Here is a 288,358-nt window from a genome sequence, read left to right as displayed (position 1 = left end):
CGGGAGGTCACTTGGAGCTAGAGTGACCAGGAACATCTGCAGTAAGTAAAGACCCTTAACTGCACTACCCGAGTCTGTCATCATTACCGGCTGCACCGCACCACCACAACCCCCATCCTCTGCGCCTGTCCCCTCTGAGGCTATACCCCTCCCGTTGGGGGTTATCCCACCAAGCTGCGCATCCACCATCAGCCTCAGCGGACCCTGCTGCAGCGGCGGCCACAGTGACCGCATCACAACGGGTGGCGTAGTCGACACAACGAACTTTAATAACATCAGTAAAGACTGCCACATAACCCTGAGCTTGACGCCCTGGGCACGGGACCGGGTCACAGCCGCTCGGAGACTACAACCCCCCATCTGATCCGGTGCCGGGTATTCCCCTCAAAAAGGAATATGTCCCAGGGGGCGCGTCACAAACACAAGCTGGTCTCGCTGCTACGGCAGTGCTGAAGCCATAGAAAAGGTCCTATTCAAGAGACTGCAAAATATTCCTAAGATTGACCTTAAGGAAGTCCATAAGCTTCTGGACCTAAATGATCTATCTGCTCATGTAAGTGGAACTTGCAAAAAGAGATCCTCGTCTGTCTGGACTGTGCTATCTGGACACTGCCCATGGAGGGAACCCAATTGTCACAAAACTGCCACACAGTCTGCGAGAGAAGTGGGCGGCACGCATCTCTGGATACAAAAGAGCACACAATGTCACCTTTCCTCCATTTATTCAGTTCTGCAGGTTCGTCGATGAACAGGCCCAGATGAAGAACGACCCTAGCCTCGACTTCCTGGAGTCTAACACTGCAGTTCCAGCAACATAGTCATCAAGGTATAAAAATGTCACACATAAATGCAGAGACTTTGAAGGGAACCTGTCACGTCCTAGTTGCTATGTACACTGCCCCCATTGCTTTGCTAGTGATACAATGTGCATCACTAGCAAGCTTTTTTCATTAAAATCGGTGGTAGTATAATGATTTTATAACTTTATATAAACTTTGTCCTACCTGCTCGTATTCAGTCATAGGGGTGTGATTCTCTCATTCAGTCATGGGCAGCATCGCATTCAGTCACTGCTGGCGCCGCCCATGTATTTGAATACTGCTCCCGGCAAGGTTGTGTCTAGATCAGAGTTGATTTTTTGTGGTCCTCACTTTAGCCACTTCGATCTAGATGCTTCACTGCTGAGGACACTAGATCAGAGTTGCTGGAGTGAGGGCCTCAAGAAATCCCCTCCGATGTAGACAGTTCAGCACTGACACCACTAGATCGGAGCTGATTCCAGGATCCTCATACTCACTGCTGTCTAGTCGCATCTACTGGCTTTTTATTGTTTTTCTTATACTTTTTATGCAATTGCTCATGTTTTTAATGGAGCAAACATCACAAGTCAACAATTATTTATTATTTGGGCAAAATTATTTTTTTCACTGATTGTTCAGTTTTGTCAGAATGTGACTCTTCCCATTTGTCCAAAGCCCTGTCCGCAGCACTGACATTGTAAAGAGTGGGAAGAGCTCCGCGGGGAGAGGCGTAAAAGAGCGCCCCCGACAGTCACCATAATGTACAACACAGAAGTGACAAATTATTACAGGAATGTCTAAGGTCACTGGAGAACACTGCTGTTATAATTTACGCCACTTTTGTGATAAGTATCATTAATCAGGAAAAAAAGAATTTTGCCCAAATCCATAAAATATATAACAGTGTAAAAATACATAAATTATATAACAGTGTAAAAAAATAATTTTTGACTTGTGATGTTTGCTCCATTAAAAACATGAGCAATTGCATAAAAAAGTATAAGAAAAACATTAAAAAGCCAGTAGGGGCGACTAGACAGCAGTGAGTATGAGTATCCTGGAATCAACTCCTATCTAGTGGTGTCAGTGCTGAACAATCTGCATCGGAGGGGATTTTTTGAGGCCCTCACTCCAGCAACTAGTGTCCTCAGCAGTTAAGCATCTAGATCAGAGTGGCTAAAGTAAGGAGCACAAAAAATCAACTCTGATCTAGACACAACTTTGTCGGGAGCAGTATTCAAATACATGGGCGGCGCCAGCAGTGACTGAATGTGGTGCTGCCCATGACTGAATGAGAGAATCACACCCCTATGACTGAATACGAGCAGGTAGGACAAAGTGTATATAAAGTTATAAAATCATTAAAATACCACCAATTTTAATGAAAAAAGCTTGTTAGTAATGCACATTGCATCACTAACCAACCAGAACTACAGGAATTGAATAAACAATTCAAAGCCCTAACAACAGCCCTGCAGGAATCAACCAAAACCTCTGAACGGGTGATAGACTCAGACAAGACCTTTAACCTGCTCGGGTTAGATAAATCAGGGAGACAGTCCTCTCTAACACCACAAATCACCATAAGGAAAGAATTCAAGATCCTGGGACAGATTGGAGAGTGTGAACAGAAAGAGAGACTGTCTTATAGGAACTTGTTGCACCAGATCGATGCAGGCTTACAGAAGGGCTACCAGCCAGAAGAGATCATTGAGGGGGTGGTGAAAGCGATCAGCCCAGGACTGAACGTCTGTAGTATGCTAGAAATGAAAAGTCAATTGACCTTGCAACAGCTGAAGATGATTTTAAAAGGGCACTATAAATAAGAGAGTGCTTCAGAATTGTTCCACTGACTCATTAACCTCTCACAGAAAAATAATGAATCACCCCAAAGTTTCTTGTTCAGAGCAATTGAACTGAAGGATAGACTGTTGTTTGCATCCAGAGATGTAGAAGCAGAGGAGAAGTTTGATGCTGGACTAGTCCAGAAGAAGTTCTTGAGATCATTGGGAATGGCGTTAATCAGCAAAGACATCAAGTTGCAGCTAAAACAGTACCTAGAAGATCCTGATATTCTGGGCGAAGTCCTAATTGAAAAAATTAATGAGGCAGCTAGTTTGGAGTCAGAGAGTGAACAGAAGTTAAAGAAAGGCTCTGCTCCTAAAATCACCAAAATTAGTCAGCTGAAGTTGGAGACCCCGAGTGGCCAGTCCGAAAATCATCAATGAGACCCTCCAGTGCCACCTCCGAGAGAGAACCTTAAATTACCATCAAAAGAGAGAACCGCCAGCGCTGACTGGGAGAAAGTAATAGGAGAACTGCGAGCTGAGATGATTGAGGTGAAAAAGTTGATTAGTTCCAGGCCAGAACCTGTAACCTTCAGACCCAGGGGTGGGTTCCAAATCAAAAGATACCCGACTTGTGAAGCATCCCGTTCATCAAATCAGAGTACGGTGTGTGTCCACTGTCTAAGATGTGGTGAAGAAGGACATTATGCCAATGGTCACGATCGTTTGGGTTAAAAGACAGGAGGTTGCCAGGGGCATCAGTGCGGAGGTCAAACAATGTACTCCTGGGAGGAGGATTCCTCGGTCAGTAAAGATAGCCTCATCAGCCTAATCGGTGAAAGGTGTTTCATACAGTGCCAGCTAGATGGACTCCTAGTAAAAGCACTGTGGGACACAGGAGCCCAAGCAAGCCTTTTAAATGAAGAATGGAGAAGGTGCTACCTGCCACACAATTGCCTTCGGTCACTGAAAGAACTCTTGGGACCAGTGGAACTCAACGGCAAAGCCGTCAACCAGATCGAGATCCCTTTTTATAGTGGGGGTGGAAGTGACTTTCCAACACAGGGCTACGAAGAACAGCAACACCATCGAGCTTTTGGTACATTTTCTTATGACCAGTGATCAGAACGTGGCAGAGGATCCTATCCTGGGTTATAGTGTAATAAGTGAGGTCATCACGAAACACAAGGCAGGGGCGCTGGTGGTGGATGCAACACCACATCGCTCGCCATACCCAATGCTGTGGCCAAAAATGTGATTCATAGAGTAAAGAAAGCACAGAATACAATAAACCTAAAAGAAGTCAAGGTAGGCTTGCGCCCAACCATCATCCCTGCAAACCAAATGGTCGAGGTGAGGTGTGGAGTCCGGGTAGAACCGGGAAGAAAAGTCCAGAAAAGACTGTTCGTGCCAAAAGACTCCTCAGAACTTCCGGAAGACCTAGTTCAAGGTGAGACTGAGCATACAATTCATACTGGTGGGTTTGCTCAATTGACAGTATCTGTGATGAATACCACGAGACATAAAATTAGACTGGATCCAGAGACTGTGTTAGGTCACATTGTAACCGTTAAAACGGTATATCCAGCCAGTCTGAGACCCGCCCAGGGGTCTATCGTGAATTCAGTCTCTCCACCAAGCAACAGGAGTTGCCCAGTGGAAGAAATTGCACGACCCACCTCGGAGTCCTGGGATCCCCCAGTACCCCTGGAACATTTGTGTGCTGAAGATCGAGAGGCAGTATGGAAGATGTTACCTGGTGGAAAGACTTGTTTTCATGCTTTGATTTTCCTTAAAAGACTTCGCAGAAACAAAGAACTGTTAAAGCATAGAGAGAGAGAGAGCTGGTTGAAGACGTACGAAAAGCTCCAGCCGAAGAGATGCTGATTGTTTTAATTGTGTTAATTGTTTATTTTTTACAGGCATCCTACAAGAAAAAGGTTGTAAGATTAGGTTGTTATCAATGTTTATGAACGTTATACCAATTTCACAATGCCAATTTGTATATAAAGTTATCCAACTTTCACCACTGTCTCAGAATTGGTCAGATTGACCAATTAAGAAGAATGTCGAGGACGACATTCAAAAAGGAGGGAAGAGTGTGACATGCAGAAGTGTGCTGTTGCTTTAAAGGCATTCAGCAACTATTAGAAGTAACACAAGCACAGGAAGCAGGAAGTGTTGTGTTGTGCTCCAGAAGCATCCAGCAACTAGAGGGGTCAACACAGTCACAGGAGAAGGGGAGTGTTTTAGCAGAGCCCTAGGGGGATTGTGGGGAAGTTGTTTTCTGTCTGACTGGAGCTGAAGAGAAAGGTGTGTGTGATCTGTATCTCACAAAAGGGCCCCTGCAAGGGAAAAGGATTCAAGTCAGGAGTAAAGCTAAGCACAGGTCAGGTAGAGTTCCTGAACTAGCAATGCAGAGTATTGTCAGGCAGAAAGATAAGGACTGGAAGAAATGGTGTCACATGGATCATCTCCCACAGCAAACCCTCTCCCCTCCTCCATCTCATTGTGCTGTAAAGAATGCTGTGCTCATTAATGTGCCTTTGTGTTACGCTCACACCCGGACTGACTGGCGTGAGCGTGATTAGTGATCCCACTGTACCATGAACCGAGGAGTGCCTGGAGGGGCGTAACTAAGTATCTACCCGATCCGATCAAGGTTGCACGGCGGCTAACGACTCCGTGAAACAAGGAGGAACCAAGCAGAGGGACCAGGTGCGACTCCAGGTCAGACCCCGGCCACAGCTGTTGACCCACACCGGGGAATGCAGGAACAGGCAGGTTAGGCTGGCATACAGACAAGTGGGTATTGGTAGGCATGGCTGGTATGCAGACAGGTGGATACTGGTAAGCATGGCTGGTATGCAGACAGGTGGGTGCTGGCAAGCACGGCTGGTATGCAGACAAGGGGGGGGGTCCTAGCAGGTTGGAGCACAGGCAGGATAGGGTACAGTACAGACTGGGATTCAGGAACAGAACCGCAGATGCGGTAGACAGGCAGAGCAGAGCGGAACCGCCGGAGCGGTGAACAAGGCAGAGCAGGGAGGAACAGCCGGAAAGGTGAGCAAGGCAGAGCAGAAAGGAACCTTCAGAGCGGTGAGCAAGGCAGAGCAGGAAGGAACCACCGGAGCGGTGAGCAAGGCAGAGCAGGAAGGAACCGCCGGAGCGGTGAGCAAGGCAGAGCAGAGCGGAACCGCCGGAGCGGTGAACAAGGCAGAGCAGAGAGGAACCGCCGGAGCGGTGAGCAAGGCAGAGCAGGAAGGAACCGCTGGAGCGGTGAGCAAGGCAGAGCAGGAAGGAACCGCCGGAGCGGTGAGCAAGGCAGAGCAGGAAGGAACCGCCGGAGCGGTGAGCAAGGCAGAGCAGGAAGGAACCGCCGGAGCGGTGAACAAGGCAGAGCAGAGAGGAACCGCCGGAGTGGTGAGCAAGGCAGAGCAGAGAGGAACCGCCGGAGCGGTGAGCAAGGCAGAGCAGAGAGGAACTGCCGGAGCGGTGAGCAAGGCAGAGCAGAGAGGAACTGCCGGAGCGGTGAGCAAGGCAGAGCAGAGAGGAACTGCCGGAGCGGTGAGCAAGGCAGAGCAGAGCGGAACCGCCGGAGCGGTGAACAAGGCAGAGCAGGGAGGAACCGCCGGAGCGGTGAGCAAGGCAGAGCAGGAAGGAACCGCCAGAGCGGTGAGCAAGGCAGAGCAGAGAGGAACCGCCGGAGCGGTGAGCAAGGCAGAGCAGAGAGGAACCGCCGGAGCGGTGAGCAAGGCAGAGCAGAGCGGAACCGCCGGAGCGGTGAGCAAGGCAGAGCAGAGCGGAACCGCCGGAGCGGTGAGCAAGGCAGAGCAGGGAGGAACCGCCGGAGCGGTGAGCAAGGCAGAGCAGGAAGGAACCGCCGGAGTGGTGAGCAAGGCAGAGCAGGAAGGAAGCGCCGGAGCGGTGAGCAAGGCAGAGCAGAGAGGAAGCGCCGGAGCGGTGAGCAAGGCAGAGCAGAGAGGAACCGCTGGAGTGGTGAGCAAGGCAGAGCGGAGCGAAACCGCAAGTGCAGTGGAAAAGGCAGAGAGGACAGGGCTCTGTTCACACTGAACAGACTGGAAGGGACAAGCAGAACCAGATACACACAAGGTACTTGCAATGAAGTAGCGAGTGGACTCTAAACTCACAACAGAAGTACAGAGACAACGAGTAGGAGTTAGGTGCAGGTTCAGATACTGCAGGAAAAGGGAAGGTATGGACATAGAGACAAACAGATAACAGGCTAGGATGCAGTTCAGACAGGAACTGCTACTGCAAGGAGATACAAGAACAGGCCTGGGTATACAGCCTCCAGAGGCGGAAACAGACTAGAAGTCACAGGTAACAGGTCTGGGAATGCGGCCCCCAGAGTGGCGGGAACAGACTATAAGTCACAGGTAACAGGTCTGGGATTGCGGCCCCCAGAGTGGCGGAACAGACTACAAGTCAGAGATAACAGGACAGGACCTGGCAATTCAGTAGCAAGGACTAACTGAGTGAAGGTGTTGCGCAGGCACCTCCTACAGGGTGGAGGGGGTTTAAATATCCAGTGACTCACAGCAATAGGCTGGAGACGCATAAGGGGTGCGCCACAGCAGCTATAAGAATCAGGAAGTAACCGGGCCGCCGCCCTAAGCAGTCAGTCAAGGGGCATGCACACAGCATGAACTGGAGCAGGAATATCAGACTGGACAGACAGGTAAGATTGCGGTCTTGCATAGTGGGAGGTGGTGCACTATGCAAGCACACCGCCAGGGATGTTACACTTTGCATTAGAACTATGCTGTCCTGTACTACTGGGAAGACTGTGAACTGCTGTGCTGCTAAGGAAATTGTACTGTTTGTCACTGGAGCCTGTTGCTCATAAGACTTGACTTGCACTGGCCGTGCGGCTTCTTAAATGATACTGTTCTACCATTTATGAGGACTCTTGTCAAGTGTGTCTGGTCAGCAAGTGAAACAACCCACGTGTCTGTGCCTGAGGGTCAATATCCCTGTTTGCCTGAGCAAAGCTGCAGCATATGGTCTATGGTCGTCCTGAGTAACAATTCCCCCAGGATTCCAAAGAATTCATGTAACCGGTCTCGCCCCTATCTGAACCTAGCGACGTGTGTGTAACATATAGCAACTAGGACGTGACAGGTTCCCTTTAAGAACAGCATAAGCGTTAGAAAGACTAACCTGCCACCTCCTGCAGTACCTACCGATAAACAGTAAACTACCTGGTCGGGGGACAAGTCTTTCAATCGTGAATGTCCCATTCATAAAAACCGCACTCACTGAACAAGTGCAGAGGTTCCAGGTCCAAAACCATACAGGAGCGCAAGAAAATCCTCAGCGAACTTGGGGTATGTTTCAAGTGCTGTGCCTCATTAGAATACATGGCTAAAGACTGCAAATCTGTCATTAAGTGTGAAGGGTGCGGTAGTGACAAGCACGCTTCAGCTATGCATCCAACCTCAGCCACCAGCGATTTACCTGGCACAGTTACCTCTAGTCCATTGACAAGCCATGGTGGGGAGCCACAGAATCACGCAAAGTCTACCACAGCTCTGTCCTACTCATGCCTAGAGGTTAAATGCTGTCCCAGAAGAACAACCAGAAAAGGCAGTGAAAATGTATGCTATCATCGACGATCAAAGTAATCAATCCCTGGCCGGACCTAAGTTCTTTGCAGCTTTTGGAATCGATGGACCAGAAACACCCTACACCCTGAACACTTGCTCAGGCCACATAGAGAATAGCGGCAGAAGGGAGCAAGGATTCATTGCTTCTCCTATCAATGGAGACAAAGAAATATCTTTTGAGTGTTGATGAGGTTCAGAAAAGAGCCCATTGTCATCACTGCCGACATTGAACAGACATTCCACTGTTTCATAGTCAGAGAGGGCCACAGGAACTTCCTCAGGTTTCTGTGGTACAAGGACAACGACACTAACAAGGATATGGTGGAGTATCGCATGAGGGTGTATGTATTCTGGAACAGCCCTTCACCCGCTGTGGCAACCTATGGCCTGCAGAGAACTGTGTTAGAAGGAGAGTCCGAATAGGGAACAGATTCCAGAGGATTTGTAGAGAAAGACTTCTATGTAGACGATGTACTCAAATCTCTACCTACTGAAGAAGCAGCAATCGACCTACTTAAGAAGACCCAAGGAATGTTGCGCCAAACTAACCTTAGACTGCACAAAATCGCTTCAAACAGCCAGGCTATCATGAGAACCTTCGAGTCAAGTGATCACGCACCAGGATTCAAGGATATAAATCTGGGACCAGACTGTCCGCTTGTGCAAAGAAGCTTAGGCCTGAGGTGGGACTTGTCAGCCAACTCTTTTGGTTTCCAAATTAACTGTGCAGACAAACCATTCACTAAATGTGGTGTCCTGTCAGTGGTGAACACTGGGGTTCGTAGCACCCATTACCATACACGGTAAATCCCTACTGAGACAGCTTTCCGAGACTGTCAAAGACTGGGACGCCCCACTTCCTCCCAATAAGGAGCCAAGATGGGAAACCTGGAAGCAGTCTTTGATGAAATCCACATACCGAGATGTTATGCCGAAACCTCACTTTCTACTACCACTGGGACAGAACTCCATGTGTTCTCGGATGCATCCACAGAAGCCTTAGTAGATGTTGCCTACCTGAGAGTGACGGGATCCGACAATCAAGATTATATCGGGTTCGTTTTCGGCAAAGCTAAGTTGGCTCCTAAGCCTGATCACACTATTGCCAGGCTTGAACTTTGTGGAACTGTGCTTGCGGTGGAAATTGCAGACTTCATTCAGCACAAGCTGAACACCGACATAGATGACGTACAATACTACACAGACAGTAAAGTCGTCTTGGGTTACAATCACACAAGGCGCTTTTATGTATACGTCAGTAACCACATTGAGAGAGTCAGGAGGTCTTCCGAACCTGAACAATGGCAACACAGTAAACCAAACTTGAAAGAAGGAGACATCGTGTTGATGAAGGAACTGGCCTATGGGAATGGTTATAAAGGCTCTTCCTAGTAAAGACGGTAAGGTCTGGAAGGTGGAGCTGAGAATCCTTAGAAAACGTGAGCCTAAGACATTTGCGAGGCCCATTAACGAACTTTTTCTGATACTGCCAATCGAGGATGTTCCGGTAGGATGAATAGCACTGGATCCTGCTTTGAAGATCTTCCCTTTTCCAACAATGGAAAATATGAGACTATATTGTTAAGTGTCATCTTCACACGCTAACATGCCTCTATTGTTACAGGTTTTTGGACTTTATTTTCAAAGGACTATAGTTCTATAGTGAAATCCATTATGGAATTTCAGACGGGGAATGTGCTGTCCCCCAGATATAATTGCTATTCGGCAGTTCAGTCGTATAATTGGTAGTTTGCATTGCTTGTCTTTAGTTAGTTGTATTATTATTGTTAGTCATATTGCTATGCTGCCACCTGCTGGCCAATATGTGTTACTTATTGTATCTGTAATTTTAATTATTCATAATGGGTGTGTTTTCACTGCAGTTCATGGGTCACTTCCTCTCAGCAGCCTTTTTTTTCCTTTCCTCATGCTGTGAGAAAGACCCACATTTACTTGCTTGTGAAAGCATCAGTTTCTGACTACCAAAACACACATCAACCTGTGTCAGCGACTTCAGAGAAAGTTAGTACATTGTGCCCACAAGTATAGTGTTGTATCCGGGTTCTAATAAACCAAGATTTGGATTGAAACAACGCTGTGGTTTACATTCAAGTCTATGGACACTGAGCATAGATGTGATGGTTCTGTCTGCTTCACTTCAAGGATACGAAGGTAGGAACTCTCACAGCCGCTTATCACCCAGGCTCACCTTCTTCACCTTATGTGGAGACTGAACACTTCCCACTCCCTATTCATCATGTGTTCTCCCCACTCCCACTCTCCCTCCCCCACTTCCAGTTCATTAGCTCTCCTCACCCCAGTTCATCATTTGCTCTCCCTACCCCCACTCCTAATTCATAATGTGCTCTCCCCACCCCCACTCCCAGTTCATCATTTGCTCTCCCCACTCCCAATTCATCATTTGCTCTCCCAACCCCCCACTCCCAATTCATCATTTGCTCTCCTCACCCCCCACTCCCAATTCATCATGTGCTCTCCCCACCCCCCACTCCCAATTCATCATGTGCTCTCCCCACCCCCAATACCAGTTCATTTGCTCTCCCCACTCCCAATTCATCATTTGCTCTCCCAACCCCCCACTCCCAATTCATCATTTGCTCTCCTCACCCCCCACTCCCAATTCATCATGTGCTCTCCCCACCCCCCACTCCCAATTCATCATGTGCTCTCCCCACCCCCAATACCAGTTCATCATTTGCTCTCCCCACTCCCAGTTCACTATTTGCTTTCCCCACTCTCCAATCCCAGTTCATCATTTGCTCTCCCCATCCCCCACTCGACATTCATCATTAGCTCTCCTCACCTCCCAATCCCAGTTCATCATGTGCTCTCCCCACCCCCCATTCATCATGTGCTCTCCCCACCTCCCCAAGACCATTTAATTAATTGTATTAAATTAATTTTATTTAAAAAAAGTTTTTCATACTTATCTCTCATACGATCCTTGCAGGCGCAGCTCCTCTTCCGGACTGGCATCCTGGCGCTCGATGCCAGTGAGTACGCAATGACATAATCACGTACGTGCCGACTCCAGCGTGTCATAGAAGAGGCGGTGGGACCCCTTTGGAGCTGCACGCCGTTCCGCTTTGACGGCCGTGAGAGGTAGTAATGCCTTGATGACGGCCCTGTTCATATCGATCTGGCTCCCGGCCGTGAGGCAGCGAGTCTGCACATAGAGTGAATCATATTGAGTTCTTTGACAGGCTCAATTCTATGTCACACCTATACCTCTCTATCATTAAAGAATTATACTCTTGTCCCAATTGTTTCAAAGAAATGAATTTTCACACTTTTTTGAACACCTTGGAGAATACTTAAATGAATAAATTACTGATAACTCCTGATTAAATGTTATCTGCTTCCCTTGTCACGTTCACCCATCTAATTTTCAGCCATCTAAATTATAACAGCTTTCAGTGGCTCATTGCATTTATCAACTGACAAGCACTGAACAGGAAGCAAATGCCACACAAGCTCGAATCTGCTATTAATGACCTAACCAATTTTTTTTAATCATCTCTATTAGAGTTGAGCAAGCATGCTCGACACTGCTCGGTACTCGCCCGAGCATCTCACTACTCGGGGTGTTCGGCGATCACCGAGCATTTCCGGGTTACTCGGATGGGAGCTCGGGTCTCCACCCTGCATGTTTGGCGCTATTTACAGAGCCAATGAACATGCAGCGATTGCCAGCCAGTCACTGTAATGCTGCAGCCATGTTGTTTGTGGGCATTACAGTGATTGGCTGGCCGCACAGCGTCACCTTGAGTATTTAAAACCGGGCGCCGCCATCTTGGACACAGTCGCTCCGGATCAGACTGTGTAGGGACAGCGCTGCTGATTTAGGGAGAGATACATTATATCCTGCGAAATAGTTAGTGTAGGGTCTGTAAAGGCTGCCAGATCAAACAAACAGTCCTTCTCAGAACTAATATCCATCCCAGATATCAGGCAGGCAGGCAGGCAGGCTGTATAGGAGATGCAGTGGTTATACCAGCAAACGCTGCAATACAGTCCTGTGTGCTCCTGTTGCTGAAATTGCTGGACTTAGCTCCAGGTCTCGGGGGCCAGGAAAAATCCTTTTTTTTTCATCTAAATCCTCTTTTTTTTTTTCCTCCTTCACACTGTACAAATACCCGTATTATTAACAATTTGGTGTCCCCCCCCCAAAAAAAAAAAAAAGTGTGTCTCTGATTTTTCAGACACAAATATATCTGTTGAAAATAGTCTGGTGTAGGCTAGAGAAATAGAAGTGTGGTTTTGCAGTTCCACGGTTCAAACCTCTGTATTATCCACTTTTGGGCCATTTGTATCTAAAAAAAAACAGTTTGAGTGTGTCGCTCACTGTTCAGCCGCAAATATATATATTTTAAAAAGTCTGGTATACACCAGTAAACAATAACTGTGGTTTTGCCATTCCACGGTAAAAAAAAAATTTCCGTAAAGAAAAACAATAATAGTTTCTCCCTGATTGTTCAGATTGTTTAAAAGAGTCGGGTGTAGGCCAGAGAAATAGAACTGTGGTTTTCCTCTTTCACGGTTCTAATCTACTTTTTATTACCCTTTTTCCATTGATAGTGCGAGTGTAAGCTATTTTACTTCCTTTACAATGGGCAAGGCGCGTGGCAAGGGACGTGGAAGTGGACGTTCTGGTGATGGTGCGTGCAGAGGACGGGGCCGTGGCCAAGGTGAAAATGTGCCACAACCAACAGCCACATCTTCTCGCTCCCACTTCTTGACCGAATTGCTAGGGAAGCACAGAACAACACCAGTATTGCGAACTGATCAGTGTGAACAGGTTATTAATTGGATAGCAGATAATACTTCCAGTTACCTGGGCACCACCACCTCTGGTCTGTCTTCCACACGGTCAACTCTTAGTAGCCGTGAGTCTCGACCTCATACTCCTCCTCACCCTGATGCTCCTTCCTCCCACCATGCCGAGTGTCGTCAGACAGCAAGTGATCCCACACTTGGACACTCTGAAGAGCTGTTCACTGGTCCATTTCCATATTTGTGCCCCTCGCCTGCTCCGCTTGAAGTGGTGGAAGAGGAGATCCCATGTAGCGATGCCCAAATATTTGAACAGCCACGGACACAGGAAGTCGACACTGGCAATTTGTCACAAGAGGTGGACGATGACGAGACACAATTGCCAGGAAGTAAGGAGGAGGATCGTGGTGCGCAAGTGGAAGAGGAGGAGGTGGTGGATGATCTAGTAACTGACCCAACGTGGCAGGAGAACAGGCAGAGCGAGGCCAGCAGCACACAGGGTGAGGGAGGAAGAGTACCCCAACAGGCAGGAAAAAGCAGTGTGGTGGCCGCACACAGAAGGCGGGCAACAGTTCCCCGTAACACCAACACGAGGGACGTTGCCAGTACAACCTGTAGGTCTTCCAGAGTCTGGAATTTTTTTAAAGACTCTGCTGATAACCGCAAAAAGGCCATTTGTACCACCTGCCATGCCAGCATCAGCAGGGGTGACAAAACTACCAGCCTGACCACCACCAGCATGATCAGGCACATGGCAGCAAAGCACCCGACTTTGTGGGGCGAAACCCAGGGTCCACGACCAGTCTCAGCGGGTGTCACCACTGCTTCTTCCGCTGTTGTGCGTGCAATAGAACACCCTGTTGTGTGTGCAAGGCAATCCCCTGACCATACTGCATGCAAAGATGCCCCCTCCTCTCAGTCTTCACTTGTTATGGCAGTTTCTCAAGAAACAGCATCCACGTCCACGTCCCACCGTAGCGTTCAATTGTCCATATCCCAGACCTTTGAACGAAAGCGGAAATTCACAGCTAACGCCCCACAGGCCACAGTCCTAAATTCGCACTTTTCACGACTGCTTGCGTTGGAAATGCTGCCTTTTAGGCCGGAGTGCCATCCCCGCACTACACAAGCACGTGTCCCAAAACATCTGCCGTGCCCTCAACAACGCAGTTACTGGGAGAGTTCACCTGACAACGGACACGTGGACAAGTGCTTGTGGCCAGGGACGGTACATCTCCCTGACAGCACACTGGGTAAACATAGTGGAAGCCGGGACCCAGTCGGACCTTGGGACGGAACACATCCTCCCCACACCGAGGATTGCGGGCCCTATGTCAGTCAGAGTTGTCCCCACAGTGTACAGCTCCTGCGCATCATCCTCATCCTCCTCCTCATGTTCAGCCTCCATCTCAGATATCACCACATCAGTTACAAGCTGGAAGCACTGCAGTACTGCCTCCGCCAAGCGGCAACAGGCTGTGCTGAAACTCATAAGCTTAGGTGAGAAACCTCACACTGCTTGTGAGTTGTGGACAGCTGTGAAAGAGCAGGCAGATCTGTGGCTGAGACCGCTGAACCTACATCCAGGCATGGTCGTGTGTGACAATGGCCGTAACCTGGTGGCGGCTCTGAGGCGAGGCGAGATCACACACGTACCATGCCTGGCTCATGTGCTTAACCTCGTGGTTCAGCGGTTTCTTAAATTGTACCCCGAGTTGCCAGAGATGCTCGTCAAAGTACGCTGCCTGTCAGCACAATTTCGCAAGTCGGCTATAGCTTCCGCCGCCCTTGCTGTGTTGCAGCAGCGTTTGCAGATTCCGTCACACCGACTGGTGTGTGATGTCCCCACATGTTGTAACTCTACCCTCCACATGTTGCAAAGGATTTGTGAGCAGAAGAGAGCAGTTGTGGAGTACCAGCTGCAACAAGGCCGTCGATATTCAGGTCAGACTCCACACATAAGACCTCAGGAGTGGACCTGGATGTCTGACATATGTACCATCTTGACAAACTTTGAGGAGTCCACCAAGATGGTGAGTGGCGATGACGCCATCATTAGCGTCAGCATTCCACTTGTCTGTCTTTTGCAACGCTCTCAGCAGAGAATTAAAGAGGAGGCATTGCAGCCAGAGTATGATGAGATAGATCAAGAAGCTGTAGCGGTCGATTACACACAGCCCAGCCTCATCTCATCCCAACGTGCATTGGGGGACGATGAGGGAGAGGAGGAGGAGGAGGAAGAATAGGAGCTTGTATCATGCGCTTTAGACGGTAGTACCTGTACAACTGTCATACAGTCGGTTCAGTGTGGGTGGCCTGAGGACAGGGGGGAGGAGGAGGAGAGCATGGTCAGTCGTCATCTTGGTGAGGACACGGAAGTCTTGCCCGTTACCAGTCTGGCACGCATGGCTGACTTTATGTTACGCTGCCTTAATCGTGACCCTCGCATTGTCAAAATGTTGGGTGACAGTCATTACTGGTTGGTGACACTTTTAGACCCCCGCTACAAGCAGAACTTTCACTCTCTTATTCCTGAGGTGGAGGGGTCTACAAAAATGGGGCAGTACCAGAAGGTCCTTGCTGCAGAACTGTTAAAAAAATTCCCATCTGAACACGCTAGCGGCAGAGGTCACAGTTCGTTGACCAACCAAGGCGTACAAGCGAGAGAGAGGCAAATCCAATCCAGAAGAGGCAGGGGAACACTGTCAACGTTCTGGGACAGTTTTCTCAGACCCTCCCTTCGGACAGACCCTGAGGCGCGGGGTACTCTCACAAGGAGTGGAATGTTTCAAAAGATGGTGAGGGAGTACCTTGCCGACCATACCAGCATCCTCCGTGATTCCTCTGTGCCTTTTAATTATTGGGTATCCAAGCTGGACACTTGGAATGAACTCGCTCTGTACGCCTTGGAGGTCCTGGCCTGTCCTGCCGCTAGCGTGTTATCGGAGCGTGTTTTTAGCGCCGCTGGGGGAATTATAACTGATAAGCGCACTCGCCTGTCAACTGACAATGCTGACAAGCTGACCCTTATCAAAATGAACAAGGGCTGGATTGGGCCAGACTTCTCATCACCACCAAATGACAGCAGAGTACCAAAGTCAAATCCACTGTGTTATTTCGGGAGGTGTATTCACATGCACCGCTTCACACCCGCACATGGGTATACGCTTCCTCATTTCGGCTGTTTTATGTTCTTTTCCTTATCCTCAGCCTCCACCACCACTATACCACCAGGGTGACCGTGGTCCGTGTTGCCATTATTGAAAGTTCCTCCGTCCTTATTTTTGTCAGCTTTTGTTTGGAAGGCATAAGCAAAGACTGTGGGAGACCCACTCCCCAATAATGGAAATAATATTTTTAAGATCCTGTACTGTATGGCTCTTGGAAGGGGCATTAAAAGTGTCTTGTTAAGCTACTGCGACCTCCACCACTTTTCCGAGGGGCATTAAAGCATCTTCTTAAGCTACTGCGACCTCCACCACTTTTCCGAGGGGCATTCAAACCGTCTTGTTAAGCTACTGGGACCTCCACGTCTCTTCTGAGGGGCATTAAAAGCATCTTGTTAAGCTACTGTCACCTCCACCACTTTTCCGAGGGGCATTAAAAGCATCTGGTCAAGCTACTGGGACCTCCACGTCTCTTCCAAAGGGCATTAAAAGCGTCTTGTTAAGCTACTGGGACCTCCACGTCTCTTCCAAGGGGCATTCAAACCGTCTTGTTAAGCTACTGGGACCTCCACGTCTCTTCTGAGGGGCATTAAAAGCGTCTTGTTAAGCTACTGTGACCTCCACCACTTTTCCGAGGGGCATTAAAACCGTCTTGTTAAGCTACTGTGACCTCCACGTCTCTTCCAAGGGGCATTCAAACCGTCTTGTTAAGCTACTGCGACCTCCACCACTTTTCCAAGGGGCATTAAAACCGTCTTGTTAAGCTACTGGGACCTCCACGTCTCTTCTGAGGGGCATTAAAAGCGTCTTGTTAAGCTACTGTGACCTGCACCACTTTTCCGAGGGGCATTAAAACCGTCTTATTAAGCTACTGGGACCTCCACTCCTCTTCCAAGGGGCATTCAAATCGTCTTGTTAAGCTACTGGGACCTCCACGTCTCTTCCAAGGGGCATTCAAACCGTCTTGTTAAGCTACTGCGACCTCCACCACTTTTCCAAGGGGCATTAAAACCGTCTTGTTAAGCTACTGGGACCTCCACGTCTCTTCTGAGGGGCATTAAAAGCGTCTTGTTAAGCTACTGTGACCTCCACCACTTTTCCGAGGGGCATTAAAACTGTCTTGTTAAGCTACTTGGACCTCCATGTCTCTTCTGAGGGGCATTAAAAGCGTCTTGTTAAACCACTCTGAACTCCACAGCTCTTTCAAGGGGCATTGAAATGTTGTTTTTAATTAACTCTAACCTCCATGACTCTTCGAACGGGCATTGCATTTCCTCCTAATTTTTGGCAGCTTTTGCTTGGAAGGCATAAGCAAATACTATGGGAGACCCACTCACCAATAATGGGAATAATGTTTGTAATATGCTGTACTGCATGGCTCTTGTAAGGGGCATTGCAAGTTCCTCCGTCCTAATTTTTGGCAGCTTTTGCTTGAAGGCATAAGCAAAGACTATGGGAGACACACTCCCCAATAATGGTGTAATAGTTATAATGGATACCACAGGAGTCTTTTTGCGTGGAACAAAGATACAACAGAACACAGCTTATAGGTGTCAAAGTGTATAATATAAACACACGGTGATTCAAACAAGTGCAGACGAAAACTCAAAGTCCATAAACACTCAGGGGAAAATGCAATCAGCAGAGCAGTCTGTAAAGCACAGTTCTCACTAGAAGATGTTAGAAAACAAGGAAGTCTTTATCAAGTCCATACACAAATATATATATATATATATATAGATATAGATATAGATATAGATATAGATGCAAGGAAGTCAAACAATATATATTAGATAATCCAGGGAGGCCTGGGTAGGAAGTCCCAGATAATGCAGCACAGTCCCGTGCTCTAAATGCAATCAGCAAAGCAATCTGTAAAGCACAGTTCACACTAGAGGATGCTAGAAAACACGGAAGTCTTTATTAAGTCCATGCAAGGAAGTCCATACAATATATATATTAGATAATCCAGGGAGGCCTGGGTAGGAAGTCCCTGATAGTGCAGCACAGTCCCGTGCTCTGCAGCTATCTAATGCAGGAGAGTCAGAGCAGAAACCAGCTTACTTGTTAGCAGAATGCAGGTGAAGACTGAGGCTCAGAGGTAGCAGCAGGAGCAGCCAGGAGAAGGAGGAATACAGGTAACAACAGAATGCAGCAGAATCTCAGAGAGCAGGTAACAGAAGATCCACACAAGTCTGCAGGGCAGCGCAGGAAACTAGGAAACCACCAGGAACAGGTCACAGGCAGATTACTCTAGCACTGATTAGAGGCTGGGGTGGAGTTATAAAGCAGGAAGACAAGGGGCACATGAGACAAAAGACACCATCTTGAAAGAGGGCAAAAATGGCCAAAATGTATTTAAAAATATTAGCAGTCCTGACAAATGGGAATAATGTTTGTAATATGCTGTACTGCATGGCTCTTGTAAGGGGCATTGCAAGTTCCTCCGTCCTAATTTTTGGCAGCTTTTGCTTGGAAGGCATAAGCAAAGACTATGGGAGACACACTCCCCAATAATGGGAATAATGTTTGTAATATGCTGTACTGCATGGCTCTTGTAAGCTGCATTGCAAGTTCCTCCGTCCTAATTTTAATCAGCTTTTGCTTGGAAGGCATAAGCAAAGACTATGGGAGACACACTCCCCAATAATGGGAATAATGTTTTTAAGATGCTGTACTGTATGGCTCTTGAAAGGGGCATTAAAACCGTCTTGTTAAGCTACTGTGACCTCCACGTCTCTTCCAAGGGGCATTCAAACCGTCTTGTTAAGCTACTGGGACCTCCACGTCTTTTCCGAGGGGCTTAAAACCATCTTGATAAGCTACTGTGACCTCCACGTCTCTTCAAAGGGGCATTAAAAGCGTCACTCTGAACTCCACAGCTCTTCCAAGGGGCATTTAAATGTTGTTTTTAATTACCTCTAACCTCCACGACTCTTCCAACGGGCATTGTATTTCCTCCTAATTTTAGTCAGCTTTTGCTTTTCAATGCAAAGGCGAAAACTAAGGGAGACCCACTCCCCAATAATGGATAGAAGGTTTTTAGTACGCTGTAATCCACGTCTGTTTCAAGGGGCATTGCAGTTCCTCATAATTTTTGGAAAGCCTTCCATTCACTGCTTAGGCCAACAGTGTACAGGAGACCCAGTTGCTATAAATGGAAAAAACGTTTAGTTAAGGCCCTCTGACCTCCATGTCATTTCCAAGGGGCATTGGAGTGCCTCAAAAATTTTGGTAGGCATTGCACTCACTGTATACCCTATAACTGTGTAGCCGAACTGCTCCTTTTGTTACAGAAACATATCCTACAAGACATATGTGGTTGACTGGCCTGATATTGATGTGAATGGTCCCTGTTCCTCCTGCTCTTTCTCCTTTGCCACTACCTCATCCATCATTTATCACCTGAAGCTTTGTTTTAACGGGAGTCATAGAACTGGGATAGTAGCAGGAAAACATCCAGCAATTCTCGGAGGAGGTAAGATATGCGCCAAACCCTGACCACCTCAGGCCTAGCCGCTACTACATACATGCGCTTGCATGCCAAGAAAACAAAGCAGATGCTAACTTCTATCATCATCATCATGCTCCTCACCTTGGCACTCTCAACTCTCCTGATGGAGAAGCCAGGGCCCACCGGAGGAGTCTGTTTCTCTGGTGGGCTTGTCCAATGCTGCCCTAAAGCAGGCTGGGCTAAGAAAAGTGTGTGGGGGGAAGTTGACAGGAGAAATAGGGGCGGCTGTGTACACTTTATGGACACCCGGCTGCCCCCAGGCGGCTGAGGACCGTGTGTGGACACCCGGCCGCGGGGCGGCTGGGGACCGAGTATGGACACCCGGCCGCCCCCTGGTGGCTGGGGTCCGAGTATGGACACCTGGACGCCGGGCGACTGGGGACTGAGTATGGATTCCAGGCCGCCAAGGCAGCCATGACGTGGTGGCCAGATTCCGCCTCCACATGCCTAAAAGGCCCAATTTCAAGTGCAAGCAAGCAAGCAGTATGGTATTGCTGCCTGGGGGTGGGTGGGTGGCAGGCTGCACACTTACGCTTGCATTCCAAGAAAACTAAGCAGATGCTAACTTCAATCATCATCATCATGCTCCTCACCTTGGTACTCTCAACTCCCCTGATGGAGAAGCCAGGGCCCACCGGAGGAGTCTGGTTCTCTGGTGGGCTCGTCCAATGCTGCCCTAAAGCAGGCCGGGCTAAGAAAAGTGTGTGGGGGGGAGTTGACAGGAGAAATAGGGGCGGCTGGGGACCGTTTATGGACACCCGGCTGCCCTCAGGCGGCTGGGGACCGTGTGTGGACACCCAGCCGCGGGGCGGCTGGGGACCAAGTGTGGACGCCGGGCGGCTGGGGACTGACTATGGATTCCAGGCCGCCAACGCAGCCATGACGTGGTGGCCAGATTCCACCTCCACATGCCTAAAAGGCTTGGGCAAGTGCTAGCAAGCAGTATGGTATTGCAGCCTCGGGCTGGGTGGATGGTTGGCTGCATATTTGCGCTTGCATTGCAAGGAATGGGGGAGGTACAATTGAACAGTGCCCTGGTGTAATGCAGGTGCCGGAATGCAACGCACAGAGACACAAGGCGAGAACAGTCAGAGATGAATATAAACAGTTTATATATATATATATAACAGGTATTCTGAACAAGGGATTGGCAACAAGGATAATGAACAGTAATTTGAAATATTAACAAGATACGAAGTCTCTCAAAGTAATGTGGTGCCCTTAGTCATGGGAGACACCACGTGAGTTCTTTAACTCTGCATATGGCCCTAGCGGGGGTCACCGGTTATTCCCGCTAGGCCGAAAGTCTTTTCCAGACAAATTCAATTAGATCACGTTGAGCTCCTTTAACCCTAACTGTTCCCCTCCCAACTTGAGTACCTAAACCCAATTGGCCCCAGTACCGTGAGTGATCAGTAGAAGTGAAGGCCCTGTTCACGTATGCTGCTCCTCTACTTTCACTGGCGTGACTTTCCTGGCTCAGCAGTCTCTCAACTCCTCTCTTCTTTGCTGTTGGAGGCAATCTCTCAATCCCTGGGTAGGGGGGTCCAGACCTCGTCTGTCGGCGGGCGACGTCGGGTTCCGCGAACTCACTCAGCACCACAAGCAGTCTCCGAGTCTCCTCAGCAGGCACAGCACTCAGGTTACATCTGTGAGGGATCTGGAGCTCTTCCACCGGCGCCCTTCTTTGGCACCTCACAGGCCTCTGGCTTAGGCCTGCCACACAGGGCTTCTCAGCACGCAGAGAACGCGTCTCCTCCTCTCTGCTGCTTGGCGCCAAAAACTGCTCAGGCTTGGCACGCTGGCCTCTTATCCCCAGGAACTCCTTCCTGGAAGTCACCTGATCGGGTCCAGCAACTAAATCTGCTCTCTCTTCAACTTCTCTTGTATATCTTGGTTCCACTTGACTGTGTCTGGCCAGCAGATGGCAGTCTCTCTCCATCTTTGAAGCATCATATAAGAGTTCTCTTAAAGGCTCTCTCGTCTCTGCTACATTCCTCCCTCCTTTTTGTTCGCCCGTCCTCGGGCGAGTGGATTTCTTGCAGAATTGATGTCTCTTTCCAGGCAGTGCAAGTTCAGGCAGGAGTTGAGCACACTCCTGCGTTTTCTGTTGGATCTGAGACCAGATAAACATTTCTTGAGCATACCGGTTAGGAGGAATTCCGGCATTAGCCCGCTCAGTTCTACAGGGCTCCTCCTGCGGAGGTGACTCCGGGATATCCAATGAATCAACCACTGGGGATTGCAAGTCACTTCTCGACTCATTCTGGGTTCCACTCGGGGTTGGCATCGACGGTTCTGACGGGCCCAACTGTATTGTGGCCCATATTCTTCATCCCCCAAGGTTCCTGTATGTGGCACTCCAGCCAATTCGTTTGAGGGCCCAACCTCGTTACAGGCTTCTGCTTCAGAGGAGCAAGGTCACAGCATATTGCGGTGCAACACCCTGGGTGACGCGGTGTCATCCCCTTCGGGCCTAACCTCGTAGACTGGGTTGTCTGGGTGAACCTTCTTCACCACCCGATATGGTATCGCCTCCCAACGATGGTCCAGTTTACTCCCAAATCGTTTGACCCTTACCAGTACACAGTCTCCTGGCTGGAGTGATCCACCTGAGGTCGGGGGCTGATCTGCATGCTCGACTTCCTGAAACTTCTGAGCAACCAATCTTCTCACTGTATGGAGCCGGCGCTGGTGTTCTCGAATCCAGGTACTTGGGCTACTGCCCGGGCCGGAGTCTTCTGAGTCTAGCTCCAGTTCAGTAATTTCTCGCCCACTTCTTCCAAACAGCAACATGTAAGGGGTGTAGCCAGTAGTCGCATGAACTTGATTATTACACACCCACACCAGCTCGGACACAAATTCGGGCCACTTCATCTTTTTGTCCGCTTCAAGCGTTCGCAACATTTGCAACAGGGTTCGGTTGAAGCTCTCGCATGCTCCCATAGATGCGGTATAGTTCATCCATCACTCGTCCTTGGAAGCAGGCCCCCTGGTCAGAATGTATCCTCTTCGGGCACTCATAAATCCGGATAAAATCCTGAAAGCTGCGGCTTCTGCTGTCTGGTCTTTGGTAGGCATCACTACTGCGAACTTGGTGAAGTGATCAGTCATGACTAAACAGTGTCCATAACCATTGTATGAAGTTCCTATCATCAGGTAGTCAATCATCAGGACTTCCAAGGGGGCAGAAGTTTGGATGGTCTGAATGGGAGCTCTTTGTTCCGGGGCTTGTTCAACTCGCACTGGCGACTTGTTCGGCAGACCCCCTCGACTTCTTGCCGCAGTTGAGGCCAATACACCAGCCGTTGCAACCACCGAAAGGTTTTCTCTACGCCGAAGTGAGCACCTCTTCTATGAGCTTCCTGGGCTAGCTACGTTACCAGCGCTCCTGGAACTACTACCTGCCAGGTAACATCAAACTCTCGAGGTAGCTGGATTCTTCGGCATAGCAAGCCATCCTTCAGGAAGAGCCTCTCCCACTGGCCTAGGATTTGTAGGGTAGTTGGAAGTGAAGCGGCTCTGGCTTCCTGGTCGGGTCTTTGACCAAGGGCGACCCATTCTCTCAGCTTTGCCAGCTCTGGGTCAGATTGTTGCAGATGTATCCACTCGTCTCTTGAGCGGCCCAGAATTTGAGTGGGCCTCGGCTCCTCTCTGGTCTCCTGGGCATCGACCACGGCAGCGGCAAACTGGCTGAAATCCGGAATCTCGTCGCCTTCGAGCTCCTCATCTCTGTCCTTCTTCGGCCCCGTCTGAGTGACCCGGGACAGGGCATCTGCATGAGTGTTCAGGGCCTTGGACCGATAGGCAATTTTATACTGGTATTTGGACATCCTTGCGACCCACCGCTGCTCTAACGCGCCCAGTTTGGCGTTGTCCAAGTGGGCCAAAGGGTTGTTATCTTTCCGCACTTGCACTTCTGACTCTGACAAGTACTCAGCAAATTTCTCGGTCATGGCCCACACCAGTGCCAGTAGCCAGTAGCTCCATCCCAAACGAATCCCAAACTGTTCTTTAACTATATAAACAGTAAAAGGATTAAAACTGATGGAGTTGGCCCATTGAAAAATAACCTGGGTAAAATCATAGAGGGCGATGAGGGTAAAGCAAACCTACTCAATAGCTTCTTCTCCACTGTTTTCACAAAAGAAAACAATTTATCGGAGGAAATGCAGAGTGATAAAGTAAACCCTCCGCTAAATATCACCCACCTAACCCAGGAGGAAGTTCAGAAACGCCTAAATAATATCAAAATAGACAAGTCACCAGGCCCAGATGACATACACCCCCGGGTACTAGAAGAATTAAGTAATGTGATAGACAGACCGCTGTATCTTATATTCAAGCACTTTTTATGGACAGGGACTGTCCCACTAGACTGGCGCCAAGCAAATGTGGTACCAATATTCAAAAAGGGGTCTAAAAATGACCCTGGGAACTATAGACCAGTAAGCTTAACGTCTGTTGTGGGTAAATTGTTTGAAGGATTTCTTAGAGATGCTATTGTAGAATATCTTAATGATAATAACTGTCTAACTCCATATCAACATGGATTCATGAAGGATCGCTCCTGCCAAACAAACCTGATCGCCTTCTACGAGGAGGTGAGCTCACAGCTGGACCGGGGAGAGTCAGCGGATGTTGTATACCTTGACTTCTCCAAAGCGTTTGATACCATGCCACACAAAAGGTTGGTATATAAAATGAGAATGCTTGGTCTGGGGGATAATGTGTGCAAGTGGGTAAATAGCTGGCTGAGTGATAGAAAGCAGAGGGTGGTTATCAATTGAGTAAGCTCAGGGTGTGTCAGGGTTACTAGCGGGGTGCCTCGAGGGTCTGTCTTGGGCCCTATATTATTTAATATATTTATTAATGATCTAGTGGAAGGGTTGCATAGTAAAATAGCAATATTTGCAGATGATACTAAACTTTGTAAAGTAGTTAATACAGATGAGGATAGGGCACAGCTGCAGGAGGATTTAGATAAATTGGGGAGTTGGGCCAAAAAATGGCAAATGGGGTTCAATGCTGATAAATGTAAGGTCATGCACATGGGAAAGAAAAACAGCAGTCACCCATACATATTAAATGGGAAACCGTTGGGGAAATCTGACATGGAGAAGGACCTGGGCGTCTTGGTTAACAGCAAATTAAATTGGAGTGCCCAGTGTCAGGCAGCAGCTGCGAAGGCAAATAGAGTCATGGCATGCATCAGAAGAGGAATACGGGCATATGATGAGAACATTGTTCTTCCTCTGTATAAAGCGCTGGTAAGGCCGCACTTAGAATATTGTGCACAGTTCTGGGCTCCGGTGCTCTGCAAAGACATATTGGAGCTAGAGAGGGTACAAAGGAGGGCGACTAAGGTAATAAAGTGAATGGAGGGACTAGAATACCCAGAGAGGTTGTCAAAATTAGGCCTATTTACGTTGGAAAAGAGAAGGCTTAGGGGAGACCTCATAAACATGTATAAATACATCAGGGGGCAGTACAAAGATCTCTCCCATGACCTGTTTATACCAAGGATGGTGACAAAGACGAGGGGGCACACTATGCGTCTGGAGGAAAGGAGGTTCCTGCACCAGCATAGAAGGGGATTCTTTACGGTCAGAGCCGTGAGACTCTGGAACTCTCTGGGAGAGGAAGTGGTGATGTCCAACTCACTTAATGAATTCAAGAGAGGCCTGGACGCCTTTCTTGAGAACAATAAAATTACATCTTATGCTTAGTGATAGTTAATTAATCCAGGGATTTAATCTGACTGCCAGATTGGAGTCGGGAAGTGAATTTTTCCTCAATGATGTAAATTGGCCTATACCGCATGTTTTTTTTTTGCCTTCCCCTGGATCAACGCTGCGGAATAGCTGCAGTGCACAAGAAATAGGCTGAACTGGATGGACGCTTGTCTTTTTTCGGCCTTATAAACTATGTAACTATGTAAATCAGTGTACAACATAAAAGGCTGCGAAAAGTCAGCGTAGGCCAGAATTGGGGCATCCGTTAGCGCCATTTTCAATGCTCGGAATGCCTCTTCTTGTCGTGGGCCCAACTGAATGGGCTGCCGCTTGGCTCCCCCAGCCGTTCCTCTCAGCAATTCATTGAGCGGGATCGCAATCTTCCACAGGTGCCAGCCCTATAGCGTCAGCTCTGGTAAGGGCCTCTGGCATTATACACACTCGCGCCACCTCTTGTCGGGGCAACAACTGTAAACTCGTGCCACTTAGATTGATGCAACGCACGGGTACTCGACCCTGCCGCACGGTGGCCAGGGTCCGAGCAACCAGGAGTCCAGAGGACGCTTCCTCTCCCTCCATTGGTTCAATTTGAATGTCCACGCCTTCTAAGGACACATGTGCCAGCACCGGTAACGTGAGTACAGTCTGTCCCACTGGCAGTGTCATTGTGGCTTCGGGTGGTATCGATACCTTACCAAGGTACTGAGAGGTAGCGGGCAATTTTTGAATTTGACTGACCCGCACGAGATGCTGGAATACTCTCTGGTTAGCTGGGTCTCGAGTGGCACGGGTCCAGTTGTTTTTGTCACAGCCCTCAGCCAGGAACTGTCCAACCTCCTTCAGCACATTCATGCCCAGGGTTACAATGGGCCCATCGCCTCCGGGCCCTGTGGTCAGTATGATCCCTTTCCGACTGAGGTCCTTTCCACATGCTCGGACAGACATCCATACTACTCCCGCTACTGGGATAGGTAGTTGATTAGCCGCCACCAGTTTCACAGTGGGTTCCCGCCAGGAACGAGCAACTTCAGGAAAATGACTTTGGAAATACGTCTCAGGCATAGTGGTCACTTGAGACCCGGTGTCCATTAGACAGCGGATCCGCTGCCCATTAAATTCAGCCCAGATAATGGGCCTCTCGGAGACAAAGTCTTCAGAGCTCCCTCTTCCACTCTCTGAAGCTCGAGACCCCACGGTATGCTCCACAACCGTGGGGCATTTTAGTTTAACGGCTGTCCCCTCCTCCTCCTTTCTCGGTTTGGACAGTCTTTGGAGATATGCCCCCTACTGCCGCAGGTCCAACACTCTGGTCCTCGTTCTACCGATAGGTCGGGTACATGCCGTGCTGGGGCCTGGTAGGAACGTCTTTCTCGCTCTGGTCTCCGTCCTCGTTGGGCGGTACGGTCCATCGGCAAGGGGGCAGCAGGGGTCTTTCTGATAGCGTTCAACTCACCCCGAATATGTCGAATTTCCTGACGTATTTCCCGTACCCAATCAGGCTCTTTGTTGGTGAATTCAGGGGCAATTGCCTCATGACTTCTAACTGTGGCTTTGAGAACAGGAACTTCTTTTTCCAGGACTCTAGCTTCAGCCCCTACCTCCAGGAAGCCAAGATCAGGGCTCAAACGCAGCCGCTCCTTCAAGAACTGCCTCAGGGAAGGGTCTTTCAAGCCAGCAATCAGTTGGTCACGCAACACTTCATCTAATGGTCCCAGTCCTCGGTTCCTGTCTCGAGCCTTCTTAGTGATATGGGCCGTCACTTCCTGCAATGCATTAACATACTGATTTATGGTCTCATTTTCCCCTTGGACCCGCTGAAACAACCGTAGGCGCTAGTGTCCCAGATCAGTGGTGTCACCGTGCATGTCCTCTAGAATTTTTATCACTTTGTCCACGGTGTCACAGTCCCCAGGTGGGCGGTACATCACAGTCTGCCGGGCCTCTCCATCAAGAGTTAGGAGGGCCAGTTCCGCCTGGGCTAGGGGATCGAGGGGATACATACGTAGCATACTTCTCAGTCTTTCTACCCAGTCCCACAGTGACATGCCATCCCCCGTGAACTTGGGAAGATGGCTGAGCATAGCCCCCAGGGGTATATGGCTCCGGCCGGACCCAGTCACAGGTTGCTCCGCCATCTCTGCGTCTGAATGTTGCATCCTGCCGACGACGCCAAATGTAATGCAGGTGCCGGAATGCAACGCACAGAGACACAAGGCGAGAACAGTCAGAGATGAATATAAACAGTTTATATATATACAGTGCAGACCAAAAGTTTGGACACACCTTCTCATTTAAAGATTTTTCTGTATTTTCATGACTATGAAAATTGTACATTCACACTGAAGGCATCAAAACTATGAATTAACACAAGTGGAATTATATACTTAACAAAAAAGTGTGAAACAACTGAAAATATGTCTTATATTCTAGGTTCTTCAACGTAGCCACCTTTTGCTTTGATGACTGCTTTGCACACTCTTGGCATTCTCTTGCCCCGTCTCATGCTGCACATAACACATCTGCATCTCTGGCTGCTGTGGGCATAAAAGGGGACAAACTTATGGAGTGGCCCCCATGCTCCCCTGACCTCAACCCCATTGAGAACCTCTGGAGCATCATCAAAAGGAGTGTCTATGATGGCAGGAGGCAGTTCACATCTAAGCAACAGCTCTGGGAGGGTATTCTGTCCTCATGCAAAACAATTGAAGCAGAAACCATCCAAAACCTGACAAATTCAATGGACGAGAGAGTTCAGAAGCTCCTTTCGAACAAAGGGTCCTATGTGCAAATGTTACATCACCTAGAATAAAGTTTTGAGTTGAAAACTGTTTGATTTCAGTTTGTAATAACCTGCTAATGCTTATAATTTCAAAAATGACCATTTTTTTGTTCTTTATTAAAATGAAAAGGTTGAAAACTCTGCTGTGCATAATAATTTGGAACATGCATTTTGAGTGCAGTTTGAGTGTTTTATTTTTTTAAAAATATACTGTTATCATAGGCAGTTTGTACAAAAACCTTTCAATTGTACTCTAATAGTTATTTGACTGGAAAATTACAATGACTGCAATTCATATAGGTAATTTGGGAAAATCTGAGAAAATATTATTTGCATAATAATTTGGAACACAGTGTAATTATGTTCACCTTCCACTGTCTGTATATACTGTCTGACTGGAATGACTAAAGAAATGTGTTGACTAAAGAACCTGAAATAAAAAATCCTTTATTATACTTCCATTTGGATCTTCATAGCCTACCAGCCGCGCTGATAAACCACATTTGGCTTGTTTTTTTTTTATTTCCCTTTCACAAGACCCAGCTGTTTTCATGCATATTCATGGTTGTCTGTCACACAACTTTATCGGGTTAGCGTATCCTTTATTTGCATAATTGCTATTCTCAGATAAGGCCCTATTTGCACTTTTTTTGCTCCTAGTCTCTACTATACAGTTACAAATTTGACACAGTTCTGAAGTAGCGGTGTTTTGTCAATTGCAAACATTTGAATGGGTTTTGTCAGACTAACTGTCCCTAATCTTAATTTCCAAACCGGTTCAGAAACAATAAATTTAGCTGCAGACTCGCAGTCAATGGAAGCCAATGCTGGCAATGCCTGGTTCTTGAAAGACAAAACCATTTTGAGCAGTAGTTTATCTGAGGAGAAAAAGAGTACCTGGAAGTCTGGGTGACTATCACCTAAACTTAGACGTTTTCCTGACAGCTTACTTGCTTGAGGACGAGCTTAACAGTCCTTTAAAAAATGTCCTGCGAGACCAAAGTAGAAACCGAGTCCAAGCTCCTGTCTGCATTTTTCTCCATAACACGAAAACTGGAAGCTCCAAACTCCATTGGCCCTGCCATGAATAAACGAGCCTGCTCCGAAGAAGAATACAATGCATCCCGCTGACCACCATGCCTTTCACAAATTCTGCGGTCCATCCGTACGGCCTGGGTTATGGGTTCTGACAAAGAACATGGGGGATCATGTAGAACCAAAGAGTCCTTCAGGTAAACGGACAGACTTCTATGAATTTGACACCTAAGGGCCGCATCATTCCACTGTACCTAAGTGGACCACTTTTGGAATTCCATACAGTAATCCTCAGTGAGGCGGCTCCCCTGTGTCATGTTCATGTTCCTAGCCTCAGCGACCTGAATTCTGTCGGGTTCATCATAGATAACCCCTAAGTTATCAAAAAAGGCGTCAACTGAAGACAGTTCTTTGGCTTGTGGTGACAAGGAAAATACCCAAGTCTGGAGACCCCCTCGTAATAGGGACATAACTATTCCCACCCTCTGGGACTCATCGCCTGAAGACCGCGGTCGTAGGGTAAAGAGTAGCCTAAAACTTTCCCTGAATACTCTAAACTGGTTTCTCTCCCCTGAAAATGTTTCAGAAGGGACACTACTGGTTCAGGGGAAACAAACTGAACGTCATAGGGGACATATATCACAGTCTCCACTAGCAGTGAAGTGCTAGAAGAAATTCTCCAAAAAATAATTATCTGACCCTGCAACTGGGACTGTGATGATCCCAGACACTGGCATTCCTTAGCCATAACCTGCATCATCTGAGTCAAATTCACCACCTGGTCACAGAGTGTGTGAACAGGCTCCATACTAGTGAGAAAAACAAAAAGAAAATGTATATGGTCAGTTGTAATGTGACTCTGAGACACTACTCATGGGCAAGCCGTGAGAAAAGGTAGTCAGGAGGTGTAAGGTCAGATACCAGGAGGATTTGTAGTACGGAGGGGTAAGTCAAAGCAGTGGTCAGGAAACAGTCCAGGATCAAATGCCAGGAGGGTACGTCAGAACCAGAGAGTAGAAGTCCGGCATCAAATACTTGAAGTCAGAGAGCGTCAAAAGCCGAAGGGATAGTCCACAAGAATTGTCACAACAGATTCAAGGTCATAAACAAGATCAGAAGTCAGACACAGAGCAAGTACACACACCTAACTAAAGCAAAGCTAAAGCTACAACTGATAATCTGCTGCTCACAGCAAGCCAGCTAAATACCTAACAAATCATTTGAGGGCTGGAACCACCTGGGGAAACGCCCGCAGACTAGACCAGATAGAGCAGCAGAGCTGTTAATCAAAATGCTGACAGCCCAGCATGACCCAGGATCAGATTGGAACACTGGACTGTCACTCACAAAACCAACAGTCCAGCACACCCCAGATTCCATAAGGCAGCTTAGCTGTCACTCACAGCGTCCCTAGGCCACAGTTCTTTATGAAACCGTTTCTGTGTTTTTCCGAATGGTCTCTAAATATATATGTTTCCAGCATATATATGTGTTCTCAATGAATGATATAGTGTTGTTATGGCTTATTGTTATTGTTAATGTTCTGTATATTTTCAGAAATTCTTTTCATAAATTTCCTACTGGTACAACCAACATATTAGATATTACAAATCGCGCATCCAATACAGTAGACCACATATAGTGTGTTACTGTTGACAAAATAATTTATTTTAATACAAGCAAAAATATACTTTGTTTTTTTTAGCATATTTACACATATTACATTTATTCCCTGCACAGTTATAAAAGCCCTTGACTGAAATCTGGGTACTGTTGCCGGGCATACTAAGGCGTAAACTAGGTGACAATATATTGCCTTATGACCGGCCTCTCTTTACCAAGCATCTATACCCTTTTTAAAAAAAATTAATTAAGGGTGTCATCTTGGTAAAAAAATAAGGATACATCTAGAAATAATGAGTAACTAACAAACAAAGTAGCACACTGCAATGCTAAGTATGTGAACATGAAATATATGAAATTTGAATAGCATTACTAATCTAGAAAATATAAATAAATGAGAAATCTTAGCGCATAAATTGGCCAATTCATGTGTACCTGGTAGCCACGTTAAGGTGTTTCTCGTCATACCAGGAACCTACCAATGTGAACTCCTCTCTAAGAGACATAAGCTTACTTGTGTATAGGAAAGCAAGTTCCTGCTGCAATTAAAACCGCCTGTGGCCTAGAGGCGGAGTGCTCAGTCAAAGCTTATACATAGAAACAGAAAAAAATGACCGGCACTTCTAAAACAAGAAATAGGTGGGTGCAGGTGCTTACTAGGAGCAGCTACCTCCATATATAGCAAACAAAGTAGCACACTGCAACGCTAAGTATGCGAACATGAAATCTATGAAATTTGAATAGCATTACGGCTCTAGTAAATAGAAATAAAAGAAAAATCCTAGCGCATAAATTGGTCAACTCGTGTACCTGGTAGCCACGTTAAGGCGTTTCTCGTCATACCAGGAACCTACTAAAGGGGGACTCCTCTCTAAGAGACATAAGCCTGCTTGTGTATGGTAAACCAAGTTCCTGCTGCAATTAAAACTGCCTGTGGCCTAGATTCGGAGTGCTAAGTCAAAGCTTATACTTAAAAACAGAAAAAACTAAACAAGGGGCCAATATCCATGTACCTTCTCAGCCTATTAATATCAGTCTGCAGCTGTCTGCTTAGCCTTTGCTGGTTATTAAAAATAGGGGGGGGGGCCCACGCCATTTTTTTTAGGGCTCTCCCTTTTTAATAACCAGTAAAGGCTAAGTAGACAGCTGTGAGCTGATATTAATAGGCTGGGAAGCTCCATAGCTATTGGGCCCTTCCAAGCATAAGAACAACTGTCTGCTTTCTCTTGGCTGATTATTAAAAATAGGGGAGACCCAACACCATTTTTCATTTATTTATTTATTAGCTAAATACATGTACAGTAAATAACATCTTTCTATCTATTGTATTTATCTATTTTATCTATCAATCTATATCTGTATATAAGATTGCTTTATTAGTTTGAAAACTAGCTTTAAATTACATAGAGAATTACAGTATGTAAAAGATGAGTTTAAAAAATCATTGTGTACGAAATTCATACGCATGTCATACGGATGCTAGTTGAGAAAAATCGCATTGTAATCACATGACACTCTCATGACACTCGTCCTACTTTTCTGGATCAACATCGGACCGATTTATTAGACGCTAGTGTGATTCCAGCCTTAGAACGGATCCAGCAGCAATCCGTTGATAAACAAGTTCTGCAGACACAACTTTTTTGTCCGCTTGAAAAAAAATGATTTCAACTGGATCTGTTGTTTTTAACATTGAAGTCTATAGAAAACGGATCAGTAAAGCAGCCATCTATTATATCCATTTGAAAAGGATACGTTTTTGCTTCCTGGATCAGTTTCAAATGAATGATTACTTGAAAGTTCACATGTCCCAGTAGTGTATGTCAAATATTTATTTTTCCACCTCCAATAAGCAAAAAACGGATCCTTTTCAAATGGGAGAAAAACAAATGGCTATATAAGAGATCCGTTTTCCATAAAATTCAATGTTAAAAAAACGGATCCAGTTGAAATCAGTTTTTTTTCAGTCGGACAAACAAGTTGTGTCTGCACAACTTTCTTGTCAATGAATTGCTGCAGAATCCGTTTTAATGGATGATTACTGGACATGTGAACTTAGCCTAAGGCCTAAGGTCCTTTTAGACTATCTCGAGCTGCCGGCAAGCCAGGACGGATCGCTATGGAGACTGGCCGCCATCAGAAGGTAAGTATAATATTTATTTTTTATTTTTTACCATTCTTTTACGGTCACACTATATAAATCCATGCCATTTGCATGGATTTATATAGTGTGAACAAGTTGTCAAGCACTTTCCAAGTGATGCTAAAATCGCTTGGAAAGCGCTTGACAACCCGCATGCGGAAATGCATGTGAAGAACGCTTCACTTCCGCATGTCCCTGGCAGGAAAAACGCATGTGCAATCCGCATGTACAATCCACATGTACAATCCGCATGTACAATCCACATGTACAATCCGCATGTACAATCCACATGTACAATCCACATGTACAATCCACATGTACAATCCGCATGTACAATCCGCATGTGTTTTTTCTGCCAGGGAGATGCAGAAACGTTCAGGAAAAATCCAGAGCATTTCTGCATCGTGGGCACATAGCCTAACAATTATCACCTATCCCATGGATAAGTGATCATTTTTGTACACACGACTGAAAATGTATAACTAAATCTTATCACTATAGTAACAATCATATGTTTATTATCCTGTCTTAATGAGTATCAAAGATCAGCAGTTCAGCACTGCTACATGAAGACCTTAGTACCTTTTGTGCTTACACCTAAAGGTGCACTTATGCTATACGATTATTTTTGTCCATGACCGGGCACTTTTATCCTCCTTACAAAATGGAGTGACAGGATAGATTCCTAACTGCCGTTCCATTCATTCTCTAGAGTGCTACCCGAAAAAGTCGAGTGCAGTGCTCAGCAATCCCTTTGGGAATTAATGGAGCGGTGGAGCATGCACACTGCACAAAAAATTCACCAAAGTGGAGACTCCTCCAGAAATCTTTCTCAGGCCACGTTCACACGTTCACTATTCGGTCAGTATTTTACATCAGTATTTGTAAGCCAAAATCAGGAGTAGAACATTCAGAGGTAAAGTATAATAGAAATACTGACAGTATACTGAACGTATAAATGTGGCCTCAAAGGTGAAATTGGAGTGAGATGCATAAAAAAAAAAATTGACATTTGATAAAAGTTGCATTTGATGAACCTTTTAAAAGTTTGGATAAGCAAAGTTGTAAAGAAAAATTTAAAAAAATTAAAAAAGAAAGACAACTTAAAAAATGGGGCAGAAAATGTATAGAGAATAAGGATCAAATACTAAAGCCCCTAAAAAGGAACAAATTACTCCAAAGGACTGGAGAAATAGCAATAATGAAAGAGGGCCCAATTTTCTACCATTTGAGAAACTAATATACAAGCGCCATCTACTGGTTGAAAATCTTTACTGCGCTTAATGTGAATATAACTATAAGCAGCTGGAGCACAGTATAATAATAATGATAATTTTTATTTATATAGCGCCAACATATTCCGCAGCACTTTACAATTAAGCAGTGACATGTACAGACAATAAATTTAATGCAAGGTAAGACAGTTTAAACAGGTACAGTAGGAGTGAGGACCTTGCTCGCAAGTTTACAATATAAAAGATTGACGGTATGGAGGATGATGTATAGAACAGATCTCAGCAATGTTACACTGTTACAAAAAGAGAGTAAAATCCACAATTAGAGAAAAATCACTTTATAAGGTTCCATTCAAATGTACATTTAGGAACAGACAAACCGAATAATTGATTGGTTATTTACAGTTATGCAAATTCAACGGCCCAATTGCATGAAAATAAAGATATATAAAGTATGCAAAAAAGGGAGCACCTAAAATAACTAATGTTTATTTTATATAAACCAAAGACAATAAAAACACCTAAAAAGCCAAATGGCTGTTGATCACATAAACCCATAACTGAGTTTAATTCTGCCAGGAATTCTTATCCAGGATTACAGCCTCCCCAGATGTATACACACACAACAATGGCTATGCAGTAAAGAAAATCTAAGATCACAAATCAGTGACAGGTAATATACACAAACGGCTGTAGATCACATTGTCCATATACCTCAGCAACAAGTATATAGAATACACAGTCACTATGACTCTCAGTCAAAAAAGGCACTAATATAGAGTGGATTTGATGTTAGATATACAACAACCATTAAGCCATAGCATGCATACGATAACAGCCAAGTAGAAACAATATATAAAGTAGACCAGTCGTCCACTTATCTTTCAAGTTGAATACCCCATCCCGACGCGTTTCTCCTCTTGTGGATCGCACAAGTGGTTCATCAGGGGATCTATTCGGATAAAGAGCAGAGCTACAGTCCAGCTCTTATCACAGAAACTGCACGCATCCTAATAGATTTCAGCCTGCACAGTTATAGTGACTGTGTATTCTATATACTTGTTGCTGAGGTATATGGACACTGATCTACAGCCGTATGGGTATATCCCCTGTCACTGATTTGTGACCTTAGATTTTCTTTAATGCATAGCCATTGATGCTTGTATATAGGTGTGTATACACCTGGGGAGGCTGTTATCCTGGATATGCTTTGTGAAGACATTGTGTATTTGTAGAGCTGTGCATCTAGTATGGACCATATGATAAACGTATACAACGCTACTGATGCAACCAAATATTAATGCATGTCCATCCTATAGTGCTATCAAATCCTTCTGTCTGAAGTGTATGTACAATTACTGATGCTTTAATAGTCTATGCATGTTCATGTTGGAGTGCTATATTTCTAATGTGCGTTCTTTCAGATATATAGAGAGTGAGGGATCTTACAGAAATTTTCCCAATACACTTCTCAGGATATTATTTACAATTTGATGACATGAGTCACTATATTTATGAATATACATTACATCTATTGCTGCATTAAGCCAAAAGCAGATTCAGCTATTTTTAAAGTACGTTAGCACTTTATGTGGGTGATGGTGTTGGCTTTGGTGAGGGATTTCAAGGTAAGGGTCAGTTAGGGTCAGCCTACGTGGAGCAGGGGTGCCAACCTCCGCTGGTAGGAAGGGAAACGAAGGATAAGACATAATGTATCTCCCTTAGAATTTTTCTGGAATATCCTTCTGATATATGATGAGTTACATAATTGAGTGGACTCCTTTGCCTCTGTATTAACATTTTGGGTTTAATTTTCTTGCTCTGAAATAAAAGCTAATATATAAAGGATTTTTTCTCTCTCCGGTCATATACACATATTTCATACCCTGTCATTTCCAGTTTCCAAACACCTCCAAGTGTAGCAGTTCCCTCAAATAACAATTATCCCAAATAGGGGTATATTTAGAATAGGTCTTCATTTCTAGCAAACTCTTGCAAGTCCACCAAATTTTATGTATAAGGAATAAAGTGGGAAGCCATTTTGAGTTACCCTTTAAGCCCTCTACGATCTATGATATATAGGTGCGCAGTGCATGATCTAACAAGTTTTCCTGCAGTACAGCGCTTACAGCTTGTATAGCATAGCAATGCTCCTACAACCCTATGCTATACAAGTGATCAGCCTGCAAAAAATGAAAGTTCCATAGTGGAACAAAGTAAAAAAGTGAACAAAAATTGTAAAAATATTTTAAAAATAAATTATATATATATATATATATATATATATATATATATATATATATATATATATATATATACACAGTATATAAATATTGTACCCATGGATAAATATTTTTATGAAAAAAAAAATCTAAACAAAAAAATACACATATTTGGAATCGCCGCGTCCGGAATGACCCGACCTATCAAACTGTTCCACTAGTTAACCCCTTGAGTGAACACCGTAAAAAAAAAAGGAAAAAAACAATGCTTTATCATCATACTGCCGAACAAAAAGTGGAATAAAACGCGATTAAAAATACGAATATAAATAAACATGGCACCGCTGAAAATATCATCTTGTCCCTCAAAAAACAAGCTGCCATACAGCTCCATCAGCGGAAAAATAAAAACGTTATAGCTCTCAAAATAAATCGATGCAAAAATAATTATTTTTTCTATAAAATAGTTTTTATTGTGTAAAAGTGGCAAAACATAAAAAACTATATAAATGTTGTATTGCTCTAATCGCACCGACCTGAGGAATAAAGCTGCCATACCAATTTTACCACTGGCGGAAAAAAAAAAACAATTCCTGAATTGCTGTTTTTTGTTCCCAAAAATCGGAATAGAAAGCGATCAAAAAATGTCATGTGCCCGAAAATGGTACCAATAAAAACATCAAGTCGTCCCGCAAAAAACAAGCCATGACAAGTTTTTGCAAAATTAAGCGTCTGTTAGTGTGTGTCAGCAGCCAAACATAAAAACCCGCTATAAATCTGGCATTGCTGTAATCGTACCGAGCCAAAGAATAAAGAGGCCAGACGGAATCCAGAGTAACTCTGCTGCTTCATTATAGTGAATGGATCCCTCGAGGGTTTCATCTGAATCACGTCACTCAGAGATTTAGATGGAAACCCCGATATAAGTGCTCAGCGTAGAGCGCCGGATAAATGTGATCCCAAAGGTTATGTAAAATGTTCCCAATAAAAGTTTCAACTCACTCCACAAAAAAAGCAAGTCCCCAATCAAGTCCGTCATCTGTTAACGGAAATATAGGTGACTTCTCTGTTACTGATAGTACAAAGGCTCTAGAAAAGCGAAATGGCTCATCACCATCCAAAAGAAATTCAGCAAATTCTGTGCTTCCAAATCCTAATGCCCCCCTATCTTCTGAGCCCCAGTGTACCTAAACCACACATAGTGGCCACATGTTTGGCATTTCTATAGCGATGAGAGCCCACCTAATTTACGGGTGCGTGTCTCCAGAAGCATGAGGTGGCCATAAGATACTGGTCACTATAAGGTACTGGTGACTACTAGAGATGAGCGTTGTTCTACTCGAACTGTTCGCCAATCTCAAATTCGAGCTGTTTTGGGCGGTGTTCGAGCCGGTCGGCGAACACGAACAATTTGAGAAAAATTCGGCTGTTCGAGGTTATGTTCGATAACTGTTCGTGCACCAAAATCATAACTGGATTTTTTCTCAGTAATGATGAAAATTAATGTTAATACGCAGTTTGAGTGTACAGCGGGGCGGGGGGAGGGGCAGGGGATGGATCTCTGCAGGAACAATGAAGATCTCCATTTTTTTTTCTCTTTCCCGCATTTGCAGTGGGGAGGTGCAATCTGTCAGCCTATCAGCAGCGCACACACGGAGCGAAGTGCTTTTTTTCACACAAGCAAGGGCATGTGTGATTGGCAGTGTATGTCACATGTCCTTGCCCTATAAGACCAAGCCATTTTCCCCGTCGCCACCATTTTCTCACTGCTGCAGCTGCGTGTTAGACGGCACCGCTGTTGCTGTGTGCGCTATACCTTGTTAATTTCAAGCCAATTTTCGCACAAATATACAGATAGCTTGGGAGTAGGGAATAGTTGTGATTGCAGTCCTTTTAAGGACTAGGTTACAGCATTTCCTACGACTTTTATCAGGCAGGTCTGTGCTCTTAAATAGATAGATTGTGGGAGTAAAGACTAATTGTAATTGGAGTCCTTTTCAGGACTAGGTTACATCAGTTCCTATCAGTTTTTGCCAGGCAGGTCTGTGCCAGTGCTGTGCAAGTTTTTTTCACAGCATTTGGCTGAATCTAGCAAAGCTAATCCTTTTTGGCCTATTGCAGAGTGTGTTAGTCAGTGGAGTAGCCTATCTGTGTTGCAAGATATACCACCTGTGTATAGAATACCAATTTTTTTACTGCACCTAGTGAAGTAAAATCTTTTGGGCATAGCATCATTCTATTAGTCCATCTATACTGACCTCCATCAGGTTGCAAACTGAATATAATTTTTTTCTGCATCTAGCTCTGAAAAAATATTTGGGCTTCTAGCAGTGTGTGGGACTTGGTCTATTAGTCCATCTATACTGACCTCCATCAGGTTGCAAATTAAAAATAATTTTTTTCTTCATTTAGCTCTGAAAAAATATTTGGGCTTCTAGCAGTGTGTGGGACTTGTTCTATTAGTCCTTCTATACTGACCTCCAGCAGGTTGCAAATTGAATATAATTTTTTTCTGCATCTAGCTCTGAAAAAATATTTGGGCTTCTAGCGGTGTGTGGGACTTGGTCTATTAGTCCATCTATACTGACCTCCATCAGGTTGCAAATTAAAAATAATTTTTTTCTTCATTTATCTCTGAAAAAATATTTGGGCTTCTAGCAGCGTGTGGGACTTGTTCTATTAGTCCATCTATACTGACCTCCATCAGGTTGCAAATTAAAAATAATTTTTTTCTGCATCTAGCTCTGAAAAAATATTTGGGCTTCTAGCAGTGTGTGGGACTTGGTCTATTAGTCCATCTATACTGACCTCCATCAGGTTGCAAATTAAAAATAATTTTTTTCTGCATCTAGCTCTGAAAAAATATTTGGGCTTCTAGCAGTGTGTGGGACTTGGTCTATTAGTCCATCTATACTGACCTCCATCAGGTTGCAAATTGAATAAAAAAATTTTCTGCATCTAGCTCTGAAAAAATATTTGGGCTTCTAGCGGTGTGTGGGACTTGGTCTATTAGTCCATCTATACTGACCTCCATCAGGTTGCAAATTAAAAATATTTTTTTTCTGCATCTAACCCAGCCAATAGTTTTGGCCTAATACCACAGTTTGGCCACTCAGCTCTGCTCGGTTACCATCCATTGTTTTTTTGTGCAAACAACTCCAGAGTTGTGAATTAGTTAACCACCAAAATGAGTGGAAAAAGGCCTGCTGCTGGTGGAAAGGGGAATAGGCGTGTTGGGAAGGGGAAAAAAGGTTGTGTCCGTGGGGTAGGTGCAGAAGAAAGACCATCTTCCAGCCAAACTAAAATGTCTACTTCTTTTAGCGGACAATGTGATAAGATCCCTTTCTTACGGCCACGCCAATCGCTACAAATTCCAGATGAGGCACAAAAACAGCAGGTGCTTCAACGGATATCAAGTGCTCCTTTAAGTGGGCTCTCCTCCACATCAACTTCAACATCACAAATACTCCAGTCCTCAAAGGTGTCACCCAAATCGCACTTGCTTCCTCACAGCTCCCAAATCTCCAGCTGCCCGTCTGAGTATGAGGTAGAACAGATGGTTGAGTCTGCAGAGCTGTTTACTCATACTATAGCCTGGGAATCAGAGGTCGACTCCAGCGCTTCTGTGAATCCAGACGAGGAAATGATCTGCACTGATGCCCAGAATCTTTATGAGTCGGATCCAGGACCAGACGCAGAAGGTTCTGACCATAATGTAGACCCTCATTCCCAAACTGTAACTCCTGTTGGTGGAGACAATGAGGAAGACGATGATAAGACTCAAATACCTGATTGGAGCGACAACTTTAGTTTTTTGTCAGGGCAGGAACAGGTTGGCTCTGAGGACGACGGGTGTGATAACGCACAGGGTGATGATGATGAGGTCGGAGATCCCACTTACTGTCAACCCACAGTCAGCCAAGAGATGAGGTCAGCAGAGGAGGTGGAGGAAGATGCTAGTGACGACGAGGTCAGGTTGCGCCTTCCTGGACAGAGACGTAGTACTGGAAGCACGTCAACAACTGCATCCTCAAACACAACTCTGCCTCTCACCACAAGTCGTGGTGGCTCTTCAGGTCGCATGGGTGCTAAGCCTTGCATAGCCTGGGCATTTTTTCAGATCGATAAAGATGACCCAACTCGTGTTATCTGTAACATTTGTCAGCAAAAGCTAAGTAGAGGCCAAAAAATACATAGTTTGAGTACTTCATGCATGAACCGGCACATGGACATGAAGCATAAGTTGCAGTGGGAAGCTCAGTGTGCTACAATGCGGTCTAGCCGGCCGGGCCAACCACCGTCTGCCATATCTTGTGCATCCGTGGCCTCTTCATCCTCTGTGACTGGGGGGACAGCAGTCACACCTGTTTTGGGGCGCAGACCTGCCACCTCTTTACCCGCAACAGCCAGCGTGATTGGCAGGTCATCATTTTCTTTGGAGGTGGTAACACCAGCTGGTCTTGAGCGCTGTCCGACATCGATAGCACCACCTTTGGATCAAGGCAACCTAACATGTCCGCCTGCATCTTCCTCACAGACCGGCAGTTTGCCGGGGACACCCTTATCAACCCCGTCTAAGCACAATAGCCAGCCCTCGGTCCCTCAGATGTGGACAAGTAAAAGACCATTTCCTCCTAGCCATGAGAAAGCTAAGAGGTTGAATTTCACCATCTGCAAGCTCTTGGCTACAGAAATGCTGCCTTTCCGCCTGGTGGACACAGAGGATTTTCGAGACCTTATGTCCGTCGCAGTGCCCCAGTACCAGATGCCCAGTCGGCACTACTTCTCAAAGAAAGGTGTGCCTGCGCTCCACCAGCATGTCGCACACAACATCACCGCTTCTTTGAGAAACTCTGTGTGTGACAGGGTGCATTTCACCACAGACACTTGGACGAGTAGGCATGGACAGGGGCGTTACATGTCGCTGACTGGGCACTGGGTAACTATGGTGACAGCAGGACAAGGGGCTGCTGTCCAAGTCTTGCCGTCCCCACGAGTTGTGCGTCAATCCTCTTTATGTCATTTTTCCTCCACTGCTTCTGCCTCCTCAACCTCCTCTCGGTCTTCCACCTGCACCCAAAGCCTGTCTGGTCATGCCACAAGCTTTCTAACTGCGCAGAAGGGATCCTGCACACCTCCTTACTATGCTGGCAGTAGGGCTCAACGTCATCAGGCAGTTTTACATTGAAATGTCTGGGAAATGTGAGTCACACAGCTGAGGAGTTGTGGTCAGCTCTGGAGAACCAATTTCATGAATGGTTGTCTCCACTGGACCTGAAACCAGGGAAGGCCGTGTGCGACAATGCTGCAAACCTGGGTGCGGCCCTTCGCCGGGGCAATGTCACACACGTGCCTTGTATGGCTCACGTGTTGAACCTGGTTGTCCAGCAATTTTTAGCCCACTATCCCAGACTAGATGGCCTTCTGCAGAGGGCACGGTCGCTGTGTGCTCACTTCCGCCGTTCGCATCCCGCAGCTCAGCGACTTACATCTCTACAGAAGTCGTTGGGCCTGCCACTTCACCGGCTAAAATGCGATGTGCCTACCCGGTGGAATTCAACTCTGCACATGTTGCAGCGACTGTGGCAGCACCGACAAGCCCTGGTGCAATACGTTCTGACGTATAGCCTGGGCCAACGAGATTCAGAGGTGGGGCAAATCACGCTGGAGGAGTGGTCTCAGATCAGGGACCTATGCACCCTTCTGCACAGTTTTGAAATGGCGACGAAGATGTTTAGTGCTGACGATGCCATTATCAGCATGACTATTCCGGTGATTTACATGCTGGAGCACATGTTAAACAGAATTCGGAGTCAGGTGGTGGCACAAGAGGAGGTGGAGGAAGTAGAGGAGGAGGAGTTGTATGCGGAAGGGCTAACATCTGCAAGGTCCAGACGGTCGGCAGCACCAAGGCGGCAGGCATGTGAGGGTGGGGGAGATGATTTTACCAGGGCGCATGGTAGCAGCCAAACTAGTGAGGAAGGTGCAGGAGCCCAGGAAGAAGTGGAGGACGAACTGATGGAAGACTCATCAGATGAGGGAGACCTTGATCACATTTCTGTTGTGCGAGGTTGGGGGGAGAGGACAGAGGAAGGAAGCATGATTGCTACCTCGCCACCAACACAACAGGGACTTGGTGCTCCTGGATGCGCAACACACATGAGTGCCTTCTTGCTGCACTACCTGCAACATGACCCTCGAATTGTGAGAATTAGAAATAATCCTGACTACTGGGTTGCCACACTGTTAGATCCCCGGTACAAAAGTAAATTTGCAGAAATTATTCCCGCCATAGAAAGGGATGCACGCATGCAGGAGTATCAGCAGAGACTGTTGCAGAATCTTACATGTGCTTTTCCACAAAATACCAGTGGTGCACGTAGTGAATCTCACAGTTCCAACTTGCCAACCGTGGGACCGTCAAGTGTTCAGCACTCAAACCGTAACAGAACCACAGTATCTGCTGGTAACATCAATTTTGCGGAATCATTTCACCACTTTTTTAGCCCATCCTTTGCAAGGCCACAGGAGACAAGAAGTCTGACACATAGTCAACGCCTAGAGACGATGGTACAGGAGTATCTCCAAGTAAACATTGAAGCCACGACTGTGTCACTGGACCCTTGCTCTTTTTGGGCTTCCAATCTGGATAAATGGCCGGAGCTAGCCACTTACGCCTTGGAGATCTTGTCATGCCCCGCAGCCAGCGTTCTGTCTGAACGTGTGTTCAGCGCTGCTGGTGGTGTGCTGACAGATAAGCGCACGCGGCTCTCCACTGATAATGTAGACAGACTCACGTTCATAAAGATGAACAAATCATGGATCCGAAACGACTTTTCTACCCCTGTGTCATCCTGGGGAGAGTAAAAGCTTGATGATTGGTTAAAATCACCCTACCAACCGTTTTAAGCTTTCAAATTACTAATCATGTTTATCTGTATCTTGACTGGAAAATAATTTGGGCTTTGTAGCAGTGTGCAGCACTGATCCTATTAGGCCATCTATAATAAGCTTCACCAGATTTAAAATTAAAAATAATTTTTAGCTGCATCTAGCCCGGAAAATAATTTTGAGGCTCCGAGATGCGCAAGACACATAAGTGCCTTCTTGCTGCACTACCTGCAGCATGACCCTCATATTGTCAGAATTCGAAGTAATCATGACTACTGGGTTGCCACACTCTTAGATCCCCCAAACTTTTCGATCAACCTTTTCATTTTAATAAAGACCAAAAAAATGGTCATTTTTGAAATTATAAGCATTAGCAGGTTGTTAGAAACTGAAATCAAACAGTTTTCAACTCAAAACTTTATTCTAGGTGATGTTACATTTTCACATAGGACCCCTTGTTCGAAAGGAGCTTCTGAACTCTCTCGTCCATTGAATTTGTCAGGTTTTGGATGGTTTCTGCTTCAATTGTTTTGCATGAGGACAGAATACCCTCCCAGAGCTGTTGCTTAGATGTGAACTGCCTCCCGCCATCATAGACACTCCTTTTAATGATGCTCCAAAGGTTCTGAATGGGGTAGAGGTCAGGGGAGCATGGGGGTCACACCATAAGTTTGTCCCCTTTTATGCCCATATCAGCCAGAGATGCAGATGTTTTATGTGCAGCATGAGATGGTGCATTATCATGCAGAAAAATGATCTTGCTGTGAAATACACGGTTCTTCTTCTTGAACCATGGCAGGAAGTGCTGTTTGAGAAAATCCACATACATTATGGAGTTCATCTTTAGCGCCTTCAGGGATCCTAAAGGGGCCGACAATCTCTCTCCCCATGATTCCAGCCCAAAACATTACTCCACCTCCTCCTTGTTGGCGCTGTAGCCGTGTTTGCGTGGGGTGTCCATCAACCAGCCATCCTCCACTCCATTCATCTGGACCATCGAGCGCTGCACGGCACTCATCCGTGAACAAAACAGTTTTGAAATCAGTCTTCATGTAATGTTTGGCCCACTGGAGCCGTTTCTGCTTGTGTGAAGTGGATAGAGGAGGTCGACAGGATGGCATATGCACAGCTGCAAACCTCTGAAGGACCCTGCATCTTGTTGTTCGGGGGACGTTGGAGGCACAAGCAGCTTCAAAAACTTGTCTGCTGCTATGACAAGGCTTTTTTGCCGCTGCTGTTTCAACCTGACGTAATTGCCTGTAGGAAAGAGTCCTCAATTTGCCCTTATCAGCACGCACACGTGTATACTGTGAATCAGCTACATACTTCTTGATTGCCAAGACACTTCATCCTGATCATCGCACAATGTTGATTGTAGTCATGCCTTGACCTAAACACTCCACAATTTGTTGCTTCTCAGCAGCCGACACATCCTTTTTCTTTCCCATTTTGGCAGAAAATGTAGGCTGCTTAATAATGTGAGAGAGCCTTCTTAAGTAGTCTTGCCTTTCATTGGACACACCTGCCAAACTAATTAGCACAGGTGTCTGCAATTGCTTACAGTGATATAAAGAGCCCTGACACACATCACCATCAATGAGTTTAACTGACAAACAAACAAATTCTTCCCTTATCACTCCTAAACACTTTTTGCATAATAATTTGGAACGCGGTGTACATGTGCTTTTCCACAAAACACCAGTGGTTCACGTAGTGAATCTTACAGTTCTAACTTGCCAACCGTGGTCTGTATGGAATTGTTCAATAAAGGGCCCAAAATTAAGATAACATAGATGGGAGAGGTCTCTATGAATAGGAATTCCTAAGTATTTGATACCCTGTGAGGGACAGGCAAAGGGAAAGTTGGACTGGATGGAATCCTATATGGATTTAGGGAGGGAGACATCGAGGGCCTCAGACTTCGCTGCATTGATTTTAAAATTTTACCATGTAACAAAGTGATCTATTTCAGCCATAACAGCAGGGATGGATATATGTCTTTGATTGATATATACTAGGACATCATCAGCAAATAGAGAGCACTTGTACTCGGTGCCTCCCACCTCAATCCACCTAATATTGGGGTTATCGTGAATTGATGAGAGCAGGTGCTCCGTCACTAGGGTGTATAAGAGAGGGGACAGAGGACATCCCTGCCTTGTCCCATTGGTGATTGTGAAAGGTGATGAAAATGTTCTGACGCACCCCCTGGGCCTTGGGACACCCGGAGCCGGACCCTTTTTGGTGGATGCTGGTGGTTGTAGTCTTCGTGGCGGCGATCCGGTTCCGTGGCTCAGGGCGGTCAAACCAGTGGCGGAACTATTTATGTGGTTTTGATGTTTAAATGTCCGACTACGCCACCCGTGGATTGCGGTCAGAGTGAACCGCCGCTACAGGGCAGACCGCTAAGGCTGGTGTTGTGGGTGCAGCTGTTAGAACCTTGCTGTTAGGTTTTTTTTCCTTTGCTGGTCACATGACCTTGTTGGCCTATTTAATCCTGCTCCGCCCTTCTGGCTTTGCTGGACTTCATTGTATATCTTTTTTCTAGCTAGCCTGTGCTCTGTATCTAACTCTGTTAGTTTGCTTGGTCTACGGACCTCTATGTTCTATCTATTTTGTTTGTTCGTCTGTCTGCTACTATTTCTGTTAGGAGGTGTCCCATATTCCTCCCAGTCCTTAGTACTTGTAGGGATTCCCTCCCCAAATCTATAGGTCTCCGTACAGACTAGATTAGGACTTTAGCAGGTCTGATCGCAGGATCAGGTTCCCTGTTACATCGTAGGGATTCAGTTGAGTCTTATAGTAGGGACAGATCTCCTCTCTTTCCTTAGCTTTGGTAGCAGAACATAACAGTAAGTCCAGCCAGTAAATTCTCTAAGGAAAGATTTTTTTTTGTTCCATCATGGTGTCGGTTCAGGATTTGGCTAAACACCTGCAGGGACTCTCTCTGGAAGTGGCCGAGCTCCGTCAGCACGTGAGTAACTGTCCTGGAGCACATTTCTTGGAGCCTAAGGTATGTTTGCCGGATTTATTTTTTGGTGAACATCGAGAATTTTTTTCATTTAAAAATGCTTGCTTATTGTATTTTCGTTTGAGACCCAAGTCCTCTGGGGATGAATCCCAGCGCGTAGGGTTCATAATGTCACTTTTGCGCAAAGAGCCTCAGGAGTGGGCCTTTTCTTTGCAACCTAGTGATACATGCTTCAGATCAGTGGATAGTTTTTTTTCTGCTTTAGGACTATTATATGATGATCCTGACCGTGTCGCATCAGCTGAGACTGAGTTGAGACGTTTAAAACAAGGATCAGGTAATATGGAAAAATATTGTACACATTTTCGTCGTTGGTCCACTCAAACAGGGTGGAACGATTCTGCTCTGAAAAGTCTATTTCTTGCTGGGCTCAGTGAAAAGGTTAAAGACCTGCTAATTGCTTATCCTACACCTGAGGATTTGCAACAGGCTATGCAATTAGCTATACGGGTGGATAGGAGACTGCGTGCAAGGGTTAATGAGAGCAAATCCTCTGCTATGTCAGTTTCTGGTTATGATAATGTGTGTACTAACAGTGGTGAACCGATGGAGATTGGATCGGTGGCACCTCGCTCTCAAGAAAAACACCGTCGTTTTTCAGAAGGCTTGTGTTTCTATTGCGGGAAATCTGGTCATTTGATTAAAGGCTGTGAGCTTCGTATGAAGAAAGAAAAAAAAATGGTCAGTCACGCCCGTATTGCCTGTTTAAATTCCAAGGGTATATTTTTAGCTGCTTCCACGATTGCTCAGGAAAAATTAATGGAATTTCGGGTGTTTGTTGATTGCGGGTCTACACTGAATGTTATTGATGGGGGATTCGTGGAAAAACTCAATTTAAAACCTGAACCTTTATCATCCCCCATTGCTGTGGTTCTGTGGATGGCTCCCCTTTGAAGAATATTACTCTCAAGGTCAGTGAATTTCCTCTCACTATTAATGGTGTTCACCATGAGAAATTGGATTTGGTAGTGTTGAATAACTTGCCTTCTCCAGTAATATTGGGATTGCCCTGGTTAAAATTTCACAATCCTGTACTGGATTGGTCTACCAGTGAAATTAAATCCTGGAGCCATAAATGTTATGACAAGTGTTGTAACGGGCGTATTGCAGCTTTGGATAGGGGAGAATTACCTGTTCCTATTCAGGATTTTTGGAGAGTTTTTTCTGAGAAAGAATCGCAGGTTTTGCCTCCCCATAGAGACTATGATTGTTCTATTGAATTTGTCCCTGGAGCGACTCTTCCTAAAAGTCGTTTATTTAACCTTACTATTCCTGAGAGGAAGGCTTTGGAGGAATACATACAGACAAGTTTGGCCGCCGGTCACATTAGGCCCTCTAAGTCTCCTGTGGCGGTTGGATTTTTTTTTGTAAAAAAAAAGGACGGCGGTTTACGTCCTTGTCTGGATTTTCGTGAGATTAACAAAATTACGGTACGCAATCCTTACCCACTGCCATTGATTCCTGATCTGTTTAACCAGTTATTGGGGGCCAAGTGGTTCTCTAAAATTGACCTTAAGGGGGCATACAATCTGTTGCGCATGAAGGAGGGTGACGAATGGAAGACTGCTTTTAACACTCCTGTGGGTCATTTTGAGAATCTGGTTATGCCTTTTGGTCTTACTAATGCTCCTGCATTTTTTCAGAATCTGATTAATGACATCCTTAGACCTTTGATCGGTAAAAATGTGGTTGTGTATTTGGATGACATTTTGATTTATTCGCCAGATCTGGAGTCTCATTGGCGGAGCGTACGTGAGGTATTACAGTTATTAATGGACAATTCGCTTTTTGCTAAGCTGGAGAAATGTGAGTTCGCTGTACAGAGAATTAGTTTTTTGGGCTACATTATCTCCAGCAAAGGTTTTGAGATGGATCCGGTTAAGGTTCAGGCTGTGCAGGAATGGCCTAGGCCTATTGGTTTGAAATCGATACAGAGGTTTTTGGGTTTCGCCAATTACTATAGAAAATTCATAAAAAATTTTTCTAGTATTGTCAAACCTCTGACTGATCTCACTAGGAAAGGTGCTGATGCGGTTCAGTGGTCTTCTGAGGCCATTGAAGCTTTTGTGTATCTCAAGGAGAGGTTCACCTCTGCTCCCATCCTTATGCAGCCTGATGTTACTAGGCCGTTTTTGGTTGAGGTTGATGCTTCCTCTGTGGGGGTTGGCGCAGTATTGTCTCAGGATAACGGGGATGGATTACATCCCTGTGCATTTTTTTCAAAAAAATTTTCGGAGACTGAATTGAATTACGATATTGGTAATAGGGAATTATTGGCTATTAAACTCGCATTTGAACACTGGCGCCACTTCTTGGAAGGTGCGGAATTTCCCGTTCAGGTTCTTACGGATCATAAAAATCTGATATATCTTGACGCTGCCAAGCGCCTGAATGCCCGTCAGGCTAGGTGGGCACTGTTTTTCTCGCGGTTTAATTTCTCCGTTACTTACATCCCTGGTACTAAGAATGTTAAGGCGGATGCCTTGTCTCGCAGTTTTTCTCCCATAGTCGGTGCTGAGAAAGAGGAAAACATTTTACAAGAAGGTGTTGTGATAGCTGCTTTAGACTCCGTTTTGGAAGATGAGATTCTTAAAGCTCAGGAGAATGCCCCATCTAACACTCCTCATGGGAGGTTGTTTGTGCCTGGGACCTTTAGGAGAGATTTGTTTGTTGAGTGTCACGAATCTCGGTTGGCAGGTCATCCCGGAATCTCTGAGACCAAGAGACTGGTGGGTCGCAGTTTTTGGTGGCCTGGATGGCAGAAGGAAGTCATTAAGTGGGTGCGCCAATGTACTATATGTGCTAGATCTAAGTCCTCACATACTCCTGCTGCGGGGTTGCTTTGTCCTTTGGAGGTCCCCAGTGCTCCTTGGACACATTTGGCTATGGACTTTATAACTGACCTTCCCTCCTCTGAGGGTTTTACTGTCATCTGGGTGGTCGTGGACCGTTTTAGCAAAATGTGTCACTTGGTTCCCTTCGTCAAACTGCCCTGCGCTAAAACTCTCGCTAAGGCCTTTGTCAAGGAAATTGTCAGACTTCATGGCGTTCCTACTGACATTGTTTCTGATAGGGGTCCTCAGTTCGTGGCTCGTTTTTGGCATGCCTTTTGTGACAGGTTGGGAATTCATTTGTCGTTTTCGTCCGGATATCATCCTGAATCTAATGGCCAGACAGAAAGGAAAAACCAGGATGTTGAGCAGTTCTTGCGTTGTTTTGTGGCAGACAATCAAGAGGGGTGGTCTGAGTTTCTGCCACTTGCCGAATTTGCTCTGAACAATCATACATCTTCTTCTGCTGGTTGTTCGCCTTTTTTTTGTTGTTCTGGGAGACATCCGTCGTTTGGGTCGTTCTCCAAGTTGGGATCTGCCGTGCCTGAGGAGGAGAATTTTTCCGGTGATTTGGAAAGAGTTTGGACGGATGTGCGTGGTAATCTTCAGGAGGCCAACAGAAAATCTAAAGACTACTTTGATAGGAAACGACAGGAGGTTTTGTTCGCTGTTGGTGACATGGTTTGGTTGTCCTCTAGGAATCTGCGGTTGAGGATTCCTTCTAAGAAATTGGGTCCCAAGTTTGTAGGGCCCTTTAAGGTGCTTCAGGTTGTCAACCAATCTGCTGTTAGGTTGGAGGTTCCTACCTCCTGGAGAATTAATCCGGTCTTTCATGTCTCTCTGTTAAAAAAAGCTGTTGTGTCGGATGGTGACGCCTCTGCCTCTGTTCCTCCGGTGGTGGAGGACGGGGAATATGAAATTTCTCGCATCCTTGACTCTAGACGGTATAGAGGTAGTTTGCAGTATCTTGTGGCCTGGAAAGGTTTCGGACCCGAGGATAACTCTTGGGTGAGGTCAGATGATGTTTCCGCGTCCAGACTTATCAGAGCGTTTCACAGGAGATTTCCTGATAAGCCTGGTCCTAGGGGATCCGGAGGATCCTCTTAGAAGGGGGGGTACTGTTAGAACCTTGCTGTTAGGTTTTTTTTCCTTTGCTGGTCACATGACCTTGTTGGCCTATTTAATCCTGCTCCGCCCTTCTGGCTTTGCTGGACTTCATTGTATATCTTTTTTCTAGCTAGCCTGTGCTCTGTATCTAACTCTGTTAGTTTGCTTGGTCTACGGACCTCTATGTTCTATCTATTTTGTTTGTTCGTCTGTCTGCTACTATTTCTGTTAGGAGGTGTCCCATATTCCTCCCAGTCCTTAGTACTTGTAGGGATTCCCTCCCCAAATCTATAGGTCTCCGTACAGACTAGATTAGGACTTTAGCAGGTCTGATCGCAGGATCAGGTTCCCTGTTACATCGTAGGGATTCAGTTGAGTCTTATAGTAGGGACAGATCTCCTCTCTTTCCTTAGCTTTGGTAGCAGAACATAACAGCAGCAGAGCGTAGCATAACTCCCCACGGGAGGAGTATAGCCTCAGGGCAGTGTATGCGGAGGATGGGGGTGATGGTGCAGGGCAGCAGCAGTAACGACACGGAGTCAGTGATGCAGTTCAGGGCCTTTACTCACAGTTCTTATTATCCAGACCACGTCTGCAGGTAACGGCTGCCCACGTCGTACTGTGCTCACCAGGTGAGGGGCTCAGACAACTCCCAGATAACTTTGGAGCGCTTCACAGGACCTCCTTTGTGTGTCCTTTGTCTGGCCTTTCTTACCAACACTTCTGTCCGGCTGCCTCGGGCCTCCTCTTGGTAAACTTGGCGCCAGTTTCCCTGACCCTATGTGGTGCCTTCCTAGCGGGTGGAGCAAGGGGCTGCGCCACATAAAATGTCAGAGCCTCCGGTTTCTAGCTGAGGGTCGTTTCCTGCCTCCACTAGTTCGGGGACCGGTCTCCCCCTTTGGCCTGACCCCTCCACGCAGGTGGATTCGGGCGTGCGGTGGCGACTCGCCCGTCCGCACCCCTGGGATCCCTTCATTCCTCGTTCCTGGAGCCTTCTCCGCTCCTCTTCCTTCCTTCTCCCTCTTGCAGGCCTGGGCCTCTGTTACTAGGCCCGCCTCCGGAGCAGAGCTCATGCAGAGCCCCTGCTCCCTGCCACTTCTGCTCAGACTTCTCTGCACTGAACTAAGATGGTGCCCACCTTTTATACTCCCTTCTCAATGCACCCAGGAACTGCTTCCTCCCTGCTCCTGCACTGCAGGGTTCCCCTTCCTCAGTGTTCCCTCCCCCCACTCCAGCCAGGGACAGGGACTGTCGTGCCCATCTCAGGGGCATATTGGTCGCCCTGCCCCACGGCAATGTGGTGTAATGCATGCAGGTGTCGGGTCCTGATCCACACTCCATCCTTATCTGAGAGTGAGATATCACACCTCTGGGTGAGGTGCAATACGTCTGTAGCAACCGAGCCCTCGGTGCTACAGTTCCATTTATCTTCAGCCTAGGTGACGTATTGTGATACAGGGCCGTGATTTGGGCTATAAAAGGGTCCCCTAGACCCCTACCCCAAGCTTTTTAAGAGAATCATATATGGCGTGCCAGGAGACTCTATGGAATGCTTTCTCAGCATCCAACAAGAGTATCTACTTACAAATTTTTAACTGCATCTAGCCCAGGAAATACTTTGTGCCTAGTAGCAGTGTCTGCTAGTCAGCGGATTATCCCGGCTGTTAAGCAAGCTACACCACCTGTAGTTTGGACACTTAATTTTTTCAAAGGAAATGCTTCGGGACCACGGGATACTCAGTGAAGAGCATCAGGAGGCACCCCAAGGCATAGGGGCTGGGACTGGCACTAGGATGCCTTGCGGTGGACAGCCGAGCTCGATCCTTATAAAAGCTTTTTAACTGCAGCAGCTTTAGTGGACGCTACTGGAGCTGGAATTACGCGGCTGCTGGCATGAGACTTGCCCTCCAATAGATCCTTGTAAATGGATTTAAAGTGTATTCATTCAAATTAGAGGGACAATTTAAATTAAAAAGCTTAGAGCTGCCTCCACCACAGGGGGGCTCTCTCGACCCACCAGCGGACAGGCACCAGTATTGGGAGAGGGGGGCTGGCCGTCAGGGTTCACCGCGGCTCTGGCACAAACCCGGCGACACGGAGGTGGCACGGGCAGGAGCGGACTGGCCGTCTCGGCTTCTCACTTTTTGGATTTTAGAAGGGCATGACATGCCTATATCTGTGTCTCCCCCTCCTTTTACTCCTCCACCTCTTTTCTTTTCGCATGACTATATGTACTTGTCACTTTTCCATGTGTTAGTTGTGTCTTCTGAGCAGTTTGTCAGCTTTTGGACACCTTTGAAGGTGTTTTCTATGTGTTTCTATGTGTTTTTGTTTGCCTGCCATTGGTTTTAACGGTGTTCGAAGGTGTTCGACGAACAGTTCGACGAACAGTTCGGCGAACACACGGGTGTTCGACGAACCGAACCGAACTCGAACACTACGGGGGTGGCTCAACACTAGTGACTACAACATACTGGTCACTACAACAGCAGTTGCACTCAGAAACATTCACTGCTGCATGTTACTGCAAAACACCCATGGAGTCAAAATCATCACTACACCTGTAGATAAATTCCCGAAGGGGTATAATTTCCAAAATGGGGTCACTTGAGGGGGAAATTCTGCTCTTCTAGCACGTAGGAGCTCTGTATATGGAGTCTGCAAACTATTGTAGGAAATTCTGTGTTCCAGGAGACAAATAGCGCTCCGTCTCTCCCGAGTCTCGCTGTGTGGCTAAGAAGTACTGTACAGCCACATATGGGGTATTGCCATATTCAATAGAAATCGTGGGACAAATTATGTTGCCATTTTTACCCACTTCTTATGTGAAAATGTAAAATCTGGGGGTAAAACAAAATTTTGGTGGTAAAAATTTAATTATTTTTTCTTCACAGCCCAAAGGTACAACATTTTTTGACACACCCGTCGTGTCAATATGATCACTGCACCCCTAGATGAATTAATTTAAAGGTATAGTTTGTAAAATGTGGTCTCTTATGGGGGGTTCTGCTGTGCTGGCACCTCAGGGGCTGTCCCAGTGGGTCATGGGACCCACAAACCATAGCAGTAAAATCTGCACTATAATGTAATGCTCCTTCCCTTCTGAGTTTTGCATTGTGCCTTAAAAAAGTATTTCCCGATTAGATGTAGAGTATTGGCACGCTCAGGAAAAAATGGGCCTCAGTTTGTTGTAAAATTTTCTATCAGCCCTTAGAAAAATTAAAAACTTGGGGCTAAAACAACATTTTAGTGGTAAAAATTGTATTTATTCTTTCTTCACCGCTCAATGGTTTAAAATTCTATGAGGCACTTGTGGTGTCAATATGATCACTGCACCCCTAAATTAATTCACTGGGGGATGTAGTTTGGAAAATTAATTCACATATGGGGGGGTTTCTGTTGTTCTGCCACTTCAGGTGCTTTGCTATGGCACCCTCTAACCATTCCAGCAAAATCTGAACTCCAATATGGCTTCTTACCTTCTGAGCTTTGCACTGTGCCTCAGAAATAGTTTTCCTCCACAGATGGGATATCGGCGTACTTGGGAGAAATTGCACAATAAATTGTATGGTGAAATTTCTCCTGTTACCCATGTGAAAATAAAAAAAATTGGGGCTAAAATAACATTTTTATGGGAAAAATGTGATTGTTTTATTTTCACGGTGCTCATCACACATCAAGATACATTCCTTGAGGGGACTAGTCTCCAAAATGATTCCAGCAAATTTTGCATTCAAAAATTTAATTGACACTCCTTCCCTTTTCAGCTCTGCCGTACACCCAAACAGTGGTTTTCCCTCACATATGGGGTACCGACGTAGTCAGGAGAAATTGCACAACAAATTTTACTGTGCAATTTCTGCTGTCACCCTTATGAAAATGGAAAATTTGAGTTTAAAAAACATTTGTGGGTAAAATATGATTTTTTTTCACGGCTCAACGTTATAAATAGCGTTGATTGAACATGTTCGGAAACGTTCGGAAATTTTAAATTTGGCATGAATATTCCACATTCGGATTCGTGATCGGACCTCTGAGCAATTTTTCTCAAAATAGACAAAAATCGTCCAAAGTGTGGTAAATGATCGCGTTTCCACTATCGTATTTTTTAGGACTTTGGCTAGGATAGTGATGCTGTATGATGAGCGGGGGGATGTGTTTGATGAGGGGAGGGGGTGGGAAAGGTGAGAGGAGCGGCAGACTGTTATTCTTAATTTTTTTTCTTCTTAACTTTTAGCTCTTAATGTGTGGAGATTCCGGCAAGCCAATACAAGACTACAACGTCCAGACACAAGGGCTTGTGTCATTGGCTGCCGAAGTCACATGTCCCTCTCCATATAAAGAGCGGACATCTTATTAGTGCCATTTTGACAGTGTAACAGCGCAAAGAGGCTGCTCTTGCTGCTGCTCCTGGGTAGTGAGAGAGGGAGATACCTGTAGCTAAGCGGTTGCTTGTAAGTCAGATAGTTTTGATAGATAGGATCCTGTGGGGCTGTGAAATCGACCTTCCAGCAGATCAATAGTTTTTACTAATAGTCTGGTCCAGACAGAGACACCAGGCCACATTTCATCATAGATATAGTGCTCCATGCAGGAGTACTCCGCAGTACAATATCTAATTTTTTTCTTTTACTTCCGTGCTACATAAAGCAGGCCACATTTGAGCTTGTAATTGCCTTGTGTTGAGATTCTGCTGTATCCAGAGCACCACAGTGCAAAATATAATTGTTTATGGTACTACCATGCTACATAAAGCAGGCCATATCTCAGCTTGTAATTGTTTTGCGCTAAGATTCTGCTCTATCATTGGCTCCACAGTACAAAATATTATTTTTTTCTGTTACTACCGTGCTACAGAGTCCATGCCACATTTGGGCTTTTAATTCTTTGGCTCCACAGTACAAAATATAATTGTTTCTGTTACTACCATGCTACATAAACAAGGCCACATCTGAGCTTATAATTGTCTTACGCTGAGATACTGCTCTATCCAGGGGTTCACATTATAAAATCCCAATTTTTTTCTATTACTATCATGGTACTGAAACCATGCCACATTTGAGCTTTTAATTATTTTACGCTGATATTTTGCTCCATCCAGGGCTCCACCTTATAAAATCTATTTTTTTTCTGTTTCTACCATGCTACAGAAGCCATGCCACTTCTGATCTTGTAATAGTTTTGCGCTGAGATTCTGCTTCATCCAGTGGTTCATATTATAAAATCTAAATTTTTCTGTTACTACTGTGTTACAGAGACCATGCCACATTTGAGCTTTTAATTATTTTGCACTGATATTCTGCTCCATCCAGGGCTCCACACTAGAAAATCTATTTTTTTTCTGTTACTACCGTGCTACATAAACAAGGCCACATTTGAGCTTTTAATTATTTTGCACTGATATTCTGCTCCATCCAGGGCTCCACACTAGAAAATCAAATTTTTTTTCTGTCAGTATCGTGCTACATAAACAAGGCCACATCTGAGCTTGTAATTCTCTTGCACCGAGATTCTGCTCTATCCAGGGCTCCACAGTACAAAATCTAATTTTTTCTGTTACTACCGTACTACAGAAACCATGCCACATTTGAGCAATTAATTCTTTTGCACTGATATTATGCTCCATCCAGGGCTCCATAGTAGAAAATCATTTTTTTTCCTGTTACTACCATGCTACAGAAATCATTCCACATTTGGGCTTTTAATTCTTTTGCGCTGAGATTCTGCTCCATCCAGGGTTCACATTATAAAATCTAAATGTTTTCTGCTCTATTCAGGGCTCCACAGTGCAAAATCATTTTTTTTCTGTTACTACTGTGCTACAGAAACCATGCTACATTTGAGCTTTTAATTATTTTGTGCTGATATTCTGCTCCATCCAGTGGTTCACATTATAAAATCAATTTTTTTTTTATTACTAACATGCTACATAAACAAGGCCACATCTCAGCTTAGGCCATTGTCTTAGGCCATGGCTCCACTATCAGTATTTGGTCAGTATTCGGTCAGTATTTTTTCTCAGGAGTGGGAGCCAAAACCAGGAGTGGGTGATAAATGCAGAATTGGGGCACTTATTTCTATTATACCTTTTCTCTGATTGTTCCTCAACTGGTTTTGGCTCCCACTCCTAAGAAAGAATATTGACCAAATACTGATAGTGGGGCTGTGGTCTTACCCTGAGATTCTGCTCTATCCAGGGCTCCACAGTACAAAATCTATTTTTTTTCTGTTACTACCATGCTGCAGAAACAAGGCCACATATGAGCTTGCAATTATTTTGCTCTGATATTCTGCTCCATCCAGGGCTCCACAGTACAAAATCTATTTTTTTCTGTTACTACCGTGCTACATACACAAGGCCACATTTAGGCTGTTAATTCTTTTGCACTGTTATTCTGCTCCATCCAAGAGTTCACACTATAAAATCAAATTTTTTTTCTGTCACTACCGTGCTACAGAGATCATGCTACATTTGAACCTGTAATTGTTTTGCACTGAGATTCTGCTCCATCCAGGACTCCACAGTACAAACTCAATTTTTCTTCTGTTACTGTCGTACTACAGAAACCATGCCACATTTGAGCTATTAATTCTTTTGCACTGATATTCTGCTCCATCCAGGGCTCCACAGTAGAAAATATATATTTTTTCTGTTACTACCATGCTACAGAATCCATGCCACATTTGGGATTTTAATTCTTTTGCACTGAGATTCTGCTCCATTCAGGGTTCACATTATAACATAAAAAAAATCAAATTTTTTTCTATTACTACCGTGCTACAGAAACCATGCCACATTTGAGCTATTAATTATTTTGCACTGATATTCTGCTCCATTCAGGGCTCCACAGTAGAAAATCATTTTTTTTTCTGTTAGTACCGTGCTACATAAACAAGGCCACATCTGAGCGTGTAATTGTCTTGTGCTGAGATTCTGCTCTATTCAGGGCTCCAAAGTGCAAAATCAATTTTTTATGTTACTACTGTGCTACAGAATCCACGCTACATTTGAGATTTTAATTCTTTTGCGCTGATATGCTGCTCCATCCAGGGTTCCACATTATAAAATCAATTTTTTTTTCTGTTCACTACTGTGCTACAGAAACCATGCCACATTTGAGCTTGTAATTCTTTTGCACTGAGAATTTGCTCCATCCAGGGCTCCACATTATAAAATCTAAATGTTTTCTATTACTACCGTGCTACAGAAATCATGCCACATTTGAACTTGTAATTGTTTTGCGCTGATATTCTGCTCCATTCAGGGCTCCATAGTAGAATTTTTTTTTGTGTGTTACTACTGTGCTACATACACAAGGCCACATTTGAGCTTTTAATTATTTTGCACTGATATTCTGCTCAATCCAGGGCTCCGCATTATAAAATCTAAATTTTTTCTGTAACTACCGTGCTACAGAAACCATGCCACATCTGAGCTTGTAATTGTTTTGCGTTGAGATTCTGCTCCATCCAGTGATTCATATTATAGAATCAAATTTTTTTCTATTACTACCGTGCTACATAAACAAGGACACATCTGAGCTGGTAATTGTCTTATTTTGTGATTCTGCTCCATCCAGGGCTCCAAAGTAGAAAATCTATTTTTTTTCTGTTACTACCGTGCTACAGAAACCATGCCACATCTGAGCTTGTAATTGTTTTGCACTGAAATTCTGCTCCATCCAGGGCTCCACAGTAAAAAAATCGACTTTTTTTGTGTTACTACCAAGCTACATAGACAAGGCCACATCTGAACTTGTAATTGTCTTACTCTGAGATTCTGCTCTATCCACGGCTCCACAGTACAAAATCTAATTTTTTTCTGTTACTACTGTAGGGATGATACTCACTCAGATGCAATGAGAGGCAAACAGGAGGCATGCCCCTTTAAATGTCCATAATGGTTTATTGACTTCATAAACCGGTCAAAAAGCAAAATGCACATAAACAGCCTTCAGTGCAGGCCAAAACAAAGAAAAACAGTCCTTTGAGCAAAGACTCTGGTTAGCCAGCGTTGTGGTCACACAGGCTGGTAGGCATCCAGTACACAGCCCAGTTTGGAGATAACCACCCACAGGAGGCCTTCTCCCTCCAGACACACAGACCATGTGCCAAATAACAGCCTTCATTATATAGGCTGTTAACCACACCCAGAGGTAAAATATGTGGGTAGGTAGACCCGCCCAACTCTCTAAACTATCTGTAACCCGGTTCAAGGTGCAAAAATGATCCTCTTAGTGCTATGTGCACTAGAGAAACACTTCGGGCTACATCACAGAGACCAGCCATATCTGTGACACATACCTCCCACCCTAGCCACCTTACACTACCATACTACAGAAACCATGCCATATTTGAGCTTTTAATTATTTTGTGTTGATATTCTGCTCCATTCAGGGCTCCACAGTAGACAATCAAATTTTTTTCTGTTACTACCATGCTACAGAAACCATGCCACATCTGAGCTTGTAATTGTTTTGCACTGAGATTCAGCTCCATCCAGGGATCCACATTATAAAAGCTAATTTTTTTTATGTTACTACTGTGCTATTGAAACCATGCCACATCTTAGCTAATTGTTTTGCACTGATATTCTGCTCCACCCAGAACTCCACATTATAAAATGTAAATGTTTCTGTTACTATCGTGATACAGAAACCATGCCACATTTGAGCTTGCAATTTTTCTGCACTGAGATTCTTCTCCATCCAGGGCTCCACAGTAAAAAAATTTTTTTTTCTATTACTAGCGTGCTACATAAACAAGGCCACATCTGAGCTTGTAATTGTTTTGGCTGAGATTTTGCTCTATCCATGGCTCCACAGTACAAAATATAATTGCTTCTGGTACTACCGTGATACATAAAGCAGGCCACATCGGAGCTTGTAATTGTTTTGGGCTGAGATTCTGCTCTATCCATGGCTCCACAGTACAAAATCCAATTTTTTTCTGTTACTACCGTGCTACAGAAACCAAGTCACATTTGAGCTTTTAATTTTTTTGCACTGATATTCTGCTCCAGCCAGGAGTCCACATTTCAAAATCTAAATTATTTGTGTTAATAGCGTGGTCCTGAAACCAGGCCACATTTCAGCTTTTAATTATTTTGTGCTGATATTGTGCTCCAGCCAGGAGTCCACATTTCAGAATTAAATTTTTTTTGTGCCAAAAACGTGATCCTGAAACCAGGCCACATTTCAGCATGGGACAGGGTTCGGAGCATCATTTCTAGCTTAAACTTTGATCAGAAACAGGTGGATGACTGACAGGTTGTTACACTCACGCCTGGATCTTCTGGTGTGAGCGTGGTTAGTGGTCCCACTGGGCCACGAACCGAGGAGTGCCTGGAGGGGCGTGACTAGGGGCCTCGCCAGATACGACCCTGGCTCATACGGCGGCTTAGTCAACTCTGTGAACCAAGGAGGGATGAGGGAGGTGGCCCAGGTGCTACTCCAGGGCAGACCTCGGTCACACAGCTGTTGGTCCACACCGGGGTATGCAGGAACGGGCAGGTACTGGCGTGCATGGCTGGTATACAGGCAGACAGGTACTGGTGGACACGGCTGGTATACAGGCAGGCAGGTAGACACGCTGGATAGGGACCAGTACAGACAGAGATACAGGAGCAGAGTCGCAGGTGCGGACGGGAAGTGGAGCAGGGCAAAGCAGAGCTGCAGGTGCCGACGGGAAGCGGAGCAGAGCCGCAGGTGCGGACAGGAAGCGGAGCAGATCAGGGCAGAGCAGAGCCGCAGGTGCGGACGCGAAGTAGAGCAGAGCTGCAGGTGCGGAAAGGAAGTGTGGCACCCCAGGGGTCTGGTTTCCACAGTAATGCAATGTTATGTCTGAGAGCAGGTGGGAGGTCTCTTGGTCAGGAATCCTATGCATGCCACACCTCCTGCCCAGTCCTGGGAGGGGAAGGACTTCCCCTATATAAACCTGTGGCTGAGGCAGGGTTAGAGAGTTCAGAGGGAGAGTTCAGCCAGGAGGGCTGACAGGGAGCTGTGGCTCCGGCTGGGCCCAGCTCCTGGGCCATGCCAGAAGTAGAGACAGAGAAGAGAAGCAGCTATGGGAAGAAACAACAGGAGCTCTGTGGGAGCAGTGTTACAAGGAGTCAGGGGCTGGCAGCTGCAGAGCTCGCCCTGACTGAGAAGATTTCTTACCGGACCCGGAGTCCGAGGCTGTGGGGACTAACTCCTACCCAGCAGCAGAATCCGTCAGGCAGGGGATTTCAGGTCCTCTGGCCAAGAAAGACAAAGGCACGGTCACACGCATGGGACCAGCACCGCCGTCGTGGAGCGGAAGCTACTAGAAGGCCCCGAGTCACCGGCCATACGGGTGAGCACCACACGGTACACTCAGGGACGTGGGCTACTTATACCCGCCTCTAGCAAGGTAGCCAGAAGAGTACAGTCAGTTTGGGAGGCCTACAACTCCGCCTGGCCAGGGGAGATCCCATCTGCTCAAGGACTGACCAGGCCCCGATCGCTAGCCAGTACTCCGGGAGGGTCTATCTTTATCACCAGTAAAGACCCTGAATTACACCGCATCGTCTCTGAGTGATTCCTGCTACCCCCATCGTCCACGTCGGCTGCCCTGAGGCCATACCCCTCCCGTTGGGGGTGATACTATCACGCTGCACAATCCTACCACCGGCCTCAGCGGTCTGCCCTGCAGCGGCAGCTCCTTCGCTGCATTCAACGGGTGGCATAGTCGTCCAACATCTACCGCTAATACATCGCCGCTCAGTTTGACTCCCTGGGCACGGACCGGGTCACCGCCACGAGACTACAACCCTCAACAGATCCGGCTCCGGGTAAGCTCCCGTGCGCGTGATGCCGCGCGACGAAGGCCCAGGGGCGCGTCAGAAGCAGAGCAGGGCAGGGCAGAGCTGAGCCACAGGTGCAGACGGGAAGTGGAGCAGGGCAGAGCAGAGCCGCAAGTGTGGATGGGAAGCGGAGTAGAGCAGGCTAGAGCAGAGCCGCAGGTGCGGACGGGAAGTGGAGCAGAGCAAAGCAGAGCTGCAGGTGCGGACAGGAAGAGGAGCAGAGCAGATCCGCAGGTGCAGACGTTAAGCGGAGCAGAGGAGGGCAGAGCAGAGCCGCAGGTGTGGATGGGAATGCCGCAGAAGCGACCAGGCGGGAATGCCGCGGGAATGCTGCAGGAGTGGCCAGGCAGGAATGCCGCAGGAGTGGCCAGACAGGACTGGGCTCTGTTCACATGGAACAGACAGGGAAACAGGACCAGCAGAGCCAGATACACACAAGGTACTTGCTATGAAGTAGCGAGCGGACACAGAACTCACAAACAGAAGTACAAAGACAATGAGATGGAGTTAGGTACTGGTACAGACACTGCAGGCAAAGGGAAGGATCAGACATAAAGACAAACAGGTAATGGGCTAGGACACAGTTCAGACAGTAACTAACACAGGAACGAGATACAGGTACGAGCCTGGGCATTCAGCCCCCAGGGTAGCGGAAATAGACTAAAAGTCACAGATACAGGTAACAGGCCTGGGTACTCAGCCTGCAGGGTGGCAGAACAGGAAAGATACAGGACATAGGTACAGGCCTGGGTACTCAGCCCCCAGGGAGTCAGAAACAGGATAGATGGACAGGACCTGGCAACTCAACGGTTGCACATAGCACACTGAGAGAAAGTGTTGCTCAGGCTCCTCCCAATGGGCGGGAGTGCCTTAAGCATACAGTGCCTCACAGCAATAGGCTGGGGACGCATTAGGAATGTGCGCACTGTTCCTTTAAGACTCAGGAAGTTCCAGCACCGCCGCCCTAAGCCTGCAAACAAGAGACATGCACACAGCAAGTAGAGGAGCACAGTGCACAGCCTGGACTGGTAGGTAAGTTGGCAGTCTGACATGGTTAGAGATGGTAAGCCATGCCAGTACGCCGCCAGGGATGTTACACAGGTGTAGGCCTGGTGCTCTGAGAGCCCTGCCAAATTCAGGCAATATTTCAAGAGATAATTGGTGTGCACTCTGTTGGTGGCGAGGTGCTGATGTAATGGGCAAGTGTTTCCCTATAGTAGTCCAAGATTAATTCATCGCACTCTCTGTTTAGAATATGCAGAATTCAATTATTTATACATACAAAAATTGGACAAACCAAACGTGAAGGCGATACTAATAGAAGATGTTTCGGCCTATTTTGGCCTTACTCATTTCTGTTGCTACTGTAAAGAAAGAAGAATTCCATAAGTACATTGATAATCATACGGAATAAAACAAGTAAAACAAATATAGTAATTCCCAGAGGTTAACAGAGGAATATGACGAAGAAGGGGGCAGGGAAGTGTGACAGGAGAGGGGGACAGGGTAGGGGAGATGTGGAAGAGGGAAAGGTAGAGCAGGAGAATCATACAAAATGCAAATACATATACATATATACAATGAATACCATAGATAAGCGCAAGTTCCTTATTTGCTGCCTGGTTTGTGTGCAAATTAAGTAGGAGAGTGGAGACAAAAGAAGGTCCACAGTTATGGGGGGGCTGTAACGTAGTAATAATGTAATAAGCATAAAAGTCTGTGTTTTTAGAAGCGAGGGAACAGAGGGTATGGCACAAATACCTTGTATGGGTCCCAGTGATGCTTGGAGTAGAGATCAAGCCTATAATATAGATTAGGGGAAGATCATACACGGGGTAAATATGTGGCCTGTGCAAGAGCATCAACAGGTAACCTGTGTGGCCTGACAAACCTTCTCATAGAGGTGCTCCTGGGCTCTGCTGGGTGCCGGTGTCCTGGTGCAGGAGTGGGTAGAGTGTACCTCCCGCACCTTGCTGCTTGTGCATGTGGTGTATTGGCGAAGGAGGGGGGCTTTTTAAGAAGTCCGGCCGCTGCGCCGGACACGCGCCACTGTGGGGGGCGTGGCGCCGAAAGTGACGCCACGTTTCTGTTCAGGGAAGGCTCCAGTATGCTGGTTGCCTAGGTAATGCTGGTACACAGAGCGCCCTCAGGCCAGAGCATGCGCAGAGTGCGCATCATGTGCTGGAGATACTGGAGGCATTGTAGTGATATACAGTGGTGGCCAAAAGTATAATTCTGTCAGATCATACTCAGTTTCTTCCTGAAAATGATTGCAATCACAAATTCTTTGGTATTATTATCTTCATTTAATTTGCTTGCAAGGAAAAAACACAAAAGAGAATGAAGCAAAAATCAAATCATTGATCATTTCACACAAAACTCCAAAAATGGTCCAGACAAAAGTATTGGCAATCTCAGCCTAATACTTGGTTGCACAACCTTTAGCCAAGATAACTGCGAACAACCGCTTCCGGTAACCATCAATGAGTTTCTTACAATGCTCTGCTGGAATTGTAGACCATTCTTCTTTTGCAAACTGCTCCAGGTCCCTGATATTTGAAGGGTGCCTTCTCCAACTGCCATTTTGAGATCTCTCCACAGGTGTTCTATGGGATTCAGGTCTGGACTCATTGCTGGCCACCTTAGAAGTCTCCAGTGCTTTCTCTCAAACCATTTTATAGTGCTTTTGGAAGTGTGTTTTGGGTCATTGTCCTGCTGGAAGACCCATGACCTCTGAGGGAGACCAGCTTTCTCACACTGGGCCCTACATTATGCTGCAAAATTTGTTGATAGTCTTCAGACTTCATAATGCCATGCACACAGTCAAGCAGTCCAGTGCCAGAGGCAGCAAAGCAACCCCAAAACATCAGGGAACCTCCGCCATGTTTGACTGTAGGGATCGTGTTCTTTTCTTTGAATGCCTCTTTTTTTTCCTGTACACTCTATGTTGATGCTTTTTCCCAAAAAGCTCTACTTTTGTCTCATCTGACCAGAAAACATTCTTCCATAACGTTTTAGGCTTTCTCAGGTAAGTTTTGGCAAACTCCAGCCTGGCTTTTTTATGTCTCGGGGTAAGAAGTGGGGTCTTCTTGGGTATCCTACCATACAGTCCCTTTTCATTCAGATGCCGACGGATAGTACGGGTTGACACTGTTGTACCCTCGGACTGCAGGGCAGCTTGAACTTGTTTGGATGTTAGTCGAGGTTCTTTATCCATCATCCGCACAATCTTGCGTTGAAATCTCTCGTTAATTTTTCTTTTCCGTCCACATCTAGGGAGGTTAGCCACAGTGCCATGGGCTTTAAACTTCTTGATGACACTGCGCACGGATGACACAGGAACATTCAGGACTTTGGAGATGGACTTGTAGCCTTGAGATTGCTCATGCTTCCTCACAATTTGGTTTCTCAAGTCCTCAGACAGTTCTTTGGGCTTCTTTCTTTTCTCCATGCTCAATGTGGTACACACAAGGACACAGGACAGAGGTTGAGTCAACTTTAATCCATGTTTACTGGCTGCAAGTGTGATTTAGTTATTGCCAACACCTGTTAGGTGCCACAGGTAAGTTACAGGTGCTGTTAATTACACGAATTAGAGAAGCATCATATGATTTTTCAAACAGTGCCAATACTTTTGTCCACCCCCTTTTTTAGGTTTGGTGTGGAATTATATCCAATTTGGCTTTAGGACAATTCTTTTTGTGTTTTTTGATTGAAGACAAATTAAATGAAGATAATAATACCAAAGAATTTGTGATTGCAATCATTTTCAGGAAGAAACTGAGTATTATCTAACAGAATTGCAGGGGTGCCAATACTTTTGGCCACCACTGTAGGTGTTAAGGAAAGCTGCAGTATGGGACTAAATGCATGAAACATTCATGTAGGGTTGGGGTGGAACAACGGGCTTGGTTAGGATATATAGCTCATTGATACTTAGTTAGGATGTGTCATGTTGCGGTGACACTATACAAATGGGTAACCTAAGTGTATAACAGGCTATGTAGTGTCCTATAGTGAGTTGCTGTGGTTGTATTTAAATTAATGCTGTATTGGGATAGCACAGACCGATGACATATTAGTACAGTTTATGGAATGTGGAAGTTGACATTCCGGGGCGGCAGTATATGGTTACGTGTTAAACTAAGTAGAGTAGGGCGGGTGTTTCAGGCAAAAACATGAAAGAGGCCCAACTTTGAGTCCAAACATTTCCAAAAATTTGGGGTAGACACCACTAAAGTGGCATAAAATTTTTTAACCCCTTCGCAACCCTGTGATTTTCCGTTTTTGCATTTTCGTTTTTTACTCCCCTTGTTCCTAGAGCAATAGCGTTTTTATTTTTTGGTCAATATGGCCGTGTGAGAGCGTATTTTTTGCGGGATGAGTTGTACTTTTGAACGACATTACTGGTTTTACCATATCGTGTACGGGAAAACGGGAAAAAAATTCCAAGTGTGGTGAAATTGCAAAAAAGTGCAATACCACAGATGTTTTTTCTTTTTACCACGTTCACTGAATGCTAAAACTGACCTGCCATTATTATTCTCCAGGTCATTATGAGTCTGTAGACACCAAACATGTATAGGTTCTTTTTTATTTAAGTGGTGAAAAAAAATTCCAAAGTTTGGTAAAAAAAAAAAAATAAAAAAATGGCGCCATTTTCAAAGACCCGTAGGCCTGCGGGTGAGGGCTTATGTTTTGCGTGCCGAGCTGAAGTTTTTATTGATGCCATTTTGGGGTAGATCCGATGTTTTGATCCCCCGTTATTGCATTTTATTGCAATGTTGCGGCGACCAAAAAACGTAATTCTGGCGTTTAGAATTTTTTTCTCGTTACACCGTTTACCAATCGGATTAATTCTTTATTTATATTGATAGATCGGGCGATTCTGAACGCGGTGATACCAAATATGTGTATGTGGGGTTTTTTTTTAATTATTTTATTTTGAATGGGGCGAAAGGGGGGTGATTTAAACTTTTATATTTTTTAAATTTTTTTAATATTTTTAAAAACATTTTTTTTCACTTTTTGCTTGCTTCTATTTTCTCCGTAGGAGGCTAGAAGCAGCACTTGTCTGATCGCCTCTGCTACATAGAGGTGATGAGCAGATCACCTCTATGTAGCAGAAATGCTCCTGTGCTATGAGCGCCAACCACTAGGTGGCGCTCATAGCGATCAGCTCATGACAACCACTGGAGTCTGCTGCAGACCCAGGGTTGTCATGTCCACGCATTGGTGACCTGCGATCACGTGACGGGGTCACCGATGGGCGGGGTAAGTGACCTGCTTCCGGCGTGGCGATGTTAAATGCCGCTGTCAGAGATTGACAGCGGCATTTTACATGTTAACAGCCACGGGTGGATCACGATTCCACCCGCGGCTGTTGCGGGCACATGTCAGCTGTAATAATCAGCTGACATGTGCCCGGTTCAGTGTGGGCTCAGCGCCAGAGCCCGCGCTGAACAGGGGGTGACAGCCTGGTGCGTCTGGACAGCCTAATACGCCACAGGCAGTAAAGTGGTTAAATTATTTATTGATTATATAACGCCATTAGTTCCACAGAGCTTTACTGGCAAGATCAATTTCCCTAGAGTAGACATAGTATAAGGGGGCTCTAACACCCCTTCCACTACAGGCAACTCACCAGATGGAGACCCAACTTGGAGTCTCCACATTTCAAAAAATTATTGCCACACACGACAAAGTGGCATCAATTTCCCCAGAGTATAAATAGTCTAATTGGGCTCTGACCATGGGCGTACCCAGGATCAAAACTGAGGGGGGGGCAAGCCATGGTCACAGATACCGAAGAGAAATATATATATAGTACAATGCAAAGATTTCACTTCTTACATTACATGAGTGATATCTATTGTAAATTCCACAATAGCTCAGAAACCGGCGAATCGCTCCACACAGTATACTGGCCGCCATAAAATGCCCCATACAGGATACTGGTCCCCATATAACGCTCCATACAGGATACTGGCCCCCATATAACGCTCCATACAGAATACTGGCCCCCATATAATGCTCCATACAGGATACTGACCCCCATATAACGCTCCATACAGAATACTGGCCCCCATATAACGCTCCAGTCAGGATACTGGCCCCCATATAACGCTCCATACAGAATACTAGCCCCCATATAACGCTCCATACAGAATACTGGCTCCCATATAATGCTCCATACAGGATACTGGGCCCCATATAATGCTCCATACAGGATACTGGCCCCCATATAACGCTCCAGACAGAATACTGGCCCCCATATAACGCTCCATACAGGATACTGGCCCCCATATAATACTCCATACAGAATACTGGCCCCCATATAATGCTCCATACAGAATACTGGCCCCCATATAACACTCCATACAGGATACTGGCCCCCATATAACGCTCCATGCCGGATACTGGCCCCCATATAATGCTCCATGCAGGATACTGGCCCCCATATAACGCTCCACGCAGGATACTGGCCCCCATATAACGCTCCATACAGAATACTGGCCTCCATATAACGCTCCATACAGAATACTGGCCCCCATATAACGCTCCATGCAGGATACTGGCCCCCATATAATGCTCCACGCAGGATACTGGCCCCCATATAACGCTCCATACAGAATACTGGCCCCCATATAACGCTCCATACAGAATACTGGCCCCCATATAACGCTCCAGTCAGGATACTGGCCCCCATATAACGCTCCATGCAGGATACTGGCCCCCATATAACGCTCCATACAGAATACTGGCCCCCATATAACGCTCCATACAGAATACTGGCCCCCATATAACGCTCCATACAGGATACTGGCCCCCATATAATGCTCCACACAGAATACTGGCCCCCATAAAATGCTCAATACAGAATACTGGCCCCCATATAACGCTCCATACGGAATACTGGCCCCCATATAACACTCCATACAGGATACTGGCCCCCATATAACGCTCCATGCAGGATACTGGCCCCCATATAATGCTCCATGCAGGATACTGGCCCCCATATAACGCTCCATACAGAATACTGGCCCCCATATAACGCTCCATACAGAATACTGGCCCCCATATAACGCTCCATACAGAATACTGGCTCCCCCCATATAACGCTCCATACAGGATACTGGCCCCCATATAATGCTCCATACAGGATACTAGCCCCCATATAATGCTCCATACAGGATACTGGCCCCCATATAACGCTCCATACAGAATACTGGCCCCCATATAACGCTCCATACAGGATACTGGCCCCCATATAATGCTCCATACAGAATACTGGCCCCCATAAAATGCTCCATACAGAATACTGGCCCCCATATAACGCTCCATACGGAATACTGGCCCCCATATAACACTCCATACAGGATACTGGCCCCCATATAACGCTCCATACAGAATACTGGCACCCATATAATGCCCCATGCAGGCTGTCCCCCCCCATATAATGCCCCATGTAGGATGTCACCCCACCTTATAATGCCCCGTGTAGGATGACACCCCCCCTCCCTTATAATGCCCCATGCAGGATGTCACCCCCCCCTCCCTTATAATGCCCCATGCAGGATGTCACCCCCCCATCCCTTATAATGCCCCATGCAGGATGTCAACCCCCTCCCTTATAATGCCTCATGCAGGATGTCACCCCCCCCTTATAATGCCCCATGCAGGATGTCACCCCCCCCTTATAATGCCCCATGCAGGATGTGACACCCCCCTCCCTTATAATGCCCCATGCAGGATGTCACACCCCCCCCCCTTATAATGCCCCATGCAAGATGTCACACACCCCCACCTCACACCCCTCCCTTATATTGCCACAGGCCTCCATATAATAAAAAAAAAATCAAATACTCACCTCACTTCTCACCTGCTGCCGCTGCTCCGGACTCCAGCGTCGCCGGCTTCATCCCACTCTGCGCTGTGACTGCTCAGGAGAGAGACGTAAAGACGTCACCGCGCCCTCTGACCTGAGACGTCACAGTGCAGCAGCCGCGGAGGATGCAGGAGCTGCTGCAGAGGCACGGGGAGGGGTAAGTATTGTGCCAGGTGCCGGGGCCCAGAGCAAGCAGTGGGGAGCGGGCGCTGACGGTGAGGGCCCCCCCGCCTGCTCAGGGCCCCGGTATTTGCCCGGGTGCACCGGGTGCTGACGCCGGCCCTGGTGTGCGGCTTGCATGCCTGCTTCTAGGGGGGCAGCTGCCCCCCCCTGCCCCTCGGTGGGTACGCCCATGGCTCTGACACCCTTTCCACTACAGGAAACTCACCAGATGGAGACCCAACTTGAAATCTCCACATTTCAAAAAATTGTTAGTAACATCAGCAGCAGTAGCAACAACAGGCACAGAAGCCACGGCAAAGGTGTCACAGACTGAAATAACACGAGATCAATGCAGATCATTGCAGCACACTAAAAACTACACCATCACCTAGTCTGCCCAGTCTGTGACTGGGGTGCAAAAGTCATTGGAGATCCATGACTTGTTCATCTTGATGAAAGTTAGGCAGTCTACACTATCAGGGGACAGTCGGATGTGATTATCCGTCAGGACACCGCCAGCCACGCTGAAGACACATTCTAAGAGAATTTGCACCAAGTCAGTACTGCGTTGGCCCGAGCTATGCAAAATGACATACTGCACCAGAGCTCGTTGCTGCTGCCACAGTCGCTGCAACATATGCAGAGTTTAACCCCTTCATGACCGGACCATTTTCCGTTTTTGCGATTTCGTTTTTTGCTCCCTTCTTCGCAGAGCCATAACTTTTTTATTTTTTGGTCAGTATGGCAGTGTGAGGGCTTATTTTTTGCAGGACAAGTTGTACTTTTGAATGACTTCACTATTTTTACCATATCATGTACTGGGAAACAGAAAAAAAATTCCAAGTGCTGTGAAATTGCAAAAATAGTGCAATTTCACAGTTGTTTTTTGTTTGTTTTTCCCACGTTGACTGAATGCTAAAACCCATCATTATTATTCTGCAGGTCATTACGGGTTTGTGAATATCAAACATGTATAGGTTCTTTTTTATTTAAGTGGTGAAAAAAAAATTCAAAGTTTGCTTAAAAAAAAAAAAAAGGCGCCATTTTACAAGACTGGTAGCGCCTACATTTTTCGGGATCTGTGGCCGAGTGAGGGTTTATTTTTTGCAGGCCGAGCTGAAATTGTTATTGATACCATTTTGGGGTAGATCCAATGTTTTGATCGCCCAGTTTTGCATTGTATTGCAATGTTGCGGCGACCAAAAAAACGTAATTCCGGAGTTTTGATTTTTTTTCTCGTTACGCCATTGATCGATCGGATTAATTCTTTTTTTATATTGATAGATCAGGTGATTCTGAACGTGGCAAAATCGAATATGTGTATGTGTGGGTTTTTCTTATTGTTTTATTTTGAATGGGGCAAAAGGGGGGTGATTTAAACTTTTATATTTTTTTTATTTTTTTATATTTTTAAAAGCATTTTTTTTTTACTTTTTGCTTGCTTCAATAGTCTCCATGAGAGACTAGAAGCAGCACTTGTCTGATCTTCTGTACTACACACAGGCGATGATCAGATTGCCTGTATGTTGCAGATTTCCTCACTTGCTATGAGCACCGACCTCTGGACGGCCCTCATAGAAATCTGGCAGTGAAAACCACAGCCATGCCAACCCATCGGCGACCCGCGATCATGTGACGGGTTGACCGATGGGCTGGGGCAATGACGTGCATCCCGGAAGCGTGAGTTAAATGACGCTGTCAGAGATTGACAGTGGCATTTAACTGGTTAACAGCCGGGGTGGATCGTGATTCCACCTGTGGCTATTGCGGGCACATGTCATCTGTATAGATCAGCTGACATGTGCCCGGAAAGGTGTGGGCTCACGATCGGAGCCCGCACTAAACAGGAGGTTATGACATGTGTCGTACTATTACGACACACGTCATAAAGGGGTTAATTACACCATATGGGCACATCGCATATCAACCTGTTAACTGGTAGACTGAAAGATCTCTATAGCAACTCAAGTCGATGTGAATGGCGGAAGTGAGCATACAGCAACTGTTGTTTCTGCAGCAGCTCATCCAGGCCGGGATAGTGGCTGAGAAATTGCTGTACCACCAGGTTGAGGACGTGAGCCATGCAAGACACGTGTGTAGGGCCGCCACCAGATTCACAACGTTATTGCACACGGCCTTCCCTTGCTCCAGGGTCAGTGGGGACAGCCATTGCTGTAAATTAGCCTGGATAGCTGTCCACAGCTCTTGAGCTGTGTGATTGCAATCTCCAAGGCATATTAATTTAAACACCGCCTGATTGCAGTGAGCCCTGGCTGCGCAGTACGGAGGTGGGGGAGATTCACTCTGCACAGTTGGAATGCGTGTCTTATTAAGTGACAGGTTGAGGGCACAGGTGGAGGCCCTAGAGGAGGTGGGGGAGGCAGAAGCAGTGGAGGAAGTGTTATATACAGAGGTTTGTCCCGCAAGCCTGGGGGATTCCAAGACTTGGTGTCTAGTGACACCTTGGTGTTTAGTGGTTTAGTTCTCCATCCCCTGGTGTGTAGTGGTTTAGTTCTCCATCTTCTAGTATGTAGTGGTTTAGTTCTCCAACCCTAGGTGTTTATTAGTTTAGTTCTCCAACCCCTGTTGCGTATTAGTTTAGTTCTCTATCTTTTGGTGTGTAGTGGTTTAGTTCTCTAACCCTAGGTGTTTAGCAGTTTAGTTCTCCAACCCCTGTTGTCTAGTATTTTAGTTTTCCATCTTCTGGTGTGTAGTGGTTTAGTTCTCCAACCCTAGGTGTTTAGTAGTTTAGTTCTCCAATCCCTGTTGTCTGGTAGATTAATTCTCCATCTTCTGGTGGGTAGTGGTTTAGATCTCCATCCCTGAGCACCCTGCAACCTTGGGGATTCCAAGGCTCGTGGAGCAACCCATTCCCCCCTGCTCCACAGCCACCAGAGTCACCCAGTGGCTAGTCAGCAAGATGTAAAACCCCTGGCCATGCTTGATCGTCCAGGTGTCAGTGGTGAAATGCACCCTGGCAGATATAGATTTCTTCAAGGAACAGGTGATGTTGTCGGCAACATGCTGTTGTAGCACAGGCACATCTTTCTTAGAGAAGTAATGGTGACTGGGCAACTGGTACTGGGGCACTGCAATGGCCATCAGCTTTCAGAAACCGTCTGTATCCACCAGGCGGAAAGGCAGCATTTCCGTGGCCAACAGATTGGAGATGGTGAAGTTCAAGCTCTTTGCTTTGGCATGTGTAGGAGGAAACAATCTTTTACGTGTCTACAACTGCGGGACCGAGGACTGGCTGCCGTGCTGTGAGAGGGTGGAGTAGGGTGAACATGACAAACTGCTGGACTGTGAGAAAGGTGCAGGTGGAGATGTTCTGGTGGATTGAAAAATATGTGGTGTGTTTGGTGAAACAAATACAGCAGGCATGTCCACTTCTGTAACAGCTGACGGGCTCTCACTCACCCAGAATGTAGCAGGTAAACAAGTGGAGGTTCTGCTGCCGGAGACCTGTGTGAGAACACTTGCCACGGTGACGGAGGAGAAAGAAGCTGCCGATGTGGTTGATGCGGCAGCCGGTGGTTGGCGAGGCCCGCTAGTCTGCATTTTAGCACAGTGAGATTCCCAGACTAACGCATGTTGATCGTGTATGTGCCAGTTCATGCATGTAGTAGTCATATTATTGCAATTTTTGCCTCAACTCAGCTGTTTTTAACAAAGTTGGTAGGTATCGTGAGTTGTGTCATCCTTTGCTGTCTCCAAAAGACCCAGACCAGGCAACCATTGCCGCCCCTGCGAACTCCAGACCCACAACTGCTGCTGGCTACAGCCAGAGTTCTGGTTGAGGATGCAGTGCTTGTCATGGTTGCATGCCCAATTTTTATCACAGTTTTTTTATGCTATTTTTGCAGGGAAAGTTTGCCAAATAACAAATCATACTGGTACATCCGATGTTATAATTAAAAATGCATCAAAACCCGCACTGAAAAAGTAAATAAAAAAAGCACATTAAAACAGCACCAAAAAACACATACTCATACAAATTCACGCCTAAATCCATGCATATTTTAGAAGCGGTTTTTAGATGTGAGTTTTTCAGCTAGAAAATTCCATGTCAAAGAACTCTGTGTGATCATACCCTAAGAAATATAAGGGGTTAACTGAGCACCCTCGAGTCCTCGATTCCCTGTGTCTGCATGATTTACGGCTGTTAGACAGCCTCAACACATGCAGGGATTGCCTATTTGTTAGGGAATGCTCACATGTGTTGAGGCTGTCTAACAGCCGTAAATCATGCAGACGCAGGGACTCAAACATAATATAGGAGCATGTCGAAGATACTCGATTAGGACTCAACCCCTTATCCGAGCACGTTCGCTCATTACTAATTATAATGTCATCAACCTTTTCAATCTGCATTATCTAAGGTATTTAAAGTATCAATTTTTTTTGCTAACTAGCCTACATTTTCGGCATTTTGAAATGAATTAATTGATCCCAGCACATGGAAATATGTATCTGAGGTTATGTGTTAGGTTTCTAAAATTTGCATCTATGGTATGTGAGCATAATATTTCACATTCATGTCATGACTCCGCTCATAGCTATGGATTTTCTGATGCATCGACTATGTTCAAACTTGCATCCTGACAAGTGAAATTAATGTAAGAAATGTATCCTTGAGAGAAAGGTGGGGGAACAAATAAGCGCAATAGGGCATTATCCAGATAGCAGCCTTATAGGGTGACATGGCAATGGTCACCTTGTAATGTTGTGAGAAAGCACAACACTTAAAGGGATTGTACAGTCCAAAATGATCAGTCTGGAGTCACTCTGTGTGACTGCAGACGTATGAAATTCCAAGGCATACGCACTGTACGCTACGAGGAATCGCCGATCTCAGAGCCTGACTAGTGGGCGTGGCTTCGCTCCATACACTTGTAGTGAGCTAGGTCACGCCCACTGGACAACCGTGTCACTAGATGGGGCGTAATCTTGCGTTATACAAGTGTATGGAGTGAGGCTGTGCCTGCTAGTTGGGCTCTGGCCGGGAGTATGTATAACGCATATGTACCTGCCGATTCCGGCTCAAAAACTGGCAAATCCTCACAGTGCACACTGTGTGCGCTGGGGGGATTCATAATTCTGCAGTCACACAGAGTGACTGCAGACATCATTTTGGACCGAACAACCCCTTTAAGATGGCTCAAAGTATAAACCCAGCTGCTACTGCTCCGAAGGTTGGAGAATCCAACATATAAATCAGATATAGGAGGTGCAGGTGTACTGTGCTGCTAGTCATTATTAAAAAAGGATATTAAATAAGGAGAGACTAGAGTATTGGAGAATAATTGCAGTTTTATTCACAACACATTTCAAAGTATCTATATTATCTTCATCAGGAGAAACAACAGAAAGTGCTGATGAAGAATCTATAGATACTTTGAAACATGTTGAGAATAAAACCACCATTATTCTACAATACTAAGGACTCTTTGGATATCCTTATTTAATACTGACCAGCAGCACCTGCATCTCCTCCTGTATATCAGCAAAATGGATCCTTGGCATAGCTGATCCAAACACAAGCAGAATTAGCTAATTGATTATCACGGGGTCCATCTGGGTTCTGTAATGTGTCCAATTTTAGAACAGAAAAAAGTTCTTCAGTTTGCACTTTTTCTTCCGTTTAAAAAAACAGAAGCAAAACGGAATCAGATGGACCCCATAATAAATCAATGGGGCCACTCTCTTTTCACTTGCAAAAGACCCATTTTAGGCAAGAATTCTGGTTCTCTGCTCCAAGAAACAGTACAGTCAAACAGAATGCTCAAACACAGATGTGAACAGATCCTAAAAGGACACTGACAAACCCAATTTACTTTCTGTTGTAGTTATTTTGTCAGAACAGTATTACCAGCTATTTACTAGAAATGAGTGAATCAGTTTGCAGGACCCTGGTTCAGCGTCCAAGTCATTATTAGTCCATGCGAACCACTTCCTATCTGCCGGCATTGTAAGGATAACATTATGCCCAGCCAAATCAAAAAGGCGCCAAGGATTCTGGAATTGATAAGCAGGTCTCAGAGCTCCCGTTCGACACCATGGACCATAGATGTGGACGCTGGATGAGGGTCTTAAAAATTCATTCAGTCATCTCTACTATTTACCAAAAATATTGCTTAATGGAAACCCTAATGTAATCCTAAACAAACTAGTAACATGTATGCACTTAAATACATTCACTTTTCGGTGCACAAATGATTTATTTAAAAAAATAAAGAAAACCTGGCCTAATAGGACAGCAATGAGCTTTATTTAGCTGATGACAATATGCTGTTCAGAAGCATCAACATTCACAACATGATAGGGCCACCGCACATGTAGCCCGCATGTTCTGCTGCAGCAGCGTGGAGGATAGCAATGTATGAACACAGTAGGTACCAGATACTAGTGCATTATTAATAATGGTGCTGTAACGGGACGGGTGGTGGAACCACTGTGCCGTGGTGCGAGGAGAGACCGGAGGGGAGTGACTAGGTGCCTCACCAAATCCGAGCTTAGAACTACGGTGACTTATCGACTCCATGGTCCGATGAGGGACGAGGGAGGTGGACCAGGTGCTACTCCGGTACAGACCTTGGGTGGATGGCAGCTGACCCCCAAGGACAGGAGGCGGGCACAGGCAGGCACGGCTGAAGGACAGGCAAGCGGACACGGCTGACAGACAGGCAGCCAGATACGGCTGATAGACAGGCAGGCGGGCACGGCTGATAGACAGGCAGGCGGGCACGGCTGATAGACAGGCAGGTGGGCGCAGGTGATAGACAGGCTGGTGGACATGGCTAATAGGCTGGCGGGCACAGCTGATAGACAGGCTGGCGGGCACGGCTAATAGACAAGCTGCCTGGCACAGCTAATAGACAGGCAGGTGCATACTGTTACGCTCGCGCCCGGACTGACTGGCGTGAGCGTGATTAGTGATCCCACTGTACCATGAACCGAGGATAGCCTGGAGGGGCGTAACTAAGTATCAACCCGATCCGACCAAGGTCGCACGGCGGCTCAGTCGACTCCGTGAACCAGGGAGGAACCGAGCAGAGGGACTAGGTGCTGCTCCAGGTCAGACCCCGGTCACAGCTGTTGACCCACACCGGGGAATGCAGGAACAGGCAGGTTAGACTGGCATGTAGACAGGTGGGTGCTGGCAAACACGGCTCGTATGCAGACAGGTGGATATTGACAGGCACAGCTGGTATGCAGACAGGTGGACACTGGCAGGCACGGCTGGCGTGCAGACAGGTGGGCACAGGCAGGCACGGCTGACATGCAGAGAGGCGGGTGCTGGCAGGTAGAAACGCAGGCAGGATGGGGACCAGTACAGACTGGGATGCAGGAACGGAGCCGCAGGTGCGGTAGACAAGCAGAGCGGAGCAAAACCCTCAGATGCGGTGAACAAGCAAAGCAGAGCAAAACCCGCAGATGCGGTGAACAAGCAAAGCAGAGCAAAACCCGCAGATGCGGTAGACAAGCAATGCAAAGCAAAACCCGCAGATGCAGTAGACAAGCAAAGCAGAGCAAAACCCGCAGATGCGGTGAACAAACAAAGCAGAGCAAAACCCGCAGATGCGGTGAACAAGCAAAGCAGAGCAAAACCGCAGATGTGGTGAACAAGCAAAGCACAGCAAAACCCGCAGATGCGGTGAACAAGCAAATCAGAGCAAAACCCACAGGTGCGGTGAGCAAGCAGAGCAAAGCAAAACCCGCAGATACGGTAGACAGGACAGGGCTCTGTTCACATGAAACAGACTGGAGAACACAAGAAGATAGCAGAAACACAGGAGTTATATACAGAGGCAGGGAAACAGAACGAGCAGAACCAGATACACACAAAGTACTTGCAATGAAGTAGCGAGTGGACACAAAACTCACAAACAGAAGTACAGAGACAACGAGTTGGAGTTAGGTGCAGGTTCAGATACTGCAGGAAAAGGGAAAGGTACAGACATAGAGACAAACAGGTAACGGACTAGGACACTGTTCAGATAGGATCTGAACCAGGAACAAGATACAGGAACGAGCCTGGGAACTCAGCCCCCAGGGTGGCGGAAACTGACTAAAGTCACAAGTACAGGTAACAGGCCTGGGTATACAGCCCCCAGGGTGGCAGAAACAGACTAGATACAGGACAGGACCTGGAAATTCAGTTGCAAAGACAAACTGAGTGAAGGTGTTGCTCAGGCACCTCCTACTGGGTGGAGGGGGTTTAAGTATCCAGTGACTCACAGCAATAGGCTGGGGACGCATTAGGACCGTGCACACAGCAGCTATAAGAAACAAGCAGAAAGCCGCACTGACGCTCTAAGCAATCAGACAAGAGACATGGACATAGCAGCAACTGAAACAAAGAGTGCAGCATGGACTGACAGGTAAGATTGCGGTCTTGCATGGTGGGAGGTGGTGCACCATGCAAGGACGCCGCCAGGAATGTTACACATGCACTGGGATCTGGGAAATGAACAGAGTGAAACTAACAAAGTTGCACAGGCACCTCCATTTTAGAGGAGGTGCCTTAAATAGTTAGTGTCCTCCAGCCATTGGCTGGGGACACTTTAGGACGGCATGCGCGGTTCCTTTAAAAGGAAGGGAGCGCGCACGCGTGCCCTAAGCACATTGCCCGGGGATCTGCACACAGTGCGTGCACCCCGGACAGCGTTAGCGTGGTGAAAGGACGCTGGAGCAGGACCCTCCGACCGGGGGCCGCATCAGAAAGGGGGTCGGCGTCTCTGCCGGGGAATGAGGGCAGGAGGCAGAGACGCCAGTGCTACAGGTGCATACAGATACTGTAGGCCACATAGCTTGCTGCACAAGAGCTTTGAATTAATGCTTGAACTGAGCCATGGGAGCAGGAATACGGATGTCTTGTCCTCTCTCTAGTCTCTTCTCACAGTCAATCAGATAGTTCACTCCATCAATAACCAGCTGCACTAGTTCCACCTGTGGGATTACATAGGGATTAGATAATGGCTCCAGTTAGTAAGAGTAAGTAGGTTGGAGAGATACTTTTGGCTCACAAATCAGCTTTCTGAACAAAGCTTCTTGTGACCCGAAGGTGACACTACAAATATGTGCACGATTAAACTACTGGGAAGCCTTATGTTACAGGTCTTGTGTGGTAAAGATCATTCAACTCACTCCGTAGTACTGGGATCTAGGATTAATACAAGCTTCCTTTTCCTTAGAGGATGTCATGTTAATGGTAAAGTAATTTAATTTGGACTATGTCAGCAATTACATAATGACAAACTGCTGAACACTTTACCTCAGATTTTCCCAAACGGTCCAGATTTGAGATATCGAAAGTGCTTCCAACAACTGCTGTATCCTCTCCTCCTGTTCCTCTTTTTTCCAGACGAAGATTCTCTAGAATCTTAGAGAAGCGAGTATCCTAAAAAAAGAACAAACACGATTTCTGACCACACCACCTCATTATGGAAATTGAGAATGAAGAACCTATTGATTCAAAAATCAACTTGGTCAGCCTACCTGACTCCCACCGATCTGTCATCCAAAAATCATTCTCCTATGGGAGAAGTGTAAGCCCGACTTACCTTACTCAGTAGAGGTAGTTTAATGTGTACTCCAGCACGCAGACCTGTGCCTAGATTAGAAGGACAAGTGAGGATATAGCCCAACCTTTCATTCCACATGAACTCCCAGCCTTTCTCCTTAATTAATCTTTCGACCTAAAAAGGAACAATTTACAACATCTTACAACATGTTTTTACCCTGGAAAGAGCACAATTTTAGAAAGTCGGATGTAAGTATAGGGCGATATCTGTAGAAAAACCTTTACACATTGTATAATCTAATATGTATACAGTACAGACCAAAAGTTTGGACACACCTTCTCATTTAAAGTTTTTTCTGTATTTTCATGACTGAAAATTGTACATTCATACTGAAGGCATCAAAACTATGAATTAACACATGTGGAATTATATACTTAACAAAAAAGTGTGAAACAACTGAAAATATGTCTTATATTCTTGGTTCTTCAAAGTAGCCACCTTTTGCTTTGATGACTGCTTTGCACACTCTTGGCATTCTCTTGATGAGTTTCAAGAGGTAGTCACCGGAAATGGTTTTCACTTCACAGGTGTGCCCTGTCATGTTTAATAAGTGGGATTTCTTGCCTTATAAATGGGGTTGGGACCATAAGTTGTGTTGTGCAGAAGTCTGGTGGATACACAGCTGATAGTCCTACTGAATAGACTGTTAGAATTTGTATTATGGCAAGAAAAAAGCAGCTAAGTAAAGAAAAACGAGTGGCCATCATTACTTTAAGAAATGAAGGTCAGTCAGTCCGAAAAATTGTGCAAACTTTGAAAGTGTCCCCAAGTGCAGTTGCAAAAACCATCAAGCGCTACAAAAAAACTGGCTCACATGAGGACCGCCCCAGGAAAGGAAGACCAAGAATCACCTCTGCTTCTGAGAATAAGTTTATCTGAGTCACCAGCCTCAGAAATCGCAGGTTAACAGCAGCTCAGATTAGAGACCAGGTCAATGCCACACAGAGTTCTAGCAGCAGACACATCTCTACAACAACTGTTAAGAGGAGACTTTGTGCAGCAGGCCTTCATGGTAAAATAGCTGCTAGGAAACCACTGCTAAGGACAGGCAACAAGCAGAAGAGACTTGTTTGGGCTAAAGAACACAAGGAATGGACATTAGACCAGTGGAAATCTGTGCTTTGGTCTGATGAGTCCAAATTTGAGATCTTTGGTTCCAACCACCGTGTCTTTGTGCGACGCAGAAAAGGTGAACGGATGGACTCTACATGCCTGGTTCCCACCGTAAAGCATGGAGGAGGAGGTGTGATGGTGTGGGGGTGCTTTTCTGGTGACACTGTTGGGGATTTATTCAAAATTGAAGGCATACTGAACCAGCATGGCTACCACAGCATCTTGCAGCGGCATGCTATTCCATCCGGTTTGCGTTTAGTTGGACCATCATTTATTTTTCAACAGGACAATGACCCCAAACACACCTCCAGGCTGTGTAAGGGCTATTTGACCAAGATGGAGAGTGATGGGGTGCTACACCAAATGACCTGGCATCCACAGTCACAAGACCTGAACCCAATCGAGATGGTTTGGGGTGAGCTGGACCGCAGAGTGAAGGCAAAAGGGCCAACAAGTGCTAAGCATTTCTGGGAACTCCTCCAATATAGTTGGAGGACCATTTCCGGTGACTACCTCTTGAAGGTCATCAAGAGAATGCCAAGAGTGTGCAAAGCAGTCATCAAAGCAAAAGGTGGCTGCTTTGAAGAACCTAGAATTTAAGACATATTTTCAGTAGTTTCACACTTTTTTGTTAAGTATATAATTCCACATGTGTTAATTCATAGTTTTGATGCCTTCAGTGTGAATGTACAATTTTCAAAGTCATGAAAATTCAGAAAAATCTTTAAATGAGAAGGTGTGTCCAAATTTTTGGTCTGTACTGTATATATCCAACTGAACTAACAGTCTTTCTGAGGACTAATCCAGCTGCATATATTCAGTGGTGATAGCAGGAGTTAGGCAGGCAGGGTATGTGGCAAACTGCAGTGCATGATACAGCACAAGAGGGTCCATTGAACGTCCTGTTAGAATAGGTATTCCACAACACATATATATATATATATATATATATATATATATATATATATATCCATCTGAACTAACAGTCCTTCTGAGGACTAATCCAGCTACATATAATCAGTGCTAGGCAGGCAGTGTATGTGGCAGACTGCAGTGTACGATACAGAACAAGAGGGTCCATTGAACGTCCTGTCTGCTGCTGCTGTAATAATTACAGATATCTGTAGACATACCCCCAGATATCAGGGGCCGGGGCAATTTTTTTTTTATCTTAATCCTTGTTATTTACTTAAAAAGCAATCCAGAGTACACAATTTTTCTGCTCCTTTTGCTTGTTCTCACTGCAGAATAAAACCAGATCTATTCCATATTTCAGCGATAAAAATGCAGAAATTTAAACTGAACGTGGAAAATATTGGCCTCCTTTTCCATTCTGTTGCAATGTGTCTGTCAAGCTATTCACACTAGGTGTCTGTGAAGAATAGTATTAGTAAATTACAGGCCTGCTATGTAAAATCATGGTTCTCTGTCAGACATATCACCTATAAGACTGTTCCAAAATCAGACGTTTCTTCCATTTCCATTCTGCTGCAGTGTGTCAGTCAAGTTATTCACACTAGGTGTCTGTGAAGAATAGTATTAGTAAATTACAGGCCTGCTCTTTAAAACCGTAGTTCTCTGTGAGACATATCACCTATAAGACTGTTCCGAAATCAGACATTTCTTCCATTTTCATTCCGTTGCAGTGTGTCGGTCAAGCTATTCACACTAGGTGTCTGTGAAGAATAGTATTAGCAAATTACAGGCCTGCTATTTAAAACCATGGTTCTCTGTCAGACCGTGTGCGCATTTTAGAAAGTCAGCTACAGCTTCTGCCACCCTTGCTGTGCTTCAGCAGCATTTGCAGCTTCCAGCTCACCAACTGATCTGCGATGTCCCCACGCATTGGAACTCTACATTGCAGATTTTGGGAAGGATTTGTGAGCAGAAGAGGGCAGTTGTTGACTACCAGCACCACACCAACAAGGCCATAGGTATTCAGGTCAGACTCCACAAATAAAACCTCAGGAGTGGAAATGGATGTCAGACATATGTACCATTCTCCAAAACTTAGAGGACTCCACCAAGATGGTGAGCGGTGATGACACTACCTGCACAACTGTCATACAGTCTGTTCAGCGTGGATGGCCTGAGGACAGAGAGGAGGAGGAAGAGGAGCAGGATGAGGAGGACAGCATGGCCAATCGTCCTCTTGATGATGACATGGAAGTCTTGCCTCTTTGCAGTCTGGCACACATGGCTGAGTTTATGTTATGCTGCCTTTCCCGTGACCCTCGCGTTGTCCAAATTTTGGGTGACAGTCATTATTGGTTGGTGACACTTCTAGACCCACGCTACAGGGAGGGCTTTCTGTCTCTTATTCCCGCACAGGACAGGCCTAATAAAATGGGGCAGTACGAGAAGGCCCTTGTGGCGGAATTATTAACAAAATTCCCATCTGAAAACGCTGCCAGCAGAGGTCACAGTTCATTGGACAACCAAGGAGTGCAGGCGAGAGAGACAAAAATGCAATCCAGCAGAGGCAGAGGAACACTGTCAAAGTTCTGGGACAGTTTTCTCAGACTCTCCCATCGCACAAGCCCTGATGACCGGGGTACTCTTCCAAGGAGGGACAAGTTGCGGAAGATGCTGAGGGAGAACCTTGCTGACCTTACCAATGTCCTCCGTGATTCCTCTGTGCCATATAATTATTGGGTATACAAGCTGGACACGTGGCATGAACTGTCTCTCTACGCCTTGGAGGTCCTGGCCTGCCCTGCCGTTAACGTTTTGTCAGAACGGGTTTTTAGTGCCGCTGGTGGAATTATAACCAAATGGGAACATGTTGTACTCGTTGCTGTGGCCCAGCTCTGTGTCTTTAAATTGTTAGTGGGGTTTTTCCCAAATTTTGGCAGCCCTTGCAGTTCAGTCACAGCATAGACATTACCACTATAGGAGACCCGCTCCTTTGTAATGGGAATATTTTTTTTTACTGAGACCATCCTCTATGTTTCTTCAAAGGGGTATTGAGTTGTGTCCAAATTTTTGGCAGCCCTTCCAGTCACAGCATATGCCATAACAGTATAGGAGACCCACTCGTTAATAATGGGAACAACAAAGCATAGCCGGCTGGTGGCACTCTTACAATAGCGAGGGACAACTGCTGGCCCTTTAAGAATAGTAAGGGCCGTCTGATGTCCAATTAAAAATAAGCTTTGTGAGTTTCAGAGTCCCTCCTTCATAAATGAAACAGGATATGTCTGATGATGTGTCACACCACATGGCCAGATAAGGTTGTAAAATGTTAAAATGACATTTCCTGGTGAATGCATTTGTCTTGATTGAAAGCAATGCAAAAGTGCAAAAACGCATCAAAAACGCTACGTGTGAACATAGCCCAAGGTGTGGAGGAGCATTTTTGTTTTTGGCTATTTATTTTGCCTTATATACAAGTCATTACCCTGGAAAGGATGTTCCTTCACATATTTCCCAGGAATATCCATTTTGGTTTCATTTTTGTATGTTTTATTGTGAGTCCGTAAAAGTGGCGTAATACCTTTGACAACATTGTTGACAGCATTGACCTGGGAGTCAGAAATGCTTCCAGGGGTCTTCATCATGCTGTTCCCATGTCATTTGAGCACAGTTCCCATCGATTTGGGCAATTCTTAGGCCCTCTGCAGACCGCCGGGGGGGGGGGGCCGCCAGAAAAATGCTCGAGTTTCCCGTAGACTTACATTGGGCTCGTTACTCAAACCTAGCACTCGAGCATTCCAATTTGCTTGACTCGAACAATGAGTACCTGAGCATTCTAGTGCTCGCTCATCACTAGTAATGATGAGAATACCCTCATCGGGTTTCTCAGAAGTACTTTTATTAATGGGGTTACCCAGCAGCAAATGTTAGAAAGGGGCTATACTTACCTCCTCTTTCTCCCAGCACTCCAGCCATTCTCCTGGTGTTTATTTAGCACTGCAGTCAATCTGTGGCAATTACTTCCCAGACTACTGGCATCAGTGTTTTCAGTAATTCCAGCTCATTTACCATTTCCTCTTACCTCTTTAAGCCCCCTGCAGAAACGCTCAAAGACCCTTTTCATGTTCCCTCCCTTTTCCATGGAGATCACCCTGGTATGATCTTCTTCATTGATCCAAATAAGGAAGGTCTTCTCATTATTGCGCCTGTATGGATAGACATGTTATAAATACATGTAGTATTGTATACATATAATACTAGCTTCCTCATGATGTATTACATGATATAATTTAATGTTCTATTGGATGCCTTATATAAATGTATTCTTCCCTAATCACAGTGGTTCCAGCAAACAAAAACACCATCTTTTGACATCACATGGAGCAAAACACCGAGTCATGTGGCGTAACTGCCTCCTGCACACATTGCCATAGGACCTTTGTTACATTCACACAATGCAGTTGGAGAGCATTTTTTCTCACAATGTTTTGTTTTGCAAAAATTTTACTAAGATTTCACAGGAGTCATAGTAAAAAACGTGATTTATTCTACAGTATGTGAACATACTCCAAAGCAAAATTAACAAGAATGTCCGATTTTGATTTGAGTCATGCATCAAAGTCAACATGTAACAAAAATCACTAAAAACGCAAGTAACCTTAATTAGCTAATTGGTTAAAAAAGACACACAAGATAATCATATTGAGAACTCAGCCTTAGGCTTCATTCAGATATCAGTTTTTTTCACATATGAGAAAAACGGACCAAGTTTCATCAGTGATTTTCACCAGTGTGTCATCAGAGGTTGGTGAGAGTTTCATCATTTTTTTCACAAATTAGGAAAAAAATGTTCTCCACCTTCTCCGATCTATCAGTCAGTCAGCACACGGATGGCATCTGAGTGCTGTCCTGTTCGATTTTTTCACGTACCAATAGACTTGCATTGCTGATTTTGATCTGGGACTCTGGGCAAGATAACTGCCGGCCGAGTGATCAAACAGCTGTCTGTAATGTATGGGGCATTAAACACTTGTTCAGCTGACAAACATGGTCTAATTCAGATGGCTGTATTATCAGTCCCGTACACTGAACCTATAATGATCAAGTATCATGTCTAATCAATTAAATATTACAACATCTACATGGATAATTCACCAAAACCACCATCAGTACACAACTACATTACCAGAACCATTACCAGCACATAAATACAATCACGAGAACTACCGTAAGTAGATAAATATATCACCAAGATTAGTACAGCAGTCACTTGCAATGTCAGGTTAGCCACCAGTTATACACCATTGTCAGCACATGAACACATAATTTTTCTTATTCCGCAGCACTTTACATTTTATAGGGGTCTTGTATAGACAATAAAGATATTGCAGAGTAACACATGAATCAAATACCAAAAGGAGTGAGGTCCCTGCTTGCAGGCTTACAGTCTATGAGGAAATAGGGGAAACACGAAAGGTGAAAAATGCTTGTATTGTATGGTGAGGCCATCAATAAAATACATAGGGGGATTCAAATAATGCTGTATGAACCGGTCACCAGCCAATATCAGTACAAGTACAGGCACAGAGAGCTAATACATCACCAGAACAATCATCAGTACAGAAATATAGCACCAGAACCACCGTCAGTAGATAAATACATCACCAAGATTAATACAGCGATCACTTGCAATGTCAGGTTAGCCCCCAGTTATACAATTGTATTGCATGAAACTGCAACTCCCAGTATGTCTATAACAATGGCAAGGAGATTATTGGAGTTGTTGTTACCAACCGTCATCAAACTACGGACCATACAGGAACCACAGTACTAATCAGATGCAGGCCGAAGCACTAGTAAACATTTAAAGAGTAACTTAAAGGGATGGTCTGAAGGCAGTCATTTTCATTCTAAATCCTTAGATATTTATTCTAAACTATTTTCAAATATACTTAAACTAAAAATGCCATATCCTTCCTTAACTACACTATCTGCTTTTCTTTCTTTTTTTATACTTCCTTTTTAATGATGCTTCGTTTGAGAATCCCAGTGCATGCTGGGATACTCAAACAAAGCATCATCAGGGGCAGAGGCTGCAGTCACTGCCGCAACCTCTCCCCCTCCCTGAAATGAAGTGTCACCAGTGATGCTCATTTCAGGGGCTGGGCTAGTCCCCGCGTGCTGTGCGATGCGCACAATGACAGCACGCCTCTGTTGCCGGTTTAGATCAGTGGTAATGAGCCAGCAACAGAGCTGTGTCAGAATACCCGGCATGCAGGTGTGGCACCCCAGAGGGTCCGGTTGCCACAGTGGTATTGCCTCCCTTAAAGGAGGTGATGCCATGTTTGGAAGCAAGCAGGGGTTTCCTGGTCAGGAACACAATACATGCAACACTTCCTGGCTCCAGGCCAGCAAGGGGAGACCCCTCCCCTTGGCAACTGGTAGTTAGTGTGAAGGAGTTGAGTTTAGGACATCGAGGAGTGAGGAGCTAGGGACTGGAGCTGGAGATAGCTCGTCATAGCCGGAACACACGGAGAACTGGACACCGGAGTCTGAGGCTGTGGGGCATTCCAGACCCAGCAGCAGATACCACAGGGCAGGAGATTGCAGGTCTCCTGGCCCCCATCAGACGCCCGGAGGCTCAGCAGCACCGAAGGACCAGTACCGCCAAGGAGGAGCGAGGCATCCACAAGGCCCGAGTTGCCAGCCATACGGGTGAGCAGAGCACGTTACACTCAGGGACGTGGGCTACAACACAGCTATGAGCAGAATAGCCAAAAGAGTATAGTAAGAACGGCAGGCCTACAACTCCACCTGGCCAGGAGGACTCTATGCTTGCTCCCAGACTGACCAGACTCTCATCCCTAGCCAGTACTCCAGTCCAGGCCTGTCTAATTGCTACCAGTAAAGACCCTGGGACTGCACTATACGGACTCTGTGGTTAATTCTGCACCGCAACACCCTGCACAACCACCATCATCCACACACACTGCCCTGAAGCTACACTCTTCCTGTGGGGAGTTATACTACCCTTGCTGCTATACCACCGGCTTCAGAGGACTGTTCCGCAGCGGCGGTCTCTAATAACCGCACTCCACAGGTGGCGTAGTCGGACATTAAATAACCTATACTACCCTTGGATTGACCACCTGGGTCACGGACCAGGTCACCGCAACGGTGACTACAACCCCCAGCATCTACAGGCCCGGCTCCGGCGCTAAATAGATAGGGATTTAGCATGAAAATTAATTTGCCCTCGGACCATCCCTTTAACTTTTGGGAGATATCTTATATGTTTTGGGTCCATTAATTCTGAGCAGGTTGGTGCTGAGTCTCCCTCTGATTGCTCCACTGATTGGACCTTTTAGAAGTGCACGGCTCAGGAGACAGGACTATGACTTTCTACTGCATCCGCTCTGCGTGCACTCCAGTCTCATGAGCTGCGCTTTTCTAAGGTCTTTTGATCGATTGGTGGGTGACTCAGGATGTTGTTCTCCACAGATCTGCTCAAAATTAATGATCTTAAAACATATAAAATAATCTCTCAAACGTATACTCTTTAAGGTGCATTTACACTGCAGCCAAATATCGGTTTACCTAAATCACCCGTTGCAGTAGAAAAACATTTGTTCGTAGGGTGAAATTTTTAAGCTAACTTAAAGGAAGAGTGTCACCCACAAAATGGCAATTAAACTGCATAAACATTTATAATAGGGAAGGTAGAACATATAAAAATCATACCAGGTGTATACAGATTAACTAAACATTTTCTGAAAAATCCACATTTATTTAATATGCAAAGGAGGGCGCTTCAGTGCACCCTTGGTGTGGAATATGCCTTGGTGCACTTCTATGCCCTAATATTTACATATTAAAGCTAGTCCCTTGTATTGACAGCATTCCATTGAAAATAGTGAGTGCTCCTGTCACGCAAGGTGTGGGAAAGACTTAGTGCAACACAAAGGGAAGAGGGAAAGGGAGCCCAGACACTAGGGAAAGGGGGGAAGTGGAGACCTCCTAAGTTGATCTAGCATCACCCTGTCTCCCCCCAATGTCCCTGTATTGGCTCTTCACAAATCGCCGCACGCGTGCCTCGCAGTGTCTTTCCCTGGCATATGGCTAAGGCTAAGGAAGGGAGGAGATGAGCACTAGTCGATCTCAACTAAACACTATAGACAACAGGGGTGGACAAACAGGGGGAAATTGCTTAGCTTTAGATGAACTCCAGACAAATGCGCACACATCCTCAAGCTCCAGAGAGGAAGTAGTACTGCTCTTGCTAAAGCCTTCACAAGTAGTAATGAATATCGCCGGCACCTTCCTCTGAAACATAGCAGGTATTTATACACCCAGGCAGGGTGTTAATTAGCCAGAGAAAGATAGCTGCTGGGTCCTAGAGACAGCCTCTAAGAAGATGTATATAACAACAAATGTAGAGATCTCCTGCAACCAACTGCAGGGCATCACTTCTGACAAACCTGTGACAGTACCCCCCCCCCCCTCTACAAGTGGCCTCCGGACCGGGTTTCTAAGGATAAGAGGTGTGGAATGAGCGAACCAGCCTGGGATCGTTCACCTCTCATGCTGAAACCCACATCCTCTCTTCTGGACCATAGACTTTCCAGTGCACCAAGTATTGTAGAGAATGACGTTGGAAGTGAGAGTCTACAATCCTCGAAATCTGGAACTCCAGATTACCATCAACAATTACTGGGGATGGTGGTAGAGGTGAGGGCTCAAGAGGTTCCACATACTTTTTGAGCAAGGACCTGTGGAACATGTTGTGGACCTTAAGGGCCTGAGGAAGTTCAAGACGAAACGCTGCTGGGTTAATGACAGCGGTTATTTTATAGGGACCAAAAAACCTAGGTCCCAGCTTCCAAGAAGGAACTTTCAATCTTATATTCCTGGTAGACAACCACACAAAGTCGTTCACATTCAGGTCCGGACCTGGCAAGTTTTTTCTGTCAGTCATACGTTCATACCTGTCTCCCATGATCTTTAAATTACTCAGAACAGCCCGCCATTAGTGTTGAGCCACCCCCGTAGTGTTCGGGTTCGGTTCGGTTCGTCGAACACCGGGATGTTCGAGGAACTGTTCGTCGAACTGTTCGTCGAACACCTTAGAACACCGTCGAACACCGTTAAAACCAATGGCAGGCAAACAAAAACACATAGAAACACATAGAAAACACCTGCAAAGGTGTCCAAAAGCTGACAAACTGCTCAGAAGACACTCTCTTTAAAAAAGCCGGCCGGCAAATTCAGCAGCGGCATACACCGGTACCCGACAATTTAGACAAGAAGGAATAGAGCATCACACATAGATTAGATAGATAGAAACATGTCAGTCACACATATAAGAAGCACAGTGACAGTGTTGGTTACTGCACTTGTCATTTAGTGTAAAGGATTTATTAAAAAAAATATTAGTGTTTTCATGCACCGTCTCTTTAAAAAAGCCGGCCGGCAATTCAGCATCTGTACCCGACAATTTAGAACAGAAAGAATAGAGCTTCACACATAGATTAGATAGATAGAAACATGTCAGTCACATATATAATAAGTACAGTGATAGTGTTGCTTACTGTACTTGTCATTTAGTGTAAAGGATTTATTTTAAAAAATAATAGTGTTTTCATGCACTGTCTCTTTAAAAAAGCCGGCCGGCAATTCAGCAGCGGTACCCGACAATTTAGAACAGAAAGATAGAGCATCACACATAGATTAGATAGATAGAAACATGTCAGTCACATATATATAAAGTACAGTGATAGTGTTGGTTACTGTACTTGTCATTTAGTATTAAAATAAAGGATTTATTATTAAAAAAATTGGCGTGGGGTTCCCCTTAATTTTAGGCTCTAGCGGAGGTTAAGCAGACGGCTGGGGCAGATGTTTGAAGCCTGGGAAGGGGGTAATACCCACGGAGCTTCCCAGGCTACTAATATCAGCCCCCAGCTGAATACATAGCCTTTACTAGCTATTAAAATGGGGGACCCCCCCAAAAAAATGACGTGGGGTCCCCCCTAATTTAATAGCTAGCAAAGGCTAGGCAGACAGCTGGGGGCTGATATTAATAGCCCAGGAAGGGAGCCATGAATATTGGCCCCCTCCCAGGCTAGAAACACCAGCCGTCAGCCGCCCCAGAAATGGCGCATTCATAGGATGCGCCAATTCTGGCACTTAGCCTCGCTCTTCCACGCTGCCCTGGTGCGGTGGCAGGGGGTAATAGGGTTGGGGTTGATGTCAGCTTATAATGCCAGCTGACATCAAGCCCAGGTTAGTAATGGAGAGGCGTCTATAAGACACCCCCATTACTAACCCCATAGTCAAAGTTAAAAAAAACACAAACACCCAGAATAAAGTCCTTTAATTGAAATAAAGACACAATCCTTTATTGTTCTAAATTAAACCATACTTACCATCACGCCCATTCCAGCTGAAGCCAACGATCTCCTGCAATAAAAGAAAAATAATAAAGCAACCTCATCCTTACCTTTCCATGGTTCCCACGACAGCTTCAGCTCTGCTACATCGAGATGACAGGCTGGACCGCAGCAGAACGCTGCCATCCAGCCTGTCATCCCGCAGACACTGAGAACCGCAGGCTTGCTTGCGCTGCTCAGCGTCTCTCTGTGACGACATCCAGATGAGCCGAGTTCATGTCCAATGAACTCGGCTCACCTCATGCACGTCACTGACAGCGTGGGAAAATTCTCACGCTGAAGCGCTGATTGCAGGAGAATTTTCCCACGCTGTCAGTGACGTGCAGGAGGTGAGCTGAGTTCATTGGACATGAGCTCACCTCATGCACATCACTGACAGCGTGGGAGAATTCTCCTGCGCTCAGCACTTCAGCGTGAGAATTTTCCCACGCTGTCAGTGACGTGCATGAGGTGAGCCGAGTTCATTGGACATGACCTCGGCTCATCTGGATGCCGTCACAGCGAGACAGTGAGGAGCGCAAGCATGCCTGCGCTTCTCAGTGTCTGCGGGATGACAGACTGGATGGCAGCGTTCTGCTGCGGTCCAGCCAGTCATCTCGATGTAGCAGAGCTGAAGCTGTCGTGGGAACCATGGAAAGGTAAGGATGAGGTTGGTTTATTATTTTTCTTTTATTGCAGGAGATCGTTGGCTTCAGCTGGAATGGGCGTGATGGTAAGTATGGTTTAATTTAGAACAATAAAGAATTGTGTCTTTATTTCAATTAAAGGACTTTATTCTGGGTGTTGTGTTTTTTTTAAATACTTTACTAGAAATTCATGGCGGTCATGTCTAATACTGGCGTGACCCCATGAATTTTGGGCTTGGAGCCAGCTGATAATACCAAGCTGGCCCTAACCCCTTTATTACCCAGTGAGCCACCGCACCAGGGCCCTGGATGAGTTGGGTACAGCGCCAGAAGATGGCGCTTCTATGAACGCGCCATTTTCCGGGGTGGCTGCGGACTGCAATTTGTAGCGGGGGGGGGCCCAGAAAGCTTGGGCCTCCCTGCGCTGCAGATTCCAGCCCCCAGCTGCCTAGTTGTACCTGGCTGGACACAAAAATAGGGCGAAGCCCCACGTACTTTTTTTTTAATTATTTCATGAAATTCATGAAATAATTAAGAAAAAAAGGCCTTCCCTATATTGTTGTGTCCGGCCAGGTACAAATAGGCAGCTGGTGGTTGGGGGCAGCCCGTTCCTGCCTGCTGTACCTGGCTGGACACAAATATAGTGCGAAGCCCCACTTCAATTTTTTTTAATTATTTCATGAAATTCATGAAATAATTAAGAAAAAAAGGGCTTCCCTATATTGTTGTGTCCGGCCAGGTACAAATAGGCAGCTGGTGGATGGGGGCAGCCCGTTCCTGCCTGCTGTACCTGGCTGGACACAAATATAGTGCGAAGCCCCACTTCAATTTTTTTAAATTATTTCAGGAAATTCATGAAGGGAAGCCCTTTTTTTCTTAATTATTTCATGAAATAATTTAAAGAAAATTGACGTGGGGCTTCGCCCTGTTTTTGTGTCCAGCCAGGTACAACTAGGCAGCTGGGGGCTGGAATCCGCAGCGCAGGGAGGCCCAAGCTTTCTGGGCCACCCCCGCTGCAAATTGCAGTCCGCAGCCACCCCGGAAAATGGCGCGTTCATAGAAGCGCCATCTTCTGGCGCTGTACCCAACTCATCCAGGGCCCTGATGCGGTGGCTCACTGGGTAATAAAGGGGTTAGGGCCAGCTTGGCATTATCAGCTGGCCCTAAGCCCGAAATTCATGGGGTCACGCCAATATTAGACATGACCACCATGAATTTCTAGTAAAGTATTTAAAAAAACCACAACACCCAGAAAAAAGTCCTTTAACTGAAATAAACACACAATTCTTTATTGTTCTAAATTAAACCATACTTACCATCACGCCCATTCCAGCTGAAGCCAACGATCTCCTGAAATAAAAGAAAAATAATAAAGCAACATCATCCTTACCTTTCCATGGTTCCCATGACAGCTTCAGCTCTGCTACATCGAGATGACAGGCTGGACCGCAGCAGAACGCTGCCATCCAGCCTGTCATCCCGCAGACACTGAGAAGCGCAGGCTTGCTTGCGCTCCACAGTGTCTCTCTGTGAGGGCATCCAGATGAGCCGAGTTAATGTCCAATGAACTCGGCTCACCTCATGCACGTCACTGACAGCGTGGGAAAATTCTCCTGCACTCAGCGCTTCAGCGTGGGAGAATTCTCACACTGAAGCGCTGAGTGCAGGAGAATTCTCCCACGCTGTCAGTGACGTGCAGGAGGTGAGCTGAGTTCATTGGACATGAGCTCACCTTATGCACGTCACTGACAGCGTGGGAAAATTCTCCTGCACTCAGCGCTTCAGCGTGGGAGAATTCTCACGCTGAAGCGCTGAGTGAAGGAGAATTCTCCCACGCTGTCAGTGACGTGCAGGAGGTGAGCTGAGTTCATTGGACATGAGCTCACCTTATGCACGTCACTGACAGCGTGGGAGAATTCTCCTGCACTCACCGCTTCAGCGTGAGAATTTTCCCACGCTGTCAGTGACGTGCATGAGGTGAGCCGAGTTCATTGGACATGAACTCGGCTCATCTGGATGTCGTCACAGAGAGACGCTGAGCAGCGCAAGCAAGCCTGCGCTTCTCAGTGTCTGCGGGATGAGAGGCTGGATGGCAGCGTTCTGCTGCGGTCCAGCCTGTCATCTCGATGTAGCAGAGCTGAAGCTGTCGTGGGAACCATGGAAAGGTAAGGATGAGGTTGCTTTATTATTTTTCTTTTATTGCAGGAGATCGTTGGCTTCAGCTGGAATGGGCGTGACGGTAAGTATGGTTTAATTTAGAACAATAAAGGATTGTGTCTTTATTTCAATTAAAGGACTTTATTCTGGGTGTTTGTGTTTTTTTTAACTTTGACTATGGGGTTAGTAATGGGGGTGTCTTATAGACGCCTCTCCATTACTAACCTGGGCTTGATGTCAGCTGGCATTATAAGCTGACATCAACCCCAACCCTATTACCCCCTGCCACCGCACCAGGGCAGCGTGGAAGAGCGAGGCTAAGTGCCAGAATTGGCGCATCCTATGAATGCGCCATTTCTGGGGCGGCTGACGGCTGGTGTTTCTAGCCTGGGAGGGGGCCAATATTCATGGCTCCCTTCCTGGGCTATTAATATCAGCCCCCAGCTGTCTGCCTAGCCTTTGCTAGCTATTAAATTAGGGGGGACCCCACGTCATTTTTTTTGGGGGGTCCCCCATTTTAATAGCTAGTAAAGGCTATGTATTCAGCTGGGGGCTGATATTAGTAGCCTGGGAAGCTCCGTGGGTATTACCCCCTTCCCAGGCTTCAAACATCTGCCCCAGCCGTCTGCTTAACCTCCGCTAGAGCCTAAAATTAAGGGGAACCCCACGCCAATTTTTTTAATAATAAATCCTTTATTTTAATACTGAATGACAAGTACAGTAACCAACACTATCACTGTACTTCATGTATATGTGACTGACATGTTTCTATCTATCTAATCTATGTGTGAAGCTCTATTCTGTCTGTTATAAATTGTCGGGTACCGCTGCTGAATTGCCGGCCGGCTTTTTTCAAGAGACGGTGCATGAAAACACTATTATTTTTTTTGATAAATCCTTTACGCTAAATGACAAGTACAGTAAGCAACACTGTCACTGTACTTCGTATATATGTGGCTGACATGTTTCTATCTATCTAATCTATGTGTGAAGCTCTATTCTGTCTGTTATAAATTGTCGGGTACCGCTGCTGAATTGCCGGCCGGCTTTTTTAAAGAGACGGTGCATGAAAACACTATTATTTTTTTTTGATAAATCCTTTACGCTAAATGACAAGTACAGTAAGCAGCACTTTCACTGTACTTCGTATATATGTGGCTGACATGTTTATATCTATCTAATCTATGTGTGAAGCTCTATTCTTTCGGTTCTAAATTGTTGGGTACAGGTGTATGCCGCTGCTGAATTGCCGGCTTTTCATGTTTCACTGTTGGCACTGTTCCCATCGATTTGGGCAATCACTGTAATGCCACAACCACCATGGCTGTGGCATTACAGTGAGTGGCAGACAATCCCTGCATGATTGGTGCTCTAAATAGCGCCAGACATGCAGGACACGCTTTTGGTGCACGAACAGTTATCGAACATAACCTCGAACAGCCGAATTTTTTGCAAATCGTTCGGGTTCGTCGAACAACTCGAACACCGCCCAAAACAGCTCGAATTTGAGATTGGCGAACAGTTCTAGTCGAACACCGCTCATCTCTACCCGCCATACCGAGGAGAGCGACGAAGCAAACCATTCCTCCTCAGGAACTCCTGAAGCTCCTCCCCCACTAAAGGTACCAAACTGTGGGTGATAACCATATGCACTGAAGAATGGTGACCTGCCAGTCTATTCTTGACGAAGATTATTAATGGCAAATTCTGCCAGCGGTAAGTAGGATGCCCAATCCTCCTGATTTTTGGAGGCGAAACATCTGAGATAGGTCTCAAAATTCTGATTGACACACTCAGTCTGACCATTTGACTGAGGGTGGAAGGCAGAAGAAAAGGACAGCTGCACCCCCAGTCGAGAACAGAATGCCTTCCAGAACTTGGAAACAAACTGGGTCCCCCAATCTGACACCACATCGGAGGAAACCCCGTGAAGCTTCACAATCTCATTTATGAACACCTGATCAATTGTCTTGGCATTCGAAAGTGCAGGCAATGCGACGAAGTGAACCATTTTACTGAACCTATCTACTACCACCAAAACCACCGTTTTGCCTACAGAAACCGGTAGGTCAGTAATAAAATCCATGGACAAGTGTGTCCATGGCCTACTAGGGATAGGTAGCGGAAGTAGAGTACCAGACGGACAGGTATGCAAAGCCTTAGAACACATGCAAATACTACAAGCAGATACGTGTTCAATCACATCCCGATGCAACCCCGGCCACCAAAAATGACGAGATAGGAGGTACGCGGTTGCCTTACCACCTGGATGCCCAGCAAGCACAGAGTTATGATGTTCCTTAATTACTTTGCGGGGCAGATTAAATGGTACAAATAACCGTCCTGAAGGGCAGGAGGCCGGGGCGTCCCCCTGAGCCTCCAACACCTCACCCTCCAGTTCAGTATACAGTGCCGAAATGACTACCCCTTTCTGTAAAATCGGGGCAGGGTTCTCATGGTTACCACCACCAGGGAATCTCCGGGACTAAGCATCAGCCTTGACATTTTTGACCTCTGGACGAAAAGTGACAACAAAATTAAACTTAGTAAAAAACAGGGACCATCTGGCTTGCCTAGGGTTGAGACATTTAGCTGACTGGAGGTATGAAGGGTTCTTATGTTCAATAATAGCAGTAATAGGATGGACAGCCCCTTTCAACCAATGTTGCCATTCCTCGAACGCCAATTTGATCGCCAAAAGTACCCTATTACCCACGTCATAATTTCTCTCAGCCGAAGACAATTTTTTGGAAAAGAAGGCGCTGGACGCCATTTACCAGGGGACGAACCCTGAGACAACACAGCCCCAACTTTGACATCCGACGCATCAATCTCCACAATAAAGGGTTGGGAAACATCGGGTTAGCTAAGTATAGGTGCAATGGAAAATTATTCTTTAAGGAAGAAAAAGCCTGGAGGCAAAACATCCGACCATTTGGAAAAATCAGACCCCTTCTTAGTCATGTCAGTAACGGGTTTCACAATAACAGAGTAATTTTGGATGAATTTCCGGTAAAAATTAGAAAAGCCGAGAAAACGTAGAGACTTCAGGTTTTTGGGATGTTCCCAATCCAGTACTGCACGGATCTTCTCTGGATCCATCCGAAAACCAGAAGATGACAAGTACCACAAAAACTGTACCTCCTGAACAGCGAAAACACATTTTTCCAGCTTTGCATAAAGTTTGTTATCCCTTAATATCTGGAGCACCTGCTTAACATGCCCCCGATGAGTCTCAAAATCAGGTGAGTAACCAAAATATTGTCCAAATAGACCACCACAAACTTCCCCACCAAATGATGGAAAATATCATTTATAAAATGCTGGAATACCGCAGGTGCATTGGTCAAACCAAAATGCATAACCAGACTCTTGAAATGTCCTTCCGGGCTATTGAACGGTGTTTTCCATTCGTCCCCTTCTCTGATTCTAACCAGGTTGTAGGCTCCCCTTAAATCCAACTTGGAGAATACCTTAGCTCCTACAACCTGGCTGAACAAATCAGAAATCAGAGGAAGAGGGTATGGATCACGGATGGTAATTTGATTTAATTCTCGGAAATCTAAAAAGGGACGTAGACCGCCATCTTTTTTCTTCACAAAGAAGAACCCTGCCGCCACAGGTGAAGATGAGGGTCTGATATGTCCATTCTCCAGACTTTCTGCAATGAAATCCTTCATACCTTGTCTCTCAGGGCCAGAAAGATTATACAGTCTGGATTTCTATAGTTTAGCTCCGGGGGTCAGGTTAATAGGACAGCCATAAGCACGATGAGGAGACAAATCCTGACACCCCCTCTCAGAAAAAAACGTCTTTAAAACCAGACAGAAAATCAGGTAATATTTCCGTAGAGAAAGTAGCAAGGGAAATATCTAAACAGTTCTCATGGCAGTAATCTCCCCATTCAATAATCTCCCCCGTTTGCCAATGGATTATGTTTAACAAGTCAAGAAATACCCAAAACAATTGGTGTGGGAAGATTGTCCAGGACATAGCAAGGGATTATTTCACAATGAACTGACCCCACCCTTAGTTTTACATTATGTACAATCTGAGTAAATGCTTTCTGTGCAAGTGGCGCCGAGTCAAATATGAAAATAGGTTCAGCTAAAGCCCAGCAAGCAAGACCATGAGTTTTCACAAACTCAGCATCAACCATGCTGACTCCGGCTCCACTGTCAACGAACACAGAAATTTTCTCGGTTTTGCTCTCTAGCACCACCTCTTCTGACAGGACAAAACGGGAACTGCAGGTTGGTAAAAAATGCACCCCTTACTTATCCAACTCCATGCTACCAAGAGTTAATCGAGACTCCTTTTGTTTAGGAATTGCAGGACAGGTCCCAACAAAATGTCCCTTTTTCCTACAAAACGTACACCTATTTTCCTGCGAATCTCCGGGGAGATGTATGATGTAGCGACACCCCCTAACTGCATGAGTTCCTCCACCTCCCCCAGTACTGGTTCACCCTCAGACTGCTCCTCTGGCAGAGGTACACAACCCCGACAAGAAGGCCCCGGAGAAGGTGGTCTCACCCGTCTATCCCGAAGGCGTCTATCAAGACGTTTGGCCAAAGACATGGCAGCCTCCAAGGACTGAGGATTTTCATATACTGCCAAGGCATCTTTTAACCTTTCAGTAAGCCCCTCACAAAATTGACTTCTAAGGGGTGAGTCATTCCATTTGGAATCCGTTGCCCATCTACGGAATTCCGAACTGTACGTCTCCACTGACCAATTTCCCTGCTGAAGGCGACGTAGTCTAGTCTCAGCCAAAGCGACTCGGTCAGGGTCATCATAGATGAGGGCAAGAGCCCCAAAAAAAACCTCCACATACTAAAGACAAATAGAGTCCTGTGGTAAAGAAAACGCCCATGACTGAGGATCTCCCAGCAGTAGAGAGATCACAATACCAACCCGTTGCTCCTCATTTCCGGAGGAGTAAGGACGAAGTTTAAAATACAGTTTGCAGGCCTCCTTGAATACAAAAAACTTGTCCCTACCTCCTGAAAACCTGTCCGGGAGGGCAACCTTGGGTTCAGGTTGGGCAGGCCTACCTGCAGAGACCCCCACATTAGCGACCAGTAGCCACCGATGTTGCTGCTGAACCTCACAGCGGAGGTCATTCATCTCCAGGGACAGACAGCTGCACTGCTCTGGGAACTCTGCAAAAGTACCCATACCAAGGGAGAAAGGAAAAAAAAAGTCCACGCCCAAAAACACAGAGAGAAAAAAAAGTGTCAGGTTTTCTTTTTTCCTTTTCAAAATGTGCTCGGCAGGTGATAATGTCATGCAAGGTGTGGGAAAGACTTACTGCAACATAAAGGGAAGAGGGAAAGGGAGCCCAGAAGCTAGGGAAAGGGGGGAAGTGGAGACCTCCTATGTTGATCTAGCATCACCCTGTCTGCCGTAACGTCCCTGTATTGGCTCTTTGCAAATCACCACACGCGTGCCTCGCCCTGTCTTTCCCTGGCGAATGGCTAAGGCTAGGGTGTTAATTAGCCAGAGAAAGGTAGCCGCTGGGTCATAGAGACAGCCTCTAAGAAGATGTCTGTAATGCCAAACATAGAGATCTCCTGCAACCAACTGCAGGGTGACTGTCTCTCACTTCTGACACACCCGTGACAGCTCCAAGTGACATTAAGAGTGTGCACACAATGTGGTTATGGATGTCCTCTGATGCGTGGATCCTGCCTGTCTGAGGTCGCAACACCTGGAAGTGTACCGAGTGACTTCAGGGAGAACAGCACCATGATACGTGTACATGTTGTCTGCTCACTTAAACACCCCTCATCCTTCTAATTGAAGCTGTTGAGCGGAGGCCAAAGACAGGCAGGAACCAGAAATAAGAACGCACCTGCAGCCACATTGTGTGCACGGCCAAAATGACACTTGGAGAGCAGTGATTTTAGACAGCGCTCACTCCTACCAATGGATCGCTGTCAATCAACACAGGGAACTGGCTTTCATATACAAATAGAATGGTGTATTGGTGCTCCAAGGCATAAACCACGCCAAAGGAGCACCGATGCACCCTCATTTGCATAAAATAAAAAAAGATTTTTCAATATTAGAAATAAACTGTACATGCCTGGTATGATTTTTATATGGGCTATGTTCCCTAAATAAATGGTTATGTAGTTTAATTGTCATTTGAGGGGTGACAGATGCCCTCTAAATATCATATTTCTTGGCAGCACATTGTCCTGTGATTACATGCTGCCAAGAACAATGCTATTCTATGTGCACAGGACGATCATGTATAGATCGTCCTGTGCACATGAAAGTGCAGTCATAGACTGTCTAAACAGGCTATTAAATGACTGACGATCTGCTTGATCAGCAGTCATTTAAAATCTGCATTTAGCTAAGGTATTTAGCCACTCCTAGATCTGGGTACCTCACAGGTCCTGGTGCAATGACAACTTTTCCCATCCGCAGCTCGTCTCTGCAGACTTCCATCTTTTCCGGTCTTCTGCAGAACATCCTGATACAGTGCCCTTAAAGATAGCAGTGTCATTATAATGACCCTGGATAAAAAGAACAACACGTGCTGTGCCCCCAAATAAGCCCAACGCTGTGCCCCCAAATAAATAACTGCCCCTAGCTGTTATCCCTGCACAAAAAATGACCCCACACTGTCCCTCTGATAGTACATTCCCACCGCGCCATCCTCCCTTCTACACTATGACCACCATGCTGTCCCCCTTCTACACTATGACCACCACGCCGCCCCCTTCTATACTATGACCACCACACCGTCCCCCCTTCTATACTATGACCACTATGCCATCCACCCTTCTATACTATGACTGCCGTCCCCCTTTTATACTATGAACTACACTCCATGCTGTCCCCCCTTTGAACTGTCTCCATCACGTTAGCCTTCTCCATACTGAGCCCATTTCCCTATAATGAACCCCCAACACTACTCCTACATACTGAGCCGACCCCATGCTGCTCCTTCTCCATCGCAATACCACCCCACGCTGCCCCTTCTCCATCGCGATCCCTCCCCATACTGTCCGTTCTCCATTGAAATCCCACCTCACACTGCCCTCCGTAGCGATCCCATCCCACGCTGCCCCTTCTCCATCGCGATCCCACCCCACGCTGCTCCTTCTCCATAGCGGTCCCACCCCACGGTGCCCCTTCTCCATAGCGATCCCACCCCACAGTGCCCCTTCTCCATAGCGATCCCACCCCACGCTGCCCCTTCACCATAGCGAATCCCCCCCACGCTGCCCCTTCTCTATCGCGATCCCACCCCAAGCAGCCCCTTCTCCATTGCGATCCCACGCTGTTAATTATCCATAGCGATCCCATCCCACGCTGCTCCTTCTCCATAGCTATCTCACCCATTGCAGCCCCCTTTTTCACAGACAAATCCCTGTCCTATGCAGCTTCCTTTTTCACAGATAACCCTCCTCCCATGCAGCCCCCTTTTACACAGACATCCCCCCTCCCATGCAGCCCCCCTTTTCACAGACAACCCCTTCCTCCCATGCAGCCCCCTTTTTCACAGATAACCCCCCCACCCATGCAGCCCCCTGTATCTTCAGCTCAATGAGTGCTTACCTGGCTGCTCCTGGCTCTGGCGGTATCTTCTCCTCTGCGGCAGTCAGCAGTAACGTAGGCAGCGTGATGAGGTAAACTCATTGTGCTGCCCTGACGCCAGTAGCATGCGCACGCTGCACGCTGGCCAGGTCAGGGAGCTGATTAAAACTCCACTGAACCCAGAAGCGCACAGACTTTCCTTTGTATTAGAGTCTTAAAGATGCTAATACAAATGAATATAGGGATATCCCCCCCCGCCCACACACACACACACAAAGACTCCAGTTTTCTTATTGAGTCTGGGAGGGGAGATTTTAAAAAAAATATTATTTTTTAAATCCTGAACCTGGCGCCGCCCATGCCACCTGCCGCCCTAGGCACCGGATCCCCGGTGCCTAGTGGCAAATATCGGCCTGCTTAGCAGTGGGTGGACAGAAGGCGGCAGCTTATTCTACCAGCACAATAAGGACACAGTATAACTTTCTTCTGAAATTCTCTCTGAGACATTAAAAACAAAAGAGGATCTGTTATAAACACGAGGTTCTTATAAATAGTTGTGTATACAGCAGCAACATCTCACCAGATTCCACGGGCATCGGGCCAGTCACGTGCCATTCTTATAGATGTAAAAAATGGGGATACAGGCTTGTCAAAGAGGAAGTGATCCTGGGGAATGAGGAAAGGAAGTTTTTACTCTGTAAAAAGCTGGAGAATAACGCTGCATTGTGTCCATGATAAAGTTGAGTGTCAGATTTTTACAAAGAAACCAATATTTTATAACCACAAGATACAAAAAGTAACTGACGTCATTACAAAATGCTGTGTGGTGTGTGGTGCTGGGTGGTAATGGCTCTGTAAATCAGTAGATCATCCAAGGACAGCAAAGGTAAATCCTGTCCACATCTAGTTATTCCGTTATTGCATGAATGAGATTTATTTCAGTGCATCACTGTAGGCCACGTTCTAACATGGCATCAATGCTTTTTGTGGATGGTTAAATAGATAAATTATAAAGCTTCTCCTATCCTTTGCAATGTTAAACACGGATCGTACAAGGATTGCACACGGATCCATCTATGTGCTGTCCATGTTTTTCACTGACCCATATTCTTATATTGGTATTATGCTCCTGGAAAAAAACGGACATATGAACAGCGCAATAGACCATAATGGGTATGTGTTGTATCTGTGAAAAACACAAACAGATCACGCATGTGCAACACAGACAAGTAAATGAGGCTTTAGGCCACGTGCACACGTTCAGTATTTGGTCAGTATTTTACATCAGTATTTGTAAGTCAAAACCAGGAGTGGAACAATCAGAGGAAAATTATAAGGCCAGGGTCACACTACCCTACAACACAGCCGAGTGCTACGCAATAAAACATTGCATAGCACTTGGCCCAGTGTTATACAATGGGGCAGCTCAGATCAGCGATAATTTTCTCATGCCGATTCGGCATAAGAGAACAATGGCAGCATGCTGCGATTTGCAGTGAGACTCGATTCACTCGCACCCATTCAAGTCTATGGGTGCGAGTGAAACATCGCACTGCAATCGGATGTCTTCCCAGTGCAGTTTGAGATACGCCGAGTCAGTCCATGGAGGAGATGGAAAAATTACTTTTTCCATCTCCTCCGCAGTTGTGCTGTGATCCTCTCATGCGAGAGGATCGGAGCTCAGAGCACTGACACTCAGCTCTCGCTCGCAGCAGAGCAGGAGCCGATGGTTATTAGCATATCACATCCGATGCTCTCACATCGGATACCATACGCTGGTGTGACTCCGGCCTAAGACTGCGTTCCCACGATGAGCTTTTGGTGAGTTTTTAATTCTGGAGTCAGAAAGTGGAGGGATTTATAGAAATCTTCTGCTCACTGTGCTTTTTTTAATGCAGCGTAAACTGACCTGCGTTGCTTGTTTCACATCCACAGCAGGTCAATTTCTCTCCACACCAAAGTATGTCATTAAAGTTTTGTCAAAAAATACCAGGAAGTATCAAAAACAAAGCAGATTTATTTAAAGCGGTTTTCCCATGAACAAAAGTTCATTTTAATCAATGGGTGTGTCTGACCATGTATGGAACCTGGTCTGATCATACCACAGCTCCTGGGCAGGGGAGGAAGCAAAAGACAATACAGACATTACAGCATAGGATCACAGAGGATTCATTTTGTGGGTAAAATGTGACACAGGTACTTTAGATGCAGTGACACAGAAACACAGAGCAGCCAGTACAGGGTTAATAAACAGGTGGGCGCGGATTTATTGTAACAGGGTCAATCTCCACGCAGGGAGTAACAGGGGAAATATGGGGACAACAAGGGGAGTAGCAGGTAAAAGGCTATAACCGACAATCCACAGTTTGGCTAGATGTGGCAGAGTCGAGACGGTTGTAATCGGCAGTTTTACACTTAGCTGACTCTTGTTCCGCACAAGGCCATTGCCGGCTGATGCCGGTGTTGTTTTCTTCTGGCTTCCCCGCCTAAACAATGCTCCGTCTTCTGGCTAAAGCCGGCGGTCTCTGGTTTGACCCGCTGAGCCCCTAGTCCATAACACTGCACCTCACTTGCTCGGCTCCAATGCTCCATCTTCTGGCGGCAGCGGGCGGTGTGCGGTTTGACCCGCTGAGCCCCTAGTCCATAACACTGCACCTCACTTGCTCGGCTCCACGGACCCAGCGTCTCTTCTCCCTCTAGTCGGGCTTGATTCCAACTGTCAACTCCCTGCTTTCCCGTGCAAAACTCCTTTTTCTCCCTCTTCCTAGACACGCCCCCATCTCCCCGGTCACCTGACCCCTGAGCTCTGGCTCTGGACACGCCCCCAGCGTCCCGGTCACCTGACCCCTGAGCTTGCAGTTTGTCTTCCCCCTGCAACCAGAGGCACGGCCCCGGAAGTTCCAGATCCCTTGTTCGAAAAGTACTTACACCCCGGTCTTCCCCCTTACTAAAACATTGTTTAAAAACAGGCAGTGAAATGTTTTACCTCACAAAATGAATGTTCTGTGATTCCATGCTGTAACGTCTGTATTGTCTTTTGCTTCCTCCCCTGCCCAGGAGATGTGGTATGTTTCTGCACGGTCAGACAAAGCCAATTATTAAAATGAACTTTTGTTTGTGGGAAAACCCCTCTAAGGCCTCTTTCACATGTCAGTATCTCCAGTACATGTGGTGACAGTTTCCACACGTACTGGAGACACTGACACACGCAGACCCATTCAAAAGAATGGGTTTGCGCACATGTCAGTGTGTTTCCACGGACCGCGTGTCTGTGGGCAAAAACACTAACATGTCCATTTTTGGATGACAGCACAGGTCACATGGACCCATTCAAGTCACCTGTGCTTGGGAATCAGTGGTACAGTTAGCACTGTTCCCAAGTGCTGGGTGCTGAACGCTGCCCTCATCATGGTTCCCTGCCGGTGTTGCGATCAGCCCCAGCAGGGACTATGATGAGAGTAGTAATGTCTGCTCCCACAGTGTCCGACTGTAAAAATAAGAATAAAATAAAAAATCCATGTACTCACTTGTCCAAAGTGTCCCCTGCTGTAATCTATGCGACCGATCAGCTGAGGAGTCGGGGAGAATTAGCCGTTGCAGCGAGTGGACTCGGAGTTGCACAGGACACCACTCCTGAGTTCAGCAAAGCTCCGGGGCCCGCTCGCTGCAGAAAAAAATGGGCATGTGCATGACGCGCCCCTGGGCCTGCTGTGTCGCGCAGCGTCTCGCGCACGGGGGCTTACCCGGAACCGGATCAGATGAGGGTTGTAGTCTCCGAGTGGCGGGGACCCGGTCCGTGCCCAGGGAGTCAAACTCAGTGTGTGGCAGTCTTGATAGATGTTATTTGAGTGTCGACTACGCCACCCGTTGATTTGCAGCTATGGAGCTGCCGCTGCAGGGCAGACCGCTGAGGCCGGTGTAGAATTGTGCAGCGTGATAGTATAACCCCCAACGGGAGGGGTATGGCCTCAGGGCAGCCGACGTGGAAGATGGGGGTAGCAGGAACCACTCAGAGACGGTGCGGTGTAATTCAGGGTCTTTACTGGTAACAACGATAGACCCTCCCGGAGTACTTGCTAGCGAACGGGGCCTGGTCAGTCCTTGAGCAGATGGGATCTCCCCTGGCCAGGCGGAGTTGTAGGCCTCCCAAACTGACTGTACTCTTCTGGCTACCTTGCTAGAGGCGGATATAAGTAGCCCACGTCCCTGAGTGTACCGTGTGGTGCTCACCCGTATGGCCGGTGACTCGGGGCCTTCTAATGGCTTCCGCTCCACGATGGCGGTGCTGGTCCCACGCGTGTGACCGTGCCTTCGGGTTTCTGGGCCTGAGGACCTGAAATCCCCTGCCGGTCGGCTTCTGCTGCTGGGTAAGAGTTAGTCCCCACAGCCTCGGACGCCGGGTCCGGTAACAAAGCTTCTCAGTCAGGGCGAGCTCTGCAGCTGCCAGCCCCTGACTCGTAGTAGTATTGCTCCCACTGAGCTCCTGCTGTTTCTTCCTATGACTGTTTCTTGTCTCTACTCTCCTTGACTCCTAACCCTGCTTCAGCCCCGGGTTTATATAGGGGAAGTTCTTCCCCTCCCAAGACTGGGCAGGAGGTGTGGCATGCACAGGATCCCTGACCAAAGGACCTCCCACCTGCTCTCAGACATAACATTACATTACTGTGGAAACCAGACCCCTGGGGTGCCACATGCACATCAAGATTTGTACCTATAAGTGGTTGGGGCCCACAGATGATTTTGGCTTACAAATACCGATTCAAAATACTGCTCCCAAAAACAGTTTTAGACACTCATTATTTATATTGCTGGATGAGATAGAGAACAATACAACCTCTCATATTCTAGCTAAACATTGTGTAGTGTGGTAACAAATAGGAGCTTGGAGACAGTGTTCACATCTACAGTTGAAACCAGAAGTTTACATACACTATATAAAAAGACACATATGCATGTTTTCTCAATATCTGACATGAAATCAGAATAAACCTTTTCCGTTTTAGGTCAATTAGGATTACCATAATTTTTCATATTTGCTAAATGGCAGAATAATGAGAGAGAGAGAGAATGTTTTAAGGCATTTTTATTACTTACTGCAATTGCATTTTGGCAACATCTGAGTTAATTAGAGACACACTTGTAGATGTATTTTAATGCACACCTGAAACACACTGCTTCTTTATGTAGCATCATGGAGTGGCATCAATGTTTTGGAGTGGCCATCACAAAGCTCTGATCTCAATCCTATTGAAAATTTATGGGCAAAGCTAAAAATGCAGGTGCGAGCAAGGCGACCTACAAACCTGGATCAGTTAAACCAGTTCTGTCAGGAGGAATGGGCCCAAATTCCGACCAACTATTGTGAGAAGCTTATGGAAGGATATCCCAAACGTTTGACCCAAGTCATTCAGTTTCAGGGCAATGGTACCAAATACTAATGAAATGTATGTAAACGTTTGACTTTGAAGTAAGTAATAAAAATGCCTTAAAACATTCTCTCTCTCACTCATTATTCTGGGATTTGGCAAATATTAAAAATTATGGTAATCCTAATTGACCTAAAATGGGAAAAATTTATTCTGATTTCATGTCAGATATTGAGAAAAACATACATATGTGTCTTTTTATATACGTAGTGTATGTAAACTTCTGGTTTCAACTGTATCTGCAACTTGTCTCTATAAGGGCTCGTGCACACAACTGATTTTCTTGTGCAAATGCTATCTGTGGTTTTCAGAGATAGCACTATGATATTCTATAGGGCTGTGCACATGCCCACTTTTTTCCTCGGACTGAATGGAAAAATCTGAGACATTTTTATCAAAGTGTCAGATCAAAATCAGCAATGAAAGTTTATGGGTCCGGGAGAAAAATCGGACCGCACTCGGATGATATCCGTTTTTCACGGACTAAGAGAATGGAGAAAATGGAGAATTTTTTTTTGTCTCCACATCTGAGGAAAACTAATGCCACTCTGATCAAAGTCTGATCAAACTCTGATCAACCTGATCACAATAATTGGACCATTTTTCTTGAATGTGGAGAAATTGGTCGTGTGAATGTACCCTAATAGAGGCTCTGAATATACTTATAACTCGGAAATGTTCCCTCTTACATCTATTAACTGCTGCTGTTCTTTGTCAGTCATGTCACTTAGTCTGTAGTAGCGTCCAGTCAGGTCTCCAGAAAGACCACTAAGGGCATCAGCTGACACTCGCTCGACCTCCCTCCTCTCTGCTCGAGTGCATGCTGGGGGCAGGCTGAGACCTCTGATACTTCTTCCTGTCCGAACCCGAGATGACAGTACATAACGTTCATCAAAATGGCCGGCTTTAATCTGCCAAAAATAAAAATGTAGAGTATTACAAAACAAAAAAAATGTTTAAAAATTGCAGAACTTTTCATTTGCACTTTACATAACAATTTTATGTAACATTTAAATTTCCATTAATCCAAAACAGTAATTTTGAGATCCACGTATCATAAATGAATCCACTGGGCTGATATTCACAATATATTCTTCTATTAATACCTTGCTGGCATCTAAGTCTGTGGGATGTTTCATGTTTCTTGGATCATATCCATTGTGACGCTCCTTTATTACAGGGTCAAAAATATCTCCAAATACCTAAAACATAAAAAAATAAATCTCTTCAGACATTCTTACAGGTTATGGTTCTTACTTTGTAACTTATCTCGTGTGGCAAGATGTTTGTGGGCAAATCAGTGGCATAAATATATCCCACCTGTGAATCCAATCTACAGTATATAGATGCTTATAATAAAGTGTAAGTCATATTGGAGGGTATGCAGAGAGAAGAAGTGGTCCCATTGCAAAAGATAAAATGGACATCTTAACCAGGTTCTGGTTATGCACATCTCTTCCTGGGAAAGATGCTGCCGCTCTATCAAACATTTCTTTGAAAAATGGTTAATACTCATGTGCTGACTCCCTTTATTCTGTGGAAGTCATGACCTGTACAATGAAGAGGAGGGTGAACATTATTTCCCTATGTATATTTTAATCCAGAAAAAAAAACACAACAAAAAAAGATCACTATAAGGGGACAGTCAGATGGCCATATGACACAAACGACGATCACATCGCAATGCTTGGACTGGCCGGCGGCTCTCCTGACCCGAGTGTGACAGCGTGTATTTCTATGCAGCAGTCGCGCTCAGGTATGGAGAGCCACTGGCCAATCTGTGCACTGTGATGCGATCGTCATCCGAGTTATATGGCCGTCTGACTGCGGCATTAGGCTGTGTGCCCACAATGAGTTTTTGACGCTGCATGTTTTCGCTCCATCAAAAAAACAGCATCTTACAGTTCCAGCAAAGTGGATGGGATGTATAGAAATCTCCTGCTGACTGTGCTTTTTTATGCTCAGCATAAACTAACCTGCGGTGTGTATTTTAAATCCACAACATGTCGGTTTCTCTACTGGGTACTCTGAGTTTTCTGTGCAGATTTTCCCCATAGACTTGCATTAGATTCAGAAAATTCGAAGGTAAAAAACGAATATGCGTTTTTTGTGTATTTCCACGGTACAAACACATCAAAAACGCATGTAATCTGCACATGACTATATCAATAAAGTTTTGTAAAAGCCAAATACCAAGAAGTATCAAAAACAAAGCAGCTTTATTAAAATATGACACACCAAAAGGAGACAAAAAAATACAACGCCAAAAATGTAGTAAAAATGCATGTAGAAAAGAGCATTTAACCCCTTTCCGACGTGGTACGTAATAGTACGCACCACGTCGGCACGCCCTGTTTAGCGTGGGCTCCGGCGGTAAGCCCGCACTGAACTGGACACATGTCAGCTGATTTATACAGCTGACATGTGCCCGTAACAGCCGCGGGTGGAATCGCGATCCACTCGTGGCTGTTAACCAGTTAAATGTCGTTGTCAATCTCTAACAGCGGCATTTAACATCGCCGCACCGGAAGTGCAGCATTAGCCCCACCCATCGGTGACCCCGTCACTGGATCGTAGGCATGACAACCCGGGGTCTGCAGCAGACCCCTGTGGTTGTCATGTAAAGATTGTTATGAGTGCCACCTAGTGGTCGGCGCTCATAGCACATGAGAATTTCTCCTACATAGAGGCTCATCGCCTCTATGTAGCAGAGGCAATCAGACTGCTGCTGCTACTAGTCTCCTATGGAGACTATTTAAGCAAGCAAAAAGTGTAAAAAAAAATGTTTTTAAAAATATTAAAAAAATGTAAAAAATTAATTTCTCCAGTCCATCCTTTACTCTGCTGCCCGATTAATCCACTTCTTCCCTAGCTACTCTTCTGCTTCTCCCCTCTGCAAATCCATTCATTGGCTCCCAATTCCCAAACATATCCAGTTCAAACTGCTAACACTGGTTTCCAAAGCCATCCATAATCTGTCTCCTCCATACTGTACATCTCCAAAGTAATCTCCTGATTAGTGATGAGCAAGCGTGCTCGTTTAACTCTTTAATCGAGCACGCTCTTGTGTTCCCCGAGTATTTGCAGCATGCTCGGCATCTAAGTTTGAGCCGCCGTGGCAGCATGTGTCACGGCTGTTAGACATCTACGATACATGCAGGGATTGCCTAACAAACAGGCAATCCCTGAATGTGTCGCAGCTAACAGCCATGCCCATGACACATGCAGCAGTGGTTTGAGCCACCGCAGCTGCATGTGTCACGGCTGTTAGACAGCTATGATACATGCAGGGATTGCCTAACAAACAGGCAATACCTGCATGTGTTGCAACTGTCTAACAGCTGTGACACATGCAGCCGTGGCGGCTCAAACCTAGATGACGAGCACGCCGCAAATACTCGGCAAACACCAGAGCGTGCTCGATTAAAGGGTTAAACGAGCACGCTCGCTCATCACTACTCCAGATATATTCCAACACACAACCTCCGATCCTCCAAAGATGTTATTGTCTCTTCCACACTCATACATTCCTTACGCAATCGCCTCCAAGACTTCTCCCGAGTATCCCCCATCCTCTGGAATTCTGTGCTGCAACACATCAAATTATCAGCCACGCTCAGAACTTTCAGGCAAAACTTTAAAACCCCTCTCTTCAAGAAAGCTTACAGACTGCAATGACCCCATTTCCACCTCACCACCACTGAAGCTGCTGCAACCAACCTAACTAGGGCTGGCTCCAGGTTTTTCTGGGCCCCGGGCAAAAGAGTCTCAGTGGGCCCCTTTAACACATACCATGATTCATGATGCACAGATACCGCAGAGAAATATAGGTATAGTACAATGCAAAGATTTCACTTCTTACATTACATGAGTGATATCTATTGTAAATTCCACAATAGCTCAGAAACCGGCGAATTGCTCCACACAGTATACTGGCCCCCATAAAATGCTCCACATACAATACTGGCCTCCATATAACGCTAAATATGGAATACTGGCCCCCATAAAATGCTCCATACAGGATACTGGCCCCCATATAATGCTCCATGCAGGCTGTTCCCCCCACATAATGCCCTATACAGGCTGTTCCCCCCTTATAATGCCCCATGCAGGCTGTTCCCCTCCTTATAATGCCCCATGCAGGATGTCACCCCCCATATAATGCCCCATGCAGGATGTCACTCCCCCCCATATAATGCCTCATGCAGGATGTCCCTCCCCCTCATATAATGCCCCATGCAGGATGTCCCTTCCCCCCATATACACTGCATGCAGAATTATTAGGCAAGTTGTATTTTAGAGGATTATTTTTATTATTGATCAACAACTATGTTCTCAATCAACCCAAAAGACTCATAAATATCCAAGCTTAATATTTTTGGAAGTTGGAGTGTTTTTTTTTTAGATTTGGCTATCTTAGGAGGATATCTGTGTGTGCAGGTAACTATTACTGTGCAGAATTATTAGGCAACTTAATAAAAACCAAATATAATCCCATCTCACTTGTTTATTTTCACCAGGTAAACCAATATCAGTGCACAAAATTTAGAAATAAACATTTCTGACATGCAAAAACAAAAACCAAAAAAATTAGTGATCAGTATAGCCACCTTTCTTTATGGTGACACTCAACAGCCTTCCATCCATAGATTCTGTCAGTTGCTTGATCTGTTTTCGCTCAACATTGCGTGCAGCAGCCACCACAGCCTCCCAGACACTGTTCCGAGAGGTGTACTGTTTTCCCTCCCTGTAGATCTCACATTTTATGATGGACCACAGGTTCTCTATGGGGTTCAGATCAGGTGAACAAGGGGGCCATGTCATTATTTTTTCTTCTTTTAGACCTTTACTGGCCAGCCACGCTGTGGAGTAGTTGGATGCATGTGATGGAGCATTGTCCTGCATGAAAATCATGTTTTTCTTGAACGATACCGACTTCTTCCTGTACCACTGCTTGAAGAAGTTGTCTTCCAGAAACTGGCAGTAGGTCTGGAAGTTGAGCTTCACTCCATCCTTAACCCGAAAAGGTCCCACAAGTTCATCTTTGATGATACTAGCCCATACCAGTACCCCACCTCCACCTTGCTGGCGTCTAAGTTGGAGTGGAGCTCTCTGCCCTTTACTGATTCAGCCTCTGGCCCATCAATCTGGCCCATCAAGAGCCACTCTCATTTCATCAGTCCATGAAACCTTTGAAAAATCAGTCTTAATATATTACTTGGCCCATTCTTGACGTTTTATCTTATGTTTCTTGTTCAAAGGTGGTCATTTTTCAACCTTCCTTACCTTGGCCATGTCCCTGAGTATCGCACACCTTGTGCTTTTTGATACTCCAGTAATGTTTCAGCTCTGAAATATGGTAAAACAGGTGGTGAATGGCATCTTGGCAACTTCACGCTTGATTTTCCTCAATTCATGGGCAGTTATTTTGAGCCTTTTTTGGCCAACACGCTTCTTGCGACCCTGTTGGCTATTTGCCATGAAACGCTTGATTGTTCGGTGATCACGCTTCAAAAGTTTGGAAATTTCAAGACTGCTGCATCCCTCTGCAAGACATCTCACAATTTTGGACTTTTCATAGCCCGTCAAATTTCTCTTCTGACCCATTTTGCCAAAGGAAAAGAAGTTGCCTAATAATTAAGCACACCTTATATAGGGTGTTGATGTCATTAGTCAACACCCCTCCTCATTATGGAGATGCACATGACCAGATTTACTTCATTTGTAGTTGGCTCTCAAGCCTATGCAGCTTGGAGTAGGACAACATGTATAAAAAATATCATGTGATCAAAATACTCATTTGCCTAATAATTCTGCACACAGTGTAATGCCCCATGCAGGATGTCCCTTCCCCCCCCATATAATGACCCATGAGGGATGTCCCTTTCCCCCCTATGTAATGCCCCATGTAGTATGTCACCCCCCCTCTTTATAATGCCCCATACAGGATGTCACCCCCACATATAATGATATAATACCCCATGCAGGATGTCACCCCCCATATAATTCCCCATGCCGGATGTCACCCTCCCATATAATGCCCCATGCGGGATGTCACCCCCCATATAATGCACCATGCCTCCATACATAAAAGAAAATCAAATACTCACCTCACTCCTCCTCACCTGCTGCCGCTGCTCAGGTCCGGACTCAAGCGTCGCCGGCGTCTTCCCGCTCTGCGCTGCCTGTGATGGCTCAGGGGAGGGCGCGGTGGACAGACGTTATCGCGCCCTCTGACCTGAGACGTCACAGGGAGCGCACAGCAGGAAGACAGCGGATCTGCAGAGGCACGGGGAGAGGTAAGTATCTGGCTGCCGGGGCCCTGAGCAAGCGGGGAAGAAGGGTGGGCGCTGGCACCGCTCTCCTACACCCATAGCCCGGCGGGGTGCCCGACCGCGAGTGGGCCCCCCCCGCCTGCTCAGGGCCCCGTCACTTGCCCGGGTGCGCCGGGTGCTGATGCCGGCCCTGCCCCTAACCTACTGTCTCCTTCCCCATTATCCTATAGACTGTAAATCTACGAGGGCAGAGTCCTCTCCTTTCTGTACCAGGATGTCATTGTTAATTTGTTCACCATAATTTCCATTTGTATTTTGTACGTAACCCCTTTTCATGTACGGCACCATGGAATCGATGGTGCTCTAAAAATAGATAATAATAATAATATATCATAATAATAATAATAGTAACAACTCTTATATAAATGATGGCTCAACATTTTTTTTTTCTCACTAAAACACTTGATTGATGGTGCTACAAATGACAGTCAAGAAGCGCAACCCATTCAATACTTCCGTGCAGTGATAATGAACTATAGTATATCGCGTTATCAATATCAAACTGTCAGAGAAGAGTCTGTTAATTACATAACTTTACCTTTACTATAAAAACAAAACAGATTTGATGCTGACAAAGATATTGTTCAGAAAAAGAAAATTGTTGCCTCGAGATGATCATGTGCCTCCTTTGCTTTCACACAGTATATTAACTATGAGATTTCAGTAATTTATTCCCTAGAACAAATACAGATGCAACCTTGTTTACATTTCCTTTTGGTTTAATGTAATCTGAGATTATGAGCTCTTTCAACATGATTTCCAGATACTATGTCATGAGATGTCTATGCTATGTGTGGCCGAGTAGTTGTGATGTGAGTTGCAGTCTGACAAGAGTTTTGCTAGCCTGTCGTGATATTGTATTAAATTTGTTTTGTGAAAAATCAGAGTGCTTAATGAAATTCAAGAAAAAGTGAGGGCGGACACATCTGCACCATGTTCAAAAAACAATACAGAATACATGAGAATACAGCATCAGTCCACACTACTGCCTTCACCCTGCTCTCTTACCTCATAGCATTCTTCATCTCCTGCTACTATCCCCACACTTATAATGAAGGGTTGTCCTGGGTTATCTACACCGGTCTGAATACATTGATCAAGGGTGAAGCCATTAGGAGTGGACTTGTTGCAGAGCTTGGCGTAGATAGAAGGAGATAAGTATCTTGCCATAAAGTTATTATGTTTCCGGAGGTCTGGGTACTCTGCACTGTAAAAATAAGCCAAGTTAAACTGAATTGACACTGTATCAAAGTATAAACATAAATTATACATTAGATTAGACAACTTTGTTATTTGTCAAAATCAGGTATGGCTCTAGACAAAGAGGCCGAATATAGTATTACAGAGAGGCAGAATCCTCTTTTCTTGATCTGCCTAAAAGTACCAGGTACATAGTGACCTCATTCAGTTGGAGGTTGCAGGATACAATGAATTAAAGAACACTGAAGTACTAAAAATATCTTTTCTTTAGACCTCATTTAGACTTCCATGAAATAATGTCCGAGTATAGACCGAGAAGCATGGGCTGGCCGTGGGTCTTGTGATCAGAACTTGACAATCTCATAGGCTTATTGGAGGCTGATGAGTTCGTGTTAGGAGACCCGCAGCCAGTTCGTACATCACAGGATATATATGGACAGTGTTTTACAAACATCTAAATTCGGCCTCATGCTTGACCCTAATAAAATATTGTAAAGAGATGTTCAAATTTCATTGACATTCTCATCGACTTTTCGCTTGTGATATTGTGATAACTAGGTAGAGATATAAACTGCGAAATAGTTAGTGTAGGGTGTGTAAAGGCTGCCAGAACAAACAAACAGTCCTTCTCAGGACTAATATCCATCCCAGATACCAGGCAGGCAGGCTGTATAGGAGACACAGTGGTTATACCAGCAAACGCTGCATTACAGTCCTGTGTGCTCCTGTTGCTGAAATTGCTGGACTTAGCACCAGGTGTCGGGGGCCAGGAAAAATCCTTTTTTTTTCATCTAAATCCTCCTTTTTTTTCCTCCTTCACACTGTACAAATACCCGTCTTATTAACCTTTTGGTGTGTCCCCCCCGCCCCCCAAAAAAAGCGTGTCTCTGATTTTTCAGACACAAATATAACTGTTGAAAATAGTCTGGTGTAGGCTAGAGAAACAGAAGTGTTGTTTTGCACTTCCACGGTTCAAACCTCTGTATTATCCATTTTGGGCCATTTGTATCTAAAAAAAAAAAAACAGTTTGAGTGTGTCGCTCACTGTTCAGCCGCAAATCTATATATTTAAAAAAGTCTGGTATACCCCAGTAAACAATAACTGTGGTTTTGCCACCCCACAGTAAAAAATCTCTATTATTCAGGTTTTGGTATATTTTCCGTAAAGAAAAACAGCAGTGTCTCCTGACTGTTGTGACACAAAAATATATCTGTTGAAAATAGTCTTGTGTAGGCCCGACATCCCAGTGTGGTTTCGCAGTTCCATGGGTCAAATCGCTGTACTATCCAGTTTTGGGCCTTTGGTATCTAAAAAAAAAAGCAGTTTGAGTGTGTCGCTCACTGTTCAGCCGCAAATATCTCTATTTAAAAAAGTGTGGTATACCCCAGTAAACAATAACTGTGGTTTTGCCATCCCACGGTAAAAAATCTCAATTATTCAGCTTTTGGTAGTATTTTCCGTAAAGAAAAACAGTAGTGTCTTCTGACTGTTGTGACACAAAAATATATCTGTTGAAAATAGTCTTGTGTAGGCCCGACATCCCAGTGTGGTTTCGCAGTTCCACGGGTCAAATCGCTGTACTATCCAGTTTTGGGCCTTTGGTATCTAACAAAAAAGCAGTTTGAGTGTGTTGCTCACTGTTCAGCCGCAAATATCTCTATTTAAAAAAGTGTGGTATACCCCAGTAAACAATAACTGTGGTTTTGCCATCTCACGGTAAAAAATCTCTATTATTCAGCTTTTGGTAGTTTTTTCCGTAAAGAAAAACAGTAGTGTCTCCTGACTGTTGTGACACAAAAATATATCTGTTGAAAATAGTCTTGTGTAGGCCCAACATCCCAGTGTGGTTTCGCAGTTCCATGGGTCAAATCTCTGTACTATCCAGTTTTGGGCCTTTGGTATCTAAAAAAAAAGCAATTTGAGTGTGTCGCTCACTGTTCAGCCGCAAATATCTCTATTTAAAAAAGTGTGGTATACCCCAGTAAACAATAACTGTGGTTTTGCCATCCCACGGTAAAAAATCTCTATTATTCAGGTTTTGGTATATTTTCCGTAAAGAAAAACAGTAGTGTCTCCTGACTGTTGTGACACAAAAATATATCTGTTGAAAATAGTCTTGTGTAGGCCCAACATCCCAGTGTGGTTTTGCAGTTCCATGGGTCAAATCGCTGTACTATCCAGTTTTGGGCCTTTGGTATCTAAAAAAAACGCAATTTGAGTGTGTCGCTCACTGTTCAGCCGCAAATATCTCTATTTAAAAAAGTGTGGTATACCCTAGTAAACAATAACTGTGGTTTTGCCATCCCACGGTAAAAAATCTCTATTATTCAGCTTTTGGTAGTTTTTTCCGTAAAGAAAAACAGTAGTGTCTCCTGACTGTTGTGACACAAAAATATATCTGTTGAAAATAGTCTTGTGTAGGCCCAACATCCCAGTGTGGTTTCGCAGTTCCACGGGTCAAATCGCTGTACTATCCAGTTTTGGGCCTTTGGTATCTAAAAAAAAAGCAGTTTAAGTGTGTCGCTCACTGTCCAGCCGCAAATATCTCTATTTAAAAAAGTGTGGTATACCCCAGTAAACAATAACTGTGGTTTTGCCATCCCACAGTAAAAATTCTCTATTATTCAGGTTTTGGTATATTTTCCGTAAAGAAAAACAGTAGTGTCTCCTGACTGTTGTGACACAAAAATACATCTGTTGAAAATAGTCTTGTGTAGGCCCGACATCCCAGTGTGGTTTCGCAGTTCCACTGGTCAAATCGCTGTACTATCAAGTTTTGGGCCTTTGGTATCTAAAAAAAAAAGCAGTTTGAGTGTGTCGCTCACTGTTCAGCCGCAAATATTTCTATTTAAAAAACTGTGGTATACCCCAGTAAACAATAACTGTGGTTTTGCCATCCCACGGTAAAAAATCTCTATTATTCAGCTTTGGGTAGTTTTTTCCGTAAAGAAAAACAGTAGTGTCTCCTGACTGTTGTGACACAAAAATATATCTGTTGAAAATAGTCTTGTGTAGGCCTAACATCCCAGTGTGGTTTCGCAGTTCCATGGGTCAAATCGCTGTACTATCCAGTTTTGGGCCTTTGGTATCTAAAAAAAAAAAGCAATTTGAGTGTGTCGCTCACTGTTCAGCCGCAAATATCTCTATTTAAAAAAGTGTGGTATACCCCAGTAAACAATAACTGTGGTTTTGCCATCCCACGGTAAAAAATCTCTATTATTCAGGTTTTGGTATATTTTCCGTAAAGAAAAACAGTAGTGTCTCCTGACTGTTGTGACACAAAAATATATCTGTTGAAAATAGTCTTGTGTAGGCCCGACATCCCAGTGTGGTTTCGCAGTTCCACGGGTCAAATCGCTGTACTATCCAGTTTTGTGCCTTTGGTATCTAAAAAAAAAGCAGTTTGAGTGTGTCGCTCACTGTTCAGCCGCAAATATCTCTATTAAAAAAAAGTGTGGTATACCCTAGTAAACAATAACTGTGGTTTTGCCATCCCACGGTAAAAAATCTCTATTATTCAGCTTTTGGTAGTTTTTTCCGTAAAGAAAAACAGTAGTGTCTCCTGACTGTTGTGACACAAAAATATATCTGTTGAAAATAGTCTTGTGTAGGCCCGACATCCCAGTGTGGTTTCGCAGTTCCACGGGTCAAATCGCTGTACTATCCAGTTTTGGGCCTTTGGTATCTAAAAAAAAAGCAGTTTGAGTGTGTCGCTCACTGTTCAGTCGCAAATATCTCTATTTAAAAAAGTGTGGTATACCCCAGTAAACAATAACTGTGGTTTTGCCATCCCACGGTAAAAAATCTCTATTATTCAGGTTTTGGTATATTTTCCCTAAAGAAAAACAGTAGTGTCTCCTGACTGTTATGACACAAAAAATATATCTGTTGAAAATAGTCTTGTGTAGGCCCGACATCCCAGTATGGTTTCGCAGTTCCACGGGTCAAATCGCTGTACTATCCAGTTTTGGGCCTTTGGTATCTAAAAAAAAAGCAGTTTGAGTGTGTCGCTCACTGTTCAGCCGCAAATATCTCTATTTAGAAAAGTGTGGTATACCCCAGTAAACAATAACTGTGGTTTTCCTCTTCCACGGTTCTAATCTACTCTTTATTACCCTTTTTCCATTGATAGTGCAAGTGTAAGCTATTTTACTTCATTTACAATGGGCAAGGCGCGTGGCAAGGGACGTGGAAGTGGACGTTCTGGTGATGGTTCGTGCAGAGGACGGGGCCGTGGCCAAGGTGAAAATGTGCCACAACCAACAGCCACATCTTCTCGCTCCCACTTCTTGACCGAATTACTAGGGAAGCACAGAACAACACCAGTATTGAGAACTGATCAGTGTGAACAGGTTATTAATTGGATAGCAGATAATACTTCCAGTTACCTGGGCACCACCACCTCCGGTCTGTCTTCCACACGGTCAACTCTTAGTAGCCGTGAGTCTCGACCGCATACTCCTCCTCACCCTGATGCTCCTTCCTCCCACCATGCCGAGTGTCGTCAGACAGCAAGTGATCCCACACTTGGACACTCTGAAGAGCTGTTCACTGGTCTATTTCCATATTTGGGCCCCTCGCCTGATACACTTGAAGTGGTGGAAGAGGAGATCCCATGTTGCGATGCCCAAATATTTGAACAGCCACGGCCACAGGAAGTCGACGTTGGCAATCTGTCACAAGAGGTGGACGATGAAGAGACACAATTGCCAGGAAGTGAGGAGGAGGATCGTGGTGCGCAAGTGGAAGAGGAGGAGGTGGTGGATGATCTAGTAACTGACCCAACGTGGAAGGAGGACATGCAGAGTGAGGCCAGCAGCACACAGGGGGAGGGAGGCAGAGTACCCCAACAGGCAGGAAGAAGCAGTGTGGTGGCCGCACACAGAAGGCAGGCAACCGTTCCCCGTAACACCAACACGAGGGACGTTGCCAGTACAAGCGGTAGGTCTTCCAGAGTCTGGAATTTTTTTAAAGACTCTGCTGATAACCCCAAAAAGGCCATATGTTCCACCTGCCATGCCAGCATCAGCAGGGGTGACAAAACTACCAGCCTGACCACCACCAGCATGATCAGGCACATGGCAGCAAAGCACCCGACTTTGTGGGGCGAAACCCAGGGTCCATGACCAGTGTCAGCGGGTGTCACCACTGCTTCTTCAACTGTTGTGCGTGCAATAGAACCCCCTGTTGTGTGTGCAAGGCAATCCCCTGTCCATACTGCATGTAAAGATGCCCCCTCCTCTCAGTCTTCACTTGTTATGGCAGTTTCTCAAGAAACAGCATCAACGTCCACATCCACATCCCACCGCAGCGTTCAATTGTCCATATCCCAGACCTTTGAACGAAAGCGGAAATTCGCAGCTAACGCCCCACATGCCACAGTCCTAAATTCGCACATTTCACGACTGCTTGCGTTGGAAATGCTGCCTTTTAGGCTGGTGGAGACGGAATCCTTCCGCAATCTTATGGCGGTGGCCGTCCCTCGGTACTCAGTCCCCAGCCGACACTATTTTGCCCGGTGTGCCATCCCCGCACTACACAAGCACGTGTCCCAAAGCATCTGCCGTGCCCTCAACAACGCAGTTACTGGGAGAGTCCACCTGACAACGGACACGTGGACAAGTGCTTGTGGCCAGGGACGGTACATCTCTCTGACGGCACACTGGGTAAACATAGTGGAAGAAGGGACCCAGTCGGACCTCGGGACAGAACACATCCTCCCCACACCGAGGATTGCAGGCCCTATGTCAGTCAGAGTTGCCCCCACAGTGTAAAGCTCCTGCGCATCCTCCTCCTCCTCCTCCTCCTCATGTTCAGCCTCCATCTCAGATATCACCACATCAGTTACAAGCTGGAAGCACTGCAGTACTGCCTCCGCCAAGCGGCAACAGGCTGTGCTAAAACTCATAAGCTTAGGTGATAAACCTCACACTGCTTGTGAGTTGTGGACAGCTGTGAAAGAGCAGGCAGATCTGTGGCTGAGACCGCTGAACCTACATCCCGGCATGGTCGTGTGTGACAATGGCCGTAACCTGGTGGCGGCTCTGAGGCGAGGTGAGATCACACACGTACCATGCCTGGCTCATGTGCTTAACCTCGTGGTTCAGCGGTTTCTTAAATCGTACCCCGAGTTGCCAGATCTGCTCGTGAAAGTACGCCGCCTGTCAGCTCATTTTCGCAAGTCGGCTACAGCTTCCACCGCCCTTGCTGTGTTGCAGCAGCGTTTGCAGCTTCCGGCACACCGACTGGTGTGTGATGTCCCCACACGTTGGAACTCTACCCTCCACATGTTGCAAAGGATTTGTGAGCAGAAGAGAGCAGTTTGGAGTACCAGCTGCAACAAGGGCGGCGATATTCAGGTCAGACTCCACACATAAGACCTCAGGAGTGGACCTGGATGTCTGACATATGTACCATCCTGACAAACTTTGAGGAGGCCACCAAGATGGTGAGTGGCGATGACGCCATCATTAGTGTCAGCATCCCACTTGTCTGTCTTTTGCAACGCTCTCTGCAGAGAATTAAAGAGGAGGCATTGCAGTCAGAGTATGATGAAATTGATCAAGAAGCCGTAGCGGGCGATTACACACAGCCCAGCCTCATCTCATCCCAACGTGCATTGGGGGACAATGAGGGAGAGGAGGAGGAGGAAGAACAGGAGCTGCTATCATGCGTTGTAGACGGTAGTACCTGTACAAGTGTCATACCGTTGGTTCAGCGTGGGTGGCCTGAGGACAGGGGGGAGGAGGAGGAGGAGAGCATGGTCAGTTGTCATCTTGGTGAGGACACGGAAATCTTGCCCATTACCAGTCTGGCACACATGGCTGACTTTATGTTACGCTGCCTTAACCGTGACCCTCGCGTTGTCAAAATGTTGGGTGACAGTCATTACTGGTTGGTGACACTTGTAGACCCCCGCTACAAGGAGAACTTTCACTCTCTTATTCCTGAGGTGGAGAGGTCTACAAAAATGGGGCAGTACCAGAAGGCCCTTGCTGCAGAACTCTTAAAAAAATTCCCATCTGAACACGCTAGCGGCAGAGGTCACAGTTCGTTGCCCAACCAAGGCGTACAGGCGAGAGAGATGCAACTCCAATCCAGCAGAGGCAGGGGAACACTGTCAACGTTCTGGGACAGTTTTCTGACACCCGCCCAGCTTACAGGCCCTGAGGCGCGGGGTACTCTCACAAGGAGTGGAAAGTTTCAAAAGATGGTGAAGGAGTACCTTGCCGACCGTACCAGCGTCCTCCGTGCCGTGATTCCTCTGTGCCTTTTAATTATTGGGTATCCAAGCTGGACACTTGGAATGAACTCGCTCTGTACGCCTTGGAGGTCCTGGCCTGCCCTGCCGCTAGCGTGTTATCGGAGCGTGTTTTTAGTGCCGCTGGAGGAATTATAACTGATAAGCGCACACGCCTGTCAACTGACAATGCTGACAAGCTGACCCTTATCAAAATGAACAAGGGCTGGATTGGGCCAGACTTCTCATCACCACCAAATGACAGCAGAGTAACATAAAGTCAAATCCACTGTGTTATTTCTTCAGGTGTATTCACATGCACCGCTTCACACCCACACATGGGTATACGCTTCCTCGTTTCGGCTGTTTTATCTTCTTCTCCTTATCCTCAGCCTCCACCAACACTATACCACCAGGGTGCCAGCATTGCAAGCTCCTCCGTCCTTATTTTTGGCAGCTTTTGCTTGCAAGGCATAAGCAAATACTATGGGACACCCACTCCCCAATAATGGGACTTATGTTTGTAATATGCTGTACAGCATGGCTCTTGTAAGGGGCATTGCAAGTTGCTCCGTCCTAATTTTTGGCAGCTTTTGCTTGGAAAGCATAAGCAAATACTATGTGACACCCACTCCCCAATAATGGGACTTATGTTTGTAATATGCTGTACTGCATGGCTCTTGTAAGGGGCATTGCAAGTTGCTCAGTCCTAATTTTTGGCAGCTTTTGCTTGCAAGGCATAAGCAAATACTATGGGAGACCCACTCCCCAATAATGGGACTTATGTTTGTAATATGCTGTACTGCATGTGACGCGCCCCCTGGGCCGTGTGTACACGTGTGTGGGATACCCGGTGCCGGGTCTCTGGGGTCTGTAGTCTCCGTGGCGGTGACCCGGTCCCGTGGCTCAGGCTGGTCAAACCAGTGGCAGTCTTTCTTAGGTTTTGAGGTTAATTGTCTGACTGCGCCACCCGTGGATTGCGGTCAGGGAGTACCACCGCTGCGAGGCAGACCGCCTGGGCTGGTGTTGTGTGCGCAGCAGAGAATGGGATAACTCCCCACGGGAGGAGTATAGCTCAGGGCAGTGAGTGTGGATGATGGGGGTGATGGTGCACAAGCGCAGCAGGAACGACTCAGAGTCTTTGCAGTGCAGTTCAGGGTCTTTACTGATGATTATAAGGTAGACCCTCCCGGGAGTACTGGCTAGTGTAATGCACACGCCCGGGCTGAGCGGCGTGTGCGTGTGATTGTAGTGATTCCACTGGACCGTGCCGGAGAGTGAATGCCTGGAGGGGCGTAACTAGGTATTCACCCGATCCGACCAGGGTCGCATGACGGCATACGACGCCAGTGCACCAAGGAGGAACCGAGCAGAGGGACCAGGTGCTACTCCAGGACAGACCCCGGACACGGCTGTTGACCCACACAGGGGAATACAGGAACAGACTGGGAGGCTGGCACACAGACTGGTGGGTATAGGCAGGCTCAACTGGGATGCAGGCAGGCGGGTATGCAGGCAGGGGGGTACAGGCAAGCACAGCTAGAGTGCAGACAGGGAGGCACTAGCAGGTAGGAACACAGGCGGGATAGGACCCAGTACACACTGGGACTCAGGAACAATACAGGCAGAGGGGTACAGGCAAGCACAGCTAGAGTGCAGACAGGGAGGCACTAGCAGGTAGGGACACTGGCGGGATAGGACCCAGTACACACTGGGACTCAGGAACAGAACCACAGATGTGGCGGACAAACACAGCAGAGTGAGGCCGCCCAGAGAGGTGAGCGAGAGCAGGGCAGGACGAGGTCGCCTGGAGCGGTGAGCAAGAGTAGAGCAGGACAAGGCCGCCAGGAGCGGTGAGCAAAGGGTCAGAGCTGAGCGAGACTGCCGGAGCAGTGAGCAAGAGTAAAGCAGGACGAGGCCGCCTGGAGCGGTGAGCAGGAGTGGAGCAAGACTGCCGGAGCAGTGAGCAAAAGGATAAGAGCGGAGCGAGACTGCCGGAGCAGTGAGCAAAAGGGTCAGAGCGGAGCAAGGCTGCCGGAGCAGTGAGCAAAAGGGTCAGAGCAGGCTAGAACCGCCGGAGCGGTAAGCAAAGGAGTCAGAGCAGACTAGAACCGCCGGAGCGGTGAGCAAAGGAGTCAGAGCAGGCTAGAACCACCGGAGCGGTGAGCAAAGGAGTCAGAGCAGGCTAGGCTGAGTAGGGGGGACAGGGCTCTGTTCACACGGAACAGACAGGAAGGGAAAGGCAGAGCCAGACACCCACAGGGTACTAGCAGAGAAGTAGCGAGTGGACCACAAACTCACAAACGGGAGTACAGAGACAACAAGCAGGAGTTAGGTACGAGTTCAGACTCTGCAGAAAAAGGAAGGGAACGGACATAGAGGCAAAACAGGTAAAGGATAGGAGAGAGTTCAGACTGGAACTGAGTGTACGGAGGAGACCGACACTGCAGCGGAATACAGGAGCGGGTCTGGGAATACAGCCCCCAGAGAGGCAGGACGAACAGGCAAGGTGCGTGTTCAGACAGGACAGACAAGATACAGGAGCAGGTCTAGGTAATCGGCCCCTAGAAGGCAGGAGGAACAGGCTTGGAGCGTGTTCAGACAGGTCAGACAAGATACAGGAACGGGTCTAGGTAATCGGCCCCTAGAAGGCAGGAGGAACAGGCTAGGAGCGTGTTCAGACAGGCCTGGAAATACAGCCTCCAGGATAGGCAGACAAGAGAACACAGAACGGGACCTGGCACCTTCAGAGTGCAAGCACACACTGAATGAAACACTATGCTCAGGCAGGGATAGATGGGAGCAGCTGAGCTATATACCAGGTGACAGACAGCAATAGGCTGAGGACGCACAAGGGGTGTGACCTACAGCAGGTACAAAAAGCAGGAAGTGATCGGGCGCCGCCCTTAAGCAGCAGAAACAGACACAAACAGACAGCATGGAGGGAAGCCAGAGAGACATTCTGGACTGGAGATCAAGTGCGTGCTCTTGCACAGTGGGAGATGGACCACCATGCAAGGACGCCGCCAGGTATGTTACAGTACCCCCCCCCTTACGCCCCCTCTTCTTCAGGCCTGCCAGAATCTTCCGCAGGGAATTCGAGGACCAGTCGTTCACTTCCAGGAGATCACTTCCACTGTCCACAGGAAAAACTGATCCCATCTGGTTAGCTAGGATGCTACCTCCTATCCAGCCATCCTCAGCAACAGACGAAACGGGTGGAGTACCAGGAACAGCACACAAGGAAGTCTCTCTCCACATATTTTCAGGTGGCACCCCAGAGGGTACAGGAGACAACTGGAAGTCCTTCACCGGGTTGGAGGGGGACAGAGACTTGGGGGTAATCTCTGCTTCGAGGTACATCTTGTCAAGCTCACAGGAAGAAATAGACGGGTTATCAGGTACATAATGAGGAAAAGTCACTGTCTCTTTGTTATCTGGTGGTACCCCGGAGGATTCAGGAAATAACTGGAGGTCCTCCGCCAGGTCAGAAGAGTGCAGAGGCTCAGAGAAAACATCTGCTTCTGAGTACACTAGGTCGGACTCACTGGACGAAGCAGGCGAGGTATCGGGTACCGAGTATAGGAAAGTCTCTGTCCATTCACCACCAGGTGGCACCCCGAAGGGTTCTAGAGACAACTGGCGGTCCTCCGCCTGGTCAGAGGGGTGTAGAGACTCATGGGTAACCTCTGCTTCAGAGTACACTAGGTCGGACTCACTGGACGAAGCAAGCGAGGTATCAGATCCAGGATATAGGAAAGTCTCTGTCCATTCACCACCAGGTGGCACCCCGAAGGGTTCTGGAGACAACTGGAGGTCCTCCGCCTGGTCAGAGGGGTGTAGAGACTCATGGGTAACCTCTGCTTCAGAGTACACTAGGTCGGACTCACTGGACGAAGCAAGCGAGGTATCAGATCCAGGATATAGGAAAGTCTCTGTCCATTCACCACCAGATGGCACCCCGAAGGGTTCTGGAGACAACTGGAGGTCCTCCGCCTGGTCGGAGGGGTGTAGAGACTCGGGAGTAACCTCTGCTTCGGAGTACACTAGGTTGGACTCCGTGGACGAAGCGAGCGAGGTATCAGGTACAGAGTATAGGAGAGTCTCTGTCCTTTCGCTACCAGGTAGCACCCCGAAGGGTTCTGGAGACAACTGGAGGTCCTCCGCCTGGTCGGAGGGGTGTAGAGACTCGGGAGTAACTACCACTTTGGGGTACCCATTGTCAGGCTCACAGGACGAAGCGGACAAAGTATCGAGTACCGGGTGTAGAGAAGTCTCTCTCCATTTGTCAGCGAGTGGTATCCCGGAGGATTCAGGAGGCAACAGGGGGTCCTCCGCCAGGTAGTAGAGGTGCACAGACTCTGAGGTAACCACAGCTTTGGAGCATCCTTGGACATGCACACCGGTTAAAGTGGGTGAAGCATCTGATGCCGGGTGCAGGAAGTTCTCCTGTGTGGAGTCTGGATGGGCAGAAGTCTCTTCGGGCAGGAGAACTGGTGCACTACCCACGCACATTACCCGTTGGGGCTTCTCCAGGATACAGGGAGATGAAGCTTCAGTAGGGACTTCAAGGTTGGGGTCAGGAGGTCTCAGGGAGGACAGACCCTGGCGTGACGGCTTGCCTCTACGTCTAGCACGTCTGGACTGCCTCTTGAGGTTGGGAGAAGTATTCCGGAAAGCGTAGTCACCCTGTGAGGATTCTGGGTGGGCAGTAGTCTCATTGGGCTGGAGGACTATTGCGCTACCCACACACATTACCCATCGGGGCTGCTCCGGGATATTGGGAAGTGAAGCTTCAGCAGGAGCCTCCGGGTTAGGATCATCGAAGACCATTAGAAAGGCCATCAGGAAGGCCATTAGGTCCAGGAGGATCGGATCCTGTGTTTCAAATAGGGGGTTGATCCATTCCAAGGCATCACCCGCTAGGTAAGACATAATGAATGCCACCTTAACCCGATCGGTGGGAAAACATAGAGGGTAGAACTTGAAGTGTAGCATGCATTGCTCCACAAATGCACGACTTTGTCTTGGATCCCCATAGTAACGTAGCGGATCCGCAGGAACGAGAGCAGATAGATCCATCTGGATGGGTGCGTAATTCGCCTGGAACTCAGCTAGAGAAAAAAAAAATTATTTATTTATTTTAATGCATGTATTCGCTGGAAAACTTCTCAGAGAGCGAAGGCCGTGGGGCTCAACGGGAACCATGGCCTGAGCATGCTGTAATGCACACGCCCGGGCTGAGCGGCGTGTGCGTGTGATTGTAGTGATTCCACTGGACCGTGCCGGAGAGTGAATGCCTGGAGGGGCGTAACTAGGTATTCACCCGATCCGACCAGGGTCGCACGACGGCATACGACGCCAGTGCACCAAGGAGGAACCGAGCAGAGGGACCAGGTGCTACTCCAGGACAGACCCCGGACACGGCTGTTGACCCACACAGGGGAATACAGGAACAGACTGGGAGGCTGGCACACAGACTGGTGGGTATAGGCAGGCTCAACTGGGATGCAGGCAGGCGGGTATGCAGGCAGGGGGGTACAGGCAAGCACAGCTAGAGTGCAGACAGGGAGGCACTAGCAGGTAGGAACACAGGCGGGATAGGACCCAGTACACACTGGGACTCAGGAACAATACAGGCAGAGGGGTACAGGCAAGCACAGCTAGAGTGCAGACAGGGAGGCACTAGCAGGTAGGGACACTGGCGGGATAGGACCCAGTACACACTGGGACTCAGGAACAGAACCACAGATGTGGCGGACAAACACAGCAGAGTGAGGCCGCCCAGAGAGGTGAGCGAGAGCAGGGCAGGACGAGGTCGCCTGGAGCGGTGAGCAAGAGTAGAGCAGGACAAGGCCGCCAGGAGCGGTGAGCAAAGGGTCAGAGCTGAGCGAGACTGCCGGAGCAGTGAGCAAGAGTAAAGCAGGACGAGGCCGCCTGGAGCGGTGAGCAGGAGTGGAGCAAGACTGCCGGAGCAGTGAGAAAAAGGATAAGAGCGGAGCGAGACTGCCGGAGCAGTGAGCAAAAGGGTCAGAGCGGAGCAAGGCTGCCGGAGCAGTGAGCAAAAGGGTCAGAGCAGGCTAGAACCGCCGGAGCGGTAAGCAAAGGAGTCAGAGCAGACTAGAACCGCCGGAGCGGTGAGCAAAGGAGTCAGAGCAGGCTAGAACCACCGGAGCGGTGAGCAAAGGAGTCAGAGCAGGCTAGGCTGAGTAGGGGGGACAGGGCTCTGTTCACATGGAACAGACAGGAAGGGAAAGGCAGAGCCAGACACCCACAGGGTACTAGCAGAGAAGTAGCGAGTGGACCACAAACTCACAAACGGGAGTACAGAGACAACAAGCAGGAGTTAGGTACGAGTTCAGACTCTGCAGAAAAAGGAAGGGAACGGACATAGAGGCAAAACAGGTAAAGGATAGGAGAGAGTTCAGACTGGAACTGAGTGTACGGAGGAGACCGACACTGCAGCGGAATACAGGAGCGGGTCTGGGAATACAGCCCCCAGAGAGGCAGGACGAACAGGCAAGGTGCGTGTTCAGACAGGACAGACAAGATACAGGAGCAGGTCTAGGTAATCGGCCCCTAGAAGGCAGGAGGAACAGGCTTGGAGCGTGTTCAGACAGGTCAGACAAGATACAGGAACGGGTCTAGGTAATCGGCCCCTAGAAGGCAGGAGGAACAGGCTAGGAGCGTGTTCAGACAGGCCTGGAAATACAGCCTCCAGGATAGGCAGACAAGAGAACACAGAACGGGACCTGGCACCTTCAGAGTGCAAGCACACACTGAATGAAACACTATGGTCAGGCAGGGATAGATGGGAGCAGCTGAGCTATATACCAGGTGACAGACAGCAATAGGCTGAGGACGCACAAGGGGTGTGACCCACAGCAGGTACAAAAAGCAGGAAGTGATCGGGCGCCGCCCTTAAGCAGCAGAAACAGACACAAACAGACAGCATGGAGGGAAGCCAGAGAGACATTCTGGACTGGAGATCAAGTGCGCGCTCTTGCACAGTGGGAGATGGACCACCATGCAAGGACGCCGCCAGGTATGTTACAGCTAGCATAAGAGGCCTGGTCAGTCTGTGAGCAAGCAGGAGTTCCCCTGGCCAGGTGGAGTTGTAGGCCTCCCCATCTGTCTGCACTCTTCCTGGCTACCTTGCTGTAAGCGCGTAGAAGTAGCCCACGTCCCTGAGTGTACCGTGTAGTGCTCACCCGTATGGCTGGTGACTTGGGGCCTTCTGTTAGCCTCCGCTCCACGACGGCGGTGCTGGTCCCTTGCTTGTGACTGAGCCTCCGGGCTTCTATGGCCAGAGGACCTGAAATCCCCTGCCGGCTGGTTTCTGCTGCTGGATATATAAGTCCTCACAGCCTCGGACTCCTGTGTCCAGTTCCTATTGTCTTCTGCCAGGGCGAGCTCTGCTCAGCTTCCAGCCCCTGGTCTTTAGCTCCTAGCTCCTACAGAGCTCCTTGCTGTTACTTTCCCTTGCTCTCACTCTGACTCTGACTGTTTTCTGTTCTCTGACTCACTCAACCCCGCCCCAGATCCAGTTTATAAGGGCAGAATTCTCCCCTCCCAGGACTGGGGCAGGAGGATGTTGCATGTTTAAGGGATCCTGACCAGGAAACCTCCCACTTGCTCTCCGACGTAATATCTCTATTACTGTGGTGACCAGACCCCTGGGGTGCCACACATGGCTCTTGTAAGGGGCATGGCAGTTCCTCATAATTTTTGGAAAGCCTTCCATTCACTGCTTAGGCCAACAGTGCACAGGAGACCCAGTTGCTATAAATGGAAAAAAAGATTTAGTTAACGCCCTCTGACCTCCATGTCATTTCCAAGGGGCATTGGAGTGCCTCGAAATTTTTGGTAGGCATTGCACTCACTGTATGCCCTATAACTGTGTAGCCGAACCGCTCCTTTTGTTACAGAAACATATCCTACAAGACATATCTGGTTGACTGGCCTGATATTGATGTGAATGGTCCCTGTTCCTCCTGCTCTTTCTCCTTTGCCACTACCTCATCCATCATTTATCACCTGAAGCTTTGTTTTAACGGGAGTCATAGAACTTGGATAGTAGCAGGAAAACATCCAGCAATCCTCAGAGGAGGTAGGATATGAAACGCTGACCACCTCAGGCCTAGCCACTACTACATACATGCGCTTGCATTACAACAAAACAAAGCAGATGCTAACTTCTATCATCCTCATCATGCTCCTCACCTTGGCACTCTCAACTCCCCTGATGGAGAAGCCAGGGCCCACCGGAGGAGTCTGATAGTCCGGTGGGCTCGGCCAATGCTGCCCTAAAGCAGGCCAGGCTAAGAAAAGTGTGGGAAAGGTTACCGGGACAAATAGGGGTGGCTGGGGACCGAGTATGGACACCCGGCCACCCCCTGGAGGCTGGGGAGCAAGCGGGGACACACGGCCACCAGGCGGCTGGGGACTGAGTATGGATACCAGGCCGCCGACACAGCCATGGCGTGGTGGCCAGATTCCGCCTCCACATGCCTAAAAGGCCCAATTTAAAGTGCAAGCAAGCAAGCAGTATGGTATTGCAGCCTGGGGGTGGGTGGGTGGCAGGCTGCATACTTGTGCTTGCATTGCAACGAATGGGAGAGGTACAATTGAACACTGCCCTGGGACAAGGACTTGAATGGGGATAGTTGCAAGTCTGCAACGACAGGTGCAAGGTGGGAGGCATCTTCGCATGTACCATGAACAGGGGTTTGGCATGCACACACTACAGCGGAATAGGCTCTCCTTCCCACTAAATGCACTGGGGAGGGCACAGGTAATGTTTTGGTATACGAGCTTAAGCTTATGTATAAGGCACACCAGGACAAATAGGGGCGGCTGGGGACTGAGTATGGATACCTCGCTGCCGAAGCAGCCATGAGGTAGTGGCCAGCTTCGGCTTCCTCCAAACTAAAAGGCCCCATTTCAAGTGCAAGCTAGCAGTATGGAATTGCAGTCTGGGGGTGGGTGGGTGGCAGGCTGCACGCTTACACTTGCATTAAAAGAAAACATAGCAGATGCTAACTTCTGTCATCATCATCATGCTCCTCACCTTGGCACTCTCAACTCCACCGATGGAGAAGTCAGGGCCCACCGGAGGAGTCTGGTTCTCTGGTGGGCTCGTCTAGTGCGGCCTAAAGCAGGCCGGGCTAAGAAAAGTGTGTGGGGGGATGTTCCAAGGAGAAATAGGGGCGGCTGGGGACCGTTTATGGACACCCGGCTGCCCCCAGGCGGCTGGGGACCGTGTGTGGACACCCGGCCGCGGGGCGGCTGGGGACCGAGTATGGACACCCGGCCGCTGGGCGGCTGGGGACTGAGTATGGATTCCAGGCCGCCAACACAGCCATGACGTGGTGGCCAGATTCCGCCTCCACATGCCTAAAAGGCCCAATTTCAAGTTCAAGCAAGCAAGCAGTATAGTATTGCAGCCTGGGGGTGGGTGGGTGGCAGGCTGCATACTTGCGCTTGTATTGCAAGGAATGGGGGAGGTACAATTGAACACTGCCCTGGGACTAGAACTTGCATGGAGATAGTTGCAAGTCTGCATCTTCTGATGCGGCAAGGATCACTTATGATGGGCACACTTTTAGACAGTGACCTGGGAGTCAGAGATGCTTCCAGGGGTCTTCCCCATGCTGTTCCCATGTCTTTTCAGCACTTTATGCATGTGTCACACAGCACATGGCCAGATAAGGTTGTAAAATCTTAAAATGACATTTCCCGGTGAATGCATTTGTCATAGTTGAAAGCAATACAAAAGTGCAAAAACGCATAAAAAATGCTACTTGTGAACATAGCCAAAGGTGTGGAGGAGTATTTTTGTTTTTGGTCATTTATTTTAACTTATACACAAGTCTTTTCCCTGGAAAGGATGTTCCTTAACATATTTCACAGGAAAAAAGTTTCACTTTCGTTTTTGAACGTTTTATTGTGAGCCCGTAAAAGTGGCTTAATAGCTCTGACCACGTTGTTGACAGCCGTGACCTGGGGGTCATAAATGCTTCCTGGGGCAATCCCCATGCTGTCCCCATGTCATTTGAGCACTGTCACTATCGTTTTGGGTACTTGTTAGGCTTTTAAAAGACTGCCGGGGGTGCCACCGCAAAAATGCTCGAGTCTCCTATAGACTAACATTGGGCTCGTTGCTCGAGTCGAGCACCCGAGTATCACGGCGAGCTCGGCCCGAGCTTCGAGCACCCGAGCATTTTAGTGCTCGCTCAACACTAGTGATAACCTGTCAAACCCTACTGCACTGCACCGTTCAATATCAGGATATGAAGGGAGTGATACCAAGGTTTTATTGTCATTATAAGTGGCAAATATTGATCAGCAGGAAATATTCACCTCCGATCGCACAGCATAAATTGAACGTCGCACTAAGAGGAGTCAGTGCAGGTGGGGCACGGAGTATGGAGTGATTAACGCCTTCTTGGTAGAGCTCTCATATATTGCTCAGCTTAACAGTACAGTAATAATCTTAGATTGCTGCTGTTGATTGCTATCTTGCTAAGTTTTTTAAGTTTTTAGTAAAGAAGCATTTAGGCTGCGTTCACACATTGCGTATTTTTGCGCGCTTTTTTGCGCACGCTTTTTCAAAATACGCAATGTGCCTTGTGTCTGCCAGCAAAGTGAATGGGAAATTCACTTTGCCGTTCAGACACTGTGTGATTTTACGCAGCGCGAAAGCGCAGCTGCGTAAAGAATTGACATGTCAATTCTTTGCGCACCGCGGCCTGCGCTTTCTCACATATTGTGCCCATTATAAGCGATGGAATTACGCAGCGGTGTTCACTTCCACCGCTTTTTTACGGAGGTGCAGGAGAAACTATGGATACTCACCTAACCGATGGATGGGAGAGGCGTCCGGTCCGGTCCCGCGGCTTCCAGCATCTGCCGGTGAAGCGATCAGCTGTTAGCTAACCGGCTTGTAAATCAGCTCACCGGCCGGTCAGCTGATTTACAAGCCGGTCAGCTGACAGTCAGCTGATCGCTTCACAGCAGATGCTGGAAGCCGCGGGACCGGACCGGATGCCTCTTCCATCCATCGGATAGGTGAGTATCCATAGTTTTTTTCTTTTAATAACTTAAGCAGTGTATGTACTGCAGCCAGAAGCTGTCTGTACATACACTGCTAGGAGACACTCACACTCACACACACGACACATAGACACAGGACAGTACACACACGACACACAGACACATACATTACATTACATACATACACATACAGACACATACATTACATTACATACAGGTGTCCATGCTCGTTACACTTCATTTCTCCCGCACCTCCGTAAAAAAACGCAGGAAAAAACGCAGTGTGTGAATGGAGGTGCTTTTTTTACCTGCGCAAAAAACGCAGGTAAAAAAAGCAGGAAAATACGCGCGCGTAAAAAAACGCAGGGAAATACGCAATGTGTGAAAGCAGCCAAAAACATCAGGAAAATACGCGCGCGTAAAAAAAAGCAGCAAATACGCAATGTATGAACGCAGCCTTAGGCTGTGTTCACACGATGCGTATTTCATGCGTTTCCGCGGCGTTTTTGCAGTTGCGTAAACGCCGCGGAAACGCATGAAAAACGCATGGTAGAAGGGCAGCAATGTTCCCCAATGGAAATCCGCATGTGCTGTGCCCATGATGCGGATTTTTCCGCAGCGTTAACGCTGCGGTCAAAAATCCGCAGCATGTCAATTAATTTTGCGGAAACGCGGCGATTTCGCCGCCATTGACTTGCATTAGAACGCGCCAATTCCGCAAGACAGCATTTGTACTTGCGTAATTGGTGCGTTCTAATGTGCGGATGGTACCCGGGTGTGGAGGAGAGGAGAGTCTCATCCACACCCAGGTACCATTAAAAAAGCTGTAAAAAGAAGAATAAAATAAAAAATAAATGTATTCTTACCTTCTGTCGGCCCGCGCAGCGCTCCCGCTTGGTTCCCGGCACTTGCAGTGAGTTGTAGGACCTGCGGTGACGTCAGAGTCATGTGACGGGTCACGTGACGCTGACGTCGGCAGGTCTTTCAATTCAAAGTTGCCGGCAGCCGGGAGAACGGAGTGAGCAGGACAGCGCGGGCCATCAGAGGTAAGTATATACACTCTCTCGGGTCACACTGTATAAATCCATGCTGTTTGCATGGATTTATATAGTGTGACCTAGTTATCAAGCACTTTCCAGGTGATGCTAAAATCGCCTGGAAAGCGCTTGTCAATCTGCATGCGGAAACGCATGTGAATCTGCATGTGGATCCGCATGTATTCTGCAGGAAAAACGCATGCACAATCTGCATGCGTTTTTTCTGCCAGGGAGATGCAGAAATGATGCAGAAATTTTCTGCTTCATTTCTGCATCGTGTGCACATACCCTTAGACTGCAAGATAATCGTGATTGAGCATTGTTAAAAACCTTCATCTCACAAATATTTGCACTGTAAACAGGTGGCAAACGCTCGCTCATTGGGTAAAATGATCTTTTGTGCAACACAAAAGATCATCATCCTAGGCAAAGCATTGTCCTGTGTAAAAAGGACTTGCACTGTCGAGAACAATGGCAACCTATGTTTACTGAGTGATCTAGTGTAGATCGCCCCGTGCACATAGTTTACACACAGGCATTTAGACAACTGTCGATTGGTAAAAGTTTACCTGTGATATCATTCCACTGGTCGGTCCATTTAAATGGACCTTAAATGGTAAACATTTGACTTCTATTGTTGGATTGTTCTGTAATCAGGATACATCAACAATCTACTGTCCCTGGGTCTTGGAAGCTCTCATCGGAGAGCTATCATTATGGAAAACAATGAGTTTACTTTCTATTTGAACATGGTTGCCCCAGAAGAAAGGACCTTCAGAGGCGTTTGCTTATCCAATTATTTTTTCAAAATATTCTTCGCATATAATGGCGCTAAACATGCATGTTAATGGGGAATCATTTCATTCCGATGATAGTCACCCTATGTCCAGGGCCAGTATTAGGAGTGGAAACATATCACTTGCTCAGTGCCTTTATTTAATAGAGGCCTGAGCGTTATTGGGCACAATATGGTGATATATTTGGCCTGTATACAGCAGTCTTGGCTACTTTGCTTGTTGCCTACGGGGCAACTTCCTCTGATGTCACATCAACAGAGTGGCAGTTGGTCTTCCTGTTGACAGGGCGGGACTACTGGTGTCATGCTGATTGACAGCTGGCTCCCTGGGGGAAGCCTGCTGTGTCAAGCAGCATGACACTAGTAGTCCCGCCCTGTCAACAGGAAGAGAAACTGCTGCTGTGTTGACAGGAAGTAGCTGAATCTCTGGCAGGAGCAGTCAATGACCGGTGCCGAGCACAACAGACAGGTAGGTTGCCTCTGTTAGCAACTACATGCCTTTTTTTTGCCTTTTTTTTAAAGTCCCGGATGGATCTTTACTGAATGGATCTTTACTAGTGATGAGCGAACGTGCTCGCCACTGCTCAGTACTCGCCCAAGCATCTCACTGCTCGAGATGCTCGGTGCTCTGCGAGTATTTCCTGGTTGCTCGGGCGGGAGCTCAGGTCCCCTCCCTGCATGTTTGGCGCTCTTTAGAGAGCCAATAAATAAGCAGGGATTGCCTGCCACAGGCTGTAATGCCATAGCCATGTTGGTTGTGGCATTACAGTGATTGGCTGGCCGCACAGCGTCATTAGGTCTATATAAGACCTGGCGCCGCCATGTTCGTCACAGTCTACCCCGAAAACAGGCAGTGTAGGGGGAGATCCTGCTGAGCTAGGGAGAGATTTGCTTGTTTATTAGTTAGTGTAGGTATACCACAACATCTATAAATATATATCCATCTGAGCTAACAGTCCATCTGAGGACTAATCCAGCTGCATGTATTCAGTGGTGACAGCAGGAGATAGGCAGGCAGGCAGTGTATGTGGCAGGCTGCAGTTCATACAGCACAAGAGGCTCCATTCCAGTTCTGTCTGCTGCTGCTGTTACAGATATTTCTAGAATAGCCCCAGGTATCACGGGCCAGGGATATTTTTTTTTTATCTTAATCCTAATTATTTGCTTAAAAAGCAATCCAGAGAACAACGTTTTTCTGCACCATTTGCTTTTTGCCACTGCAGAATACAGCCAGATCCTTTTCATATTACAGCGCTAAAAATCCAGAAATTTGTAGTGAACGTGGAAAATATTGACCTCCATTTAAATTTTGTTGCAGTGTGTTAGTGAAGTTATTGACACCAGATTGCTGTGAAAAATAGTAACCTACAGGCCAGCTATTTAAAACTGTGGTTTTCCGTCACACGAATCACATATAAGTTCGCTCCAAATTCAGCCATTTCTGACCTCCATTTAAATTTTGTTGCAGTGTGTCAGTGAAGACCCCAGTCCTTGGAACGCAAACGCAAATACACAGTTAATGCCCCACAGGCCACACTTATAAATTCACACATTTCGCGAATGCTTGCGCACGAAATGTTGCCTTTTAGGCTCGTGGAGGTGGAAGCTTTCCACAACCTGATGGCGGCGGCTGTGCCTCGGTACTCAGTCCCCAGCCGCCACTTTTTCTCCCGGTGTGCCGTCCCTGTATTACACAAGCACATGTCCCACAACATTAGCCGTGCCCTCAACAATGCAGTTACTGGGAAAGTCCTCCTAACCATGGACACGTGGACAAGTGCTTGTGGGCAGGAATGGTACATCTCGCTGACGGCACACTAGGTTAACATAGTGGAAGCCGGGGCCCAGTTGGACCTTGGGACGGAACATGTCCTCCCGACGCCGAGGATTGCGGGCCCTGGGTCAATTAGGGTTGCCCCCATAGGGTTACCCCTCCTCCTCCTCAGCATCCATCTTCAAAATGACCACATCAGTCGCAAGCTGGAAGCACTGCAGCACTGCCTCGGCCAAGCGGCAACAGGCTGTGCTGAAGCTAATATGCTTAGGTGACAAACCACACAATGCTGAAGAGTTGTGGACAACTCTGAAAGAGCAGACAGATCTGTGGCTGACACCGCTGACCCTACAGCCAGGCATGTTCATGTGTGACAATGGCCAGAATCTGATGGCGGCTCTGAGGCAAGGTGAGCTCACACACGTACCATGCCTGGCCCATGTGCTTAACCTCGTGATTCAGCGGTTTCTCAAAACCTACCCTGATCTGTCTGATCTGCTTGTCAAAGTACGCCGCCTGTATGCCCATTTTAGAAAGTCAGCTACAGCTTCCGCCGCCCTTGCCGTGCATCAGCAGCATTTGCAGCTTCCGGCTCACCGACTGGTGTGTGATGTTCCCACGCATTGGAACTCTAAATTGCAGATGTTGGGAAGGATTTGTGAGCAGCAGAGGTCAGTTGTTGACTACCTGCATCAACAAGGACATCGGTATTCAGGTCAGACTCCACACATGAAACCTCAGGAGTGGACATGGATGTCAGACATCTGTACCATCCTCCAAAACTTTGAGGACTCCACCAAGATGGTGAGCGGCGATGACGCCATAATTAGCGTCACCATCCCACTTCTCGGTCTTCTGAAACGCTCTCTGCTCTCAAATAAAGAGGATGCATTGCAGGTGGAGCACGATGAGATGGAGCAAGGAACCATACAGGGTGATTACACACAGTCAAGCCTCATTTCATCCCAACGTGGATTGGGTGACAATGAGGAAGAGGAGGAGGAAGAGGAAGAACAGGAGCTAGTTTCCTGCGTTATAGACGGTACTACCTACACAACTGTCATACCGTCTTTTCAGCGTGGATGGCCTGAGGACAGGGAGGAGGATAAGGAGGAGAGCATGATCAATCCTCCTCTTGGTGAGGACATGGAAGTCTTGCCTCTTTGCAGTCTGGCACACATGGCTGAGTTTATATTACGCTGCCTTTCCAGTGACCCTCGCATTGTCCAAATTTTGGGTGACAGTCATTACTGGTTGGTGACTCTTCTAGACCCACGCTACAGGGAGAACTTTCTGTCTCTTATTCCCTTGCAGTACAGGCCTAATAAAATGGTACAGTATGAGAAGTCCCTTGTTGCGGAATTATTAAAAAAATTCCCATATGAAAACGCTGGCGGCAGAGGTCACACTTTGTTGGACAACCAAGGAGTACAGGCGAGAGAGACACAAATGCAATCCAGCAAAGGCAGGGGAACACTGTCAAAGTTCTGGGACAGTTTTATCAGACCCTCCCATCGCACAGGCCCTGAGGCACAGGGTACTCTCACAAGGAGTGCAAAGTTTCGGAAGATGGTGAGGGAGTACCTTGCCGACCGTACCAACATCCAACGTGATTCCTCTGTGCCTTATAATTATTGGGTATCCAAGCTGGACACGTGGCATGAACTGGCTCTCCAAGCCTTGGAGGTCCTGGCCTGCCTTACCGCTAGAGTTTTGTCAGAGCGGGTTTTTAGTGCCGCCAGTGGAATTATAACCGATAGGAGCATCCGCCTGTCAACTGAAAATGCTGACAGGTTGACTCTTATAAAAATGAACAAGGGTTGGATTGGGCCAGACTTCTCAAAACCACTGAATGATAGCAGTGTAGCATAAACTCAAATACAATGTCTTTTTTTGGGGAGGTCTAACTCTATTCCCATGCACCACTGTCTTCACACCCAGACATGGGTATACGCTTCCTGATTTTGTCTATTTGCTCTTGTCCTCCTCCTTCTCCGCATCCTCATCCTCCACCACCATATCACCACCATATGTACCATATCAACATATCTACGTCTCTTGCAAGGGGCATTGGAGTTCCTCCAAATTTTTGGCAGCCATTGCTTCACTGCATAGGCAAACACTATGGGAGACACACTTCCTAATAATGGGAACGTTGTTTTTAGGAGGCTCTCTGACCTCTACGTCTCTTACAAGTGGCATTGGAGTGGCTCCAAATTTTTGGCAGCCGTCGCTTCACTGCATAGGCAAACACTATGGGAGACCCACTTCCTAATGATGGAAAAATTGTGTTTAGGAGGCTCTCTGACCTATACGTCTCTTGCAAAGGGCATTGGAGTGCCTCCAAATTTTTGGCAGCCCTTGCAGTCACTGCATACGCAATAACAGTATAGGAGACCCACTTGTTAATAATGGGAACAACAAAGCATATGCTAGAATGACATTTCCCAGTGAATGCATTTGTCTTAAAAAATAACTTAAAAGAAACACAGTAGGATCTTTCTTTAGTATAAAAACTAGAGTCACCAATGTAACCTCAATGTAATCACTTTGTTCAGCTCCTGCACCTCCTCCTCCAGTTCGTCCTCCATCTCAGAAATTACCACATCAGTCACGAGCTGAAAGCACTGCAGCACTTGGCCAAGCGGCTACATGCTGTGCTGAAGATAACATGCTTAATGCTTAGGTGACAAACTGCCCACCGCTGCAGAGTTGTTGAAAGCTGTAACACAGCAACCTGATCTGTGGCTCTCACCGCTGAACATACAGCCAGTCATGGTCATGTGTGACAATGGGCGCAACCTGGTGATGGAGAAATGACAGCTGGAGTAGATACGGTTTCCCAAAAGTCAGTCCTTTCACCGAGCTAAAAAATATGGCTGTGGTGAAATACAACTCACCGACAAGCTGTGGACTGGCTCCATACCGTCCCTGGCCACATTCACTTGTCCACGTGTTTGTGGTTAGGCGGTCCTTCCCAGTAAGTGCACTGGGAAGGGCACGGGTAATGTTATGGGACCCGTGCTTTTGGAAGGTGGAGACGACAGCGGGATAAATAGCTGGGGACCGAGAATGGAAACCCAGCCGCCACCGCCATGAGGTTGGGGACAGCTTCCACCTCCACGAGCCTAAAAGGCTACATTTCAAGTGCAAGCAGCTGTCAAAAATTTGGCAGTATAGTATTGCAGCCTGTGGGTGGGTGTCTGGCAGCATACTTGCGCTTGCATTCCAAGAAATGGGGTAGGGACAACTGAACGCTGCGCTGTGACTAGGACGTGGACGGTGATTATTGCAAGTCTGCAACGACAGGAGCATGGCGGGAGGTATCTTCGCATGTGCCATTATCACTTATGATGGGCACACTTTTAGGCAGTGACCTGGGAGTCAGAGATGCTTCCAGGGGTCATGCTGTTCCCATGTCTTTTCAGCATTGTATGCATGTGTCTGATGATGTGTCACACATCACATGGCCAGATAAGGTTGTAAAATGGTAAAATTACATTTCCCAGTGAATGCATTTGTCTTGGTTGACAGCAATGCAAAAGTGCAAAAACGCATCAAAAACGCTACGTGTGAACATAGCCCAAGGTGTGGAGGAGCGTTTTTGGTTTTGGTTATTTATTTTGCTTCATTTACAAGTCATTACCCTGTGAAGGATGTTCTTTAACATATTTCCCAGGAAAATCCATTTTGGTTTCGTTTTTGTATGTTTTATTGTGAGTCTGTAAAAGTGGTGTAATACCTCTGACAACGTTGTTGACAACAGTGACCTGGGAGTCAGAAATGCTTCCAGGGGTCTTCCCCATGCTGTTCCCATGTCATTTGAGCACTGTTCCCATTGATTTGGGCAATTTTTAGGCCCTCTGCCGACCACCGGGGGGAGCCGCCTGAAAAATGCTCGAGTTTCCCATAGACTTACATTGGGCTCGTTACTCGGTCCAATCACTCGAGCATTCCAATTTGCTCAACTCGAACAACGAGTACCTGAGCATTTTAGTGCTCGCTCATCACTAATATTTACTATGTATTAAAAAAAACACAGCGGAAAAAAAATAAAATGATTCAACAAATTCAAAATGGTTTATAACTGTAGTCTGAATTAACAAACATTATTTTCTAATATTTGTAATAAAAATTAACAGAAAAGATAATATAAAAATAAATATAATATATACACATAAATATTGTTCAAGATTTTAGATCTAAAATAAAATTAGCGGTTACCTCGGTGGGTAGAGTCTCCTGGTTTTTCTTGCATCAGCGCTGATTTCTTCACTGCTTATGAGGTACCCAACGGCGAGTGACCCGGCACCAGCCATTGCCAGAAGTCCAGCTGATTTCCTAGATAACAGGACTCTTGAGAAGGTACTGGCAATTTTTACAATCTTTGAGCTCCAGGACAGCTACAGAAGAAGGGACCCAGTCGATCTGCAGAGACACCAAGGACAAGAGATGGAGAGTACGCGAGAGATGAGAGAAAAGAGAGGGTGAACATGATATGAATAGAAACTACCAAACAAAACAGAAGAGATTACAGAAAAGTGCAGAGAGAGCACACCTGCTTTAGACTCTTAGCAGCCCACTATAAATCTAGTCTTCCCTCAGCTCTTGTAAGTAATGTACTGGGAGTGTTCTTCAGGACACGGCAGAGCCTCAGGGAAGAAAATCAACTCTTACACATATCGTTCCCAAAAGAACTATTTTACTTATTTAAGTGAATATTTTTACCCGGACAATAGAAAACATTTAAACATTATGCAGACATAAGTCATAGGCTGGAACCTCTGTATTATACAGAATGGCACCTAAGCAATCTGTATTTACTATTTTTCAATAGATTTGCCTGCTGGCGTACCTGTCTAAACCAGTCGCCTATTACCATTTTACACCCTGAGAATTGGATTAATTGTATGAGTGAAACATAAAGGCTAGCCTGCGGTACAGCACTGAAGTTTACAATCTTACAAATATTTCCTCTATTTCCCCAATCAAATTTCCCTATCCCTTCCCGTGGTGTCTACAGCAAACTCAGAGGAACAGTCCGTCCTCAACTGTATCAAAGATACCCAAAAAAACGATGGTGACGGCAGTTTAGCAATAAAAAAAGTCTTGCGCATTTGAATAGCAGTCCAGTACTATAATGCTCTGCAGAAACTCTCTCCTATAACAAAATGGAGTTCAAGCGTGGTCCGGAGTCCATTGTGTGCCATGTCGGCACCTCAAAGTGGATTGGGATTTTTAGTTATTAAACAAAAAGAAACCATGGCAGCGAATCTGAAAATTCTGGACGCTGGTATTATCAACAAACATTGTGTGAAGCAGTTAATGTACCTAACTAACTGCAGGCTATATTTCAGCCTTACATATTTAGAGCCAAAATGTTATGTGATGCGTGAACAGCTACTCACTGCTGGACCCCTTCAACCGGTGAGCGGTACCATTGATGCTTGTGGCTTAATTCCTTAGTGGTTTCCAACACCCCTTCACTGTAGGTCACGGCCTTTATCGTCTCTTAAAAGTGTTTCTGAAAAGAATTTCCTCAAACTTGGACAGATTCCGGTTGCGAACAAGTTCAGCTCCAATATGCCACTTCCAGCGTGTCCTCTCTTGTTCAGGACATATTCCAGACTACCCCCAAGATGGCTGTTCCACTTCTTCCTGTCACGTACCTTCAACTGTCAACTGGGAAATCCCTTGAGCCCAATAACTAAGCCCCTCTCACACTGGAGCTAGACCAATCACCAACTCTCTTTGGTTGTTGGGCAAATTTCACCATTACTACCCTCTAACAGCATGCACTGAACTGCCTGTAACCTATATATTAACTGCTTATTAGTGATGAGCGAGAGTGCTCGACACTGCTCAGTACTCGCCCGAGCATTGCACTGCTCGACATGCTTGGCGAGTATTTCCGGGATGCTCGGGCTGGAGCTCGGGTCCCTACCCTGCATGTTTGGCGCTCTTTAGAGAGCCAATGAACATGCAGGGATTGTCTGCCACTCACTGTAATGCCATAGCCATCGTGGGTGTGGCATTACAGTGATTGGCTGGCCGCATATGGTCATCGGGCCTATATAAGACATGGTGCCCCTATGCTCATCACAGTCTAACCAGGAAACAGGCAGAGTAGGGAGAGATGCTGCTTTGTGAGGGACAGAATTGGCGGTGTAATAGTTAGGTATAGGCATTCCACACCAAAATAGATATCCATCTGAACTAACAGTCCTTCCGAGGACTAATCCAGCTGCATATATTCAGTGGTGATAGCAGGAGTTAGGCAGGCAGGGTTTGTGGACACTGGACATTGGACACTGTATACAGCACAATAGTGTCCATTGCACGCTCTGCCTGCTCCTGCTGTTACAGATATCTGGAGACATAGCTCCAGAAATCAGGGGACAGTGCTAATTTTTTTTTATCTTAATCCTGATTAGTAGCTTAAAAAGCAATACAGTACACCATTTTGCTGCTCCATTTGCTTCTTAGCAGAATACAGGCATTTTTTTTATTTTATTCACATTGCTGTATTGTAGAAGCAAAGACAATTTTCCATCATCACATGTGATCCCATATTACAGCCGTAATAATACAGACATTTTGTGGAGCGTGTCAAATATACTCGATTTAAAGTCAGCCAGCTGTGTGTTGTTGAACCTATTCACACTTGGGCGCTGAACAATACTATACTAAAAGGCCACAGCCTAAAACCGTGGTCGTCACACTTCATCCCATATTACTGCCGTAATAATACAGAAATTTTGTGGAACGTGACAAATATACTCGATTTAAAGTCAGCCAGCTGTGTGTTGCTGAACCTATTCACACTTGGTCACTGAACAATACTATACTAAAAGGCCACAGCCTAAAACCCTGTTCGTCACACCTGATCCCATATTACTGCCGTAATAATACAGACATTTTGTGGAGCATGCCAAATATACTCGATTTAAAGTCAGCCAGCTGTGCGTTGTTGAACCAATTCACACTTGATCGCTGAACAATAGTATACTAAAAGGCCACGGCCTAAAACCTTGGTCTTCACACCTGATCCCATATTAGTGCCGCAAAAATGCAGCCATTTTGTGGAATGTGCCAAATATTATGTCCCATTTAAAATGGGCAAGGCGCGTGGCAAGGGACGGGTTAGTGGACATGATGGTGATGGTGCACGCATAGGCCGAGGCCGTGGGCAAGCTGAAATTTTGCCACAAGAAACACCCACATCTTGCCGCCCTACCTTCTTGTCCCAATTACCAGGGGACTGCAGTACACCACTATTGAACCCAGAGCAGTGTCAAAGGGTTGTTGGTTGGATAGCAGATAATGCTTCCAGTCATTTTGGCACCACCACCCTGTCTTTTGGCACTACCACCACCCTGTCTTCCACACAGTCCAGTCTTAGTAGTCGTGAGTCTGTACCACATATTCCTCACCCTGATCCTCCTTCCTCCCACCATGCCGAGTGCCCGGAGACAAATGATAACACACTTGGACCTTCCGAAGAGCTGTTCACTTTTCCGTTAGTAGATTTGGGACTGTCGCCCGGCCAGCTTCAAGCGGAACAAGAGGAGATCGCATGTAGCGATGCCCAAATATTTAAGCAGCCACAGTAACACAAAGGCGACGGTGGGAATGTGCAATTACTGTCACAAGAGGTGGATGATGATGAAACACAATTGCCAGAAAATTAGGAGGAGGACCAGGGTGCGGCCATGGAAGACGAGGTGGTGGACGATGAAGTCACTGACCCAACCTGGCAAGGTGACATGCATGTAGAGGACAGCAGCAAAGAGGGGGAGGGAGGCGTAGAACCACAACAGACAGGAACAAGCAGTGGGGTGGCCACAGACACAAGGCGGGCATCTGTTCCCCAGAACACCAACACGAGGGAAGTTGGAACTCTTAGCTCTTCCAGAGTCTGGGAGTTTTTTAAAAACTGTCCAGATAACCCCAAAATGGCCATTTGCAACATCTGCCATGCCAGCATCAGCAGGGGCAGCAAAACTACCAGCCTGAGCACCATCAATTTTCTCAGGCACATGTCAGCAAAACACCAGACTAAGTGGGCCGAACGCTAGGGTCCAGAAACAGTGTCTGAGGGTGACACCACTGCCTGTTCCTCTGTTGTGCATGCACGCCAATCCACTGTCCAAGGCGCATGCGAAGATGCCTCCTGCCCTGCACCTGTCGTTGCACACTGGCAACTACCACCATCAGCAACCACATCCACGTCCTTGTCCCAGCGCAGTGTTCAGTTGTCCCTACCCCAGTCCTTGGAACGCAAGCGCAAATACGCAGCCAACGCCCCACAGGCCACAAAGCTAAAACAAAATTCATACATTTCCCGAATGCTTGAGCTCGAAATGTTGACTTTTAGGCTCGTGGAGTCAGAAGCTTTCCGCAACCTGATGGCGGCGGTCATCCCTCAGTACTCAGTCCCCAGCCACCACTATTTCTCCCAGTGTGCCATCCCCACATTACAGAACATTAGTCGTGCCCTCAACATCTCAGTTACTGGGAAGGTCCATATAACCACAGACATGTGGACAAGTGTTTGTGGGCAGGAACGGTACATCTTGCTGATGGCACACTGGGTTAACATAGCGGAAGCCGGGGCCCAGTTGGACCTTGGGACGGAACACGTCCTCCCGACGCCGAGGATTGCGGCCTCTGGGTCAATCAGGGTTGCCCCCACATTCTACAGCTCCTGCACCTCCTCCTTCTCAGCCTCCATCTCCGAAATGACCACATCAGTCGCAAGCTGGAAGCACTGCAGCACTGCTTCAGCCAAGTGGCAACAGGCTGTGCTGAAGCTGATATGCTTAGGTGACAAACCGCACACCGCTGAAGAGTTGTTGACAGCTCAAAAAGAGCAAGCAGATCTGTGGCTATCACCGCTGAACTTATAGCCAGGCATGGTCGTGTATGACAATGGCCGGAACCTGGTGGCGGCTCTGAAGCGAGGCGAGCTCACACATATACCATGCCTAGCCCATGTGCTTAACCTAATGGTTCAGCGGTTTCTCAAAACCTACCCGGATCTGCCTGATCTGCTTGTCAAAGTATGCCGCCTGTGTGCCCATTTTAGAAAGTCAGCTACAGCTTCTGCCGCCCTTGCCGTGCTTCAGCAGCGTTTGCAGCTTCCAGCTCACCGACTGGTGTACGATGTCCCCATGCATTGGAACTCAACGTTGCATATGTTATGAAGGATTTGTGAGCAGCAGAGGGCAGTTGTTGAGTACCAGCTTGAACACCCCCGTCGGTATTCAGGTCAGCCTCCACACATAAGACCTCAGGAGTCTGTGCCATCTTCCAAAACTTTGAGGACTTCACCAAGATGGTGAGCGGCGATGACGCCATAATTAGCATCACCATCCCGCTTCTCTGTCTTGTGAAATGTTCGCTGCTCACAATTAAAGAGGATGCATTGCAGGCGGAGCACGATGAGATGGCGCAAGGAACCATACAGGGTGATTACACACAGCCCAGCCTCATCTGATCATCTGGCTCTCTATGCCTTGGAGGTTCTGGCCTGCCCTGCCGCTAGCATTTTGTCAGAGCGGGTTTTTAGTGCCGCCGGGGGAATTATAGCTGATAGGCGTATCCACCTGTCAAGTGAAAATGCTGATAGGCTGACTCTTATAAAAATGAACAAGGGCTGGATTGGGCCAGACTTCTGAATACCACCGAATGACAGCAGCGTAACATAAACTCAAATCCAGTGTCTTTTTTTTGGGAGATCTATTCCCACGCACCTCTTCACATTCAGACATGGGTATATGCTTCCTGATTTTGTCTATTTTCTGTTGTCCTCCTCCTTCTCCTCATCCTCATCCTCCACCAGGGTGACCGTGATGAAACACCCACATAATTTTTTTAAGGGTGTTTATGATGCCCGTAGGAAATGTTTGTTATAAAGTATGTTCATGTATACCCCCCAGGGGTAAATGTTTTTCAGCCCATGCACTTAGCGCATGAGCATTACAAGTATAGGACACCTGCTCCTTTATAATGGGAACATTTTTTTAATGAGGCCCTCCTCTACATGTCTTCCAAGGGGCATTGGAGTGCATGCAAATTTTGGGCAGCCCTTGCAGTCACTGCATATGCAAGAAAAGTATAGGAGACCCGCTCCTTTATAATGGGAACAGTTTTTTAATGAGGCCCTCCTCTACGTCTCTTCAAATGGGATTGGGATGCGTCCAAATTTTTGGCAGCCCTTGCATTGACTGCATAGGCAATAACAGTATAGGAGACCCGCTCCGTTATAATGGGAACATTTTTTTAACTGAGGGCCTCCTCTATGTCTCTTCAAAGGGGTATTTGGATGCGGCCAAATTTTTGGAAGCCCTTGCATTCACTGCATAGACAAGAACAGTATAGGAGACCCACTCCTTTATTATGGGAACATTTTTTAAATTATCCTCTCCTCTATTTATCTTCAAATTGGTATTGGGGCTTTTCCCAAATTTGGCCAGCCCTTACAGTCACTGCATACGCAATAACAGTATAGGAGATCTGCTCCTTTGTAATGGGAACATTTTTGGAAATTACGCCCCCCTCTATGTGTCTTAAAATTGGTATTGGGGTTTTCCAAAATTTGGCCAGCCCTTACAGTCACTGCATATGCAATAACTGTATAGCAGAACCGCTCTTTTATAATGGGAACATTTTGCTACTGAGGACCGCCTCTATGTGTCTTCAAAGGGGTATTGGGATATGTCGAAAATTTAGGCAGCCGTTTCAGTCACTGCATACGCAATATCTGCATAGCAGAACCGCTCTTTTATAATGGGAACATTTTGTTACTGAGGACCTCCTCTATGTGTCTTCAAAGGGGTATTGGGATGCGTCAAAAATGTAGGCAGCCGTTGCAGTCACTGCATACGCAATATCTGTATAGCAGAACCACTCCTTTTATAGTGGGAACATTTTGTTACTGAGGCCCTACTCTATGTCTCTTCAAATTGGTATTGGAGTTTTTCAAAATTGGTATTGGGGTTTTTCCAAAATTTGGCCAGCCCTTACAGTCACTGCATACGCAATAACTGTATAGCAGAACCGCTCTTTTATAATGGGAACATTTTTGCTACTGAGGACCTCCTCTATGTGTCTTCAAAGGGGTATTGGGATGTGTCGAAAATTTTGGCAGCCGTTTCAGTCACTGCATACGCAATATCTGCATAGCAGAACCGCTCTTTTATAATGGGAACATTTTGTTACTGAGGACCTCCTCTATGTGTCTTCAAAGGGGTATTGGGATGCGTCAAAAAATTAGGCAGCCGTTGCAGTCACTGCATATGCAATATCTGTATAGCAGAATCACTCCTTTTATAGTGGGAACATTTTGTTACTGAGGCCCTACTCTATGTCTCTTCAAATTGGTATTGGAGTTTTTCAAAAATTTGGGAAGCCCTTTCAGTCACTGCATATGCTATAACACTACAGTAGACCCACTCCTTAATAATGGGAACAACAAAGCATAGCCAGCTGATGGCCCTCTAACAATAGTGAGGGTCGACTGCTGGTCCTTTAAGAATATTAAGGGCCACCTGATGGCCCTATAAAAATAGGCTTTGTGACTTTCAGAGTCCCTCCATAAATGAAACAGGATGTGTCTGATTGTGTCTCACACACCACATGGGCAGATAAGGTAGTATTTATTTTGCCTTTTATACAAGTCATTGCCCTGGAAAGGATGTTCCCTAACATTTTTCCCTGGAAAATCCATTTTGGTTTCGTTTTTGTATGTTTTATTGTGAGCCCGTAAAAGTGGCGTAATACTCTGACAATATTGTTCACAGCAGTGACCTGGGAGTCTGAGATGCTTCCAGGGGTCTTCCCCATGCTGTTCCCATATCATTTGAACACTGTTCCCATTGATTTGGGCAATTTTTAGGCCTCCTGCAGACGTCCAGGTAAGGGGTGTTGCTGGAAAAAAAGCTTGAGTTTCCCATAGACTTACACTGGGCTCGTGGCTCGGGTCAAGTACCTGAGCATTCCAATTTGCTTGACCCGAGCAATGAGCACCTGATCATTTTAGTGCTCGCTCATCACTACTGCTTGTTGTTACATCTAATATATATAATCGTCTTATCCCGTCTGTCTGTCCAGGAAATCCCGCGTAGCTGATTGATCCGGCCACGGCCAATCAGCGACGCGGGATTTCAGAAAAAGATGGCGGCCGTTAGCGGCTCATCTGCCGCACTGAGGTCAGCGGCGATGCAGCCGGGAGATGACCGGCGCAGCAGAAGTACCCCGACCGGCGGCGCCGCTGACCTCCATGTGGCTACTGTCGGGAGATCAGTGGCTAGGGCCGCTGATCTCCCCACGGCAAGGGTGAAGGGAGGTCCGGGGAGCGGCGCCGCCGGTCAGGATACTTCTGCTGTGAGCAGCCGGTCATCTCCCGGCTGCTCGCAGCGGAAGTACCCGCACAGGCAGCGCCGCTCCCCGGTCCTCACTAATACGATTCGCTGATTGGTCGTGGCTGACGGCCGCGACCAATCAGCGATTTTGGCGCCAAATTTAAACACCGCTCTGCTGATTGGTCATGGCCGCCGGCCGCGATCAATCAGCGATATTGGCGCCAAATTTAAACACCGCTCTGCACAGAGGTCAGCGGCGATGCAGACGGGAGATGACCGGCGCTCGCAGCAGAAGTACCCCGACCGGCGGCGCCGCTGACCTCCATGCGGCTATATTGGCGATATTGGTGCCAAATTTAAACACTGCTCTGCTGATTGGTCGCGGCCGCAACCAATCAGCGATTTTGGCGCCAAATTGGCGACCTCCATGCGGCTACCGTCGGGAGATCAGCGGCTAGGGCCGCTGATCTCCCGAAGGCAAGTGTGTAGGGAGGACCGGGGAGCGGTGCCGCCGGTCGGGATACTTCTGATGCGAGCAGCCGGTCATCTCCTGGCTGCTCGCAGTGGAAGTACCCGCACAGGCAGCGCCGCTCCCCGGCCCTCACTAATACGGTTCGCCGATTGGTCGCGGCCGCCGGCCGTGACCAATCAGCTATATTGGCGTCAAATTTAAACACCGCTTTGCTGATTGCGCCCTGTCGGCCGCATACATATTCTAGAATACCCGATGCGTTAGAATCGGGCCACCATCTAGTCCCTCTATAATCATGTAATACAATGCATTTTAAATAATTCACAGAGTTAAAACCTTACATCAAAATATATACACAGTCTTTCAACAATATTTAGACAACAGCAACATTTTTGTAAAGATGCAATTATATTTACAACAAGTACAGTGTTATACTGGTGTGGACACAGATTTACACAATTATATCACTCTGGTGAACTGACACACATCTCACACTCTCAAAGAGTATAATGCAATAAGGAGATTCCACAATGTGGTGGGACATTTAAAACATGTAGCAGCATTATAGTGATCAGGGGTAGATTAAGAGTAGCAAGGGCCCCGGGCAGTTTAGAAGGCGCGGGCCCCCCCCACACACACACCTGATTTATCATGTGACATGTCACATGATGCCCTGTGATAGATCATGTGATAGTTCACGTGAAATTAATTTGGCACAATATTAATTATAATATTTTTTTTTAGGCAGTGTCCCACTATGCGTTTTTTAAGCGTTTCCGCAGCGGCAATTCCGCTGCAGAAACGCTTAAAAAATGCTTGGTAGAAGGTCTGCCATGTTCCCCAATGATAATCCGCATGTGCTGTGTACATGCTGCGGAAATTTCCGCTGCGGAAAAATCCGCAGCATTACCAATTATTTTGCGGAAGCGCAGCGTTTTCGCCGCCATTGACTTGCATTAGAACGCATGTATTACGCATCACTGCATCTGTAGATGCGGAATCCATGCGTTTCAATGTGCGGATGGTACCCAGGTCTAGAGGAGAGGAGACTCTCCTCCGGACCCGGGTACCATAGAACCTGTACAAAAAAGAATAAAATAAAAAATATACATTATACTTACCTTCTGATGGCCCCCGGTGTCTTTATCCGATGCGTCCTGGCTTGCCGGCAGCTCGCGATGGTCTGAAAAGGACCTGCCGTGACGTCATTTAGTCATGTGACGGGTCACGCAACCGCTGACGTCGGTAGGCCATCAGAAGGTAAGTATATATTTTTTATTTTTTACCATTCTTTTACGGTCACACTATATAAATCCATGCCGGTTGCATGGATTTATATAGTGTAACCAAGTTGTCAAGCACTTTCCAAGTGATACTAAAATCGCTTGTGAACCCGCATGCGGAAATGCAAGTGAAGAACGCTTCACATCCGCATGTCCCTGGCAGGAAAACGCATGTAAAATCCGCATGTACAATCCGCATGTTTTTGCTGGTTTTCTGCCAGGGAGGTGCAGAAACGATAAAAAAAAATCCGGAACATTTCTGTATCGTGGGCACATAGCCTTACATTAATTGTATGACTCAATTAACTGTATTGTATTAATTGTATGACTCAATATTGAGCACACGTAGCCATCTATATACAGCGGGAGGCTGCACCGTGCCATCTATACACAGCGGGAGGCTGCACGTAGCCATCTATACACAGCGGGAGGCCGCACAAAGCCATCTATACACAACGGGAGGCCGCAAGTAGCCATCTATACACAGCGGGAAGCCGCACGGCGCCATCTATACACAGCGGGAGGCCACAGGGCGCCCCCCCCAGAGTCAGCAGGAGGCCGCACGGTGCCATCTATACTCAGCAGGAGGCCGCACGTAGCCATCTATACACAGCAGGAGGCCGCACGGCGCCATCTATACACAGCAGGAGGCCGCAAAACGCCATCTATACACAGCAGAGGGCCGCACGACGCCATCTATACACAGCAGGGGGCCGCATGGCACCATCAATACATAGTGGGAGGCCGCACGGCGCCATCTATACAGTCACGCACACACACAAACATATACAGACATATACATACACGCATAAACACATTTGAAACACAAAAATACATATAAACAGACATCACACAATGATATCTGCCTGCACACACACACACATGCATACACATACATACACACACATACATACACACACACATACACACACACACATACACACACATATATACACACACATACACACACACACATACACACATACATATATACATACACACACACACATACACACACATACACATACACACACACATACACACACATACACACATATATACATACATACATATATACATACACACACATACACACACACACACATACACACATATACACACACATACACACACACACATACATACACACACACATACATATATACATACATATATACATACATACACACACATACACACACACACATACACACACACACATACACACACACACATATACACACACATATACACACACATACACACACACACACATACACACACACATACACACATACACATACACACATATATACATACATACACACATACATATATACATACACACACATGCACACACGCACACATACACACACGCACACATACACACACACACACATACATACACACACATAAACACACACACATACATACATACACACACACACACACAGACTCACCATCTCCCGGCTCCATTCCTCCTGCCTGCTCTCTCTTCTCCGTTGCAGCAGTGCAGGCCGGGCGCGCACTGCGTGACGTCACAGCTAGGAGACACGGCCACGCACAGGGCCGTGTCTCCTGGCAGTGACGCGGCCGGGCGAGCACAGGGAAGTTAACTGCTGCAGTGCTGGCCCGGCCAATGAAGAAGTAGCGGCGGCCGCTGCTGGGGGAGCGGTCCGGCGCCCCACCTCCCGCCACTGCTACCGGTATGTGCCGCGGCGGCCCGCACATATAATGAGGGCAATCCGACATTAGACACCCCGCCCGGAGCCGCGGGCCCCCTGCAGGCCCGGGACCCCGGGCGGTAGCCCGGATTGCCCTTATTATAATCCGCCTATGATAGTGATGATGTATGGAGAACACTGCAGCAATAATATAGTACATTTAATAATTCATTATAATGTTACAATGTTACACTTAGGCTAAGTTCCCACGATAAGAATTTGTTGAGTTTTTTATGCAGCATATTTTCATACTGAAAAAAAGCAGCGAATTACATTTCTAGTAAAGTGGATGGGAATTTATAGAAATCTCCTTCCCACTGTGTTTTTTATACAACAGAAACTGACCTGTGGTGCATTTTTGCAATCTCTAGTGGTGAATCTGCATTTTATTTGCATATTTTTCCCGTAGACTTGAATGTATGAGCGTTTTTATTGCAGCACAAAGGCTATGTGCCCACGATGCAGAAATGAAGCAGAAAATTTCTGCAGCATTTCTGCATCTCCCTGGCAGAAAAAAAGCATGCAGATTGTGCATGTGTGAAGCCCAGCTGTGCTTGGCATCACAGACCCAGAAGGGTGTATTGAAGGATTCCTCCACAAGAGGCCCCCATAACCATTCACACATCTCCACCTTCCACCTCAGTCCACCAGAGGGAGCTCCTTAGGGAGATATATAAGGGAAGGTGGAGCCAGGCAGCCGTGAGTCTAGACTGGAACTGACAGAGAGTAAACTTGTTGAGAGAGTTCCTGCAGAGTAAAAGCCTGAGAGAGGTCGGTCTGCAGTGGAGCTTATCCAGATCGAGACTCGGTGCAGCTCAGTGAGGTGAGCTTTAGGTGTGCCGGCGCCATAAGATCGGTGAAACGCGGCCCGCTGCCGTTAGTGTGAGTAGCCTATTGAGGGTCCGAGTAGGCCGAAGGCAAAGGAGTAGAGAGTTAGCTCATAGGGGGCAGAGGAGCTTAATTAGCTCACCCCGAAGAAGCAGTTACCGGACACCTTGTCCGAAGCTTGCCGGGATCTCCACGACCCAGTAAGATAAACCGGAATCCCTGGAGAACTACAAGTCCCAGGATCGCTAAAGTGCTGATACGCACCAGAGTCAGGAGACACATAGGCCCCGTAGGTCGGGAGCGTGCACTCCAAGAGAAGGCCCTACCACAAGGTCAGCCAGCGCAGGACAGACACAAAGTTAGGCCTAGCTCCGGGCAGGTCAGAAACTTATGCAGCAGCAAGAACCAGGAGGCCCAAAACCTGCTCATTGGGGAGGATCCGGACATACACCCTTCACCTTACAGTGCTCCGGGGAGTGCCTGAATTTCCATCAGTAAAAGGTACTGAAGTGACTTTTGTGTCCGTCCCTGTTCTTGCTCTTTCCCGGCGTAGTCTCTTTGTCCTGCATCCCCGTTCCTATACTGCCCTGAGGCCCAGCTCTACCTGTGGAGAGCAATACCATCAAGCTGCCCTATCATCAGCCTCAGTGGACTGCGCAGCGCTGGTGATCCTCACCAGAAACCACAGGTGGCGTCACAAACTCTTTCTTTTATAAACTTAACATAGATTAACGCCCTTTTAAAGAGAGACCCCAGAGTACGGGCCCGGGAGCCAACCACTGCGACCTCCTTAAGGCTAAAGGCCCGGGTAACCGAGTCATCCCCCATCCCCTGGGCTTGTCATTCTCTTCTGGCGTCACGAACAGAATTGCATGCCCGCTGCAACGACGAAGTGTTTTGCCCGTTGCCACCGGGTACTGTGCGCCTTTATTTTGAACTGTGTACGTAAAGTTGTGGTAAAGATAGCCGCCATAGTTGGCCGTTGAGCGAGAAGAAGGGCGTAACCGCGGGAAAATAAGGGGCGTACCTGCAAAAGAGCGCGAAGTCCCAGACACGCCCCACACCTCGATGTCAAATCAGGAAGCGCCAGGTCCTGAAAGGAGCATCGCTGAACGCTCTGACGTAGGACGCAAGCGACGCAAGGTCCTGAAGATAACCGTCACCTGCGGAGCTGCGGCCTACCAGAAGAAAAACCAGAAGGTAGGCCACGGTTAACTAGGGGGGCGCTAAGATGTCCGTCGAGCAGCAGAACGCCGACCTACCGGTCAACGTCCCTGAAGTTCAGCCCGTGCCCGATAATGGGCAGGCCGAAGTCGCCGCTCCACCAGCAGCGCCTGTAACACCTGTTATTCCTATGACTTTACCGAACATTCCTGGAGCAAACTGGCTCCCACAGTACAACGGCAAACCAGATACCCTGTCTGGATTCAAACGGAAGATATGTGGTATCTTAGACATGTACTCTATGACCGGCAAACAAAGAGCTGCCGTTAGGACAACTGACTGGTGCTGCGGAACGGGAAGTGGAAACATGGTCGGCCGCAGACCAAGAGTCAGTGTCCGCAATATTCCAAAAACTACAGACTGTATTTGAGGACCTTACTGAGGCGGATCTCCGAATGAGGTTCTACAGCTGCTCCCAACAACCAGAGGACAATGTTCGGGACTACGCCTGGCGTCTCCAAGGGGCCCTGCGGGCTCTAAACCAGGTTAGTTCGACCAGCTTTGAGAATGAGAACCGAATGCTGAAGGAACAGTTTGTCCGGGGACTGAGGTCTCCAGAGGAGAGCAGGACTGTGCGTTGGTGGTCCCTGGATCATCCAGATGCCACCTTTGACAATCTTAAGGAAATGGCTATAAAAGGACTGCAGCCCCTGGAAACAAATGCCATCCAACGTTACCAGGGTGGGGCTACTCCAGTGCCTGCTACACCCACCTTATCCCCAGTGGCTGCTGAAGCTAAGGTTCCAGCAACGTCCCCTAAAGAACTGGACAGTCTGCGCTCTGAGGTGCGTCAGTTGAGCAAAACCCTGACCACCGTGCTGAGTGCCCTGCAGCTGCGGACAGGGCCAGAGGAAGGAGGGAAGATCCTGCTAGCCGACAGCCCTGAGGATGTCCCCTGGATGCGGAGGAGGACGAGGCCAACACCACCCTCGCCAAGGACCAGTGACCAGCGCCGCCCACCAAAGGATCCGATCTGCTACCGATGCCGTAAGACCGGACACCTCGCCCAGAAGTGTCCTTTAAACGAGAAAACCCTGGGTCCGAGGGCCACCACCCAGGATTAGACTCACCAGGCCCATCAGACTGGTACAACAGATTCGTCGGAGGAAGACCTTTCCTGTCCATTGGATCTCAGGTAACCATCATGCCTGAAGTCCTCTACAAGAGGTTCTGGTCCATGGGCGATCTACGTCCGCCAGCTCCAAATTTGTCTGTCTATGCTTCAAATGGACTCCCCCTTAACCTACTCGGGGTTAAGAATGTGACTGTAAAGGTGGGGAGAGTGGAGCTGAAGGACCAGGTACTAATTGTAGTGGAGACTAACCCTGATGACAGCAACCCATATATGGTACTTGGCACTAAGATTGTTGGTAACTGTTTGGGAGAGGTTGTGTTCTTACTCCAACAGATCGCTGACACTGCCAGACCGAGACAAAGGAGGGCGCTACAGAAGGAGATCCGTGTCCTGATGTATCAACAGCAAGTAAGGTTGACAGATGGTGAAATTGGTAACGTGAGGGTAACAGACCCCATACCCATTGTCATCCCCCCAATGAGTGAAGTGCTCATCTGGTGTAGAGCTGCCATAGGTCTTAGAGGATAGAGCTACCAGGCGGTAGTAGAACCCCTTTGCTCTGAGCATAGACCCACGCTCTTAACCGCCAGGGGAGTGGTAGATGTACGTAATGGGAGGGTGCCTGTCCATCAATTTAGGGGAAGATGAGGTCAAACTGCCACGTTATGCCACTGTTGCCAAATTACATGCTGTCAACAATAACTGTATCCATGAGGCGGAGTCCTTAACTTCACCAGAAGAAGTGGAGGATAATGACCCTGCAACCCAGGTGGAGGACTGGTGTCAGCAGCTCCATGTTGGGACAGACACCACTGCTGCCCATCAAAAACAGGGTATACACCGGGTGGTTCAAAAATACTCGCAGGTGTTCAGCAAACATCCACTAAACTTCGGGAGGGTTAAGGGGGTTCAACATCATATCCCCACAGGCAACCATTCCCCAATTAAAGAAAGTTATAGGCCTATACCCCCAGCTCACTACCAGAAGGCAAAAGAAATGCTGCATGACATGAGGAAGGCGGGAGTGATAAGGGATAGTTGTAGTCCCTGGGCGGCTCCCCTAGTGCTGGTTAGGAAAAAGGACGGGAGCATGAGAATCTGTGTAGATTACCGTCAAGTAAATCGCATTACACATAAAGATGCATACCCTTTGCCACGCATAGAGGAGTCCCTAGCTGCCTTAAAGTCTGCAAATTACTTTTCTACCCTTGACCTCACTAGTGGGTACTGGCAAGTCGCTGTGGCTGAGGAGGATCGGGAGAAGACGGCCTTCACCACCCCGATGGGACTCTGCGAGTTCAATAGCATGCCGTTTGGACTCTGCAATGCCCCCGGAACGTTCCAGAGATTGATGGAGTGCTGCCTGGGACACCGCAACTTCGAGACTGTGTTACTTTACCTGGATGACGTAATTGTGTACTCCAGAACGTACGAGGACCACTTGAAACACCTGGCAGAGGTATTTGAGTCACTGTCCCGGTACGGGATGAAGCTGAAGCCCTCAAAGTGCCACCTGCTCAAGAGGAAGGTACAGTACATGGGACACATTGTCAACCCGGAAGGCGTTGCACCAGACCCGGAGAAAGTCACAGCCATCCAGAAGTGGCCGGAGCCGAAGAACCTCAAGGAGGTGCGTCAGTTCTCGGGACTAGTAGGATACTACCGGAGGTTCGTAAAGGACTATACAAAGAAAGCAGCTCCTCTGCAAGACCTCCTGGTAGGGCAGTCCCCCAAAGGCAAAAACCCTCCATTCCACTGGGGTAAGGAGCAAGCAGAGTCGTTTCAGGAGATGAAGGAGATCCTGACAGGTGATGAGATCCTAGCCTACCCTGACTACAGCCAACCGTTCCTGCTGTATACAGATGCCAGCAACGAAGGCCTGGGCGCTGTCTTAAGTCAGAAGCAGAATAGGCAAGAGAAAGTCATTGCATACGCAAGCAGGAAGCTCCGTCCGACTGAGAGGAACCCAGAGAACTATAGCAGCTTCAAGTTGGAGTTCCTGGCCTTGGTCTGGGCCATCACTGAAAGATTCAAGCACTATTTGGCTTCCAACAAGTTCACTGCCTTTACTAATAACAACCCCTTGACCCATCTTGAAACAGCTAAGTTGGGGGCTCTGGAACAACGATGGGTGGCTCGGCTGTCAAACTACCAATTTACAATTAAATACCGGGCGAGCCGCAAGAACGCCAACGCCGATGCCCTGTCTAGGATGCCTCACCAGTCAGACACAGAAGAAGAAGTGGATGACCTGGAAGAGATAGAGCTACCTGCCTTTCACCAGAGTGGGATGATCCATGAGCAACGAGCCTCCAGGAAGCCGCGTGAAAAGACGTTAAACCCCCTTCCTCACCATAGCTGGAAAGAGACCCAGGACAGCAACCCGGTTGTCAGCCGCATCAAACAGCTGATAACCCAAGAAGGTGCCTCTCTGGAGAAGGATGCGTCTCTGCAAGCAAAGCAGCTGTGGAACGAGAGAAGCCGGCTGTTTATCTACCGTGAGAAGCTGTGCCGGAGGTACGTTAATCCAAGAACCCACGAGATGGTATGGCAGATAGTAGTCCCGAAGACAGACATCCAGATGGTATTAGAAGCTTACCACGATCAGGAGAGGCACTTTGGCTGGAAAAAGCTAGAGACCCTGCTGAAGTGTCGATTCTACTGGGTAGGAATGCGCAGCTCCATTGAAAGGTGGTGCCGGGACTGTGGACCCTGCGGCCTAAGAAGGAAAGACTTCAGCAGCCAGAAGGCGCCCCTGCAGCCTATCAAGATGACTCGTCCTCTGGAGATCGTGGTCCTGGACCATGTCAAGCTGTCCCCCAGCAGGTCAGGGTACTCCTATGCTCTGACTATGGTGGATCATTACTCACGTTTCCTGGTGGTCGCCCCTGTCAAAGACCTGACAGCAGAGACAGCAGCGAAGACGTTCCAAGCGTACTTCTGCAGACCCCATGGATACCCTGAGCAGGTACTGACGGACCAAGGCCCGGCCTTTGAGGCTGAATTGTTCAAAGAGTTCTGTCATCTCTACGGGTGTAAAAAGATCAGAACTACACCATATCACCCACAAACCAACAGTCTCTGCGAAAAGATGAACAACATCATCATCGACCTGCTAAAGACCATACCACTTGAGGAGAGAAACCAGTGGCCAGACCTACTACCTGACCTAGTGGATCTGTACAATCATATACCAGTCAGTTCCACCAATTGCACTCCGGCATATCTCATGCGGGCAAGGCCAGGCAAGCTGCCCATGGATTTGGAGCTTGGTGTTGTTGAACCTGAAGCTGATATGACCACTGAGGACTGGGACACCACCAGACAAGAGCAGTACAGAAGGGTACAAGCTTGTGTCAAGGACAGTCTTACTCGGGTGAGAGAAAAGCAGGAAATGCACTACAACAAAAACGCACCAGCAGAACCTTTCACACCAGGTGAACAGTACTAAAAAGGAAAAGACGTAACCACTAACTCGACGACCAGTGGGAAAAAGACCCCTACACTGTGTTACCATCAAGATTTGACAACAAAAAGACATGCATAATCAGTCGTGATGGAGGAAAAACATCTGCTACAGTGTCTAGGGACCATCTAAAGTTGTGTCCAGAATTACTGAAACCCCAAGAAAAAGTGTCTCTCACAACCCAGGAAGAACCTAAAGAAACAGTGATACACACTGACCTAGGAGACTTCCCAGCGGATTGGCCTCAGATAGGAGGAGCAGTAATCATTCCAGTACTCCAATTCTATGAACAACCAGAAAACCCTCCACAGCAAGTTGTACCTGTAAGTGCTGCAGAAGAGCCAGCTCAAGAAGTATCCCCGGATGAAGGATCCCCGGCAGAAGCGGAGTAAGAGGGCCCAGCCAATGGTAGACTTGCCAGTCCAAGAGAGAGGTTAAGGCAGTTTTACAACATGGTTACACGTAGAACTGGTAGAGTAGCTGAGGATATAGACACTGACACTCCACCAACCACAGCACTACGCAGATCAGTACATAGCACGAGAGGTAAACCCCCTGCTAGGTACACTGAGTAAAGTAACAAAATTTCAGAAAGTGTATATATAGTTACCCCTGGGGTATTGTATATTAAAATGTAATGTACTGCATAATTGTGTATTTCCCATGCAAATGTACATTATTTTGTGTTTTGCTTATTTTTGAACAGTTTAAGTATATGGACACTTTGCCTAATTACTGTCTTATTTACCAAAGGACTTCGTGGCTGAGGACTGTGTGCAGCCCAAAAACTGCTTTGTATATAATTGCGCTCCCTGGAGTGCCCTTTAGGTGACCTCAGAAGGAAAACCTGTCTGGAGTGGCACGTGTGGAGGTCCAACACGGGATCTTCATGCCCTGCAGCCACTCCAGGGCCTACGTAGAGGGTTTAGGACAGGTCCCTCAAAAACACCAAGTACTCTACTTTGTGAGATGGACATCCTTTCTTGGGAACCTCACCACCAGAGACTTGGATTCTGAGGACACTCTGTAATTGTTATGGTTATGCAACGTTTAAGATTCGTGCCTACCATAAAAGGAAGATAGTCGTTAATGTTCTTGTATTGCTTATGTTCCTATTGTTACTGTATTGAAGGGTGTATTGAAGGATTCCTCCACAAGAGGCCCCCATAACCATTCACACATCTCCACCTTCCACCTCAGACCACCAGAGGGAGCTCCTTAGGGAGATATATAAGGGAAGGTGGAGCCAGGCAGCCGTGAGTCTAGACTGGAACTGACAGAGAGTAAACTTGTTGAGAGAGTTCCTGCAGAGTAAAAGCCTGAGAGAGGTCGGTCTGCGGTGGAGCTTATCCAGATCGAGACTTAGTGCAGCTCAGTGAGGTGAGCTTTAGGTGTGCCGGCGCCATAAGAACGGTGAAACGCGGCCCGCTGCCGTTAGTGTGAGTAGCCTATTGAGGGTCCGAGTAGGCCGAAGGCGAAGGAGTAGAGAGTTAGCTCATAGGGGGCAGAGGAGCTTAATTAGCTCACCCCGAAGAAGTAGTTACCGGACACCAGGTCCGAAGCTTGCCGGGATCTCCACGACCCAGTAAGATAAACCGGAATCCCTGGAGAACTACAAGTCCCAGGATCGCTAAAGTGCTGATACGTACCAGAGTCAGGAGACACATAGGCCCCGTAGGTCGGGAGCGTGCACTCCAAGAGAAGACCCTACCACAAGGTCAGCCAGCGCAGGACAGAGACAAAGTTAGGCCTAGCTCCGGGCAGGTCAGAAACTTACGCAGCAGCAAGAACCAGGAGGCCCAAAACCTGCTCATTGGGGAGGATCCGGACATACACCCTTCACCCTACAGTGCTCCGGGGAGTGCCTGAATTTCCATCAGTAAAAGGTACTGAAGTGACTTTTGTGTCCGTCCCTGTTCTTGCTCTGGCCCGGCGTAGTCTCTTTGTCCTGCATCCCCGTTCCTATACTGCCCTGAGGCCCAGCTCTACCTGTGGAGAGCAATACCATCAAGCTGCCCTATCATCAGCCTCAGTGGACTGCGCAGCGCTGGTGATCCTCACCAGAAACCACAGGTGGCGTCACAAACTCTTTCTTTTATAAACTTAACATCGATTAACGCCCTTTTAAAGAGAGACCCCAGAGTACGGGCCCGGGAGCCAACCACCGCGACCTCCTTAAGGCTAAAGGCCCGGGTAACCGAGTCATCCCCCATCCCCTGGGCTTGTCACATGCGTTTTTCCTGCAGAATACATGCGGATCCACATGCGGATTCACATGCGTTTCCGCATGCAGATTGACAAGCGCTTTCCAGGCGATAGCATCACTTGGAAAGTGCTTGACAACTAGGTCACAATATATATAAATCCATGCAAACGGCATGGATTTATACAGTGTGAACCGTAAAAATGAAAAAAAATAAAGCTATACTCACCCCCGAGGCCCCGGTGTGTGCAGCAGCGCTCGTTCCTGTCTGGTTCCCGGCTGCCGGCATATCGCGAGACAGAGCGGTGAAGGGCCTGCCGTCACATGACTGTGACGTCACCGCAGGTCCTCAAGCGATGCCGGCATTCAGAGAAAAGCCTTCGGAAAGGTGAGTATAAACTTTATTTGTTATTTTATTCTTTTTTTACAGGTACAATGGTACCCAGGTCTGGATGAGTGTCTCCTCTCCTCCAGAACTGGGTACCATCCGCACATAGAGACGCATAGAAGCCGCTTGTACAAATGTACAGTCGCAGTTTCTATGCGTTTCAATGCAAGTCAATGGCGGGAGTTCCGCTGCGCTTCCGCAAAATTAAATGACATGCTGCGGATTTTTGTACGCAGCATAAACGCTGCGGAAAAATCCGCAGCATGTGCATAGAACATGCGGAATCCCCTTGGGGACCATGGGGTGCGGATTACCTAGCGTTTCACAAGCGTTTACGCTGCGGAAATTCCGCAGCATAAACGCTTGAAAAACGCTACGTGGGCACCCAGCCAAATGCAGTAAGAACAAATGTAATCCACACGACTTTATTAATAAAGTTTAATCAAAGCAAAGTAATAGAAAGTATCCAAAACAAAGCAGTTTTATTTAAAACATTACATAACATATCAAAAAGAGACAAAAACAAAAATGTCAAAACATGATAAAAAAGTACGTAAAAAAACGCAATAAAAATTGCAAGTAACCTGATTAACCTAAGGGTATGTGCACTTGTTCTGTATTTTTCTGCTGCAAATACTGGAATGTTGGCAGGAAAAATGCTGCAGAAAATCCGCCCATTTTTGCTGCATTTTTTATGTGTTTTTTTTCCCATTCATTTGCGTGAACAACAATGAAAAAATTTGCATGCTGCAGATTTGAAACTGCTTCAAATCTACAAGGAAAAAAGCCGCATGTATATGAGATTTCAGATATTTCATTATATTTGCTAAAACAGTAAAATGTTGAGTCTTTTAGCTGACAAAAAACTCACAGAAAAAAATGCAGCAAAAACGTAACATGTGAACATATCCTAACAAGTGTAGAAATGCTGCAAAAAATCTGCAACATCAAAAACTCACCAAATACTCATTAGCTCATCAAACTTAGCCTAATGATGTCATCTCGCTACATGTGAATCAAATGATTTGTCACATTGCAAGCACATCACAACATTGAAAGGGTTTGTCCACAACTCAGACAACCCCTTCTCAGTCAATATGTTTCCCCCAAGTAAAATAATAACACCAATAATAACCTCCGGTGTAAACGCCATTCCAGCTGTGTTGGCATTGGCTCTTCCAGGGATTGCGTGACATAAAAAATGTCATGCGATGACCGAGGCCAATCATTGGCCATTTCACTCTCCCTTCCTTTGGACAAATCAGACATTTGGAGGAAGTGAGAGAGCATCCAAAGCTCTGACTTCCTCCAGATTATAATAGTGTCATAAGGAGGGGACAGTGGAGTGGCCACTGATTGGCAGCAGGGAACACGTGACACAACAATGTCACACAAGCCCAATGAGAGCCAGTTCCGACACCGCTGAAACAGTACTTGCACCGAAGGTGAGTAAAGGTGTTATTATTTTACTTGATGGAAACATAGTGATTGAGAAGGGGTTGTCCGAGTAGTGGACAACCCCTTTAATGTTGAGATGTGCCTGCAACCTAATATTTGTGCTTTTATTTTTCAGGGCTTTTATCTAAGGTTATGTCAATTTGCAGTTTCTGAGACTGACAACTCTGATGAACTTATCCTCTGCAGCAGAGGATATTCTTGGTCTTCCTTTCCTGGGACCGTCCTCATAATAACCATTTTCAAGATATCGATTGATAGTTATCAAGATTGCACTTTTATTATTATTATTTATTTATATAGCGCTATTGATTCCATGGTGCTGTACATAAGAAGGGGTTACATGCCAAATACAGATATCACTTACAGTAAACAAACTAACAATGATAGACTGGTACAGAAGAAAGAGGACCCTGCCTTTGCGGGCTTACATTCTACAGAGCACTTGAGGATATTTTCATGTTTTAGCAATTTTCCAGATTGACTGATGTTCATGTCTTAAAGTTATGATGGACTGTCCTCTATCTTTACTTAGCTGATTCATTTCAGCATTCAGAAAGACATTGTGGACAGCAGTGTCACAGCTTCTTATTACCTCAACACCCTTGATATCTCCAGAATTATAACAGACAGACAGATGGTAGTGTAAGCAACCTCTTCTTTACTTAGTACCTCTTTTATCTTCAATATTAAATTGGAGAGACAGAGTGCACAACAATGTGAGTTGCCTCATCTTACATCAACAGCCCTGGTATAGCTTTTATTAGATCAGAAAGATAGTACGGATAGCAGTGTCAGCAAATCACACTCATTTTCTTTAGAAAGGAAAATACTGCAGTATATCAAAATGATTGCTGCTTTGTTTCACTAACTGAAACCTGTCCTAGAATGTCAATAGGACAGGTGCCTGTGAACATGTGCAGTAGGAAGCTTCGCTGCTGTGACCTGGAGATAACCTACTTCACACTTTGTTAAGCTATCTCCAGGTCACAGCAGTGAAGCTTCCTACTGCACATGCTCACAGGTACCTGTCCTATTGACATTTTAGGTTTCTGTCAGTGTAACAAATCAGCAGCCATTTTGATGTACTACAGCAATTACTTTCCTAAAGAAAATAAGTGACTCATTGACACTGCTATCCGTGCTATCTTTCTGATCTAATAAAAGAGATATCAGGGCTCCTGATGTCAGACGAGGCCACTCACACTACCGTCCACCCTGTCTTTCTGATATTGAAGATAAAAGAGGAGCTAAAAAAAGAAGAGGCTGCTTACAATACTGCCCACCCTGTCTATCCACTGTAATTCTGGAGATATCAGGGGTGTTGAGGCAATAAGAAGCTGCTCACACTGCTGTCCACCCTGTCTTTCCGAATGCTAAAATGGCTGCTGCTTTCTCTAGATAACTTGACAGTATGTGATATAGAATTTCTCTAGGTCACTGCAGGCAAGCTTCCTACTACACATGCTCACAGGCATCCATCCTGTTAACATTCCAGAACAGTGTAACAAGTTCATTATGATTTCCAACACGAGTTACCTCCCAAGACAAAACATTGCTGTCCACCATATCTTTCTGATCTAATACTGGAGATACCAGGAGTACCGAGGTAAGAAGAGGCTGCTCACACTGCTGTCCACCCTGTCTTTCCGAATGCTGAAATGGCTGCTGCGTTCTCTAGATAACTTGACAGTATGTGAAATAGAATTTCTCTAGGTCACTGCAGGCAAGCTTCCTACTACACATGCTCACAGGCACCCATCCTGTTAACATTCCAGGACAGTGTAACAAGCGAGTGGTCATTATGATTTCCAACACAAGTTACCTCCCAAGACAAAACATTGCTGTCCACCATATCTTTCTGATCTAATACTGGTCAGAGGTATATGACCCCAAGGCTATAGGGTCTAGGAGAAGGGAAAAGACAGAAAACACGGGCGCAGATCTAAGTGCAGATTATTAAGTTCAGCTATTTTTCAGAAGCTAATTTGCTCACCTTTGATGTAGCTTGTGGCATAGCGTATCGACCTCTTAGGTCTGACTGAGATGCCTTGACTCCTTGATGTGCAGCTATAGTCTGGATACAACGGATCTCTCAGCCAGGAGACCGTGGAATGAAGGTCAGGAGAAAATGAAAGGATTCATCCAGTCTGTTCAGCGCTCCCAGGAGACAGGCACCAGGCAGAGGTATTAAAAGTCTTCAGATATTTACTTAGATAAAAATCATCAAAAAACAACAAAAGAAACAAGGATAAGCTAAAGCTGCATACTGAAAACCACCAAGCAGCAATTAAGCTAATGAAGAACCACCAGGTCTTGACCATTTAACATAATTAATTTATTCAAGTGAACTTCTATAGACTATATAACTCTAGCAGACTGTAAGGCAATATCTTACCTGAGGAAGGCTATTTTGTACAAGTATATAGCCGAAACGCGTTGTTCTATGTATCGTTTTTTTTATGATTTTTGTCTAAGTAAATTTCTGAAGACTTTTAATACCTCTGCCTGGTGCCTGTCTCCTGGGAGCGCTGAACAGACTGGATGAATCCTAGCATTTTCTCCTGATCTAATAATGGAGATACCAGGAGTACCGAGGTAAGAAGAGGCTGCTCACACTGCTGTCCAGCCTGTCTTTCTGAATGCTGAGCAGCTGCTGTGTTTTTGACGATTGTTTGACTGTACGTGATATAGATTATCTCTAGATCACAGCAATAGAGCTTCTTGATGAACATACTCACTGGCATCTATCCTATGAACATTCTACTCACCCGTGCATGATGGTGAGACTTTAAATGCTATCTATGAGATCTCACTTTTATGTTATTACTACTATCAGTGAATGAAAGAAAACAAGGAAAAAATATAAGCTATATTCATTGTTGCAAATAACAGTATCATTGCACCCTGCCATTATTTCTTCTCTGTCTACCATTTGGGAGATGACTGCCATTTGTCTTGGCTTATCTGGATTAGTAACATCTTGAATAAGCAGGGAAAGAGGGGGAGGGAGCTCACCACCTCAAATAGTAGACAGCTTCAGTTCATTAGAGGAGTTCATCAGGCGGGTGCCAGATCCACTGGTGATAGTAGTCAAAATGGAAATGTAGGAAAAAGGATTTTTCGGCACAACCAGCCAAATAATAAAAAAATGTAAAGTTTATTGGAGAATCATTTTAAAAAGATAAAAACAAGGAAACCTGACATGTTTCTGGTACAAAAAAAACGCACCCTTACTCATAGGATATACAAGAAATGTTACTGAATGCCGTTATGTAGAAAAAATAAATGTTCAACAATTACATCAATTAAAGACAAACGAGGTCATCTGCAAGGTTGCACGTGGACAAAGGCAAGCTACAAGATGACTATGGAATGAATCACACCCAAAATATCATATATATTCATGGTTCAAATTGCACAAACACAATTCTTGAGAACGTGCTACACAATGGAGTAGCAGTGAATACCAATTGTTATGCATGTTACCATAATATCTCAGTATTATTTGTGGCCATAAGGCAGATATGATATATATTCATGATTACAAAAATGACCGGGTACAGATATTATACATAAATAAATGAATCCACACTAAAAGTGACAATGAATAACGGTCATTACTGATGTTACTGTAATGTTACTGTAAGCATCCATTATCCTGGCTCGATCTGGAGACAACAACACACAGGAGGCTTTTTCCCTCCAAACACACAGACCATGTGCCAAACAACAGCCTCCATTTTATAGATTGTTAACCACACTCAGAGGTGAGGTATGTGGGTAGCTGGACCCGCCTGTCTCTCCAAACTACCCATAAACCTGTCCCAGGTGCTCCAAACAGTCCTCTTAGTGCTTACGTGCACTAAAGTAAAACTCTGTGTTACATCTCAGAGGACAGCCATCTCTGTGACACATACCTCCCATTGACTACGCGACTATTAGCCAACTTACATACCTCCCCCCTCTGCCTAAAGCCGTGGGGCTTGGCACCTTCCACTACTAGACAGGGGATTCTCGAGAGGGCAGCGGCATTACCATGTACCTTGCCTGCTCTATGCTCTACATGGAAGATGAAATCTTGTAAAGCTAAGAACCAGTGGGTGACCCTAGCATTTTTTCCCTTTCTTTCCCTCATCCGAGTGGGGCAGGGTCAGATACCAATTTAAACTTTCGTCCCAATAGATAGTACTGTAGCATGTCCACCGCCCACTTTATGGCCAAGCATTCCTTTTCTATGACAGCATAATTATTTTCACACAAAGACAGTTTCCTACTCAGGTAGAGAACAGGGTGCACCTCCTCGTGTATGTCCTGGGAAAGGACTACTTCTAAACGGACATCTGAAGCATCTGCCTGGAGTATAAATTCTTTCTTGGAGAATTTATACTCCAGGCAGAACCGGTTGCTTACACAGACCCCCTTTCATTTTTTGAAAGGCCGTCTTTGCCTCTTCAGACCATTTGTCCATTGCCGATTTTATCCCCTTAAGGAGGTCAGTAAGTGGTGCAGCCATCATGGCGAAGTTTGGGATGAACCTCCTGTAGTATGCCATGATTCCTAGAAAGGCTCTAACTTGCTACTTTGAAAGTGGTCTTGACGAGGTTTGGATTGCCTCCACTTTACTAATTTGGGCTTTGATCTTGCTTCTACCCACTTCATATCCTAGGTATTTGGCTTCTTCTTTCCCCATGGCACATTTCTTCGGGTTTATTGAAACCCCCCCCCCCTTCCTTAGAGCATCAAACACTGCCTGGACCTTTTCCAGATGACTTTCCCAGTCTGGGCTGAAGATAACAATATCGTCCAGGTATGCCACGGTGTATTTCTTATGGGGCCAAGGATGCAATCCATGGCTCTCTGGAAGGTGACAGGGGCCCCCTGTAGTCCAAAAGGCATCCGGACATACTGGAAGCATCCGTCTGGTGTAGAAAAGGCAGTCTTCTCCTTGGCTCCCTGTACCATGGGAATCTGCCAATATTCCTTCGTCAAATCAAAGGTGGTTATGTGCCTTGCTGGCCCAAGTCTCTCGATCAGCTCATCGAAACGTGGCATGGGATATGCGTCGAACTTGGAGACCTCATTCAACTTCTGATAGTCATTACAGAATCTCCATTCACCATCGGGCTTTGGGACCAAGACAATCGGGCTCGACCAACCGCTCTTGAATTCTTCAATGACCCCAAGTTTCAGCATACGACCCACTTCTTTGGAGATGAACTCTCAACGGGCCTCAGGTATACGACAAGTTCCCCTGCACATGTGCCTCCGTCAGAACCTCATGTTCAGATCCCTGTTCCTCTGCAGCATCTCCCGACACTGCTGTTTTTGGGCCTTGGTTAGCATCTCCGCTACTGCAACTCCTCCAACCTACCTTCTGGTTTGACCTACAAGCATGGAGCTTCAACTGCCTCTCTGTCTTGCCACAGTTTGATGAGATTGACGTGGTATATCTGGTATGGCCTACGTCGACCTGGTTGATGAATCTTGTAATTTACTTTGCCAACCTTTTCCACCACTTCATAAGGCCCTTGCCACTTGGCCAAGAACTTACTTTCCACGGTAAGGACTCTGTCACCAGGACTGAACTGCTGCACTCTGGCTGACCGGTTGTAGACCCTGGCCTGCGCCTCCTGTGCCTGGAGGAGATGTTCTTTTACGATGGCCATCACTTTCTCAATCCTCTCCTGCATCAGGGCGTGCTCGATGACACTCCTGTGGGGCATGACCTCGGCTTCCCAGGTTTCCTTTGCTACATCTAGGAGATCCCGCGGATGTTGGCCATACTGGAATTCAAATGGCGAGAACCCAGTAGAGGCTTATAGAACCTCTCGGATAGAGAACAACAGATACAGAAGGAGACAGTCCCAGTCTCTCCCGTCCTTTTCTATGGCCTTTCTCAGCATACTCTTCAGAGTTTTGTTGAAAGTCTCCACGAGGCCATCTGTCTGAGGATGGTACACTGATGTTCTCAGTTGGGAGATTTGCAGGACCTAGCACAATTCCCTCATCACCTTACTCATAAAGGGTGTTCCCTGGTCGGTCAGGATCTCCCTTGGCAACCCTGTCTGGGAGAAAACATGGACAAACTCCTGAGCTATACTCTTGGCGGAGGAGTTTCTCAGAGGGATCGCTTCAGGATAGCGGGTGGCATAGTCCAAGATGACCAATATATATTGATGCCCATGAGCAGATTTAACTAAGGGACCGACCAAGTCCATAGCTATTTTCTCGAATGGCATTTCAATAATGGGTAATGGCAGGAGGGGACTTCGAAAGTGAGAGGTGGGGGCGGTTAATTGGCACGTAGGGCAGGACCTGCAATACTTTAATATTTCCCGGTGACATCCGGGCCAATAAAACCTCTGCACGAACCGTTTCTGCATTTTTTCCACTCCCAGATGTCCCCCCAAGATATGTGAATGGGCCATGTCCAACATCTTCCATCTATAGGGCCCCGTCACCAATAACTGTTCCACAAGCTCCTCCCTCACTTTCATAACACGGTACAACAACTCCCCACTCATCATGAAATAGGGAAATCTTGTGTCAGCCCCCGGCTCCTGTGCAACCCCATTTATGACTGTGACATTGTTAAAGGCTTCTCTCAAAGTTGGGTCCCTATGTTGGCCAGATCCCAAATTCTCGCTGGTCACCCCTAACTCAGGAATGTTAGACTCAGGGGACACTACCTCCTCATCCCCCACAAGGAAACAAAAGGGAAACCTGTTTGACTCTGGGTGTGGTGATACCTCTTCAGGGTTGACTGGTTTCTTATCCGAGCCAGCGAACCCTGAACCCTTCCCCCCACAGATCCCAAAATAAACAAAAGTCCCAGCCTATAATTATGGGGTGCAACAAGTCCTGAATAATGCCGACCTCGTTGGACTCAATACCATGGGCCATGTCAATGTCCACTCTGGCCATGGGGTAATCCTTAGTATCCCCATGAATGCACCGTACGCCAACCTTTTTCCCTGGTATCAGTTGGAGAGCAAGGGTCACCAGACTTCCGGAGTCTAGCAGTGCCATTACCTGCTGACATTCACCTTCACGGGACATATTTGTGGCACCTCGCTGGGTGGACAGTTCACACTGCAGGCCGGATACGCATAATATGAACAGCGGCATCCTATGCTGCAGTCCATCTGCTCGGGGTCAGGGGACAACGGGCGGCTATATGGCCTGGGCCGTGGCACCTCCAGCAACTGACATTACCCGTTGGGATCTTGGGCATTACCTCCCCACGCGCCTTTGTACCTCAGACGCCCCACCCCCTTTTGGGCCTCCACTCCCTGATGAACCCCCAGTATTTAGTGGGCTGCCTTCCCAAGGAACCCTCAACCCCCTGGTATCTCTCGACCAGTCCAATCAGTTCATCGGCATTCCGGGGATCACCCTGGGCAACCCAAGTCTGTCCTGGCTTTGGCAGGGAAAGCAAAAACCAGTCCATCAGCACTCATTCTACCATCTGTGCAGGCGTAAAGAACTCTGCAGCCACTTCTGGACCAGGTGCAAAAGGTCAAACATGAGGGGGTTTGTCCCGGAGATACTCCCTGTGGTGAACCCGCTGCGCCCTTACAGACATCGTCACCTCCAAGTGCACCAGAATCTCGGTCTTTAGCTTGCCATACTCTTTGGCATCCTGCAAAGTTAAATCATTGTAAGCCGTCTGGGGCTCCCCCATCAAGTATAGTGCCAGCACCTCGGCCAACTGCTCTGGTGGAAGTTTCTCCCTCTCGGCGACCCTTTCCAACACCATCAGGAAGGCCTCTACGTCATCCCCCAGGGTCATTTTCTGCAAGGCCCATCTTACTGCCTTCCGGACGTGGTAGTCATCAGCCGGACCTGAGGTTGGGTCACCTGCCCTGAATAGCGACTGCCAGAAGCTGCATCTGCTATTTATTAATTCATTTATTACTTCATAAACCAAAAAGGAATACAAAGAGCCTTTAGTTCAGGCAAAACAAAGTAAAGTGTCCTTTAAGCAAGTCTCTGCTTAGCCAGTCCTGTGGGCACACAGGCTGGGCAGCGTCCATTATACTGGCTCGATCTGGAGACAACAACACACAGGGGGCCTTCTCCCTCCCAACACACAGACCATGTGCCAAACAACAGCCTCCATTTTATAGCTTGTTAACCACACCCAGATGTGAGGCATGTGGGTAGCTGGACCCGCCCATCTCTCCAAACTACCTGTAACCCGATCCCAGGTGCACCAAACAATCCTCTTAGTGCTTACGTGCACTAGAGCAAGACTCCAGGTTACATCACAAAGGACAGGCATCTCTGTGACACATACTTCCCATCGACTATGCGACCATTAGCCACCTTACACTACGTATCTATTATTTTCCCCTTTTTATTATATGATTATGGAGTCACGTATGGCTAAACTTGCTGCTATGTTTGATAATGCCGACAATCAACCTGGTCAATCTCCAGAATTGAAAGACATGTTCTCTATATTGGAGAAACTCTCAAGTCAGGAACTTCATACATGGTGGGATCATAACTAGTGATGAGCGAACGTGCTCGCCACTGCTCGGTACTTGCCCGAGCATCACGGTGCTCGACAAGCTCAGCGCTCGGCGAGTATTTACGGGTTGCTCGGGCGGGAACTCGGATCCCCTCCCTGAATGTTTGGAGCTCTTTAGAGAGCCAATGAACATGCAGGGATTGCCTGCCATGCACTGTAATGCCATAGCCATGTTGGTTGTGGGCATTACAGTGATTGACTGGCCGCACAGCGTCATCAGGTCTATATAAGACCTGGCGCCGCTATGTTCGTCACAGTGTACCCTGGAATCAGGCAGAGTAGGGAGAGGTGCTGCTGCGTCAGGGAGAGATTTGCTTCTTTATAGTTAGCATAGGTATTCCACAACATATATATATATATATATATATATCCAACTGAACTAACAGTCCTTCTGAGGACTAATCCAGCTTCATATTTTCAGTGCTAGGCAGGAGTTAGGCAGGCAGGCAGTGTATGTGTCAGACTTGAGTGCATATAGCGCAAGAGGATCCATTGAACGTCCTGTCTGCTGCTGAAATAATTACAGATATTTGTAGACATAGCCCCAGATATCAGTGTGCAGTGTGTCAGTCAAGCTATTAAGACTAGGTGTCTGTGAAGAATAGTATTAGTAAATTACATGCCTGCTATTTAAAACCGTGGTTCTCTGTCAGACATATCACCTATAAGACTGATCCAATATCAGCCATTTCTTCCTTTTCCATTCTGTAGCAGCGTATCGGTCAAGCTATTCACACTAGGTCTCTGTGTAGAATAATATTAGTAAATTACAGGCCTGCTATTTAAAATTGACGATTCAGACATATCACATATAACTGCGTTCCAAAATCAGCCATTTCTCGTGAACGTGGAAAATATTGTCCTTCATTAAAAATGGGCAAGGTGCGTGGCAAGGGACAGGGAAGTGGACGTGATGGTGATGGTGCATACAGAGCCTGAGGCCGAGAACGTGGCCATGGGCAAGCTGAATTTGTGCCACAACAAACACCCAAATCTTGTCTCTTGACCTTCCTGTCCCAAATACTATGGGTCAGCAGAACACCACTATTGAACACAGAGCAGTGTCAAAAGGTTGTTGGTTGGATAGCAGATAAAGTTTCCAGTCACTTTGCCACCACCACCCTATCTTCCACATGGTCCAGTCTCAGTAGCCGTGAGTCTGGATCATATAGTCCTCACCCTGATCCTCCTTACTCCCACCATGTCGAGTGCACGGAGACAACTGATCCCACACTTGAACACTCAGAAGAGCTGTTCACTTTTCCATTTGTAGATTCGGCCTCTCGCCGGCCAGCTTCAAGCGGGTCAAGAGGAGAACACGTGTAGGGAGGCCCAAATATTGGAGCAGCCACGGTCACACGAAGGCGACAGTGGGAAAGTGCAAGTACTGTCGCAAGAGGTGGATGACGATGATGATGAGACACAATTGCCAGAAAGTCAGGAGGAGGACCAGGGTACGGAAGTGGAAGACCAAGTGGTGGATGATATAGTAACTGACCCAACCTGGCATGGGGACATACAGAGCGAGGACAGCAGCACAAAGGAGGAGGGAGGCGTAGCACCACAACAGGCAGGAAGAAGCAGTGTGGTGGCCGCAGACACAAGGTGGGAAAGCGTTCCTCGTAACGCCAACACGACGGAAGTTGGCAGTACAACTGTTAGGTCTTCCCGAGTTTGGTTATTTTTTAAAGACCTGCAGAAAAAAAAGGCCATTTGCACCACCTGCCAGGCCAGCATCATGATGGGTAGCAAAACTAGCAGCCTAACCACCACCAGCATGATCAGGTACAAGGCAGCAAAACACCCGACTAAGTGGGGTCCAGCAACAGTGTCTGCGGGTGACACCACTGCTTGTTTCGCTGTTGTGCGCGTACGCCAATCCCTTGTCCATGGCGCATGCCAAGATGCCTCCCGCCCAGCACCTGTCATTGAACACTCTCAACTAGCACCATCAGGAAGCACGTCCGCATCCTTGTCCCAGCACAGCATTCAGTTGTCCCTACCCCAGTCCTTGGAATGCACCCAACGCCCCACAGGCCACACTACTAAATTCACACATTTCACAAATGCTTGCTCTCGAAATGTTGCCTTTTAGGCTTGTGGAGACAGGAACTTTCTGCAACCTAATGGCGGTGGCAGTCCCTCGGTACTCGGTCCCCAGCCGCCACTATTTCTCCCGGTGTGCCATCCCCGCATTACACGAGCATGTGTCCCACAACATTAGACGAGCCCTCAACAACGCAGTTACTGGGAAAGCCCACCTAACCACGGACACGTGGACAAGTGCTTGTGGGCAAGGACGGTACATCTCGCTGAAGGCACACTCGGTAAATATAGTGGAAGCCGAGACCCAGTCGGACCTTGGGACGGAACACGTCCAAACGATGCTGAGGATTGCGGGCCCTGGGTCAATCAGGGTTGCCCTCACATTCTACAGCTCCTGCACCTCCTCCTCTTCAGACTCCATCTCTGAAATGACCACATCAGTCGCAACCTGGAAGCACTGCAACACGGCCTCGGCCAAGCGGCAACAGGCTATGCTGAAGCTAATATGCTTAGGTGACAAACAGCACAACACAGAAGAGTTGTGGACAGCTCTGAAAGAGCAGGCAGATCTGTGGCTGACACCTATATCCAGGCATGGTCGTGTGTGACAATGGCCGGAACCTGGTGGCGGTTCTGAGGTGAGGCGAGCTAACACACGTACACACATGCAATATAAGCTTCTCAATTGGTGCATATTAAAGATAATATATATACTGCTCAATGGCTAGCACCTAATGGTGGAAATATAGGTTAAGTCGTTCGACATAGATAAATACTTGAAGAGAGAAATACGACCATATCAACCCAAAATAATAATAAAAATTAACTTTTATGCATAAATAGTATAAAAAGTTACTTCATAGTCAATATAGGGCACAGTACAAAAATACAGAAAAACACATATCATGTAGGATGACCATCTCACTGAAGGGACGATCCGGTCCACATGTTATAGGGTCCGAGGCACCACAGCAAAAAAGCATATATATAGTCCTTCATATGACAGACCAATAAAGAGGATTATCAAATGACCACAGTATAATACCCATAGTAATACCGATATGGTAGTGCATATAGCAAGTATATATGTAAAAATAATATCAGATACTTGGCAATACCTCATAGGGAACTCATAACCTATACTGTCAGGGTGCCATATACCGGCAGCTAGGATATACATTCATCATATCAAAACGCCACATAAGGGACACTAGTAATAGCCACTATAGTACTATTATAATCAAGGTATGACAGCTAGGAGGGTTCAGTTAATAAAGTTATGTTGACAGAGTGTATACCAGGCGAGTATGAAGATAGGTGAGTAAAAAGCAAGTGCTGCGTTATATAGGGGAGAATTACCTGGGCCACAAGCTGTCATGTCAGGGCACTCTCACGTGGACCGCTCGTCCACCCCAACGCACGTTTCGGCGTTTGCCTTCTTCAGGGGGCGTCAACTTCCTCTAAGGGCGTGTGTATTTAAATGTTGTGTTGGCCAATCAGGTGGAGGGGGTGGACCCGCAGTAACGCGCGCAGCGTCCCCGCTACCAAGCAACCGGTGGCGCGGGCGTCATGCAAGGGATCACGTGATGGTCACATGGACCCACGTGATACAGGTCCTTGCATAGAGACGCCAGGCAGCACGGGGCACTCAGAGAGCGGCGACACTCGCGCGTAAGGTCCTTAAACCTCCCATAGTCAGGAACCATAACAAGGGGTATAAGCTCAATTAAATGACATATATACTTCCACCACCACCACATAGATATATAGATAGATCATAAGATAAAAACAGTATCCCAACCAAGTAAATTAACAATATGGCAATCTGCATACAATATATCATCACATCAAGTAGTATATATAACAATATGACAAAGTACCCATACAGATCATATTCAATCCCATATATATATATAAAGGAATGTGGAAAAGTCATATTGTCCTAGCAATAATATATAATAGGTGGAATATCAAAAGATAACATCCTATATATCATCATGATTAAATCGAGGGGAACAATATCTAATGTAGGGGTGGCGAACTTCCCAGATATAGCTTCCATTTAAACAAATTGACATATAAAGATCTTCGAACGCGAGAGGAAGATCCACAATGTATATACACCACAGTAGTCATTCCCGGATGAAATAGATTATTCAGTATATTCTTATTCGCATATTCATCCATATGATATCAGCCATAATGTAGACACAACTCGCCGGAGGAGGTAAACTGCAAACGGATGATGAAGAATACTAAAAAATAATAAAAGAATGTTAAAATCATAAAAACCACAACAAAATATGTGACAGGGGAGAGATTAAAGAAAGGGAGCGAAGCTGAGATTCTCATTCAGTCCATTGGGATGTACAGTATTTAATCGCCAAATCCATCTAGATTCGAGCTGAGACAGACATTGGCTCAGTTTACCTCCACGAATACCAACTCTTAACGCGTCTATCCCTCGAACCCTCAGGAGGGAGCTATCACAGTCATGATGGAGTTTAAAATGTTTTGGTATAGTTCTGAGTGTGGAGGAATCCGCGCAGTCGATCGCCGCCGATATCCCCAGTACATGTTCTCTTATTCTCACTTTGAGTTGGCGCGTTGTTAGGCCAACATAAATGAGCCCACAGGGGCAAGTAGCGTAATAAATAACAAAGCGTGAGATACATGTAATGCGGCTCCTTATTTCATAGGTTTTAGTGCCAGCTGCATTGGAGAAAATATTGGTTCTATCCATATTGGGGCAAGCGACGCATCGACCGCACGGAAAACTACCACACTCAGGACCCGATGCACCAAAAATTGTAGACGTGCCAGATACAGTTTGGTAGTGACTATGTACAAGATAGTCACGGAGATTCTTGGAGCGGCGTACAGTGATGGGTGGGCGATCAGGAAGGATTTTTGACAATACCGGATCTATCAGGAGGATGGGCCAAGCTTGAGTCAAGCATTTCCTCATCCGTCCGAATTGTCCATGGTAGTTTGTTATGAATCTAGGTTTGTCATTGATCTTAGGACTTCTCTGCAAATAAAGCAAATCGTACCTATTTGAATATTTAGCGCGATGGTACGCTCTTTTAACGACCCGTTTACTGTAGCCCCTCTCATAGAATCTCCTCTTCATGTTCTTGGACTGTCTAACAAAATCTTCATCACTGGAACAAAGTCTGCGATGACGCAGAAATTGCTCAGTGGGTACAGATCGAACGCGTGGAGCAACATATTCGTGGAGGTGTCCTTTCTATAGATGTTTGTTTGTATCGAATTATTATGATCCCTTGTAAGGGTAACATCAAGAAAGTTAACTGTATCAATATCCCAATTGAAAGTAATATAGATATTCATCTCATTAGTGTTGAGGAGTTGCACAAATGTTTGCAAGTCCTCAACTGAACCCTGCCAGATCAGCAGGATATCATCAATGTAGCGCGTCCAAAAGGGGACGCGATCCATTGACGCCCGCCGATCCAGCAGGGTGAGGCCCCTCTCCCACAGCCCCAGGAACAAATTTGCATAGGCCGGCGCAAATGATGCACCCATTGCCGTACCCTGGAGCTGTAGGTAGAAGGACCCCTTAAAAGTGAAAAAGTTGTGGGTAAGGGAAAATTCCAAGAGGCACATCACCAAGTCGACGATATCTCTCGGTAGATTAGAGGTATTGAGGAAAAAAGCGCAAGCTCTTAGACCATCCACATGCTTGATATTAGTATAAAGTGATTCCACATCACCCGTCACAAGAATCATCTCTGGGTCCAAATACAATCCATCAACTTTCTTAAGTAGATCACCTGTGTCTAAAAGAAATGATGGAAGATCATGTGCCCATTTTAGAAAGTCAACTACAGCTTCTGACACCCTTGCCGTGCTTCACCAGCATTTGCAAGCTTCCAGCTCACCAAGTGATCTGAGATGTCCCCACGCGTTGGAACTCTACATTGCAGAGGTTGGGAAGGATTTGTGAGCAGAAGAGGGTCGTTTTTGTCTACCAGCACAAACAAAGCCGTAGATATTCAGGAAAGACTCCACACATAAGAGATCAGGAGTGGAAATGGATGTCAGACATATGTACCATCCTCCAAAACTTTGAGGACTCCACCAAGATGGTGAGCGGCGATGACACTACCTGCACAACTGTCATACCGTCTGTTCAGCATGGATGGCCTGAGGACAGGGAGGAGGAGGAAGAGGAGCAGGATGAGGTCAAAGCATGGTCAAACGTCCTCTTGGTGAGGACACGGAAGTCTTGCCTCTTTGCAGTCTGGCACACATGGCTGAGTTTATGTTACACTCGCATTGTCCAAATTTTGGGTGACAGTCATTATTGGTTGGTGACACTTCTAGACCCAATCTGCAAGGAGACCTTTCTGTCTCTTATTGCCACGCAGAACAGGCCTAATAAAATGGGGTAGTACGAGAAGGCCCTTGTTGCGGAATTATTAAAAAAATTCCCATCTGAAAACGCTAGCGGCAGAGATTACAGTTCGTTGAACAACCAAGGAGTACAGGCAAGAGAGACACAAATGCAATCCAGCAGAGGCAGGGGAACACTGTCAAAGTTCTGGGACAGTTTTCTCAGACCCTCCCATCGCACAGGCCCTGAGGCACGGGGTACTCTCGCAAGGAGGGAAAAGTTTCGGAGTACCTTGCCGACTGTACCAACATCCTCCGTGATTCCTCTGTGCCTTATAGTTATTGGGTACCCAACCTGGACACGTGGCATGAACTGGCTCTCTACACCTGGAGGTTCTGGCCTGCCCTGCCGCCAGCATTTTGTCAGAGCAGGTTTTTAGTGCCGCTGGTGGAATTATAACCAATAAGCGCATCCGCCTGTCAACTGAAAATGCTGACAGGCTGACTCTTATAAAAATGAACAAGGGCTGGATTGGGCCAGACTTCTCAACACCACCAAATGATAGCAGCGTAACATAAGCTTAAATACAGTGTCTAACTCTATTCCCATGCACCTCTGTCATCACACCCAGACATGGGTATAAGCTTCCTGATTTTGTCTATTGGCTCTTGTCCTCCTCCTTCTCCACATCCTCTTCCTTCACCACCATATCACCACCATATGTACCATATCAACATATCTACGTTTCTTGCAAGGAGCATTGGAGTTGGCAGCCGTTGCTTCACTGCATAGGCAAACAGTATGGGAGATACACTTCCTAATAATGGGAACATTGTTTTCAGGAGGCCCTCCGACCTCTACGTCTGTACTCTATTGCAAGGGGCATTGGAGTTCCTCCAAATTTTTGGCAGCCGTTGCTTCACTGCATAGGCAAACAGTATGGGAGATACACTTCCTAATAATAGGAACATTGTTTTCAGGAGGCCCTCCGACCTCTACGTCTGTTGCAAGGGGCATTGGAGTTCCTCCAAAGTTTTGGCAGCTGTTGCTTCAATGCATAGGCAAACAGTATGGGAGACCCTCTCCTTTCTAATGAGAATATGTCGTTACTGAGGCCCACCTCAATGTGTCTTTAAATTGTTAGTGGGGTTTTTCCTAAATTTTGGCAGCCGTTGGACTCACTGCATACCCTATAACTGAATAGTCGACCCTCTCCTTTCTAATTGGAACATGTCGTTACTGTGGCCCAGCTCTATGTGTCTTTATATTGTTAGTAGGGTTTTTCCTAAATTTTGGCAGTCGTTGCACTCACTGCATACCCTATAACTGAATAGCAGACCCTCTCCTTTCTAATGGGAACATGTTGTTATGTTCTGCTACCAAAGCTAAGGAAAGAGAGGAGATCTGTCCCTACTATAAGACTCAGCTGAATCCCTACGATGTAACAGGGAACCTGATCCTGCGATCAGACCTGCTAAAGTCCTAATCTAGTCTGTACGGAGACCTATAGATTTGGGGAGGGAATCCCTACAAGTACTAAGGACTGGGAGGAATATGGGACACCTCCTAACAGAAATAGCAGCAGACAGACGAACAAACAAAATAGATAGAACCTAGAGGTCCGTAGACCAAGCAAACTAACAGAGTTAGATACAGAGCACAGGCTAGCTAGAAAGTAGATATACAATGAAGTCCAGCAAAGCCAGAAGGGCGGAGCAGGATTAAATAGGCCAACAAGGTCATGTGACCAGCAAAGGAAAAAAAACCTAACAGCAAGGTTCTAACAGTACCCCCCCTTCTAAGAGGATCCTCCGGATCCCCTAGGACCAGGCTTATCAGGAAATCTCCTGTGAAACGCTCTGATAAGTCTGGACGCGGAAACATCATCTGACCTCACCCAAGAGTTATCCTCGGGTCCGAAACCTTTCCAGGCCACAAGATACTGCAAACTACCTCTATACCGTCTAGAGTCAAGGATGCGAGAAATTTCATATTCCCCGTCCTCCACCACCGGAGGAACAGAGGCAGAGGCGTCACCATCCGACACAACAGCTTTTTTTAACAGAGAGACATGAAAGACCGGATTAATTCTCCAGGAGGTAGGAACCTCCAACCTAACAGCAGATTGGTTGACAACCTGAAGCACCTTAAAGGGCCCTACAAACTTGGGACCCAATTTCTTAGAAGGAATCCTCAACCGCAGATTCCTAGAGGACAACCAAACCATGTCACCAACAGCGAACAAAACCTCCTGTCGTTTCCTATCAAAGTAGTCTTTAGATTTTCTGTTGGCCTCCTGAAGATTACCACGCACATCCGTCCAAACTCTTTCCAAATCACCGGAAAAATTCTCCTCCTCAGGCACGGCAGATCCCAACTTGGAGAACGACCCAAACGACGGATGTCTCCCAGAACAACAAAAAAAAGGCGAACAACCAGCAGAAGAAGATGTATGATTGTTCAGAGCAAATTCGGCAAGTGGCAGAAACTCAGACCACCCCTCTTGATTGTCTGCCACAAAACAACGCAAGAACTGCTCAACATCCTGGTTTTTCCTTTCTGTCTGGCCATTAGATTCAGGATGATATCCGGACGAAAACGACAAATGAATTCCCAACCTGTCACAAAAGGCACGCCAAAAACGAGCCACGAACTGAGGACCCCTATCAGAAACAATGTCAGTAGGAACGCCATGAAGTCTGACAATTTCCTTGACAAAGGCCTTAGCGAGAGTTTTAGCGCAGGGCAGTTTGACGAAGGGAACCAAGTGACACATCTTGCTAAAACGGTCCACGACCACCCAGATGACAGTAAAACCCTCAGAGGGGGGAAGGTCAGTTATAAAGTCCATAGCCAAATGTGTCCAAGGAGCACTGGGGACCTCCAAAGGACAAAGCAACCCCGCAGCAGGAGTATGTGAGGACTTAGATCTAGCACATATAGTACATTGGCGCACCCACTTAATGACTTCCTTCTGCCATCCAGGCCACCAAAAACTGCGACCCACCAGTCTCTTGGTCTCAGAGATTCCGGGATGACCTGCCAACCGAGATTCGTGACACTCAACAAACAAATCTCTCCTAAAGGTCCCAGGCACAAACAACCTCCCATGAGGAGTGTTAGATGGGGCATTCTCCTGAGCTTTAAGAATCTCATCTTCCAAAACGGAGTCTAAAGCAGCTATCACAACACCTTCTTGTAAAATGTTTTCCTCTTTCTCAGCACCGACTATGGGAGAAAAACTGCGAGACAAGGCATCCGCCTTAACATTCTTAGTACCAGGGATGTAAGTAACGGAGAAATTAAACCGCGAGAAAAACAGTGCCCACCTAGCCTGACGGGCATTCAGGCGCTTGGCAGCGTCAAGATATATCAGATTTTTATGATCCGTAAGAACCTGAACGGGAAATTCCGCACCTTCCAAGAAGTGGCGCCAGTGTTCAAATGCGAGTTTAATAGCCAATAATTCCCGATTACCAATATCGTAATTCAATTCAGTCTCCGAAAATTTTTTTGAAAAAAAGGCACAGGGATGTAATCCATCCCCGTTATCCTGAGACAATACTGCGCCAACCCCCACAGAGGAAGCATCAACCTCAACCAAAAACGGCCTAGTAACATCAGGCTGCATAAGGATGGGAGCAGAGGTGAACCTCTCCTTGAGATACACAAAAGCTTCAATGGCCTCAGAAGACCACTGAACCGCATCAGCACCTTTCCTGGTGAGATCAGTCAGAGGTTTGACAATACTAGAAAAATTTTTTATGAATTTTCTATAGTAATTGGCGAAACCCAAAAACCTCTGTATTGATTTCAAACCAATAGGCCTAGGCCATTCCTGCACAGCCTGAACCTTAACCGGATCCATCTCAAAACCTTTGCTGGAGATAATGTAGCCCAAAAAACTAATTCTCTGTACAGCGAACTCACATTTCTCCAGCTTAGCAAAAAGCGAATTGTCCATTAATAACTGTAATACCTCACGCACGCTCCGCCAATGAGACTCCAGATCTGGCGAATAAATCAAAATGTCATCCAAATACACAACCACATTTTTACCGATCAAAGGTCTAAGGATGTCATTAATCAGATTCTGAAAAAATGCAGGAGCATTAGTAAGACCAAAAGGCATAACCAGATTCTCAAAATGACCCACAGGAGTGTTAAAAGCAGTCTTCCATTCATCACCCTCCTTCATGCGCAACAGATTGTATGCCCCCTTAAGGTCAATTTTAGAGAACCACTTGGCCCCCAATAACTGGTTAAACAGATCAGGAATCAATGGCAGTGGGTAAGGATTGCGTACCGTAATTTTGTTAATCTCACGAAAATCCAGACAAGGACGTAAACCGCCGTCCTTTTTTTTTACAAAAAAAAATCCAACCGCCACAGGAGACTTAGAGGGCCTAATGTGACCGGCGGCCAAACTTGTCTGTATGTATTCCTCCAAAGCCTTCCTCTCAGGAATAGTAAGGTTAAATAAACGACTTTTAGGAAGAGTCGCTCCAGGGACAAATTCAATAGAACAATCATAGTCTCTATGGGGAGGCAAAACCTGCGATTCTTTCTCAGAAAAAACTCTCCAAAAATCCTGAATAGGAACAGGCAATTCTCCCCTATCCAAAGCTGCAATACGCCCGTTACAACACTTGTCATAACATTTATGGCTCCAGGATTTAATTTCACTGGTAGACCAATCCAGTACAGGATTGTGAAATTTTAACCAGGGCAAACCCAATATTACTGGAGAAGGCAAGTTATTCAACACTACCAAATCCAATTTCTCATGGTGAACACCATTAATAGTGAGAGGAAATTCACTGACCTTGAGAGTAATATTCTTCAAAGGGGAGCCATCCACAGAAACCACAGCAATGGGGAATGATAAAGGTTCAGGTTTTAAATTGAGTTTTTCCACGAATCCCCCATCAATAACATTCAGTGTAGACCCGCAATCAACAAACACCCGAAATTCCATTAATTTTTCCTGAGCAATCGTGGAAGAAGCTAAAAATACACCCTTGGAATTTAAACAGGCAATACGGGCGTGACTGACCATTTTTTTTTCTTTCTTCATACGAAGCTCACAGCCTTTAATCAAATGACCAGATTTTCCACAATAGAAACACAAGCCTTCTGAAAAACGACGGTGTTTTTCTTGAGAGCGAGGTGCCACCGATCCAATCTCCATCGGTTCACCACTGTTAGTACACACATTATCATAACCAGAAACTGACATAGCAGAGGATTTGCTCTCATTAACCCTAGCACGCAGTCTTCTGTCCACCCGTATAGCTAATTGCATAGCCTGTTGCAAATCCTCAGGTGTAGGATAAGCAATTAGCAGGTCTTTAACCTTTTCACTGAGCCCAGCAAGAAATAGACTTTTCAGAGCAGAATCGTTCCACCCTGTTTGAGTGGACCAACGACGAAAATGTGTACAATATTTTTCCATATTACCTGATCCTTGTTTTAAACGTCTCAACTCAGTCTCAGCTGATGCCACACGGTCAGGATCATCATATAATAGTCCTAAAGCAGAAAAAAAACTATCCACTGATCTGAAGCATGTATCACTAGGTTGCAAAGAAAAGGCCCACTCCTGAGGCTCTTTGCGCAAAAGTGACATTATGAACCCTACGCGCTGGGATTCATCCCCAGAGGACTTGGGTCTCAAACGAAAATACAATAAGCAAGCATTTTTAAATGAAAAAAATTCTCGATGTTCACCAAAAAATAAATCCGGCAAACATACCTTAGGCTCCAAGAAATATGCTCCAGGACAGTTACTCACGTGCTGACGGAGCTCGGCCACTTCCAGAGAGAGTCCCTGCAGGTGTTTAGCCAAATCCTGAACCGACACCATGATGGAACAAAAAAAAATCTTTCCTTAGAGAATTTACAGGCTGGACTTACTGTTATGTTCTGCTACCAAAGCTAAGGAAAGAGAGGAGATCTGTCCCTACTATAAGACTCAGCTGAATCCCTACGATGTAACAGGGAACCTGATCCTGCGATCAGACCTGCTAAAGTCCTAATCTAGTCTGTACGGAGACCTATAGATTTGGGGAGGGAATCCCTACAAGTACTAAGGACTGGGAGGAATATGGGACACCTCCTAACAGAAATAGCAGCAGACAGACGAACAAACAAAATAGATAGAACCTAGAGGTCCGTAGACCAAGCAAACTAACAGAGTTAGATACAGAGCACAGGCTAGCTAGAAAGTAGATATACAATGAAGTCCAGCAAAGCCAGAAGGGCGGAGCAGGATTAAATAGGCCAACAAGGTCATGTGACCAGCAAAGGAAAAAAAACCTAACAGCAAGGTTCTAACACATGTCATACTCATTACTGTGTCCCAGCATTATGTGTCTTTATATTGTTAGTCAGGTTTTTCCTAAATTTTTACAGCCATTGGACTCACTGCATACCCTATAACTGTATAGCAGACCTTCACCTTTCTAATGGGAACATGTCGCTACTGTGGCCCAGCTCTATGTGTTTAAATTGTTAGTGGGGTTTTTCCTAAATTATGGCAGCCGTTGCACTCACTGCATACACTATAATTGAATAGCAGACCCTCTCCTTTCTAATGGGAACATGTCGTACTCGTTACTGTGGCCCAGCTGTATGTGTCTTTAAATTGTTAGTGGGGTTTTTCCTAAATTTTGGCAGCCGTTGGACTCACTGCATACCCTATAACTGTATAGCAGACCCTCTCCTTTTTAATGGGAACATGTCGTTACTGTGGCCAAGCTCTCTGTGTCTTTAAAATTGTTAGTGGGGCTTTTCCCAAATTTTGGCAGCCCTTGCAGTCATAGCATTGGCATTATCACTATAGAAGACCCTCTCCTTTGTAATGGGAACATTTTTTTTTACTGAGACCCTCCTCTATGTCTCTTCACAGGGGTATTGGGTTGCGTCCAAATTTTTGTCAGCCCTTGCAGTCACTGCATATGCAATAACAGTATAGGAGACCCACTCGTTAATAATGGGAACAACAAAGCATAGCCTCTCTAACAATAGCGAGGGCCGGCTGCTGGCCCTTTAAGTATAGTAAGGGCCGCCTGATGGCTCTATAAAAATAGGCTTTGTGACTTTCAGAGTCCCTCCATCATAAATGAAACAGGATGTGTCTGATGATGTGTCACACACCACATAGCCAGATAAGGTTGTAAAATGTTAAAATGACATTTCCCAGTGAATGCATTTGTCTTGGTTGAAAGCAAAGCAAAAGTGCAAAAACGCATCAAAAATGCTACGTATGAACATAGCCCAAGGTGTGGAGGAGCATTTTTGTTTTTGGTTATTTATTTTGGCTTATATGCAACTTATTACACTGGAAAGGATGTTCCTTAACATATTTCCCAGGAAAATCCATTTTGGTTTTGTTTTTGTATGTTTTATTGTGAGTCCGTAAAAGTGGCGTAATACCTCTGACAACATTGTTGACAGCATTGACCTGGGAGTCAGAAATGCTTACAGGGGTCTTCCCCATGCTGTTCCCATGTCATTTGAGCACTGTTCCCATCGATTTGGGCAATTTTTAGGCCTTCTGCAGACTACTGGGGGGAGCCGCCGGAAAAATGCTCGAATTTCCCATAGACTTACATTGGGCTCGTTATTCGGACCGAGCACCCGAGCATTCCAGTTAGCTCGACTCGAACAATGAGTACCCGAGCATTTTAGTGCTCGCTCATCACTATTTTTAAATTGTAAAAATTTTCCAAAAATTATTCTTCTTTGGGGAAGATGCCTGCCTTGCTGGTGTTAATACACAACCGGTGCACACGTAAGAAGCCATGCTTTTTTTACAAGGGGTGGTTCAAAAAGTGTCCCTGTTTCGGAAGTAGAAAGAGATTTTCTGTTAGTTAAATAAATTTGCTATTGTTTCTTCATAAGCCATCCACAAATTATCTATATTTTGAGATCAGGAGAAGGATCGCTGTTTGGAAAATGAAGAAATCATGGCTTTTTATCATGCCATGCATTTAACCATTTATTTTGGTAGCAGAAACAGATGTGCTCTTTTCAAAGGGAAGAGGCAATGCCTTTTCAAAAAGGCATGCAAAAATTATCTCTTCTGTGGCAGCAGTACAGTACAGTATACGGTAGGTATATAACACAATGGACAAGCTAGAGATTTGTGTGGGTGTCTATCCGCAATAGCAGCGGAAATTGCAGTGAGAGAGGCTGCATACTATAGAATAGGGGTAAGCAAGGAGATTTCTAGCCGTGTAAGGCCAACATTGGCAGTCCCAGGAGCAGCAGGTCAGTATAGATGACATATTGGACAGGGAGTAGATGCCTGGCTGAGCATGAAGCATTGGCACTTGTGTCATCTTACAATGTAGAACACAGTGAACAGGCAGGCACATGCTATGGCTGATCTAATTAGCATCAACCATTGGTGAATGGAAGTCAGCATTGATTCATGCCTGATTCATTTTGACAAGTGCAAGGCTTTCCGTGTTTGAAAAGAACAATCTGGTCTGCTTGGGTGTGACAAAGTAACCTGCCGCATGATAAAGCATCTGATAGTACACAAGAAGCAGGACAAGTCAGTATACCTATGGCAAACAGCCAGTTCTTGTCACTGGTCCAATCTACTGACCCAGAAGTCCATGGGGTCGAATTCAAGCTATCTACTGGAGAAAGGACACAGTCTAGGTATGACGTAACCTGGTTGTTCATTCGGCGCAGCTCTGTTTCCTGAAATGCATGAGGTTTTGTACAGCAGCAGATAAAACATCTTGTTTATGATTTCATATATATTGTAATCGCTGCAGCCTTGGCTACTTGTTTGAGCCCTTTTGCTGGCAGAGACTGTGGAATGTAGGCTCTGCAGGGAGAAGAGAATGGCCGCCTGTCCATATATACAGTCAGCATGCATCCGTTCAGCAAAAGCTTCACAGAGCGTGTTACACAGCTTAGCATGGTAATATGCCAATAATCATTCCCTTTCAGAAGCCAGAAAAAAAATTCCTTGTTTTGCTTTTATAGTGAGGGTCAAAAAGCATGTCATCTGTTCGTTTGATACTAATGGTACACCTTTTAGCCTGTAAGCAATCGAGCATACAGTTTGCCATGCACACCAGCATGATCGTGGGCGCAATTGGTTCACTTTCCACACCCTGCTGTGATAGTTGGTCGTTATGGCCAGCATAGTCATCATCAATTTAAATCTATCAATCTTGACCCTTGCCTTTGCATTGATAACGCATTGTTCACCTACATATCACCTGCTTCTCTTCATTCTTCTTCTCATCCTCCACATCCTGCTACATGTAACATTGACATTGAAGGTCCCAACAACTCAAAAGCAGTGAAGAGCATGTAAAAGTTGTTGATCTTCTGATAATCACTGATGCATCCTTGTGAGTGTTATTTCCAAGATAAATATGAGGAGGATAACATTATTGATACCAAAGTGTTCCCCACTGGCAAATTTAGTAGTTTTCTTGAAAGGCCTCAGTAGGTAACAAGTATCCTTCATCAACTGCAAATGGAAATTTTCAAAGTAACTTAAGCTCCAATTTACCTGCTGAATTATATAATCCTTCATTACTTTACGCTACTTGTACAGACATGCCAACATATGCAGCATCAAATTCCAGTGGGTTGCAGCATCACAAATCAGACACTGCTCAGGCTGACCTTGCTGTTTTCCAAAACCTGGATAGGTGTGTGTCGCAATTTGGAATGTTTGAAACAACAACACCCTTTCTTGGCCATGGCTACCACCTTCCACAGGTGAGTATATTTCTTTTAAAAATTTTGCAAGATTAAGTTCACGAAATGTGCCATGCAGGGTGAAGGGGTTACTTTGTCCAAATGTAAGACAGCTACAATGTCTCGGGCATTGTTGCCCATGGTCTCAAGCTGTGAAATTGCTTAATGGAACTGTACCTTAAATGAAAAAAAAGAATGATAGTGGTGGTTAGATGCAATGCTGTAATCTAATGATATTGGGGATGGGATCATGTCTGTTGACGAGAATGTGGAGGAGGTTTAGGAGACAGATAACTGCTCCCTGGCTGTGGAACTAAACATAGCTGTTAGGCATAGAGGTTTCACCACTTGTCCTGGTTGTGGTGGTGCATCGCTGTCACTAAAAGCATTCACCCAGTGGGCTGTGAAAGACAAGTATTGTCCTTGTCCAGAGTTGCTCCTCCAGTTCTATGATATAGTGCACTTTAGAGCTCAAAAGTAAATCGGGATAAGCAAATCGGAATAGTGACTTACATTCTCCCGCACAGCAAAGAACAGGCACTCTTTTTCTGTGAGAAAGTATTGTGGGGCTGAGTGCACACCATCATTTCTCAAAATGCGGTAGACTCCACTAAGTGGAACAACAGCGATTGCACCACCTGCAATTTGACTTTATGGGAGTTGAGTTGGCACACCCACGCATGATTGACAGTGTACAAACAATAAGGGATGGATATCTAGTGGTGCAACAGTAGTAAAGTAGTACAAAAATCAGTTGTGAATGACTATGATGATAGTAAGCTGTATGTATTTACAGTGAAGGAAATAGTTATTTGATCCCTTGCTGTTTTTGTAAGTTTGCCCACTGACAAAGACATGAACAGTCTAAAATTTTAATGGTAGGTTAATTTTAACATTGTGAGATAGAATATCCCCCAAAAAAATCAGAAAGTCACATTGTATAAATTAGACAAATTTATTTGCATTTTGCAGTGAGAAATAAGTATTTGATCCCCTACAAACCATTATGAGTTCTGGCTCCTACAGACCAGTTAGACGCTCCTAATCAACTCGTTACCTGCATTAAAGACAGCTGTCTAACATAGTCATTAAACAAAAAAGCAGCCTCACCGTGTCCTATTTATATGACTCAGTCCATCTTACAATCTTCTGGGTCTCCAACCAGGAGCTGTGACTTACGGCTTCACATAAGAAAATAATTTTGGTGAATCCTAAAAATAATTAAAATCCTCAATTTATTACAAAATAATTTTAAAGATCATACAGGTTGGGAATACATCCCAACAAGTTTCTGGCAAAAAGCCCTTATTCACTGAGATCTCAGTGAATAAGGGCTTTTTGCCAGAAACGCATTGAGATGTATTCCCAACCTGTATGATCTTTTAATTATTTTGTAATAAATTGAGGATTTAAATTATTTTTGGGACTCACCAAAATTATTTTCTTGTCTAACATAGTCACCTGTATAAAAGACTCCTGTCCACAGACTTAATTAATCAGTCAGACTCTAACCTTTACAACATGGTCAAGACCAAACAGCTTTCTAAGGATGTCAGAGACAAGATCATAGACCTGCATAAAGCTGAAATGGGCTACAAAACCATAAGTAAGATGCTGGGTTAGAAGGAGACAACTGTTGGTGCAATAGTAAGAAAATGAAAGAAATACAAAATGACTGTCAATCGACATCGATCTGGGGCACCATGCAAAATCTCACCTCGTGGGGTATCCTTGATCATGAGGAAGGTGAGAGATCAGCCTAAAACTACATGGGGGTTAATGTGTTAATGATCTCAAGGCAGCTGGGACCACAGTCACCAAGAAAACCATTGGTAACACATTACACCTTAAAGGTTTAAAATTCTGCAGTGCCCGCAAGGTCCCCCTGCTCAAGAAGGCACATGTGCAGGACCATCTGAAGTTTGCCAATGAACACCTGGATGATTCTGTGAGTTATTGGGAGAAGGTGCTGTGGTCAGATGAGACAAAAATTGAGCTCTTTGGAATTAACTCAACTCGCCGTGTTTGGAGGAAGAGAAATGTGGCCTATGACCCAAAGAACACCAATCCCACTGTCAAGCATGGAGGTGGAAACATTATGTTTTGTTTTTTTTTCTCTGCTAAGGGTACAGGACTACTTTACCGTATCAATGGGAGAATGGATAGAGCCATGTACCGTAAAATCATGAGTGACAACCTCCTTCCCTCCGCCAGGACATTAAAAATGGGTCGTGGCTGGGTCTTCCAGCAAGACAATGAGCCAAAACATACAGCCTAGGCAACAAAGGAGTGGCTCAAAAAGAAGCACATTAAGGTCATGGAGTGACCTAGCCAGTCTCCAGACCTCAATCCCATAGAAAACTTATGGAGGGAGTTGAAGCTCCGAGTTGCAGCTCCGAGTTGCCAAGCAACAGTCTCAAAATCTTAATGGTTTAGAGATGGTCTACAAAGAGGAGTGGACCAAAATTCCTCCTGACATGCGTGCAAACCTCATCATCAACTGCAAAAAATGTCTGACTGCTGTGATTGCCAAAAAGGGTTTTGCCACCAAGTATAAGTGTTGTTTGCCAGAGGAATCAAGTACTTATTTCTCACTGCAAAATGCAAATAAATTTACCTAATTTATACAATGTGATTTTCTTGATTATTTTTTGGATATTCTATCTCTCAATGTTGAAATTGACCTACCCTTAAAATTATAGACTGTTCATGTCTTTGTCAGTGGGCAAACTTACAAAGACTCCAAGGGATCAAATAATTATTTCCTTCACTGTATATCAAGAACACAGTTTAATATATAATTACAGGCAGCATGAATCAGAGTCTGACTGCGCAATTGAAGCTGTGTATGTTTTACTCTGAAATGCTGCTATGTTTCAGAGAAAGCATACCTTGTGACATATCAGTCAACTCGTGTGAAGAAGGGAGAAGATGCCTGGGGACCCGCTTTGGACTAGTAAACCGAGACACATTGGCCCATACTCATCACGGTGTTTACGCCAAAAGATAAAACACCTTTAAAGGTCGCAAAATTTTTACACAACACAAAATGTTGGAACTTTTTTTACACCAGTTTTGGAAAGTTCTGGAAAAATGGGGAGTAGATGAGAAGGAGCAGGGGCGGGATAGGAAGTGGCATCTCCTCTATGACAAATTCATTAAAACTCGCAGCATTCCTTTGACTGGACTAACATTTCTGGAAAGGGACATGAAGGTGTACACCACAGATAATATGAGCTTAATTCATTAAGCATGTGCTCCTTAATTAATTAGGCACATTTTATTCCTGCATGACCATGATTAAGATTGGTATATGAAACCCTAGTCCTAAAGAATCAGACCATAGTCCCTGGCAGCCTTTTCAAAATATATTGCATCTGAAATGACACAGTATTCCAGAATAAAACATATCTGGCCGCAATCGCAAAAGCAAGTGTCTTATTCATGCTGGCCGTGGTTTGGGCAGCATAAATCTGAGAAGACTAAACTTTTAAATTCATAATTTGCATCCGTTTTTTCTCAGAAAGTAAATGTAACAGCAACTGATCTTCACTGTGATGTTGAAGGAATAGAAGAATCGACACTATCTATAAAGTGATCGTAAGAGAATACTTAGTAAACATAAATTAATTCAAGTCTCCAGATGCAGATGAATTACATCCTAGGGTACTGAAGGAGATAGCAGAGGAAATTATTGAACCACTCTCCATAATCTTTGAAAATTCTTGAAGAACAGGAGGAGTCCCAGAAGGCTAGAGAAGAGCTAATGTTGTCCTTATCTTCAATAAAGGAAAGAAGATGGAGCCAGGACATGACAGTCCAGTGAGCCGCACTTCTATACCAGGAAAGATCTTTGAACAAATTATTAAACATGTATGCAAGTACCTAGATGAGAATGAAGTAACTAACCAGAGCCAGCATGGTTTGTAACTAAGTCATCTCAGACTAACTTAATTTCCTTCAATGACAGAATCACTGACTAGGTTGATCAGGGAAATGCAGTAGTTATAGTATATCTCGACTTCAGCAAAGCATTTAGCAAAGTATTTCATATAGTGATGGGCGAGCACTAAAATGCTCGGGTGCTCAATGCTCGGGTCGAGCACATTGGAATACTTGGGTGCTCGACCCGAGCAACGAGCCCAATGTAAGTCTATGGGAAACTCGAGCATTTTTCCGGCGGCTCCCCCCTGCGGTCTGCAGAGGGCCTAAAAATTGCCCAAATCGATGGGAACAGTGCTCAAATGACATGGGAACAGCATGGGGAAGACCCCTGGAAGCATTTCTGACTCCTAGGTCACTTCTGTCAACAACGTTGTCAGAGGTATTGTTCCGGGTCCGGGTGGTAGAACCTCTGTGCTTCGGTACAAAGAGGGGTGTGACTAAGTGCCTACACGGCCTGACCAAGGTCACACGGCGGCTCAGTCGACTCCGTGAACCTGGGAGGAACCGGGCAGGTGGACCAGGTGCCACTCTGGGACCGACCTTGTGTGAGAGCAGGTGGCTCCCATGGGTCAGATTGCAGGAACTGACCGGTACAGCGGATGAGCACGGCAGGAAGGCAGACAGGTGGTCCGGGTTGATGAGCAGGCTGGTACGGCAGATAGCCAGATGGGTGCTCCGGGTAGGCTGGCTGGCGGGCATGGCAGGTAACAGACAGGTGCTCCAAGTAGGCAGGCTGGCGGGCACGACAAGGAACAGGCAGGTGCTCCAGGTAAGCAAGCTGGCGGGCACGTCAGGTAACAGGCAGGTGCTCCAGGTAAGCAGGCTGGCGGGCACGGCTGTAAACAGGCTGGCGGCCTGGGCTGACAGACAGGCTGGCAGACAGGACTGACAGGCAGCGGGACCTGAGGGCTGGAGCAAGTGTTAGCACATGGTACAACAACCTTGCACAGGCACCTCCATATTGGAGGAGGTGCTTTAAATAGGGGAAGTCCTCTGACCATTGGCCGGGAACTTTTTAGGACGATGCGCGTGGCCCCTTTAAGAGGGAGGGAGCGCACGCGCGCGCTAAGCACAGTGCCCAGGAAGCTGCGCACAGTGCGTGCCAAAGCAGCAGCAGTACGGGAGCCGGAAGACGCCAGACCAAGGCCGCCGCGGTGAGGGGAACGGCGTCTCTGCCCGGCAGAAGGCAGAGACGCCAATGCTACAGTACTTCCCCCTTTACGCCCCCTCTTCTTTAAGCCCGAGAGAAATTTCTCAAGAAGATGAGGCGCATGAATGTTCTCTCTGGGTTCCCAAGACCTCTCCTCTGGGCCAAACCCCTTCCAATCCACAAGAAAGAAAGTCTTTCCTCTTACCCTCTTTGTGGAGCTGGAGAGGTACCTGGATCGTCAGAGAAGGAATTAAGGACAACAGGTTTGAGGGGGATACATGAAAGGAGTTGGGAATGCATAAGGTGACCGGGAGTTTCAGCTTGTAGGCCACGGGATTGATTTGGTTCAGAACCTCGAAGGAAAGCCAGACCCGTCCTCTCCCGGACAGAATTGAGGCGGATCCAGACGTCTCTTATCAGCATGTCTCTTCATCCGCTCGGAGGACTGAAGAAGTGCAGTTCTAGTGTCTTCCCAAATAGCCGAAAATTCACTGACCAGGGACTCCGCGGCAGGATTGTCCACAGAAGAGGAGACGGGAAATGGAATCCGGGGATGTTGACCGTAGACCACAAAGAACGGGGATTTAGAAGAAGAACTCGGCCCAGGGCAGGAGCTCAACCCAATCGTTATGGTGAGCATTGACGAAGTGCCAAAGAAAGCTGGTAAGGACCTGGTTGATATGTTCCACTTGACCATTGGATTGAGGGTGATAAGCAGAGGAAAAATCCAAGGAGACATCCAGCAGTTTGCACGTAGCTCTCCAGAAGCGCGAAGTGAACTGAACCCCGCGATCAGACACAATGTGGAGGGGTGGGCCATGAAGACGAAAGATGTGATGGATGAAGTCCTTAGCCAGCACAGATGCAGACGGAAGACCAGGCCATTTTAGAAAAGCGGTCAGCGACCACCCAAATGACTGTACAACCAGCAGAAACAGGGAGATCCGTAATGAAGTCCAAAGCAATGTGTTGCCACGGAGCGGAAGGCACGGGAAGAGGAAGGAGATGACCGGATGGAAGGTGCCAGGGAACGTTGTTACGAGCACAGGAGGAACAAGCCGTGACGAAGTTCGCAACATCCTTGCGCATGGAAGGCCACCAGTAATGTTGGGCGATGAGCAGAAAGGTCTTCCTCTGACCAGCATGACTGGCTTGTTTGGATGAATGTCCCCAGAGTAGAACCTTCTTACAATCTTTAAAGGCCACAAAGGTCTTACCGGGTGGAAGAAGAGACAGGTCAAACGGAGCCACAGTCATTACTTTGGAGGGGTCGATGATATGTAGAGGCTCCTCCTCTTCGTCGGTGGACAGGAACGAGCGGGATAAAGCGTCAGCCTTAATGTTCTTGTCCACCAGGCGGTAATATAGAATGAAGAAGGTTCGGGCAAAGAATAGAGACCACCTGGCCTGACACGGATTAGTCTTTGGGCGTTTTCTAAATAGGCGATGTTTTTGTGGTCAGTGTAGATGACCACCAGGTGCAGAGCCCCCTCCAGCAAGTAACGCCACTCCTCCAGCACTAATTTGATGGCTAGCAGCTCACGATCTCCTATGGAGTAGTTGCGCTCGGACGAGGAAAAGAGCTTGGAGAAGAAGCTGCAGGTTACCATTCTCCCGGACAGGGATTTCTGGGTGAGCACAGCTCTGGCTCCGGAGGAGGATGCATCAACCTCCAGGAAGAACTGCTTGTTGCAATCCGGACGGTGCAGCACAGGAGCAGAGGAGAAAGCTTGTTTTAGGGAGACGAAGGCCTCCTTCGCTTCGGAAGTCCATTCCTGGGGATTTGCTCCCTTACGGGTGAGCGCGGAGATGGGAGCGGTCCGGCAGGAGAAATGAGGGATGAAGAGGCGGTAATAATTTGCGAAGCCCAGGAATAGCTGAATCGCCTTCAACCCCTCCGGTCGAAGCCACTTTAAGACGGCAGAGACCTTCTCGGGATCCATCCGCAGACCAGTCTCAGAGATAATATAGCCCAGGAACGGAAGGGAGGTCTGCTCGAAGAGGCATTTCTCAAATTTTGCGTATAGGTGATTCTGCTGGAGCCTTAGTAGGACCTGACGAACATCCCTCCGGTGTGAGGGCAGATCCGGAGAGAAGACCAAGATATCGTCCAGGTACACCACCATGCAAGAATACAGGAGATCACTGAAGATGTCGTTAACCAGCTCCTGGAAAACAGCTGGGGCATTACAGAGACCAAAGGGCATCACGCGATATTTATAGTGACCGTCCCGGGTGTTGAATGCTGTCTTCCACTCGTCTCCCTGGTGGATCCGGACCAAATTGTATGCCCCACTAGCTTGGTAAAGATCTTCGCGCCTTTAAGGCGGTTGAACAGCTCCGAGATGAGAGGCAGGGGGTACTTATTTTTGATGGTAATCTGGTTAAGGCCCCTGTAATCGATACAGGGACGTAGTGAGCCATCTTTCTTCTTAACGAAGAAGAATCCTGCTCCAGCCGGGGAGGTAGATTTCTGGATGAATCCCCTAGCAAGATTCTCTTCTATGTATTTAGACATGGCCCGGGTCTCAGCCAGTGACAAGGGGTAGATACGCCCACGGGGAGGGGAAGCACCAGGTACCAGGTTGATGGGGCAATCATACAGCCTATGAGGTGGTAGTGTCTCTGCCTCCTTTTTGCCGAAGACGTCCGCATAGGACCAGTAGGGTGCCGGCAGACCAGGTACATTAGCTGGAGTAGACGGAGGTCGACCTGGACGAACCAGAACCAGACAGGACTCATGGCATTCCTGACCCCAATGGAGCACTTCACCAGATCTCCAATTCAGGACGGGTTCATGTCTCCGTAACCAGGGTAGTCCAAGCAAGGGGGAGTGAGAGAGACCGGACAGCACATGAAAGGAGATCTTCTCCGAGTGCAGCATTCCCACCTGAAAGGTTACAGGCTCTGAGACGAGCAGGATGGTCTCCGGAAGAAGCCTCCCATCCACGGAAGCAACCTCCAAGGGTTCAGCCAGACGTATGGTAGGAATCTGATACAGGTCCACAACAGCCTGTGAACTGAGATTCCCAGCGGCTCCGGAATCCAGGTGGGCAGTCTCAAAGAAACGGGTCTCACCACTGGAAATAGAAACAGATAGAGTGAAGGACGGAGAGGATTTACTCTTGCCTAGGATGACCTCTCCAAGCGGTCGTATACACTGGAGTTTCCCGACTTCAGCGGGCAGGAACGGATCAGATGCTCTTTATTGCCACAGTAGAAGCAATTCCCCTCAGCTCGGCGCGTCTCCAGGCGAGACTTGACCATCTTGGTTAGGTCAATTTGCATAGGCTCTGGGGAACGTGCCCGAGGAATTGCTGGTTGCTGGGCTTTGGAATACAGGAGCGAGACGCGGAAATCTTCTCTCCCGGGTAGTCTCCTTAGCTCGTTCCAAAAAACAGATGTCAATCCGGGTAGCTAATGACACCAGGTCTTCCAGGGTGGAAGGAATGTCACGACCAGCTAGTTCGTCCTTGATCCGTCCGGAAAGACCCTCCCAGAAGGTGGACACCAGGGCCTCGTTGTTCCAGGCAAGCTAAGATGCAAGGGTTCGGAAACGTATGGCATACTGGCCCACGGTGAGACTCTCTTGGCAGAGGCGGAGAAGTGAGGAGGTAGTAGAAGATTTTCATTTGGGCTCATTGAAGAGCTTCCGGAAGGCAGCGAGGAAAGCCAGAAGATCAGACACCAGGGGGTTCCCTCTCTAACACAGAGGGTTAAGCCATGCCAATGCCTCCCCGGTGAGGTGAGACATGATGAACGCCACCTTGGCCCGGTCGGAGGGGAACTGATGTGCCAGGAGTTCAAACTGCAGCGTGCAAGGAGGGACCAGAGGGGCGTGACTAAGTGCCTACACGACCCGACCAAGGTCACACGGCGGCTCAGTCGACTCCGTGAACCAGGGAGGAACCGAGCAGGTGGACCAGGTGCCATTGTGGGACTGACCACGGGTCAGATAGCAGGAACTGACCGGTACAGCGGATGAGCACGGCAGGAAGACAGACAGGTGGTCCGGGTTGATGAGCAGGCTGGTACGGCAGATAGCCAGACGGGTGCTCTGGGTTGGCTGGCTGGCGGACACGGCAGGTAACAGACAGGTGCTCCAGGTAAGCAGGCAGGCGGGCACGACAGGTAACAGGCAGGTGCTTCAGGTAAGCAGGCTGGCAGGCACAGCCAGGCTGGTGGGCTGGGCTGACAGACAGGTTGGCGGGCAGGACTGACAGGCAGCGGGACCTGAGGGCTGGAGCAAGTGTTAGCACATGGTACAACAACCTTGCACAGGCACCTCCATATTGGAGGAGGTGCTTTAAATAGGGGAACTTTTTAGGATGGCCCCTTTAAGAGTGAGGGAGCGCGCGTGCTCTAAGCACAGTGCCCGGGAAGTTGTGCGCAGTGCGCGCCACAGCACCAGCAGGATGGGAGCCGGAAGACTCCGGACCATGGCCGCGGCGGTGAGGGGAACGGCGTCTCTGCCCGGCAGAAGGCAGAGACACCGATGCTGCAGGTATTAGGCCACTTTTACGGACTCACAATAAAACATAGAAAAACAAATCCAAAATGGATTTTCCTGGGAAGGAGACTTAGAGGAGGGCCTCCTGAAAACAATGTTCCCCTTATTAGGAAGTAGGACTCCCATTGGGGTTGCCTATGCAGTGAATGCAAGGGTTGCCAAAGATTTGGAGGCACTCTAATGCCCCTTGGAAGAGACGTGGAGGTCAGAGGGCCTCCTGAAAACAATGTTCCCATTATTAGGAAGTGGGTCTCCCATTATGCTTGCCTATGCAGTGAATGCAAGGGCTGCCAAAAATTGGGAGGCACTCCAATGCCCCTTGGAAGAGATGCGGAGGAGGGCCTCATAAAAAATGTTCCCATTAGAAAGGAGCGGGTCTCCTATACTTGTAATGTTCATGCGCTAAGTGTATGGGCTGACAAACATTTACCTATGGGGGGTATACATGAACATACTGTATAAAAAATTAATTTTACGGGCATCATAAACACCCTTTAAAAAAATTATGTGGGTGTTGCATCACGGACCATGGTCAACCTGGTGATATGGTGGTGGAGGATGAGGATGAGGAGAAGGAGGAGGGGAACAAGAGCAAATGGCCAAAATAAGGAAGCGGATACCCATGTGTTGGTGTGAAGAGGTGCATGGGAATACACCTCCCAAAAAAAGACACTGGAGTTGAGTTTATGTTATGCTGCTATCATTCAGTGGTGTTGAGAAGTCTGGCCCAATCCAGCCCTTGTTCATTTTTATAAGAGTCAGCCTGTCAGCATTTTCAGTTGACAGGTGGATGCGCTTATCAGTTATAATTCCACCAGCGGCACTAAAAACCCGCTCTGATAAAAAGCTGGTGGCAGGGCAGGCCAGGACCTCCAAAGCGTAGAGAGCCAGTTCATTCCACGTATCCAGCTTGGATACCCAATAATTATAAGGCACAGAGGAATTACGGAGGATGTTGGTACGGTCGGCAAGGTACTCCTTCAGCATCTTCCCAAACTTTGCACTCCTTCTGAGAGTACCCCGCGCCTCAGGGCCTGTGCGATGGGAGGGGCTGAGAAAATTCTCTCAGAACTTTGACAGTGTTCCCCTGCCTCTGCTGGATTGAAGTTGTGTCTCTCTCGCCTGTACTCCTTGGTTGTCCAACGAACTGTGACCTCTGATGCCAGCGTTTTCAGATGGGAATTTTTTTAATAGTTCCGCAACAAGGGCCTTCTGGTACTGCCCCATTTTTGTAGACCTGTCCGCCTCAGGAATAAGAGATATAAAGTTCTCCTTAGAAACAATAAACCCAAAAACATGATTGCTGGGGACACGTCAATACCTATGAGTACTATGAGTATGCACGTGTCGTGCCAGCAGCATAGCTCCAAGATACAGTACATATAACAACGGGAGACAAAAGGAGCTTTTTGATGAAAATAGGAAAATATTTTATTAAATATTATAATACACTATATAAATTCATAAAGAGTCCATAAAAGGATTTTATAAACGATGCCCCATTTTAGTAGACCTGTCCACCTCAGGAATAAGAGATATAAAGTTATCCTTGTAGCGTGGGTCTAGAAGTGTCACCAACCAGTTATGACTGTCATCCAAAATTTTGAGAACACGAGGGTCATGGGAAAGGCAGCGTAACATAAACTCAGCCATGCAGGCTAGACTGCTAACAAGAAGACTTCCGTGTACTCACCAACAGGATGACTGACTATGCTCTCCTCCTCCTCTCTGTCCTCTGGCCATCCACGCTGAACAGACGGTATGACAATTGTGCAGGTAGTACCGTCTATAGCGCATGAAACTAGCTCCTGGTCTTCCTCCTCCTCCTCCTCCTCTTCCTCAATGTCACCCAATCCACGTTGGGATGAGATGAGGCTGGGCTGTGTGCAATCACCCTGTATGGTTCCTTGCTCCATCTCATCGTGATTCACCTGCAATACATCCTCTTTGATTGTGAGCAGAGAGCATTTCAGAAGACAGAGAAGCAGGATGGTGACGCTAATTATGGCATCATCGCTTCTCACCATCTTGGTGGAGTCCTCAAAGTTTTGGAGGATGGTACATATGTCTGACATCCATGTCCACTCCTGAGGTCTTATGTGTGAAGTCTGAACTGAATACCGACAGCCTTGTTGATGCTGGTACACAACAACTGCCCTCTTCTGCTCACAAATCCTTCCCAACATCTGCAATGTAGAGTTCCAATGCATGGGGACATCACACACCAGTCTGTGAGCCGGAAGCTGCAAATGCTGCTGAAACATGGCAAGGGCGGCGGAAGCTGTAGGTGACTTTCTAAAATGGACACACAGGTGGCGTACTTTAACAAGCAGATCCGGCAGCTCCGGGTAGGATTTGAGAAACTGCTGAAACTACGAGGTTAAGCACATGGGCCAGGCATGGTACGTGTGTGAGCTCGCCTAGCCTCAGAGCCGCCACCAGGTTCCAGCCATTGTCACACATGACCATGCCTGACTGTAGGTTCAGCGGTGTGAGCCACAGATCTGCCTGCTCTTTCAGAGCTGTCCACAACTCTTCAGCATTGTGCGGTTTGTCACCTAAGCATATTAGGTTCAGCACAGCCTGTTGCCGCTTGGCTGAGGCAGTGCTGCAGTGCTTCCAGGTTGTGACTGATGTGGTAATTTCAGAGATGGAGGCTGAAGAGGAAGAGGAGGCTGAGGAGGATGACGTGCAGGAGCTGTAGACTGTGGGGGCAACCCTGATTGACCTTGGGCCCGCGATCCTTGGCGTCGGGAGGACATGTTCCGTCCCAAGGTCCGACTGGGTCCCGGCTTCCACTATGTTAACCCAGTGTGCCATCAGCGAGATGTACCGCCCCTGCCCACAAACACTTTTCCACATATCCGTGGTTAGGTGGACTTTCCCAGTAACTGCGTTGTTGAGGGCATGGCTAATGTTTTGGGACACGTGCTTGTGTAATGCAGGGACGGCACACCTGGAGAAATAGTGGCGGCTGGGGACCGAGTACCAAGAGTTGGCCGCCATCAGGTTGCAGAATGCTTCCGTCTCCACGAGCCTAAAAGGCACCATTTCGAGCGCAAGCCGTCGTGAAATGTGGGAATTTAGTAGTGAGGCCTGTGGGGCGTTGGCTGCGTATTTGCGTTTGCGTTCCAAGGACTGGGGTATGGACAGCTAAACTCTGCGCTGGGACAAGGACGTGGACGTGCTTCCTGATGCTGCAACTTGGGAGTGTGCAACAACAGGTGCAGGGAAGGAGGCATCTTTGAATGCACCATGGACAGGGGATTGGCTTGCATGCACAACAGCAGAAGAAGCAGTGGTGCCACCTGCAGACACTGTTCCTGGACCCTGGGGTTCGGCCCATAAAGTCGGGTGCTTTGCTTCCATATGCCTGATCATGCTGGTGGTGGTCAGGCTGCTAGTTTTGCCACCCCTGCTGATGCTGGCCTGGCAGGTGGTGCAAATGGCCTTTTTGGGGTTATCGGCAGAGTCTTTAAAAAACAACCAGACTCGGGAAGACCTAACAGTTGTACTGGCATCTTTCTTCGTGTTGGTGTTATGGGGAACGGTTGCCTGCCTTCTGTCTGCGGCCACCACACTGCTTCTTCCTGCCGGTTGGAGTGCTGTGCCTCCCTCCCCCTGTGTGCTGCTGTCCTCGCTCTGCATGTCCTCCTACCAGGTTGGGTCAGTTACTATATCATCCACCACCTCGTCTTCCACTTCCGCACCTTGGTCCTCCTCCTGACTTTCTGGCAATTGTGTCCCATCATCATCTACCTCTTGTGACACTTTCCCACCGTCGCCTTTGTGTGACCATGGCTGCTCAAATATTTGGGCATCGCTACATGCGGTCTCTTCTTGCCCCGCCTCAAGTGGACTGGGCGAGAGGCCCGAATCTATAAATGGAAAAGTGAACAGCTCTTCGGAGTGTCCAAGTGTGGGATCATTTGTCTCCGGGCACTCGACATGGTGGGAGGAAGGAGGATCAGGGTGTGGAATATGCAGTCCAGACTCACGGCTACTGAGACTTGACCGTGTGGAAGACAGGGTGGTGAAGGTGGTGGTGGCAAAGTGACTGGAAGCATTATCTGCTATCCAACCAACAACCTTTTGACACTGCTCTGGGTTCAGTAATGGTGTGCTGCAGTCCCCTAGGAATTGGGACAGGAAGGTCGGGCGAGAAGATGTGGGTGTTTGTTGTGCCACAATTTCAGCTTGCCCACGGCCTCGGCCTCTGCATGCACTATCATTATTACGATCACGTCCAGTCCCCCGTCCCTTGCCACGCACCTTGCCCATTTTAAATGGAGCACAATATCTTCCACGCTCACTACAAATGGCTGAATTTGGAGCGAAGTTATATGTAATCCATGTGACGGAGAAACCACAGTTTTAAATGCCTGGCCTGTAGGTAACTATTTTGAACAGCAAACCGGTGTCAAAAACTTTGCTGACACACTGAAAATTTTTTTTAATGGAGACCAGAAATGGCAGTATTTTCTGAAAACGTATATGTTATCTGTGTGACGGAGAAAACACGGTTTTAAATACCTGGCCTGTAGGTAACTATTTTGAACAGCAAACTGGTGTCAATTGCTTCACTGACACACTGAAACAAATTTTTCGTTTCATATTGTTTTATTTGAAAAGGAACAATAAATTCGGTGACAATTACCCCACGCAGGGGGAGTATAATACTATTCATGTCCATTTGTCCCTTCGCTTTTTACATTTTTACAATAACATATCAAACAAATACAAATAAGACTCCAGACTCAACATGGGAAGGGGAGGGAAGGGAATGGATATCCAGAGGTTACCATGTCAATCACATTTCCTAAATCTCATTGTCCACCTTTAATTTGTTACAGATGGATAGGCAAACTCAAAGTAACCCTAATGACACATAATATGATGTCCTTTAATTAAGCCTACCAAGCTAATATGATCCAATCATGCCAATCTTTATATACAAACTCCATATTAAGGGGAAATATGCAGGGCTGCAGCTAGCTGTCTGAAACAAATTTTTAATGGAGGTCAGAAATGGCAGTATTTTCTGAAAACGTATATGAGATCCGTGTGACGGAGAAAACTCAGTTTTAAATACCTGGCCTGTAGGTAACTATTTTGAACAGCAAACTGGTGTCAATTGCTTCACTGACACACTGAAACAAATTTTTAGCGGATGCCAGAAATGTCAGTATTTTCAGCGCAATTATATGTGATCCGTGTGACGAACAAACCACAGTTTTAAATAGCTGGATTTTTAGTGCTGTAATATGGAAAGGACCTGACTGTATTCTGCAGTGCCAACAAGCAAATGGCGCAGAACAACAGTGTTCTCTGGATTGCTTTTTAAGCAAATAATAAGGATTAAGATCTAAAAAAAAATTATTCCTTGCCCCTGAGACATGGGCCTATTTCTAGAAATATCTAACAGCAGCAGCAGCAGACAAAACTGGAATTGAGCCTCTTGTGCTATGTGCACTGCAGTCGGCTATATACCCTGCCTGCCTATAAACACTGCCTGCTCATTGGCTCTGTAAAGAGCACCAAACATGCAGGGAGGAGACCCGAGCTCCCGCCGAGCAACCCCGGAAATACTCGGCGTGCGCCGAGCATCTCGAGCAGTGAGATGCTCGGGCGAGTACCGAGCAGTAGCGAGCATGCTCGCTCATCACTAATCTCATACCATCCTTATTTTAAAAAAATGACCAAGTTTTGGATTGACAAGGCTACGGTTAGGTGGATTCATAACTGCCTTAGTGATCGGACCCAAAGAGTGGTCATAAATAGATGCACATCCAGTTGGAAGAATGTCTCAAGTGGGGTATCACAGGGCTCTGTCCTGGGCCCTGTATTGTTCAACATCTCTATCAATGATTTAGATGAAGGAATTGAGGTAACCGCTGACGGCACAAAGCTAGGAGGGATAGCTAATACTAGAGAAGAGAGAGAGAGGATTCAAAAAGATCTACACAAACTGGAGCAGTGGGCAGCAACTAACAGAATGTTTTTTAACAGGGAGAAATGCAAAGTTCTACATCTGGGCAAGAAAAATGAAAAAAGCATATACAGAATGGGAGGAATAGGGCTAAGCAACATTGACGCGCCCCCTGGGCCGTGGGGTACTCGGTGCCGGGCCGGTCGTTGCTAGGGGAGATGTCACAGTGGCGGTGACCCGGTCCGTGACCCAGGGCGGTCAATCAAAAGGGGAATATTTACAGGGGATTTATAGTTTTATATATAGTTTGTGACGCCACCTGTGGTATGCGGCTAAAGGGAGCCGCCGCTGCGGAGCAGGTCCTCTGGAGCTGTTGTTAATGCAGCAGAGTTGGTTTAGCTCTCCACAGGTAGAGCTTAGCTCCAGGCCTGTGCTGAGTTATTACGAACGTTGCGGTGTAGTGCAGGGGTGATGGCGCAGCAGTAATTCACAGAGACAGTGGGGTGCAGTCTTCAAGGTTTACTCACAGTTGTTGCAATCCAAGTTACAGGTACCGGTGTAACTTCCCACGTCGTCCAGTGCTTACTCAGGGAGGGGTTCAGCAATCCCTCAGGTAATTCAAGAGCACTTAACGGGACCCCCTTCTGTGTGCCTTTCTCAGTCGTCTTCCTGCGCTGGCCCTCACCCTTCTTGCCCTGCGCCTTGCCAAACAATGTCCCAAGCCGGTATCCTCGGATCTTTCTGGGCAACCTGGAGTTCCCTGGATCCTATGTGGTTACCTTTTTGGCGACTTGAGTGCGAATGCAGCAACTGCACCCTAAAAGTACAGAAGCCTCCGGTTTCCAGTTGAACTTTGTAATTCTCACTGATTAGGGGCCGGTCCCCTCTGCGGCTCGATCCCTCCACCGCCTGGCAGATTTGGGCGTACGGGTGGCCTCCAGCACTGCCCGTACCCCTGGGATCCCTTCTTCGTTCCTGGAGCCTTTCTCCTGCTCCTCTCCTCCTCAGTCTGTCCTGGGCCTCTTTGGCCAGGCCCTCCTCCTCCTGAGCAGAGCTCCTGCTCCTCTCAGACTCCACTGACTGACTGGCTGACCTGTCTTTCCAAGATGGGTCCCTCTTTTATACTACTTCTAACAAGTGCTCCCCTGATCTACGTCCTCCACCCACACCCACTACATGGTTCCCCCTACGTTGGTTCCCCCCACTCCAACCAGGGTCAGGGCTCAGTAGGAAGCGCGACACATCTTGCCCTTCCAGCTGGTCTGGAGTAGTGTAGCGTTGGATGCAGGTGTTAGGGTCCCGGGCAGCACTCTATTCTTACCTGAGAGTGAGATACCACACCTCTGGGTGAGATGCAGTACCTCTGTGGCGACTGTACCGGCAGGGGCGCCACAACAGCACATGTCAAAAAGACTTGGGTATACAAGGGGCAGCACGGTGGCTCAGTGGTTAGTACTGCAACCTTGCAGCGCTGGTGTCCTGGGTTCAAATCCCACCAAGGACAACATCTGCAAAGAGTTTTTATGTTCTCCCCGTGTTTGCGTGGGTTTCCTCTGGGTTCTCTGGTTTCCTCCCACACTTCAAAGACATACTGATAAGGAATGTAGATTGTGAGTCCCAATAGGGACAGTGCCAATAATGTCTGTAAATTGTCTGAATTGTAAAGCGCTGCGGAATATGTTGGCACTGTATGAATAAAAAGATTATTAAAAGGTTATTATACTAATAGATCTGATACTGAACATGAGTCAGCAGTGTGATGCAGAAAAAAAAGGCAAACACAATTCTGGGTTGCATTAAGAAAAGCATAGAGGCTAGATCACAGGAAGTAATTATCCCCCTCTACTACTCCTTGGTCAGGCCTCATCCTGAAATACTCTGTCTAGTTCTGGGCACCACATTTTAAAAAAGACATGAACAAACTGGTGCAAGTTCAGTGAAGAGCGACAAGAATGATTATTGGTCTGCAAACAATGTCCTATGAGGAACGGTTAGAGGATTTGGGAATGTTTGCCGCAAAAGAGAAGACTGAGAGGAGATTTACCGTATTTTTCGGACTATAAGACGCACTTTTTTCCTCCAAAATTTTGAAGGAAAGTGGAGGGTGCATCTTATAGTCCGAACATATGTTCGGCTGTGGCTGTGGGTGATGGGGGGCTGGAGGGGAGCAGCAGCGGGGGATGAGTGGAGCACAGGAGGAAGCAGCCGCCAGCTGCAGCCTACACTGTGCCCACTACTAAAGAAAATGAACAGGGGGTGCCAAGCATGCAGAGATGAAGGGTGCCATACATACCAGGAAGAGGGATGAGAGGGGCCATACATATCAGGATGAGGGGGGCCATGCATACAAGGATGAGGGGGGCATACATATAGGGATGAAGGGTGCCATACATACCATGAAGAGGGATGAGGGGGGCCAAACATACAGGGATGAGGAATGATGGGGGGCCATACATACAGGGATGAAGGGTGCCATACATACCAGGATGAGGGGGGCCATACATACAGGGATGAAGAGTGCCATACATACCAGGAAGAGGAATGAAGGTGCCATACACATCAGGAAGATGAAGGTGCCATACATACCAAGATGGGTGTGAAGGGGGGCCATACATACCAGGATGAAGGATGCCATACATACCAGGAAGAGGGATGAGGGGGGCCATGCATACCAGGATGGGGGATTGGGGTGCTATGCATACCAGGATGGTGGATTGGGGTGCCATGCATATCAGGATGGGGGTGAGGGCCACGTATAACAGGAAGGAGGGGGCCATATATACCAGGATGGAGGATATTAACAGAATTGGGGGACATTACCCCTATAACAGTGTCAGCAGAAGACCCCCTCCCCCTTAACAAGGCATCATGACTACATTTTTTGCTTAAATTTTTTTTCTATTTTCCTCCTCTAAAACCTAGGTGCGTCTTATGGTCTTATGGTCCTGTGCATCTTATAGTCCGAAAAATACAGTAATAGCTGTCTCAAGGGTTGTCACATTATAGAGGGATCAGCTTTATTCTCACTTGCACAAGTAAAGACTATAAGCAATGGAGTGAAATTGAATGAGAGAAGATAAAGATTAGATATTAGAAAAAACTTTTTGACAGTAAGGGTGATTAACGAGTGGAACAGGCTGCAACAAGAGGTGGTGAGTAGTGATGAGCGAGCATGCTCGCTACTGCTCGGTGCTCGCCCGAGCATCTTACTGCTCGAGATGCTCAGCGCTCGCCGAGCATTTCCGGCATAGGCGGATTATAGAGAGGGCAATCCGGGCTACCGCCCGGGGCCCCGAGCCTGCAGGGGGCCCGCGGCTGCGGGCGGGGTGTATAATGCCGGATTGCCCTCATTATATGTGCGGGTCGCCGCGGCACATACCGGTAGCAGTGGTGGGAGGGGGGCCCCGGACCGCTCCCCCAGCAGCGGCCGGCGCTACTTCTTCATCGGCAGGGCCAGCACTGCAGCAGTTAACTTCCCTGTGCAGGCTCGGCCGCGTCACTGCTAGGAGACACGGCCCTGTGCGCGGCCGTGTCTCCTAGCTGTGACGTCACGCAGTGCGCGCCCGGCCTGCACTGCTGCAACGGAGAAGTCAGAGCAGGCAGGAGGAATGGAGCCGGGGGATGGTGAGTCTGTGTGTGTATGTGTATGTGTATGTGTGTGTGTGTGTGTGTGTGTGTGTGTGCAGGCAGATATCATTGTGTGATGTCTGTTTATATGTATTTTTGCGTTTCAAATGTGTTTATGCGTGTATGTATATGTCTGTATATGTTTGTGTGTGTGCGTGACTGCATGCGTGACTGCGTGCGGCCTCCTGCTGAGTATAGTTGGCGCCGTGCGGCCTCCCGCTGTGTATAGATGGCGCCGTGGGGCCCTCTGCTGTGTATAGATGGCGCCGTGCGGCCCCCTGCTGTGTATAGATGGTGCCGTGCGGCCTCCTGCTGTGTATAGATGGTGCCGTGTGGCCCCCTGCTGTGTATAGATGGCTCCGTGCGGCCCCCTGCTGTGTATAGATGGCGCCGTGCGGCCTCCTGCTGTGTATAGATGGCGCCGTGCGGCCTCCCGCTGTGTATAGATGGCGCCATGCGGCCTCCCGCTGTGTATAGATGGCTACGTGTGGCCTCCCGCTGTGTATAGATGGCTACGTGCGGCCTCCCGCTGTGTATAGATGGCACCGTGCAGCCTCCCGCTGTGTATAGATGGCGCCGTGTGCTCAATATTGAGTCATACGATTAATGTAAGGCTATGTGCCCACGATACAGAAATGTTCCGGATTTTTTTTTGAGCGTTTCTGCATCTCCCTGGCAGAAAAAACGCATGCGGATTTTACATGCGGATTTTACATGCGGATTGTACATGCGGATTTTACATGCGGATTGTACATGCGGATTGTACATGCGTTTTCCTGCCAGGGACATGCGGATGTGAAGCGTTCTTCACTTACAATTCCGCATGCGGGTTGACAAGCACTTTCCAAGCGATTTTAGCATCACTTGGAAAGTGCTTGACAACTTGGTTACACTATTTAAATCCATGCAACCAGCATGGATTTATATAGTGTGACTGTAAAAGAATGGTAAAAAATAAAAAATATATACTTACCTTCTGATGGCCTGCCGACCTCAGCGGTCGCGTGACCCGTCACATGACTAAATGACGTCACGGCAGGTCCTTTTCAGACCATCGCGAGCTGCCGGCAAGCCAGGACGCATCGGATAAAGACACCGGGGGCCATCAGAAGGTAAGTATAATATTTATTTTTTATTTTATTCTTTTTTTACAAGTTCTATGGTACCCGGGTCCGGAGGAGAGTCTCCTGTCCTCCACACCCGGGTACCATCCGCACATTGAAACGCATGGATTCCGCATCTACAGATGCAGGGATGCGGATTCCATGCGTTCTAATGCAAGTCAATGGCGGCGAAAACGCCGCGCTTACGCAAAATAATTGGTAATGCTGCGGATTTTTCCGCAATGATAATCCGCAGCGGAAATTTCCGCAGCATGTACACAGCACATGCGGATTATCATTGGGGAACATGGCAGACCTTCTACCAAGCGTTTCTGCAGCGGAATTGCCGCTGCGGAAATGCTTAAAAAACGCATAGTGGGCACACAGCCTAAAAAAAAATATTATAATTAATATTGTGCCAAATTAATTTCACGTGAACTATCACATGATCTATCACAGGAGATCATGTGACATGTCACGTGATAAATCAGGTGTGTGTGTGGGGGGGGGCCCACGCCTTCTAAACTGCCCGGGGCCCTTGCTACTCTTAATCTACCCCTGATATCTGGGGTTGCTCGACGGGAGCTCGGGTCTCCTCCCTGCATGTTTGGCGCTCTTTAGAGCCCCAATGAACAATCAGGGATTGTCTGCCACACACTGTAATGCCGCAGCCATGTTGGTTATGGCATTACAGTGATTGGCTGGCCGCACAGCGTCATCAGGTCTATATCAGACCTGGTGCCGCCATGCTTGTCACAGTCCACTCCGGAATCAGGCAGTGTAGGGAGAGGTGCTGCTGAGATGAGGAGAGAATTGCTTGTTTCTTAGTTAGTGTAGGTATACCACAACATATTCTCATATTCTACACATATCCATCTCAATTAACAGTCGTTCTAAGGACTAATCCAGCTGCATAGATATCAGTGCATGGCAGGCAGGCAGTGTATGTGGCAGACTGCAGTGCATATAGCAAGAGGGTCCATTCCAGTTCTGTCTGCTGGTGCTTTTACAGATATTTCTAGAAATAGTCCCAGGTATCAGGGGCCAGGAATAATTTTTTTTGGATCTTAATCCTTTTTATTTGCTTAAAAAGCAATCCAGAGAACACTGTTTTTCTGCTCCGTTTGCTTTTTGGCACTGCAGAATACAGCCAGATCCCTTCCATATTACAGCGCTAAAAATCCATCTATTTAAAACTGTGGTTTGTCCGTCACACGGATCACGTATAAGTGCGCTGAAAATTCTCCCATTTCTGGCTTCCATTGAAATTTTGTTGCAGTGTGTCAGCAAAGTTATTGACACGATGTCGCTTTTAAAAATAGTTACCTACAGGCCAGCTATTTAAAACTGTGGTTTGTCCATCACACAGATCACATATAGGAGCGCTGAAAATTCTGCCATTTCTGGCCTCCATTGAAATTTTGTTGCAGTATGTTAGCGAAGTTATTGACATGATGTCGCTTTTAAAAATAGTTACCTACAGGTCAGCTATTTAAAACTGTGGTTTGTCCGTCACACGGATCACATATAACTGCGCTGAAAATTCTGCCATTTCTGGCCTCCATTGAAAGTTTGTTGCAGTGTGTTAGCGAAGTTATTGACATGATGTCGCATTTAAAAATAGTTACCTACAGGCCAGCTATTTAAAACTGTGGTTTGTCCATCACACGGATCACATACAGTATAAGTGTGCTGAAAATTCTGCCATTTCTGGCCTCCATTGAAATTTTGTTGCAGTGTGTCAGCGAAGTTATTGACACGAGGTCGCTGTTAAAAATAGTTACCTACAGACGAGCTATTTAATACTGTGGTTTGTCCGTCACACGTATCACATATCACTGGGGTTCAAATCCAGCCATTTGTACTGAACGTGGAAAATATTGTCCTCCATTTAAAATGGGCAAGGTGCGTGGCAATGGACGGGGAATTGGACGTGATGGTGATGATGTTGCATGCAGAGGAAGAGGCTGAGGCTTGGACTAGCTGAAATTGTGCCACAACAAACACCCACATCTTCTCGCTCGACCTTCCTGTCCCTATTAATAGGGGACCGCAGAACACCACTATTGAACACAGAGCAGTGTCAAAAGTTTATTGGTTGGATAGCAGATAATGCTTCCAGTCACTTAGCCACCACCACCACCCTGTCTTCCACACAGTCAAGTCTTAGTAGCCGTGAGTCTGGACCGCATATTCCTCACCCTGATCCTCCTTCCTCCCACCATGCCGAATGCCCGGAGACAACTGATCCCACACTTGGACACTCCGAAGAGCTGTTCATTTTTCCATTTATAGATTCGGGCCTCTCGCCCGATCCACTTGAAGCGGGGCAAAAGGAGATCTCATGTAGCGATGCCCAAATATTTGCGCAGCCAGGGTCACACGAAGGCGACGGTGGGAAACTGTCACAAGAGGTGGACGATGATGGGACACAATTGCCAGAAAGTCAGGAGGAGGACCAGGGTGCGGAAGTGGAAGACCAGGTGGGGGATAATACAGTAACTGACCCAACCTGGCAGGGGGACAATCAGCGAGGACAGCAGCACACAGGGGAAGGGAGGCGTAGCACCACAACAGGCAGGAAGAAACAGTGTGGTGGCCGCAGACAGAAGGCAGGCAACCGTTCCCCGTAACATCAACACGACGGAAGTTGCCAGTACAACTGCCAGTTGCCAGTACAACTGTTAGGTCTTCCCGAGTCTGGTTGTTTTTTAAAGACTCTGCCGATAACTCCAAAAAAGCCATTTGCACCACCTGCCAGGCCAGCATCAGCAGGGATAGCAAAACTACCAGCCTGACCACCACCTGCATGATCAGGCATATGGCAGCAAAGCACCCGACTAAGTGGGCCGAACCCCAGGGTCCAAGAACAGTGTCTGCGGGTGGAACCACTGCTTCTTCCGCTGTTGTGCGTGCAAGCCAATCCTCTGTTCATGGCGCACGCGAAGATACCTCCTACCCTGCACCTGTCATTGCACACTCTCAAGTAGCACCATCAGCAAACACGTCCATGTCCTTGTCCCAGTGCAGTGTTCAGTTGTCCCTACCCCAGTCCTTGGAACGCAAGCGCAAATACACAGCCAATACCACACAGGCCTCACTACTAAATTCACACATTTCGCGACTGCTTGCGCTCGAAATGTTGCCTTTTAGACTCGTGGAAACGGAAGCTTTCCGCAACCTTATGGCGGCGGCCGTCCCTTGGTACTCGGTCCCCAGCCACCACTATTTTTCCCAGTGTGCCGTCCCCCCATTACACAAGCACGTGTCCCACAACTTTAGCTCTGCCCTCAACAACGCAGTTACTGGGATAGTCCACCTAACCACGGACACGTGGACAAGTGCTTGTGGGCAGGGACAGCACATCTCACTGACGGCACACTGGAAGCCAGGACCCAGTCGGACCTTGGGAGGGAACACGTTCTCTAGACGTCGAGGATTGCGGGCCCTAGGTCAATCACGGTTGCCCCCACATTCTACAGCTCCTGCACCTCCTCCTCTTCAGCATCCATCTCCGAAATGACCACATCAGTCACAAGCTGGAAGCACTGCAGCACTGCCTCGGCCAAGTGGCAACAGGCTCCGCTGAAGCTAATATGCTTAGGTGACAAACTGCACAACGCTGAAGAGTTGTGGACAGCTCTGAAAGAGCAGGCAGATCTGTGGCTAACACCGCTGAACCTACAGCCAGGCATGGTCATATGTGACAATGGCTGGAACCTGATGGCGGCTCTGAGGCGAGGCAAGCTCACACATGTACCATGCCTGGCCCATGTGCTTAACCTCGTGGTTCAGCGATTTCTCAAAACCTACCCAGAGCTGCCGGATCTGCTTGTCAAAGTACGCCGCCTGTGTGCCCATTTTAGAAAGTCACCTACAGCTTCCACCGCCCTTGCCGTGTTTCAGCAGCCTTGCTGCTTCCGGCTCACTGACTGGTGTGTGATGTCCCCACGCGTTGGAACTCTACATTGCAGATGTTGGGAACGATTTGTGAGCAGAAGAGGGCAGTTGTTGACTATCAGCATCAACAAGGCCGTTGGTATTCAGTTCAGACTCCACACATAAGAGCTCAGGAGTGGACATGGATGTCAGATATATGTACCATCCTCCAAAACTTTGAGGACTCCACCAAGATGGTGAGCGGTGATGATGCCATAATTAGCGTCACCATCCCGCTTCTCTGTCTTCTGAAATGCTCTCTGCTCACAATCAAAGAGGATGTATTGCAGGCGGAGCACGATGAGATGGAGCAAGGAACCATACAGGGTGATTACACACAGCCGAGCCTCATCTTATCCCAACGTGAATTGGGTGACAATGAGGAAAAGGATGAGGAGGAGCTAGTTTCATGCGCTATAGATGGTACTACCTGCACAACTGTCATACCGTCTGTTCAGCGTGGATGGCCTGAGGACAGGGAGGAGGATGAGAGCATGGTCAGTCGTCCTCCTGGTGAGGACATGGAAGTCTTGCCTGTTAGCAGTCTGGCTGAGTTTATGTTACGCTGCCTTTCCTGTGACCCTCGCGTTCTTCAAATTTTGAGTGACAGTCATTACTGGTTGTTGACACTTCTAGACCCACGCTACAAGGTGGACAGGTCTACTAAAATGGGGCTGTACCAGTAGTTGCGGAATTATTAAAAAAATTTCCATCTGAAAACGCTGGCGGCAGAGGTCACAGTTCGTTGGACAACCAAGGAGTACAGGCGAGAGAGACACAACTCCAATCCAGCAGAGGCAGGGGCACACTGTCAAAGTTCTAGGACAGTTTTCTCAGACCCTCCCATTTTACAGGCCCTGAGGCGCGGGGTACTCTCAGAAGGAGTGCAAAATTTGGGAAGATAGTGAGGGAGTACCTTGTCAATCATATCAACTTCCTCCGTGATTCCTCTGCGCCTTATAATTACTGAGTATCCAAGCTGGACACGTGGAATGAACTGGCTCTCTACGCCTTGGAGATCCTGTCCTGCCCTGCCACCAGCGTTTTATCAGAGTTTTTAGTGCCGCTGGTGGAATTAGAACCGATAGGCGCATCCGCCTGTCATCTGAAAATGCTGACAGGCTGACTGTTATAAAAATGAACAAGGGCTGGATTGGCCAGACTTCTCAACACCACCGAATGATAGCAGCATAACCTAAACTCAAAAACAGTGTCTTTTTTTGGGAGGTCTAATTCTATTCCCATGCACCTCTGTCTTCACACCCAGACATGGGTATACGCTTCCTGATTTTGTCTATTTGCTCTTATCCTCCTCCTTCTCCTCATTCTCCGACACCATATCAATCACCACCATATCTACCATATCATCTCCTTTAATGGGAACATTGATTTTAGGACGTCTCTTGCAAGGGGCATTGGAGTGCCTCCAAATTTTTGGCAGCTTTTGCATTCACTGCATAGGCAAACACAATGGGAGACCCACTTCCTAAGAGTGGGAACATTGTTTTTAGGAGGCTCTCCGACCTCTATGTCTCTTCCAAGGGGCATTGGAGTGCCTCCAAATTTTTGGCAGCTTTTGTATTCATTGCATAGACAAACACTATGGGAGACCCACTTCCTAATAATGGGAACATTGTTTCTAGGAGGCTCTCCGACCAGGCGACCCAGGAGGTCCCTCCCAACTCTAACATTCTATGATTCTATGAAATCTGATTACAGATGCCTTTTAAGGCTTAGATCACACACTTTTTGAGCCAAACACAGGAGTATATACAAAAGAGAAGTATTAGATTTTTCTTTATAATTTTTCCTGATTTTGAATCCACTCACAGCTTGGCTCAAAAAACTGCATAAAAAGCAGTACCGAAAACTGGAAGTGTCATTCTAGCCTTTTTGCTCTAGTTGAGACTCACAAGTCAAAATTCACTAAGAAAAACAACTGTGAAAAGCACACTGAAACCTTTGTCTTGAATCCAGCAAGAGCACAGCCTAGTGACTATCAGCAAGTTCTACAGGCCCCAGCTACGATGTCTAATGATAGATCACAGTCTACAGTTTTGACATCACTGGTGTACAGACTACAGTAGATATACTGACTGTCCCTTAATATTGCTATACCATTAATTATTGTGGTAATTAAAAGAATCAATCAAAATTTTCACAAGAAGTTTTGTATCTACATGTTTCTCCCCACTGCAGTCCATAGTGAGAAAAAGAGTCCAATTATGATTCACAAATCAAGTTTTCAGCTACTTTGTGTGAGCCAGATATTTTAAAATTCACACTAGAATGTACTATGGACATGGGTAAATAAATACTATATGGGTCTGACTCATCATTTTAGGGATTTTTTCCCGTTTCTTTTTTATCTTTTGATACTTGTTGCAGATTTTAGCACTAAATTCTTCAAAAATGGCAAACACAGCGTCTTAAATTTTGCACAAAATCAAAACGTTATCTATTTTTGTGTTTTACCTTTTCTTGCGCCATTTTAATGCAAAGGGTCACATAAACCATTAAAATGGTGCGTGCAACTCAAAATTTTCTGCGAAAGTTTCTGACATGCAAAAAAGTAACTTCAGTGGGAGCAGGATTACTAAAACCACACCACAATGGTAAACGGATAAATTTAACAAACAAGTAGAAAATAGATCTAAAAATAGGAGCAACTTAAAAGAAGAATCTGGTGCAGAACAAAAAATACTGTTTCAAAGCAGAAAAAAAACTAGACAAAAATAGGTGCAAAATTTGCAAATGCATTAATGGATCGGGCCCTACGTGCACTCTTTCACACAGCAATGAGCTGTGTTTTGTGGTGGGAAGAGGTTGATAAAAAGATGTGGTCAGATATTTGTTGGGATTTGATGGGAGTTCCCACATTTTATTTTTGCATTTCAGGCTATGTACGCAGCTGATGAGTTTTCCCCGGCTTTGCCGTCATTCTTGTGGTACCTTCACAACTGCCATCTCTTACTCAATACTGTTAGGCAAACCTTCAGTATTTGTTGAGCTTTTTGCCTCAATATTTGTAAGTCAAAACCAGGAGTGGGTAAAAAATGCAAAAAAAAGTGGTGACATGTCTCTATTATACTTTTCCTCTCATTGTTCCACTCCTGATTTTGGCTTACAAATACTGATGTAAAAAATACTCAATGTGTGCACCTGGCCTAAAGGCTCATTCAGATGTCTATTTTTTCGTACGAGTGCATCCCGATGTTCACGGATAGCATTCGTACCTGTTGGGCCATTTAAATGTCTGATTTTTTCCTCAGACCGAGTGATCTGCTGAAAATATCGGAGACATGTCCAATTTTGATCCCAAGGTCCTATCAAAATAGGCAATGCAAGTCAATGGGTCCATGAAACAATCAAACTGTACTCCAATTTTCACGGACTGTCAGAATGGAGAAGATGTAGAAATTGTTTTTTTTTTTATTTCTCCACATATGAGAAAATGGGATGACACTCATACCACACCCTGATCAAACTCTGATCAGAATAATAGATCCGATTTTCTCATACACAAAAAAAACAAACTTCTGAATGAGCCCTTAAGTATAGAGAGATGACATCTTCTGAGCACAAGCCACTCGAAGAATGAGCATGTCACTTCTTTTAACCGCTTTAGGGTAGAACGATAAATAGAAAAAAATATGTCAGTGACATATAATTAATGCAGTGTGTGTGTAATTTACTGTACATGTGTTTAGCTAATAAATATATAAATAAAAGAAAAATTGGCTTGGGGTCTCCCTTATTTTTATTAACCAGGTGAGGGAAAGCAGACAGCTGAGAGCTGGTCTTAATAGTCTGGCAAGGGGGCAATATCCATGGATCTTCCCAGGCTATTAATAGCAGCTCACATCTGTCTGTCTAGCCTTTACTTGTTATTTAAAAGGGAAGACCCCCTAAAAAATAATAACCCTCTATTTTTAACAACCAGCAAAGGCTAAACAGACAGCTGCGGGCTGATATTAATAGGCTGGGAAGAGGCCATGGAAATTGGCCCTCTCACTGACTTAAGACACTCCCATTACTAACTCCATAATTTTAAAGCAAAGAAAACACACAGAGAAAAGTCGTTTATTTACACAAAGCACTCCCCGACTCTCTTTTAACCATTTATTACCTTTAATAAATCCAAAGGGGTCCATCCCATGGCAATGCAAGTCTAGGGGTCTGTGAAAAAACTGAACTGCACCCAGATGACATCCGAGTGTGGTTCGGTTTTCACGGACTGTCACATAGGACAAAATGGAGAAAAGATATTTTTCCAGCACGGATGAGAAAAACTGATGACACTTGGGCCACACTCTGATCAAACGCTGATCAAAGTCTGGTCAAAATGGTCTGTTTTGTCGTAGGTTAGGAAAACAGACGTCTGAATGAGGCCTTGTTCTTACTGCCTTCATTCGTATAATACTACAGAACGTATGTGCTGCACCTGACTGTTGAGCGTAGAAATAAGTTTATAGAGCCAGTGCCACACTTACCCGAGTATTAGCCCTGCTACTAAGGCAGCCCTCCTAATAAAAATACATTTTCTTCTCATTTTCAAGTATATTTTTGTGGATGTTTTAATCCAAGTTTCACGCAAAAGGAAAATGTATGCTTTAATCCAGCTCAGTGTAGTAGTACAAACACAGACAAGTGGTGCTTGTCCCTGAACACAGAAAGGTTCCAATGTGATCAGGGTCGGACTGGGCTGTCTGGGGCCCACAGGAGGAATTGATCCTAGGGGCCCACCCTACATCTATATGCAAATACCTGTTATCCGTTACCCCTGTTATAGTGGAGCGTCGACTGTAAATCACAGGAGGCTCCTACACATCTACTGTGCACTGCTATAACGGGGATGTACAATTACGGAAGTTTACATTACAGGGGTTATTTGATGAAAACAAGTTATCACCGATCCACAGGTTTGGTAGGTGATATCTTATTGATCGGTGTAATCTGACCATTGAAAACTGCACCAATCAGAAGAATGTGGAACTTTTATACCTGACAGGGCACTTTTATCCCCATTATAAAATGCAGAAACAGATGGGACGTCTGACCGCAGCCTCATTCATTCTCTTTGGGGCTTCCAGAAAAAAACAGGAACAGCCACTGAGGGAATGAATGGATCAGTGGTCAAGTCGCACATGAGCTCCAGTCTAATGGGGAGAAAAGCTCCACATTCTGCAGATAGGTGCAGGTCCCAGCATTCAGACCCCCACTAATCAATAACTTAACCTTAGGTCACGTTCACACTTTCAGTATTTTACAACACTTATTTGTAAGCCAAAACCAGGAGTGGAACAATCAGAGGAATAGTATAATAGAAACACGTCACCACTTCTGCATTTATCACCCACTCTTGGTTTTGGCTTCCAAATACTGATGTAAAGCACTGACCAAATACTGAATGTGTGAACATGGCCTTAGGATAGGTGATTATTACTTGTCTTCACTGGAGAACCTCTCTAAGTGCATATTTGCTACTGTGTAATAGACACAGGACAGGGAGGGGTTAAACGTCAAAGCAATTAATCTCTATTGGAAATAAAGAATCTTCCTCTTATTGATATCAGAAAGAACAAATGGCCGCCATACACAACACAATCCACTATACCAAGACCAATACTACCACATACAAGGGAAACATACCGTCACACCATGACCAGATCACATATTACCACCACATAGTAACCGAATAATACCACAAACAAGGGACAAATACCGCCACACCGTGACCAAATCACATATTAACATCACATAGTGACCGAATAATACCACATACAAGGAACAAATACCGCCACACCATGACCAAACTACATATTACCACCACATAGTGACCAAATAATACCACATACAAGGAACAAATACCGCCACACTGTGACCAGACCACATATTACCACCACATACAAATGAAAAAGAAAAGGGAAATCCACCGGCACATCCAACAGGAAATAATTAAAAATTGTTCTTTATTGAAAAAAAAACTAAAACATGCTAAAATGAAACCTCAGAAAGCTGATGTGTTTCTGGTGTATACAACACCCTTAATCATAGGACGACTGAGGCAACATATAACAGACCAGACTTTATACCAAACTTGCAATAAATGAGCAAAAACAGTAATTGGAGCTCAAATCAGTGCTGCAGAGGAAGTTGCAAACAATACAGGTGACGAGCATAAGATAATAAATGTAGTGCAATGAATAATAAATAATTCATAAAGCATATCCAACATGACAATAATATTCTGAATGGACAAATATAAATGCAATAATAATTCACATAATAGCAACTAATGGAACACAGGATGAAATCAGATACGCAGCCAGGCAGCCGGTAACACAAAAAATGGAATCAGGTACAAAAATCGACAAACGGCATTACACAGCCTAGCAATCAGTGTTTCAACATCACTGTTAAACAAGCAGTATCAAAATATATATATATATATATATATATATATATATATATATATATATATATATATATAAAAAATTTTTTAGTCACAATCACTAATAAATAAAAAATAGGTCATTTTTGAAATTCATGCCCCGGGGATATTTAGTGTCCAAGGTCAACATCCAGAAGGCTTCTCTTATAGCTAATTGTTTCTGCCAGCTGCCCCCCCCCCCCCCCCGAATGGAATGATCAACTTTTTCAATCCCAAAAAAAGACAAACAGGAAAGGTCTCCTATATGCAATGTGCTAAAATGTTTAGCTGCCCCAGAATAACCAGAGTTACCACTGCTGATGTTACCAATGTGCTCAGCCATCCTTTTTTTGAGTTTACGTGTGGTGTAACCTACATATTGTAAATTGCAGATTTTGCAATGTATGCAGTAGATTACATGACTGGTCTCACAATTAATAAATGTTTTGATAGAATATAACACACCCTCAGAAGAACTGAAAGTGTGTTTCTTATTATCCGCATACTGACATACATTGCATCTGCTCAATGCACATTTGTAAAAACCTGTAGCTGAAAGCCAAGATGAGGGGGATTTTACATTGCGTGTCAGGCTGGGCGATAGCATATCACCAAGTGATCTGCCTCTTTTAGCTACCACCTGACTACCACCATCTAGAATTGTATGAAGGCGGTTCAGATCGCCCTCATTATAATGTTTTCTGGAGAGGCAGGGGCAGGGTGACCGCACATTACCACTAGACGCCGGCCGCATCAGGGAGACAGACACACCCCCTGCACGCTGTGGCTGTGTCTCCAGGACTGACGTCACACAGCAGCGCCTGGAGCTTCTTCACTTCATCCTGCCGGAGAGGAGCTCGTGCATCAGTGGATGGAGGTAAATACGAGGTCGGGCCCTAGGCAGGATGTCTGGAGTGAGGAGGGGGCTGCAGGACGCTGCTCCCCTCCTGATGATACCACATGGATCCCTTAGTGTCAGGTCGGCGGCCGCTCTGCTGGGGCCCTGTATGACTTATGGCCGGAGTCTGACCTTTGCTGCAGATCAGGTCACTCTGGGTCATTGGCTCCAGAGTCACCAGATCTGCAGGAAAATTCAGAGTCCAGCAATAAATCACACTGAGCCCCTGCAGAGCGACCACAGACATCAGCAGAGCGGATCCTGCACTGACTGATCAACCCTGAACCTACAGGACGTCACATACTATACTGCTCCATATATAATATGTGAGGTCCTGTACGCAGGTTCAAGTGTGATCAGTACAGTGTATACCCATGTACAAAAAATGTCATCCAGTATATCGATTACTGTATGGTATACTGTGGTACAGACATCAGATGGGATATAACAATGAGTATAGCATATAACATCTAATGTCTGTATCACAGTATATCACACTAGCTATTGAACCCGTTCTACGCCCGGGTGGCGAGCTTTTTTATTGGTATATGCTCTCCCATCCTGGCCCCGTATTATGGTATATGCTCCCCCATCCTAGTATATGCTCCCCCATCCTGGTATATGCTCCCCCATCCTGGTCCCCCATCCTGGTATATGCTTCCCCATCCTGCTCCCCCATCCTGGTATATGCTCCCCCATCCTGGTATATGCTTCCTCATCCTGGTATATGCTCCCCCCATCCTGGTATATGCTCCCCCATCCTGGTCCCCAATCCTGGTATATGCTTCCCCATCCTCGTCCCCCATCTTGGTATATTCTCCCCCATCCTGGTATATGCTCCCCCATCCTGGTCTGCCATCCTGGTGTATGCTTCCCCATCCTGGTCTCCCATCCTGGTATATGCTCCCCCATCCTGGTGTATGCTTCCCCATCCTGGTATATGCTCCCCCATCCTGGTGTATGCTTCCCCATCCTGGTCCCCCATCCTGGTATATGCTCCCCCATCCTGGTGTATGCTCCCCCATCCTGGTGTATGCTTCCCCATCCTGGTGTATGCTCCTTCATCCTGGTCCATGCTTCCCCCCCATTATGGTATATGCTACCCCATCCTGGTCCATGCTTCTCCCCATCCTGGTATATGCTCTCCCATCCTGGTATATGCTCCCCCATCCTGGTCCATGCTTCCCCCCATCCTGGTATATGCTCCCCCCTCACTCTGGTCCATGCTCCACATGTCCGCATAGCGCGATATCTGGTTTCATTTGAATGAATACAATTGTGCAGAGTGTATTCAACAACATGACGCCAAAGTACGCGCATGCGCATACCACACTGTCCATTTTGTCGAAGACACTGTTCATATTTGTCTTCACTAAAATAGCGCCGGAAATCTGCGCCTGCGCCACACTCCTCCCCTGGCCTCTCCAGAGATGACAGGACCGAACACGTATGTGTTTATGGTGCCGGAGATCGCGGTATGCGCTCAGTGCTTATGCATACCGCGATCTCCGGCGCCACACTCCTCATTCCTGTCTGGGATGTGGATGTGTCTTTCTGTCTGTGGCCAGACTGCACAGGTATTGCGCTAGCACAATCTATAGAGGCTTCTGGCAGATGGACACATCCCTGATTATACTATAGATACCAGTCATGTATTGTCATATAAACTATACAGGGCCATACCTAGGGGAATCAGGGGGGGCATGTGACCTGGGTACAGCCGTCAAGGGGGTGCCTTCGGGCCACCTCATGCGGTGGTCAGAGGTGTCTCCCAGGTAGCTGCATTTTGCATTCAACCATTCTCTGAGCTGGCTGTGGAACCGACAATCGATCAGAGAAGGGAGCTATGTGCGGGCTCATATTGTATGTAGGGAGCTATGTGGGTGCTCATACTGTATATAGGGAGCTATGTGGGTCTCATACTGTATATAGGGAGCTATGTACGGACTCATACTGTATATAGGGAGCTATGTGGGGGCTCATACTATATATAGGAGGCTATGTGCGGGCTCATATTGTATATAGGGGCTATGCGGGATCTCATACTGTATCTAGGGAGCTATGTGGGGGCTCATACTGTATCTAGGGAGCTATGTGCGGGCTCATACTGTATCTAGGGAGCTATGTACGGGCTCATACTGTATCTAGGGAGATATGTTCGGGCTCATACTGTATCTAGGGAGCTATGTACGGGCTCATACTGTATCTAGGGAGCTATGTGAGGGCTCATACTGTATCTAGAGAGCTATGTGAGGACTCATACTGTATCTAGGGAGTTATGTGGGGGCTCAAACTGTATATAGGGGGATGTCAGCATACTTAATTCTGCTCAATATTAAGGCTTTGTGCCCATGATGCGTTTAAGCGTTTCTGCAGCGGCAAAAACGCTGCAGAAACGCTTAAAAAACGCTTGGTAGAAGGTCTGCCATGTTCCCCAATGATAATCCGCATGTGCTGTGCACATGCTGCGGAAATTTCCGCTGCGGATTATCATTGCGGAAAAAAAAGCAGCACTACCAATTATTTTGCGGAAGTGCTGCGTTTTCGCCACCATTGACTTGCATTGGAACGCATGGATTACGCATCACTGCATATGTAGATGCGGAATCCACGCGTTTCAATGTGCGGATGGTACCCAGGTCTAGAGGACAGGAGACTCTCTTCCGGACCCGGGTACCATAGAAACTGTGAAAAAAAGAATAAAATAAAAATGTTATATTTACCTTCTGGTGGCCCCCAGTGCGCTCTTCCTCTCATGCCGGCAGATAGCGATGGACTGAAGGACCTGCGCTGACGTCATAGTCATGTAACGGGTCACGCAACGCTGACGTCAGCAGGTCCTTCAGTGTACCGCGATCACCCGACAAGGGAGAATGGAGAGGAGCAAGACTCCAGGGGCCATCAGAAGGTAAGTATAGATTTATTTTTTATTTTTAAACATACTTTTTGTCACATGTCGTTTGCATGGATTTATATAATGTGACAAAGTTGATAAGCACTTTCGAAGTGATGCTAAAATTGCTTGGAAAGCGCTTGTCAACCCGCATGCGGAAATGCATGTGAAGAACGCTTCACATCCGCACGTCCCTGGCAGGAAAAACGCACGTACAATCCGCATGTACAATCCGCATGTACAATCCGCATGCGTTTTTTCTGCCAGGGAGATGCAGAAACGCTCAGGAAAAATCCGGAGCATTTCTGCATCGTGGGCACATAGCCTGAGTCATACAATTAATATATTTTTTTATTATTTTGTTAATATTATTAATATTGAGCAGAATTAATTTCAGCCTATTGATTCACCTTCCACAACAGTCATGGTCTCTCATGTGGCCCCTCAAGGAAATTAATCTCCCACCGCTGCTCTACTATATATAGCGCTATGTTATGTTTAGGGCTGTGTACATAATGGGAAAAAATTTCCATAATTTTCCGTCTACAGATGTCACCAAAGCATCTGTGTTAAGGCCCCGTCACACTTAGCGACGCTGCAACGATCCCGACAACGATACGACCTGTCAGGGATCGTTGCTGCGTCGCTATGTGGTCGCTGGTGAGCTGTCAAACAGGCAGGCTCACCAACGATCAGGGGAGCAGCGACATCGTGGAAAGAATCTTTCCACGATGTCCTGCTCCTGGTTACCAGCTTGCTGAAGCAGGAGCAGGCTGGTAACCATGATAAACATCAGGTTACTACGGGCACACGCGCACCTAGTAACCCGTTGTTTATCATGGTTACCACTCTGCTACGGTGAGCGGGAGGTTACCGCTCACTTTAGCAGGCTCATAACCATGATAAACAGCGGGTTACTAAGTGCGCGTGTGCCCCTAGTAACTCGATGTTTATCATGGTTATGACGCGCCCCTGGGCCTGTGTCGCGCTGCGTTGCGCACGCGGGAGCTTACCCGGAGCCGGATCTCTTGAGAGTTGTAGTCTCGTGGCGGTGATCCGGTCCGTGCCCAGGGAGTCAGACTAAGTGGCGCTGTATCAGCGGTAGATGTTGGACGACTACGCCACCCGTTGAGTACAGCTAAGGAGCTGCTGCTGCAGGGCAGACCGCTGAGGCCGGTGGTAGGATTGTGCAGCGTGATAGTATAACCCCCAACGGGAGGGGTATGGCCTCAGGGCAGCCGACGTGGATGATGGGGGTAGCAGGAACCACTCAGAGACGATGCGGTGTAGTTCAGGGTCTTTACTGGTGACAAAGATAGACCCTCCCGGAGTACTGGCTAGCGGTTGGGGCCTGGTCAGTCCTTGAGCAGATGGGATCTCCCCTGGCCAGGCGGAGTTGTAGGCCTCCCAAACTAACGATACTCTTCTGGCTACCTTGCTAGAAGCGAGTATAAGTAGCCCACGTCCCTGAGTGTACCGTGTGGTGCTCACCCGTATGGCCGGTGACTCGGGGCCTTCTAGTAGCTTCCGCTCCACGACGGCGGTGCTGGTCCCATGCGTGTGACCGTGCCTTCGGGTTTCTTGGCCAGAGGACCTGAAATCCCCTGCCTGACAGATTCTGCTGCTGGGTAGGAGTTAGTCCCCACAGCCTCGGACTCCGGGTCCGGTAAGAAATCTTCTCAGTCAGGGCGAGCTCTGCAGCTGCCAGCCCCTGACTCCTTGTAACACTGCTCCCACAGAGCTCCTGTTGTTTCTTCCCATAGCTGCTTCTCTTCTCTGTCTCTACTTCTGGCATGGCCCAGGAGCTGGGCCCAGCCGGAGCCACAGCTCCCTGTCAGCCCTCCTGGCTGAACTCTCCCTCTGAACTCCCTAACCCTGCCTCAGTCACAGGTTTATATAGGGGAAGTTCTTCCCCTCCCAGGACTGGGCAGGAGGTGTGGCATGCATAGGATTCCTGACCAAGAGACCTCCCACCTGCTCTCAGACATAACATTGCTGTTACTGTGGAAACCAGACCCCTGGGGTGCCACATTCCCCCCTAGTGAAATTTAGTACTCCGGGACTAAACATATTTTTAGAAAAACATAACAAGGTATAAACAATAATAATACAATAAGAAAAACATATAAAGATGGTCACGGCGTGTCCGCAACCGGGTGCAGTTTTTGAAGAAAAGCAAGGTGTCCATTTCACCAAAACAGGGAGACGTAACCAGGTAGGGGTCTGTCCTGCCCCGAGTCCTTAACAGTCTTTAGTCCATTCCTGGGTTACGCTCCAACCATGTACAAAGGATTCCCGGTAAATCCACCAAAGACTCCCATAAATTACTAGAAACACATAATTATTTACAAGATATGGCCGCTCTCAGTCCTCGGCCAGTGGGGATAAGGAATGGCTGCTCACAGTCCTCAGCCTGGTTTAAGATAGGGGCACATGGGGAACAATTCACTAATCCCAACGGGGACCATATTTTAATTAGCAGCAGTCCTTGTACCCTTACGGGTAACTATTTACAGCTCTTTATTCACGCTACTTCCCTTCAGTAGCTATGTCCTCTTTGTGCTCCCTCCTGAGGGTAGTCCTCAGACCCGTCCGGGTCCTCTTGGCTTTCCTCGTATTGGTAGTACTGCATGTCCTCCTCGGTTAGCTGGGTTAGTATCTCTGCGACAGTCCTCCTCCCAGGTGGCCAGGACTTTACCCCCCTTTGGGCTGCCCCGGTTAATTGGGCCACCAGGATGCTCACTTTTTGCTCCTCTGTGAGGGGGTACACCTGGAAGAGGCTATCCAGCTTTTCTCTAAAGTCATGCAGGGTATGTGACTCCCCTGAGTACTGGGGTAGCCAGGCTGCCCCCGGGATATAGGGCATGGTGAAAGGCATGACCGCAACAGCGGTGGCGCTGGCGGGGGTTGAAGCGGTGAAGCTCTCCTCCGTATCCGGCATCCTTCTCCCCCCTAGTGGACCGTGGCCTACCTTGCGATGATCCTCTTCCGTAGGCCGCGGCTCCGCAGTGGATCGTCAGGGTTGAGGACCTTCCGTCGCGCTCCTGTGACGTCGGCGTCTGCTGGGCTCCTTCCAGGACCTTACGCAACGTCCGGACGTGAGGCGGGGCTTCAGTTCTCGCGCGCTTTCGGAGTCCACGCCCCTCTTCTTCCCGCGCGGCGTCTTCAAGATGGCGTCCAACGGCGGGAAAACTCCACGGATGGCGGGAAGAAGGCAGAAGATGGCGCCGGATGGCGGGAAAACTTCGCGGATGGCGGGAAGAAGACAGAAGATGGCGCCGGATGGCGGGAATCTTCACCACTGGTAAGTTTGAACAGTCTTCTTCAGGCACGCAGTACCCGGTGGTTGCGGGCACGAAATCCTGCCGACTACGCCAAAAGTTGACGCGCCCCTGGGCCTGTGTCGCGCTGCGTTGCGCACGCGGGAGCTTACCCGGAGCCGGATCTCTTGAGGGTTGTAGTCTTGTGGCGGTGATCCGGTCCGTGCCCAGGGAGTCAGACTAAGTGGCGCTGTATCAGCGGTAGATATTGGACGACTACGCCACCCGTTGAGTACAGCTAAGGAGCTGCTGCTGCAGGGCAGACCGCTGAGGCCGGTGGTAGGATTGTGCAGCGTGATAGTATAACCCCCAACGGGAGGGGTATGGCCTCAGGGCAGCCGACGTGGATGATGGGGGTAGCAGGAACCACTCAGAGACGATGCGGTGTAGTTCAGGGTCTTTACTGGTGACAAAGATAGACCCTCCCGGAGTACTGGCTAGCGGTTGGGGCCTGGTCAGTCCTTGAGCAGATGGGATCTCCCCTGGCCAGGCGGAGTTGTAGGCCTCCCAAACTAACGATACTCTTATGGCTACCTTGCTAGAAGCGAGTATAAGTAGCCCATGTCCCTGAGTGTACCGTGTGGTGCTCACCCGTATGGCCGGTGACTCGGGGCCTTCTAGTAGCTTCCGCTCCACGACGGCGGTGCTGGTCCCATGCGTGTGACCGTGCCTTCGGGTTTCTTGGCCAGAGGACCTGAAATCCCCTGCCTGACGGATTCTGCTGCTGGGTAGGAGTTAGTCCTCACAGCCTCGGACTCCGGGTCCGGTAAGAAATCTTCTCAGTCAGGGCGAGCTCTGCAGCTGCCAGCCCCTGACTCCTTGTAACACTGCTCCCACAGAGCTCCTGTTGTTTCTTCCCATAGCTGCTTCTCTTCTCTGTCTCTACTTCTGGCATGGCCCAGGAGCTGGGCCCAGCCGGAGCCACAGCTCCCTGTCAGCCCTCCTGGCTGAACTCTCCCTCTGAACTCCCTAACCCTGCCTCAGCCACAAGTTTATATAGGGGAAGTTCTTCCCCTCCCAGGACTGGGCAGGAGGTGTGGCATGCATAGGATTCCTGACCAAGAGACCTCCCACCTGCTCTCAGACATAACATTGCTGTTACTGTGGAAACCAGACCCCTGGGGTGCCACAGTTACCATCCTGATCGCTGCTCCCGCTGGTCACACACAGCGATGTGTGCTGACCAGCAGGAGGGCAACGACCAAAAAATGGTCAGGGACACTTTGCAGCAATCAGCGACCTCACAGCAGGGGCCTGATCGCTGCAAAGTGTCACACATAGCAACATCGCTGGTGAGGTCGCTGTTGCGTCACCAAAACCGTGACACAGCAGCGATCTCGCTATGTGAGACGGGGGCTTTAGTCACATGACCTATCACATGATCTATCAAAGGGGATCATGTGACATGTCACGTGATACATCGGGTACCTGTGGGGGGGCCCACACCTTCTAAACTGCCCGGCCCCCTGGCTACTCTTAATCCACCCCTGCCTACTGGATATTGACCTTGGACACTAAATATCCCGGGGGCATGAATTTCAAAAATGACCTATTTTTTTTTATTAGTGATTGTGACAAAAATTTTTTTTTATATATATATATATATATATATATATATATATATATATATTTTTTTTATACTGCTTGTTTAACAGTGATGTTGAAACACTGATTGCTAGGCTGTGTAATGCCGTTTATCGATTTTTGTACCTGATTCCATTTTTTGTGTTACTGGCTGCCTGGCTGCGTATCTGATTTCATCCTGTGTTCCATTAGTTGCTATTATGTGAATTATTATTGCATTTATATTTGTCCATTCAGAATATGCCTCTGATGGGCCCGTGGTCAGCAAGATCATGGACTGGTTACCGGCGGGCGGGCCCCACTATATCCGTCACGGGGGCCCACCAAGGACCCCGGGCCCACTGGGGGATCTCCCAGTGTCCCGGTGGGCCAGTCCGACGCTGGATGTGATGTATTCAACACATTATGGATATATTCTTCCTCAAAAACCAGGCAGTGGTGTGCTATTTGTCTGATGCTGTGTTAATATTTACTAACTAGATGTTATATGTAAAATAATGATGAATTAGGTTGGGCACTGCAGGGGATTTGAGTAAAACCTTTTTCCTTGGAAGATTTCACAATTTACTTTACCTAGAACATAGTTTAGCAATACTGCATCCAAATAAAAACAACCCACCTGCCCCCAAAAAATAGAAATGGAAACGATACTTCTAACCATCTAATCTGCAATTTATGAATAACTTTTTTCTGAAGACAAACAGTTTCACAAAGCTCATTCTTTGCCAACATGTAAAGATCAGGAGTAAGTCATACAATTTACCGTAATAAGTATATAGTTTACTATGTCACATCAAAAGGACTAGGAATACATTGTGTTATCAGCCATTGCTGAATTTCAGATCATACTCACTGAGCTCATGTATTAGAGGTTGGTTTCCTACCTGGTGACTGCGCTGTGGTCTGGATGGTGACTTTCCTCTATCTGCAGTACAGACTGACACAATCTGCACACTGGGAAGTGACTTTTCAATCTGGAGACTTTCCTACAGGAGCAGTGTAACGCCTCCTTAACACACACTGTCAAATCTTATCACATATACTGCAGAATGAGCATTGACTCTTGGATCTTCTAATATTAAAATATTGATTTAGATTCATTGTAGTATAATTGCCTATTTTATCTTTCGTGTGTTCTGCCCCAAATTTTCTGATATGTATAAGTGAGAGTAGGACAGAGAGCACATTTCTTCATTGCATCCTAGGAAATAACTTATTTTAATAACTAGTCCTGGGTATTGTGAGTTGAATTATTGTGCAGTATTCATTGGCCTTCTTAAAGGAACCTGTCCCCATGAAAATGCAGTAGAATCTGCAGGCATCATGATGTAGAGCAGGGGAAGCTGAGCAGATTGCTAAAGAGTTTTGTTAGAAAAGACTCAGTATAACCTGTGTTTTGTTCATTTAACCCTCTGGCCTTTGTGGGATTTGGAGTCCAGTGGGCGGTGTTATCAGTGACTGCTTTCTTTGTATAAGTGTGCATACAGTGATGGCTGTCAGTCACTGATAGGACCGCCCATTGGACCCACAATCCAAACAAGAGAAGAGGTATAAATGATTAAAACACAAGTTATATTGAGTCTTTTCTTACAAAACTATATATCAATCTACTCAGCCTCTCCTGGGGCCTGCTGATTCTACTGTGTTATCATGGTGACAGGTTCCCTTTAAGAAACTGTATCCAAAGTGGATCTAGAATGGCAGGAGCATAAAACACAGGATGTATCTATTTCTTTACATTACATGCATATTATCACAGTAAATTAAGGCATTGCTTAATTTAACCCCTTCACCCCCGTGCCATTTTCCATATTTGCACTTTCATTTTTTGCTCCCCTTCTTCCCAGAGCCATATTTTTTTTTATTTTTTCCTCAATATGGCCATGTTAAGGCTTATTTTTTTGCAGGACAAGTTGTACTATTGAATGACGCCATTGGTTTTACCATAACGTGTACTGGAAAACTGCAAAAAAATTCCAAGTGCAGTGAAACCGCAAAAAAAGTGCAATTCTACAGTTGTTTTTTTTTTTGTTTCTTTACCACACTCACTTAATGGTAAAACTGACCTGCCATTATGATTCTCTAGGTCATTACGAGCCTGTAGATAACAAACATGTATAGGTTATTTTTTATTTAAGTGGTAAAAAAAAAATCGAAAGTTTGTTAAAAAAAAAAAAATGTCTTCATTTTCCGAGACCCATAGTATCTCCATTTTTTTGTATCTGGGGCCAGGTGAGGGCTTATTTTTTGCGCACGAAGCTGACATTTTTATTGATACCATTTTGGGCGACATACGATGTTTTGATTGCCCGCTATTGCATTTTATTGCAATGTTGCGGAGACCAAAAAAACGTAATTCTGGTGTTTTGAATTTTTTTCTCATTATGCCGTTTATTGATCGGATTAATCCTTTTTATATATTGATAGATCGGGCGATTCTGATTGTGGCAATACCAAATATGTGTATATATTTTGTTTTACGGCATGTACGGCACATGTCGAAAAGGGGTTAAAGGGGCTGTTCTAGCTTTTCACAAAATTCTGCAGTCACTTTATGTAACTGCAGACTTGTGAATCCTCACATCACATGCAGCACCCAGTGTGAGGATTCTCCGTTGCCGGCAGTGAGAATGAGCGGCCATACTCCCTGCAACATTCTGATTAGACATAAGTGGTCTTGCTCAGTAGAGCGAGGCCACAAACTCCATTCACAAATATGTATTTCAGGGTATTTGCCCCTCAACGGTTCAGAGCAGGAGAACTGTTTTAGATGGGTGAGAGGTCTCTGACAGGGTGTTTCCTTGTGGAGTGTGTGAAGCTGCTGACGCGCCCCTGGGCCTGTGTCGCGCTGCGGTGCGCACGCGGGAGCTTACCCGGAGCCGGATCCGTGGAGGGTTGTAATCTCGTGGCGGTGACCCGGTCCGTGCCCAGGGAGTCAAACTAGACGGCAGTCTATTAGTAGTAAATAGTTGATGACTACGCCACCCGTTGAGTGCAGCCAGGAAGCTGCTGCTGCAGGGCAGACCGCTGAGGCCGGTGGTAGGATTGTGCAGCGTGATAGTATAACCCCCAACGGGAGGGGTATGGCCTCAGGGCAGCCGACGTGGATGATGGGGGTAGCAGGAACCACTCAGAGACGGTACGGTGTAGTTCAGGGTCTTTACTGGTAACAACGACAGACCCTCCCGGAGTACTTGCTAGCAAACGGGGCCTGGTCAGTCTTTGAGCAGATGGGATCTCCCCTGGCCAGGCGTAGTTGTAGGCCTCCCAAACTGACTGTACTCTTCTGGCTACCTTGCTAGAAGCTGATGTAAGTAGCCCACGTCCCTGAGTGTACCGTGTGGTGCTCACCCGTATGGCCGGTGACTCGGGGCCTTCTAATGGCTTCCGCTCCACGATGGCGGTGCTGGTCCCACGCGTGTGACCGTGCCTTCGGGCTTCTGGGCCAGAGGACCTGAAATCCCCTGCCCGACGGATTCTGCTGCTGGGTAGGAGTTAGTCCCCACAGCCTCGGACTCCGGGTCCGGTAAAGAATCTTCTTAGTCAGGGCGAGCTCTGTAGCTGCCAGCCCCTGACTCCTTGTAACTCTGCTGTTTCCTATGCTGCTTCTCTTCTCCACTCTCCTTGTCTGACTCACCCTGCCTCAGCCCCGGGTTTATACAGGGGAAGTTCTTCCCCTCCCAAGACTGGGCAGGAGGTGTGGCATGCACAGGATCCCTGACCAAAGGACCTCCCACCTGCTCTCAGACATAATATCTCTATCACTGTGGCAACCAGACCCCTGGGGTGTCACATTCCCCCCTAGTGAAATTTAGTACTCCGGGACTAAACACATTTAGAAAAACATAACAAAGTATAACAATAACAATACTATAAGAAAAACACATAAGATGGTTACGGCGTGTCCGCAACCGGATGCAGTCTTTGAAGAAAAGCAAAGGTGTCCATTTCACCAACACAGGGAGACGTAACCAGGTAGGGGTCTGTCCTACCCCGAGTCCTTAACAGTCTCTAGTCCATCCTGGGTTACGCTCCAACTATATACAAGGATTCCCGGTAAATCCACCAAGGTTTCCTAAAAATAACTAGAAACACAAAATTATACACAAGCAACAAGACACAGAAAAACATAGATAAAACAATTTATACACTTTAAATTCTCCAGCGTGCGGGTAACTGGCCTCTAGTGGCCCGAGTGGACCTACGGAGCTCACTGTCTGGCCCTGAACTACAGGGTGTAGGAGCTGTCAAGGGTAAACTGGGCAGCTGTCTACCGGCTCTTTGTCTCACTAGGGGTACGGCAGGCTCACTATAAGCAGAGGGTTGATTCTCCTGTTCTGCTTGTGTGGAGTCTTCTGCCTCCTGGACCGGCTGTTCTTCCAGCTCTACCCGTTGCTCCGTAGGTTCTTGGGATGATGGTTGGAGGAAGGTGAGTACGGGTACCACAACTGCACCATTGACTTGAGTCCAAGACTGAGGAAAGTCCCCGAGCACGGTACTAACCTTCCCTTTCTTCCACGGGTCGATGGTCTTCTTGTTCCTCTTCAGGGTTCCTCAGTTGTTCGGGACACTTCTTCAGGTGGTCCCGGGATACAATGGCTGTGGTTTCCCCTCCGTCTTTACTGATGGTACAGACCTTCGGGTTCTCGTGGCTTGAGGGCAGTACGGTGTACGGGTCCTTCTCCCACTGGTCGTCCAACTTGTGGAGCCGTCTCTTCCTCTTCAAGACCTGCTCTCCGGGTACCAGGGGAACAGCGGGAGCATACTGGTTGTAAGTTTTCTCTTGTCTTTCCCTAGCCTGACAGAGACTTCGCTCCACGCTCTCCTGTACTCTCCGGTACTGCTGCTGCCTCTCTGTGTCCCAGTCTGTTTCTGGTGAAGTGTCCTCGGGGGTCAGGACTCCCATTTCCAGGTCAACAGGTAACTTACCAGGTCTTGCCCTCATTAGGTAAGCCGGGGTACAGTTGGTGGAACCTACCGGGATGTGGTTGTATAGGTCCACCAGATCGGGCAACTTTTCAGGCCACAGACTTCGTTCTTCCAGGGGCAACGTTTTTAGAAGATCCATTACCACCTGGTTCATTTTTTCACAAAGTCCATTAGTCTGCGGATGGTAGGGTGTCGTCCTTATCTTCCGGCAGCCATACAGATTGCAGAATTCCTGAAAGACCTCCGCTTCAAAGGCAGGTCCCTGGTCCGTCAGCACTTGGTCCGGGTACCCGTGTGGACGGCAGAAGTGCTGCTGGAAGGCTCTAGCTGCTGTTTGAGCCGTTAAGTCCTTGACGGGGACGACAACCAAGAACCGGGAGTAATGATCCACGATGGTTAACGCGTAGACGTAGCCACTTCTGCTTGGGGTCAGTTTTACATGATCCAAGGCTACCAGTTCCAACGGTTGCCGGGTGACGATGGACTGCAGGGGAGTCTTCTGGCTGGCTCGGTCCTTCCTTCTCAGGTTGCACGGGCCACAATCTCTGCACCACTTCTCGATGGTTCCCCTCATGCCTACCCAGTGGAACCGCTCGCGCAGCAGGAACTCCAGCTTTTTCCACCCAAAGTGTCCAGCTCCGTCGTGGTATGCCTCCATCACCATGGCTGCGTCTCTTCGTGGCACCACTACTTGCCAGAGTAATTCATGCGTCCGGGAGTTAACCATTCTGCGGCACAACTTCCCTTTGTAAAGGAACAGTCGACTCTTCTCTGCCCATAGTTGTTTGGCTTCCTCCGGAGCGTCTGGTTCAAGGCGAGCCTCCGGCCGAGTCAGCATCTCCTTCACCAGTCGGACGGCAGGGTCGCTGTCTTGCGTTTCCGCCCAGTTGTAGTGGGGTAAGGGGTTCAACGTAGCAGCCTGCTTACTCCTTACCCGGTGGGAATACTGAATAGTCCCATGACGGTGGAACGCAGGGAGTTCAACTTCTTCCAGTCCCTCCGGATCTTCTCCTCCGTCCGGCAGGTTGGGCATCCTGGACAGGGCGTCCGCGTTGGTATTGGAGCGTCCTGCCCGGTATTTAATTGTGAACTCGTAGTTGGACAGACGGGCCATCCACCTCTGCTCCAGGGCACCGAGTCTTGCCGTGTCCAGGTGTGTCAGCGGGTTGTTATCCGTGTACACGGTGAACCGGGAAGAAGCGAGGTAATGCTTAAAGCGCTCAGTGATTGCCCATACTACGGCCAGGAACTCTAACTTAAATGAGCTGTAATTCTCGGGGTTCCTTTCGGTGGGTCGCAGTTTTCGGCTGGCGTAGGCGATTACTCGTTCCTTCCCCTGCTGGATCTGGGACAGTACGGCTCCTAGCCCGATGTTACTGGCGTCGGTGTAGAGGATAAAGGGCTGGCTATAATCCGGGTACGCCAGGATTTCGTCCCCCGTGAGGGCCATCTTCAGCTGGCGGAAGGACTCTTCTTCCAGCTCTTCCCATTTGAAGGGCGGCCTCTGGTTCTTGGCCTTCCGGGACTGGCCTATCAGGAGGTCCTGCATAGGTGCTGCCTTTTTGGTGAAACCGGGAATAAACCTTCGGTAGTAGCCTACCAACCCGAGGAACTGCCGCACTTCTTTTACGCTGGAGGGGCTTGGCCATCCCTTAATTGCGGTGATCTTATCGGGGTCGGGAGCCACTCCGTCAGCGCTCACCACGTGTCCCAGGTACTGCACCTTTGGTTTCAGGAGGTGACACTTGGAGGGTTTCACCTTTAGGCCGTAACTCGCCAGAGCCTCGAACACTTCCGCCAGGTGTTTCAGGTGGTCCTCATACGTCTTGGAATATACGATGACATCGTCCAGGTACAACAGGACCGTCTCGAAGTTTCTGTGGCCCAGACAACACTCCATTAGGCGTTGGAAGGTTCCTGGTGCGTTGCAGAGTCCGAACGGCATGCAGGTGAACTCGCTAAGTCCCATCGGGGTGGTGAATGCGGTCTTCTCCCGGTCCGCCTCTGCTACAGGAACCTGCCAGTACCCGCTAGTGAGATCCAAGGTAGAGAAGAAGTTAGCAGATCTTAAAGCAGCCAATGACTCCTCTATCCTTGGTAAGGGGTACGCATCCTTGTGTGTGATACGGTTGATTTTCCGGTAATCTACACACATCCTCATGGTGTTGTCTTTCTTTTTGACTAAAACTAATGGGGCTGCCCAGGGGCTACAACTATCCCGGATTACCCCAGCCTCCTTCATATCTCTAAGCATCCCCTTGGCGTGTTGGTAATGTGCAGGGGGTACGGGTCGATACCTCTCTTTTATGGGAGGATGATCTCCCGTGGGGATGCGATGTTCTACCCCCTTGACTCGCCCGAAGTCTAACGGGTGTTTACTAAACACTCTCTCATACTCTTGAACCACCCGATAGACTCCTTGTTTCTGATGTGAGGGAGTGGAGTCAGTACCCAAATGTAGTTGCTGACACCAGTCCTCCATGTCTTTCTTAGAGCCGTTACCTTCCTCCGGGTGAGATGGAGGCAAGGGTTCCACAGATTGTATAGAACTTTGATTAGTGGTATATAATTTGGCTAGCGTGGCATACCGGGGCAGGTACACTTCCCTCTCCCCGATATTTATTATGCGAATGGGCACCCTCCCATGGCGTACATTGACCACCCCCCGTGCTGTCAAAATGGTGGGCCTACTGTCTGAGTAAACTGGTTCTACCATTGCCTGGTAATCTCTACCTCTCAGACCAATAGCTGCCCGGCACCAAATCATCATTTCACTTTTTGGGGGCATGGCAATAGGAAAAGGGTCACACATTCTTACACTACCAATCTCACCGCCGGAGAGTTCCACTTGTTGCCGTTGCATCAGTGCCCGGATCTCTTTCTGGAGCACCCGCTGCTCGCCGGAGCTGGCATTCTTGGCAACCTGCTGTAAAAGGAAAATCACCTCTGCAAGACAATTTTCAATTACATTAGTTCCTAGAGTTATTTTTGGGTGACTCTCATGTTTATCGATATCTACAATGATCAGTCCCTGTGCGGCCAGTTTGACTCTACCAATTTTGATGGTCACCTCTTTAAATCCGATCTGTGGCACGGGCTGACCATTGCTGGCGATGATACTCAAGTCGTCGTCGGGGTAGCGGGTAATATCCGAGTCATTCCAGTACTGCTTGAAGAGCACGTACGGGATGGTGGTGACCTGTGACCCGGTGTCCAGTAGGGCACTCATGGGAATGCCATCCAGTACCACAGGCAAGACTGGACGTCCTCCCACATATCTGTCGCGCCAGTTCGATGGGCCTGGTGATCTTTTTCCTGGGGGTTGGCCCTCTACCCCAGGTTGTGCCCGTTTAAAGAACAGTACCTTGCCATATGTCCGGGTTGATTGCAGCGGCGGCAGATGGGTCGTCCGTCCTCACTGTATCGGTCACTGGGTCTTCCTCTGGCCGGTGGGGTCCTCCTTGGTCGACGCCACGGGATGTCCTCCGGTCCGGATGCCAGCTGGATCTTCCCTGGGGTGGAAACCTGTAAAGACTGCACAGTTCGGGTTAGCGCAGCAACGCTCTTAGCTAGCTCTTGGACCTGATGGTGTAGGTCTGGAGCCGGGGTCATTGTCCAAAGCCTGCGCATCAGCTCCCACAGGCCCTGCTGACAAGGTCGCCGCCTCCTGGTAGTAAGTGGTAGTGGGGCGTCTGTGGGTCACAACGCCACCTGGTGCCGGTTCTCGGAGCACCCGGATGGCTCTGTCCTTGAACTGTGCAAAGTCCAGATGGGGATCCTGTAAGGCCATTGCCCGCAACTGGGTTCGGTGGGCATTGCAATATAAACCCTCTATAAATTGTTCAGTCAACAGCCTGTCCTCGTTTCCCACCCCATCAGGGTCGGTCTGCTTTATGGCCCTCAGGGCCTCTTGTAGGTTTAGTGCATAGTCCCTTATACTCTCATGCGCTCGCTGCTTGCACCCGTAGAATCTAAGCTTAATCTCGGCTGAGGTGCGGGTATCAAAGGTGTCCTTCAGCCGGGTTAGTATCCCTGCGACAGTCTTCCTCCCAGGTGGCCAGGATTTTACTTCCCTTTTGGCTGCCCCGGTTAGTTGGGCCACCAGGATGCTCACTTTTTGCTCTTCTGTGAGGGGGTACACCTGGAAGAGGCTATCCAGCTTTTCTCTAAAGTCATGCAGGGTATGTGACTCCCCTGAGTACTGGGGTAGCCAAGCTGCTCCCGGGATATAGGGCATGGTGAAGGGCATAACTGCAGCAGCGGTAGCGCTGGCGGGGGTTGAGGCAGTGAAGCTCTCCTCCGTATCCGACATCTTCCTCCCCCCTAGTGGACCGTGGCCTACCTTGCGATGATCCTCTTCCGTAGGCCGCGGCTCCGCAGTGGATCGTCAGGGTTGAGGACCTTCCGTCGCGCTCCTGTGACGTCGGCGTCTGCTGGGCTCCTTCCAGGACCTTACGCAACGTCCGGACGTGAGGCGGGGCTTCAGTTCTCGCGCGCTTTCGGAGTCCACGCCCCTCTTCTTCCCGCGCGGCGTCCTCAAGATGGCGTCCAATGGCGGGAAAACTCCACGGATGGCTGGAAGAAGGTAGAAGATGGCGCCGGATGGCGGGAAACCTTCACCACTGGTAAGTTTGAACAGTCTTTGCTTTTCAGGCACGCAGTACCCGGTGGTTGCGGGCACGCTATCCTGCCGACTACGCCAAAGTTGACGCGCCCCTGGGCCTGTGTCGCGCTGCGGTGCGCACGCGGGAGCTTACCCGGAGCCGGATCCGTGGAGGGTTGTAATCTCGTGGCGGTGACCCGGTCCGTGCCCAGGGAGTCAAACTAGACGGCAGTCTATTAGTAGTAAATAGTTGATGACTACGCCACCCGTTGAGTGCAGCCAGGAAGCTGCTGCTGCAGGGCAGACCGCTGAGGCCGGTGGTAGGATTGTGCAGCGTGATAGTATAACCCCCAACGGGAGGGGTATGGCCTCAGGGCAGCCGACGTGGATGATGGGGGTAGCAGGAACCACTCAGACGGTACGGTGTAGTTCAGGGTCTTTACTGGTAACAACGACAGACCCTCCCGGAGTACTTGCTAGCAAACGGGGCCTGGTCAGTCTTTGAGCAGATGGGATCTCCCCTGGCCAGGCGTAGTTGTAGGCCTCCCAAACTGACTGTACTCTTCTGGCTACCTTGCTAGAAGCTGATGTAAGTAGCCCACGTCCCTGAGTGTACCGTGTGGTGCTCACCCGTATGGCCGGTGACTCGGGGCCTTCTAATGGCTTCCGCTCCACGATGGCGGTGCTGGTCCCACGCGTGTGACCGTGCCTTCGGGCTTCTGGGCCAGAGGACCTGAAATCCCCTGCCCGACGGATTCTGCTGCTGGGTAGGAGTTAGTCCCCACAGCCTCGGACTCCGGGTCCGGTAAAGAATCTTCTTAGTCAGGGCGAGCTCTGTAGCTGCCAGCCCCTGACTCCTTGTAACTCTGCTGTTTCCTATGCTGCTTCTCTTCTCCACTCTCCTTGTCTGACTCACCCTGCCTCAGCCCCGGGTTTATACAGGGGAAGTTCTTCCCCTCCCAAGACTGGGCAGGAGGTGTGGCATGCACAGGATCCCTGACCAAAGGACCTCCCACCTGCTCTCAGACATAATATCTCTATCACTGTGGCAACCAGACCCCTGGGGTGTCACACTGCCATAGGGAGACCCATATGTGACGTCCTCTCCAGTGGAAGCCCTTTTAGTTTACCCTGGGTGTTGGGGGACTCGGAGTCGGGTCCTGGGGAGGAGAGATGGAGTGCGGCCGTGGCCCGGACCTGACCCGTGCTCAGGGCCGTCACATTAAAAGGAGATGGTGTGGGCTTATCCGGGTTGAGTGGCTAATTAACAACTACGCCACCTGTGGTGCCTGGTGAGGGGCCACCAGCACCGCTGCAGTCTGCTGAGGCATGATGTTATGGAGGTCAAAGTTATTACTACTCCCCACAGGCGGAGCAAGGCCTCAGGGCAGATGGACAGGATGGAGGGGGTAGTAGTAGAGGAGAATGGATGCCGCGTCCCACGGTGTGGCACAGAAATAACAGTCCGGAGGCCATAGTGGTGAACTTCCAAGGCTTTACTCACATACCTGGCAAAGGAAGGTGACTCCCTGCTCCCCGCAGAGTCCTGCGGTCACCAGGGACGGGGGTCTGACCACCTCCGAGGAAACCCAGCATTCAGTCGGGACCCTTCAGCAGAGTGTTCCTGAAATACAGACCGAATCATTTCCTGTCCGTGTGTGTGCAAATAGGCCGGGACTCCCTCTGAGCTCCTCTCAGAACAAGGGTACGGGTGGCAGCTCCGCTCCGTTCGATACCCGGTGGGATCCTCTGGGCCTACCGGGCTTTCCCGTCCAGGACGTAGAGTAACAAGGTCGGGTGTCGGGGGCCGGTACCCCTTTTGCAGCCGGAGTCCCTCTGAATATATCAGGTTGGCGAGGACAGGTGGCGTACTCCACTCCATTTGCATCCTGCCTGGGATCCATTTGCTGTGGAGCCACACTCTTAAGCTCCGGGCCTTCTTGGTCCTGGTCATTGGCCGGGTTGAGACATTCCTCGTCTGCAACCTGCCTCTCGTCCCATGGCCGAGGTACGAGGGCTGTGTCTCCCGACCCTGCAGGCCCACACAGGATCTGTGCTCCTGGAGGGAGGTCACAGAAACACACAGTATTTAACAGCACAAAGAGCAGCCGAAAGACCAAGACCAAAGATGGCTTTTTATTAAATATCAAATCTAAAGTGTAACTAACTTGTAAGTCCTCCACCCTCACCCACTAACTGGTTCCCCTAACTCTTGGTTCCCCAGTCTCCCTGTAACCAGGGGAGCAGCACCTAGTGCATACTAGCTCCCTCTGGTGGAGAAGTGTGGTGTTGGATGCAAAGGTTGGGTCACGACTATCACACTGTCCTTACCTCAGAGGAGGAACACTACACTCCATTAGAGAAGTGCAGCATCCCTGTGGCGGTCGAACCCTCAGGGGCGCCACATTCCCCCCTGGTAAAACACAGCACGTCCGCGGGCTGCAAAAGAAGTAACACCCAGGAAATTTTATTTTTAATATAACAAGAACTATCTTCCCTTTATGGGAGGCACATTTTCTTAAACGTTGCATAACAGGTTACATATAAAATTACAAAAGTATAAAATTATAAAAGTGCTAGCAGTTTTCCAGAGACATTTGTGCAAACAGACAGGTAAAAGTGCAAAGACGCAGAGTCAGTTCAGAAGTGCAAGGGACCTGTCCCAATCCCTCAACGTGGGCCCTGGGATGGCTGCAGGGCATGAAGATCCCGTGTTGGACCTCCCAGAGAGCCACCCCGACAGGTTTTCCTCCTTATGTGTTGAGGTAGAAGAAGAGACACGGTTTTTTCATAAAACCAATATGGAGCACCTAAAAAGATGCAAACTATATACAATAGAAAGAGTCTGTCTGCTGCCAGTCCGCAGGGACACATATCTCTAGAAATTGGGGATAAACATAACAAAGCAAAACAACCAAATCAACTTTTCAAACTGTAACAGCAGCCGGGGGCTGCTTAGTCCATGTGTTCCCGCCGGGGAAAGGGCTCATTCCTCCCGACAGAGGCTAGCCAGCCCTCCACAGATGAGTGCGCGGGGGCATCGCTCCTGGACACTTTATGGATATCCAGGGCGTACCAGCCTCGCACTCCATTGTGGCGGGTGTACGTGACCATGTCGCCCACGGCGAGGTTCCGGCCAGGGTGTCCCTTTTTGAGCTGGGGCTCAACGTCACGACGGTGGAAGAAGACGTCGCGCTCCAGCCCGGGATTCCTTATGAAGCCCCATCCTGCCTCACGGTGGAAGCGGACCACCTTCCCTTCTTCACGGGGGCTTGAGTGGGATGCCTCCCTCTGGCGGGCCTTGGACTTTGCAGCTTTGGCCCAAACTTGAAGCTGCTCGCAGCGGTTCTCCCTTTCCCGCTGCTCCCGATCCAGCTGCAGAATTTGTTGGAGGCAGTATTCGCTCCTCCTCTGAGCTTCAGCTCGGGTCTCCCAGATGAAGCCCATTAGGTTGCCCCCCTGGTTGTCCCAGGCCCACTCTTCTGCCGCCAGGCAGGTAACTGCGGGGGCCGGAAGCGGCGTTAGGCGTTGCTGCAGCAGGCCCGAGTGCGCGGACCATTCCGGGTTGGGGCCCGTGGATCCCCATGCAGATCCGGGCTCCTCTGGGACGGGAGGTGAGAGACCACGGAGGTCTCCGGACATGGCGGCGGATTGGAGCTCTGCAGAGAAGGCTTCCTCCCAGGATACCACGCCTGGGAGCTGGCACTCGGACCACAGGTCCAGGAGGGGCTCGGTTTGCTCCGCGGCCGGGGTAGAGGCTTTAGACTCACCCGGTCCTAGGCCGCAGGCGCCCTCCATTGACTCTCCTTCTTGGGCCGCCGCTCCTTGGGTAAGGGCCTCACTCCTCCGCCGCTGCTCCTCTTGCTGCCGTGCAGCCACCTCCATGAACTCCCGGGCCAGGTTGCTCGGTCCGTAGCTGGGGACCGCAGGGGCTCCCAGGTGTGGGTGGAATCTGGCTCTGTCTCCACCGGCATCCATAGTCGCTGCTAGTGGTGACGATGCTGGAACTCTGAAAAATGGCTGCACCTCCTCATCTCCACCTCCTTTTTGGGGCGGCTCTAAGGCTGCAGGCCGACTGGCACTCCCCCCGGACGTCCCCTCCGGGGTGATGGGCACTACCCCGCAGACAGTCTCTAATGGAAGGGGCGGTCCGCTCTTTTGGCACCATTGGGGAGCCAGGCCCACGATGGGAGGTGCTGAGACGCTGTCCTTTCCTCACATTATGGCGTCCGTTCTTCTTGGGCGGGCACCATTTTAAGTGGAAAACGACAGTCTGTTTAGAAAGGCGCGCAGTACCCGGTAGCAATGGGAACTCTTCTCCGTTGCTGCAGGCACGAGATCCTGCCGACTACGCCAGGTTGTGACATCCTCTCCGGTGGAAGCTCTTTTAGTTTACCCTGGTTGTTGGGGGACTAGCAGTCGGGTCCTGTGGAGGAGAGATGGAGTGCAGCCATGGCCCGGACCCGACCCGTGCTCAGGGCCGTCACATTAAAAGGAGATGGTGTGGGCTTATCCGTGTTGAGTAGCTAATTAACGACTACGCCACCTGTGGTGCCTGGTGAGGGGCCACCAGCGCCGCTGCAGTCCGCTGAGGCATGATGTTATGGCGGTCAAAGTTATTACTACTCCCCACAGGCGGAGCAAGGCCTCAGGGCAGATGGACAGGATGGAGGGGGTAGTAGTAGAGGAGAACGGATGCCGCATCCCGCGGTGTGGCACAGAAATAACAGTCCGGAGGCCATAGGGGTGAACTTCCAAGGCTTTACTCACATAGCTGGCAAAGGAAGGCAACTCCCTGCTCCCCGCGGAGTCCTGCGGTCACCAGGGACGGGGGTCCGACCACCTCCGATGAAGCCCAGCATTCAGTCGGGACCCTTCAACAGAGTGTTCCTGAACTACAGACTGAATCCTTTCCTGTCCGTGAGTGTGCAAATAGGCCGGGACTCCCTCTGAACTCCTCTCAGAACAAGGGTACGGGTGGCAGCTCCGCTCCGTCCGATACCCGGTGGGATCCTCTGGGCATACCGGGCTTTCCCGTCCAAGACGTAGAGTAACAAGGTCGGGTGTCGTGGGCCGGTACCCCTTTTGCAGTCGGAGTCCCTGTGAATATATCAGGTTGGCGAGGACAGGTGGCGTACTCCGCTCCGTCTGCATCCTGCCTGGGATCCATTTGCTGTGGAGCCACACTCTTAAGCTCCGGGCCTTCTTGGTCCTGGTCATTGGCCGGGTTGAGACATTCCTCGTCTGCAACCTGCCTCTCGTCCCATGGCCGGGGTACGAGGGCTGTGTCTCCCGACCCTGCAGGCCCACACAGGATCTGCGCTCTGGGCGGGAGGTCACAGTAACACACAGAATTTAACAGCACAAAGAACAGCCGAAAGACCAAGACCAAAGATGGCTTTTTATTAAATATCAAATCTAAAGTGTAACTAACTTGTAAGTCCTCCACCCTCACGCACTAACTGGTTCCCCTAACTCTTGGTTCCCCAGTCTCCCTGTAACCAGGGGAGCAGCACCTAGTGCATACTAGCTCCCTCTGGTGGAGAAGTGTGGTGTTGGATGCAAAGGTTGGGTCACGACTATCACACTGTCCTTACCTCAGAGGAGGAACACTACACTCCATTAGAGAAGTGCAGCATCCCTGTGGCGGTCGAACCCTCAGGGGCGCCACACATAGGCCATTCAATGATCCCAGGGCTCCCCAGGCTTCTGTGCACAGAGCTTTTCAGCCACATGTTATTCAGTCCCTGAATAGATATAGCTTGCAGTACAAAGAGTCAAAATAACCCTATTTCTCCCAAATGGTATAAGGTTCAGTGAATGTGCCATACATTTATAAGATAAGACTTTAAAATTATTGGGTTTGATGATTATCATTTTGATGGTAAAGTAAGTCCTATTTTGCTAAAATAAGAATCATCTGCCTGCAGAATGACACATGTAGAGGGATAGAAAGATAGGGCATGTTCAAACGTAACAATCCCAAGCCTATAGGCGATAAGCAGCAGTCATAAGATATGTGAACAGCTTTTCTTCCTTTTCCTGGTGCAGACAGTAACAATAGTGGATACTACTAACAGAATATTTGGGTGACAGATACTGTATGTGTGTAGGCGTCTCTAGAAAATGTTTTTCTTATGAAATAATATAATGGTCCCACATAGTCCTCCATATAATATAATAGGCCCCACATAATCCTCCAAACAGTATAATATCCCCACTAATCATCATGTAGTATAATGGTCCCCACATAGTCCTCTATACAGTATAATGGGCCCCACATTGCCTTACATATGGTATAATGGGCCCCACATAGCCCTCCATACAGAATAATCTGCCCTGCATAGTCTTCCATACAGTATAATGGCCCCACATAGTCCTCCATACAGTATAATGGCCTTACACAGTCCTCCATACAGGATAATTGGCCCCACATAGTCCTCCATATGGAATAATAGACCCCACATAGTTCGCCATATTGTATACTGACCCCATATAGTTGTCCATACACAATAATGGTGTCACGGGTGTGTCAAATGTGACAGACAGTCGCCTTGCAGTTGGTTGCAGGAGATATCTACGTTTGGTATTACAGGCATCTTACAGACAGCCTGCAAATTGTATTTTAAACTTCATCCTTACTCCTCCGGAAATGAGGAGCAACGGGTTGGTATTGTGATCTCTCTACTGCAGGGAGATCCTCAGTCGTGGGCGTTTTCTTTACCGCAGGACAACAGTCTGTGGAGGGGTGTTTCGGGGCTCTGGCCCTCATCTATGATAACCCTGACTGAGTTGCCTTGGCTGAGTCTAGGCTACGTCGCCTTCAGCAGGGGAATCGGTCAGTGGAGACGTACAGTTCGGAATTCCGTAGATGGGCAACGGATTCCAAATGGAATGACTCAGCCCTTAGAAGTCAATTTTGTGAGGGGTTTACTGGAAGGTTGAAAGATGCCATGGCAGTATATGAAACCCCTCAGTCCTTGGAGGCTGCCATGTCATTGGCCATACATCTTGATAGACGCCTTCGGGATAGACGAGAGAAAACACCTTCTCTGGGGCATTCTTGTCGGGGTTGTGTACCTCTGCCGGGGGAGCGGTCTGGGGTTGAGCCAGTACTGGGGGAGGTGGAGGAACCCATGAGGTTAGGGGGTGTCTCTACATCATACATCTCCCTGGAGATTCGCAGGAAAAAAGGCTTGTGGTTTTTTTTGTGGGAAAAAGAGACATTTCGTTGGGGCCTGTCCTGCTATTCCTAAACAAAAGGAGTCTCGATTAACTCTTGGTAGTCTGGAGTTGGATAAAAAAGGGGTGCATTTGTTATGAACCTGCAGTTCCCACTTTGTCCTGTCATCAGAGGTGGTGCTAGAGAGCAAAACCGAGAACATTTCTGTGTTTGTTGACAGTGGAGCCGGAGTCAGCATAGTTGATGATGAATTTGTGAAAACTCATGGTCTTGCTTGCTGTGCTTTAGCTGAACCTATTTCCATCTTTGCCACTGACTCGGCACCACTTGCACAGAAAGCATTTACTCAGATTGTACATAATGTAAAACTGAGGGTGGGGTCAGTTCATTGTTAAATAATCCCTTGCTATGTCCTGGACAATCTTCCCACACCGATTGTTTTGGGTATACCTTGGCTTGTTAAACATAATCCGTTGGTGGATTGGCAAGCCAAGGAGATTATTGAATGGGGAGATTACTGCCATGAGAGCTGATTAGATATTTCCCTTGCGACTGTCTCTGGTTTTAAGGACGTTTTTTAGTAAGAGGGGGTGTAAGGATTTGCCTCCTCATCGTACATATGACTTTCCTATTAACCTGATCCCCGGAGCTAAACTACCGAAATCCAGACTGTATAATCTTTCTGACCCTGAGAGACAAGCCATGAAGGATTTAATTGCGGAAAGTCTGGAGAAGGGACATATCAAACCCTCATCTTCGCCAGTGGCGGTAGGGTTCTTCTTTGTGAAGAAAAAAGATGGCGGTCTACGTCCCTTTTTAGATTTCCAGGAATTAAATCAAATTACCATCCGTGATCCATAATCTCTTCCTCTGATTCCTGATTTGTTCAGCCAGGTTGTAGGAGCTAAGATATTCTCCAAGTTGCATTTAAGGGGAGCCTACAACCTGATTAAAATGAGAGAAGGCGACGAATGGAGAGCAGCGTTCAATACCCCGAAAGGACATTTTGAGAGTCTGGTTATGCCTTTTGGTTTTACCAATGCACCTGCGGTATTCTAGCATTTCATAAATTATATTTTCCATCATTTGGTGGGGAGGTTTGTGGTGGTGGTCTATCTGAACAATATTTTGGTTTACTCACCTGATTTTGAGACTCATCGGGGGCATTTTAAGCAGGTGCTCCAGATATTAAGGGATAACAAACTTTATGCCAAACTGGAAAAATGTGTTTTCGCTGTTCAGGAGGTGCAGTTTTTGGGGTACTTGTTGTTATCTTCGGGTTTTTCGATGGATCCGGAGAAGATCTGTGCAGTCCTTGATTGGGAACGTCCTGAGAACCTGAAGGCTCTACAACGTTCTCTGGGCTTTTCTAATTTTTACCGAAAATTCATCCAAAATTACTTTTATTGTGAAACCCCTTACTGACAGGACTAAGAGGGGGTCTGATTTTTCCAAATGGTCGGATGCTTCGCTCCAGGCTTTTTCTTCCTTAAAGAATCATTTTGCCACTGCACCTATACTCAGTCAATCCGATGTTTATAATAATAATAATAATAATAATAATTTTTATTTTTATAGCGTCAACATATTCCGCAGCACTTTACAAATTTTTGGGAGGACTTATACAACAATACAGAATAAACATAACTCATATTGAAAGGAGTGAGGGCCCTGCTCGCAAGCTTACAGTCTATGAGGAAATGGGGGAGGCACAAAAGGTAGAATGTACATATATTGTATAATGCAGCCTTGATATACTATATAGGATAAATAATACATGGACGGGTCGCTTGCCAGTATGTGTGCAGTCCTGACCGATGCTATTATGTGCATGGTTGGTATGAACCTGAAATTGAAGAATATTTTAATATGAGGGAAAACTGGGACGGACAACTGGGATGGACAGATAGTGTTTCCCAACCCTTTATTGTGGAGGTTGTTGCGTCGGATGTCGAGGTTGGGGCTGTGTTGTCTCAGGGTTCGTACCCTGGTAAATGGTGTCGATGCGCCTTCTTTTCTAAAAAAATGTCTTCGGCTGAGAGAAATTATGACGTGGGTAATGGGGAACGTTTGGCGATCAAATTGGCGTTCGAGGAATGGTGACATACTCTCTGCAACATTCTGATTAGACACAAGTGGTCTTGCTCAGTAGAGCGAGGCCACAAACTCCATTCACAAATATGTATTTCATGGTATTTGCCCCTCAACGGTTCAGAGCAGGAGAACTGTTTTAGATGGGTGAGAGGTCTCTGACAGGGTGTTTCCTTGTGGAGTGTGTGAAGCTGCCATAGGGAGATCCATAGGCCATTCAATGATCCCAGGGCTCCCCAGGCTTCTATGCACAGAGCTTTGCAGCCACATGTTATTGAGTCCCTGAATAGATATAGCTTGCAGTACAAAGAGTCAAAATAACCCTATTTCTCCCAAATGGTATAAGGTTCAGTGAATGTGCCATACATTTATAAGATAAGACTTTAAAATTATTGGGTTTGATGATTATCATTTTGATGGTAAAGTATCGGGAAGGTAAGTCCTATTTTGCTAAAATAAGAATCATCTGCCTGCAGAATGACACATGTAGAGGGATAGAAAGATAGGGCATGTTGAAACGTAACAATCCCAAGCCTATAGGCGATAAGCAGCAGTCATAAGATATGTGAACAGCTTTTCTTCCTTTTCCTGGTGCAGACAGTAACAATAGTGGATACTACTAACAGAATATTTGGGTGACAGATACTGTATGTGTGTAGGCGTCTCTAGAAAATGTTTTTCTTATGAAATAATATAATGGTCCCACATAGTCCTCCATATAATATAATAGGCCCCACATAATCCTCCAAACAGTATAATATCCCCACTAATCATCATGTAGTATAATGGTCCCCACATAGTCCTCTATACAGTATAATGGATCCCACATTGCCTTACATATGGTATAATGGGCCCCACATAGCCCTCCATACAGAATAATCTGCCCTGCATAGTCTTCCATACAGTATAATGGCCCCACATAGTCCTCCATACAGTATAATGGCCTTACACAGTCCTCCATACAGGATAATGGGCCCCACATAGTCCTCCATATGGAATAATAGACCCCACATAGTTCGCCATATTATATACTGACCCCATATAGTTGTCCATACGCTATAATGGTGTCACGGGTGTGTCAAAAGTGACAGACAGTCGCCTTGCAGTTGGTTGCAGGAGATATCTATGTTTGGCATTACAGGCATCTTACAGACAGCCTGCAAATTGTATTTTAAACTTCGTCCTTACTCCTCCGGAAATGAGGAGCAACGGGTTGGTATTGTGATCTCTCTACTGCAGGGAGACCCTCAGTCGTGGGCGTTTTCTTTATCGTAGGACAACAGTCTGTGGAGGGGTGTTTCGGGGCTCTGGCCCTCATCTATGATAACCCTGACTGAGTTTCCTTGGCTGAGTCTAGGCTACGTTGCTTTCAGCAGGGGAATCGGTCAGTGGAGACGTACAGTTCGGAATTCCGTAGATGGGCAACGGATTCCAAATGGAATGACTCAGCCCTTAGAAGTCAATTTTGTGAGGGGCTTACTGGAAGGTTGAAAGATGCCATGGCAGTATATGAAACCCCTCAGTCCTTGGAGGCTGCCATGTCATTGGCCATACATCTTGATAGACGCCTTCGGGATAGACTAGTGAAAACACCTTCTCTGGGGCATTCTTGTCGGGGTTGTGTACCTCTGCCGGGGGAGCGGTCTGGGGTTGAGCCAGTACTGGGGTAGGTGGAGGAACCCATGAGGTTAGGGGGTGTCTCTACATTATACATCTCCCTGGAGATTCGCAGGAAAAAAGGCTTGTGGTTTTTTTTGTGGGAAAAAGAGACATTTTGTTGGGACCTGTCCTGCTATTCCTAAACAAAAGGAGTCTCGATTAACTCTTGGTAGCCTGGAGTTAGATAAACAAGGGGTGCATTTGTTATGAACCTGCAGTTCCCGCTTTGTAATGTCATCAGAGGTGGTGCTAGAGAGCAATACTGAGAAAATTTCTGTGTTTGTTGACAGTGGAGCCGGAGTCAGCATAGTTGATGATGAATTTGTGAAAACTCATGGTCTTGCTTGCTGTGCTTTAGCTGAACCTATTTCCATCTTTGCCACTGACTCGGCGCCACTTGCACAGAAAGCATTTACTCAGATTGTACATAATGTAAAACTGAGGGTGGGGTCAGTTCATTGTTAAATAATCCCTTGCTATATCCTGGACAGTCTTCCCACACCGATTGTTTTGGGTATACCTTGGCTTGTTAAACATAATCCGTTGGTGGATTGGCAAGCCAAGGAGATTATTGAATGGGGAGATTACTGCCATGAGAACTGTTTAGATATTTCCCTTGCGATTGTCTCTATGGAAATATTACCTGCTTTTCTGTCTGGTTTTAAGGACGTTTTTTTGTAAGAGGGGGTGTAAGGATTTGCCTCCTCATCGTACATATGACTTTCCTATTAACCTGATCCCCGGAGCTAAACTACCGAAATCCAGACTGTATAATCTTTCTGGCCCTGAGAGACAAGCCATGAAGGATTTAATTGCGGAAAGTCTGGAGAAGGGACATATCAGACCCTCATTTTCGCCAGTGGCGGTAGGGTTCTTCTTTGTGAAGAAAAAAGATGGCGGTCTACGTCCCTTTTCAGATTTCCAGGAATTAAATCAAATTACCATCCGTGATCCATAATCTCTTCCTCTGATTCCTGATTTGTTCAGCCAGGTTGTAGGAGCTAAGGTATTCTCCAAGTTGGATTTAAGGGGAGCCTACAACCTGATTAAAATGAGAGAAGGCGACGAATGGAGAGCAGCGTTCAATACCCCGAAAGGACATTTCGAGAGTCTGGTTATGCCTTTTGGTTTTACCAATGCACCTGCGGTATTCTAGCATTTCATAAATTATATTTTCCATCATTTGGTGGGGAGGTTTGTGATGGTCTATCTGAACAATATTTTGGTTTACTCACCTGATTTTGAGACTCATCGGGGGCATGTTAAGCAGGTGCTCCAGATATTAAGGGATAACAAACTTTATGCCAAACTGGAAAAATGTGTTTTCGCTGTTCAGGAGGTGCAGTTTTTGGGGTACTTGTTGTTATCTTCAGGTTTTTGGATGGATCCGGAGAAGATCTGTGCAGTCCTTGATTGGGAACGTCTTGAGAACCTGAAGGCTCTACAACGTTTTCTGGGCTTTACTAATTTTTACTGAAAATTCATCCAAAATTACTTTTATTGTGAAACCCCTTACTGACATGACTAAGAAGGGGTCTGATTTTTCCAAATGGTCGGGATGCTTCCCTCCAGGCTTTTTCTTCCTTAAAGAATCATTTTGCCACTGCACCTATACTCAGTCAATCCGATGTTTCCCATCCCTTTATTGTGGAGGTTGTTGCGTCGGATGTCGAGGTTGGGGTTGTGTTGTCTCAGGGTTCGTACCCTGGTAAATGGTGTCGATGCGCCTTCTTTTCTAAAAAAATGTCTTCGGCTGAGAGAAATTATGACGTGGGTAATAGGGAACTTTTGGCGATCAAATTGGCGTTCGAGGAATGGCAACATTGGTTGGAGGGGGCTGTCCATCCTATTACTTTTATTACTGACCATAAGAACCTGTCATATCTCCAGTCAGTTAAACGTCTCAACCCTAGGCAAGCCAGATGGTCCCTGTTTTTTACTAGGTTCAATTTTGTTGTCACTTTTCGTCCAGGGGTCAAAAACATCAAGGCTGATGCTTTGTCCTGGAGCTTCCCTGGTGGTGGTAACCATGAGAACCCTGCCCCGATATTACATAAAGGGGTAGTCATTTCGGCACTGTATCCTGAACTGGAAGGTGAGGTGTTGGAGGATCAGGGGGACGCCCCTGCCTCCTGCCCTTCAGGAAGGTTATTTGCAGCATCTAATCAGCGCCACAAAGTAATTAAGGAACATCATAACGCTGTGTTTGCTGGGCATCCAAGTGGTAAGGCCACTGCGGACCTCCTCTCTCGTCGTTTTTGGTGGCCGGGGTTGCATCGGGATGTGATTGAACACGTAGCTGCTTATAGTATTTGCGCACGTTCTAAGGTTTCGCATACCCGTCCGTCTGGTACTCTTCTTTCGCTACCTATCCCTAGTAGTCTATGGACACACTTGTCCATAGATTTTATTACTGACCTTCCGGTTTCTGCAGGCAAAACGGTGGTTTTGGTGGTAGTAGATAGGTTCAGTAAAATGGTTCACTTCGTCGCATTGCCTCCACTTCCAAATGCCAAGACACTTGCTCAGGTGTCCATAAATAAGATTGTGAAGCTTCACGGGGTTCCCTCCGATGTGGTGTCAGATCGGGAGACCCAGTTTGTTTCCAAGTTCTGGAAGGCATTCTGTTCTTGACTGGGGGTGCAGCTGTCCTTTTCCTTTGCCTACCACCCTCAGTCGAATGGTCAGACCGAGCGTGTCAATCAGAATTTTGAGACCAACCTCAGGTGTTTTGTCTCCGAAAATCAGGAGAATTGGGCATCCTACTTACCGCTGGCAGAATTTGCCATTAATAATCTTCGTCAAGAATCCATTGGCAGGTCACCATTCTTCGGTGCATACGGTTATCACCCACAGTTTGGTACCTTTAGTGGGAGAGGAGCTTCAGGAGTTCCTGAGGAGGAACGGTTTGCTTCGTTACTCTCCTCGATATGGCAGGGTGTTCCGAGTAATTTAAAGATCATGGGAGACAGGTATAAACGTATGGCTGACAGAAAACGCTTGCCAGGCAGGACCTGAATGTGAATGGCTTTATGTGGTTGTCTACCAGGAATATAAGATTGAAAGTTCCTTCTAGGAAGCTGGGATCTAGGTTTATTGGTCCCTATAAAATAACTGCTGTCATTAACCCAGCAGTGTTTCGTCTTGAACTTCCTCAGGCCCTTAAGGTCCACAACGTGTTCCACAGGTCCTTACTCAAAAAGTATGTGGAACCTCTTGAGCCCTCACCTCTACCACCGCCCCTAGTAATGGTTGATGGTAATCTGGAGTTCCAGATTTCGAGGATTGTAGATTCTCGTCTCCAACGTCATTCTCTGCAATACTTGATGCACTGGAAAGGCTATGGTCCTTTCAGAGGAAAGGATGTGGGTTTCAGCATCAGAGATGAATGCTCCCAGATTGGTTCCCTCATTCCACACCTCTTATCCTGAGAATCCCAATCCTGAGTGTCCGGAGGCCACTCGTAGAGGGGGGGTACTGTCACGAGTGTGTCAGAAGTGACAGACAGTCACCCTGAAGTTGGTTGCAAGAGATCTCTACATTTGGCATTACAGACATCTTCTTAGAGGCTGTCTCTAAGACCCAGCGGCTACCTTCCTCTAGCTAATTAACACTCTGCCTGGGTGTAAAAATACCTGCTGTGTATCAGAGAGAGGTGCCGACGATATTCATTACTACTTGTGAAGGCTTCGTCCTCTCTGGAGCTTGAGGACGTGTGCGCATTTGTCTGGAGTCGTCTAAACCTATGCAATTTCCCCCTGTTTGTCCACCCTTGTTGTCTAGTATTTAGAGGAGCTCGATTAGGGCTCATCTCCTCCCTTCCCTAGCCTTAGACATACGCCAGGGAAAGACAGGGCGAGGCATGCATGTGCGATGATTGGTGAAGATCCAATACAGGGATGTTAGGGGAGACCGGATGATGCTAGATCAACCTAGGAGGTCTCCACTTCCCCACAGAGTGCCTCATACAGAATAATGGCCCCACATAGTCCTCCATAAACTTATAATGGCCCCACATAGTCCTCCATACAGTATAATGGGCCCCGCATAGTCCTCCATATAGTATAATGGGCCCCGCATAGTCCCCCATAAAGTATAATGTGCCCCACAGAGTCCTCCATACAGTATAATGGGCCCCACATATTCCTCCATACAGAATAAAGAGAAGCACAGCTGCCGTAGGAACAGCAGCTGATTGCAGGAGGGAGCCTCAGTGATCTAATCTAGGTATGCAGACAGATTCACTGGACCCTAGCTATAAGACTGGTAGCAGCCATAAAGAATCCTCTCAGGGTGGCTTGCTTAAATCAAACCTATTTGCTAGAGATGAGCGTTGTTCTACTCGAACTGTTCGCCAATCTCAAATTCGAGCTGTTTTGGGCGGTGTTCGAGCCGTTCGGCGAACACGAACAATTTGAGAAAAATTCGGCTGTTCGAGGTTATGTTCGATAACTGTTCGTGCACCAAAATCATAACTGGATTTTTTCTCAGTAATGATGAAAATTAATGTTAATACGCAGTTTGAGTGTACAGCGGGGTGGGGGGAGGGGCAGGGGATGGATCTCTGCAGGAACAATGAAGATCTCCATTTTTTTTTTCTCTTTCCCGCATTTACAGTGGGGAGGTGCAATCTGTCAGCCTATCAGCAGCGCACACACGGAGCGAAGTGCTTTTTTTCACACAAGCAAGGGCATGTGTCATTGGCAGTGTATGTCACATGTCCTTGCCCTATAAGACCAAGCCATTTTCCCCGTCGCCACCATTTTCTCACTGCTGCAGCTGCGTGTTAGAGGGCACCGCTGTTGCTGTGTGCGCTATACCTTGTTAATTTCAAGCCAATTTTCGCACAAATCTACAGATAGCTTGGGAGTAGGGAATAGTTGTGATTGCAGTCCTTTTAAGGACTAGGTTACAGCATTTCCTACGACTTTTATCAGGCAGGTCTGTGCTCTTAAATAGATAGATTGTGGGAGTAAAGACTAATTGTAATTGGAGTCCTTTTCAGGACTAGGTTACATCAGTTCCTATCAGTTTTTGCCAGGCAGGTCTGTGCCAGTGCTGTGCAAGTTTTTCTCACAGCATTTGGCTGAATCTAGCAAAGCTAATCCTTTTTGGCCTATTGCAGAGTGTGTTAGTCAGTGGAGTAGCCTATCTGTGTTGCAAGATATACCACCTGTGTATAGAATACCAATTTTTTTACTGCACCTAGTGAAGTAAAATCTTTTGGGCATAGCATCATTCTATTAGTCCATCTATACTGACCTCCATCAGGTTGCAAATTCAAAATAATTTTTTGTCTGCATCTAGCTCTGAAAAAATATTGGGCTTCTAGCTGTGTGTGGGACTTTCTCTATTAGTCCATCTATACTGACCTCCATCAGGTTGCAAACTGAATATATTTTTTTTCTGCATCTACCTCTGAAAAAATATTGGGCTTGTAGCTGTGTGTGGGATTTGTTCTATTAATCCATCTATACAGACCTCCATCAGGTTGCAAACTGAATAAAAAAATTTTCTGCATCTACCTCTGAAAAAATATATATTGAATATAATTTTTTTCTGCATCTAACCCAGCCAATAGTTTTGGCCTAATACCACAGTTTGGCCACTCAGCTCTGCTCGGTTCCCATCCATTGTTTTTTTGTGCAAACAACTCCAGAGTTGTGAATTAGTTAACCACCAAAATGAGTGGAAAAAGGCCTGCTGCTGGTGGAAAGGGGAATAGGTGTGTTGGGAAGGGGAAAAAAGGTTGTGTCCGTGGGGTAGGTGTTAAAGCAACAGTAACATCTGCAGAAGAAAGACCATCTTCCAGCCAAACTAAAATGTCTACTTCTTTTAGCGGACAATGTGATAAGATCCCTTTCTTACGGCCACGCCAATCGCTACAAATTCCAGATGAGGCACAAAAACAGCAGGTGCTTCAACGGATATCAAGTGCTCCTTTAAGTGGGCTCTCCTCCACATCAACTTCAACATCACAAATACTCCAGTCCTCAAAGGTGTCACCCCAATCGCACTTGCTTCCTCACAGCTCCCAAATCTCCAGCTGCCTGTCTGAGTATGAGGTAGAACAGATGGTTGAGTCTGCAGAGCTGTTTACTCATACTATAGCCTGGGAATCAGAGGTCGACTCCAGCGCTTCTGTGAATCCAGACGAGGAAATGATCTGCACTGATGCCCAGAATCTTTATGAGTCGGATCCAGGACCAGACGCAGAAGGTTCTGACCATAATGTAGACCCTCATTCCCAAACTGTAACTCCTGTTGGTGGAGACAATGAGGAAGACGATGATAAGACTCAAATACCTGATTGGAGCGACAACTTTAGTTTTTTGTCAGGGCAGGAACAGGTTGGCTCTGAGGACGACGGGTGTGATAACGCACAGGGTGATGATGATGAGGTTGGAGATCCCACTTACTGTCAACCCACAGTCAGCCAAGAGATGAGGTCAGCAGAGGAGGTGGAGGAAGATGCTAGTGACGACGAGGTCAGGTTGCGCCTTCCTGGACAGAGACGTAGTACTGGAAGCACGTCAACAACTGCATCCTCAAACACAACTCTGCCTCTCAACACAAGTCGTGGTGGCTCTTCAGGTCGCATGGGTGCTAAGCCTTGCATAGCCTGGGCATTTTTTCAGATCGATAAAGATGACCCAACTCGTGTTATCTGTAACATTTGTCAGCAAAAGCTAAGTAGAGGCCAAAAAATACATAGTTTGAGTACTTCATGCATGAACCGGCACATGGACATGAAGCATAAGTTGCAGTGGGAAGCTCAGTGTGCTACAATGCGGCCTAGCCGGCCGGGCCAACCACCGTCTGCCATATCTTGTGCATCCGCGGCCTCTTCATCCTCTGTGACTGGGGGGACAGCAGTCACACCTGTTTTGGGGCGCAGACCTGCCACCTCTTTACCCGCAACAGCCAGCGTGATTGGCAGGTCATCATTTTCTTTGGAGGTGGTAACACCAGCTGGTGTTGAGTGCTGTCCGACATCGATAGCACCACCTTTGGATCAAGGCAACCTAACATGTCCGCCTGCATCTTCCTCACAGACCGGCAGTTTGCCGGGGACACCCTTATCAACCCCGTCTAAGCACAATAGCCAGCCCTCGGTCCCTCAGATGTGGACAAGTAAAAGACCATTTCCTCCTAGCCATGAGAAAGCTAAGAGGTTGAATTTCACCATCTGCAAGCTCTTGGCTACAGAAATGCTGCCTTTCCGCCTGGTGGACACAGAGGATTTTCGAGACCTTATGTCCGTCGCAGTGCCCCAGTACCAGATGCCCAGTCGGCACTACTTCTCAAAGAAAGGTGTGCCTGCGCTCCACCAGCATGTCGCACACAACATCACCGCTTCTTTGAGAAACTCTGTGTGTGACAGGGTGCATTTCACCACAGACACTTGGACGAGTAGGCATGGACAGGGGCGTTACATGTCGCTGACTGGGCACTGGGTAACTATGGTGACAGCAGGACAAGGGGCTGCTGTCCAAGTCTTGCCGTCCCCACGAGTTGTGCGTCAATCCTCTTTATGTCAAAGTTCCTCCACTGCTTCTGCCTCCTCAACCTCCTCTCGGTCTTCCACCTGCACCCAAAGCCTGTCTGGTCATGCCACAAGCTTTCTAACTGCGCAGAAGGGATCCTTCACACCTCCTTACTATGCTGGCAGTAGGGCTCAACGTCATCAGGCGGTTTTTACATTGAAATGTCTGGGAAATGTGAGTCACACAGCTGAGGAGTTGTGGTCAGCTCTGGAGAACCAATTTCATGAATGGTTGTCTCCACTGGACCTGAAACCAGGGAAGGCCGTGTGCGACAATGCTGCAAACCTGGGTGCGGCCCTTCGCCGGGGCAATGTCACACACGTGCCTTGTATGGCTCACATGTTGAACCTGGTTGTCCAGCAATTTTTAGCCCACTATCCCAGACTAGATGGCCTTCTGCAGAGGGCACGGTCGCTGTGTGCTCACTTCCGCCGTTCGCATCCCGCAGCTCAGCGACTTACATCTCTACAGAAGTCGTTGGGCCTGCCACTTCACCGGCTAAAATGCGATGTGCCTACCCGGTGGAATTCAACTCTGCACATGTTGTAGCGACTGTGGCAGCACCGACAAGCCCTGGTGCAATACGTTCTGACGTATAGCCTGGGCCAACGAGATCCAGAGGTGGGGCAAATCACGCTGGAGGAGTGGTCTCAGATCAGGGACCTATGCACCCTTCTGCACAGTTTTGAAATGGCAACGAAGATGTTTAGTGCTGACGATGCCATTATCAGCATGACTATTCCGGTGATTTACATGCTGGAGCACATGTTAAACAGAATTCGGAGTCAGGTGGTGGCACAAGAGGAGGTGGAGGAAGTAGAGGAGGAGGAGTTGTATGCAGAAGGGCTAACATCTGCAAGGTCCAGACGGTCGGCAGCACCAAGGCGGCAGGCATGTGAGGGTGGGGGAGATGGTTTTACCAGGGCGCATGGTAGCAGCCAAACTAGTGAGGAAGGTGCAGGAGCCCAGGAAGAAGTGGAGGACGAACTGATGGAAGACTCATCAGATGAGGGAGACCTTGATCACATTTCTGTTGTGCGAGGTTGGGGGGAGAGGACAGAGGAAGGAAGCATGATTGTTACCTCGCCACCAACACAACAGGGACTTGGTGCTCCTGGATGCGCAACACACATGAGTGCCTTCTTGCTGCACTACCTGCAACATGACCCTCGAATTGTGAGAATTAGAAATAATCCTGACTACTGGGTTGCCACACTGTTAGATCCCTGGTACAAAAGTAAATTTGCAGAAATTATTCCTGCCATAGAAAGGGATGCACGCATGCAGGAGTATCAGCAGAGACTGTTGCAGAATCTTACATGTGCTTTTCCACAAAATACCAGTGGTGCACGTAGTGAATCTCACAGTTCCAACTTGCCAACCGTGGGACCGTCAAGTGTTCAGCACTCAAACCGTAACAGAACCACAGTATCTGCTGGTAACATCAATTTTGCGGAATCATTTCACCACTTTTTTAGCCCATCCTTTGCAAGGCCACAGGAGACAAGAAGTCTGATGTAACATACCTGGCGGCGTCCTTGCATGGTGGTCCATCTCCCACTGTGCAAGAGGGCGCACTTGATCTCCTGTCCAGAATGTCTCTCTGGCTTCCCTCCATGCTGTCTGTTTGTGTCTGTTTCTGCTGCTTAAGGGCGGCGCCCGATCACTTCCTGCCTTTTGTACCTGCTGTGGGTCACACCCCTTGTGCGTCCTCAGCCTATTGCTGTCTGTCACTTGGTATATAGCTCAGCAGCTCCCTTCTATCCCTGCCTGTGCATAGTGTTTCCTTCAGTGTGTGCTTGCACTCTGAAGGTGCCAGGTCCCGTCTCTTGTCTCCTGCTTTTTGTATCAGTTCCCGTGTCTGAACTGAGTCCTGTATGTCTCCTGCTTTGCGGTATCAGCTCCCGTGTCTGAACTGAGTCCTGTATGTCTCCTGCTTTGCGGTTTCAGCTCCCGTGTCTGAACTGAGTCCTGTATGTCTCCTGCTTTGCGGTATCAGCTCCCGTGTCTGAACTGAGTCCTGTATGTCTCCTGCTTTGCGGTTTCAGCTCCCGTGTCTGAACTGAGTCCTGTATGTCTCCTGCTTTGCGGTATCAGCTCCCGTGTCTGAACTGTGTCCTTTTTGTGTTCTCTGGTCTGTCCTGTCTGAACACGCTCCTTGCCTGTTCGTTCCGCCTTTTAGTGGCCGATTTCCTAGACCCGCTCCTGCGTCTGGTCTGTCCTGTCTGAACACGCTCCTTGCCTGTTCGTTCCGCCTCTCTGGGGGCCGTATTCCCAGACCCGCTCCTGTATCCCTCTGCAGTGTCGGTCTCCTCCGTACACTCAGTTCCAGTCTGAACTCTCTCCTGTCCTTTACCTGTTTTGCCTCTATGTCCGTTCCCTTCCTTTTTCTGCAGAGTCTGAACTCGTACCTAACTCCTACTTGTTGTCTCTGCAAGTACTGTGTGAGTATCTGGCTCTGTCTTTCCCTTCCTGTCTGTTCCGTGTGAACAGAGCCCTGTCCTCCCTGCTCAGCCTTGTCTGCACTCTAGCTGTGCTTGCCTGTAACCCTCTGCCTGTATTGTTCCTGAGTCCCGGTGTGTACTGGGTCCTATCCCGCCTGTGTTCCTACCTGCTAGTGCCTCTCTGTCTGCACTCTAGCTGTGCTTGCCTTTACACCCCTGCCTGCATACCCGCCTGCCTGCATACCAGTCGTGCCTGCCTATACCCACCAGTCTGTGTGCCAGCCTACCAGCCTGTTCCTGTATTCCCCTGTGTGGGTCAACAGCCGTGTCCGGGGTCTGTCCTGGAGTAGCACCTGGTCCCTCTGCTCGGTTCCTCCTTGGTGCACTGGCGTCATATGCCGTCGTGCGACCCTGGTCGGATCGGGTGAATACTTAGTCACGCCCCTCCAGGCATTCACTCTCCGGCACGGTCCAGTGGAATCACTATCAATCACTCGCACATGCCGCTTAGCCCGGGCGTGTGCATAACAGCATGCACAGGCCATGGTTCCCGTTGAGCCCCACGGCCTTCGCTCTTTGAGAAGTTTTTCCAGCGAATACATGCATTAAAATAAATAAATAAATTTTTTTCCCCCTTTAGCTGAGTTCCAGGCGAATTACGCACCCGTCCAGATGGATCTATCAGCTCTCGTTCCTGCGGATCCGCCACGTTACTATGGGGATCCAAGACAGTGTCGTGCATTTGTGGAGCAATGCATGCTACACTTTAAGGCCTACCCTCTCTATTTTCCTTCCGATTGGGCTAAAGTGGCTTTTATGATTGACTACCTAGCGGGTGATGCCTTGAAATGGGTCACCCCCCTATGGGAAGCATGGGATCCTGTCATCCTTGACCTGCAGGCCTTCCTGGTGGCCTTTCGTATGGTCTTCGAGGACCCTAACTCTGAAGCCCCTGCTGAAGCTTCACTTCCCAATATCCCGGAGCAGCCCCGACGGGTAATGTGTGTGGGTAGCGCAATAGTCCTCCAGCCCAATGAGACTACTGCCCACCCAGAATCCTCACAGGGTGACTACGCTTTCCGTAATACTTCTCTCAACCTCAAGAGGCAGTCCAGACGTGCTAGACTTAGAGGCAAGCTGTCACGCCAGGGTCTGTCCTCCCTGAGACCTCCTGACCCCAACCTTGAAGTCCCTACTGAAGCTTCATCTCCCTGTATCCCGGAGAAACCCCAATGGGTAATGTGCGTGGGTAGTGCACCAGTTCTCCTGGCCGAAGAGACTTCTGCCCATCCAGACTCCACACAGGAGAACTTCCTGCACCCGGCATCAGATGCTTCTTTCTCTTTAACCGGTGTGCATGTCCAAGGATGCTCCAAAGCTGTGGTTACCTCAGAGTCTGTGCACCTCTACTACCTGGCGGAGGATCCCCTGTTGCCTCCTGAACCCTCCGGGATACCACTCGATGACAAATGGAGAGAGACTTCTCTACACCCGGTACTCAATACTTTGTCCGCTTCGTCCTGTGAGCCTGACAATGGGTACCCCAAAGTGGTAGTTACCTCCGAGTCTCTACACCCCTCCGACCAGGCGGAGGACCTCCAGTTGTCTCCTGAACCCTTCGGGGTGCTACCTGGTAGCGAAAGGACAGAGACTCTCCTATACTCTGTACCTGATACCTCGCTCGCTTCGTCCAGTGAGTCCAACTTAGTGTACTCCGAAGCAGAGGTTACTCCTGAGTCTCTACACCCCTCCGACCAGGCGGAGGACCTCCAGTTGTGTTCAGAATCCTTCGGGGTGCCACCTGGTGGTGAATGGACAGAGACTTTCCTATATCCTGGATCTGATACCTCGCTTGCTTCGTCCAGTGAGTCCGACCTAGTGTACTCTGAAGCAGAGGTTACCCGTGAGTCTCTACACCCCTCTGACCAGGCGGAGGACCGCCAGCTGTCTCCAGAACCCTTCGGGGTGCCACCTGGTGGTGAATGGACAGAGACTTTCCTATACTCGGTACCCGATACCTCGCCTGCTTCCTCCAGTGAGTCCGACCTAGTGTACTCTGAAGCAGAGGTTACCCGTGAGTCTCTACACCCCTCTGACCAGGCGGAGGTCCGCCAGCTGTCTCCAGAACCCTTCGGGGTGCCACCTGGTGGTGAATGGACAGAGACTTTCCTATACTCGGTACCCGATACCTCGCCTGCTTCCTCCAGTGAGTCCGACCTAGTGTACTCTGAAGCAGTTGTTTTCTCTGAGCCTCTGCACTCTTCTGACCCGGCGGAGGACCTCCAGTTGTTTCCTGAATCCTCCGGGATATCACCAGATAACAAAGGGACAGTGACTTTTCCTCATTATGTACCTGATAACCCGTCTATTTCTTCCTGTGAGCTTGACAAGATGTACCTCGAAGCAGAGATTACCCTTAAGTCTCTGTCCCCCTCCAACCCAGTGAACGACTGGCCCTCGAATTCCCTGCGGAAGATTCTGGCAGGCCTGAAGAAGAGGGGGCGTAAGGGGGGAGGTACTGTAACATACCTGGCGGCGTCCTTGCATGGTGGTCCATCTCCCACTGTGCAAGAGGGCGCACTTGATCTCCTGTCCAGAATGTCTCTCTGGCTTCCCTCCATGCTGTCTGTTTGTGTCTGTTTCTGCTGCTTAAGGGCGGCGCCCGATCACTTCCTGCCTTTTGTACCTGCTGTGGGTCACACCCCTTGTGCGTCCTCAGCCTATTGCTGTCTGTCACCTGGTATATAGCTCAGCAGCTCCCTTCTATCCCTGCCTGTGCATAGTGTTTCCTTCAGTGTGTGCTTGCACTCTGAAGGTGCCAGGTCCCGTCTCTTGTCTCCTGCTTTTTGTATCAGTTCCCGTGTCTGAACTGAGTCCTGTATGTCTCCTGCTTTGCGGTATCAGCTCCCGTGTCTGAACTGAGTCCTGTATGTCTCCTGCTTTGCGGTTTCAGCTCCCGTGTCTGAACTGAGTCCTGTATGTCTCCTGCTTTGCGGTATCAGCTCCCGTGTCTGAACTGAGTCCTGTATGTCTCCTGCTTTGCGGTTTCAGCTCCCGTGTCTGAACTGAGTCCTGTATGTCTCCTGCTTTGCGGTATCAGCTCCCGTGTCTGAACTGTGTCCTTTTTGTGTTCTCTGGTCTGTCCTGTCTGAACACGCTCCTTGCCTGTTCGTTCCGCCTTTTAGTGGCCGATTTCCTAGACCCGCTCCTGCGTCTGGTCTGTCCTGTCTGAACACGCTCCTTGCCTGTTCGTTCCGCCTCTCTGGGGGCCGTATTCCCAGACCCGCTCCTGTATCCCTCTGCAGTGTCGGTCTCCTCCGTACACTCAGTTCCAGTCTGAACTCTCTCCTGTCCTTTACCTGTTTTGCCTCTATGTCCGTTCCCTTCCTTTTTCTGCAGAGTCTGAACTCGTACCTAACTCCTGCTTGTTGTCTCTGCAAGTACTGTGTGAGTATCTGGCTCTGTCTTTCCCTTCCTGTCTGTTCCGTGTGAACAGAGCCCTGTCCTCCCTGCTCAGCCTTGTCTGCACTCTAGCTGTGCTTGCCTGTAACCCTCTGCCTGTATTGTTCCTGAGTCCCGGTGTGTACTGGGTCCTATCCCGCCTGTGTTCCTACCTGCTAGTGCCTCTCTGTCTGCACTCTAGCTGTGCTTGCCTTTACCCCCCTGCCTGCATACCCGCCTGCCTGCATACCAGTCGTGCCTGCCTATACCCACCAGTCTGTGTGCCAGCCTACCAGCCTGTTCCTGTATTCCCCTGTGTGGGTCAACAGCCGTGTCCGGGGTCTGTCCTGGAGTAGCACCTGGTCCCTCTGCTCGGTTCCTCCTTGGTGCACTGGCGTCGTATGCCGTCGTGCGACCCTGGTCGGATCGGGTGAATACTTAGTCACGCCCCTCCAGGCATTCACTCTCCGGCACGGTCCAGTGGAATCACTACCAATCACTCGCACACGCCGCTTAGCCCGGGCGTGTGCATAACATCTGACACATAGACAACGCCTAGAGACGATGGTACAGGAGTATCTCCAAGTCTCCAAGTAAACATTGAAGCCATGACTGTGTCACTGGACCCTTGCTCTTTTTGGGCTTCCAATCTGGATAAATGGCCGGAGCTAGCCACTTACGCCTTGGAGATCTTGTCATGCCCCGCAGCCAGCGTTCTGTCTGAACGTGTGTTCAGCGCTGCTGGTGGTGTGCTGACAGATAAGCGCACGCGGCTCTCCACTGATAATGTAGACAGACTCACGTTCATAAAGATGAACAAATCATGGATCCGAAACGACTTTTCTACCCCTGTGTCATCCTGTGGAGAGTAAAAGCTTGTTGATTGGTTAAAATCACCCTACCAACCGTTTTAAGCTTTCAAATTACTAATCATGTTTATCTGTATCTTGGCTGGAAAATAATTTGGGCTTTGTAGCAGTGTGCAGCACTGATTCTATTAGGCCATCTATAATAAGCTCCACCAGATTTAAAATTACTAATCATGTTTATCTGTATCTTGACTGGAAAATAATTTGGGCTTTGTAGCAGTGTGCAGCACTGATCCTATTAGGCCATCTATACTAAAGCTTCACCAGATTTAAAATTAATAATAATTTTTAGCTGCATCTAGCCCGGAAAATAATTTTGGGGCTCCGAGATGCGCAAGACACATAAGTGCCTTCTTGCTGCACTACCTGCAGCATGACCCTCATATTGTCAGAATTCGAAGTAATCATGACTACTGGGTTGCCACACTCTTAGATCCCCCAAACTTTTCGGTCAACCTTTTCATTTTAATAAAGACCAAAAAAATGGTCATTTTTGAAATTATAAGCATTAGCAGGTTGTTAGAAACTGAAATCAAACAGTTTTCAACTCAAAACTTTATTCTAGGTGATGTTACATTTTCACATAGGACCCCTTGTTCGAAAGGAGCTTCTGAACTCTCTCGTCCATTGAATTTGTCAGGTTTTGGATGGTTTCTGCTTCAATTGTTTTGCATGAGGACAGAATACCCTCCCAGAGCTGTTGCTTAGATGTGAACTGCCTCCCGCCATCATAGACACTCCTTTTAATGATGCTCCAAAGGTTCTGAATGGGGTAGAGGTCAGGGGAGCATGGGGGTCACACCATAAGTTTGTCCCCTTTTATGCCCATATCAGCCAGAGATGCAGATGTTTTATGTGCAGCATGAGATGGTGCATTATCATGCAAAAAAATGATCTTGCTGTGAAATACACGGTTCTTCTTCTTGAACCATGGCAGGAAGTGCTGTTTGAGAAAATCCACATACATTATGGAGTTCATCTTTAGCGCCTTCAGGGATCCTAAAGGGGCCGACAATCTCTCTCCCCATGATTCCAGCCCAAAACATTACTCCACCTCCTCCTTGTTGGCGCTGTAGCCGTGTTTGCGTGGGGTGTCCATCAACCAGCCATCCTCCACTCCATCCATCTGGACCATCGAGCGCTGCACGGCACTCATCCGTGAACAAAACAGTTTTGAAATCAGTCTTCATGTAATGTTTGGCCCACTGGAGCCGTTTCTGCTTGTGTGAAGTGGATAGAGGAGGTCGACAGGATGGCGTATGCACAGCTGCAAACCTCTGAAGGACCCTGCATCTTGTTGTTCGGGGGACGTTGGAGGCACCAGCAGCTTCAAAAACTTGTCTGCTGCTATGACAAGGCTTTTTTGCCGCTGCTCTTTCAACCTGACGTAATTGCCTGTAGGAAAGAGTCCTCAATTTGCCCTTATCAGCACGCACACATGTGTACTGTGAATCAGCTACATACTTCTTGATTGCCAAGACACTTCATCCTGATCATCGCACAATGTTGATTGTAGTCATGCCTTGACCTAAACACTCCACAATTTGTTGCTTCTCAGCAGCCGACACATCCTTTTTCTTTCCCATTTTGGCAGAAAATGTAGGCTGCTTAATAATGTGAGACAGCCTTCTTAAGTAGTCTTGCCTTTCATTGGACACACCTGCCAAACTAATTAGCACAGGTGTCTGCAATTGCTTACAGTGATATAAAGAGCCCTGACACACATCACCATCAATGAGTTTAACTGACAAACAAACAAATTCTTCCCTTATCACTCCTAAACACTTTTTGCATAATAATTTGGAACACAGTGTACATGTGCTTTTCCACAAAACACCAGTGGTTCACGTAGTGAATCTTACAGTTCTAACTTGCCAACCGTGGTCTGTATGGAGTTGTTCAATAAAGGGCCCAAAATTAAGATAACATAGATGGGAGAGGTCTCTATGAATAGGAATTCCTAAGTATTTGATACCCTGTGAGGGCCAGGCAAAGGGAAAGTTGGACTGGATGGAATCCTATATGGATTTGGGGAGGGAGACATCGAGGGCCTCAGACTTCGCTGCATTGATTTTAAAATTTGACCATATAACAAAGTGATCTATTTCAGCCATAACAGCATGGATGGATATATGTGATTGAGTGATATATACTAGGACATCATCAGCAAATAGAGAGCACTTGTACTCGGTGCCTCCCACCTCAATCCACCTAATATTGGGGTTATGGCGAATTGATGAGAGCAGGTGCTCCGTCACTAGGATGTATAAGAGAGGGGACAGAGAACATCCCTGCCTTGTCCCATTGGTGATTGTGAAAGGTGATGAAAATGTTCTGATGCGCCCCCTGGGCCTTGGGACACCCGGAGCCGGACCCTTTTTGGTGGATGCTGGTGGTTGTAGTCTCCGTGGCGGCGACCCGGTTCCGTGGCTCAGGGCGGTCAAACCAGTGGCGGAACTATTTATGTGGTTTTGATGTTTAAATGTCCGACTACGCCACCCGTGGATTGCGGTCAGAGTGAACCGCCGCTCCAGGGCAGACCACTGAGGCTGGTGTTGTGGGTGCAACAGAGCGTAGCATAACTCCCCACGGGAGGAGTATAGCCTCAGGGCAGTGTATGCGGAGGATGGGGGTGATGGTGCAGGGCAGCAGCAGTAACGACACGGAGTCAGTGATGCAGTCCAGGGCCTTTACTCACAGTTCTTATTATCCAGACCACGTCTGCAGGTAACGGCTGCCCACGTCGTACTGTGCTCACCAGGTGAGGGGCTCAGACAACTCCCAGATAACTTTGGAGCGCTTCACAGGACCCCCTTTGTGTGTCCTTTGTCTGGCCTTTCTTACCAACCCTTCTGTCCGGCTGCCTCGGGCCTCCTCTTGGTAAACTTGGCGCCAGTTTCCCTGACCCTATGTGGTGCCTTCCTAGCGGGTGTAGCGAGGGGCTGCGCCACATAAAATGTCACAGCCTCCTGTTTCTAGCTGAGGGTCGTTTCCTGCCTCCACTAGTTTCGGGGACCGGTCTCCCCCTTTGGCCTGACCCCTCCACGCAAGTGGATTCGGGCGTGTGGTGGCGACTCGCCCGTCCGCACCCCTGGGATCCCTTCGTTCCTCGTTCCTGGAGCCTTCTCCGCTCCTCTTCCTTCCTTCTCCCTCTTCCAGGCCTGGGCCTCTGTTACTAGGCCCGCCTCCTGAGCAGAGCTCATGCAGAGCCCCTGCTCCCTGCCACTTCTGCTCAGACTTCTCTGCACTGAACTAAGATGGTGCCCACCTTTTATACTCCCTTCTCAATGCACCCAGGAACTGCTTCCTCCCTGCTCCTGCACTACAGGGTTCCCCTTCCTCAGTGTTCCCTCCCCCCACTCCAGCCAGGGACAGGGACTGTCGTGCCCATCTCAGGGGCATATTGGTCGCCCTGCCCCACGGCAATGTGGTGTAATGCATGCAGGTGTCGGGTCCTGATCCACACTACATCCTTACCTGAGAGTGAGATATCACACCTCTGGGTGAGGTGCAATACCTCTGTAGCAACCGAGCCCTCAGGGTGCTACAGTTCCATTTATCTTCAGCCTAGGTGACGTATTACGATACAGGGCCGTGATTTTGGCTATAAAAGGGTCCCCTAGACCCCTACCCCAAGCTTTTTAAGAGAATCATATATGGCGTGCCAGGAGACTCTATGGAATGCTTTCTCAGCATCCAACGAGAGTATCTAATTACAAATTTTTAACTGCATCTAGCCCAGGAAATACTTTGTGCCTAGTAGCAGTGTCTGCTAGTCAGCGGATTATCCCGGCTGTTAAGCAAGCTACACCACCTGTAGTTTGGACACTTAATTTTTTCAAAGGAAATGCTTCGGGACCACGGGATACTCAGTGAAGAGCATCAGGAGGCACCCCAAGGCATAGGGGCTGGGACTGGCAGTAGGATGCCTTGCGGTGGACAGCCGAGCTCGATCCTTATAAAAGCTTTTTAACTGCAGCAGCTTTAGTGGACGCTACTGGAGCTGGAATTACGCGGCTGCTGGCATGAGACTTGCCCTCCAATAGATCCTTGTAAATGGATTTAAAGTGTATTCATTCAAATTAGAGAGACAATTTAAATTAAAAAGCTTAGAGCTGCCTCCACCACAGGGGGGCTCGCTCGACCCACCAGCGGACAGGCACCAGTATTGGGAGAGGGGGGCTGGCCGTCAGGGTTCACCGCGGCTCTGGCACAAACCCGGCGACGCGGAGGTGGCACGGGCAGGAGCGGACTGAACGTGTCGGCTTCTCACTTTTTGGATTTTAGAAGGGCATGACATGCCTATATCTGTGTCTCCCCCTCCTTTTACTCCTCCACCTCTTTTCTTTTCGCATGACTATATGTACTTATCACTTTTCCATGTGTTAGTTGTGTCTTCTGAGCAGTTTGTCAGCTTTTGGACACCTTTGAAGGTGTTTTCTATGTGTTTCTATGTGTTTTTGTTTGCCTGCCATTGGTTTTAACGGTGTTCGAAGGTGTTCGACGAACAGTTCGACGAACAGTTCGGCGAACTCACGGGTGTTCGACGAACCGAACCGAACTCGAACACTACGGGGGTGGCTCAACACTACTATTTGCATCCTGTTCAACATACTACCATAGAGCATAACCCCTGTAAAGTTCTGAGATTGTGGGTTTTAATAATCACCCATGCAGGTTAACAATGCAACAATATTTTATTCCTCACATCCATGGTAATACAGCAATTCCAGGTAAATGTCCAAAATAAAATTGTCTAAGTCCACAAGATTCCCTTCCCAGGACGGTAGTTCCACTGTCTTTGTGCTAGTATAGTCTGTAGTCTCAGTTCCCGATCCTCCAGACGACAGGTAAAATGATAGAAGCACAGGTATCCAGTAGCAACAATCCTTTAAGAAAGTTTAAATCCAACCGACAGATCCCACAACTGTAGCATGTTTATCCAGTCCAGGTCCTCAGTCTCGATCCTTTTCCTTCGATGTCATTCCACACAACTCCCCACTAAACATGTGACTTCTTTTCTCCTTCACTAGGATCAGCCCTCTGAATGGGCAGAACTGCTGTCACCCTCCCCCCCAAAGCTAAGTGTGCATTAGTGGAAGTATTTTTCTCAGGTCGAACCCATCACCTGGGTCTGCATGTGAGACTCCCTGTGGTGATGGCCCCGCCGGATCTTCTTTCAACACTCACACAATGGGCCTAGACGCTGTCTGAACAATGGCTTAAGGCTCTTGAGATACTGATGAGATTACTGGATTGCTGGACACTTTATAAGTAAAATTAGTGTACATAAACTGACAAGCAAGCAGAACATTAATAAAACGCAGCAAGCAAATCTCTAATAAAACACAATAATAATATCGACGGAAACTGAGCTCTGTGATGGAAAAGTCTCATATTCTTTAGTAAGTGGGCAGGTCCTCACATACCACATACTGTACATACATGCCACCTCACATACATACTGACAACTCATGCAGCAGGCAGACGTTCTCAAATAACTGGAGATGTTCATCAATATCCGAGGTGTGCTCATTGAACTGTGGTATATCCCGGTACCTTAAAGATACAGGCCCCTCTCTCCTGTTATCCACTGTCCTCTGTGCTTTGGCGGGTGGGGGTACAGCTACATGGAGTGCAACATCATTGTACGTCCTGTAGGCTCTCTATTTGTTGGTCAGCAATCGTTTTCTTGTCAAGTGTCCTTTTTTCAAATGTGAGTGGCAGAAGACATCGAGGGAGAAGACATTGGCACACTTGACAAAAGTAATGCAATTCCACTAGGCAACATCATAAAAGACACCGCTGGCCACTCAAAACATCTTCAACTTCATCAGGTAACATCTTATTCTTCGTCTACATTAGAGGATCAAGCTGTAGGAGTGGTGGAGATGATGTGTTACTCCCTGACATCTCAAGTGGTTAAATGTATTTTATATTAATGTATTTTGTCAAAAGTAAAATCCTCTGGGACTGCAGTCTAGCCTAGATAGGGTTAACTTTAACGGCTGACCTAACTCTGGGAGGGGGGAACAGAGAGTTTTTGCCAAGTTCAGGAAGTGACAGTTCAGTTGGGAAAAGTAGTGAGAAGTGACAGTCGCAGTTGCAGATGATAGGCTGTTAGGGACAATGTGAGCCTAATACTCGGGTACCTTACAAAACCACCACACAAACAGCCATTCCTGTTGAAACAACTCCTGATGCTTTATTGGCTTGTCTACTGGGAGATGAGCAGTCACTGGATCCAAGCAAGCCAGCCTCCATGTATGCAATCTCGGTTATCATGAGGACACCATTGTTTGGTGAGTCTCCTTGCATTAATGCTTCATTAGTGAAAGAGGTTATATTTTGATCCAATTTAGTCTCTTTATTGCAGAAATATTGGCTTTAGGGATTTACCACCTTGTTCATGTCATTTGCCAATATTTTCCAGAAAAAGAAGCTGAGCTTTTCACCTATTCAGATACTTTCTTCACTACCCACAAGCTGCTGTTTGGTTGTGATATGACAAAGAATTCGGTTGGCTTTCATGCATAAAATTGGTTGGGAGTCGAAGGCAACAGATGTGTAGCTGTGTGGCTGCAACTCATTTTAGCTAAAAATTAATCTCGTCCCTTTGCAAGTGGAACCGTGGCTGCCAGTACAAGTATCAGGGACACAGCCCAACATCACAATGGAGCCTACTGGTTTTTTAATGAAGGTCATTGCTGATTCTTTATAAATTTCATCACAAATGCTCCATTTGTGGGGGTGCCCACTCTACAATTTTGTGTTTCTGTCGAGCCAAACAGCCTTCTAAACTGGGCCCTGACATTGCAATACAGAAAGTCATTGCGCGTCCTCAAAACCGGTCCATGGCTTGCCTGTTCGCCAAAGAGATGGGAGGTGGAAATTTTCGTTGAAGGTTTCAGTGAGGGTTTCTATATTTGTCATAAATATTACCTCGGTGACGTATTTGTCAGCGAATTTGAAGCCAATTGATCAATGACAATTTACAGATAACATGCAATAAATTAAGGAAGTTCATTTGGATAGGGGGGCTGGCCCCCTTGGGAAGCCACAATACCCAAATTTAAGAGTTTTTGCCTTGCATTTAGTTCCAAAAAAAGCCAAGGGAATTGTAATAAAATTCATCATCCTTCTCTTTTGGCGGTTTTGTGAATAATGGTATATTGAAGGAAAAGTCTGTGTCATGTTATATCACTTTTGATGCGGTCATACAGTTGGTGAGGCAAGCTATTCAGGGAGCTTTATTTTCCAAGTCTGATATAGAATCTTCGTTCCGTTTATTGCCTGTATGCCCTATTAGGATGTTGTTTGCAGGATCTTTTCTATGTAGACATGTGTCTACCAATGGGTTGTTCATTATCCTGCAGTTATTTTGAAATGTTAGCTTCCTTTGCTTTCCCAGCATTGCAAATCTACAGGGCTCCTCCTCACCAGGATGTCTGTTATGGGTTGTGAGGTTACTTGATGAAGGATAGGAGTATTTGTATTTGAACAGATAACATGGGGGATGTGTGGGTCGTAAATGCTTTTTTGTTCAATACATTGCCAGTTCTTGCTTTGTTGCATATACTGGTGTGAATAAGTTAGCAGTGGATGCTTTCTCTTGCTTTTACATGCCAGTGTTCCGGGACACCCATCTTGATGCGCAGCCAGAAGGGGAAGACTGCCAGTGTCACTTGTGGGTTGTGTTAAAGGCGAACTTCATCAATTCAATTAGTAATTCCGTTGTCCCTGCAACTTGGAAGAATCACAGCAAGAATTGGGAAGTATGGTTGAATATAGTAGGTGAGGTTTTACTGGTAGGTATTACAGGTGATTTGAAGGTCGCTTTTGGATATTTGACAGAACTTCAGGACGTTTTTGTGTCAACTGCAGGGGCAGGACACGATTTGGCAGGGGGAGTTTTCAAGTTTTCATGTAAAACGCTGGGGGTGCAAAGATCTTACAAAAGAATTTGCACTTAGACAGGTTTTAAAAGGATGGAAAAGGGATATTGCCAAAAGGGACGGCAGACTTTCAGTTTCTATCAAGTTGTTGTAGCATATTTTGGAGTCTACAAGAATAGTTTCTTCTGACTTGTTTGAAGATAAATAAACACCTAAATTCACAATCCATGTAGTAAAGGTCATATGCACTATAATTGAGAAACACCAAAGAACCTAAACAAATGCAAGCCAATAAAATCCCTAAATCATTATTGATGACATATAAAATACACAATAGAAAACTATATAAAATGAAATAGAGCACCACAGGTAATGAACAAATGGCAGAATTCACCCTAGTAAAAGTAAAGCCATAGTAGAAACCTTGCTGTACCACTCCATAAAAGGTAAGTAAAATAGCACAAATATTAAATATGATGTTAATATAATAATATATAAAATAATAATACTGAGGTAGTTGTAGTATCAATATGTAAACCAAACTGCTCATATAATGGTGCAGCTAAATAAGAGATAAACAATAATAGCAATAACATACTATATCCACATTGTGCAAGAGGTACATACCACAAGGAGGCTGGAGGAAAACCGTCATACCCATTGCGCGTTTTGCAGAAACTGCTTCGTCCAAGGGTGGAGTAGTCTAGGAGTGTAAGGTATTTAAGTGGGAATCATCCAATGAGAAAGAATAATTAATTGATCAACACCTGTATATTACAGATGTTCATACTCCAATGTGTTCAGCCTATATATACCCATACAGATATTAAACACGGGAAAGCCCGCTGTGTATGTCACACGCTACTGTGATAGAAAACTGTGAACTGCACAGTAAAATCCGTATACTGGATGTGCATGTACAGAATTAGCATAAGCACGTCACCACTCATGTGACCCGATACGACCACATAATGAAACGCACGTCACTGAATATGTAACGAAATATGGTCATGTGGAAGCGAACACGTAACAGATCACACGACCAAACATGGCCACATGATAACAGCGACGCTTGGGAGACACGTGGACAACGCTGTTTTTAGCTATGGTAACAGGAGAGGCCGGATATAGAGCATCATTATCCATGTAACTCAAATACGATCATATGATTAACCCCCGGGGATAGAATTAAACAAACAAAATTAAACAAATACAACTGACAGAGCTAGAATTAAACAAACACATTAAACTGCCTAACACAGTTCCCATTCTATTGGCCCAATAACACATATAACCCACTATCACTTCTCTTTCCTCTCCTCCCCTGGTGCACAATCCGCACTCCACAAACTTGCATACCCTTGCAGAAATCTCAAACACTTCGACCTACACTCACTCTCTGAATTCCTTCTCCATATTACAGACATAAGCTCCTTACATGATACCGATGTTGCTGCCGCTTTATATAACACCACAACAGCTGCAGCCCTCAATTCGGTCGCCCACCTCACAAATACCAAAGCTCACACAATCAATAGGCAACCCTGGCACACCAGCCTGACTAAAGAACTGAGACCTGCCTCCAGGGTGGCTAAGTGGAGATGGAAAAAGTCCCACTTCAATGAGCACTTCATTGCATTCAAACAGTCCCTCACTACTTTCAAGTCCACACGCACCGCAGCAAAAGAAACCTACTTCTCATCTCTCATATCCTCCCTGTCACACAACCCTAAACAGCTATTCAACACTTTCAATTCTCTCCTCCGTCCCCCAGGGCCTCCTAACCTCTCCTCTCATCTCAGCCGAGGACTTTGCCTCATTCTTCAGGCAGAAGATTGATACCATCAGACAAAGCTTTTGCCTAAAGTCCCCACAGCCCCTTCTCATTACGGAAGATCAACTTTCCTCCTTACTCTCCAAGTCACACCTCATCATCTGTGAACTTGACCCTATCCTGTCCCACCTCATCCCTAACCTTGCTACAGTCTTCATTCAACTCTAACCCACCTCTCCAACCTGTCACTAACAACTGGTGTCTTCCCCTCATGCTTCAAACATGCCTCATAGTTACATAGTTACATAGTTTATAAGGCCGAAAAAAGACAAGCGTCCATCCAGTTCAGCCTATTTCTTGCGCACTGCAGCTATTCCACAGCGTTGATCCAGGGGAAGGTAAAAAAAAATCCCATGCGTTATAGGCCAATTTACATCATTGAGGAAAAATTCACTTCCCGACTCCAATCTGGCAGTCAGATTAAATCCCTGGATTAATTAACTATCACTAAGCATAAGATGCCTCGATCACACCCATCCTCAAAAAAACGTCCCTTGACCCATCCTCTTTGACTAGCTATCGCCCCATATCACTTCTCCCCTATGCCTCAAAACTACTGGAACAACACGTCCATTTTGAACTGTCCTCCCACCTCTCCTCCTGCTCCCTCTTTGACCGCTTACAATCTGGCTTCCAACTGCACCATTCTACTGAAACTGCCCAGACTAAAGTCACCAATGACTTAGTAACTGCCAATTCCAAGCAACACTATTCTGTCCTTCTCCTCCTGGACCTTTCATCTGCCTTCGACACAGCGGACCATTCTCTCTTATTACAGATTCTCTTATCTCTTGGCATCAAAGACTTGGCCCTATCTTAAATCTCCTCATACCTAACAGAGCAGACTTTCAGTGTTTCTCATTCACACACCACCTCCTCATCTCACCCCTTATCTGTCAGTGTCCCCCAAGTTTCAGTCCTAGGACCTCTGCTCTTCTCAATCTACACCCTCGGCCTTGGACAGCTCATAGAGTCCCACGGCTTTCAGTATCATCTCTATGCTGATGACACATAGATTTACCTCTCTGGACCTGATATCACCTCCTTACGAACTAGAATCCCACAATGTCTGTCCGCTATCTCATCCTTCTTCTCTACTAGATTTCTAAAACTTAACATGGATAAAACTGAATTCATCATCTTTCCCCCATCTCTCTCAGCCCCGCCATCTAACCTAGCCATCAAAATCAATGGCTGTCCACTTTCCCCAGTCCCACAAGCTTGCTGCCTCGAGGTAACCCTGGACTCTAACCTCTCCTTCAAATCACACATCCAAGCCCTTTCCACTTCCTGCCGATTCCAACTCAAAAACATCTCCCGGATCCGCACATTCCTCAATCACAAATCTGCCTCAACTACTGCAACCTCCTGCTCTGTGGCCTCCCCTCTAACACTCTTGCACCCCTCCAATCTATCCTAAACTCTGCTGCCTGACTAATTCACCTGTCCCCCCGCTATTCCCCGACCTCTCCTCTCTGTCAATCCCTTCACTGGCTCCCCATTGCCCAGAGACTCCAGTTCAAAACCCTAACCATGGCATACAAAGCCATCCACAACCTGTCTCCTCCATACATCTATGACCTAGTCTCCCGATGCATACGCACACGCAACCTATGATCCTCACAAGATCTCCTTCTCTACTCCCTTCTTATCTCCTCTTCCCACAATTGCATACAAGATTTCTCCCGTGTTTCCCCCCTACTCTGGAACTCTCTACCCCAACATATCAGGCTCTCGCCTACCATGGAAACCTTCAAAAGGAACCTGAAGACCCACCTGTTCTGACAAGCCTACAACCTGCAGTAACCATCGCTCCACCACACCGCTGCACAACCAGCTCTATCCTCACCTACTGTATCCTCACCCATCACTTGTAGACTGTGAGCCCTCGTGGGCAGGCCCTCTCTCCTTCTGTACCAATTTGCCGTTGCATTTTTGTTCAAGATTTCTGTAATTGTTTTTGCTATGTATACCCCCTTTTTCACATGTAAAGCGCCATTGAATAAATGGCACTATAATAATAAATAATAATAATATATTACAAAAAATTAATACAAAAACTTAGAAGCATATACAAAACCCCAAAAAATCAATAAAATTACACATCCATTTATATAGACATAAACAATATACAGCATTTAGCCAAAATAAACAATCTGTGTACTATTGTTTTTCAGTTATTTGATAGGTCTAGAGGGTTATTGTGGGGCACATGTGTATGCTTGGGTGTATATATCCACATATGTGCTTTTACATTCTGTGGTAGGTTTAAGGTCTATAACGCAATCCATGAATTTTATTGAGGCATTATATGTAGTATACATTATATTGAGTATCACATATACGTATTGTCTATTATTCACACATATATAATTATTATTATATTGTTCTTTTTATTAATTCATTAATTTTTCACTTTAAAGGTGTGATTTTTCAGAAAAAAATTTTTTATCACTGTCACTAATGTTATTATTTTCTTAATAAAATCACGTATTTACTTTTTTATTTGTCACTAATAAAATCACGTTTTACTTCACTTTTGGCTTTTTATCACTTATGTAAGCTTAATTTTCTCTGATCACTTATTCACATTTTATTCCTTTAGAGGGTCTTAATTTATCTACCGTATGTATTCACTTTTGATGTCATTGTTTATTTGTTGTGAATTGTCTGATCAGATGTCTGTCGATTCACATACGTTAGGTCAATATGGACATGGTTAATACACTTTATGTATCACTTCTCATATCACTATTTATTATTATTTCAATATTTATTTATTATATATTTCACATATGGTACATATTTTCACTACATTCACCATTCCAATTTGTGGATATCAGTTTTCGAATGATCGTTGTATTAACTCACTTTGTTTTATTTCTCCCTCTACAGATAGTTCATTTTGGCTAAATGCTTGATATTGTTTATGTACCACAAGAAAAGAAAATGGAGCTTTGGTTTAAAGATAAAAAATGTATAAATTTTATTAACACAGAATATCAGACCAAACAAGACACATAATAAAAAGACATGTGCAAGAGGGCTAGGAACAGTAGCAGCGGGTACTGGCAATACTAGGGGGGGTGTGGGGATGACAGGGGAATACATGCCAAAATAGTAGTCATATATCAATAAATATAGCTTGTACCCATGTGGCCCCTAAACCCCTCACTGTGGCAATAAGACTCCACTAAGTATAGCTCTGCATAGAAACTGTGATTTATGGCCGCTTATAGCGGCTTATCCCCTTTATTTGCTGTTGTACTGACCTAGGGTAAACACTGCCTTATGCCATTCTTCTCCACTGTGGTTTTTTTCTATATGCCCAAATGGGGGTCCCTTCTCTCTGCGGTCAATTGGATCTTTATGGCTGAGGTACCTATCAGTGATTGAACAAATTTGAATACGGCCATAAATCACAGTTTCTATGCAGAGCTATACTTAGTGGAGTCTTATTGCCACAGTGAGGGGTTTAGGGGCCACATGGGTACAAGCTATATTTATTGATATATGACTACTATTTTGGCATGTATTCCCCTGTCATCCCCACACCCCCCCCCCCCTAGTATTGCCAGTACCCGCTGCTACTGTTCCTAGCCCTCTTGCACATGTCTTTTTATTATGTGTCTTGTTTGGTCTGATATTCTGTGTTAATAAAATGTATACATTTTTTATCTTTAAACCAAAGCTCCATTTTCTTTTCTTGTGGTACATATGTCTTTTGGAGTCTAATACTTGTAACTGCACACAACCAGTGGTCTGTATTGTGTGCTATAGGGCAACATGCCTTTGTTTTTTTTTGTTGCATTGATATTGTTTATGTCTATATAATTTAATGTGTAATTTTATTGCTTTTTTGGGGAGTTGTATATACTTCTATTTTTTTAGTATTACGTTTTTTGTAATATATGTGTTATAGGTCCAATAGAATGGGAACTGTGTTATTAAATTAGGCAGTTTAATCTGTTTGTTTAATTAGAACTCTGGCAGTTGTGTTTGTTTAATTTTGCTTGTTTAATTCTAGCTCCGGAGGTTAATCATATAGTTGTATTTGAGTTACACGTATAACGATTTCTATTAGTGATGAGCGAACATGCTTGCTACTGCTTGGTGCTCGTCCGAGCATCTCACTGCTTGAGATGCTTGGCACTCGGCGAGTATTTTCGGGGTTGCTCGGCAGGAGCTTGGGTCCCCTCCCTGCATCTTTGGCGCTCTTTAGAGCACCAATCTGTGACGCCCTGCTGTGCATGGAGTCACAGACCAAAGGGGGGTGCATTTCAGGTTTTCTCCACAAGAGGCCCATCAGAGCATACACACACCTCCACCCTACCTCAGAACCACCAGAGGGAGCCCTTTAGTGAATATATAAAGGAGGGTGGAGGCAGGAAGAGAGGGAGTTCAGTCAGTTGTCTAAGGAGTGAGTCCAGTCAGGAGTCTCTGCTGAGACACAGAAGGTTAGTGACTCAGCAGGTTTCTGCTGAGAGGAGTTGTTTGGAGTCTGCTGCAAGCAGCTCAGAGAGAGACAGATAGGAGCGTTGCCGACGCTCTAAAGAGCGGCAGAAGAGGCAGCCAGCTTACTGCCAGTGTGTATAGCCTAGTGAGGGCCCAGAGTAGGCCGAAGGCTAGTGGAACAGTAGCATCGGGGACCGAGGAGCTTCATAAGCTCACCCCAGAAATATACCGGACACCGGCTCCGAGTCTGCAGAGCAGTATACCCTCTGTGGAAAACAACCGGATCTTTCCTGGAAGACTTCAGGTCTCAGGATAGCCCAGGAGCTGACACGTAACAGGACCAGGAGGCACGGAGGCTCCGCCATACCAGGAGCGTGCTCTTCAGCAAAAGGCCCTAACACCAGGTCAGCCGGCGCAACACAAGGACTAAGTTAGGCCTAGTTTCAGACAGGCCATAAACTACACAAGCGGCAAGGATACGGGAGGCCCTATACCTGCTCACTGGGGAGAGACCTGCAGTGCACCCCTCACCCTACAGTGCTCCCGGCGGTACCGCAACTCCACCAGTAAAAAGGTACTGAAGCCAAACGTGAGTGTGTCTCCCATTTTTCCTTGGACCCGGCTGGGTCACCGCCATATAGTGCACCTTACCGAACACCGCTGCCCTGAGGCCTAGCTCCACCTGTGGGGAGCTACCCCATCATAGCTGCCGTAACACCGGCCTCAGTGGACTGTCCTCACCAGACACCACAGGTGGCGTCACGAACTTTGACATTTTATTTTCCCCTTTTTTAAGAGAGACCCCAGGGTACGGGCCCGGGAGCCGACCACCGCGACATCCCCCAAGACCAGGCATTAAGGCCCGGGCGCCGAGTAGGCCCCATCCCCTGGCGCCTCATCTCTCTAACTGGCGTCACGAACAGGATTGCGTGCCCGCGGCAACAGAAGGAGTTGTGCCCGTTGCCACCGGGTACTGTGCGCCTTAAGAAACTGTAAAAAAACTCACAGTGGTGAAGCTTTTCCCGCCATTTTCTGGAGTTTCCCGCCATTGGCCGCCATCTTTCCGGTCACCATGCGAGAAGAAGGGCGTAACCGCGGGAAAACTAGAGGGCGTAACCGCTGAAAGCGCGCGAAGTCGAGGACACGCCCCACGCACTGACGCAGCGTCAGGTCCTGGCAGGAAGCCCAAGCGAACGCTCTGACGTCGAACGTAAGCGACGCAAGGTCCTATCAGAAGACCTCCGCCTGCGGAGCTGTGGCCTACAGAAGGAAGGTAGGCCACGGTTCACTAGGGGGGCGCCAAGATGTTGCAGCAACAGCCCGACGTCGCTGACCAGGCTGACAGCCCCGATGATGCGCCCGCAGCCGCCGCCGCGCAAGACGGAGCAGCCGCCCCATTACCAGGGCCTGTAGCCCCTATTGTACCATTGACTTTACCGTACATGCCTGGAGCAAAGTGGCTCCCCCAGTACAATGGCAAGCCGGACACCCTGTCCGGATTCAAGCGCAAAATATGCAGCATCCTGGACATGTATTCTATGACCAGCAAACAAAGAGCTGCAGTAGTTGTGGGACAATTGACTGGTGCTGCGGAGAGAGAAGTAGAGACTTGGTCGGCCGCAGACCAGGAATCAGTGTCCACAATTTTCAAAAAGTTACAGACTGCCTTTGAGGACCGCACTGAGGCAGACCTCCGGATGAGGTTCTACCAATGCTCTCAGAAGCCGGAGGACAGCGTTCGGGACTATGCCTGCCGTTTACAGGTGGCCCTGCGAGCTCTAAAACAGGTTAGTCCAATTAGCATAACCAATGAGAGTAAAATGCTAAAAGAACAATTTGTCCGGGGGCTGAGATCCCAAGCGGAGAGCAGGACTGTGCGTTGGTGGTCCTTGGACCATCCAGATGCTACCTTCGACACCCTTAAGGACATGGCTATCAAGGGACTGCAACCCCTGGAGACAGCAGATACGTCTATCCAGCGTTACCAGGGTGGGGCCACTCCAACGTCAGCAGCACCCACCTTTTCCCCGCTGGTTGCTGAAGCCAAAGTGCAGGCAGCGCCCCCTACTGAGCTGGACTGTCTGCGCTCAGAAGTGCGCCAGCTGACCAAAAACCTGGCCACTGTGATGAGTGCCCTGCAACTACGGACTGAGCCAGGGACGGAAGGAAAGATCCTGCTAGCCGACTGCCCTGAGGATGTCCCCTGGATGAACCGGAGGAGAAGGAGGACGTCGCCACCCCGGAGGAGGACATCGCCACCCCGGAGGAGGACAACGCCACCCCCAGTAAGGACCAACAACCACCGCCATCCTCACCAAGAGTTCGTCTGCCACCGCTGCCAGAAGGAAGGTCACACAGTGCACCAGTGTCCTTTAAACGAGCAAACCCTGGGTCCGAGGGCCAGCACCCAGGAATAGACTCAGCAGGCCCCTCAGACTGGCACCGCAGGTTCGTGGGAGGAAGACCTTTCCTATCCATCATACTTGACGGCATTGCGATACCTGCCCTGCTGGACACCGGATCCCAGGTAACAATCATACCTGATATCCTCTATAGCAAATACTGGTCCATGGACAGTCTCCAACCCCCAAACCCAGACTTTTCAGTATATGCCTCTAACGGCCTCCCTCTTGACCTACTCGGGGTTAAGAATGTAGCAGTAAAAGTGGGGAGAGTGGAGTTAAAGGACCAGGGACTCATTGTAGTGAAGACTGTCAATGAGGAAAATGGACTGAATATGGTACTAGGCACTAACATTGTTGGTAACTGTTTGGAGGAGGTTGTGTTTTTACTCCAACAGCTCGCTCACGTTGCCAGACCAGGACAGAGGAGAGCGATCCAGAAGGAGATCCGAGCCCTGACTTACCAGCAGCAAGCGCAGCTGACCGGCGGTGAGATTGGTAACGTGCGGGTAACTGACCCGATACCCATTGTAATTCCCCCAATGAGTGAAATGCTTATCTGGTGTAGAGCAGCAATAGGTCTTAAAGGACAGAGCTACCAGGCGGTAGTAGAACCCCTTAGCTCAGAGCACAGACCTACACTCTTAACCGCCAGGGGGGTAGTAGATGTACGCAATGGGAGGGTGCCCGTCCGTCTTCTTAACTATGGGGAAGACGAGGTTAAATTACCACGTTATGCCACTATTGCCAAACTCTACACTGTAAATAATAACTCTATTCACACGGCGGAGTCCTTAACCTCCCCAGACCAAGTGGAGGATAATGACCCTACAACACAGGAGGGGGATTGGTGTCAACAGCTCCACGTTGGGACAGACACCACTCCTGCCCACCAGAAACAGGGAGTACACCGGGTGGTTCAGGAATACGAGCAGGTATTCAGCAAACACCCGCTTGACTTTGGGAGGATTAAGGGGGTACAACATCACATCCCCACAGGCAACCATCCCCCCATCAAGGAACGGTACAGGCCTATACCTCCAGCACACTACCAGAAAGCCAAGGAGATGTTGCATGACATGAAGAAGGCAGGGGTAGTAAGGGATAGTTGTAGTCCCTGGGCAGCTCCCCTAGTTCTAGTCAGGAAGAAGGATGGAAGCATGAGAATGTGCGTAGATTACCGTCAAGTAAATCGCATTACACTTAAAGATGCATACCCTTTACCACGTATTGAGGAATCCCTGGCTGCCTTGAAGTCTGCAAATTACTTTTCCACCCTTGACCTCACTAGTGGGTACTGGTAAGTAGCTGTGGCTGAGGAGGATCGGGAGAAGACGGCCTTCACCACCCCGATGGGACTCTGCGAGTTCAACAGTATGCCGTTTGGACTCTGCAATGCCCCCGGAACGTTCCAGAGATTGATGGAGTGCTGCCTGGGACACCGCAACTTCGAGACTGTGTTATTATACCTGGATGACGTGATTGTGTACTCCAAGACGTATGAGGACCACTTGAAGCACCTGGCGGAGGTATTTGAGTCACTGTCCCAGTATGGGATGAAGTTGAAGCCCTCCAAGTGCCACCTGCTCAAGAAGAAGGTACAGTACCTGGGACACATTGTCAGTCCAGAAGGGGTAGCACCAGACCCGGAGAAGGTCACTGCCATCCAGAAATGGCCGGAGCCGAAGAACCTCAAGGAGGTGCGTCAGTTCCTGGGACTGATAGGATACTACCGGAGGTTTGTAAAAGATTACACCAAGAGAGCAGCACCTCTGCAAGACCTCCTGGTAGGACAGTCCCCCAAGGGCAGAAATCCCCCGTTCCACTGGGGTAAAGAACAGGCTGAATCATTTCAAGAAATGAAGGAGATCCTGACAGGTGATGAGATCCTAGCCTACCCTGACTACAGCCAACCGTTCCTGCTGTATACTGATGCCAGCAATGAAGGATTGGGAGCTGTCCTAAGTCAGAAGCAGAATGGCCAGGAGAAAGTCATCGCGTATGCAAGCAGGAAGCTCCGCCCGACCGAGAGGAACCCAGAGAACTATAGCAGCTTCAAGTTGGAGTTTCTGGCCTTGGTCTGGGCCATTACAGAAAGGTTCAAGCACTACCTAGCCTCCAGCAAGTTCACTGCCTACACTGACAATAACCCCTTAACTCATCTTGAAACATCCAAGCTGGGAGCCATGGAACAACGATGGATGGCTCGGCTGTCAAACTACCAATTCACCATAAAGTACCGGGCGGGCCGCAAGAACGCCAACGCCGATGCCCTGTCCAGGATGCCTCACCAGTCAGACACAGAAGAAGAAGTGGATGACCTGGAAGAGGTTGAACTACCTGCCTTCCACCGGAATGGGATGACCCACGAGCTACGAGCCTCCAGGAGGCAACGCGGTAAGACGTTAAACCCCTTGCCTCTCCACAGCTGGAAAGAGACCCAGGACAGCGACCCGGTTGTCAGCCGTATCAAGGAACTGATAACCCAAGAAGGTTCCTCCCTGGAGAAAGATGCGTCTCTCCAAGCAAAGCAGTTGTGGAATGAGAGAAGCCGGCTGTTTATCTACCGTGAGAAGTTGTGCCGGAGGTACGTCAATCCCAAAACCCACGAGATGGTGTAGCAGATAGTGGTCCCCAAGACGGACATTCAGATGGTGTTGGAGGCCTACCATGATCAAGCGGGGCACTTTGGCTGGAAAAAGCTAGAGACCCTGTTGAAGTGCCGATTCTACTGGGTGGGGATGCGCAGCTCCATTGAGAGGTGGTGCAGAGACTGTGGACCCTGTGGCCTCAGAAGAAGAGACTACAGCAGCCAGAAGGCACCTCTGCAACCCATCAAGACGACTCGCCCTTTGGAGATCGTGGCCCTGGACCATGTCAAGTTGTCACCTAGTCGGTCAGGATACTCCTATGCCCTGACCATGGTGGATCACTACTCCAGGTTCCTGGTGGTCGCCCCTGTCAAAGACCTGACAGCAGAGACAGCAGCCAAGACGTTTCAAGCGTACTTCTGCAGACCCCATGGATACCCTGAGCAAGTACTGACTGACCAAGGCCCGGCCTTTGAGGCTGAATTGTTCAAAGAGTTCTGCCATCTGTACGGGTGTAAAAAGATCAGGACTACACCGTACCACCCCCAAACTAACGGTCTCTGTGAAAAGATGAACAACATCATCATCGATCTACTGAAGACCATACCACTAGAAGAGAGAAACCAGTGGCCAGACCTACTACCTGACTTAGTGGATCTGTATAATCACATACCAGTAAGCTCCACCAATTGCACTCCGGCATATCTAATGCGGGCAAGACCTGGGAAGTTGCCCATGGACCTGGAGCTTGGTGTGGTAGAACCTGAAGCTGATGCGACCACTGAGGACTGGGACACAGCCAGACAGGAGCAGTACAGAAGAGTACAAGCCTCTGTCGAAGACAGTCTCACTCGGGTGAGGGATAAGCAAGAGGAGCAATACAACAGAAGTGCACCAGCAGAACCCTTCACACCAGGAGAAGTGGTATTGAAAAGGAAGAGGAGGAACCACAAGCTTGATGACCAGTGGGAGAGAGAACCCTACACTGTGTTGAATTCAAGGTTTGACAACAGGAAGATGTGTTTGATCAGCAAAGATGGAGGGAGAACCACTGCAACAGTATCTCGGGACCATCTAAAGTTGTGTCCGGATCTGCTAAAACCCCAAGAAGAAGTGCCCCTCATCATCCAGGAGGAACCTGAAGAAGCAGTAATCCATACTGACTTAGGTGACTTCCCGGCAGATTGGCCTCAAATAGGAGGAGCGGTGATCGTCCCAGTACTCCACTTCTTCCAGCAACCAGAAAACTCTCTACAGCAAGTTGGACCTGTAAGTGCTGCTGAAGAGCCAGCTCAAGAAGGATCTCCGGCTGGAGCAGAGCAAGAAGGCCCAGCCCATGGTACACTTGCCAGTCCCATAGAGAGGTTAAGGCAATTTTACAACTTACCCACACGAAGGGCAGACAGGGTAACTGATGATACAGACATTGATACCCCACAGACCACTGCATTACGCAGATCAGTACGCAGCACGAGAGGTAAACCCCCTGCTAGGTACATTGAATAAAATAGTACAATTTCTGAGAATGTAGATAGTTACCCCTGAGGTATTATGTATTATACTACGTATTGTATTAATGTGTGTAACTTATATTTCTTCCCTTTGAATGGACAATTCAAGTGATATGGACACTTTAACCCTAACCTGTTTATTCCTTATATATGAACTCTGAGGCTGAGGACTTTATGCAGCCCAAAGATTTTCTTTGTAAATATTTGCGCTCCCTGGAGTGCCCCTTTGAGCAACCTCTCCGGAAGAGACTTGGACTTTCTGGTTGCTCACTGCCTACTGCTTTTGCAATGTATATATATATTTTTATTCATGTTTTGTTATGCAACGTTCAAGTGTTCTAACCTCCCATAAAGGGAAGCTTGTTATTTCTATTGTTTACAAAATGTGCTTCAGCCCGGGAGTGCTGACTTTAACTAGGGGGGAATGTGACGCCCTGCTGTGCATGGAGTCACAGACCAAAGCGGGGTGCATTTCAGGTTTTCTCCACAAGAGGCCCTCAGAGCATACACACACCTCCACCCTACCTCAGAACCACCAGAGGGAGCCCTTTAGGGAATATATAAAGGAGGGTGGAGGCAGGAAGAGAGGGAGTTCAGTCAGTTGTCTAAGGAGTGAGTCCAGTCAGGAGTCTCTGCTGAGACACAGAAGGTTAGTGACTCAGCAGGTTTCTGCTGAGAGGAGTTGTTTGGAGTCTGCTGCAAGCAGCTCAGAGAGAGACAGCTAGGAGCGTTGCCGACGCTCTAAAGAGCGGCAGAAGAGGCAGCCAGCTTACTGCCAGTGTGTATAGCCTAGTGAGGGCCCAGAGTAGGCCGAAGGCTAGTGGAACAGTAGCATCGGCGATGGAGGAGCTTCATAAGCTCACCCCAGAAATATACCGGACACCGGCTCCGAGTCTGCAGAGCAGTATACCCTCTGTGGAAAACAACCGGATCTTTCCTGGAAGACTTCAGGTCTCAGGATAGCCCAGGAGCTGACACGTAACAGGACCAGGAGGCACGGAGGCTCCGCCATACCAGGAGCGTGCTCTTCAGCAAAAGGCCCTAACACCAGGTCAGCCGGCGCAACACAAGGACTAAGTTAGGCCTAGTTTCAGACAGGCCATAAACTACACAAGCGGCAAGGATACGGGAGGCCCCATACCTGCTCACTGGGGAGAGACCTGCAGTGCACCCCTCACCCTACAGTGCTCCGGGCGGTACCGCAACTCCACCAGTAAAAAGGTACTGAAGCCAAACGTGAGTGTGTCTCCCATTTTTCCTTGGACCCGGCTGGGTCACCGCCATATAGTGTACCTTACCGAACACCGCTGCCCTGAGGCCTAGCTCCAACTGTGGGGAGCTACCCCATCATAGCTGCCGTAACACCGGCCTCAGTGGACTGCCGCAACTCTGGTGGTCCTCACCAGACACCACAGGTGGCGTCACGAACTTTCATTTTCCATTTCACCCCCTTTTTTTTAAGAGAGACCCCAGGGTACGGGCCCGGGAGCTGACCACCGCGACATCCCCCAAGGCCAGGCATTAAGGCCCGGGCGCCGAGTAGTCCCCATCCCCTGGGTGCCACAAATCAACATGCAGGGATTGTCTGCAACACACTGTAATGCCGCAGCTATGTTGGTTGTGGCATTACAGTGATTGGATGGCTGCACAGCGTCATCAGGTCTATATCAGATCTGGCGCCGCCATGCTCGTCACAGTCACTCCAGAATCAGACAGTGTAGGGAGAGCTGCTGCTGAGCTAGAGAAAGATTTGCTTGTTTCTAGTTAGTGTAGGTATACCAGACTATATTAGAGACACATATTCATTTCAACTAACAGTCCTTCTGAGGACTAATCCAGCTGCAGAGATATCAGTGCTAGGCAGGCAGGGTATATAGAAGACTGCAGTGCACATAGCAAGAGGGTATATTCCAGTAAAACTGTGGTTTGTCCGTCACACAGATCCCATATAATTGTGCTGAAAATGTTGCCATTTCTGGCCTCCATTGAAATTTTGTTGCAGTGTGTCAGTGAACTTATTGACACAAGGTTGACACTGTTAAAAATAGTTACCTACAGGCCAGCTATTTAAAAGTATGGTTTGTCCGTCACACGGATCACATAAAAGTTCCCTCCAAATTCAGGCATTTGTAGTGAGCGTGGAAAATATTGTTCCCCATTTAAAATGGGCAAGGCACGTGGCAAGGGACGGGGAACTGGCGTGATGGTGATAGTGCATGCAGAGGCCGAGGCCGTGGGCAAGCTGAAATTGTGACACAACAAACACCCACATTTTCTCACTCGACCTTCCTGTCTGTAACATACCTGACGGCGTCCTTGCATAGTGGTCCATCTCCCACTGTGCAAGAGCGCGCACTTGATCTCCAGTCCAGTCTGCTAGCCTGGCTTCCCTCTATGCTGTCTGCTTGCTTCTGTTTTTGCTGCTTAAGGGCGGCGCCCGATCACTTCCTGTTTCTTGTACCTGCTGCAGACACACCCCTTGTGCGTCCTCAGCCTATTGCTGTCTGTCACCTGGTATGTAACCCAGCTCCTCCCAAGAAACCCTGCCTGAGCATTGTGTTCTGTCAGTTGGCTTCTGGTCACTGATATGCCAGGTCCCGTTTATGTTTCCTGCCTTCGGTATCAGTTCCCATGTCTGAACTGTGTCCTGTCTGTATTATCTTCTAGCCTGTTGTCTTCTGCCTATCCTGGAGGCTGTATTTCCAGCCCTGTGTGTACACGCTCCTAGCCTGTTCATTCCGCCTTCTAGGGGCCGCACACCTAGACCCGCTCCTGTATCTTGCTGCTGTGTCTGTTCTTGTCTGAATACTCTCCTAGCCTGTTTCCTGTTTTTCTCTCTGTCCGTACCTTCCCTTTTCCTGCAGAACCTGATCCCGTACCTATCTCCTACTCGTTGTCTCTGTACTCCCGTTTGTGAGTTTAGAGTCCACCCGCTACTTCATTACAAGTATCCTATGTGTACCTGGTTCTGCCTTTCCCTTCCAGTCTGTTCCGTGTAAACAGAGCCCTGTCCCTTCTGCTCTGCCTTGCTTACCGCTCCGGCGGTTCTTGCCCGCTCTGCCCTGTCCACCGCGTCTGCGGTTTCGCTTTGCTCAGGCCTGTCCACCGCGTCTGCGGTTTCGATTTGCTCAGCCCTGTCCACCGCGTCTGCGGTTTCGCTTTGCTCAGCCCTGTCCACCGCGTCTGCGGTTTCGCTTTGCTCAGCCCTGTCCACCGCGTCTGCGGTTTCGCTTTGCTCAGCCCTGTCTACCGCATCTGCGGTTTCGCTTTGCTCAGCCCTGTCCATCGCGTCTGCGGTTTCGCTTTGCTCAGCCCTGTCCGCCACGTCTGCGGTTTCGCTTTGCTCAGCCCTGTCCACCGCGTCTGCGGTTTCGCTTTGCTCAACCCTGTCCACCGCTTCTGCGGTTTCGCTTTGCTCAGCCCTGTCCACCGCATCTACGGTTTCGCTTTGCTCAGCCCTGTCCACCGCGTCTGCGGTTTCGCTTTGCTCAGCCCTGTCCATCGCGTCTGCGGTTTCGCTTTGCTCAGCCCTGTCCACCGCGTCTGTTGTTTCGCTTTACTCAGCCCTGTCCACCGCGTCTGCGGTTTCGCTTTGCTCAGCCCTGTCCACCGCGTCTGCGGTTTCGCTTTGCTCAGTCCTGTCCACCGCGTCTGTGGTTTCGCTTTGCTCAGCCCTGTCTACCGCATCTGCGGTTTCGCTTTGCTCAGCCCTGTCCATCGCGTCTGTGGTTTCGCTTTGCTCAGCCCTGTCCACCGCGTCTGCGGTTTCGCTTTGCTCAGCACTGTCCACCGCGTCTGCGGTTTCGCTTTGCTCAGCCCTGTCCACCGCGTCTGCGGTTTCGCTTTGCTCAGCCCTGTCCACCGCATCTGCGGTTTCGCTTTGCTCAGCCCTGTCCACCGCATCTGCGGTTTCGCTTTGCTCAGCCCTGTCCACCACGTCTGTGGTTTCGCTTTGCTCAGCCCTGTCCACTGCGTCTGCGGTTTCGCTTTGCTCAGCCCTGTCCACCGCGTCTGCGGTTTCGCTTTGCTCAGCCCTGTCCACCGCATCTGCGGTTTCGCTTTGCTCAGCCCTGTCCACCGCGTCTGCGGTTTCGCTTTGCTCAGCCCTGTCCACCGCGTCTGCGGTTTCGCTCTGCTCAGCCTTGTCTACCGCACCTGCGGTTTCGCTTTACTCTGTTTGTTTACCGCATATGCGGCTCTGAGTTTGTCTTCCAGTCTGTACTGGACTCTACCCAGCCTGCGCTCTAGTCTGCCTGTTCCTGTATTCCCCGGTGTGGGTCAACAGCCGTGTCCGGAGTCTGACCTGGAGTAGACCCTGGTCCCTCTGCTCGGTTCCTCCCTGGTGCACTGGCGTCGTATGCCGTCGTGCGACCTTTTGTCGGATCGGGCAGATACTTAGTTACGCCCTTCCAGGCACTCTCCGGTTCATGGCACAGTGGAACCACTAAACACGCACACGCCAGTCAGTCCGGGCGTGTGCATTACACTGTCCCAATTAATAGGGGACCGCAGAACACCACTATTGAACACAGAGCAGTGTGAAAAGGTTATTGGTTGGATAGCAGATAATGTTTCCAGTCACTTAGCCACCACTACCACCCTGTCTTCCACACGGTCAAGTCTCAGTACCTGTGAGTCTGGACCGCATATTCCTCACCCTGATCCTCCTTCCTCCCACCATGCCGAGTGCCCAGAGACAACTGATCCCACACTTGGACACTCCGAAGAGCTGTTCAGTTTTCCATTTATAGATTCGGGCCTCTCGCCCGGTCCACTTGAAGTGGGGCAAGAGGAGATCGCATGTAGCGATGCCCAAATATTTGAGCAGCCACGGTAATGCGAAGGCGATGGTGGGAAAGTGCCACAAGAGGTGGACGATGATGAGACACAATTGCCAGAAAGTCAGGAGAAGGACCAGGGTGCGGAAGTGGTGGATGATTGCTGTGTGCCCACTATGCGGTTTTTAAGCGTTTCCGCATGGGCAATTCCGCCGCAGAAACGCTTAAAAAACGCTTGGTAGAAGGTCTGCAATGTTCCCTAATGATAATCTGCATGTGCTGTGCACAAGCTGCGGAAATTTCCGCTGCTGATTATCATTGCGGAAAAATCCGCAGCACTACCAATTATTTTGCGTAATCGCAGCATTGAATCACTTAATATCCACATGACTACATGTGCACATGCCGATATTAAGCGATTCAATGTACTGATAGTACCCGGGTCTGGAGAAGAGGAGACTCTCATCCAGACCCGGGAACCATAGTACCTGTAAAAAAAAAAGAGTTTAAAATAAAAAAATACATTATACCTTTCAATGGACGCCAGTCTCCTTAGTGATGCGTCCTGGATCCCCAGCAGCTCGCGATGGTCTAAAAGAACCTGCCATGACGTCATTTAGTCATGTGACGGGTCACGCGACCTGTCACATGACTAAATGACGTCATGGAAGGTCCTTTTACACCACTGCGAGAGACCGGACACATCGGATAAGGAGTATATATATATTTTTTTTTTTTTACCATTTTATTCTTTTTTTTAACTAACTTGGTCACAAACGCTTGTCCCTGGCTGAAAAAATGCATGTAAAATCCGCATGCGTTTTTTCTGCAAGGGAGATGCAGAAACGCTCAGGAAAAATCCAGAGCATTTCTGCATCATGGGCACATAGCCTTATAGTAACTAACCCAACCTGGCAGGAGGACATGCAGAGCAAGGACAGCTGCACACAGGGGGGGGGAGGCAGAGCACCCTAAAAGGCAGGAAGAAGCAGTGTGGTGGCCGCAGACAAAAGGCGGGCCACCGTTCCTCGTAACACCAACACGATGGAAGTTGCCAGTACAACTGTTAGGTCTTCCCGAGTCTGGTTGCTTTTTAAAGACTCTGCCGATAACCCCAAAAAGGCCATTTGCACCACCTGCCAGGGCAGCATCAGCAGGGGTAGCAAAACTACCAGCCTGACCACCACCAGCATAATCAGGCACATAGCAGAAAAGCACCCGACTTTGTGGGCCAAACCCCAGGGTCCAGGAACAGTGTCTGCAGGTAACACCACTGCTTCTTCCGCTGTTGTGCGTGCAAGCCAATCCCCTGTCCATAGTGCATGCGAAGATACCGCCTGTCCTGCACTTGTCGTTGCACACTCTCAACTAGCACCATCAGCAAGCACTTCCTTGTCCCAGCGCAGCGTTCAGTTGTCCGTACCCCAGTCCTTGGAACGCAAGCGCAAATACGCAGCCAACGCCCCACAGGCCACACTACGAAATTCCCACCTTTCGTGACTGCTTGTGCTCGAAATGTTGCCTTTTAGGCTCGTGGAGATGGAAGCTGATGGTGGCGACCATCCCTTGGTACTCGGTCCCCAGCCGCCACTATTTCTCCCGGTGTGCCGTCCCTGCTTTACACAATCATGTGTCCCACAACATTAGCCGTGCCCTCAACAATGCAGTTACAGGGAAAGTCCACCTAACCACGGACACATGGGCAGGATGGTACATCTCGCTGACGGCACAATGGGTTAACATGGTGGAAGACGGGACCCAGTCAGACCTTGGGACGGAATACATCCTCCCGACGCCGAGGATTGCGGGCCCTAGGTCAATCAGGGTTATCCCCACAGCCTACACCTCCTGCACCTCATCCTCCTCAGCCTCCATCTCTGAAATGACCACATCAGTCACAAGCCGGAAGCAGTGCAGCACTGCCTCAGCCAAGCGGCAACAGGCTGTGCTGAAGCTAATATGACAAACCGCACAATACTGAAGAGTTGTGGACAGCTCTGAAAGAGCAGGCAGATCAGTGGTTGACACCGCTGAACCTACAGTCAGACATGGCCGTGTGTGACAATAGCTGGAACTTGGTAGTGGCTCTGAGGCAAGGTGAGCTCACACATGTACCATGCCTGGCCCATGTGCTTAACATCATGGTTCAGTGGTTTCTCAAAATG

The 288,358-nt window shown here is 47.4% G+C and overlaps 1 protein-coding gene and 1 long non-coding RNA gene across 5 annotated transcripts; one reads left to right on the top strand and one right to left on the bottom strand.

Annotated features, from left to right (window-relative positions):
- The first annotated feature begins 10,099 nt into the window (after positions 1 to 10,099).
- Positions 10,100 to 11,515, top strand: LOC141165217 (uncharacterized). The gene is made up of 2 exons (XR_012251097.1): positions 10,100 to 10,389; positions 11,189 to 11,515. It is a non-coding gene; the product is annotated as an uncharacterized lncRNA (long non-coding RNA).
- Positions 11,516 to 75,448: 63,933 nt separating this feature from the next.
- LOC141166466 (creatine kinase U-type, mitochondrial-like) lies at positions 75,449 to 269,485 on the bottom strand. Of its 4 annotated transcripts, none has more exons than XM_073653172.1 (10): positions 269,250 to 269,485; positions 139,692 to 139,895; positions 113,373 to 113,571; positions 107,136 to 107,231; positions 106,719 to 106,940; positions 101,184 to 101,269; positions 83,897 to 84,020; positions 78,766 to 78,900; positions 78,477 to 78,602; positions 75,449 to 78,151 (listed from the first exon to the last, which is right to left on the bottom strand). In XM_073653172.1, exons 2-10 carry the CDS (start codon positions 139,784 to 139,786, stop codon positions 78,035 to 78,037), a joined length of 1,200 nt encoding a protein of 399 aa, XP_073509273.1. In that variant the 5' UTR covers positions 139,787 to 139,895; positions 269,250 to 269,485; the 3' UTR covers positions 75,449 to 78,034. The 4 variants fall into 4 exon arrangements, with proteins under 4 accessions (XP_073509273.1, XP_073509270.1, XP_073509272.1 ...); XM_073653169.1 differs by lacking the exon at positions 269,250 to 269,485 and adding an exon at positions 226,846 to 226,992; XM_073653171.1 differs by lacking the exon at positions 269,250 to 269,485 and adding an exon at positions 226,815 to 226,924.
- Positions 269,486 to 288,358: the final 18,873 nt, after the last annotated feature.

Source organism: Phyllobates terribilis, unplaced genomic scaffold (assembly GCF_046119375.1).
Source record: "Phyllobates terribilis strain yellow unplaced genomic scaffold, ASM4611937v1 Scaffold_11__3_contigs__length_659146591, whole genome shotgun sequence".
NCBI lineage: Eukaryota > Metazoa > Chordata > Amphibia > Anura > Dendrobatidae > Phyllobates > Phyllobates terribilis.
The sequence above is the reverse complement of the archived record's forward strand: the minus strand, read 5'-3'. Positions and strand labels throughout refer to the sequence as shown.

Coding starts and splice junctions, on each gene's coding strand:
- LOC141166466 (XM_073653172.1), bottom strand. CDS start 139,786: ATGGCTGGTGCCGGGTCACTCGCCGTTGGGTACCTCATAAGCAGTGAA. Junction 107,232..113,372: donor GAGATGAAGAATGCTATGAG/GTAAGAGAGCAG, acceptor TTTATGTTTTAG/GTATTTGGAGATATTTTTGA. Junction 78,901..83,896: donor TCTGCAGGGGGCTTAAAGAG/GTAAGAGGAAAT, acceptor GTTCCTTTTTAG/GTCGAAAGATTAATTAAGGA.